Source organism: Hirundo rustica, chromosome 5 (genome assembly GCF_015227805.2).
Source record: "Hirundo rustica isolate bHirRus1 chromosome 5, bHirRus1.pri.v3, whole genome shotgun sequence".
Classification (NCBI taxonomy): domain Eukaryota; kingdom Metazoa; phylum Chordata; class Aves; order Passeriformes; family Hirundinidae; genus Hirundo; species Hirundo rustica.
Genome location: NC_053454.1, coordinates 22,539,108 through 22,817,354, shown reverse-complemented (window position 1 = coordinate 22,817,354; position 278,247 = coordinate 22,539,108). Strand labels below are relative to the sequence as shown.

The 278,247-nt window shown below is 38.7% G+C and overlaps 11 protein-coding genes across 24 annotated transcripts; 6 read left to right on the top strand and 5 right to left on the bottom strand.

Annotated features, from left to right (window-relative positions):
• Positions 1-7,905: 7,905 nt before the first annotated feature.
• UGDH (UDP-glucose 6-dehydrogenase) lies at positions 7,906-22,269 on the top strand. 2 transcript variants are annotated; one of them, XM_040065549.2, is made up of 12 exons: positions 7,906-8,042; positions 8,675-8,843; positions 11,142-11,243; positions 12,577-12,777; positions 12,862-13,059; positions 13,547-13,694; positions 14,968-15,062; positions 16,150-16,280; positions 16,962-17,095; positions 18,172-18,263; positions 18,351-18,461; positions 20,994-22,269. In XM_040065549.2, the coding sequence occupies exons 2-12, from the start codon at positions 8,682-8,684 to the stop codon at positions 21,102-21,104; spliced, it is 1,485 nt and encodes a 494-aa protein (XP_039921483.1). In that variant the 5' UTR covers positions 7,906-8,042; positions 8,675-8,681; the 3' UTR covers positions 21,105-22,269. The 2 variants fall into 2 exon arrangements, with proteins under 2 accessions (XP_039921483.1, XP_039921484.1); XM_040065550.2 differs by having other exon boundaries at positions 7,948-8,042; positions 8,680-8,843; positions 20,994-22,257.
• A 3,954-nt stretch (positions 22,270-26,223) lies between these two features.
• Positions 26,224-35,018, bottom strand: LIAS (lipoic acid synthetase). The gene is made up of 11 exons (XM_040065592.2): positions 34,916-35,018; positions 33,842-34,014; positions 33,103-33,196; positions 32,334-32,414; positions 31,943-32,099; positions 31,061-31,118; positions 29,867-29,995; positions 29,456-29,601; positions 29,115-29,185; positions 28,265-28,376; positions 26,224-27,310 (listed from the first exon to the last, which is right to left on the bottom strand). The coding sequence occupies exons 1-11, from the start codon at positions 34,991-34,993 to the stop codon at positions 27,258-27,260; spliced, it is 1,152 nt and encodes a 383-aa protein (XP_039921526.1). The 5' UTR covers positions 34,994-35,018; the 3' UTR covers positions 26,224-27,257.
• Positions 35,019-35,091: 73 nt separating this feature from the next.
• RPL9 (ribosomal protein L9) lies at positions 35,092-40,608 on the top strand. Its single transcript, XM_040064099.2, has 8 exons — positions 35,092-35,145; positions 35,511-35,557; positions 35,638-35,753; positions 36,566-36,661; positions 36,960-37,092; positions 38,436-38,516; positions 38,980-39,095; positions 40,500-40,608. The coding sequence occupies exons 2-7, from the start codon at positions 35,512-35,514 to the stop codon at positions 39,084-39,086; spliced, it is 579 nt and encodes a 192-aa protein (XP_039920033.1). The 5' UTR covers positions 35,092-35,145; position 35,511; the 3' UTR covers positions 39,087-39,095; positions 40,500-40,608.
• A 1,486-nt stretch (positions 40,609-42,094) lies between these two features.
• On the bottom strand, positions 42,095-57,997 carry KLB (klotho beta). The gene is made up of 5 exons (XM_040064932.1): positions 57,260-57,997; positions 49,138-49,645; positions 46,804-47,072; positions 44,173-45,316; positions 42,095-42,456 (listed from the first exon to the last, which is right to left on the bottom strand). Exons 1-5 carry the CDS (start codon positions 57,995-57,997, stop codon positions 42,095-42,097), a joined length of 3,021 nt encoding a protein of 1,006 aa, XP_039920866.1.
• Positions 57,998-63,475: 5,478 nt separating this feature from the next.
• Positions 63,476-96,996, top strand: RFC1 (replication factor C subunit 1). Of its 3 annotated transcripts, XM_040063756.1 has the most exons (25): positions 67,635-67,768; positions 68,537-68,665; positions 69,675-69,750; positions 70,879-70,998; positions 80,009-80,238; positions 80,963-81,037; positions 82,788-82,865; positions 83,170-83,257; positions 83,350-83,582; positions 84,664-84,771; positions 85,283-85,462; positions 85,767-85,871; positions 86,912-87,308; positions 88,205-88,314; positions 89,669-89,783; positions 90,221-90,309; positions 91,301-91,438; positions 91,796-91,891; positions 92,054-92,152; positions 92,593-92,747; positions 92,863-92,980; positions 93,887-94,032; positions 94,485-94,698; positions 95,732-95,923; positions 96,468-96,996. In XM_040063756.1, the coding sequence occupies exons 1-25, from the start codon at positions 67,733-67,735 to the stop codon at positions 96,567-96,569; spliced, it is 3,429 nt and encodes a 1,142-aa protein (XP_039919690.1). In that variant the 5' UTR covers positions 67,635-67,732; the 3' UTR covers positions 96,570-96,996. The 3 variants fall into 3 exon arrangements, with proteins under 3 accessions (XP_039919692.1, XP_039919691.1, XP_039919690.1); XM_040063758.1 differs by lacking the exons at positions 67,635-67,768; positions 70,879-70,998 and adding an exon at positions 63,476-63,572; XM_040063757.2 differs by lacking the exon at positions 70,879-70,998 and having other exon boundaries at positions 67,626-67,768.
• Positions 96,997-97,411: 415 nt separating this feature from the next.
• On the bottom strand, positions 97,412-135,752 carry WDR19 (WD repeat domain 19). Of its 3 annotated transcripts, none has more exons than XM_040063752.2 (37): positions 135,715-135,752; positions 134,113-134,204; positions 133,963-134,028; positions 133,149-133,274; positions 131,339-131,454; positions 130,983-131,098; positions 130,529-130,609; positions 130,062-130,174; positions 128,554-128,727; positions 127,294-127,364; positions 125,990-126,162; positions 125,777-125,891; positions 124,940-125,046; positions 124,404-124,526; positions 122,961-123,110; positions 122,313-122,460; positions 121,491-121,695; positions 120,772-120,931; positions 120,061-120,171; positions 118,351-118,460; positions 117,206-117,263; positions 116,836-116,976; positions 116,641-116,723; positions 115,331-115,414; positions 114,121-114,267; positions 113,596-113,720; positions 111,903-112,015; positions 110,952-111,020; positions 110,515-110,592; positions 106,008-106,104; positions 103,811-103,935; positions 103,078-103,159; positions 102,349-102,499; positions 100,907-101,030; positions 99,122-99,198; positions 98,323-98,443; positions 97,412-97,542 (listed from the first exon to the last, which is right to left on the bottom strand). In XM_040063752.2, the coding sequence occupies exons 1-36, from the start codon at positions 135,718-135,720 to the stop codon at positions 98,329-98,331; spliced, it is 4,032 nt and encodes a 1,343-aa protein (XP_039919686.1). In that variant the 5' UTR covers positions 135,721-135,752; the 3' UTR covers positions 97,412-97,542; positions 98,323-98,328. The 3 variants fall into 3 exon arrangements, with proteins under 3 accessions (XP_039919686.1, XP_039919687.1, XP_039919688.1); XM_040063753.2 differs by lacking the exon at positions 135,715-135,752 and adding an exon at positions 135,404-135,518; XM_040063754.2 differs by lacking the exons at positions 133,149-133,274; positions 133,963-134,028; positions 134,113-134,204; positions 135,715-135,752 and adding an exon at positions 132,208-132,329.
• Positions 135,753-136,016: 264 nt separating this feature from the next.
• On the bottom strand, positions 136,017-185,693 carry KLHL5 (kelch like family member 5). Of its 8 annotated transcripts, none has more exons than XM_040065032.1 (12): positions 185,566-185,693; positions 182,660-182,780; positions 165,517-165,702; positions 159,526-159,662; positions 158,546-158,742; positions 151,089-151,301; positions 146,142-146,328; positions 145,076-145,300; positions 144,613-144,775; positions 141,842-142,054; positions 139,770-139,941; positions 136,017-137,533 (listed from the first exon to the last, which is right to left on the bottom strand). In XM_040065032.1, the coding sequence occupies exons 3-12, from the start codon at positions 165,657-165,659 to the stop codon at positions 137,477-137,479; spliced, it is 1,707 nt and encodes a 568-aa protein (XP_039920966.1). In that variant the 5' UTR covers positions 165,660-165,702; positions 182,660-182,780; positions 185,566-185,693; the 3' UTR covers positions 136,017-137,476. The 8 variants fall into 8 exon arrangements, with proteins under 8 accessions (XP_039920966.1, XP_039920968.1, XP_058276707.1 ...); XM_040065034.1 differs by having other exon boundaries at positions 165,517-165,699; XM_058420724.1 differs by lacking the exons at positions 182,660-182,780; positions 185,566-185,693 and adding exons at positions 139,150-139,287; positions 171,114-171,490.
• A 2,780-nt stretch (positions 185,694-188,473) lies between these two features.
• TMEM156 (transmembrane protein 156) lies at positions 188,474-206,026 on the top strand. Its single transcript, XM_040065467.1, has 6 exons — positions 188,474-188,525; positions 192,887-193,168; positions 194,935-195,183; positions 197,327-197,434; positions 200,547-200,651; positions 205,929-206,026. Exons 1-6 carry the CDS (start codon positions 188,483-188,485, stop codon positions 206,024-206,026), a joined length of 885 nt encoding a protein of 294 aa, XP_039921401.1. The 5' UTR covers positions 188,474-188,482.
• A 13,232-nt stretch (positions 206,027-219,258) lies between these two features.
• FAM114A1 (family with sequence similarity 114 member A1) lies at positions 219,259-251,252 on the bottom strand. Of its 2 annotated transcripts, none has more exons than XM_040065735.2 (14): positions 251,206-251,252; positions 248,421-248,779; positions 247,559-247,646; positions 239,021-239,134; positions 238,755-238,861; positions 236,509-236,643; positions 234,602-234,754; positions 232,311-232,434; positions 230,108-230,193; positions 228,899-229,066; positions 227,511-227,650; positions 226,169-226,241; positions 224,106-224,159; positions 219,259-222,728 (listed from the first exon to the last, which is right to left on the bottom strand). In XM_040065735.2, exons 2-14 carry the CDS (start codon positions 248,769-248,771, stop codon positions 222,618-222,620), a joined length of 1,704 nt encoding a protein of 567 aa, XP_039921669.1. In that variant the 5' UTR covers positions 248,772-248,779; positions 251,206-251,252; the 3' UTR covers positions 219,259-222,617. The 2 variants fall into 2 exon arrangements, with proteins under 2 accessions (XP_039921669.1, XP_058276796.1); XM_058420813.1 differs by having other exon boundaries at positions 220,116-222,728; positions 230,108-230,190.
• Positions 251,253-254,566: 3,314 nt separating this feature from the next.
• LOC120752864 (toll-like receptor 1) lies at positions 254,567-259,215 on the top strand. The gene is made up of 2 exons (XM_040064575.1): positions 254,567-254,631; positions 257,104-259,215. Exon 2 carries the CDS (start codon positions 257,167-257,169, stop codon positions 259,129-259,131), a length of 1,965 nt encoding a protein of 654 aa, XP_039920509.1. The 5' UTR covers positions 254,567-254,631; positions 257,104-257,166; the 3' UTR covers positions 259,132-259,215.
• Positions 259,216-268,885: 9,670 nt separating this feature from the next.
• LOC120752934 (toll-like receptor 6) lies at positions 268,886-271,291 on the top strand. The gene has a single exon (XM_040064754.1). It carries the CDS (start codon positions 268,886-268,888, stop codon positions 271,289-271,291), a length of 2,406 nt encoding a protein of 801 aa, XP_039920688.1.
• Positions 271,292-278,247: the final 6,956 nt, after the last annotated feature.

Genomic DNA, 278,247 nt, shown 5'->3' with positions numbered 1-278,247 from the left:
ATTGGGCCAGGAGTCTCAGTGACATTAGTGCAGTGCCATGCAATGAAACTGCAGGGGAGAAGCTGAGAGATCTGTCCCATTATGTCTAATGATGTACAGGCCACAAACACTGTGTAGAGATGTCACTGGGACAAGCACTCGGTCATGCTTACTTTTTGCCTTCCATGTACATTTATGTTTGGGACACTGTTCAGAAGAAGTATTACAGCATCATTTTGTTGAACCCACAAGGAAACATATATAACCTCCCATACTGACTTTTTTTTCTCCAAGGATTTTTGGCCAGAATTCTTCACTCTTGGAGGCATAAAACAAGCTTCCAATTGATTAAAAAGCCTGAAACAGGCTTCTGTTCAGACAGGGCACTACTCCTCATCCTGTTGGGAGTTGGTGAGATTTACAGGAGATGCTCATTACTTGTGAGGATCAGTCTCACTTAAATGTCTGTTTATGTATTTATAAAACTTACCACGTGCACCCAGCTCTAAGAGTCTTGGCAAATGAACTTTTTGTTCAGAGGAATGTTGTGGTTTACCTTTAAATGAAATGTATTGCTTGAAATTCCTCTAATTGTCCCAGTGATTTTATACATGTATGCTTTCCTCATGTAAATTGCTATTTTAAATTTTCTATGTAAAAGAAAAAAAAACATTGGAAATATTTTATTGTAAAATGTTTTACTAAAGAGCCAGGCCACTATCCCACATCAAAATGTATGCCTTTTTAATTCAGATACTCTCTCTCCAAGATATAAACTTCAGATCAGCACTCTTAATTAAAATATAAGTAACTAACCATAGGACTGTATTTTGCCACTCTTATTTGTGTTAAATAGTGCCTTACTCATCAAGTAGTTGCACTGAAGTTTGTGGAACTACTCTGAGATAATGTACTAGTAGCAGCTTTAGTAAGGGTGGCAGAAATCTGGCCTTTAGTGATGTAATTTGTGAATTACATAAATAATCGTATCATGGTTACAGATGTTTATGGTAAACTTTGGGAAGTGTGGAAGAGATTAGTGGTATGCAAAGCTCCAGGATATGATCAGTTCTGTAATGATGGTTTTAAGCTTGGTTAGTAAGAGATGCAAGTTGTAGCAACTTGGGAAGTATGGAGGGAAATTTACAATTATACCTTAACTTTGTTAAAACAATAGTATTTTTAGAGTCTGCTTAACACAATTACTATACTCTGAATTGAGAAATCATATGTTTTAATGCACTGTCTGCAGATCACTTAGCCTTGTAATATCCATGATTGAAAAGGAAGAGGGATTATGTCATGTACTTAATGTAAATCGGTGGCTTAAAGTATCTGAATTATGCCAAACAAAAAATCATCTGTGCCATTTGCAGTTTCCTAGTAATCTCTTACTGAGTACTTGGATTGGGATAAAGGGCTTGTACTATGCACTTTTTATTGACTTAATAAATAGCAATCATTAGTAAACTCTTGTCTTTGTCTTTTAGTTTTTATATAAGATACAGGACTGCACCAACCTATCAATTTCTAAGGTAATTTGAAATCATCTAAAAAATAAGAATCTGTAAAAATTGTGTGTCACCTGTATAACTTTTGAAACGTAAATTCTAACTTTTCTAATGGACACTTGTCTACTGTATGTATCTCAAGCAAGAACGAACTAATAAAAAGCAGTTTCCGTGGTTTAAGATACTTCGATGACCAACATGGATGCCTCTGCCTTTTGCTCTTTGAAGCAGTTATGCAACATAGAAAGTTAGAAATAACACAGTAAGAAAAGTTCTGACAAATATGCTGATTGTGTTACTATGTTTTAGATCAAATCCTACTACTTTGGGATTTGCAATCTATTTTCTAGCTCTAGATCTTGGCAGTGTTGGACCCAGAGCTGCTCTGAGGCAGGAAGATGGTGTAATGGCTCTAAGACAGTGCGTAGGAGTAGGAGAGACCTGCTGCTTCCTCACTGTTACCATGAAGTGCAGCACTCTTCTCTGGAAGCAGAGCACAAAATTCTGAGCACTGCCTCAACAGCAACTCAGATCCCTCATTAGGGATTCCTGTGTTAATCTGAGGAAGAAAAGGAGAACCAGGGGAGCATTAGGGTTTAAAATAATACACAGCTATCCTGAGATGGTGGTATTAAATACCAGAGAATCAGAAACAAAACCAGAACAATGTATTAACAACAAGAAATAACAAATATTTTAGGTATTTTAGTTAATCTAGAAAGTACAGGATCTTAATCAGATATCATTAATGTCTGCTCATCAAAATTTACCCTTTTACTCAAACATGAGATTATAAATAACCCCTAAACTAAAGCTAAACTTCTAAGTATGCTTTTTAAAATGTTTGCCAAGGATACAAAAGCCTATTGAGAAAAGTGATGCAGAAAGGAAATTGACACAAATCTAAATTCACATTGTTGAACGAATCTGTACAAGGACTAGCTGTTCAAGATCACCAGGAATTTGAAATTACTCTGCCCTAAAGCCTAAAAGAATTTACCCTATCTAGGATGTTTGGGAAAAATACACCAAATCATTGCAGCAAAATAGTCCATTAAGTGGATTCCTTGCAAAAATGGACCACTTGCATCCTTTCTTCCTTCTCTTTATTTGTTCAGTACCGGCCAACAGCCTACAGTGCCATTCATTGCAAAGATCTGGACCTTGGGGTGGGGGAAGAGGCAGACTATTCCATGCTGAACCACATCCTCACTTGTAAAACAACGTAACTCTTACCATCTCCAGGAAACATCAACTGAAGATTTGTCTTTTCATATAAGAAAAGTAACTGAACACTTGTATCAAAATTGCCAACTCCCATAGCAGACACTTTGTAGTTAAATATAATACCTAGAAGAATCTGGCTTCCACATTACCTTTGTAACATCTGCAGGTCAGAGCACTGGCCAGAGGGGGTGCCTGAAACAAATGCACTTCAATATTTGGCAATACATACTAATTCACCATATATATACATCTTTTTAAAGGTTTCACTCTTCTTGCTTTTATGGAAAGTGTTACCGTAAAATACTTACTGAAAATAAAGCAGTAATTTGTAATCAAAGATCACACGTAGCAAGGTTTAAGAAAAAAGTTCTTTGCACTTATATGTTTTGTTCTTACATCCTTCCAAGCTATAAATGATGAAACAGAGGAATAATTTTTGTGACTATGTAGTTTTCAGACTTAAATCCAGTTTAAAATTAATTTCTTCTGCTGCAAAAGCTATCCTTAAAATGTAGAAGAAGATCCTAGAGATGAGAAAGTATGTTTCCTTTAGCAGACCAATGAAAAACCCTGCCACTGTACAGCATTCAGAAGGTCACAGCCTTTGGTTTGATATAAAAAGCAAACCTTGAAAAAGGTGTTCAGTTTAGGGCAGAATTTGAAATGATAAATGGTAAGATAAATATGATTAGCAAGAAAACAGCCCAAAGAAGCCTTCACAGGACTGGCACTACATAGAATACTGCATGTAATGCATCAAAATCTGCTTTCTTGTGATGATGAATAAAAATTTGGTTTTTTCAATTCCCTTAGTGATTTCATGCAGTCTTGTTTGAAATAGAAAATCCAAATAATCATCCCCCCTTCATCAAATATTAGCTTGTAATTTGAATCACAAATGCATCTTGTCTCTGACACCCCCTCCTGCTGCATGCTTGTGTTGGGCTTCAGTATGTAAAGGGAAGAGATTAAGCCAAATTAGCTTTTAGCACTGTGAGGCTGGATCAAATCTTCACCTTATTTTATGCAAACAACTGTTATTGCAATGGGACAGCTCAGCTGAGTAAAACCCTTTAAAGTGGGGGTGCTACAAAACAATTTCTCTCCAATGGGACAGTGATGAAAAGCAGAGCCTTATCTGGCTGCTCTTAATCTCACTGCATTAGTTTTAGCATTAAATATTTCCTCACTGTTTTGCTGAGATGGCTGTTAGCCTGAAATGGCTCTCCTGGTGGGAGCTGCAGTGTACCCCATGTTCAAAAAAGCAAAGCCCACTGCACTGCTTCTGGAGAAGCAGCTTTGATGTCTGGTATGAAGTATATGGTTTTCAGAAAGACATCAGAAGAGAATGAAAAAAAAAAAAAAAAAAAAAGAGGCACTTAGAAAACAACAGATAGGCCACCAAATGTAATTGCACCTGGAAGGAAGTGTGAATAAATTCTGTGTATACTGAGAGCTTTAAATAATATAATTAGAGGAAGGTCATGTACTGGGAAACAAAATGTTGTGCAGTAACTTAAAGAATGGGGTTTGACAGGATATTTTCATCAGAGTTCTTGGAGTGCCCTTCCTCCAACTTTCAAGTTTAAATCCTGCATGGCTTTGGGGCTTTATTTACATGGCAATATTGTACATGAGACCTGATGACGTTATTGTCCAGATGTTCCATGCCCTATGCAAACAGGCATATTGAACCTGACCAGAAATTCACTGCATTTTACAACAAATTTTACCAATAAGTGCAGTTTGAGAGGCTGGTTGTCACCAGCAAAGAAAATACTGCATTAGATTAATCATAAGATGTTTGGGCAAACTGTCAGGCTGTTTAGCAATGTCAAAGTTCTGGTGAACCAGAGAGGTGGAGATGAGTAGAGGGTTTAAGTAAGGACATGCCAGGCAGAAAACGTCTTGTAGCACGACAATGTTGGCTCTGAGCACACGTAGAGCTCAGGTTCTCATCTGCCTGTGTTCAGAAATGGCACATGGCTGCTTTATGAAGCTGTTGGAGCCTTTTTAACACACATGCCCAGTCCCACGTGTCCTGAATAATCTCTTTAGCTGCATCTCCTTCCTTCCTCTTAATGTAAAAAATACAAAGCATGGATTCAAGTACTGATCCAACTGGTCTGGGCATTTTTGTGCCTGGGACTGTTGCTGAGTACCTCAGATTTCCCAGTTACAGGCAGGGTTGCCTACCAGTCATGCTTTCTCAAAAGTTCAAGAAAGGCTTGACAGACAATGGCGGTCGTTGAATCTGTGTCAGATGTTAGTGTCAGAAACTGATTACACAAACTCAGCTGCTTTTAGTTAATGATCAGCTAAATCTGGTTGGCCATCAGTCTGCCATTAAACAGTAACCAGACAGGATTCCAAACTTCTTTAATATCCAGAGTTCTTTGCTGGCTTTTCCTCCCACCTCCAAAATCAGGATGCCAGCCAGGAGATTATGCAATCACGCACTCACTTGCTCTTTGTCTTCCCTCTCCTTCTCCTCATCCCCCAAATCTTTCATAAATCATGATTTCTCCCTTGCATAATGGAACAGCTTGTACATGCAAGGTGAAAAGTGGCCCCTTCACCCACCATTGGCATTCAGATCACTCTTCATTTGGTGGTTTCTGGAAAGGCAGAGGTGTGGCCTCAAACCCAATATGCTGGAAGAAGGATTGATTCACCTCATCTAATCAATTGCCAATGCTAAAGAAAAACACACACCCGAAATCCCATTCCTCCTGCACTGCAAAAGTATTCACAGCCTACACTGAGCCTTCAAAAAACAGAGCAGAATTCACAACTTTTATTTTAAAAAATGGCCAACAGCGGACCAGTCTCATCTGCCTTGCAACAGCCTTACATAAGCTTTCTTGCCTCTGCATGCTGTTGCAAAAAATTCAATGTCCTGGTAAATGGTGGATCTGCCTGAATAGAAAAAACCAAGAAGATCCCATCCAATAATTCAGATTTTTTTCTGTAAGAAGAGGGGAGACCCAAACTTCTCACCATTTTCATTGCAATGCCTTTGAGCCCTGCATTTTTTAATCTGCCCACTGTGCCCTCACCACCAGAGTGTAGACTATAGGGAAACAAAAGCAGCCCTCGTCGTCACCCTTTCACTGAATCACTTAGGCTGGAAAAGGCCTAAGGATCATGCAGTCCAGCCTTTCAGGTTGTGTTGTTTGCAAGAAAGAATGCAAAACCAACATCCCAGGCAGGGGTGTGACTGTCTATTGTCAGTGAAGGTCCTTTGCTACAAGAAGAGGGACTGGGGTCCACTGCCTGTTCCAAGGGCTGTTTCAGATGTTTGGAACAGCTCTCAAATGATAGACTACAACCCAGACCTTTCTCCTCCCAGGAAAGGGCCATGATTACCAGATACAAAAAATATCCCCTTTGAACCTCCTTGGCAAGTAGCATAGATGCAGGTGGAGAGTTCGAGCCACATTTCTTTATAATCCTCAGGACAAAGCCCTCTCCTGAGGTATGCCTGAACCCCACCAGCTGAGGAAAGCACTGAAGCTCTTGTCCCCCTTCTTAGCAAATTCAGTAACTGGGAGGTATTAGGTGATTCTAATGAACTACTAATTACCCACACATACACCAGCAGGCAGAGGGAAGTCCTTGTCACACACACCAGGCCTTGCACAGAACCACTGTACCCTTCCTGTTTCTAGAAAATCCACTCCTTGTGTGCCAGGCACCCACTAAGCACACTTACCAACGCCCTCAGGGGACCACTTAAAGGACCTGAAGTGGTTTTGGTTCTGCCTGGTACGGAGGGACCAGATAACATTCTTGCAGTACAAATGTACGCATTCATGGCTAGCCTGAGACCTGAGGAGATAGATGGGGCTTTGAAGAGGATGGTATAGGTGAGACTGACTTCTGAGTCACTCGCTGAGCTTCTATTTGCTTTGCTTAGGTTTCCCTGGAAGGAAAAAAAAAGAAAACAACAACAACAACAACAAAACAGACAGAGGTGTTTAAAACTGAGACAGCCGTGCCAGTAACCAATGAGAAAAGGTATGACTTGTTTTTACTTCAGAATAAACACAGTGAACCCTGTGCCTTCGCCAGGCAGTTCTTTGGCTAACCACACTGAATCTGCCAGGATCCTGCACTGACTGCAAACCTCAGTAGGCTCTTTCACGAGAAACACACATATTTTACAGGCATTTCTAAAGGACCTGTGATTATAGCATGTATTCACTCAAACAGGCAGAGATTCTTCTAGGGAAAGACCAGCTCCTTCAAAGTAGTAACAGGATAAAATATAAACCAGAAATAATTATTCAATTTTTAAAAACATATTTTAAGAGCTGTGGATGAGAATGCCACAGAAGAACAAGGCAATTCTTTAGTTGCTTTGATAAGAACATGAATTTATTATCTACCTAGTCTGGCAACATTTAACATAGAAATTGTAATCTGTTTAAAGTCTAAATCACTGCAATAATGCAGATGGAGCAAAACCCCACACCCAGTTTCTAGGAGAGGCAGTGTAAGTGAACTTAAATAAACTGGAGGAGAAAAGATGGCAGATTTCTCACAATCCTTCTGCAACCAAAGTCAGATGTGGTATACTAATACCATACCACGTAAACATAAAGAGCAGGAGTAGTATCTGAGAACTTTAACACTACTAGGCAAGAGGTCCCCGGGCAGTACCCAGGTTACAAAGGCAAGAGTGCAAGCTAGTCTTATTTCCTTCCTCTGGGCAATGTTTACAGCCTGGACTTTAAACACTGAACTTTAGCGTAACCTATCCGCATTTGCTTTTGCTTCTCTTTGTTAAGACGGTGCTACGGTACAGGAGAGAGAACGAACACCGCCTTCTTGACTTCACAGTAACCATAGCTGAAGGACAAAAAAATTATTCAACCACCGCAATTAAGTTCTCTTACAAAAATACCCTGAGGCAGAAGACGGGAGCAGCTCGGCGGCCGAGCGCCGAGCAGGCCCGGATTCCCCAGCCGCGCCCGGGGGCCCTGCGGCCCCTGGGCCCTGGCGGGGCCGGGCCGGGCCTTCCCGAGGTGTCCCGCGGCCATTCGCCGGCACCGCGGCGGGCGGGGAGCGCGGGCGGGCGGGCCGGCGCCCTTCTCCGCCCCCAGGGGAAGGAGGAGGCGGGACGGCCCCGCTCGGCGTCCTCGCCATGAAGCAGCCGCCCCGGGCTCGCCGCGGCCCTTTAAATAGCGGCCGCCGTCGCTGCCGCTCCCTTCGCAGCAGAGCGTCGCGTTGATCTCGGCGCGCATCCTCCCCGAGCATCCCCGCCGCAGCGTTCCCGCTCGATCCGCGGCGCCGGGGCCGGACCGCGCCTGCCTGTCCGCGGTAAGTGTCCGTGCTGCGGCTGCGGTGCCGGCCGCGACTCCCCCCGCTGCTGTCCTGGGGCCCCTTCCCGCCGCTGAGCGCGGGGCCGGGCCGCGGCCGGGGAGCCGCTCCCTTCCCGCTGCGCTCCCGGGGATGGAGCCCGCGGGGTCGGCCCGGCCCGGGGGGAGCGCGGTCAGCTCGGCCCGCACCCTGCTTCGGGGAGGAGGCGGGAGCTGCGGCCTGCCCTTCCCGGCCGAGGGGCTCCGGGGGCAGGGCGAGGCCCGGGGGCCGCGCCCGTCCCCTCCGAGCGCCGTCTGCGGCGGCGGGCGCTGCTCCTGCCCGGGACTGCCGTGGCATCGGCAGTTCATCGGCCCGAGGGTGGTGTTCGGGCTGTCATGACTCAGAGCGACCACAGAAACGCTTCTTTGGTGGTCTGTGTATGCTGGCGCTTCGGAGAGGGGCAGGTTCCAAAACCTTCTCCTGTAGGAGAGAGGAGTAGCAGTTCATTTCAAGAGATCAGCCATAAGAAAACGGTTCTGGGGGCCGCAGCATAATAAAATCTGAAATCACTAATACTCTTTGTTTTCCTTGAACTGTTGACCAGTATTTTAATTTATAACTCCTGATTTTCCATTTCCCCCTCCTCTTACTAGAGCAGTCATGTTTGAAATTAAGAAGATTTGCTGCATTGGTGCTGGTTATGTCGGTGGGCCAACCTGTAGTGTTATTGCACAAATGTGCCCCAGTATCAAAGTTACTGTTGTGGATGTCAATGAGGCCAGAATCAATGCCTGGAATTCAGACACGCTCCCCATCTACGAGGTAAGCATCGCTATTTTCTCTTCTTCCAGCCAGCGTTGCCTTTGCTTGCCACCCACTACATGGCATTTCCCCATAGCCCATTTCTGAAGCTTGTCAAGCTTAGCACATGAATGACGTCCTTCAGAAAGGGTACTCTGGAACAGCTGCTTGTCGCTACTGCTCATTAAAACAGATTTTTAAAATAGCTTAATGCAGCTGGTGCAGATCTGTATTAATGATTATATGAAGGGCCTAATAAGGAAAATGTAATTCTATATATAGTGAATTGTGCTAAATCATGCTGACTTTCTTTTGGGACCTGATTTGATCGTGGCATAGTCCTCTTACTCAATTACAGATATTACCTGCTGTGTTGTAGCACAGTATAAATGCGTAATACTAAAGCTGTAAGCTTTATTTGCATTTCGAATACTGCCAAAATCCAATCTGTGTGCTGCCCAACTTTCACTATGTGGAAGGATGGGGACAGTCATGTTTCTGATTCAGTTGTATCATAAATCTTCAATCTGGTCTGGGAAATCTAGGCCAAATAAATGTACCACACTGTCATTCCTTCATTACAGAATTACTTTAATTTGAAAAGACATAAAACGTTTTTCTATTTTGCTTCTCCTAGCATTTGCTGTTTTCCACTCTTTTTCATCATAAACAAATAGGTCTTTCTTTCTTTCCTTCATTCTTTCATGAAATACAGTTTTTATAGATTTGAGTTCTTTAATAGGAGTGAAAACTTACCTTCACTCATCTCTCAAAAACAAAGCATCTGACTGGTACTAACAGCTGCTCTTTTGCTATAAGAAGTCTTCTTCCCTCTTAAAATCAGAGCTATACTGTGACTAAGTCAAGATAAATGGACCTCCTTAGTCATATAAATTCAAAAGAAACTGTGTATAATGTTCAGATTAGCAGGTGAGACATGAATAAAGTTTTTGAAAGCAAGTACTTTGCTTTCTCTTAACACTTAGACTGAATGAGCTAAAGTAGAGCTCGCCTTGGCATGTTTTTTTTTTAAAAAAAAAAAAACGCCAAACTTGTAACATCTGTTTCCTGGAATGGTGTCCTTTGCTTACAAAGAATGTACAAAAACTGCCAAGAGTTAGTTCAGACAGTTGTAAAATTGAGTCATTGCACAGTGAGGTTTCTGTGTTTCTTGGGTTGGATTGTTTCTTTTCAGTGTCAGAAATGGTCTGGTGGGCTGCCTTTCTTTTTGCATCCCATTGTAAGACCATAGCTGAAATATTTGATGGGTTGGAAGACATGTTATTTTGCCTGTACTGACCTTTGTGTTTGTCTTCTAAGTGGGTGGTATTTGATATAAAATAAGGCAGTAAAAATGTCTTGCATAAGAAAGCTTCTGCTTTGTTTTCTTCTCTCCATCCAGTGAACCTTTGCCTTTTTGGCATTTACTTAAATGTCATAATAGGTGTCTTGAGTTGGAGATATGATTGCCACGTATAAGTGCATGACTGACTATTCAAACAAAAATTAAAAGCTTCCTTCATCTGTGACAACTATATCTTGGTTAAAGATTTTTTAAAACCATTCTAGTACCGAGGGTTGCTCGTTTGTATGTGACCTCCTGCCTCTTGTCTGAGTGGAAGTGTTAAGAGAAGGGAAAGTGTTAGAGCACCGTATGTGCCTCTGGAAGAATTTAATCATATTATGGCTGTTGTGATTCTTCCACACTGTAAGAGTGGTGCCATGATAAGTTTAATCTGACCCAAACATGGGTGGTTGCTAAAAGGAGTGGTCTTGATTTCCTTTGTGTGTCTCTTGCCTATCCCTTGCTGGATCTGGGCTTGCTTACTTGGTGGAAGACTTCATGGGGTGTTTTTTTGTGCTGAAGCAGTTTTAGATCTGGTATTGAGGGGATCATGGAAAGAGGGAAAAGGAGAATTGGGACCAACTCTTTTGTTTTCAGCCTAGAGAATATTGTAAGTCTCCCTCTTAGATCTACTTAACATCACTCTACAGGTATTTCTTTAATTGCTTCATTTGGTAGTAGAACTGAGCACGAGAATAACTGAAAGCTAAAATCTGGCTGTGCAAATAAGTAATTCAGTGTAGCTGAAAGTTTCAGGACAGCATTTTGAGTCTTTTGAATAAGAAAGAGCTTAACTTTTTTTACTGTGTAAATCTTCAGAGGCTTTACTTCTGCCATACTGAAAACATGCTGCACTAACAGGGGGGAAAAAAGAAAATCTTTATTTATCTGAAATTATATTCTGTTTGGACATAGAGGTTGCTGTTCTTTTAACTGCATTAATCTTAACTGGGTTTTTTTCTGCCTTTTTTCAGCCAGGGTTACAAGAAGTAGTAGAATCTTGTCGAGGAAGAAACCTCTTCTTTTCCACCAGTATTGATGATGCCATTAGAGAAGCTGATCTTGTATTTATTTCTGTAAGTTTAGGAGAAGGTGGTTGTGTTCATATTTTTTTCTTTCTTTTCAAATAATTGTGTTTTCTTTTAGGAAGTTGCCTTTGTTTTGTCATGTAGATTCAGTTAGCAATGTCATGTCATTGTGTCACAGATTTCTCCTTGTCTTTCTGTGTACTGTGGGAAAAGTGTTAAGTAAGCTTTTTATGTTTTTCTTACAGCCAGTATCACTTTTTACAAATGAACAGGTTCTAAGTCAAAATGGTCATGTTAATGTTTAACTTGGTTAGGTGTATGGAGTCAGAGCAGAGTGTAGTGCAGCTCTATCATTGCAGTGTACTGCTGAGATCTGTGGGACCTTGATAATAATGATAAAATTCCTTGACAGATATGCAAAATGCTGGTTATTCGCTTACAAAGATGACCTATTTCTAGAAGCTTTTCAAAATAGTGTATTAATGGAAGTAGGGGTGGCTTTAATATCCAAAACTACTGACACCACTAGAAAGAGGATTAAGCCAAAGATGAACAAAGATTTTGTAATCTAGAGGTTTTTTACTAATGCAGAATCCAAAAGAACTGATTGCTATTTGCTTTGATAGGCCGCAGTTAAGTTTTTTGTTAAAATTCTTTTTTTCTTGAGGTCTCCTCTTTGTTAGGGCACTGTAGTATGGAGCTCCCTTAATGAAAGTATTTTTCTTTATCGATTAAGTCTAAAATGAATGCTATGTGGCTGGATGACAGCCACTAATACAGCCCATATATTGCCACCTGTCCCTGATTCAAAGCAAGCTGTTGTGCTTTACACATTGTTGCCATTCCTTCTTTCCATTTGTAATGAAAAGGACCCTCTGTCTTAATCTAAATGATGCATTTTCCTTCATGTTGCCTTTTCTCTGTACATCATTATGCTAATTTTCATCAGCCCTACACTTAGATTTCATTGCAAAGTGAGTTTAAACTAATTACCTCACTGGCCACAAGATTCTTACATGAATCTTTGCACTCCTAATGTGGGACAGGTAATAAAAAGTGGCTGACCATAATCATGGAGAAATTACTGGTATTTCCAGAATAAGGGTTGGTTCACCAAAGCCTGCAGAGCTGCTATGAATTGCTCTTGTTTAAATCCTGTTTGAATAGACACCAGTGAGCTTTCTGTAAAAAAACAAAATGGATAATTGAGGCAGCTAATACCTCTTCATCTGATGTGGTAACCAGAATAATTCTGGGGTAGAAGCATTTTCCTTCCTCTGAGAAGGAAAATGTCCCTCAGTCTTAACAATTTCACCTTGCCTCTTAACACAAGAGGTACTGACCTGTAACATTTCTTCCCCTTTCACGTATTTGCCATTAGGTTAATACACCAACAAAGACCTATGGAATGGGAAAAGGCCGAGCAGCTGATCTGAAATACATTGAAGCTTGTGCTAGAAGAATTGTCCAGAATTCAAATGGCTATAAAATTGTCACTGAAAAAAGCACAGTTCCAGTACGTGCTGCAGAGAGCATTCGTCGAATATTTGATGCTAATACTAAGCCAAACTTGGATTTGCAGGTAAACATAATCTTTGAGTTGTGTATTTAAAGGCTGGCTGTTGCTTTTGGCTTTACTTGCTGTTCTTTTTTCCTGTGCGTGTAGGTGCTGTCTAACCCAGAGTTCCTTGCCGAAGGAACAGCCATCAAGGACCTGAAGAACCCGGACAGAGTGCTTATCGGTGGAGATGACTCTCCAGAGGGACAGAAAGCTGTGCGTGCTCTCTGTGCTGTTTATGAGCACTGGGTGCCCAAAGAAAAAATCCTCACAACCAATACCTGGTCATCAGAGCTTTCGAAACTGGTTAGTGTTGCTCCTTGCTGTGGTCTGCAATGAGCAAGGGGTGTGAGACAAAGCTCAGAAGCAGAATTTTGTTGACACTGAGTGATGCAGCTAGCAAAGGCAGGTGAGGTTGGGAGGACCCAATGCATATGTTGAAGGATATTGATCTTTTCCAGTTCTCAGCTGACCTAGTTAATAGATGGTTCTGACTTTCTGTGAAGTCCTTTTCTCACTTTTATTGCTGTTAGTTATTACTAAGTGCAAGCCTCCAGTGCTGCAGAAAATGATTACTGTCATAAAATGGTTCAAACTCTGCAAGTTGGACTTTATCTTGTTTTGCTTAAATCCCATTAACTGACATGTATATATTAAGCTCATTGTTACCCTTTTGTCTGTCAATGGAATTGCATAGATACTAAAGTAATCCTTTCAGTAGCAACTCCTTTTCGTCTGTGGACATCTTGTTTTCTGGAAAAATGAAGTTCTTTACTATGCTTTGTATTTGCAGGCAGCTAATGCTTTCCTTGCCCAAAGAATCAGCAGCATTAACTCAATCAGTGCTCTGTGTGAAGCTACAGGAGCAGATGTCGAAGAAGTAGCAAGAGCTATTGGAACAGACCAAAGAATTGGAAATAAATTTCTCAAAGCCAGTGTTGGTAAATGAAAAATTTTTCCTTTCTTTTTCACCACTGGGCTTCTCTTTAACAGTGCAATAGTAGTGTTTTGAAATAAGTAATCTGATTCTTTAAAATTTTCTGCAGCATTAGAAATGCTTAATGTGTGAAGATATTGCTGTAGAATACTAGTATAAATACATTTTTCTCGTAAAATATGTAGAATTGAGGTTGCTCCAGGCCCAGCGACCTGAAACTGGAGAGTTCAGAGTGCATGGTTTACTCTGCCTGTGACACTGGAAAGAAAAGCTGTGACTTAATTTTTCTGAAGCATCACTGATGACACTGCTCTCTAAGATGTCTTCCCAATTGCAGCTGCTGCAGTTTTGTTTGGGACCTGATGCCAGTGGCTTGAGGGAGAGAATACCTGTAGCTCAGAATGTGTGATGATAGCTTCTAATTTGTAGGATGAATTGATAGGATCATAAGGTTGGAAAAGACCTCCAGGATTGAGTCCAACCTTTGACCAGTCAATTAGGCCATGGCACTAAATGCCGTATGCAGTCATTTCTGGATTAGATTTCTGAGAGAGTAAAATGTGATGAAGTGGTGATCAGTGCATCAAGTGTTCAGACTTCAAAAGAAGATTAAAGCCTCTTTGTATGGTTTCATGCTAGAAAGTGTGACTTTAAAAAACCTTACTATATATAACCTATCCTAGAGTCCATGTAAGAGTGAAAAATAGATAGCAAATGCATTACCAAAAATTGCTACTAGGTTGTTAGAATTCCTTCTACAGTGTGTGTTGTTTCTGGGACTTTGCCTACTGAGCAAAGTTCCGAGTTCAAGGATTCCTCTGTCTCAGTTCTCCCTTGGTCAGCTGTGGTGATCTGTGGTTCTTGGCAATGATTAGATACCCATTTGGGGGTGCAAGAGGAGGGAACCTAATCCTAACACACTTGTTTTGAGAAATATTAGTCTAAATCTTGAGGTGGAGGGAGAACAGGCCCAGGGTCTTGTCTACCTGTGTTTAATAATAGCCCATAGTTGCTTTTCAGTTCAGGTTTCTGTGTTAAAACTTCCACTAATTTTAGTGGAACCTGAAGTATAATTAAGCCTTCTGTAATTGACAAAGTAAGTAGGTCCAGGAGTTGGATTTTAAGAGATTAAGATTTTTTTTTTTTGCTAGCAGTGAAAAACTGGGAAAAATTATAATGCTGACTATGTCTGTGATTGCCAGAAAATGCTTGGCTCCGCAGATTGCCTTGGATCAGTACCTTACAGTCACCTGTAAAATAACTGCTTTCTCTTTCAGGGTTTGGAGGTAGCTGTTTTCAGAAGGATGTCTTGAATTTAGTGTACCTCTGTGAGGCACTGAACTTACCTGAGGTAGCTCGCTACTGGCAACAGGTACAAGTTCTTCACCAATTTTTTCAGAGGGTGGTGTTTCTTCAGTACTCAGCTTTCAGGCATTGAGCTTTTAAGTGTTGTCTACACAAACTTTGTTTCAGCTCCAAGGAGCAGATATCTTTTACAGTTCTGAAAGAACTCAGGTCTTGCTATTTTTTTTAAATAAACATGGTTGCTCCTGTTCCCTGGTTTAATGTTAGGAATGGTTGGGAGGATATGGGTGCTCTCAGGCCTGGCTCCAATGCAGCCATGATACCCAGTCTGTACTAGCAAGCATTTCTCTATTAACGAGTGAAAGCACCTCACTTTTCTTCCTAGTCCTAACTGAGAAGCTTTGACATGTGTGGTCTGGTCAAAAAACCCCTTTGGTTTATTGTCCTGATTTGTCTGTGATGGTCAAGTATAAGACTGCCCAGCAGATGCCCTCAAAATACCAAGTACATGATTTGCATGCCTTATTTAGCAGCTTTGTTTTTTGGTCTTCATTTTTGTTAGCCTTTTTTCCCTGACACTCTTGTCCATCCCAAGAACAATTGGAACACTTGGGTGTAATAACAAAATAACAAAAGTGAGGCATTTAAGTGTGGTTGAATTACACAGGTTTTGTGTATTGGCATCTGTTAGTGTGGATTAAAATAGCTTAAAAATATTCTCACAGTTGTTACACATGGCATGTAAAAAAGTGTGAATGTGGCACATTGCCAGTGTAAGTCTGGCAATGGGATGTCCATGTGACAGGAAGTACCCTATCACTGAAATTGTGTTCTAGACAGAAACTTGGAAAGCAGTAAGTTCTATTTTTTTTAAAAAAGCAACCTGAAAAAAGTCCTAGCCTTTAAACTAGATAATGCATATTAAGATGTGTATATGTGCATCAGTATTCACTCATTAAATAGGATTTATCTCAGAATTTGATAAATTAACTAAATTTATCTTCCAGTTGTTTATGATAGTGAGTAAAAGTTCTTAGCTTTCTCTTTCAAGTCTGTTAAATTTATGTGTGGGTAGTTTGGCTAGATTGTTAATAGAGTCTGTTTATAATTTAAAATGGCCCCCTTCTGTACCATCATGGCTTGTATAATTTCAGGTAATAGACATGAACGATTATCAGAGAAGAAGATTTGCTTCCCGCATTATTGACAGCTTGTTTAATACTGTCGCTGACAAGAAGATTGCTATTTTAGGGTTTGCTTTCAAAAAGGATACTGGGGACACAAGGTAAGCAAGCAAGCTCAGTTCACCAGTATGGATTCCTTACAGCTGTCACCAGCCACCAAGCTAATGCCCACCACTGAACTGAATTAAGCTATTAAGCTGGTTATGGGACCCTTTTTTTCTTGCGACTGAATTGGTTTGTCTTTCTTAAATGGGTGAGAACTGATTCTTGATCTCTACGACAGACCTGAATCATGCAGAAGTTGCAGATAATTATAGTCCTTATTAACTTGCACCAGCAGAGAGAGATTTTGACAGACTCCTTTCATTCTCCTCAACAAAGAATGTAAACACTTTTGCAGCTGGTTCTAAGTTGCTTTGTGAAATCAAAGTTTCAGCTTGATTTCCTGGAGTGGTTAATTCTGTTCTCCTGTAAAGGTCACACTTGATAAAACTCTTCAACTACAGTTTGTGGAGAAACTTATAAATTCTAGGCCTTTATAATTTTGGTCACTAGGAGTCATCAGACTTAACCTTTCTTGGATGATTCATCAAGAGATTCAAACCTTTTCATATTACTCTTCTTGGTGTCCATCAAGATTACAGGTTTCTGCTGGCATGGTTGCTACTTAGACATTTAATGTAAAAATGATATAAAAACTCCGCCATTACATATCATGATACTTGAAAACTTTACTTGGAACATGCCACCTGGTTCTTTAACTGATTGATTCTCTCCCTTAGAGAGTCATCCAGTATCTACATCAGCAAGTATTTAATGGATGAAGGAGCAAAGCTGCATATCTATGACCCTAAAGTACCTAAGGAGCAAATCATCTTAGATCTCTCACATCTGGGTGTCTCAGAAGATAACCAAGGTAAGAATTCTCATGTAGTTTATTCCCCTTTTCCCACCCTATTCTCAATATACATGGATCTGTTTAAATATAAATTAATTTCCAGCATGACATCATTGTGCTGTTGGTTGCACTTCCTGGAAAATTGTTATCGCTCAGAGGGTTGCTCTCATTCTTCTTCCTTTCCCTGCAGCTTTTTGAGATAAATGCTAATTCTCAGCTATGGTACATTTTTCTTTCAATAAACACTCATTTGAATAGATGCCTAGAATTTTATCTCTGAATAATTAAAAGGAAGAGAAAGAAGAATGTGCAGTTCTGACAGTTCCTTTGTGCCCCAAGTTCTATCTTAGTTCTTTCTTATGTATCTAAAATAGAAATAAAGAAGTAATTCTGGAATGCACTCTTGATCATTCTCCCTTCCCTCATATCACTTCCAAATTACTTTGTTCCCTGACATTCAAGAAAACTTTAAAATAGTCACCTATGATTACGGAGGTAAGGGGTATTTGGGACTCCTGTTTTCTTACTGGGGAGCGGGGGAGTGGAGCTGATGGATGGGGAGAATAGTTGAGGCTTCTAGAAGTGAAGAGAATGGAGCAAACTGAGCTGTGATGAAGAATGAAGGGTGTACATTATTAGACATGCCCTTGAATTCGAGGGAACGTGGAGGCTTTCCTCTAGGCAGCTGTTTAGGCAGCCCGTGAGGAGCCACGTGTGTCTCTCTTTTAGTGTGAACTGAGTGTTAAATAGAAACTGTGATGTGCTACTGTTGTACAGACGAGGACACTTGTGAGAGTAAAGTGTTTGAGCACTCCATAGTACCTTCAGATTCTAGAGATAGGCTTGACTGTTTACATCAAATTTGAATGCTTGACTTCAAACATTTAAGTGCTCTGACTACTCAGATGCCAGGTATGGTCTGCTTTCATTTAAATAAGTAAAATCAAAATACTAAGTCTCTTGGTAGAAAATATCTCTGGGTGAGTGACTTGAAACCACTTGTTTGTGTAGGGCAAGGAAGGAGACTCATTTGCCAGAAATGTGCCAGATGGATGCTAAAGTCATGCAGAGTAAAACTGTTCCTTCTGTTACAGTGTCTCGGTTGGTCACTATCAGTAAAGATCCCTATGAAGCCTGTGATGGAGCTCATGCCCTAGTAATTTGTACTGAATGGGATATGTTTAAGGTAAATGTCATCTTTAATTTAAACTAAAGGAAAAAAGAGGGAGTGTTGTGCTACTTACTTATTCTGTCTCCTTTAATTACTCTACAGGAGTTGGATTACGAACGTATTCATAAGAAAATGCTCAAGCCTGCATTTATCTTTGATGGTAGGAGAGTCCTAGATGATCTTCATAATGAGCTACAAGTCATTGGCTTCCAGGTAATCATCTGGGTGATGCTTCTTATGTTTCTTTCCTTCTGCTCTCTGCCCTATTGCTTTCCCTCTTCAGTGACTGAGTAGCAAGGGAAAAAAACCCTCTAGAGGTGAGGATTTGAATGTAAGCCTGTCTGTTCTTAGGTGTTCATTAGTACTGTCTCCCTCTGCTATCTTACTACTTTCACTGGCTGATGTGCTTTTACAGTTGAGGTTATGCCATCAACGTTCCTCAGTATAATCCTGCCTTTAGAATCATTCCGGTTGGAAAAGACATCTGAGGTCATAGAGTGCAACCATAAATGTAACATCTGAATGCTGCTCTGCCCTTCTCTGCAGCAGGGAAATAATGGACAAATGTGAAAAACTGCTAAATCCCATGCCTAAATTTATTCTAGGCAATGGTATTTGACTCCAAAACCAGTCCCTTCACTGTTTCTTCCAGACCTGCAGTCTTTGCTGCTACCAGCCAGCAGAAGGGCTGAGTTTGTATGTTACAACCTATGGCATAGCCCCTACTTGGACTTATTTTAACATCACCAAAAAAAGCCAAAACAAAAACACATGCACACAACAAACAAACAAAACAAACAAACACAAAACAAAACAACAAAAAAACCCTCCACTTTTGAAATTGACAGTAACAGGATGGCAAAGCACACTTTTTGCAGAAGTAAATGTAAAAACCTTTGTGTTTGATTAAGATCAGCTAGAAGATCCAAACAATGGTGTTTGTTTACACCAGAGAGAGGACCCAGAAGCTTAACTTTTTAGCTAAGTGTTTTGCTAAGCTAATAGCAAATGTTATATAAAATTCTAATCTGTTCTGTATAAAATATCTAATCTGATATTTCTCCTAGGAATTTCTCTTCTGAAGTCTTCCGTGGCTTGAAGACTTTATAGATCAGAGACTGTATGTTTGTTTCTTCCATGAAATTCCATGAATTTTTAACCAATTTGTGAGTTTACCATCCAGAATGCAATTAGTCATCCAGGTTTACTATCCAGATTTTTCAGCCAGATTATCATTGTGAAGGCATTTAACAATTGACCTATATTTTCTGCATAAAATAATAACAAGGATTTTGTCTTAAATGGACAATCCCAAAATTCATGTTTTTAGGGCCTGTGTCTTTTAACTTTCCTTGTTAAAACTGTATGCATTAGCTGTTGCATACAATGGAATTGCTATTAGCAGTTGATGCTAATAGCAATTCCATTGTATCAAATCCAAACCTATGAATTTGAGTAGTTTTAAATTTTTTTCTCAAACTGGAGTTTAAATAACTTTAAATACACCTACCATTTCAATTAAAACCTGTTTCCACAGTTAAAGCTTAATTCAGGAAATATGAATGGGAAGTTCCATGATTCTAGGCAGAGTAATTTCTGATTTGAGAAAAAAGTCTGCTCAGGTCTCAAGCAGGGAAAGCAGAGTAAGCTTTGATTGAAGGGCTTGAAGCACTTTCAGCATAGATAGAATTTGACTTAATACTAAAATCACCAAATCCCCAAATAATCTGATAGAAGCATCTCAGCCAGATACCATAAGAACAAAATCTGCAAGCCACATCTGATGCATGTTTCAGTCATTTTTATTCCTTGTACTCCTGAGTACTGTGCTTACTCTCATAATGGCTATAGGATTTCTCTCTTGATATTTTTCCCTGTTTAAGCTACAGGTATGTACACTGTTTGTGAACCAGCTTGTGTAAATCCATTTAACCAGGCAGTTGAAGCTGTTAAAGGGCAAATATGGTACATACATCTCTCTTGACAGTTTAAACAATGCTCTTCAGCTTTAACTCAGATGTCTGCCTAGAATATATCCATCAAAATTTTGTTAAAATAGAATAGTTGAAGCATTTTGTCTTTTGGATCTTTGCATTTGATGGACGGGGAGATGCTTAAGAGCAAAGCTACAGTTCTGCTTATTTAATGAGTATCTGAACTGTCTTTCCTAGCTGGTTTTTTGTCTTCTACAAGCTCTGTCCTTAGTAATTCACATTAGTCTGACCTAGAAATTAGGAGAATTTGCCTTGCTCTTTGAATTTTGCCATACCTGGTTTATGTGTGTTGGCTCTGTTACATGCTTTCACCTGTGTTGGCTGCCTTTAGCCTTTCAGGGTTGTGTTGCTTCAAAAACAGCCTACTGCATTGTGGAGGGAAAAAGCTTCTGTGCTAATTTAGTTTAAATCTTCAGGAGAAGGAGGCTGAATCCCCATTTAATGAATACCCAGAAACATTTTATGGTGTTTGTGTTTGTAGTCCTATGGAAGGCAAGGCAGATGAATATTCAAATTGTCAAGATGCATCTTTAAGTAGGCAAAGGAGGCACCTGTAAAAGGCTGGTCGGTTGTTTTGGTTTTTAAATAAACTTTGCAACTCCAGAGTGCAAGTCACAGAAAGTGTCCTTGGGCACACTGTACTTTGGGGCTTGTTTTAGTCTAATGTTTATATGTGTTCTTAGTAGATTCTTCATAGGTTGACATGATTGTTAGCTTATTAATCACTTCTTAAATGTGTTTTCTCTTTCAGATTGAAACAATTGGGAAGAAGGTGTCAGCCAAAAGAATTCCTTTTGCTTCTTCATGTGAAATTCCTAAATTCAGCCTGCAGGATCCACCTGTCAAAAAGCCTAGAGTATAATGTTTAATAGATACTGAAGGAATTCTGTGGATCTTCTTAGTGATAATACTGTAAGCCTATGCTTTTTTTAAGGAAATATATTTTTCATAAACTAAACCAATTTTACACTAGAAATGGTACCTGGTACATGTGAATTCAGTCTATTTTCAAATCTCTATTTTTATAGCAATTTTTTTTGGTTACTGAAGATGGTACAAACCTGATTTTAATAATGAATCACCTTTTAAGTGAAAAAGTTACCTTCAAACTGCAGATTTCTGCTTCCAGAAATGTTCCTAAACAGCACTTTAAATATTTCAAATAATATGAAAACAAATAAATAGAATATCTTTTTACTTTAGTCCAGTTATAGACTGTAATCAGTCCATATAAACTGTGATCTACAGACTGGAACTTTGGTCTCAGCGGTTTTTTCTTTTGGGGTGATTCTTTGCCCAGTTAAATGCGTGCTCTAACTGGCATTGAAGTCAAAAGATCATTTCTAAGTAAATTGGTAGGGTTTAGGTCCAGCCCTAAGATAATATTGACTTCAACAATAATGCCCCAGCCCTGGTTGGGATCCATTTGCACTGATGCAGTCTAAACTGCATCTGCTGGGAGACCAGATAGTTCTGCAGCTATCAATTGTGTAATTTATGCCAGTGGACAGCAGTTGCAAACTGATCCACTGGCAGATCTTCAGTTTTCATTCTTTGGTTGTCTTGCCTACATTCCATGTACAGCCACACATTTTTGGTTTAATCAGATTCCTGGGGCAAGTATTCCCTAACTTACAGCAACACAACCTGTCTTCAGCAGAGGAGCATTCTCAAAAAAAATGCTCATTTGAACATGGAATTTAAGGATAATTATGTTAATTTGGTATCAGCCCAAGTAGAAAACAAATATTGGCTTCAATGTTACCTGAGAGTTATCTTTTTCCTTCCTTATATACTCCCATCTGAGAGCAGTCTTCTTAACAAATCTGCAAAAAAATAATCTCTGCTGTGAAGAAATTACTAAAAATATATTCAGCCCCATAAATCAGCTTCCTACCTCATTTGACTAGCAGGAATGAATACTTCCAATGTTCTCTTGATATTTTTGCCTTTACTGTTCCTTTGTTTCTACTTGTTTTTATTATTCTCAATTGGCCAGTGCTATTAAAATCCTTGAGATGACAGTGTTTGTCGGTGTTTGGCTTGTTGCATGCGGTTGTGAAATGGAGGGGAAGGTAGAGAAGGATGACCATGAACAGGTTTCAGAATAGAAGGTATAGACATCTTAGTTGAATAACGGTGTTGGGATAGTAGAGAATTATCCTGCAGCTGGTCAAATAATACCATCTGAATTATTCACAGCTGGTGTGCCTTCAAGCATGGTGTACCAATAGTTAAACAGGAGGTAAGATCAGTGTCTTGGTAAGGAGTGCTATTACTGTAACTGCTTACCCACAGGTATGTAGATACAGTTTAAGCTTTAGGACAGTTACTTGAAGATTTAAGGAACTTCTATAACAATTTGGATAAACAGTACAAGACACTGTTACCTGACTGAAATAGCTGTGTCCTTGAACCAGATGCTTCCAGATTCTGCCTGTTAATGGCTTGCACATAGGGACTTACTCTGCAGCAATCATCTGGCACTTGGGGCAAATCTGCCGGAGGCTTTTTGTCCTACTGTAAGATTTTCCGCACATCAAAAGCCACTCAAAGTGAGTGGGAATTATGGGAGCTTAAAATCTGTCATCTTTCATGATGCCATTTCCTCCTCCCTGCTGACTAGTGCTGCTTTCATGTAACAGCCCTGGGATGCAGCAAGGGTTGCAACGCAGCCCTTGTAAGCACTGTGATCCAAGAGGCAGAGCACCCTGGTCTTGCAGGTGAGTGTCCTCTTGGCTACCTCTGGCTCTGTAGCACCCGAGAAGGCAGGCTGGTCACTGCTTCTTTGGGATTAAGGAGAGGGTGCTGACAAGGCTGACAAGTTGTACTTGAAGGATCTCTTGTCCTTGACTTTCAGGTTAGCACAGCACTGCTTCAGGGCCCATCATAACTAGGATAGTGAGTAGAGGTGTCAGAAAACCAGGATGCCTTTCTGAAACTTGCACACACCTGTCGTAGTGCCTCTGTATGGGACCTGACTTCATCACTTTGAAGCAGATGATGAATTGTTACTCTTGTGTAACAACCCTGCGTTGTTTCCTTTTAGGAATGTGCAAGTGTTCCTGAGATTCCAGTGGCTTTTCACAGGCCATCCCAAAGAGATGGAAAAACTAAGTGCTGTTACCCCTATTGCTACCCTGTTTCTCCTGCAGAATTAGTCAAAGCCTGAATTGTGACTTGTGGGTAGTCATAAAGATACTGAAGAATGGCCAAGTTCGTTACAGTGGGATCACTCTCACTTCGCTCTCTTAGCTAAGGGAGAGCAGCAGATCCTTTCTCAAGAGCAGTAAGAGGTAAAACTAGTACTGGCATTTCCCTTGCTTAGTCAGCTTAGTTTCTTGGTGGCTGCATTCTTTCAGTGGGAGAACTGGGATTCGGGGGATGAGTTCAGTGGGGCATTCCCTCAGGATACAGCCATACCTTGCATATATGCCAGGGAACCTTGCCCATACACAGGCCAAAAGGAAGAGCTTCAGAAGCTTGTGCAGCAATGTGAATTGTAAGCCATGGTCTTCAGAGTACGCTTATCTGGGAAATAAGAACTGGACATGACTTGTGTTCCTGTTATGAAGGCTTGAGTAGTGCACGTAGGAGATGGGGTTTAATGCTATTGAGTCTGTGTATGGATGTTACAGCGTGTCATTCTGCATGAGAATTGTGTAACGCGACCAACGGACTCCAGTGCTCTGAAATTCTTTTTACGGGTTCTTAAAATGCAATCCCGTGGTAACACTTCTTTACACTGCAAAAATGTCATTACAACAGCTGAAGAAAAACAGGATTTGATACAAGTCTAGAAATAGTATGATGCAGAATGCATAAACTGGGTCTTACCCAAGATGTACACAGATTAATTTTAAGTGCCAGGCAAGATGTAATGTTTTTGTTCTGAGTATGTGTGTTCATGTTTTTGTGCAGCTAAAACTAGTCTGGTTCCAGGAATACACTAGCCAAGAATATTCCAAGTGAATAGAACACACATTTGTGACCAAGACTAGTGATTATAGGAGCAGTTAGGGATGAGATTTTGTACTGGCCAAAAAGTTTACACTTCTCATTTGAGGTTCTTGTTCAACACCTGAACTTGAAATTTAATTGTTAAACAATGAAGGAAGGCATAATGGAGATCTGATTTAGGAATGCTGGAATCAAGCTAAAATTTCTGCTCCAAGTTGAACACCTGCAATAAGTTACTACATTGTAGTAAAAAAAGCATAAATACTTGACACTTTTTTAATGGAGAGGACACCAGCATTAATTATTCATCAAGTAGGAAAAAATTTAAAACTGTTTTTAAATTGACAAAGCCAGTGTTCAGTTCACCTAAGGACTTGAAGTTACTGGAAGATGCAACAATTCTCTAACATTTAATTATGTTTCAGACAGTGTAATAGATTGATGTGATGATGCCAAAAAGGCTATTCATTCTTTTAAAGTGTCTGTGTCAACGCTAAATCTTATTCCCAAAGCCCAGTTTAATGTTTTCCTGGTTGCAAGGATGATTAATGTTTCTTAAAATATTTTATAACTGATTTGTGAAACAAACTGACAGAATGATGTGATTGACATACAAAATGAAAATGTCACCAAACATGAAACTTTTAACTAAACAGAGTAATGAGACCTGTGCTGAATTACAAAAAGGATGTTTGTCAGAGTTTGGTGCTTTAACACATAGTTATGGAAAAACTGAATGCACAATAGGGGAAGTCAAATGCCTGTACCACTATGAATTAACTCAGAAAAGAACTTCAGGGCTTGTCCCCAAACATTAAAAAAAAAACAGGCAAAGACCCTCTCCAATCTAAGAAGTCAAAGTATGACTTTCACTAGAATCCACAGCAAAACACGCAGCTAGAAAAGCTTGTGTTAGCTTCTGACCAGACAGTTGTGTAAGAGGGCACGAGATCATCTTCTGAACCACCCAGCAGCAACTCACAAGATAATATTAACATGACACAATATTGGACTGTTTCAAGAAGCATTATTTTTCTCCCTGTAAAGAAGTCACTGTGCAATATTCTCTTGTTCCAGTTTGATAATGGCTGTATGGCTCCCAGCTCCTTTTTTTCTATATTTCTGGTGTTGATATGCTGCATGAGCAGTAACTTGGCAGAAGCTAAAGTCATATTCTGTTAAATCTGCTCTGTCGCAGATCAAAGTCAAAAGCATTCTTTACATTTGGACCTCTAATAAAGGCAGGCAGCTGTTAAATGTGTGGGTATCCTGGAGCTGATGTTGCAACCCTCTCTTGTCTGGTGCAGTGGAGGGAATGTTGAATTTCCTTGCAATGGTTGATAACCTTTCTCTGCTCTAGTACTCAAGTGTACTTTAGCTGAAGCAGGGCGGTTTTGGCTCAAAATGTACCTGGGCTTTCCATGACTAGCAATCAGACCTTTTAATTTAATTTTTAAAATTTATTGTTTATTTTAAAAAAACAGCCCTTGCCTGCCTTTCTGCCCTTACAAATTATAGCTGTTCTTTTGCTTATCCCTTTTCCCACTTTGTTCCTTGTAGCTCACACTTCTCTTCCCCTTACATGTGAATTAAGGTGAATTAGTACATTCCTTCTTGGTTAGTTTCGTCTTCATAGTGTGTTAATATTGCTGTACTTCATTTTGTGAAGTGTCAGCTGTGCATCACTGGCCTCAGTGGTATATTATGTTCGTACAAGTTTCTCCTATATATTATCTTGCTAGGTAGCTGTCTTCCTTCTGTCATCTTGCTGAGCTGGTGAGTGTGCAGAGTCCACTCTCCTTCTACAGACTACAGTAGTTTAGAAAAATACTAGAGCCAGTCATAGAATTACCTGCATGATGACAGTTTGGGACAGATAGCAAAGTCCTGAGATGTTTCCCAAATAACTTCACAAAGATACAGGTAAAGTTAGTTCAGAGATGGTATTTAATGTCCATAGCTGAGCATTAGGGAGAGACAATCATCAGCATTATTGCTGTAAAGAGAGGCAAGTAGAGCTGTTAATGTAGCATATGCCATGTTTTTATTTCTGCTTGAGCTTAGTGTGGTATACAGTGGATTTCATGTTTCACCCACAATGTGGTTCACTTCTCTGCAGCCAGACCAAGCCTCCAGGGGCAGGTAACCAGACCCACCAAACACAACCACCAGGGTTTTAACTTTCCTTTAAAGACAAGACAATATAGCCATGCAGTAGGAGCACAGTACAGAACAGCAGTTCTGCAGACTCAATACTAGAGAAGCATCAGTGCAGCTCAGTGGGGTTTGTTACAGTCACGTACATAAATTAGGGGTAGCTCCATTTATACTCTTACACCAACTGATTTTCCAAATGGTTTAAATTAACAGTATCTACACAAGGTTAATTGACTTGCCAAAAAGGACATTTTGTTTTCTTTAGCTTGATACCTTATATACCAAGACTCATACTTGGAGACATTGAAGCTCTGGAAGAGCTTTAGCTATGAGAATGAAACAGCTCATTTTCTCTGATGCAGGTGAGATAGCATCTTCAGAAGGAGTATCGCTACACTTTCTCTGGCACGGTTCAAGAAAGCTCTAATCTGGTGCATTATCATGTACAGTCTTTCTTTAGAACTCCAACCATCCCCAGAGCCCCTGCAAGCTTAGGTTACATCACAGTAAACCAAAGTATCAGAACCATTCAAATTACTATCAGCACCTTCACAGGTATTAACTGCAGCAATGCTGACTGTCCTAGGAGAACTAGAAATGTGCCCAGTCTTTGTTCCCAGCCTACGCTGACTTCTTCCACCTCAGTTCCATCACTCTTTCAAAATCGGTTCTATCTTCTCTCTTCTTCCTGAACACTAGAAGTACTCTGTTGTTGTAGCCTTGCCAGGAGAAATGAGGTAAAATAATGTGCTTTGATAAGAAAAAATTGTTCTGGAAAGATAGTAAGTTTATTCATATAGCCACCATCTGTTCTTCTGCATTTCTGGAACTGAGTATAATTATGCACTGAGAAAAGGATTCTTAAAACTGGCTGCTTTACATAAGTTCACGCTCATTTTCAGATGGCTTTTGTCTTTCTTTTTTCTACTAAGTTCTTCAAGAAGAATTCACCTAATTAAAAGAAAAAAAAAAAAAAACCACCAAAATGGTTTGTGGGTATTTCAATAAAATAAGGCAAAAGAATACATTCTTATTTAACATGGGTGCTCTATTCTACAATACAATTGTTTTTACCAGTTATTTTATAGGAATTCAATTCTATATAACAGCATTTCCACTACATACAGTAGGGATCTAAAAAACTCTCAAAACTATAATCCAACACACAGCCCCTCCACTCCCAAAATCCTGATTTTCCTTCTGTCCAGTTTTATGAAATAGCTCTGTTGCTTTGTGCATTAAAACAGGCAAGAGTGAATTGATTTAATTAAAATTTAATTCCTGTTTCATAAAGTATCAGCAAGTTATAGTGAAATCTGCTATAAATCTTGTTTGAGCTGGCATTAAAACAGACTGAGCAGCACAGTACCCCAGATGAGTCTTCTCTGCTCTTTCCTTACAAAAAGGCAGGATGTTGTACCTACACAACAGTTCCACTAATATCAGCTGCTACTTCATACCTAGTGCTCTGTCAGGAAAAGCACTGCCATAAGTGTCTCTAATTATTTTGAAAGCACTGTAAATAAATTCTGCCTAAAGCAACAAAATTGCACCACAAACAACCAAGGACCTTGTCGAACCCAAGAGCATCCAAGAGACAGAAAGTGAAGGAAAACTTGAAAATTTGGTACCCTTTATCCTGCCTCACACATTAAATATAGTACAGAACGGGTTTGGAAAACACAGTTGGGTTAAGCAGCACTGCAATTCTACAGTTACTAATTACTGTCATACTGATGCATTTGGGTGACCTATAGGAAATAGCGTAAATAATTTTTAAAATAGAGATAACTATGTGAGGTGTCCTTGAGCTAAGGTGAGCTTTGTTGCACATTACTTCACCATTTTAGTTCTGTGTAATAAAATATTGCATGCTAAGTAATCCAATGCCTTTCTGTAATTTACCTGCTTTATAAGAAGAACGCACTAAAGGCCCGCTAGCAGTGTAATGGAATCCAAGATCATTTCCCACTTTTTCCCAGTACTTAAACTTCTCGGGAGTTATGTACTCCTCGACCTGGGGGAAAAGAATTAATTTTGCTCAGGATTATTGCAAAGGAAATTGCTCTAGCTAGCATACAGTGAAATGAAATACAGTTATATTGCAAGTTCAAAATTTTTCACTCCAAAGCTTTCATCAGTGAAGTCGCAAACTGCATTTTTGCTCTGCTTTCAAATGTATTTTATTTGCTTTACATATTTAGCTGAAAAGTTTGGAATTTAATTTCTAGTTGAGCAAACCTTTTTTTTTTTTTTTTTTTTTTTTTTTTTTTTTTTTTTTTTTTTTTGGTCCAAGTTAGTGAAAAATCACAGCAGTCCTACACATCTCTTCATTAATAGTTAATTCAGTGAAACATAGGAACAGAACAGAAAGCAAATTTCTGGACAGATTGCAGAAGCAGAAAACGGTAAATTTCTCCACTGAAGTGGCACCAATAAGGGAGGGCCTGTAAGACAGTGAAGGGGTGCTGACTTGAGCAGTTATGTTTGAGACATACACTGAAGCTCTTGTTTTCCAGAATCGTGTCTCAGCTCCAGCTGTCTCCCTGGCTAACAGCAGAAACTAGCACTAGGAAGTCTGCAGGAGATGGAAGGGACTAGATGGCTGAGGTAATTTTTAATGAAGAGCCCCTAACAGATAATCATTGTCAGGCTAAACAAGGAAGGAAATTTTTCCCAACATATGCAGTTAGAGTAAGGATGATTGTGCAAGGTATGGACCATAACTCTGCCTGTAAATTAAAGGCACTTTTACCTTTAGGTGACGTTTTGTCGGTTGCATATACTGTCCTAGGGTCAAACAATCTACATCTGCTTCCCGCAATACTGAAAAAACAAAATTCCTTGTTAGTGGCAGAAGGATCACAAGGGAAATCATGGATTTACTTGTCAAATTGCATCTCTTAAGCTATAAGACAAAATGTTTTAGAAATTCAGTCTTTTTTAACAAAACTTTTATTTTTCAATGGAACTTGGAGAACATTTCCTGCACCAGCAAACTGATTTGTACGTAGAGGCAAAGATGCTTACAATTGTTTTCCAACACAGTAAACTTCATGCCAGTGAATTCTGGCATCTATTTCAACACCAACTTACATTTCATCGTGGAATATATTTCTTCGTCCGTCTCGCCTAGCCCCAGCATAATGGAGGTTTTGGAAATGACGCCGGGCCGGACCTCTTTGGCGTGTTTCAGCACACGGACGGACTGCTCAAAGTTGGCTCGGGGGTCGCGGACCTTCCTTCGCGCATTTCCAGCACAAGGGGGAAGAACACGCGGAAGGGCACAGGGAAGTTAGGCACGGCGGCACGGGCGCGTCCTGTCAATCTCCGCGCCGCGGCGGAGCACAGGCGCTCGGCCGCGCCGGGGAGCCCCGCCAGGCGGCACCGCGCGCGCCCCCTGCCGGCGGCGGCGGGAGCGGCGGCGGGATGGCGGCGGCGCGGGGCACGCCGGGAACGGAACGGGCGCGGCCCCGGTCCCGCACACCCGGAGGAGGCGCGGCTCACCTCTGCAGTGCCGGCACCGTCTCCACGTTGTGGGCATACACATCCAGCCCCGACAAAGCGACTTTCTCCACTGCTTTAAGGTCCCCTCGGAAATCGGGAGTTAGGCATTCCACCAGGATTTTTGGATTCCTGAAAACGAGAGACAAAAGGAACACACCTGTGGCGTTTTGTGTCACTGTTGCTGAAGAAATCAAGATAGTAAAAAACACCAAAACCCCCATAAAAGTGAAGACATGTAACTCTAATAAGCAAAGCAAATTCAAGATAATTCTAAACCAACAGGTTTCTGCAAATACTTTATAACAAACTCAAGTTAACCTGCAACAAAGACATGTTAAATATATACATAAACATACATACATACATATATATATATAAACAGTGCACATGTATCTTTGAGAATCTGTTGGAATTGCTTTTCTATTTATTATTTGGCTTTTGCTGTATTTCAGCTTGCATCAGTAAAACCAGGAATTTGTTTAAGATGATCATAGCTCCAAAATCCAGAGGAGCTATAATTCTGCTAGTGGAATAAGAAGACTCTGAGTCTACAATCTAGTCTCAGTGTCCACAAGCCTGATTTCAGCTCAAAAAGGCAGGAGGAGAGAACTGCAAGAACCCTTCAGCCCCAAGACACACTGGATAAAGACTTCAATGAGGTTATACAAATGAATTCTGCAGGCAGACAAATGTGCTGTCAAATTGCATACAGGGCACCAAGGTAGGGTGACAGCAGCATCAGCCAGGGAAAGCAGGAAGGTACAATCACAGACTTGGAAATGGCCACTGAGGCAAAATGAAAAGCAGTTTGATGACTGCTAAATGAGAAACAAGACTCTTTTGGTCACATGGTGACAGTGTTACCTAAGTGCTGTGTTTGAGCCCCCAACTTCAGGAATGAACATACCTCAGAAGAATGTATTCATTTCCGGGTAAACCAGCTGTCTACTCAAAGAAAGAATGCAGTGCCTAGCTTTAAATAAGCCTGGGATGCATTGGAAATGCATCCAAATTCAAAACAGTTTGGGGCCAGTCTATGAGAAAGATGAAGAAAGGAAAAAAAAAAGGGGGGGGGAAAGGCTAGAGGCAGACTTTTGCATTTGCATGGCTCCTGGAATAACCCAGCTAAACAAGCTTTGACTTACATGCAGTACCACATTCTAAAGTTTTAACAGTCACACATCAATGACAAACCTTTCTTTCAGATGCAAGACTGTCTTTGCAAAGTGTTCCGCTCCACCATCAGGCATATCTAGAAGAATTTCAATTATTCAGTTAATCTTTCTGTTCAAGAAAGGTATTTACTTATTAGCAAAGCAAAAAACCCATCAGATTCAAACCTTAAGTGCAAAATAATGAAGCAGTCAAACGCCAGTCTTTTCTCACTGGTTATTCCAAGGGCTTACAAAAGATATCCTACCAAGCCTCTGCACAAAGTCTAACTGTGATTGTCTAAGGCAGAGTTCAGATTTAGCTGTCTCTAGGTTCCCTGTCTCCCTAAGCCCAGAATGGCTTTACCTATTTACGGTTCTGGTCTGAAAAAGTTGTACAAAAATTGAGAAGTATATATCAGTGCTCTTTTAAACCCCTTTGAAGCCACTGGTCTTTCCATCATACTGAACAGTTTGTACAATGGCTTTCCTCACCAATATGGTGTCACCACAAGGAAGCTACTTCCTTAGGAAAACGCAATTTTCAGTTTCGTAATATATAATATTTTCCAGGTTTAGTGTTTGGAAGGAAGTTCTGTAATGGTATTGTATAAGAATGTTTGTCTTTTTGCTACCAAGTAATAGAACACGGTGTAAGTATATGCACACATTCTACTAAAAATTAGTTATAAAATATTTAGTGTTGTAGTATCTATTGATGTTTATTAACAGTGTAATTTCTGTTGTATTTCACCAGCCATGGAGAAACACTAAGAATAGGTAGGAACTGTGCCAAGTTTTGGCACTGCTGTGTCCTTTCAGTCAGTGCTCCTGGGCAGCTGTGCAGATGAGCGTTTCTGGGGCCCGTGTGCAGCCACGGACGTCGGTGAGAGCTCGGGGCGGCGCGAGGAGCCAAGGTACGCACCATCTCTGTCCACCGACGTCAGCACCACGTAGTCCAGGCCCCACTCCGCGATAGCCCTGGCTGTGTTGTACGGCTCCTGCGGGTCCAGCGGAGGCGGGTTTCTTGCAGTCTTTACTGAACAAAATCTGCAGCCTCTGGTGCACGTGTCACCCATCAGCTGGAACGTGAAAGACATTCCTACCTTTACACTGTACGTATCACTATTGCTCAGCTGGGAAGCGGCTGCATAAGCTACATGGGATAAATCTTAACAGTAAGCAAAAAAAAATTAGGACAGTGCTTTACTCCAAATTTATTGTAATGAACCCACTCGGCTACAGCAGAGATCCAACAATAGAGTGCAAAGAGCTCAGACGCTAACAGAACACTTAAGAAATGGTTAATGACTTACCATAATAGTAGCTGTCGCCGTGGCGTATTCCCCACCTCCCCAGCATTCTCCAATGTTGGGACAACGTGCCTCTTCACATACCTGAAGGTGAAACGCTGCACTGTACCTGGATTTTTCCATATTGTTTTTGCAAATAATTATATATTATTGATGGATTTTAATATTAGCCTATAAACAAAACATAAGTCCTTCTGTGATAAATGAGATTAACAGTTCCCTGCTGTTTTTAACATTACCATTACTTTCTCTACTTCCAAACTGCAAAAACTGCTCAGCTACACTACACAACCTATCATTAGCACTAATATTTTAAATTCAGGATCTGATAAAATGTTCACAAAGTATGTGATTCATTAAAGCATGAACTCAGTCATGCTTAGAAGAAAAAAATAATGAAAAAAATCCCCTCCACATATTCCCACCGCTTTTTACTATCTGGAAAGTACAATTAATAAAATCTGTACAGTTTCTTTTCATGAAAATCAAGCATGTAACTCTGAAATTGTGTGTGTTTCAATTAAAAACAGTTGCATACGGCATTTTCTAATCTCTGGTGATGTAAGTAGTAAATCCTAGTATTTAAAATCAAAGTATGAAAAACATACCCTAATTCTTTAGGGGTAAAATTCACTGCTAGCAAAAAGGATCAGCACTGGGCTTGGTTTCAGCACTGAAGATCATGCAAGACATGATTTCCACCTGTCTTCCAAGAGAAAAATATAAAATTTGCCTTATTTCTACAGGAACACTTGGTTAGTGCCAGACTTACCGTATGAAGATTTAAACTTCTCAAGGTATTCTTTAGTTTATTGTAATTCTTTCCCATGGGAATCTTTGTTTTCAGCCATGGAGGAAGATGCAGCCTGAAAAACACCAAGCAAACATAAAGATTAATAAGCTACTTACATGGTAAATTTCATTAATCGATTTGTTTTGATTTGTTACATATCCCAACAAGGAAAGATCCCTTAAAAACTTATGCAACTCAGCAATTAATGTTAATATCATTCAAGGCCAGACCAGTTCCCTGTTCATCATCATTCCATCACTCAAGCATGGGAATTGTTGTCATTCAAATGTTTAAAACTGTTCACTGTTTCAGAGGGATTGAACAGTGCCACACTGGAGACTGCGACAATTAATGGCAGCAGATGTTGCACAGCTATCACAAAGTCTGATCAATCTGTAACTGGAAATATGGGTGTTAAACATTTTTTGAACTTAAGTTTTCATTTTTTGTTTTCTCTACCAGTAGTACTCTTTCAACACAGTCACCTACTGATGTATATTTGTAATTTAATTACTGGCACTCAAGAAAATATAACCACACCTCCACATTTTGTTATGGATTTGAAGTTAATGACACTTGTCCTTTCTCGAATAGTCATTAAATTTGCAACACAGTAGGGCAGAATTTAATAAAGATATATAAAATACATTTTGTAGTTACTACTAAATGTGCAAGATCGTGCTGGGAAGCAACTAAAGTTGTTTAAAATCTCTATTACCTTTCTCCTTTCTCACGCTTTAAATTGCCTTTATACTCAGCCCATGTGCTCTTGTCTGACAGATCTCCAGAGACAAAGTCCTGTAAGTCTGGTCCATTTTGCAGGAATTCTTTTTTTTCCCCTGGCAAAGAACCCGACGTTCCATACTGGTTACACACATGGCTCCCTGACACCTAAAACAAGCAAAATTGTAATTTATTTAGTAACAAACATGCTGGCATCATATACTAAACAACAGCTTGCCCTTTTGCTGGTTAACATATGCTGGTTGTGTGGCCAGCCGGACCAGGGCAGTGACTGTTCTCCTGTACCTGGCACCGGTGAGGCCACACCTCAAATCCTGTGTCCAGTTCTGGGCCCCTCACTACAAGAAAGATGCTGAGGGGCTGGAGCATGTCCAGAGGAGGGCCTGGAGCACAAGGCTTGTGAGAAGCAGCTGAGGGAGCTGGGGGTGTTTAACCTGGAGAAAAAGAAGGCTCAGGGGGAACTCACTGGTCTCTACAATCGCCTGAAAGGAGACTGTAGCCAGGTGGGGATCGGCCACTTCCCCCAGGCAACCAGCGACAGGATGAGAGGACATGCTCTTAAACTGCACCAGGGGAGGTTTCGTTTGGACATTAGGAAGAATTTCTTCCCAGAAAAGGTGCTTAGACATTGGAATGGGCTGCCCAGAGCAGTGGTGGTCACCGTCACCGGAGGTGTTTAAGGAAAGCCTGGCTGTGGCACTCGGTGCCACGCTGTAGGTGACCAGGTGATGCTTGGTCACAGGTTGGACTCGATGATCTCAGAGGTCTTTCCAACCTAACAGATTTTGTGAAATAACATTGTGTGGGATACCCCGGTGATTCGGGGCCGCAGAAAGCGGCGTTGCCATGGTTCCCGTGGGAGCGGGGCCGTGGCTCGGTGTCCCGCGGATGCGTGTGCCCGTGCGGGGCCGGGCCGGTCCTTCCCGGGCTCTGCCCGCGGCCGTGCCGCGCCCCGCAGGGTCTCCTCCTGCCCTGCCGTACCGCGCGCCCCCCGCCCGCCCGGCCCGTCCTGCTGCCGGTGGCCCCCGGGGCGCACGGCGGGACTCACCCGGGCCCGGCCCCGCGGCACCAGTAGACCCCGGGCGGCGGCGACCCCGCACCGGCCCCGCGGCAGCAGCAGCGACATGGCGGCGCCCAGGCCGATCGACGCGCTCAGCCGGCTCGGCTACTCTTGCCTATCGGACGGCTCCCTCGGCGTGATGACGTAACGGGGTCGAGAGCGGCTACAAGTACGCGATGACGTCACGCGCTGTCTCTTTCGGCTCCGAGCGCTGCGAGGTGAGGCCGGCGGCGCTGGCTCGTCGGCGATTCCCGGGATAATCCGGGAGCATCCGCGGCGCGAGGCCCCCCGGCGCCCGGCCCGCGCGCGGGCAGCGCCCCGGAGCGGCGCCGGGCCCCGCCGGCGCCTCCTGTCCCGCACCCCGCGCGGGAGGGCCCCGGGACGGCGCCTTCCCGGCGAGGCCCCGTTGAGGCCGCCGCGCCCCGCGGCTCTCCGGGCCCGGGCGTGGGGCGCCGGTGCGGGGAGCGGAGCCCGGCGGTGGCAGAGCGGGGGGGAGCGTCGGGTCCCGCGGGGGAGGAGCGGGCGGGGTCCCCGCGGGCACAAGGCCGAGGGAACCTCCAGCCTTTCTCGCTGTCGCCCGCAGGATGAAGACCATCCTCAGCAACCAGACCGTGGACATCCCCGAGCAAGGTGAGTCCGCGCCGCGTTCGGGAGGCGCCCGGCGGAGCCGCCCCCGCGGCCCGTAACGCGCGTCCGCCTTTGGTTCGCAGTGGGAGTTTCGCTGAAGGGCCGGACGGTCATTGTGAAGGGACCCCGAGGAACCTTGAGGAGAGATTTTAATCACATCAATGTGGAGCTGTCCCTCCTGGGAAAGAAGCGCAAGAAGGTGAGTGCTGCACAGGCCGGTTCGCTGCCCGGAGACAGAGGGGAGCTTTACAGCTGGTTTAAAAACATTTTGGTGGTCTAGGAGGGTGACCAAAAATGTTCAGCTCCGCGTGTGTTGTTTGATAGGTTTTGCTTATTCCTGTGTTTTCTGGGAGAGGTTGGTCTGCTGGAGGCATGGGGCTTCCTCGGGCACTGTGGGAGGGAACTTGTTGATTGCGTTCCTCTGTAGTGACAGTTGTAGGGAAGGGGGTTGATCATTGTTTGCAGTTCTACAAGCTGGTTCTTTTACAGGATAAAAATCAGTTTATTGGATTTCCAGAAACCGCAAGTTATGTTAGGAGAGCAGATGTTCTATGAATAAATGTATGAGTTCTCATATTGTCTCAGTAATATAAGAAAATACCAAGAGTGACTGATTTCAGCTACTGTTTCACAGTGATCAAATGTTTCATTAAAACAATGCATCCACACGTAGCATTTCATTTAAGATGATTATGCATAGGAGACAGACTTTAAAACAATATGCTTAGCAATTGCTAATACATCCTTTCGCTCAAGATTCTATATTATCTATCCCAGCTCTTTTGAAGACTTGTTAATGGCAAGACTTGAAAAAAACAAACATTTTTCATGTGTCTCGGGTAGGATTTAAGGTGGGCATTTAGTCTGTCAAAGAAACAAAATAGTTCTGTGGTTTTGGTAGGTGGGCTTTAAGTAGTTTATCTGAAAGTTTTGCTCCTCATTTGTCACAGAATTACTGTCGATGGTTTTGAAGTGTAGCTGAAGGCTTTGTTAATGTGTTTTTTGATGCAGCTTCGTGTTGACAAGTGGTGGGGTAACAGAAAGGAGCTGGCAACAGTTCGCACAATTTGCAGCCATGTACAGAACATGATCAAGGGGGTCACTTTGGTGAGTTGTGTTTGCAGCCAGGATAACTGCTGCCCGTTTTGTTACTTGCACTGGGAGCTTTTTACTTTATGGCAGGAGAGCGCTTCTAAGCATCCAAGATGCAGCTTCTTTCTCCTTTTGCTTTTTGTCTTGCCTTTGCTATCAGGCAAGTTGTGCGGGTGGAGGAAAGCACAAATGGCTCTTGGGCTCGGTGTCCTGCCCTTTTTCAGAAGCTGTTGATAGACCTTGGCTTTAGTTTCTCCTGTAAGCTTTGTGTGTGTGTTCTGCTCTCCATGTCCCGTTGTGTCCTGTATCCCAGGGCTTTCGCTACAAGATGAGGTCGGTGTACGCTCACTTCCCCATCAATGTAGTCATACAGGACAATGGCTCACTCGTGGAGATCCGAAACTTCCTGGGAGAGAAGTACATCCGCAGAGTGCGGATGAGGCCAGGTGAGCGTTTCTGGAGATGTATTCTGCCCGTTCTAGGCTTTTCAAGCTGTTTTCTTTGGGCTCTGCCGCTGAGAATTGGAGAGGATGAATAATTGTTGGAGCAGCGTGTGCTTGTCTGAATTTATGTAACCTTCTAATGATACCCTTGCCACTGCCTGGATTTGTTATTAATAATGCCTCTGTAATTTATCTTTACTAGCGAGAGCTAGCTGATAACAGATCTGGAGTTTGTTACTTTAATACAAGGAGTCCAGGATTTACTTTAATCACTGGGAGATTTTAACAGTGTTTATAGTTGGTAACCTGCAGGTGCTTACTGTTAGGTTTATGTTTCTGTTTTAAAACATTATACATGAACTAGTTTCATACCACATCATAGTTTTGGTCTTTAAGGCGTTGTAGTTTGAATTTGCTGATTATCTAGGAGCATGCACAATAAATATAAAAGTTGCTGTCTTATTAGCTGTTTTCACATCTTGCACGCTTGGAGTTTCAGTAAAATGTCTAACAGAAAAGCAGGCACTTGATGGAGCTTGTTAAACTTCTGAAAGGAGGCAACAGAGCATCATAAACAGAGATACGTAAAAACCGTAGGAAAGACTTGCCTTATCCATTTGTTTTTTTCTAATTCCCTTTCTGGTGATAGATAAGGACATGTGACTGACGTTTTGGGGCGGCTGTAGAGGAACGCATCAGACTTGTCCCAAAACACTGGTAGATAACAGTGCAGAGTTACAGGGCTTTAAAGTCAGCATTTACTGTTAGTAAAAGGCTGGCTTAAAAGCTGATAGCTGTTGAGTAAGTAGATCAAAGTATAAAAACTTCTGTTACTCTCCTTACAAATTCAGGTTTCCTGTTAGATTCTTGAATGCCCTCGTGTTTACTCGTTGTGAGTATTTGCAGCATTGCTAGTGTAAACACAGTACGTGACCATGACAGGGGGCAGGTGGTTTTTAGTGGCTTTTGATTGGGGTGGCTCCAGTTTTGTCTTAATGAGAGCAAGCCTGTGGGAGCTGGCACCACCTGGCAGACAGAGCCGTGCTGGCAAAAGCACTGGCTTGTACACAGTGTTGGTGATTGATGTAATAATGGGTAAGCAGGAGTATCACTTCAGTAGCTTTCACTCCAGAGCATGACTTGCACTAATCTTTAAATTTTGAAACTGTGAGGGAGGACAAACCCTGGAATGGATTTGCAGGAGTCTGTTTAACAAAGTCATAGAAGCTAATTATTGTCTTGAATACTAGTGTCTAGATATGTAAATTGGGACAGGACATAAATATGATTTCTTTAATACACTTAACACCCTCAGCAGTGTGGATTATGTCTTTGCCTTTCCGTAGGTGTTACCTGCGCAGTATCTCAAGCCCAGAAAGATGAGCTGATCCTTGAGGGAAATGACATTGAGTTAGTCTCCAATTCAGGTTGGTGAAAATAGATGTGTGGAAAATTACATGGAAAATTTTTTCTGAAGATGTCAGTTTAGCAAACTCTACCTCAAACCCTGAGGTAAACAACAGCCCATATTTGGTTTTGCTCTGGTCACTGTAATTGCTTTTCATAGTTCCTTACTTTGTTTCTGAGTTGAAAGATGTTTTTACAAGTCTGCATAACTTTCAAGTCAATACTTACAGCCTTTTTGGCACCAAACTTTTCAGCTTTTCAGTTGTACACATGTGCAATAATGAAGTGCCACTACCCTGAGTTGCCAAGATAAGCTCAATGAAATGCATCCTATTTTCTTTAGACCTTACAGGATTTTAAGTTGCTAATTCCTGTCTATAGATGACAGCCCTGTTTGTTAGTTGAAATACTGGAGCATAAACAAAGGCTGCAAGTTAACTTGGACCTTTTGGCTTTGTGCTCATGGTCTCACTTTTTCTGCAGCTGCCTTGATCCAGCAAGCCACCACAGTCAAGAACAAGGATATCAGGAAATTCTTGGATGGCATCTACGTCTCCGAGAAAGGAACAGTGCAGCAGGCAGATGAGTAAAACTCATAGGTTGGTATTATCTTAATACACATTGTACATCTTCTCTGTAGAGATGGAGTCTTAACAAGGTTTATCTGCTTCAACGTGGCCATGGTTAAACAGGTTCCCAACAGGGATGAAATTTTGTTTGGAACGGGCGTCATAAGATGCATCATAAATCTTGAATTTTGCTAGGTCTTTCAACAGAGGTTTTCCATCTTTCATCAACTTGGCATTTTGCTACTGTATGGAGAAAAGCTGTCTCTCCAGTGCTGTGCTCTGCACTGTGAATGGAAGCTGCAGTGCTGGCTAAGAATTTAAAATCAGCTGTCCTGGTCTGACAGTCCAGTTTACAGCCATTTACAGGGAAGACCTCAGACTAGTGTTCTTCCTGGTTGGACACTGCCCTTACTAAAATAGTGAGGGCAAATTATGTATAAAGGTCTTCTGAGCAGTTAGTATGTAGATGCTTGTAAACAGATCAGTTTAACAAGGACAAGTATTTACAATGTCTATGGGCATTTGTTACTGAAGTTGAGTACAAGGTTTTGGGGATAATTTAGGAATTTTAACTGCTAAAGGAATTTGATGTGTTTCACCTGTGTGGGTGTCACAGAGACACACAAAGCAGTCACACGCAGACGAGATTTCGCAAGGCAGAGGTCCTTCTGATCCCAGCTCACAGCTGAAAACCGAGAGAGGAAGAGCCCCCTTTGTTTATTCTTTTACTTTTTATACATTTGTGGGTCTAGCAAAAGATTGGCTTTTTGGGGTTTCCACCTCTCAGCCTCAGTGGCCAGATGAATTGTCAGTTACAATTGTTTTCAGGTTAGAAATATGCAAATAAAGGACAGGGAATGAAAAACAAAGGATTTGTTTATATTACTTCTGTGGGAAAGGTAAAAAACTGCTCTAATATTCTACAGTAACTAAAAGATCTGACTCCATTTATGAAAATCAAAAGGCTAATAAAGAAACTCAGAAAAAACAGGGTAACGTGGGGGTTCCATACATAGTACAAAACACCTGTACAGGATGAGACAGTCTGACTTGCAGATAAATTCTATGTTGTGTGCCTTCAGATCCTAAGCTTGAGGCAGGATGTTGATGAAGTGTGTTTCATAAACCCATGTTTTTAAAAATCATCCTCCAGATACAAAACACTTATAAGCCTCCAAAAAAATAACTTTTTGTGCTGTTACAAGTGCCTTGAGAGATGGAACAACTTACTACATTTGTTGAACAGCTGAGCTGTTGCGCTTGAAGGCATCTTTTAAGTAATCCTGTCTGTAAAATCGAGCAAATTCTCTGAGATATAAATGTCTGTCTTGTATTAAAATCATCAGGTAAATTAACATTAAATGGTTATAAACTTTCAGTTTCACATTTGCACTGCTAAAACCTTTCTAAAAGCTCTTAATTTTTTATTTGCAGTTGTCTGGATTCTGATTAAAAAACAACCATGAGGCATTCTACCAGCAATGCCAGCTGGTAGAAGTTTGACCAAGTGTTCAAGAGGCTTAATAAAACAAACTGTATTTCATATCTTGGGTTTGTTGTTGTTTTTTATTTTTTCTTTTTTTTCTTTTTCCTTCTTTTAAAAGAACTAAGTGGTGATTGCATGAACCGGATAGCTTTTGGAGAAGCAGATTGCGCACTGGGTCCACACTACTAATGTGTTTTCAAACCATCAAACTTCATTCAGGCTGAAAGAATGTGCTCAGAGACTGGTAGGGCAATGTGTAGGCCATGCTACCATGATCTTTCTGTGATAAAATCATGAAGTGGCATTTTTGAGTCGCAGCATTAAGGAATATTAAAAGCCTTGTTCTCACGGGGGGAGACCAATATTCTTTCACATCTTTCCTCAAGCCTCAGACTTGTGACGACAGAATCTGAAGTAGATGAAAAACAAAACTGAAATCAATAGAACTAGATTTGTAAGACCATTTAAACTAAATATATAGATAGAGGCAGTAGTCTGAAAATATGAAGCTTTATTTTTATTGCTCAATGAAGAAAACAAAGGACTTGACCTCAAAGCTCAGAGTGTATTGCTGTGTTTCACCAGCAGTGATCTGTGTTAGCTGTGGTTACAGCTTCGTTTCTTCACTACTTATCTTGCCATGTACTAACTTCTTACTGAGAGGATGTGCTATTTCTGTGCAGTAGTAAAATCCACATTGTCAGTTGCTCCATTCAATTTGGAAAAAAATATATAAAATACTGGGATAATGCAGAAACATGCTTGGCAACAAGTTGCTAAAGCATCCCACGCATGTTAAAAAATTCCAAAAATTGCCCAAAGATCCACTTGAATAATGACAAGTGCAATTTACATTCATCACTATTGAGTGGGTTAGTAGTTACTATTTATTTAGATCTTCTCTGCTAGAAAAAAATTTATGGCTGCCCCATTTTGGAGATGAAAAATAGTGATTATACATGGTTTTGTCTACAGTTATATTTGCTTAAAACTACTTCACCCAAACTAAGGGATGTCTTGTGTTGGTCAATAATGAAGTTAACTTGGTTTTGTTCTTTTAGGGGTATCTTCAGAAGCTGTCTTCAGCACATTCCATTCCCGGTGTACTTAGTTGAGGGTTTGTGGGGTTTAATAACACTTTCTAAACCTTAACAGCTGCAGTTTCATGCTCAACCACACTCATAACATGCATACACATCACAAGACACATTTATTCATACAAAAGTGCATATCAGTTCTCAAAAGTTGCTCTTTGCAAGTAAAGCTGTTTTAAATGTTATTCCAAGGCACAGGAGAGTCATAATTCTTTTTTTTCTTTTTTTTTTTTTAAGTAGATGTTGTCTTCTATGTACAGTAGGTGGAAAAAAGTAGTTTCACCAGAAACAAGCGCTGTGGCTCTTTTTCCTGTGAATGTGATTATTTAATTTTTGAATGAAATGCTTGGTGTGTGTGACTGGAGTGACTCTGTTTTTCCACAGCTGAGTGCCATAGTCCACTGTAGAATGCAGTGATGGATCTCATTGAAAGTGGGCTTGTGCCCCTTTTAAAATGAGACACAGATGCACTTGATGCTTTTTGCCTTAAAACGTTTCCTTCTTTTTCTTTTGTGAACAAAAATAATAGCTAAAAGCAAAATGAGGGTGGAGAAAAGGCAGCAGGCAAAAAATATTAACGGCTTCTTCTGGGAAATAAACAAGCAGAAGCTACACTGCTTCTCGTGGCTAGAGGGGTCACAGACTGAGTAGTCAGCAGGAAAGCCGTTGTTGCTTATCAGGCTATTGTAAAATTTTATTGAAGGCTTTCCTTTTGAATCGGAAGTGAAGAATCCAAATCTGGGCTTAGATTTTTCTTCAGTCAGTTTAAACGCATAGTAGCCTTTAATCTTGACTTTGTCAATGTAGTAAGCTGAGAAGGAAAAGAAACCAAACCAAAAGTGTTAATAAAAACTTATATTTTAAGTAAAACCTGCAGACTTTCTGGTAAGGAGTTCACATTTCAAATTGTTACCAATTTAAAAAGTGTACTTATATCATAAAACATTCACTGCTTCTAATACTCAGTTGTCCCAATTACACAGGAATGGTGTCTTACTGTTTTTAAAAAATCCTGATGATTTGGGGAATTTTTGGACCATCCCCATGAAATCTGGATTCATACAGGATTGGAACTGGGAGTTTGTTTTCTTGGGAAGAGCTAGATGCTGCTCTTAACTGAAGCCAGCTGCTGTGACTTGGGAGCAGCTGCCCATTGGTGCCATCAGAGCAGCTTTCCAAGAATTCCTGCCCTGCTCCAAACTCAGCTGTTCATCCCTGCAGCATGCATGACTCCATGTTACACTGCTGCACACGTGCTGGGTGAAAATACTCAAAAATAACAGGCCTTGAAGTCATGTCAAGCAGTGAGCATAGTTGGGAATATGATCCAGATTAAGAACATGTAAATTGAAGGATCTTTTTGTGAGTACTGTAAAGTGTCATACTCTGAAAATTAAAATAGGAATACTATAATGAAGTGCCCTTTAAACAACCCTTCCATTTAATAATTTACTTCCTTTAATAGTGTATTGTTCTTTTATTTGCAGTATGAAATCAGTGTGGAAAATAAATCAGCAAACGGTCATTGGTCCTGTAGTAACTGAGAAAGCTAAGCACTGGAGAGAGAACACTTTGTTTCTTCATGTCTACAAGTAATCTGAAGCCATGCTTAGCCATGAGTAAGATTTGTCTCATTTTTTATTAACTCCTAGAGAAGAGAAACCAGGATACCTAGACTGTTTAATGTCAGTTGCCTCAGAAAAGCTTTTGAACCCGTCATGTCCTGATCAGGATCTCTCTCATGCTCACCAGTAGGGAGCAGCGAGGGCAGGGAGATACTGCACATCTCATTTTGCCTGTATGGTTCAGGTCCCAAGGCCTTGCTGCTAGCCTATGTCTCACTGCTTTTCTTTAATGATTGGTTGGAGGAAGCAGGGGACAGGGGTGAGATTCCTGCAGCATTTCTCATACAATAAGCTGTTGCTGAAGATCATTGCCTTGAATGTTTTTGTCTGCTACCTCCATAACTCTTACTAGTTTTTCTCTAAAGTGAAGAAGTAGATTTCCATATGTGCCCAGGAGAAAACAAGTAATGGCACTAGAGTTGGACTCTCCCTTCAACAACAGCTGGTGCTGCTGGTGCCCTGCTTTATTTATTCTGCATGTCCCTCCATGTCTCTGTGGACTTGCTTGCATTTTTCTGTCCAATGACTCCTTCAGCAAGCAAGTAGGCTCTTGCCTTTCTTTGGAGAGTACAAATTTGTTTCTTGGGAGTTGTTGGGCTGAAGTGCTGTCTTCCTAATAACTTCTGAGTAACTACTCTGCTGTATGTGCATGCCCAGAGAGCTGCTCACATGCTTTAAACTGGATGCAGCTGTAGCTGCATATTGTGCAAGGCACTTGAAGCCATTGCTTTGTCATAGCTGCCCTGAGTGTGACTGCAGAGTTGGGCCCCTCAGGGGGCTCAGTGCTGCTGGCTCCTGCATCTGAACCAGGACTGCTCCCTCTGTCCAGGGCAGGACGTAGCTGTGCCTGGGTCTGAGCCGTGGAAACAGCTCTGGGGAACTTGAATCTGTCATGTACTCACCTTTTAAAACCTCTTGTATGTATTTGTCCAAGTAGTAATTTCGAAGTTGATCATTGTCTAAGGACGGGTCGTCTATTCCATTTGCTGTGATGTAAACGTCGATGTCACCGTAAGTTTTTTTGACCCACCTGAGAACTTTGCGTATTCCCCAAGGCACCACCGCCAAACGAGAAGGGGAGCTCAGGCAGGTGATATCCTGCAGAAACTGAATGTCACGATCAAATTCATACTGGCTTCCATTCTGAGGTTCGTGAATCACAAATCTGGTGGTGAAATGATTCAGTGCGTAAAAGTCAGCTGCACCTTTGACAAGCTGCTTTTCCTCACTTGTGAAGGATGGCAACAAAGTATATGAGAGGCCTTTTCTGTTTTTAAAGGTGATATATTCCCGCATAGTAGCTGGATAGTCCCCAGTCTTAAATATGGGATTGGCAAACCAGCCTATTTCAAACTGAAGAAACCTGCTGGCAGCTTTTGAATGAGATTCAGAGAAGGGGTTGGCAGGCTCAGCCCAGTCCGAATGCAGGGACAGGGACACTTTGCCATACTGAGAGGACCGGTACTGCTCGTCGTATATTCTCCAGGCCATGGCGTGTGCTATTAGTAAATTGTGTGCTGCCCGATAGGTGTCATTGCTGCTCCTGTTGTAGACATTGCTTAGCTGGTTAGGCTCATTTATTGTAATCCAAAGCTTAACCAAATCGCCAAGTTCCCTAAAACATAAAGCTGCATAGTCTTGAAAAGCGTAGGCAGTGGATTGGTTCAACCATCCTCCTGTCTGCAGCAGTGGACCCGGCAGGCCCAGGTAGGTGTGAGTTGGATAATACAGGGTGACCATGGATTGAACGTTGAGTTTCAGGACTTCGCTAATCACACATCTGTAATACCTAAGAACTTGCCTGTTGACCACTGACAAATCTCCATTGGGTAAAATTAGTGACCAGTCAAGTGCAAATCTGTAATGGGTGACTTTCATTTTTTCCAGGAGATCCAGTTGCTTTTTAATACTGACAAAATCTGTGCACTGTGCTGGTCGCGTTTTTAGCTTTACCCCTTCAACTTTGTGTAGAAGCCCATCTCCTGTGACATTCCAGAGGTACAAGCTGGAATCGCAGAACTGAGGTGAGGAAGCTGCCGATTCTGCCTGTGAAAATAAAAATATGTTACAATGGGTTTTCATTAAATGAACGTAATACCTGCTTGTAGTCTGCATTTCTGCCTGTGTTCAGCTGTTGATTCGTGCTGGATGTCGGAAGGCCCTTTTTAGATGCTCCAGGGTGAAGAGGATAACCAACTGTATGGGCTTTGTGCTAGTGGTCATCTTATTATTCTGTTCCTTCCCCTATGAAAAGCATCAAAATCGCACTTTTTTCTTTTCGATTACACATTGGCATTTGCCCTGCCACCAGCCTACATGACATGTTTTCACACAGCTCTCCCTGATCGAGTTCCCTCTGGTCACGCACACAGCAATTCTCAGGCAGCTGCCAGGAGAGCAGGTGGTGAGAACAAGCACAGGGGTTGTACGAGGCAAGCATGGATTAATTTGGCACTGCTGCTGTGATCAACCTTGTGAAACTGAGGCATAGCAATCTGACACAAACACCTTGTAGCACTTAGTTATATCTTTTCTATCTCCTACTAGTTGAAAAGTTTCTGAATAGCACATATCTTTTTTTTTAATTCCAATTTTAAAATGCTTTTTGTAGGTTTCAAAGTACAATACAGCGAAGTTTAAAATATTAAGACTTTTTTAAAGAAAATGTACTTTTTTGTGCTGCATATTCACAAGATATATATAAGCTTAACTTTTTTCTCCTATGGTTGTCAGTGAATAGGTTAAATTATGGGATTTTATTATCTTTTTTTGAGGCTGATATTTATCATGGGACTGTCTGTGTGATGGCAAGAAGGGTATCCCAGCACTAGCCGTACATGCAGTTAGCTTATTACTAACTTTAAAGCAGAAATGGAAGAAAAATAAAGTATAAATAGTCCTGTAAGAACCAGTTTGGACAAAAGGTCATATGATCTGTTTTCTAATGTGAGCTCAGATGGTGAAACCTCAAGGTTGGTTATCTTCACCTGTGCTATGTGTCTTTTTAAAGAATGGTTTCTTACCCACTTGTCTAAGTGGCACTTAGAGCCAGGCCTAACTCAGGAATGTGTTTCTGCTGTAGACAAGACGTGGAGCCTGCAGGTAGCTCTGCTGCCACCAGGGTAATCACCTTGTTCCTGCCCTTTGTCACTCTCGCCACCTGGCCATCACAAGCATCCCTATGGCCGCACTGCAAACTGGTTTTGGAAACCCCTGGTTGAAGAATAACCTAGTAACAATTGGTTGGATCAACTTCTTGGTCTGAAATTTCCTCATCTGATCTGCAGCATGGAGACACAAGCAGAGGGAGGGTCATGCCTGAAAGGCTCCTGGAGCAGTGCCTGTACTCTGTGACCAGCTCACCTGAAAACCTGGAAACACATGGAATTGAACCAATGCAATGATGGCTTAACTTCTATTGGCAGTGTGCATTGAAATTCTTGAATCCAAGGTGCCGTATATGGTCATTTGTTACTAAGTTGAAGTTCCTGATCACTCTCTTTCCAGTGATCCTCTTAATATTTTATACTTACCTTGAGAACAGACTCTGTGATACCCCAGGAGAAGTCACAGGAGAACTGAGCTTGCAAGTTTGGGGTAGAATCCTTTGGGAAGAATCCATTTTCTCGTATTATTTGTTTATAATAAAGTGCAGATGACTTGGGAATCCTTTCCTTTTTTTTGCTTTTGAAATCTACATAAAATAATCCACGCCTGATGTTGTAAGCATGTTGCCATTCGAAGCCATCAAGGAGGGACCAGGCTGTGTAACCAAACACATCTATGTTGTCGTGTTTAATAGCTGCATAAGAGAAGGTAACATCCATGAGTCTTGTACTCTAACATATATAAGGAATATTTATGAGAAAGGGCTATTTACTTTGAAAATCCTGAGTACCTTCTCAACATTTGTAGGGTTATTGACCCACTGTAATTCATTGCAAAACTGACATACATATCTTTATTTACTAAAAAAAAGGTGTTGGTAATTCCTTAAGAAATTAAATTACCGTAGGATGCTTTATTTCTGCTCTGAGCAAACAAGAAATATTATACCACATCCAGGTTTGAAGTTGCATTTGACAATTTGCCAGCAAAATAATGCCAGTAAAATTAGAGAATCGTAAGTAAAAATAAATGAAGTGACAGTTGATCTGGTTTGTAACTTTGTCATGAAGATAAAGCTCTCTACCTTTATTTGAAAGATGTCTGCAAGCTCAGACATTTGGGAATGTCTACTCAGCTTGTAAATTGAAAAATTTATTTTGTTGGCATGGGACTGTTAATGACTTTAAAGAAGTTAGGTTGACCAACCCAGAGACTGATTTAGTTACAGAATGGGTGCAGTGCATACTGATTTCTTCAGGCAATCTTAATGTCGCTCTTCCAAAGGAGTCTAGATATGATCTTTTACATATAATATATGAGAAAGATGACAAAACTACTGCTTTCTCAGATGTGGAACCTGATTCTTCAGAAAGGGCAGCAGAACCTGCAAAGCAGCTTCTCAGCAGACACCAACTAACCACAATGTTTTTTACCCATGTAGGCTCATGCCAGCTGGCAGCCTGGAAGAAAAAGTCCAAACTCCAAGGTCAGTCACGTTCACTGCCTGTCACCAGCTTTAAGCTAGGAAATAACACTGGATAACTCCTTATGTTAACCTTTTAAGGGCTGGAATACCCAAGGTAAAGCAGTGACCGAGTAAGGCTGCTGAGTCTCTGCTGAAAGCAGTTTTGCACAGTGCATGTATTGATGCAGCACAGTTCAGCATGGGCATAGTCCAGCTGGATGCTGGATGCTGGATGCTAGTTGCCAGATGAAATCAGAAAGCCCAAGAGCTTGCAATGTGAGTCTATGAGAAGCTGATAGTCAAGGCCAGAATGCTGGAAAGGAGATGAGGAAATGTAACAAAGCAATAAAATGGCATGTATTTTCAAAGAAAGCAACTTCTAAATTAGGGAAGCCATGGGAGAAAGTACAAAAATGTCTGAAAATACTCATTGCAAAATGGTGTAGAGGATAAAGAGAAGCTAGAATGGCCTTGCAGGTAAAGATGAGTACTTGATGTCCACAATGAGGAAAGTCGAACAAATGGGAGCAGCCATCTAGGGACAGAGTGACAACTGAGAACGTTTTTGTTTGTAGAAGCACTGAATAGATGGGGGTAAGTTTAATTGTCAGAGCAAAGATGCTGTGGTACTTGAGATGGTGCATGCTGAGACTTTGTGGCTGCTTAAAGGGGTAGGGGGGAATGTACTATTTTAGGTATACTTTATGGTAAAGAAAATTGAAAGTTAGGCAGGTAATAGAGATCTGGTGGGTCAGAGTGAAAATATGTTTGTAGCATTGTCTGCAAGGACAGTGAAAGGAGAGGGCAGAAACAGGACAGGATCTTAACTGAGTGTTAGAGTGAGGATGAGAAAAGCCTCCTGAAAAACAAGGGGAAGGTTCAGGGCAGAAACAAGAGGCTGAAGGTAGGAAAGGTTGGGGGTTAACTAAGCTCCCTGTGTCACCAGAGGTGGCATGCACAGAAGATCTCAAGGCTTTTCTGTACCTACAATATAGGTGGAGTCTTGGAGTCCTGCAGGAGTAATAGTTTCAGTATGGAAACCCTAACCAAACCTAAACCAATGCAGATGTTGGACTTTAGCTTTCTGGGACAGGGGCTATGGGTTTTTTCTGTTTGTACAACACCTAGCACCAGTAGATCCTGATCCATGACTTTGTACTCATGCAGTATAAATAATTAATGATTAACTTTGTTGCCATTATTTCTTAAAAAAAAAAAAAAATTATTACAGAGCTAAATATCAAATAATCAAAAGTGCTATCTGAAAAATCCAACAAGTAGTTTCTGTACAAACCTTGTAAAACCTTATTAATGAAGTTTTTCATCATGTAGATGGCTGTGATGTCATCTGTTTTCACATGGCTGTCAGTGAACCAGCCATTCTCTGCAATCAAGATTCGAGGACTGTTGTATTCCAGTTTAATCCAGTTCAGTACTTCCCTCAAATTGAGTGACAAATTTTGTCCCATTTTCGGTAGAGTGTTTGGAGGTTTAAAGTTACTAGGACCAAAGGAAAATGCAAAGAAGTCAGCTGTTCCCTTTATGTAGTTTTTTTCATCTTCGGTAAAGTGGGGCAAAAACAAGAATTCATTTTTCAGTTCTTCTGGATAATCCCCATCCCCATGGATAGGTTTAGCAAACCATCCGAGTACTCTCTCCATAGACTTCTGACATTTAGAAATGTCCGACTCATCTTCCAATTTGTTAGGTTCGATCCAGTGGGATCCCAACACTATGGATATCATCCCCTTCTGATAGGGCTCAAAGTGTTCTTTGTAGGTATGCCAAACTTTTGCATGAGCCTGATGAGAGAAAAATAGCATTAAATTGTGACTCTAATAAGTCTCTTTGTGTGCTGGCAGCTGGAGAGGCAGGTAGCTCCATCTGAGTCACTGCAGGCTTACAGGTAGTATCAGTTAAGGCACATGAATTACCCTGCACTGTTTGATGGGCAGTCACTGTTACCCTGCAAGGTTCCTTGGGATGAGGGCAATGCTCAGTAACTCCTGTGCTGTTCCTAGGACACGTTGAGGCTGTGGCTTTTTGACTTTTAATGTACACCTGAATTTCAGGAGACATCCCAGCAGGGATGAGAATACCTGTTACAAGGACATTTTGGAACAGCTGTAATAGTGGAATTTGAACTCTGTGATCTAGCCAGTCCCATCTGAGTCTTTGTCAAATGGTGATTCCTGATATGGTTAAAATTTCAAACCATCTTTACAATTATTCCATCAATTATGGAACTCATGTGGTATTTCATTTGTCAGTGGTGACTCTGTGCTACTAACTGCTCTGTGCTCCAAGGGTTACCTAGACTTACTCTGATCAAACCACATTCACCCAATCCCTCTTCTTGGGATTTAGTTGTTTTATTTTTGCCTAGTCATATAAGCAAGTGTTCAAGTTTTAATATCTGCACAATCCCTACATGTAAAAACTTGGGCAAAGAACCCAGCTGTGAAGTTTGAATCCAAATGTCAACTTTTACAGTTCTGAGTGAGAATTTTGTTCAGGATTTTAGTTATTTTCGTCTTTGAAAAGGCCACTGCACTCTATCACATCTTAATACCACTTTTCTGATTATTATCATCATGTTTTAGAAAGCACAGCATTATCACACATGACAATTAGCTTCAAATGTCACATTATTAATCACTTAAATAAGGGCATGCAGCAGACAAAACTTAGACAAAACCAGAAATACATGGGAGACTAGGGAACTGCTACGATTGTCAAAGTCCTATAAGGAAGCAGGAAAGGTAGGTCAGAGAAGAGTGACTCTGGACTGCAGCGTGAATGTTCACATCAGGTGATCTGACACAGGGGAGGGGAGCTGACCTCTCCCAGCTGAAGAGTTGTCAAGTAACTCAGGGTTTACCTCATGCCTGTAGTGTGGCTTTATACTCTTAAGCTGGAAAGAAAATAATAGTTTGCACCCAGAAAAAAACATTAGGAGCATTGTGAAACACTTGAGTGCTGAGTTAGATTGCCATCATTACTAAGCCAAACAGCATTGCTTACCTTTGATAAAAATTTCAGTTAATTTATCTAGAAACACACAGCCTTGACAGTTTAAAAAAACTCCAAAAGGCCTGATGTCAGGTAGGTATTTATTTAAGCTGGGGAGTACCAAAGAATTACAGTTTGTGAAATTTTGTGTATCAGTTGTTTATGGTTTCTAAGGTCATGCTCGTAACATTTGTTCAAGGTCTGTCTTTGAAAATACTGATAAAGTGACACTAACCTTTGAAATGCAGGTTTTGTAGCTGAAGAGGGAAGCCAGCAAAAATGGACTCATGAGGCAAATTGCAAGACAGAGTTAAAGTATTATAAAATGGATTTCTTAGCAGCCGCATCAGAAAATTGAAGGGGCCAGTGCCATCTCAGTTGCTCTCACTGTCCTCTCCTGAAAGTCCCTCCAGCCTGGGGTGGCTGCTGGGGCCAGGCTTGCTCTGTGCTGTGCCTCTAGTGTGTTCTCACCCGGTTTGTACGCTGTTTCTCCAGCCACAGCCCACGAACACCACTGAGAACAAGAGGCGTATGGCTGCATTGGCTTAACAAGAAGCCCCCCCCTGCACTCAGCTGTATAATGCACAGTGCCAGGCACCATGACAACAGCACCAGGTAAATCACAGCAATCACGCTGCTCGAGATAGAGAAAGATGCCTTTGCCAAAAAAACCAACTAATTAGAATACAATATTGACATGTAAAAACCAGTCAGGGATAACTCGTATTTATACACATCTTCAGGAGGTGATTAGAAGAAAATGAAGTTACTATTAAAAATAATGTGTACAGTAGAGAATACAGCCACAGGTATAATTCTAGAGGAGTAGACCTCAAGTATAAATAAGTACATTTAATATGAGTCAAGGTAGAATCCTCATATATAAATTTGTATGTATCACTGATGACTAAATTCTGAGGACTAACTCTTACAGTTAAAAATTTGTCATTGTTTATACAATGACAGGGTATACAGACATGGTAGACACAATATAATTGGCTTGCCTATAATCCTGTTTTGAGTTGTTAATTAAAGAAGCTCAACATTCTCAAAAGGTGCTTGCTAAATGCAAACTATTGTTGATGGAAGCAGATGATTTATATAACTTTTTAAAGACCAGATATGAAATAAACATTAATATAAAAGCCATATCCTACATCAAATAGGGCATTTTCAGTAAATTTTGACTAATCTTTTTTCAGTTAGAGTGTAATCCCTAATCTTTCACTTTCCTTGTTAGAGCAAGGACAAATGTCAAGGCTAAATACACAGTTAAAGTAGGATCAATATTGGGTATTTATTCTAGATACGTATGACTCATTAATTTCAGCATATTTTCCTGGTAATAATGTACAAAATATTCTCTAGTCTTGAAAGTCACAGAGAGTGCTATGTCAGTTAGTACCAACCCCTTAAAAAGGCTAAAAAAGTCAACTTAATGAACTGAAGACAACAGTTTAGTTCTTCTCTCTTTTTGAAATATTCTTATACTCCTTCCAATTCTGATCTTGTAATTTAACATACACATATGCAAAGAGCTTTCACTAGAAGGAGCAATACTTTCAAATTCCGAAGATACTTCAGTCAAACAATTTTTCTTTGAACCAACAATATGTATACAAAACAATGTCAGGGGTATGTGGAGTTATTTTAGTGTGCTGGAAATCAAGAATGTTTAGAAAAACTAGAATTGAAAAAATGCCAAAAATATTATTTGGGCTTTTTGTTTACTTGTTTGGTGTTTAAACCATGAAGAACTAGAATATAGAGTCTGATGATGATGATGTTACACTTCAGAAGAAGGGCAGGGGTGTGTGGCTTGTTTGGAGAGTGTGTTTCTGTTCAAGGCCTTTTTGGTCTGTGGTAAAGATGCTCCATAGTCAGTACAACTAAAGTAGAACTAAACCCTTTCTTTTGCAAACTGAATCTCAATCCTTGTGAAGGATTGCCTACATCTTGATATTCAGGCAACTACACTTCTTGAGAGTTTACTATCAAAATTGTTGTATGTTAACTGTCCTGCATTTGGATTGTGTTTTCCCTAATGGTTACCAAGAAATCTAGGAAAGCTAAGCCGAAAATGACAAATCATCAAAAAACTATGAATTAGTGCTGAATTTTACATCATCATTGATGGCTACTACTTCTTGAAAAATCTTCCACCAAAAACATTTGCAAGCATAGATGATTCTGATGTCCACCCTAGAGCCATACTTGATGGAGACAGGTTCCCCTCCTCCCGTAAGAAATACAGGTGCTAATGTCGTTTCATCTTTCTGCATCCTGAGGAATGGAGTCTCCTTTGGGGGAAGGGAAGGAAGTGTCTGGGAGGACATAGAGGTAATAATTATTTTGCATTCATGAAGCAGGAAGCTGTTTTTAAGGAGAATGAATTATAGGACTTTCCTGGGGCACACTCATCCACAGATCCCAAAGTCAGCAGTGTCCACAAAGAGATCCTGGCAAAGTGAGATCTGTCAAAGGGCTGGGAGTAATGCAGCTGGGCACAGAAAAGAACCTGATCTGCAATGGACCTATCAGGAGACACCAGGCTTGAAAGTGAATTTATTACTTTTTCCAAGTATGTGATGAAGACATTTTTTAGAGAGACCTCATTATGATATCTTTCCCCTGGGCTTTTCTGCCAGATGGAAAGGAGTGTGAATAATCTTTAACAGGAAAATAAAAAAGAAAATAAGAAAAGAGCCGCCTTCTGCCTACTAACAAAGGCAGAACTTCCTGGAGGGCACTGATACAGAGGAGGTAAAGACGATATGTTGGTCTGCCCTCGTGATATTTACAAACCTCAATCCAATATGAAAGAGCGTAACTTGATATAGAGAAAGTGGTAATAATATATGAGGTATATATCTCACATAGGTCCAGCCACAATGATTCATCTGCTTTGTATTTTCTTGCTTCTTGTCAGATTTATTTACTGATAAATCAAAGGAATCCACCTATTTTTTTCTGTGTGCCATTTTTTTCTTCTCTACTTCCATATGACATCTGCCTCAGGAGCAAGCACTTTTTTTTTTTTTTTTTTTTTTTTTTTTTAAATTTGGTGTGTCTTTCAAATGTTGCATAGCAAATTACCTGTTATCATTAATTGTTTTCTGATGTTGCCTTTGTGAAGTGCAGTGTCCTTTAATGAAGAACAGAAATGCACTTTTGATGGCCACTCTTCGTCTGGTCTAAGATTCCACATGCTCCTTTTATTACTCATAATTACCATACAATTGAAGAGAGATTTATCTAAGAGAATCCCTTAGCAATTTATAATTAATAAGCATCAAAGTTCAGATTCCATATTAATTTCCATAGAGATAGTACCAAGTCCTTTGAAATGGTCGGTAGCAATGATTACCTTCTGTGTATGATTAGAAGACATAGTAACATGCAAATAATTTTTTTAAATTGAATTTTTTTTAAACTGAAATTTGAAATTCTTCTTCTGGATTATTCTCTCCACATGGATCTCCTAAGCACTGTGCTTAGCAGCCTTTGATTCTGCATTCACTACCTCTCTTTACAGATCCTGAATAGCAAAGCCCGTGTAAAAGGCAGGGCTGTCTCTTAAGTAGATGTGTCTGCGGAATTCCCTTAACAGGATGCAAGGCTTGGAGGGGAGCACAGGTGATTCAGCATCAGCAATGCCTTGTGCCAGCCAACACACAGAGCTCGGGGCTGGATGAGGACAGACCAACCCTACTTCTGTTGGAATGCCTTAATAAAATCATTATCTGCCTGGTTACTTACATGAATTCATTCATGGAAGTAGATAACTTTTTAATCAGTTCTAAAATGCATCTCATCATGGACATGATCCTTGAGGTCCTCTTCCAACCTGGTATTCTATGAAGTTTTCCATATGCCAGCCAATTATTTGGGTTTTGAGACTTTGTATTGCTTTTAAAGCAATAAAATTGATAGTTTAAAATGAAGAGAAATGTCTTCAGCCCTCTTCTAGGGACACAAAGATCTCCAGCAACTTTCAAATTGTTCTTACAATAAAATAATCCAAAGTCCAAAAAAGCAGAGGTTTGTGGTTTGTTATATTGTTTTTGTGATTCTTTTAAACTTAGCTTCAGGTTGTGATTGATACATCACATAAAAGCACTCCTTTATATAAACAGTGATTCTGATAACACCATAACATCAACAACACACAAGCAAATTAAACTAAAAGTAGGATTCATGCGAGAGCTTAATTTAATTTCTCCAAAGATACTACAAAAAGGCTTGAGAATGATTTTCAGCAATTTGCTGTGGAACAGTGTGGCAAGATTGGCTCCATTTCACAGGGTGGCATTGAGGACTGTGTCTGTCAACAGCTTGTCCAAAAATGAAGCCCTGACATGGACAAGAATGTGGTTCTTCCTAAAGCTGATGACATAAATGGCAATCTTTTCAAGAGCTTTAACAGGCCTTGCCTCACACTGCCAAAACCTAACACTTTGGTTGATCTTTTATTTTTGGGATAATGTTTTTGGCTTGCAGTAGGAAATTAGAAGGTAGCCATAATACAATGTCTGAGAAACAGACCAGTATATACTGCTCATGAAATAAAAAAAAACATGTGGAATCTCCTTAAAGAGAGAATCTTAAAACTTTTCTTGATTCTCAAAGGAGAGATATTTCACAACACATGAATCCTGATTGTGCATCAATACATTCTATTAATACTGCATTGTCAAATGAACTGAACATTTAAACTCACACAAAAATATTTGAGAAAGATTCTGGCTAGTTGGCTTGGAACATATAGTACCAGCTGGGACTTCTGTGGAATGGCTGGCTGGAATTACAGTTTATTAAGAGAAATAAATAATTTTACCTAAAGATGAGTTGACTCATATCCACTGGTACCTCAAGAGTTTCCATTCCATCTCTAACCCCAACCAGAAAACTCCAGTTCCTCAAACACTTTACTACCAATTCAAGATTTTTCATTGATCTCAAATCCAAAATCTTCTGACATTTTATAGTAAATTTTACTGCTAATACTTTGGGTAATGTTCATGGGGTTGTAAGAAAGGTACCACAGGAAAATAATTTCTGCCCAAGGATAATAAAACATTAGTTAAAGTACTGTGTGCTGCCGAAAGTCTCCTTACCTCTTTCATCCAAGTGATTTATTTTATACCTTAGAACAAGAAGCAACTATCAAATCAAATCTGAGAGACAATATTGACCAAGAAAATTAGGTCAGTAATTTGTGTATCAGACCCAGCTGTGCTTGGCTTCCTGGAAAATCCAATTGATTCTTTGGCAGAGGAGTATCGCTCCCTGTGCTGCTTTAGTGGATTTTACAGAAAATGCAGAGACTGCCTAGTTGGTACTCCACATCTGATTGTGACACTCAGAAGTGAAGGCAAGAAATACTGCAAACTTACATGGTATCCTTTACGTGCATTATATAAAATAGCCTTTGAAAGTAAAAATAATGATTTGGCATCTGTTTTCTTTGAGATGCTTCACAAATCTTTATAGTTAAATCATTCTTCTGCTAAGTCTGAAATCAGTTATTGACTCACGATGCTCGACAACTTTTCTGTGCTTAAAACTTCTATTGACTGCAGTGTGCCTTTTTTGAAAAATTATGTTCTGAAGGTTCAAGGCCAGAAGCAAATACAAGAATTTGTCAGTTGCAGTATATTTTAACTGTTCTGGCAAATAATTTTTCCCACATGCATTCTTCTTTCTGTAGGATGAACCCATTCAGATTTATTTGTTAATTACATGTATAATGTATGGGGAGTTGTAGAAAAATTCTCTTTGTGACAGTTAAGAATAGTCCCAGCAGGGGGAATTATACTGGCTGCAGAGGTGGGATAGTGACCTCCTCTGTAAAGTACTTTGAGCATGGCAGATGCAAAAAATACTGTATATCATGGAACTAATTTGAAACTCTCGAGTACTGAAGAGGAAATTTGTTTTCTTCTGAACCAAGAAGTGCCAACCTTACCAGTTTAGAAGCAAACGTTTTGCAATATGATCTTACTAAGCTAGAACCAATCATACTGACATATACATACTCCATGGCCAGTAAAATTGAATCAATATACAAATACAAATTAATTTCCTTTTAAACTAATAGAACAGTCATTTCAGTATGGCCAAATCTGTTTAACTAAATGTAAAGAACAAAGAATGCTCTTTAATAGTTAGAATTAAATAAAATAATAAAGAAGCACTTTAAAACAATTACGGAGTCAGCTGTTGTGACAAGCAATAAGATCAAAGTGAGGATTAACAGAAAGACTGCCTTAGCTAAAGGCTATTTCTTGGTTCTTTCACAGTAGGTGTTTTTTTTTAAAAAAAACATTGATCACAGCACCAATTCCTCCTATTATTTCCCACAGCAGTGCAAGAACAATTTGTAAGATCTTATTATACTGTACCTTGATCAAATTGTGTCCTACTGAGTAGACAGTTCTTATTTTCCCTCTCTCTCCCGGAGCATGAATACCAGTGCCATACCCATGCCAAGCAACTAAGTATGGATTGTGGATTGTAATCCAATACTTAACACGATCCCCAAAGGTCTGGAAGCAAAACGTGGCATAGTCGTTGAAAATATCAACCATTGATTCATTTTCCCATCCCCTGTATTTTTCTTGCAGCATCAAGGGCAGGTCCCAGTGGTACAGTGTAACCACGGGGTCAATATTTCTGTACAGCAGAGAGTCAATAAGGCTGTTGTAATACTGAAGTCCTTTTTCATTGGGAGCTGCTACCACTCCAGTGGGGAAAAGCCTTGACCATGAAATTGAAAACTGGTAAAAAGTAACTCCCAAAAAATCCAGAGCAGACAAATCTTTGTCCAGCAAGATATAACTGTCACTGGAGGTGCCCGTGCTGTCGGCATCCCTGAACTCCGAGTGGGTGAAGCGGTCCCAGATGGAGGAGCCTTTCCCGTCCTTCCTCCAGCTGCCTTCCACCTGGAAAGCTCCTGTCCCTACACCCCACAGAAACTCTTTGGGGAAAGTGTCATATAAAAACATCTGCGTTTCACTCACGGGGCTGAAGTGAGAGTCCTTTTTCCACACAGATCTTCCCTCTCCAGCAAGCCCAGTAACTATCCTTACGAAAACTAATGTCCAAAAAGCAACAATCTTCTCCAGTCGTTGGCCACACATTATGCCAGTTTATAGTGCCAGTGTTAAAAATCAGATTTCTTGTACTGCCAAAAAAAATCCATTCTTCTGTTGGAGTCCACGCCGTGCAGACTGTCTTCATTTGCCACAAGCTGCTGGAGTGTCTTATCAAAGCTTCACTAAAAGCTTGTGATTGTAAAAGCCCTGTCAATGATTAGCCTGAACTGTGAGACGTAGATCAGGTCAGAGAATGGTGTAATTTATAGGGAGGTGGCCTCTGTATGACCACTGAGACACCCACCTGGCTTCTTGCTGCAGGCTGCCTGAACAACAGAAATGCTGGGAACTAGTTTATCCTCATTTAAAGGTCAGTCATTCAAATGGGATAATACAGCTGACAGAGGGTCTAAGAAGCTATCACATCTTTTATTCTTGTGGAACTGCATTTTGAGGAAACATTGATACAATTCACACTACATAATCACCAATTTAAAGGAGATTTATCCTGTCTGTGTAATTGGATGGCTGGAAGGGCAGTGCATGATTCCTCAGTCCAACTGTGCTCAAACAATCTACTTCTGCTGAAAACCTCTTCCTGGACTTGTGGGAAATTTTGTTGTGAACAAGAGATATACACATATCCAACTAACTATACAAAAATACAAAGGAAGTCAATATTTCTTTCAAACACATGCAACCATTTTTCTACCCTATATAAAAGTCTCCTGTATAGCACTGCACACAGCAGCAGTACAAAATCAACAGGGGACTGTTCCAGTTCTTACACAATTTTCCTGGATTTCTTCAAATAAACACAATTAGTAAAGACAATTAGCCGTGAAAGATGCTATTTCAGTTATTGATTAATTTAACAATTCATATACACAGCTGGAGCATCAGTACAGCAAATATTTATAGAGCAATTTTGCAATGTCATTTAATCTTTTAACATGTTTAGCAACAGTATGTATGTTGAGATATAGTCAATTTACTCAATATGGTAAGACTGATGCCTGCCATTTTTGTTTTTCCTGAAGTACACTAATATAAAGAGTGTCCATATAGTTATAGAAACTGTGTGACCACAGCTGCAGAAGAGCCTTGAGGAACGACATAGAAGTATGAAGTAACTTTGCACGCAAGAAAGATAGGCACTGAAATCTGAACATGGGAACAATTTATCACCGGAGCAGAGCACTCTGCTCAGATGAATTAGCCCTGCTGCCATGTAGGACATGAGTCCAGATGCACTGCTGGGCTACTGCTGCTTTACTGCTCCTGCTCCCTGTGAGAGCATGCTCACAGCGCTGCTGAATGTCACTGACATACCTTTATTTTATCAGTAAAGCTGATTGATTAACACAAATTGAAGCCAATTTATTTATTTTTAGGATAAACAACAAAATGTCCATGTTTGCAAGCAGCAAACCAAAGATGAAGATAAAAGCTCCCATTGACATCTTCTGCACTCCAGGTCCCTGGGGGTGGGGTAGCCACGCATCTAACATGAGCCTCTCTTACCTGAAGGAACTGACCGACATTTCTCAGCCAAGATCCTACCACACACAGGCAGCTTGGGAACGAGAGGAGCAGACAGGAACTGAACACAGTTGCTCAACATACTGACATGTTCCTTTTTTGTTCCATGGAACAGCATTTAAAGTGCTGTTTGATAGTTATTGCATCAACGCCGTCTTTCTACTTTGACATTTAAAAGCATGGATTTTATGTATCCTACTTCATGAAAGAAAACCCAGATACGGGTTGTTACCAATGTGCTACACTTCTAAAGCAGCTAATCACCATCCTTACCAGATGTTTGAGCTCCAAGTACCCACAGCAGCTCTGTAACCCATGGGCAATGCGTGGGCAAGGGAAGGACAAGAGGCTTCTCCCCACTGGTTACAGCAGCGCGGGTTCGGCTGGCACACGGATGCGGACAGCGGGCTGCAGCCGCCTGAGCCCTGCAAGGTGCAGCAGAGGCTGGTGCTCTGCCGGGCTCCGTCTGGATAGCGTTATGGACTGCACTTCTTTCCTTATTACTGACGTGACTGGGAGCATGCTGCAATCAGGGTTTAGAAGTGTTCCGATGTTTCAAGCCTCTGTGAATCCAGTTCCTTACTGTGTGGTCATACTTAACTGTTTGGGCTGTAATTTAATTTCATGAAGTAAAAGAGGAAGCAGTTTAACTGATGAGAATCATATAGTGACTTGAATTTGGAAGGAGGATTTCATTACCTGAGCAAAGACTTGTGGAAAGGAAATGCTGTGACTGTTGTTAGATTGGAAAGCAATCAGCAATCAGAAGTGTGAGATATGATCAGGGGCAGTTGGGAAGAAAGGGTGTGAAAGGAGGGGAAGAGAATGAATGGTTCCACTGGCTCAAGTGGAAGATTCAGGACAGGCCCTGATGCTGTATGAGGACATAATGCAGTAATGATGCTGCACAGTGGGATTTCCTGCCTCTGTCCACGCACCTAATCAATCTGGTTTCAGAATGAATCAAGACGGGGAGAAGCTGAAATCTCCATGGCACTTGCTGATACAGATTCAGTAGTTAGGAAGCCTCATGATTATTCAGTTCAATTCCTACTTACCAGTTTTCCTTTTTTTCTTTGCCTTTGCCAAGGCATGTGATTCAAGTGAAAAAAACAATTTTTCACTTGACCCTTGAATATGTACTCTCCTTGTTTTGGGGTTTGGCTTGAAAATCTGGGGTTTGATCCAGAGAAATGCCGAATGCATTGGTCGAAACGATAGAGTTTGGAATGTTAGACTGAGTATCTGAGTTGACACGCTCATTTTGCCTAGCTATGGAAATGAAGAAAAAGACCTAAAGACAAAGTTCATTCAGAAGAAGTGTAATGTTTACATTAACATCAGCTGCTCAGATCTGCTAGGGTTAGGTGCTCAGAGAAGCACAACTTATGTAATTGCCCACAACAGCGTCATGGAAATCCCTTATCTTTACCTTATACAGCAAAACCTGTTTGAGATGGGATCAAGTCTTTTCTAAAGACACATAACTGTGATTGATACTATAGAAAGCCTAATGTAAATAGAAACTACACCACAGCTTTATGAAGAATTTTTGGAATTTTTCATCTGTAACAAAATACTAATTTCTGCTTCTACAATGCCAGAAAAATTTTATTTTCTTTACTAGAGAGTCTAGTAAGAAAAATATTCCTTATGGGATTCTTCCAAAATAGAGACTACAGTCTAGTAAAGGAGTATTTCACTGCTCATTATTACTACCAAAAAACCCCAAAACAAACAAAAACAAAACAAAACAAAACAAACAAACAAACAAACAAACCCCACAACAGAATGTAACCTGAAATTTCACTCAAAAAGTTGGTTTAAATTCCAAAAGAGTATCAATACAGCAATATACAGAAATGAGAAAATAAAATAAATGAGATACTAACAAAAAGAAAACAGACTAATTTTTATTTCTTAATATAAGAAAATGTAATTTTCTTATTAAAACCCTCCTCTCTCAATAAGGAAGACAAAGCCTTCACTAATAATATTAACAATAGGACTGGGCTTATTACATAGAGGGAAAAAACCTCAAGTTCAGGATTTAATATCTCACTTTTTAAAATATATTTTGGAAAAAAAACCCCCAACATTAAAAAGCCAAATAATCTGCGAGTTTCAGAAAAGTAGAAAACAATAGTAATTTTGTAAAAATTATTTGTCATAGTTGTAAATAGAGGGGTGAAATCAAGTGTACTTCAGCTATTTTTTAAAAAGCTGTAATTTTAGTAGGGTAATAGGCCTTTAAAACATAACCCATGAGCAGTTATAGACTCAGGAGGGATTTTGCCTTGATTTTATCTTGCAAAGCACACCGCAATATAATGAGTATTCAGTTTTCTTTCCTGTGGTGGAGCAAGGTTTTTCCCACTTCCACTGGTTCCATAGGCATGCACACAGAACAGAGGTATCCTATGTCTCCCCACCATACCCAGGAGTGAATTGTAGGCATTCCTGTTCACTCTGAAGTCTCCATAAAGGGTTAAACTCTTGCCTTCCAAGAAACATGAAGATGTCACAAACCCACAAACAGATCTTCCTCTTCTGGATGTCACTCTAGGTGGCTTTATCAACCACAAACAGAGATAACCACCTGCAATAACTCTTTTAGCATTATTTGAACAGTTAGGCGCTTGCGAATGTCAGCCATTGTAACAGATCTTTAGTTCTGGGATCAGGAATATGCACAGCTTTCAAAGTTACATAATGAGAATTAAATATGTAAATACAAACTTATCACTGGAGATGTTTTTCTAAAGCACTGTCAGTTTTGTTTGCATAGCCATTATGTTGAGTGCATATGGAATAACTTGCAAAACAGGCCAAAAAGCACAGCCTGTGCTGTGGGTCTGTGTTTACTTGCTCACCGTGTACCTTATGCAGAAACGCAAATTCACAAGCTACGCTAATGCTGAAAATACACAGGCTCGTCATGTGTGTTCATAACAGAACGGCAGCAGTTTCTGTACAAACAGGATCTTACAATTACTTAAAGTCCAATTTCAAGAATTAAACAGGAATGGTAACAGGTATCGCTAACAGCTATCTGGAATGAGATTGTGCCACCAAGTAGACAGTGAACACAGAACACGAGTGACAGCATCAGGGACTGCACTATGAGACAAGTATAAATCGAGCTTGTACTCTCGGGTTGTTTTTGGGTTTTTTTTGATGGTGGGTCTCCTAAACACTGGCAATATTCACAAAATCAGTTTGTCTTCCCCATTCTTCTCCAAGTCCAACAATAATTAGCAATTCACTAGGTTGACAGAATTTAAACATCAGACAATATTTGAGAGTGGAATCGTTTTTATTTGGCTTGAACAAGTTTATTCCCTTCCAGCGTTCAGCAAGTGTGTTTCATAGGTAAGATTTCCTTAGAAATTAATTAGAAAATTAAGCAGACAGTAACAGAAGACACAGCGTTAATTAATTCCCCGGTTTCTCCTAAATTCCGAGCTCTCCTCAGCCTTGGCGCATGGGAGCAAGTACCATCAGAGGAACCAGGGCCCGACGCCCCGCCAGCCGGGAAGGAAGGAAGGAAGGAAGGAAGGAGGGAGGCAGGGGACAATCTCATGTTTATGGCCAGAAATGCCTTTCAGCGCCGCGCTGACCCCGCCTCTTTCGGGTGCTGTATTTGTCTCAGTGCCCTATAAAGAGATGAAAGTCATGGAGGCCTGGCACTGCTTTCTTGTCTGTTTTCACACAACAGTTCAGCCTGCCGGCAGAGCCCGAGCCCACAGGGCTCCATTCTGAGCCGCTGCTGCAGCGCTCCCGTTCCCGCCGGGGCAGCGCCCGAGGCCGCGGCAGCGGTTAAACGCCGTCCGCACGGACGGGCGCAGCGGCCACGGCGACGGGGCCGGGATCGCGCCGGAAGCACCCGGGCTCCCCCGCAGCCTCCGCCATGGCGCCGGCCCCGGCCCGGGGCACGCCCCGGCCGCCCCGCAGCCCCGCCCGTCGCGGCCGTGACGGCAGCGCCGCGCGCCGGGCCGCGGGAGTTGGCGCGAAGGCGGGAGCATGGAGCCCGGAGCGTCCCGCTAGGCACAGGCACAGGCGCCGCGCCGCCGCCATGGTGAGGGGCTCCCCGCCGGGCCGGGGGCTGTGCGGGGCGGGGGCGGCGCGCAGGGTCCCGCGGGGCCGGGGCGGCCGCGAGGCGCGGGCCGAGCTCGCCCCTGTGCGGCCCCGGGCGCGCAGCCCCGCGCGGTGCCCGAGCCGCTGCGGCGGAGAGGCCGCCCCGCCGCGCTCCCGCCCGCAGCGGCCGAGGCTGCCCACCAACCCTGGCCGAGGAAATGCCCTTGCCCGGGGGGCGACGCGGCTGAGCCTCTCCAGTTTCCCTTTCCCCGAAAGCGGGTGGGGAGTAGGGCGCGGACCGTGGGCTGGTCCGGGGAAGGAATGCGGATGAGCAAACGTTCTGTAAACGCGGTGCGCCCGAGTGTTACTGTTCATTTAATTCCAGCAGGAGCACAGGCGAGGCCTTTCTGAGGCCGAGCTGGAGGGTGTGCGCAGTATTTGCAGAAAAACAACTCGGTGGGGGAAGAAAAGAGCTTGAAAGTCTGGAAGTAGACAGTTGCTTATAGATAACGATCCAACCCTCCGTAGAATGTAGAGATTTTAAATATAAACGTACAGTTGTTGCGGTGCTTTCCGACGTGCTGCTCACCTGTGCGGTCACCATAAGATGTTATCCCCTTTTCATTTCCGGCTCAGATAAGCTTGCTTTTATTCAGATGGAATCTCTGTGCACATCTTTTACTCGCTTAACTACAGATGTCATTTTGCAGGTTAAGGTGCAACTCTAGTTTTGGACTCTCCAAAGAGATTAAGCTTGTTCAAAGCTTACACCTGGTTCTCTGCAATGGTGGATGATACAATCTGGGTCTTCTACTGTACTGACAGGAGTCTGCCAGCAGTAAGACTCCTGGACTATTAAACTCTAATATTTTCATGGCTTGTTTGGGGCTGGCTGATGGCTTCAAATTTATGTAGGAGGTCAAATCTGCCTTTTCTGTGTCCCTGTTATCACCTTTTTAGAAAACTGATCTTCTTGGAAGGCTTGCTTCCTCCTTTCCCACCTTCCCAGAACAAAGGCATTCTCCCTCTGTGTGATCTTCTGAATATCACACATCTCACAGTGTCTGGCCCTGTCCTGGAAGGGATGAAGACAGTCACTTTGAGAAGCATAAAAGTTGCCTCATCCCATTCCCTTTTCAGTGCTGAAGTGGCTGCTCAGCCATCTCTGCTGCAGCTGTGGAAATGGAGGCAAAAGTACAGTGATGTTAGTGATGGTGCAGCGACAACATGAGCGTGTTGCAAGTCAGTGATTAGTGTCAGTGGTCAGTGTTAGTGATACCTTGCAAACTTCTGTTCTGTAGTGCCAAGTGTAAGTAGCCCCTGTTAGCTTGATTCTGCAGCATATTCTCAGCTGTGCAGAATTGATATGTGCAGAGTTACATAACAAACTGATTTGTATTAGAAGGGATTTATTTTTTCACCCAGATTAGTGTCCATGACCCAGTTCACTAGCAGCAGGCTACAGTGGTACACCTGAGGGAATGAATGCCCAGGAGTAGGGGTTTCTTGAGTTTCCTCTTGCTGAGAGGGACGCTCATGGCTGGAGCTGGAGCACCTAGAACTGTGATACTGCTTGTAAAACTGCTGCAGTTGCCACTATCAGTAACAGTTCATGAAGTGTAGCTATCCAAGCTGGTTTCACTGAAGTGATAGTATAAATCTGATTTTAGTTAGTGCAACTGTTCTGGAAGTGCCAAGTGTCAGAGCTGATATGTGAGCAAAACTTGCACTGAAATAGACAGACTGGAAATATGGTTGTTTTGATGAAAGGCCCTCATTGAGACACACACAGTACCTGAAGTAAGGTGCATTACTTTCTGCTGCTGTCATTGAGCCACGTTGCTGAAGTTCAGTTTTCTGTCTTGTGTTTTGTGGTCCAGATTGGATTATATGATGTTACTTTGGGAAATATTCTGCCTTACTGAACCTTAGCCTTGTAAAAACACTCTTTGAGTTACCAGTCTTTGTACTACCTAATAAATGGGTTTCAGTTTCTGTTACTCTCCCCAATAAAGCAGACAGATACAAATCTTTGAAGAGAAAACTTGCAGCCCGGCATGATTAATTGCTGTGGTGTTCTGTTCCAGTGTAAGATGGAGGATTTGAAGCAGTAGTTGGAGCAGGCCCGGACTAGATGGCACAGCCATACAGCTGGAAGCTGAGCAGGAGCCAGCCTTCTGAGGCCTTTCAGATGCCGTGCATCAGTTCTCCCCTAACTGAGGGAGAGTGATCAGATATTTGTAGTTCCAACTCTGCCTAGGTGGAACTGCTCAGAGTTCCTCCTTGCTGGTGCTGCTGCTGAGGCAGCCCTGGGGAGCCACACCAAAATAACTGTGCCTATTTTAATTTTAGCCTTGTGGGCAAGGGAGCAGCCATGCTGGTGAGTGACTCCAGGATACCCAGGGCACATTGCTGTGGTTTTTGGGGGCATGTCCTGGAAGGAAACTTGAGAGTTCCAGCCTTTCCTCGTTGGAATGAGCATAGATGAAAGGTGAACATGCAGATTTTCCACCTGGTGGTTCTATATATGTATGGATGGCATAATATATCAATAGGAAGGTCAGTCAGAGTATGTTAAATAAGCTCAGGATGGAGGAAAGTGGTCCTGTGTGGGATCTAAGCTTGTATGATAGATACTTATGTGGCTTGATTTCTGCTATTAGTTATGCAATGAATTAATAATTTATCTGGCGTGTCTTTATAAAAAGTATGAAAAATCTGTTTCCTGATTCCTGGATAAAAGCTTCACTAAAAGGTAACTTTATTGTTGCCCTAAGGCATACTTTTCTCCCAAGTAATTCTCTATTCAGTGTGTTATATGTCAGCAAGGTTACCTTTTCCTCTGAGGAGCAGGATAGTTGAAGAAGATTTGTGAATTTATAGCAGCATATTGAAGAAGGCTGTGCATAGATGTCAATCTTCCTTTGTAGGACTGTGTATTTTAAGTTTGCATTTCATAAACCTTGTATAAATCTTAAAGAATTCTAATATTATTGCCTATTTTCAAAACACCAAAAGGTTCTGCAGAGCTTTTGCCAGAATTATGTACACTTTAAAACTGATTCCAGAACCAGAATCCAAGCTCAAGATCAAGTTAGAGGAAAAATAGTAGTTAATAAATCTTGCTAAGAGGCCTTTGAAGAAGCTGAAAAGCTTTAGAAAGAAATTCAAGCCGACATGTGGTTTTAAGCTGGGCTAGCCAATGTAATACGTATCCCCTGCTACCACTTATAAGGTGTACAAGCTTGATGACTGTAATTTTGGGTTATATTCATGTTCCCTCATGTAACAATTTCTAGGTAGCACAGAGGTGGGCAGAGCAAGGTCGATTTGCAGAGCACCTCACTTAGTTAACAGTTTTTAGTGAAAACAGTAGAATGAGTAGAGCCTTACTGTTGATCTAAAATTAATTCCTCAAATATTTTAAGGTTTAAAGTAACAACTATTAAAAAAAGAGAACTTTAAAATCACTTTGTTTTGCAGTGTTGTATTAAGTATTTAAATTGTTTTACTACATTAAAGATCTAATGAAACTTGTTTTTCTCTTGTCTATAGGCTTACCTTAAGCTTAAAAAGAAGTCAGTAATAATGAGTATAATTGAGTAATTAAGTCCAAATATCTACTTTGAGACTTTTTAAATAGATGCTCTCTTCAGACCTATTAGCTGTAGATATTGGCAGTCAAAAGTTCAGAGTTTATGTAGTACTGCATTTATATTGCAGGAATATATGTAAAATGGTAGAGTGTTGAAAATCTATGCTTCAAGGCATGAATTCCATGGATGGAAAAGTGTGAAGTCACACTGGGGAAGAATGATTTTCAATCTACCATTTGCTGAATCCATATTAATATATGCACTTATAACACAAAAAACCTAAATTTTTACAGGAAACAACATTTCCCATTTTAGAACATTGTTTTAAGTGCTCTAAATGAATCTATACATGTCCCATCTTTTGTTTATGCTTCCAGATTACATGTTCTATTGATTTTAAACCCTAAATCCACTTTACTTGTGGTTCCCTGTACTAATGCAGAAGTACCAGCTGAACTCCACGATGGGGAATAGCTCTCAGCTGTGTCCCGTGGAGTCCTGAGCCCCATCCTTTGCCTGCTGTCTGTGATTTAGGTCACTGGAGGAGGTATTTTCTTTCTCTAAAATGGCTGCTAACCCTGCAGCTCGTGAAACCAACCAGGTGCCTCTTCTCAATTTTGTTTAATAAAACTGGATTGCTAGATTTTTAAAAGAGTAGTCAGCTGTAATTTTGTGTGTACAGTAGTGATTTTTAAAAATTTAAGCTCCAGCTGATTTTATGTGTTTAAAAAGCTTGTTATGGCTATATTGTGGTCAGGTACTAAAATAAGGTAACAGAATAGATCTTGGTGTTATTTTTCTTAATTTAAATTTTGTAAGTTTCTTGCTGGCTAGTTTTTTAGTGAGGTGTAAGTTACTGTCTTAAAAATTTATGAGAAGGTGGAGAATGCAGTATGTGCCATTACTTCTCTGTTTCAAGCTCCTGGTCCTTTTCTTTCTTTCTACATGGGACACTACTTCACAGCTGTGTTAATCATTTTAACTGTAGAAATACTGTGGTTTAGGTTTGAGATAATTACTCAGAAAAAAAAAATCTTTATTATACATCTGTCTTAATCTGTCATTGTCTACATCTGTCATTGTATTTCATTGCTGCTGGAAGTTTGTCTGGCATGTATGTATTGGTGAAGATGCCCAGCTGAGGAAGAAATGAATTTTTTTCATGATTCAAAGACTAGAGTCAGGTGGTATGGATGTCTCAGTAGCTACTTTTAACTATCTGGGCTTTGTTTTCTGAACTGTAAACAAAATTTCAAAATCAATAAATGTAATGGAGCTGCTGAGAAGGTAGCTTCAGAGCATTGCTGTCTTGTAGTGTGAAGAGCTGTCTGTATTTAAAAATCCATAAATCTCTTTTCCCTTTTACTAGGATATCCGAAAATTCTTTGGTGTTGTACCTCCTGGAAAGCGACAAGAATGTGGGACTGTGATAAAGAGTGAAAAAATTAAAAATGGTGAAGGACCCTCAAGTGGGAAGAAAAGGGAAAAGGAGACTAAGGTTAGTTTTGCTTTTCATGTTTATGTAGTGCTTGGTTTCTTTTCTCTGATGCTGGATTGTTTATGTATCTAGCATTTTTTGAAGTCATGGTTCTTCTCATATACTAAAATAACAGTTTATATGTCAGTTGTTTTTATAGGCATGGGAGGGAACTGCCACTTAAAATTAAATTCTAGCAGGAAAACTTTGTAGAGGGTGAAGAAAATTGGTAATTTAAAAAATTTGGCTTGTAGGACAAAGGTAGGTAGAAGTTAGGGTTAAGTGCTAGTGTAAGCACAGTCTGATATATTTGAAGTTATTCTGACTATTGGCCACAGTTCTCTAATTAGGTTTGCTAATGTAGTTTTTAGTCTAATAAACCCAAGGTTTGTGCCCAGTAGATGTATATGTATCATAAAGGTGACATGCTTAAAAATGAAGTCAAAGTCTGTGGTGTAGTGCCTGCTGACCATTTTCTTTAACACCTGTGCAGGAAACATGAACATTGTGTTTATTGGGATCACTTCTCTAAACCTGCTGCAACAACCAATTTCTTTAAAATGACAGATTAAAACTAGGTTGGGTTCTGGTTTCAGACTACTTTATATGTTGATCATCTGAGCTGTTAAAAAAAAAAAGGCAACAACAAAACCAAAACAAAAAACAAACAAACAAACACCGCCCCCCCCCAAACCAATGGCTAAAGCTATTTTTAAAATCACTTAAAAAGTGGAAGAATTTCTAATGGGATGGGATGTTTAATGTGAAACATAACAATTTAGAAGTAACATGCTACTTACATAAGTATTCTGACTATATCGTTTCAATGTGGAAATTCTTCTTTATTTTCTCCATGCTGCATCTTTCCCCCTCCCACGCAGAAGTTAACACAAGACTGTTTGTAAATGTCATATTGGAAATTAAATAATCTCTGTTGGAATTTGTTTGAAACTCATAAATTTGAATGTATGACTGACTAAAAGCTGAGAGGATCTGTTTAATGGTTGAACTAATGGACTGTTGCACTTAGGTGAATAATTCACCCAATGATGATGATTCCAAACAAAAGCGGACAAAAAAGAAGAGAAGAATCATCTATGATTCAGGTAGTGTTCACAATTGTTTCTGAATATTCCATTGTATTTTTGCATGCAATGTTGATTAAATAAATTGTGCATAAATTGTGCATCTGAAAGTTTTTTGTGGGTTGAATTTTATAAACAGTTCCTGCTCAGCAGTAAGGAATAGTAGGAGTACAAAATTAATATATTGCTGCTACCTTTAAAGTACTGATATTGTTTGGAGAGAAAAAGAGAAATAGGGCTCTAAGCTCTTCAAGATGGAAAACTGTGTGGGTTTTTGGTGGTGTTGCTGATGGTGGTTTTATTGGTTTTGTGCAGGGTGTCAGCGCTCAAGTCAATTGGCTTTTTATTAGATATAATTGCAATCTATTTGTGTGTGTCATGGAAAGAAGTAGACTCTGAAGGTTAGCCCTCTCTAACACTTGTTAGTCGTCTCTGCTTCTTCACTGTCTTCTGTTTATTTATTCAAGTGGATGCTGGGATCCATAATCCACAGTAGTGTAAATCTGTCATCTCGACAGCTTTTGGGATTGGGACAAGGAGAGTGGTGGGTGATGTGAGTCGTAATTCACCAGTGTTTTCCTGAAAAATCAGAGTACCACCTCTGTGACTATATATATATATATATAATTTTTTTTTTTTTTTTTTTTTTTTTTTAAATCTGTAGTTAGTTTTTGGAATAGGTTTCTACCTATTGGAACAGACCAGCATAATGTTATATTTTTTGTGGGTTTGGTGTTGGGGTTTTTTGGTGGGTGTTTCTTTAAAAATGTTTGTTTGTTTGTTTGTTTTGTTGGGGATGTTTGGGTTTTTTTGAAGTAAATTGCTGTGGTATTTTTGAAGGTTGCATTCAATTTTGGAAAGGTTGCTGTACAGATATGGCAGTTATTGAAATAAATAACAAAGTATTTATTGCCATGTAAACAAAAACACTGTCGAGACTGAGTTCTGATGAAATTTTCATGTAGTCATTTATATGGTGTCTGAAAAGGGAAGCTATGCTCTGACCTTCCTACCATGTGATAGGAATATGGAGTCTTTTTCTCACTCAGCTGAATAGATGTGAACACATGTTAACTTTTATGTGATCTATTACTTAAAGCCGATGTGTATGTGGAGGAAATCTACATTTATGTTGTGGTCAAAACACAGATTCAGAAGAGGAGGTGCAGTCAGTGAAAAAATCCAAGAAGCCACCTGAGAAAAAAGCAGCTACTTCAAAACTTGGTAAAGCTGTAAAGCAGGATCCTGTTGTTTATATTTCAGAGACAGGTAAAGGAAGAAATATGTCATTATATGTTCACCTGCAGTGGGGTGGGTTATGTTACAGTGGGATGGATTTGTTTGACTGATAGACTCAAGTGTGACCTTAAAAACTAACATTGAGGTAGACAAATTATGTTCTCCTTAAACAAACTAACCAGAAATGCTTCAGAAGTTTAGCCTCAAGTACTGTAAAGTCAGGAGCAGGGTGAAAACTGAGGTGATGTTGAGTAGTGGCTTGGGTTGATTTCCATAGGCATATAGTTTAATGAGGCAGAGCTTCCTTGCTTAAAGGAATGCCGTAGATTTAGGGAAGGAAGTTAAGGAAGTACTTTTAATGTAGTTTAGGTGCTCACTAGCGAATTTTGAAATGACTGTTGGTTGTGGGTTTGAAAACAAGGATTTTTATTTTACCTGGTATATAACTTTCCATGTCTGATCTCTGCGTGGCATGTTGGTGACTAGAAAGTTCTGGGGTTTTTATCTTTTACTTCTCAACACAAACATTTATTTTGTCAGTTGCTGCAGCGGTTGCCTGTACTTCTGCACCCAGTCTGAGTTGGGCTGAAGCTGTAACTTCTGTCTTCTGCACTTATCTCTGGAGTAGACTTCTTTACTGGCCACAGTACTTCCTGAAGAAACTGTGATTGAATTAACAGACTTGAATCCAAATTTGTTTTGATAAAACATAGTTTTTAAATAATAGCATTTCAGTAGGGCTTCTGTAATCCTTCTTTGAGTTTTATTATACTTGTTTTGGAAGAGTGGACACTGTCACTAGGTGTGGTAGTGTGGTTTTTTTGGGTTTTTTTTGGTGTAAGTTTATTGCTGAACATTACATTGCCTCCCTATAATAACACCATACATTTTTAAAACAAAAAGGGATTGTTTGCTCCAGTGTTGCATTAGAAATGTGGCTCAGCTGTTTTTTTCTATACCTTTCTTCCTGCTTGGGGTCTTTTCCCTCTCTAAGGTACATTGTGCTTATTTTGCTTGTAGTTTGCAGGCGGTTGACCTGACATACTGCTGTATCATATCAGGTATTCAAATGAGCTCAGTTTTCCAAAACAACTTTTTATTTGTCTTATTTATCCTTTTACTCAAAGCTTTGTTTCCTTTGACAATTTTTCCCACAATTCTTTCCTAATTAAAAGCATTTATCCCAGAATAGGTAAATTACCGAATTCTTGGTGAGTAAACAGCATATATTTAGGTTTATTATGCAATTCCAAGTTGTGTAATCAGGTTTTTCTGCATAGGGATAACATGGGAACACTAGTCAAGGTTATTAGTGAAATCCCTGAAAACCATGGGCTCAAGGTTACTCTTATCAAAAGAGTCTTAAGTACACACAGGTTTGATTTAACATTGTGTTTTAAAACAATGCCTTTATAACCCTGAGACTTAATGCTTGAATTTTGCTTACATTTAATTTCTGTAAATTGTTTCTTCAGTTTGATGGAACTGTCAAGCTGAGTGCGTTTAAGTGGTATCGATACAGCAGTTGGCTTGAGATAAGTATGTTTTACAAAAATAGGAGTATAGGCACACAGATAGAAAAGGTCCTGACAAAATTTTTTGACGTTTGTCCTTTATTTTTTTTTTTTACTGTTATGGAGATGAAAGCTTAAATCAAGTATATGCTGCTTGGACTCACTCAAGTCAGTCTCATTCTGAAGGGCACTGCCCATGTCAGTGTTTCAAAGAGCCTTTTGGCATTAAGAAGGCTGTAGAAGTTTGGTAGTTAACCACCTCAACCTGTTTTTCAATTTAATTTGAAACTTTCTTCCTCTTGTTGCTTCAATTTTTTTTTCAGCTGATCCGTATATCTATGTGGGATGCAGCTTTCTCTAAAAGTGTTTGGGGGAAGTAATCTTTCGGTTTGTGTAAGAGTAGACTGATCTGGATTCCTGTGTTGCTTTGTGAACAGGGTCATTTTTTAAAAGGCAAAAGAACAAAGCAAGAATACTTGTGCTTTGTTTTTATTGATATATTTAATCTAAATAAATACTTAGCTTTATATTTGGCCATCATTAAACTAAGTTATTCTGCACAGTAACAAAGGGGAAAAATTAGCCTTTTTTTGTTGGTAGTACAGTCTTAGGGGATTGGGAAACATCCAGATGTTCATTGTACTTGTTAAAATAGTACTTGCACTGTTTAATGAAGTATGGAACCTTGAACTTTGTAGATGACCTGTGATTTGTTGAACCTCACCTGGTTTCATCACAGGTGGCTATTTAGCAAGAATTTTGACCTGGCCCAAACTGAATACTTAATCTTTCACATACATTGTGTAGAGGTAATCACCTGTATGTAGCAATTGCCTTGATTGCTTGACTATTTTTAAAAATAGAAAAGCCTTATTGTAATGGGAGGCTGAATTATTTATAAAGGTAGAAAAACTGACATAGTAGGAACTGAGGAGGTCTGCAGGTTACTGGAAAATTGTTTCTTTACAGCTCAGAAGACAGAATAGCTTGTAAAGGTCCTTGCTGAATATAGACTTTTAATGTAGAGAATACTGGGGATGGGTAAACAAAACAAAAAACCAAACCCAAACAACCTCACACAAAAAATTAATTAGGTGCTGGTGCTGGTGGGCAAACAAATAGTCCCCACATCCAAGCACAGGTTCAAACGAGCAGCAGATGGTCAGCGAATAAGCGTGTCTTTCGCTGAAATATTTCATGGGGAGATAAAATATTGTCACTGGCATTTCCTGGGCAATACTTGTGTTCTACTTATGGAAAACACTATACTATACTTACGTGAAAATGTGAGGAGGAGATAAATAGTGCTCTGTGTACCAACTTTCCTCTAAAGTGTTTTGTGAAAGGTCTGTTGAGAGGGTGTAGCTGAACCGTAAGGGAGTTTGAGGAATGAGAGTGGGTTCTGGCAGAAATCCTCTGAAGAAGCAGGGATGGGTGTTGTAGAGGAAAAAAGCAAAAGTTATTGAGGAGTGAGCCTGTTTAAAATTGATTTGGTTAAGTTTGGGAATACAGCAGTACAACGTAAGGGTCATGTAATGGTACATGCTCTTGTGCTCAAACTCTTAAGAGTTGAGAGGAGTGTTGTGTGAACATCGTGAATATATGATAGTAGTTAATTCCCTGAATAGGGGAGTAAGTGTAAACCAGAGGTGTGGATGAAGTAAAAGATAATCTTATTCTTATAGAAGTGGTCTTTTTTCTTTCTACAGAAACTAGGATAACAGCAGTATTGAGAAATAAATGTAACTCTGACTAAAAAAGGCTTCATTTATCAGAAGACATTAGAATTACTTGTCAGCCTGTATTTCAAACATGGGAGGGCATGAAATGAAATCAATTTTAGTTTAGTCTCTGTAGCACCTCAAGCTGTAGCTCTATTAGCTCAAGATGTTGCTGCTTCCCTCTGCCTGTTCCTATTCTCCATGCTGGAGACTGTTTTCTTCCCTTTCAGATCTCCTTATTGAGCTGCCAGAGTAACCGGTCTCAGTGTGGTTAATCTGCTGGCTTAGTTCAAAATGTAAAAAGAGGATTCATGTTTGGATTTTTTTTCCTATGCTAATTGATTTTGTTTGAAAACAGAGCACTGTGTCCTGAGAGGCTCAGTAAGTTGAGCTGCAGCTGGGAAAAATGAGCACATTTGTCCTTGCCTGGATTGCTTGAAGTTACTTTTTTCCCTGTTTTGTAATTATTCATGTGGCATTACTGAACATTCCTGTCACACAAGTAATTTCAGGCAATTCAGCCAGAGCATGAAATTTCATTGCATAGTGGGATTCAGATCTGCTTCTGTGAACTACTGTTGTAGGAAAGTAACCTGCTCAAGTGAATAAAACTTTCAATAATAATAGGCTGGAGTGAGTTAATGGACTGGTCCCTTCTAGTTGCTTGCTGAGGTAATGCACACAGCTGTTTCTATACCAAGTGCAAGCATTTCATTTGGAAGGTGTTGCTATAATTGATGGCTTTGCTGATTAAGATAATTTACTTTGGTTTAAATATATTCACCCTTCTTACATATTTTAGTGGTCCCAAAACTAAGCATAGAGACTTGACTAACAATTTTATTTGGTATGTAAGGATATCAAAGGCTTTGTAGTTTGACACTTAAGTGTCTAACTCTTGGTAGTTAACTGCGCTTCAGTCTTGTATCCCTAAACCTTTTTATCTCAAAGTGAAAAACAGAGCAGAGGCAACTTTCTGGGGCTACCTTTTCTAACTGGAAAATCTAAAGGTAAGTTTGTTTCAGGGGTGTAAAAGTGAAGTGATTCAGGTAAGCTTTATATTTTTATAACAGCCAGAACCTTGACATGTCAGTGTAGGCCAAGTGCTAAAAATTTTGGTTTAAAGCACATGTTTGTAGTGCATTTAAAATTAGTTAGCTTTTTGAGGAATGGCATGAAAAATCTAAAATTACATAATATCTAAAATTTTTAATGGAGGATGCATCTACTAGCTTTTTTTAAATGAGGGGAAAGAAAAAATACACTTTGCTAATGATGCATAGCATCTGTTGTTTGGAAGGAGTTACTGGGCTTGAGTTGCAATAGATTTGCTGGCTTTTTTGAGAAGTGGTTATCTTAAAGGTAATCTTCTTAAAGAGTTACTTTAGGCAGAAGTTGAGAACAAAACTCAGTCCTCCAAAGTGTTGGGAGTGTTGGGTACCGAGCCATGCACAGATGAAGTAAATAAAGTCAGTACTGGGACTGTAGACAAACCTTACTTTCTGCATCCTCAGCTTAGCTTAGACAGCAATGCCTGCTGCTGGAGATGGCAGGTTCTGTAGGACAGGAGCTCTTTTAAGTACTTGTGCAGAAGAGGTGTCAATGAAACTGGAAAATGTCCAGAATATTATCATTTTTTACAAGTGGTGTAGATTTAATGATTTTAGGATGTAATCCTTAAGCTCCATACAGAAATCCTTATGTAGTAGTCTACAAATGGAGCTCAACATACATCATAATAAGTACAAGTTATTTATAATCTGTAGATGCCCTGCCTGTATTCAGAGTTGGCCTTATGGTGTCATAGTAAGAGCTATCCCTGCCTCAAATATTTTGTATCCTAAATAGAATAGGAACAAGGGAATTACATTCTCTAATGATGAGCAACTCAACAGTACAGGAATAATAAATTAATAAAATACATTGTTCTGAAAGCCCTCTGAGGATCTGTTCTGTGCTGCTTGTTGCCACTGTCCCTGCCTGCAATAGATTGCTCCTTTTTTTAGATTGGCTGTGGTAATTCCTGTACCCAAGCTTTTTAAAAGGATCTGAATTTACATTAAAAACAGCCTAGGTAATTTTCATCAGGCTCAGTTAGGGAAAAACCACAGATGTTGTTCAGTAATCAACAGGTGAAACTCTTTTGAGAAAGGATGAGGATAGGAAGGAGGAAGAGGAATAACAAACAGCTACAAGTGACCTGCTGGCATTGGTTTATTAACATAATTGTGCTACTGCTGGAACGGTATATAAAATGAAAGCCAGCCAGCTGTGCTTTAACTTCATGGAATAGCTTTTAAAACCCCCAGGATGACAGCTGTTTGTTGCTAGGGAAGTTTGTCCTTCTACATTGCCTGGCATAATTGATCCCTGCTTCTTTTGTAGTGTTTGCATACAATATAATGAAAAGCAATCTCCTGATTGTGTCACTGCCTGTGTGTTCCATTGATCACGTGATGTCACATGTACTTGATTTCCAGAAGCCTTAACTAGAATATATGGTCTTTGCTTGTGTTTGTAGTTCTGAGCTGATCCTGGAAAAAATAAAGAAGTGTATGTTCAAGATATTTTTTCATTGGGTAGCACACAGAAATGGATCAATGTAAACAGGAAATCCTGTTCTTGGAATAGCCATGTTCTGCTATAGAAAGTTTTTACAACAGAAAAGTCATCTGGTTGATGATGAAATTGATTGCTGTTTCTTGGTGAAGATCATGCCCCCATGTAAGGCTCTCTCAAGGTTTTCCCAGCAATTGCTATAAGAATGTAATTAATTACAATTTTTACATGTTAAAACTCAGAATTTCACTTGTGTTTTCCACAATTACTGGCTTGATTGTATGAATAAGAACACATCTTTTTCCTTTTACAGGTCAGGTGTTGAGAAACATTGACCTGGTTAGTGCAGCAGCAATAGTATGACTCTCTTGGCATTTTCAGAGTTGTAAATAAAGTTGCCTTCGTGCTTGTAAGGAGAGTGGAAGTGTGCAGCTGATGAACTTTGCTGTTCACTTCTGTGGCAGTAGGGGTGTGGGAGCAGTTTGTTTTGAGGAAAAGTGTTAAGGTTTTGCTGAAAAAGTTGGTGTTTATCATTACTTGAAATAAGGGGAGTGCCTGGAGATCAGGTGAATTTGTGATGTGTTTATGAATTTCCTAAACCTGGGATGGAACTGTAGCCTGGATGTCAGTCCCCTAAAGCCTCTTTTGAAACCCACTTAATATACTCAGGCTTTTTCCTAATTTCCTAAAGTTTTATTTCCTAATGACAACTTCCATGTTCTCATTCTCCCTTTTCTTTATTTATATTTATCAATGGCTGTTCATAAGTAAATCTCTTGTCTGTCTTCAGGCACTGCTTGCAGTCAATAAATGCTTCTAATCCTGTCATTTCTTGAAACAACATAATTAAAGCCAAGTTCTGACTGTTGATAATATGTAGTATAGGGTTCATAAATGGCTTAACTCCATATATTTTTTTAATTAAAATCTAATTGTATTTACTTCTTTCTACTTAAGAGAAAGCAGTATCCTGTTGGGTTTTGTTGCTATTTATGCTTATAAATGAATAACGAATAAAATCAATATTGCATACAGATCTTCTGATAACAATAATGATAAGTAAAAAATATTTTTTAGCCTTGAGCAGCCCTTAGTTTAAGAAAAGCTGGGAGTGGGGTGGGGCAGAATAGAATTTGTATCATCTTAAGACAAATTAATGTAGTTACATTAACTGCTGATTTACAGTAACAGTATATTTTATTCCTGCAAATTTTTTTTTGTTAAACTGAAAAATTTGAAAGAACCAAAAATATTCTTGAAACTGTTTGCATAAGCAATCTCCTATTCAGACTTGAAAGTGTTGTAAATTAGGAATCCTGCAGCATCTAGTGTCCAAATCTCCCTGATACGTCATAGTTTGTTAAATTGAGCTAAATGGCAGTAGGGCAATTACTGCTGCATCATGAAAATAAATTGCATTGAGAATAGTAAAGCTTTTAGCTTTGTGTAAAACTTGTTGCTATCAGCTAAAGTCCTGGAATTGAATTTTCCCTTCCATGCATTGCTTTGTGAATTGAGGTGGCCGAAATGCCACTTTCTCTTGGATAAGTTTTTTAACTTTAGGCATTCTCGATGTAGCTACTGAAGCAATTTACCCCCTTACAGATGCGTCTTTGTGTTACTTTTTCCCCTCTCTGAGCTTTCTGTCCCAGCAATAGGTGGAATCCTGCTCGTTCTCTTTATATTCTGCCTAGAAAGTGTTCAGTAGCAGCAAGTTCTGGCTGATGACTCAAACGCTCAAACACTGCCATCTGTTGAGGACGCGTGAAACAAAAAATAATTGTTTCCCTCCATCTTTGTCTAGAATACAACAAAAATAAGAGATGACAGACATATAACATCTTCTAAACTTAGGGAAGTGGTAAGAAAACAAATTTTAGTATGAAAAGAAATATGGGGGCTTAAATTAGAGGTTGCTGGGAAATGAACATGTTTTTGTGATAATGCCGTCAAATTAAGTTCTGTGAAAAACCAGATGTTTAGAACAATCTGTTTATGATATGTTGAGGTGAGTGTCTAAAACATCTCTATTTTGAAAAAAGTGAAACTAGACTTCAGTTAGAGACATGCAAATAAAACTGCCTCTGTTTCTGTTCCTCTCAAGTCTTTCCACTACTTTTTTAGTGTGTCTGATGTTAATTTTGGGGATTTTCTCTCAGTTTATTTGCTCACTTTAAGTTTGTAGAATAATTCACAAAGATGGTGCTTTTATCACCAGTCAGAAGTTTGTCCAGTGATGCTTGTCTTCTGTGCTGTAGTGTTAATACAATCACGTGCCAGTGATAATAAGTGGGATTTTGTATTCCTCAGTGAGAGAGTTTCATTTGTAAAACTGTCAGTAAGACTTCACAATGTGACATAAAACTCTTTTAAATCCTTGGTATTAATTTTTTGTTGATTGATTGGATGAAGGGTTGAAATGGCCATCCAGCTCTCACTGCTGGGCAGACCATGTCCTGGTTATTAGAGAAGAGTCTGAAAAGGAGAGATTAAAATTTTGTTTGGTGGTCTGTGGGCTAGTTCTTAGTAAGACTGTGGATGCCACTTTTCCTCCTCCTTTCAAACTGAAAAGTCCATTTTGTCTTGCTGACCTCATCTGATTTCTGTGTTCTGGGAGGTTGTATTTCTTTAAGTTTGTTTTCACTGTACTGGAAGGAGAGTGTGTTTAAGTACAGAGATGTAGAGAGCTCATACATAATCTCTAAAAGAGAAAAAGTGAAAAAATGGCATTAAAATGTTTTTGCTAAATATTCATAATCTATGAGCAATACTTTAAAAATAACAAGGAAGCTTGCCCCAGAATACTATGAAGTACTAAAATAAATGTGCCTTTGTACTTCACATAAAATGTAAAGGAGGAGTTGTGCTGTTCAATATCACATTCATTAATTAAGGAGAGAATTCAAATTTCATTGATCTAGGTCTTCTGTTTAATGTTTTCCCCATTTAAGAAGGGAAGAAGTTCCTTGTGAACTTGTCTAATTGAGACGTAATGTATGAGCACGAGTAACAAATGTCGTGTTGTTATTTCAGTCCTGAATCTGTTCAGACTCGAGTTATGCCATTAAAGTTGTTAAATACTCCAAGTTGTACAACTCAGCCCTTTTTTCAGAAAACTTCTGAATGCCTGTAGCATTTTTTTAGGATCTGAGTTGATGTAACATGCTAAAATAGTTTTCTTGACAGTTCCATTACTAGAACTTGAGTTCCGTGTACCAGAAGTAATGGAATTCTCTTTGTGTTTAGATGAAGACGACGATTTTGCCAATAAAAGAATTTCCCTGAAACCGAAGGAGAATGGGACGTCAGCAGTTGGTTGTCCAGGAACAAACAGTGTGAAAAAAGAAGTCAAACCACAAGCTAAGAGCAAGCCCCTCTCTCCAGTGAAACAGACTCCCACCTCCGCGCTTGATTTCTTTGGGACGAGGAGTGTCCAACGCTCAGAGAAGAAACTGGTGGCAAGTAAAAGGAAAGAGGCGAGTACTGCTGATGTTCCTTTGGGCTGCTCGTGTGTGTCCCGTGGCAGCTCAAAATGAACAGTTTGACTGCAAGGAAGTACTTAAGTGCTGCTCCTACCTCGTGTTACTTTGTAATCACCACTCAGGTAGAAGTTGAGCCCTGATGATCCGTGCGTGCACATCAGGTCCTCAAATACAAGTCTGGAGTAGCATTTCCGTGCTTGATAAGGTAGCACAAAGTTGAAGGTAGTATTTTCTTCTCAAGTGCCTTTTCTTGAAATCCATTAAGTTTTCTGAGGTTAGTGAGTGGAAGAGATAGCTTATATTTGAGGGTGGAGGGTAGGCAGGAGAGGGAGAAGGTTGTTTTCCCAAGCTTTATAGCACACATAATCATGGAATAATAAAGCACCAAGTAAAGTATGGAGGAACTTAAAAAACTTCCCAGTGTAGTTACTGATTTATTTTTCAGATGGGCCAACTGTGATAGCTTCAGAGATGTTCAGCATTGTTTGAAGAGTTGAGATATTTATATTATAGCATGGTCTTGTTTTGAATAATAAAATCCCTTGAAAATAGCCTTGTTTAATAGTGGTTAGGTTAGAAAGGTAGAAATTAACGTTGCATATCTCATTCACGGTCCTTTTCTAGAAGCATACAGAAGGAATCTATACATATTAAATTATTGTAATTGACACAGTAATGGGGTAACTGAATGGTTGGTCTTTTTTTCTCTTTAATATAGCCTTCAGAGAGCAGAGACAGCACTCTAGATGATGAGGCCATTGCTAGGCAACTGCAGCTTGAAGAAGATTCAGAGGTAAAAGCTCTACAAATTTAATGCTCTATATCAAGATCAATTTAACTTAATTGGTTTTTCCTTAAGAAATTAAGATAGACTTCCCAGGTATGCTATTTTATTACACTTAGTTAAGTGTAATAAAATTCATCAATATGTGCAAGCCTGGTCACACAGTTATTTTTATTGGTCATTATTTCAGTTATGTAAATAGAATGTATCACTTCATCTATTTTCTCTCTATCCAAACTTTATCTGTGCAGCTGATGTGCTTCTAATAATGCTGCCTTTCACATAAAATTTACTTCCTTCTTCCTCATGTTTTGGTAGTGTTTTAATGGTGTTACGTATTTTTTCATTTTCTGGAGTGAAAAATTGATCTGTTTTACTTGTCTTCTGAATTCTCTTATACTTGACAAAAACGTGAATGACCCTTAAACTTTCCTATTTGAATCAGTATTAATATGAGGGGAAGGTACACTTAATTTTTGGGCAAATTTGATTTCCCACATATATTTGTAACATTGAATGTGGTTTGAAATAAGCGGATTGTACAGACAAATTGGCATCTCTGAAGGTAAGTGTGAGAGTAAACAAATCCAGCTTTACCCTACTAGAAAGTTAAACAACTTGTCAGGAAAAATAAGATTGTCTTTCATTTGAACTGACCTTATCTATAACAGTCAGAGTTTCTGTGCATGGAAGTGCTTCATATCAGGTGTATCTCTGCCTCAGTCTGCTTTGCATTTGGTGGTCACTGCCCTTTCCCTTTCTTACTATACACAGGGAAGGTAGATGTCACTGTTACGGACACATACACACAGTGCCTGTGGCATACTGGTTTTGTAAAGTCATCTCTTGGCATCTCAGAGCATGGCATGTTGGATTTCAATTATGAAAGTAATTTCGTTGTTCTCTTGTTGAAACAATGGTCAATATTTATTGGCAATAATGAACACTATTCACGAATAGAAAAGGTTTTCCCCAAGGCACCATATTGAACAGGAAAGGTAACTGAAGGATCAGTTATCACTGGAGATGCCAAATTTATGTTGTTAAGTGAAGTAAAAATTAAACCAAACTGACTTTGGTGGAGTTTTTTTACAATTAATAAATAACTTTCACAGATGTTGTGGCCTATTTGTCCTTACTGGTTCTTCTATCAGAGAAAATCAGTTGTATGAGTATAAATAATAGAAAGTTAAAATATATTTGCTTTCCTTAAAGTAAATAGAACTGACACTAAGAGCAGGGCTAAGGGTAGTAGTTAAATTCTCCCAAACAAACAGAATTTTTTATATATATATTTATATATATATATGTTGCTAGTAGTAAATGAGAATAAAACATTCATTCTGGAAACATCAAATTTTTAACGGGCATTGTTACTACTTGTCTTTTGGGACTGCTTTTGGTAAAGCCAACAGCTCTGGCTGCAGGCTGTTTGTCATGAGGTGCTGCCTTCAAAGTTTGATTATTTGAAAGAAAAGGCTACGCAGCAATAAAAAATATGAACAAAAAACTCCTTTGAAAACAGCTTATACAGGCATAATAATATTTCTAGTGCAACAAATCCATTATTCTCACTAGGTTTAGCTAGTCTTGCTTTCTGGGGGAAACAAGTAATCCTTCAGTGCCATTTCCAGAAACTTATTTGCCACTGGCAGGACAGTGTTCTTCTAGCTGTGTGCTGGCTTAGAGGTTTTTTTAACAAAATACTAAAGTTAGAACTTGTGTGGCATTAGCCTGAAAATATATATTTTTTTTTCAGTTGGAGAGACAGCTGCATGAAGATGAAGAATTTGCTAGAACTCTGGCCATGTTGGATGAAACACCACGGAAGAAAAAGGTTGAATTCTTTTTAAACTTAAGCTTTCAGGGTTTTAAACTTTAGCAGTTGCATTGCTGGGAGTGTTCTTATTCAGCCACCTGTGTTTTGAGACTTCCATACAAATGCATTAAAAACAGCAGGAAGGTGTTTTCAGGGGAATAGCACACTCATTTTATACTTCCCTCCTGGCTTTCCCTTGCTCAGTAAAGGGTGTCCTGCCTAATCAGTGTGTGCTGGATGCCTCTGTTGGGATAATTAAGTGCTGCTGTGTCCCAGTGGTAGCTTGGGGCACGCGTCCCTGACTCTGGCATTGTGTGTTTAGGCTCGGAGAGATGCAGAAGGAGAGCAAACAGTACTGAGCACCACCAGCAGCCCTAATTCAACAGCAGGATACAAGCAATCAGAAACAGGTAGGACACAGAAACTGAAAAGCATTGCACTAATTTATAATATTGAGATGCATTCTTATATATGAGCTCTTCTCCCTCTGCCTCCTTTCAAGTGAAAGCAACAAACTCAGCTGGTACAGCCAGGAATTATTCTGCAAAGCCACAAACTAAATCGGAGCAGTTGAAAGGTTCTCATTTATCCCCACAATCATCTGATGGTAAAAAAGAAGAGATTGCTGAAAAGGAAAGGGGTGCTCAAAATTCACTATCAAGAGAAAAGGCAGCTTCAGGGAAAGAAGAGAAGACACCACCAAAGAAGGAGAAGGTTTCTCCCAAGAAGAGTGAGGTAGGAGCCATCAAAATTAATTTAGATGTCTTGGTGGAGTTTGCAGGAAAATAGCTTTCATTTAATATAGGTGTCACTGTTGTAACTTGGTGCTTTGAATCTCCTGGGCAGCTTTTAAGGAATGGAATTCTGGTAAGACTGTAAGTTCCTCTCTTACAGCAGTTGTAAAACTACGTGGAAAAATGTATCAGGCAAAGTGTAAATTAAACAGATGATGGACCTGAGGTTCTCTAATGCCCATTAAGGTTTGCAGGTACACTGCAAAATCAGCTCTGTGCTTTCTCTTGTTTAACTTTGCTGGAAAACACAGAATACAGGAATTCTGACGCTTCACTTAGTGAGTGAAAACTTCCTGATGTGTGTGTGGTGACCTTGAGGATCTGTTCTGTGGCTAGAATGATAGGTGGCATTATTTAGGGATTTATATTTCTCTCCCTAGTCTCCTATTTTTTCCTATTATTGATATGCTATGTAGGAATAGAATTTAGGTTTTTTTATCTGATTCGAGAACTGTATTTGTTGAACACTGGCAGTTATTTGTAACATTAAACGGTACGTACCTTTTTAATCATACAGTATAAAGTACCCCATTTTGACAATTAAATAATGGTTGTAATTAGAAGGGAGAGCCGGCACCTCCTTTTGAGGTGCGTTTTTAACAGTTGTTTACTGATTAATAAGCTTATTTGTCTCTTAAAGTCTACTTCATAGTATTTCTACTTTTATGTAAGTGTAGATCACAAACAGGATGTGAATTTAAAATGACAGTTTATGAGTTAGGTGAGCATGTACGTGTGCAATAGAAAAATCTAGAGAAACCTGACAATAAACAATGGGTACCTATTTTTAAACTCTCACATTTTTGAAATATTTTTAAAAGGAACCAGATAAAACACCTCAATACAAGCATCAAAGGCACAGAGCAAGCTTCAATATTGCGTGTTAATAGATTAAGAACCAGTGTTAGAACTTGCTTTTCCTTTGGTGCATGAAAATGTCTTAAACTGTGAAGCTTGGGTTTATTTTGCTGGTTTTTTTGTATGTAATATGTATATTAATATTTTTCCCTCTCCTGATCCAGTCTATAAGTCCTGAGGACTCTGAAAAGAAGCGGAACAATTACCAAGCTTACCGAAGCTTCCTTAATCGTGAGGGCCCGAAAGCCCTGGGTTCCAAAGAGATACCTCAGGTGAGTTTGGCTACAGGATTCTATGTATGGGGTGTTTGGTACACCTACTGCTGTAAGTGGTTTAATAAGTATCAACTTAAATCTTTAAAGACTGGAATTTTTTTTCCCAGTAGGAAGAATGTGTTAGAAAAACCCAAATTGTAATGCAAAGCAGTGGCTAAATGTAAGGAAGTGTACTAAAGAATTTGTATTCAGAACTTGGTTTAGAAAGTCACGATGATCAAAAATAGTTACTGTTCTTAAAGTTGAAGATGCCTGTCACTCATTTGACTGACAGGCTACACTTGAAGCAGAGTGCTACAAGTATGGTCAGGTAAACAATGTGTGAAGTTTTGTTGGTAGCTATTCCCACTGGAACTTCTAGAACTATTACCTAGCTAGGTATGATAGTCTTATTTGGAAAGTTTCATAGGGTACTTGATGTGGTAGAGGGTTAAAATAGCTGATGGTTAAGAGCTGTTTGGTAGCATTGTATCAGTAATGGCATTTGCTGCAATGCTCTGGTTCTCAGGGAGCTGAAAACTGCCTGGAAGGCCTGACATTTGTGATTACGGGTGTTCTGGAGTGCATTGAGAGAGATGAGGCCAAGTCTCTGATTGAGCGTTACGGAGGAAAAGTAACTGGCAACGTCAGCAAGAAGACAAATTACCTGGTGATGGGGAGAGACTGCGGCCAGTCCAAGTGTGAGAAGGTGAGTGTGTTCCTGTGCCTGGCCAAGGGCAAAGTGAAACTGAATTGTTCCTCTCTTAGCTGGTAATTTCAAGTATCTCTGCCAGCAGGAAGCAGTGCTAACAATAAAGTGTATTTTTTAAATGAAAAGTTGCCAAGTGGTTTACAGCTCTGATTTGTTTACTTCTGTGCATACAGACGCACAGAGACATATATCGACTCTTGTTGTGTTCCTAGTCATAGTTTTTACTGGAAAACACTTTGAAATGAAGCATGTAAATCCTAATGTAACTTGACTTCATATTTAGTTCTTGCTTTTGCTCCAGGCATCAACTTTAGGTACAAAAATTATTGATGAGGATGGTCTGTTTGATCTTATTCGAACTATGCCAGGCAAAAAGTCCAAATATGAGCTGGCAGCTGAAGCAGAGGTATGTTTATTATAAACTTGGGGGATTTGGGTTGTGGGGGGGGTTTTTTTGTTTTGTTTTTGTTTGGTTGGTTTGTGGTTGGTTTTTTTTTTTTTTTTTTTTTGCTTTGGTTTGGTTTTAATTGAAAGGAGTTTGTCTTCTGTTCCAGTAATAACAACACAACAATCATCCGTTTGACCTTCTAGGTTAAAAGTGATTTTTTTTTTGTGTGTGCTTAAGACAAATTACTCTACTTGGGAGTTAAAGGTTATATTCCTGACAATCAGCATTTTAGATAGCTGATAGAGCAGGTAATTGCATCTCCTTAGATGGTATCTGGTTGAAACAAGGAGTATTCATTAATTCTTTGGAATAAGTAATTGTGACTGATACCACGTGGTACCCAGACAGGCCCAGGAATACATAAACTATGTGTATACACAACAGACCTTGTTTCTATATGGTGCTTGAACTACGAATATTAAAGGGAATTTTTTCAGACAATACCAAAAAAGAGGTAACAAGTTTTTTGTGCACGTTTAAATTTAGGTTGTAGTGGCTGATAGAATGTTATTAAAATCTCTGTTTGCTCTAACACGTGGTGCATTCAGTACAGGCATGACTTATTTATGCAAAGATACCATTAGTTTCCCAGGGAAAAGCAACTCTAAGCTTTATTAGCTGATCACTTTTGCTCCCTTTGAGTTGTTTTGGGTTGCACAACTTCTGCAAGTGTTGTTTTGCAAGAGCTTCAAGGGTGTCTGACCCATTTGTTCCAACCTGACAGTCGTCAGTTTAGCATTGTAGGATGCCTCAGGTTTTGTGAATAAGGGGATTGCTTTTGGAATGACCAGAACACTTCCTGCCTCTTTTTTGTGGGTTGTACTACAGAACCTGGTGACATTGTGCTTTATTTCTCAGAGAGTATCTGCTCTTAAAATTTTTTTAATCAATACATAAGCTTTGTCATTTTCTAAGCACTCCTCTAATTGTTTAAATTAATATGCTCTTTATTTATTGTCTTTTTAAAATTTTGTTCTTATTTTTTTTATTTTCCTAAGGCAAAGAAAGTGGAGCCAAAACCCAAAAAGACGCCACAGAAAGCTGAAGCTGGAAAAAGGAATTTTAGCCCCTTCAAAAGGGAAGCTAATAATAAAAAATACAAATCTACTCCTGAAAAAGGAGATACCGTCAGATCTGTCAAGAAAGAAACCACTGCTGTTCGAAAACTTACGGACTTCAAACGTCAGACTGTAGAGGAGAAAGAAGCCTCCAAACCTAAGGGGAACTTGGTTTCTGAGGTTAATGAGGATGGCACAGAGAGATTGCTATGGGTAGATAAATATAAGCCTGTATCTCTTAAGGCAATTATTGGACAGCAGGGTGAGCAAAGCTGTGCCAATAAATTGCTCCGATGGCTCAGAAACTGGCACAAGAACACGTTGGAAGATGGACAAGGTGAGTGGCCTGGTTCATTTTCTCTGTTCTTCCGTGCTAGTCATGCTCCTTGGCTCCCTGGACCAGTGAGGGCCTGGGTGGTAGAAGAGCAGCTCTAGAAATCAGGAATAAGGCTGGAGGTGGATGTGTTTTTAGCAGCAGTCGAGCCTGAGTTTCTTTTGGCAAAGTAGTTGTTCATTTACTACCCACCTTTCCACCTCAAAAAAGAGCAGAAAAATGTGGCTCAAAAGATTTTTTCCCCCCAAGTCTTAGGTTTCATTTTTGCAAAAAACCCCAAATAGCCTAGCTGCAATGTATCTAAAAATGGCTTTGTGTTGAGCCTGTTGATTTCTTCCTCGGCGCGAGGAAATAAGTTAGGCACTGCCAACACTGAAGGTACAGGATGGGAGCGGGTCTGAAGGGCTGCTGTCATGTGCAGGGATGAATTGTCAAGGTCCTGGCTCTCGCAGGACATGCATGTGTCAAGCAGACAGTTCCTCATCCTACATCAGATAGGTTTTTCTGTGTTTAAAAGAGGGTTTAAGTTCAGCTGTAGTGGGGTTTTTGTGTGTGGTGTGTTCGGGGTTTGGCTTAAGTTGTTTGTGGTGGTGTTTTTGGTTTTTTGTGTGTATGATATGGTTGTGAGGAAATTGCTGAAATTGTTGTATTAGATTAATAGCACTTTTTGGTATTTTTCAGTTCAAAATCACTGCAAGTCATAATTTGTAAGCTGGGTTAAGCTGCTTTTCCCCGAGTGGTTAGGATGCAGCTGTATGTGCATATTCGGATGTTCTTATTGAGCCTTAAATGAGGAGGAATTCCAGTGAGGCTTGATACCCTTAGGAGCATGCAGTTTGTCTTATAATTACATACCTAGGTAAAACCTGATTTTTTTTTTTTTTTTTTTTTTTTTTTAGCAAAACCCAGTAAAACTGGAAGCAAAGATGATGGGACAGGCTTTAAAGCAGCATTACTTTCTGGTCCACCTGGAGTTGGTAAAACTACTACAGCTGCTTTGGTTTGTAAGGTGAGTTCACAGTAGTGGTTGTTCCCAGCACTTCTTTGTTACATATTAATTCTGTGTCTGGATACAGCTACAGTGTGCAGGTGGGTATGCTCTGAATGAGCAGGGGCTGCTCTCAGCCAGGTTGCACCTGCTCAGAACAGGGTCACACGTGCAAATACATGGCTGTTTAGGTGTCTTTATCAGGTCTGAGGTGAGAAGGTACCAATGGGTTTCTGTGTTTCTTTCTGTTACACTGAGAGGAAGCATATCACAGTATGTTGAACAATTGGAATGGTTTTCCAATTGTGAGCATTCAGTACTAGTTCTGCAAGCTGGAGAATATTTGCACTTAATTTAGTAGGAATCAAATTCTGGCAAGCTTTTTGAAAGCCTCAGGTTATGGTTTTTATATATCTCACAGAGAGATCTTTCCCAAATTTCTTCTAAATTGAAATGCTACTTTAGGATGAGAGAAATTGACAGGGTTATGTGTCCATTTCTAAACCTGAATTTAGAAATCTGTTGTATAGAGTAACTCTTAATCCTTCCCCCACCACAAAGCCTTTGAGCTTTGTGCCAACAAGTTGATACCACACCTAGAACTAGACCTTTAGAAAAGGTGAATGTGCTGTGTTAGGCTCATTTATTTTCTCAAAGCATGGTCTTTTCTGTTTCTGGTTTCCAACTGGGCTTGCTCTTAGCTACCTCAGGACTCTGCAGAGCATTTCTCTGTGCTTCACAGGAAATGCCAGCAGAACAGACCAAGGCTGTGTGTGCTCAGTGCTGTGTTCTGGCTGCCTCTGGCAGGGGAGTTAGCTGATAAAAGAGCTGCTGAGTTGTGTCAGGGACTGTGTTAATGCTCCTTGGGGAGTCATGTGCTTCCTGTTGGTTAAATAGTTAAAAGTTTCTCTTTCCTGCAGCTTTCAGAGCCATGTGGTATGTTTCTTTGTTATGCAGCTGGAAATTCCATGGAGCTTAGCCAACCCGGGCTCATAACTCTGTTTCTAACCCTTCTGGCAGTTCTGTTAATCTTCCAAAATTTAATATGTGCCAATGACTCCAATGCTTCCCCATTCTCCTCAATTAAAACAAAATGAAAACCAAGGAAAGAAAAGAACCTCCAACAGCCAGCCAAACAAAAAACTAAAAAAGCCCCAAACAATTTAAAGAAAACCCAAACAAAAAAACAATTTAAAAAAAGCCACCACAAAAAAAAATATAAAAATAATCTCTTTTGGGCCTGTCTGTTCCATACATGGTTATAAATATTTTGAATGGCTAGAGAAAAGGAATATAAGGGGAGAAACCTATTAAAGCTGTATGATTTTTCACTGATCTGTGTTCTCACTTTTTACGTGGTTTGTGTTTTGACCAGGAACTGGGGTATAGCTATGTGGAGCTGAATGCCAGCGACACCCGCAGCAAGAACAGTCTGAAGGAAGTGGTTGCTGAATCACTTAACAACACCAGCATCAAAGACTTCTGTTGTGGTGCGTCTGTTGTTGGAAGGAGATTTTTGTTTTGAGTCTGGTTAGAGGAAGGACGGAGCTTCCTTATTACACAGCAATGTTAGGAATTTATCTTGCTTGTCAGGTGGAGGGACCTGGCTCTAATAGGGATGGGTTCATGTAGTAGCTGTTAGATTTCTTCTTCAATTTAGAGTTTAATCCTGCTATTCATAGCATGAGTTGTTAATCTGCACAAACTGCTCAAGAACTCTGCAGTTGCTCCTCTGTTCCTTGGGACTTGTTTCTCTGAAAATGACATGAGTTTTTCAGTCTGGTCTGTGAACACAGATTCATGTGATCAAGTGGCAGAGCCACCACCTCAGTTGTCTAGGCTGGGGTTATCTTAGTTAGCATTGGGTAAAACTCTGAGCAAGACTCCTTTATTCCCATCTCATTTTCTTATCCATATTCATTTTCAGGTGCATCTTCATCAGTTAGCAGGAAGCATGTATTGATCATGGATGAAGTGGATGGTATGGCAGGCAATGAAGACAGAGGAGGGATTCAGGTGAAGCCACTGTAGTTCCTAGCTAATGCCATTGCCAAGAGTGTGTGCCATATATAGCAGAAAACAGTCAAGCTACTGCTTTCCTCAACTCACTGTCCATAAACTCACTGCAGAGTACAGTCTGATGTGTTTTAGAAGCCTTTGTGTAAGAATTGTGTATTGGTAGAGAGGGGCAAAAGGATACTTGTGTAGAAGAAGCCTAGAGTGTGTGCACTTCAGAACAGATACATGTGTCCTAAGGTCTCTCTAAAGTGATATCTCCCTGCAGTGGGAGGTTCATAGTCTGGCTGGGAGTGTCGCTCTTTTGCATTGGCAGTAACACGGGTTACTAATGTGTGGCATGGGCAGCAGCATCCTTTGTTCTCTTTATTAGCTCCAGTTTTAGCTTCTGAGGATTTCCTATAGTCATGTGCAGTACTTTGACAGTAAAGGATATACAGATTTTTAGCTCAGATGCAGGTATTTCCATTGCAGGAACGAAACTCAACTGAATTTCACCTTCATTAGAGCTAGGAAAATTTGTTCTGGCAAGCCTAGAAATCATGAATCCTCTTGGAGCAGGGATGAGCTGATCTTTTTACTTTCTTCTTTTTCATTATTTGTGGCAGGTTGCAGACAGAAGGCTGTGTGCTCCCCCTGGGCATAAGCCGGGTCAAACTGGCCTTTGGAGAAATGAGTCTAGTTCTGCAGGTGGACAGCTGTACTCTGGGCTGTTGGTCTTCATTGCTTCTTGAAGACAGTTCCAAACATAATCGGTGGAAGTAGACAGTGGGAGTGGGTAGGCAGCAGATCTCTTGCAGCTGAATAGAACAGCAAGTGAAAATGTTGGCAAGGGGCTAGGTTTGCACTGTGTAGAAATGTGATTACAGCAGGAGGAGTGTTAGGGACTTGGCACCTGTCAAGGATCTGATTTAAGGCAGGGACTGATGACATTCTAATTGTTCCTGTTATCCAAGTTACCTGATGTAATTGTAACATGTTTAAATTACAGGAGCTGATCGGATTGATCCGACACACGAAGATTCCCATCATTTGTATGTGCAATGATCGCAACCATCCTAAAATGCGCTCCCTGGTCCACTACTGTTTGGATCTTCGTTTTCAGAGACCTCGTCTAGAACAGATCAAAGTAAGTAGACTGTGGCTTTATGGACTGCACTGAATTACCATCAGTAACTTCAGTTTTCATGTGGCAGAGTAACTGTTTTTCAGAATGAATAATCTGACTTTTTTTCTTCCCAGTGCCTTTTGGATTTTAGATGTCTGCCTTAAGAATATATCCAAAAAGTGGTTTTATAAAATAAGCATGCTCCTTTTTATACCAGTGGTTAATGATGGTTTATGGTTATGAGAGAAAATTTGAGCTATATGTGCTTTAGAAATTCAGAAAAATATGCAATGCTCTTTCATAGACGTGTCAGCGTGTTCTGCTGGGGGAAAAATTCATAGGAATTCTCTAGTGACAGTTCCTCAATTGTGATTACAGGGTGCCATGATGTCTATTGCATTTAAAGAAGGTTTAAAAATTCCCCCACCTGCTATGCAAGAGATAATCCTGGCAGCAAATCAGGACATCAGACAGGTCAGTATCCATTCAGCATCAGTGACCATTCAGATAACAGATCATGTACATTAACTTCAAAGTATTTGAGCAGTATTTTTATGTATAAAGATCAGGCTGTTACTGCTGGAGTCTTCCATTTAAATTCTATTATGCTACCAAAATGTAAATTTTATTCTTTAGGTTTTGCATAATCTTAATATGTGGTGTGCGAAAGACAAATCACTGACTTATGATGAGGCTAAAACAGATGCCAGCAGAGCCAAAAAGGACATCAAACTGGTAAGTGTCAAATACTGAATTGGCTTTTACTGTCATATTCTGATAGAATCACTAGGTTTTATAAGCATCTTTTGAACTGAAGCACTGAATAAAGCAATAAAGCCTAGGTGCCAAGAGCTACCGCATTTGCCACAAGTAGCTGAGGAGTTGTATATCAAGGACTGAGTGTATCTTTTGATATACTGGTCTCTCATGTAAGATGCAATTATGAAGCTCATACTTCCCATCCATTGTTCTCTGCTTAGGAGTTAATTCTCTTACTATCAAAAATAGAATACAGTTCTTAAAACTGGTAAAGTTCTAGGGTGGAAATACTGAACGTGGAGCTTGTGCTGATGAGTCAAGATATTTGTGGATACTAATTTAGTTGATGCTGTGCTGTGTCTTACTTTTTGTGTTGACCTTCTGGCCACTGACTTCTTGAAATGTCATTTATTTAGGGCCCTTTCGATGTTGTCCGGAAGGTTTTCGCTACTGGAGAGGAGGCTGCTCGTATGTCTCTTATAGACAAATCAGATCTTTTCTTCCACGATTACTCGCTAGCACCACTCTTTGTCCAAGAGAATTATGTGCATGTGAAACCAGCTGCTGCTGGGTGAGTTACTCCAAACCCTAAACTGACTTAGGTTTTTTTGTCAGGAAGTCAAAGTAGACCAAAACCTATCTGGAGATTTCTGCTTTGTAATAAAATCAACTTCATTTTTTTCCAGAGGTAATTTAAAGAAGCACTTGGTGCTCTTGAGTAAAGCAGCTGATAGTATATGTGATGGTGATATTGTGGACAGGCAGATTCGTAGCAAGCAGAACTGGAATCTTCTTCCAACACAGGTGAGCGCTTACCACTCATTTTATGTTCTTTAAGGGGTGTCCAGTGTTAAAGGTGGATCTGTGGAGATTGGTGTTTCAGTGTGATTATATGATCTGTATAGTTCATACTTCATGTGGTGTTCTCTGTTCCACTGGTGATCAGAAGTTTCCCATATCCATACTGTTGAGCCCATGCTGCAACATGAAATGAAGTCTTCTGAAACTTGGAAAAGTTGGACTGTCACAAAGCATAGAAGCATGTGGTGTGTTTCACTTGTGCTGTTACAAAGCTGCTTTGTCCTTCCTCTCACCAGGGCAGGATTTCTCCCAAAGCATAGAGGACTGAAGTTTGGTCAGTGTACTTCTTTTAATGCTCACTGAAACACTGACAGGACTTGTGCTTCAAGGATTATGGCTGGCATTGTAGGTGGAATTGGAAGGCACCTCTGGAGGTCATCTAGTTCACCCCCCTGCTCAGTACAGGTCCAAAGAGCTGAATTGCTTAGGAGCATAACTGAATTGCTGTATATTTGCAGTGTCCTTTGGAAATGTCTCCTTCACCATGTCTTTGTGTTGGAGATCACTTGTTTGTGTGAAGTGAGTATTTGTCTGACTGCACTCTAAACTGGACACGAGAAAAGGCCTTGTTTTGGGGTTGGGGTATATTTTTTGAGTTTTGAAACCCAGATAATTTCACTGGTATTTTAGAACATGGTAAGAAACAGGGTGGTACAAGGGGTGAAGCCGTAACCTAACAGGGATAGACCAGAAATAAGCAATTGAGAGAGTTCTCTTAAACTCTCCCCACTGCGGCCCTGCATTGACTGCCCCCCGTTCCCTGGGGCCAGTGCAGTGCAGGGCAGTGTGTCATGGTGTCCATGAGACTTTCAGTGTGATTTGAGTTTGGCATGTGTGTTACTTTTTCAGGCTATTTATGCAAGTGTTCTCCCAGGGGAGCTGATGAGGGGTTACATGTCCCAGTTTCCTGTCTTTCCCAGCTGGCTGGGGAAATTCTCATCCACAGGCAAACATGATCGTATCATTCAAGAACTGGCAATGCACATGAGTCTCAGGTAGTACTGACATTCCTCTGATACAGTTCTTTCTTGTGCAGTTCTTTATATACCACCAATTTCTTAAACAAGTGACATGCTCATGGTGTTCTGTGTGTGTGTTCCTGTGTTATTGGTGACACTTTTCTCAGTGCTTAATTCAAACAAGTCAAAACTGGAAACACTTTTAGTATAGTCACAAGTACCTTGCATTTTTCTTTTTTCCCCTGAAGTTGTTTCTCAGTTAGGGATGTGTTTCCCCAGACTGTTTGGTGTTCAGATACCTTGCATTGGATATTCCCTAATGCAGGTATGGCAAAAGGAATGGCACAGTACAACTTGCAGTTTGCTCTTAAGGCATCTGATTGTTGATTTGCTGAGGGCCTCCTTACCTATTTGTTCTTGTCTTTAGAAGTCAGTGGTGCTGGTTGGACAGATTTACTTACTCAATTTTTATTTTCAATTTGACAAAGAACTCAGACGTGCAAGAGGACAGTAAATATGGAATATTTGTCATATTTGCGGGATGCACTTGTCCAGCCCTTGAAAGACTTTGGAGCAGATGGTGTACAACAAGCTATAGCATGTATGGACTCCTACTGCTTGATGAAAGAAGACGTTGAAAATATCATGGAAATAAGCACATGGGGAGGCAAACCCAGTCCTTTTTCAAAGCTGGATCCCAAGGTAAAATTCACCAGTGATTTTTTTGTTTTGTTTTCTTCTGTATCTTAGAAGAGGAATCCTGGAATAATTGCTATGGTATGGATGTGCTTTGGAAAGGCTGAAGTTGGTGCAGCAGCTTAACCATAATTGATAGTAGGCTTTGTGAATCAGCTGTCAAACACAAACTAAAACTTCAGGGCTAAGTTCTAAAGATAATCAGGCTGTACTTCACTCAGGAGACTTACACTTTTTGTTCCTGGTGTAAAGGTTTACTGGGAGTCAGTTGTGTTTTGGGTATAGAAGCAGAACAGAGGAAGGACAGGGAAAGCTGGTACCTTTCTAGAGGCAAGCCCTGGCTGTAAGATCTGTGTCCTTCAGGCACAGCCTTGCCTTTCTTACAATCGTGCAAAGGAGGAGGGACACAAGCTGCCTGTGTTACAGAGGAGGCCCTGCATTCAGAGGCTGCCTTGCAGCTTGCACCTTTCCCAGTCCTGTTAGATAGAACTGCCGACCTGGGGTGCTTCGTGTGCTGCTCTTCCAGTGTCCAGCTACTGCACTCCAGTGGTTGGGAACCTCACCTGGTACAAGGTGAGCTTAAGCTCAAGTTGCTCTTACAAACCAGGCTAATGTGATCTGAACCATCATCTCCCTCATCCAGGTCAGGTGCTCACAGAAAGGGAAGAACCTGCTGGGAATTAAACCTACATTACTTTCAGGTGTTTTCCCATAGTCTAAATATGCTGTTTAGTCTGGCAAGTGTACAGTGCTGCTGAAGGAGACTCTGGTGTGACTGTGCTGAAATTATTGTAGGCCTAAGCAAGAAGCATCTGAAGGTGCACACTTTATTGAGGATTATGTGGGACTTGTTTAAAATGAGCCTTCCCCATACAGCTCTTAAGGCTTTCTGTGTCCTTCTGAGAGAGTGGTGTCTTCTATGTATCTTTGGTCACATCTTTCCAAAGGAAAGTTGATGTGGAATCTCTCTGTAAGTTGGTTAGCTAACAATCTACAGTTCCAAAACTGATGCTCAGTTTCCTTCCTTCCCCCCTTCCAGGTCAAAGCAGCTTTTACACGTGCCTACAACAGAGAGACACATCTGACTCCATATTCACTTAGTTCTGTCAAGGCATCTAAAAGGCAGTCGGGATCTGCAGTGACCTTAGATCTGAGTGAAGACTTGAATGTGGAAGAGATCCAGTCTGATGAGGATGAGCAGGATACTGTTGACAGTGATGCAATGATTAAGGTGATTTAATTTCCTCAGTATTACCACCCCCTGAAGTGTTGGGGCTTTTTTGTTTGTTTTTAGTTACCTTTCTGTGACTTTTAACATCATCTTAATGAATTAAGGAAAAAAATCATAGTAGATATTAAATAAATAATCTCTCATCTTTTAAATCTTTAACTGTGGTAGTGTAGAAAAGTTTAAGTTACTTCCATCCATTGTCTTATGTTGGACCAAGGTGAGACCACTCTAAATCTATGAGTTCTGCATCCAATTCCAAAAGTTAGTAATGTTTCAAGTGTTGATGAGGTTGGTGCCAGGCCTGTGCCTGTGATTACTACAGATGACAATTCTAGTAATACTTTTGTAGGTATCACCAAATGGGGAACTGTGGTCAGCCCTAAGACTGAATATTGTAGTCTGTATTCTCCATGGCATTTGGAAACTTCACACCTGAAAGGGGAGGGAAAGAGGTGGCTTTTTCCTTAACACTGACTACAATTTGACTTAAGCTTTTGTCAGGTTGCAGCTGGATTTTAAACTGTCTGTATATTTCTGTTTGTAGCAAAAAAAGGTGAAGTCTTCCAAGCTGCCAAAAAGAGAGAAAAATGAAGAAACAACAAAAAAAGAAGGAAAAAGAAAAGAGAAAACAAGACACTTAGAGTAAAATTTTGCTTTGGACACAGCTTTGCTTATCTGACTTCTGCTAGGAATAGGAAACAGATCCAGTGCTGGTGCTGGGAAAGTAGAACCAGTGCATTAAAATTCTCCTCTTATAGAGGTGCTGTAGCTCTTGTGCTCTCACACTGCTGTGCTTACTCTTGACATGTTACAAGCTCTGTCCTTGTGCAACAACCACCAGGTGTGTGAACATGCTGAAAATGTCATGTGTAGTTACCTGGCATTTCTGCTGAGTCTTCCTAGGATTTCACTGCTTTTTTTTTTTTTTTTATATAAATCCCCTGGCATTATGTGGTGAAGTCTTGTAAATAGTACGTGATGCAAAAACCTCATACATAAATAGCCTATTTGTACATTACAGAAATTAAGCAGTATATGAAATGACAATAAAATGGTTCAAGGACTCTTTTAAAGCTTTGGTTAAGTTCATGGAGTGTTCTGTCCTGTCTCCCTCCTTTATTTCACTGCCTTTTCTTTCCTTTGCGTACCATGATGTGGCATTCCTCTTTTCCTACAACTTCCTTTTTGTTCAGTGAGAAACACAGAAAAGCAGTGAGGGATTTACTTCCAAAACTTGAGTAGCTTGTAGCTGTACAAGTTACATCTTCAATCAAAACCAGAAAAGAATATTTAAAGAGTAAAAAACGTTTAATTGAAAATATTCTTAACAGTTCAGAACTGATACTGAAAAAAAGAACAGTAGGTAGGAGGTTTTTCTTTTTTTCATTACAAAGATGGCCCTGTGGTTTGTCTTTGGTGCAGGTAAAATGCAGATTTTGTTTGTATTAATTATCGGTTTTATTACTACAATAAACCAAAGTACAAAAATTATCAAAAGCTAAATAGTTACAGATACACAAAATAGAAGTGACATGGCTGATATTAGGCCTTTCTGGGGAAGAGATGTGTGATGTAGTGATAGAGCTTTCCTTGCTGCTTGCCAGCCAACACAAGCAGTTCTGGAAATAAACAGAGGTGGTTAATTATTCTTAAATACCCTGTGATAGCTGATCAGGAACAATAAAATCAACTAAAAATTCCCCAAAAGAGCTTTAGTCCATTACTCTGACCTACAACTGAGTTTTTATGTAAGGTATTTGCAATAGTAAATCTGCTTTGAAATTATTAACATTATGAGGAACAATGTTAACTCATTTTTAGTTCCCATTTAAAAAATAAAAAAACCCCAAAGTCCTGGCTCTAAGTTTTGGTCTAGACAGAGCCATGCTCTTATTCTTTGGTATGAGTATCTCAGGCCCTTAGTTGTTGCTGTTATCCTGGGATAGATTCTGTTAAATAGGCAGGTTAGGATCATGTAACATGTATTTTAGATCGGCTCCTTTCAGATAGTACTCTTGCTCTCTCTCCCTCTCTCCCCACACTTAAACCCCTGCTGGAAGATCTGGAGAAGTTTGGATGATGCTGAGATCTTCAAACCATTCTCTGTGCTACTCAAGCACACCTGGTGCTCAGGAACACGTTCCAAACCAGAACAGCTTATGGCTGTTAATGTGGTCATAGGGGTAAACTGAGTTAAGGCCCAATTTACAACCAGGTTAGTTGCAGTAGCAAAACCTACTGGTGTTTGTATGCCTGAGGGCCAATAGGTGATAGAACTGGGTCACAGGTTATCTGAGGCATTGACCCAGGCTGTAAGTTCAGATTCCTTACAGGGAAGAATTCCCAGGGTTGTTTAGGATGAACCCTGTTAAGTAAAAAGTGCAGACTGTAGGACATACCTGAATTTATTGGTCCTCATCTTCTAGTTTGAGGTACTCTGTGCAGTCATTTATTTTCTTAAGATCAACAACATTAATCCTTTCAGAACACATGGGACATATGTTTTCAGTCTGTAACATGCTGTTTTAAAAGAAGGGTAACTGGTCAAAAGCTAATTCTAACATTTTTCAAAGGAAGTGGGGCCTGAGACATAAAACCTAGAGCAGAGTTCTGACCAGTGCTATGTAACAAGTGCAGGACAGAGCAATGGCTGCTTCTGTCTATGTTTTCAGCAGTTGAGAGCTAACACCACACCAGGAAGGCTGCTGTTTGCAGCACTGAAACATATAACAAAGGAGGTTTTAGCAGCTTCAGAGTCCCTGACATTGGAACAGAGCTATCCCATCCCGTTGTCATGTGGTTAGAAGGGACAAGACATTATTGCTGTCTTAGTCTGTACCCAATTCTACATGCATTTTGTTTGTTTTGGTGATTCCTGGTGCACTTGTGTTCCTGCCCTGCTCCCATTATCAGGCCTTCTTCCTGGACAGAGCTGAGAACTTCCACAAGCTCACCATCCATCTTCATTACCGTTCCTGTTGGAGCCCTGCATCACTGGCCCAATTCTTTATCACATCCTATCGTTTTGTCAGCTTTGAAGCAATGTTCTGTGAGCGTCTTACATGCAACTACCAAGTAAGGGGAATTCCTCTTCCACCCAGCCCAGCTGTTACGTGCTTTTAGTACCAAATGATCCATTAGATGCTAAAATAGGAACAAAAATCAGAATACTGCAATGGAAAAAAAATCCCAATTTACCTTTTGATTTCTGAGTAGAGGGCAGGAAAGTCACAGTGCGGGCAAACCGTCCAGTCATCGCGTACCATGTGCCGCCCCTGCACACAAAACCTGCAGGTAACTAAGGGGCAAGTGCCTGGCTGCAGAGAGCATTTGCTTTCCGAGCTGTTATTATGAAAAAGTCTCAGCAACTGAGTTCTAAGAGCTTGAATTAAAAGCCCCATATATGTGTTACTGTAGCTTGATTGCTGTGTAAATTCTGTAACTAGAAAAGGAGCACTCAGAGATGCAGTGTTATAATTTGCATTCCTCTTTTAAAAATGGAAATCTAAGAATACACTGAATTACAATGATTAAAATTCTTTTAGTTTGGCAATTCTAGAATGCTATCTGTAGATCTGTATCGAGAGCTGTACCTAAATCTGCTGGCATTTTTGGTGTTGTATATGACATACCAAAAATGTCCCCCAAGCACCTGAGCCCAGTAGGTCATATTCAGCACTCATGTTTGTGAGCCTGCCTGGCCTTTGCCTCTTTACATTTTCTCTTTTTTGCTACAATTTACTAGTTTACTTTTGATAGAATAAATTTGTACGTACCTTTTCAATACTATAAAAAACACAGCAGCACCTTGAACTATACTGAGAAATTTATGCTCTAATACAATATGCAACAGCAGACTGTTCTGACATTGATTCTCATTAGATATTTGAAAATGCCACACTCCTAACGTCTACAAACACCTGTGACATAAACAAACTGTGGCCAAGATGGAGTCTAAGTAAATATTGTGTAACATACATTAACGTGTACATTGTGTTTGTCTCAAATTTATATTTAAAACCCTTTGTTTTCCTAAAGGTATTACTTCTAAAGTATAACTGTCATTCTGCTAAACCAATAGAGCAAAATCACCCCACATAATGGATATTAATTTTTTTGTGAGACTTAATTCTTTAGTTTTAATAAAGAATGTTAACTCTAACATTTGTTTGCTGTTCAAGTTCTTTCTTCCTGCAATTTTAGTATGACAATTCACGTGAGCCCAGTAAAAATTGTGTTATACAGTAGCTGTACAGTAACGTCCACCAGGAATGTATGCCATCCTTACCTTTCCAGTACACTCTTAACGAAACAAAACACGTTAGAAGGTCTCATTTTTGTAAGGATGAGTAATGTAAGAAATGCTGAGGTCACTGCCTGAACCATTAGCATTGGATGTGCTTAAAAATTCCCCAAAACAGATTTTTGAAGGTTTGTTGGGTTTTTTTTTTTTTTTTTATTCAGTTGATTGATTTGGTCTTTTTTTTTTTTTTTTTTTTAAATTTGAAGTCTTGGTAACTTAGGGGAGGAGGGGTATGCCCTCCACAAGCTCCTGTACTTGGAAGAGGAAAGGGGGACTTCTGTTAGTTCTCTGAGCTCTGGAGCCCCTGGGCAAATGGCGGCGCTGCGGAGGCATCAGCAGCGCTAGCCTGTCTGCTCTCCCAAGTGCACCAGCTGCACCAAACGTGTGTGCTGGGGATTCCTGGTGCTGCACCTGCCTTCTCGGGAAGCTGAAGTCTCCCAGAATGACTTCCTGAATTTACTGGCACCCTCAAATGCCTGCTACTTGTAGGTAGCAAGTGGGGACGCTCTATGATAGTCAAAGACAAAAGAAATTTGGCAGGAGATTAGAAAATCCCATAAATGCATAAAAATATCTACCTTGGATCCACTAGCAAACTGAAGTTCAAATGAACTTATTTTTAGAAGGGAAAGCAGCTTTGCCTTTACTGTCACAGTGCAGAAAGCACAGCAGACACTCACAGTTGCAATGCAGTATGGAAGGTTGTTTTTACAGCTGGGACACAGAAGATCACACTCTGGGAGCTGGAAAGCACAGTAGGGACAGGCTGTTGTTGGCTCTTCTGTCTCAGTTGTGTCACGATGTCTAAAACATAGATATAGCTGTGATAAAAGCCTCACGCTGCTTGGACTTATCAAAGCTGTTTTACAATGCCTTTGATACTTAGCAAGTGTTTTTCCTTTGAGTTATGTGCATAGCTTCTAGCTGCTATTTTACATTCTGTCAGCTCCTTCCTTTTAACTATCACCCAAGCTTCATCCCAATTACTGCAACTCAGAAATAGGTCATTTTCCATTTAATTAGAAACACCACCACCTTTTAAGAGGTGTAAAGAGATCTTAATACTTTGTAAGATTTCAAAACTTAGGACCTATATGTATTGTCTATAAAGCTACAGTTTCTTTGTTTCAGAGTTCTTCTATGGCAGGACCACAAAGGAGTAACAAAAAACTGGCTTCCTGGTAGGATTATACCAGATTATATACATATTCTAACTGTCTCCAAAAAGGCTGTAAGAAGAGTTTCAGAGAAACACCATAAAAACCAGTATCCATAAAAAGCTGTGTAAGTTGAAACTCTTCAGGTCCTGAAAAGATGTAACCGATAGAAGGGAAATAAATAAAATATGGAGATGTTTAAAATCATAAATGACACGGAAAAGGGGAATCTCTCCCAAGAGGAAAACTATGGGGCACCACCTTAAACTAGCTAGAGACCAGTCCTGACTCAATGGTACTTGTAGGAGTCAACTCTCATTAAATATTTACATGACTTTAAGCAGAGCGATTAGATAAGCTCATGGAGAGCTTAGAGACTTAAGAAAAAAATACCTAAACCACCTGTATAAGCTCAGCAAGCCCCTGAGCCTTGGTTACAGACTGGCAGAATAAAAGACTAAAGTGTTACATATGGGTGCCCTGCTCTTCTACAATTGCCTATGCCTCCCCTGGCAGAAAATATTGACTAGGATCAAAACAAAACCTCAGATAAAGAAGAAAACATCAGGAATTCATATACTTTATTTGCCTCCTTACTCTTCTTTATTTTAGCCATTTAGCCATCTAAATCACAGAAGAGCACAATGCTGCTGCTGTAGCAGCCAACAGTTTGGCTGTGGATTCTCAACTAGAAACCAAGTAAACCTGTGAGGCTGCTCTTGTGTCTGTATGGAGAAGATGGAAAACGCTATGGCTGGTTAGGAAGCATTTTAAATGCACATTGCATTTAAGGCTTATTACATTCAAAGAAAGTCTTTAACTCTCAGAGAAGGGTGGGAAATCATTCTTAGCCTTTCAAATATAAGACACTGAAATAATATATGAACAGTCTACAGGCCTTATGAGGAAAAACAGCATTGCAAATAAAGCCTTGAAATTGTGTGCATTTGATTAACATCACTCACCTGACCATTGTTTCAATTTTCTTTTTGTATTTTGGATCTATTTTACTCCGATACTCAGGTCTCATCAACATAGCAGCAAAACTGAAGGCTGAGTTTTTCAATCCTGCTCGGTGACACTCAATCACAGCTGAAGTCAAGATTGGCACAATATCTGTAACAGAATGAAACAATGATGTCAAATATTTATTTACCAATATTAATGTTTAAAGCCTTTGAGCTAACACAGCTAGAAAAGTACTGATGTAAAAAGACTATTTTTCTTCTTTGTCATGGTACACAGTTGCACAATTTGGGCCATCCCTGGAACCATATACAAGAAAACCATGGTTTCACTTCTCACTGCCTCACACTCTAGAAGCTCAGCAGGGCAGCAGGAATATTCTGACTTTAACCATTTCTCCCAAATCCGGTCTGCATTCTTTAAAGCCTATTTTTAGTCTATATTTTCCATGTACCCAAAAATCATTTTTGAAAAAGATCAATTAAAATTCTGTGATAAAGTCCCAGAACTAGTCAGTTCATTACACACAATCCTGAGACTGTGTGTGGTTGATGCTGCTCAGTACTGCAGCAATGTGAGGACAGATTAAAGTGCTGGTGAGCATCCCATCCTGGAGGCTGTGTCTCTCTTGCTGCCTACAGGATCACGGCGGGAGGATGAACCTTGCAATGCAGTGCTGATTAATGAGTTTCCCTGCAGAGCACAGCTCCTCTGCTGTCAGCACTTACGTGACGGGAACTTGCTGATGTTGTTGGCTACACGTATAAGCATCCGTGCTCCCTTCATGTGATCACCACGTTTCACGTGAATCTGGAATGCAGCAAAGAAACCGCATTTATTGCAGCCATTGGAGAGTAATTCCTGCAGCCTGCTCTTGGCATTCATTCATCCTGCTGCTCCATGCCAGCAGCTCCTTCATGAAACTGAGCAGAGTTGGACTACAGAAGGGACCAGAGACCGCAGCATGGCTCTTCCCCAGTCTTTCTGGCCTTCAGCCCACCACTTGCAGCTCTTGCCTCACTGCTGGTAGGGAGGCCAAAGCTGGTTGTAGGAATGGATATCCTGACGGGCATCCTTGGGTTAACTAATAGAAAACATTTGACCCCTGCTTGATTTCATTTCCAGAAAAGCGCTGATCTACTTATGGATAATAACCTCAAATACAATAACAACAATAATAATAGTTGTACTAGTAGCATAGTATTTGTAAGCATGAATGCAGAAGAAAAGTAGGAAGCCACATGTAATTTTCAATTATTCAGTATTTAAAAAAAGAATATGCTACTCAAAGAGGCAGAAAGAACTATGGATTGTCCTGAAGCTTGCTGTAAGCATGCACTTGGATTCTGTGATGCAATCTATATGACAACATAATTTATGCACACAGAGCATCCATACATACAGTTCAATAAATCAGACACTGTGCAACTAAGACATAAATTCAATTTCTCAGTTCCTTACCTTCACTAAAATATAGCTGTGTAGAATCATAAGGTTTGTAGCCATCTCAGAAGAGATTTTAATTTTCTGGGTCTTTAACTCTGAATACATACTGAAAAGAACATCACGTGCATTTCGATAGTTTCCTTAAAAAAACAAACAACAATTAACAGTAAATTTAATTTTTCATAACAATATCTTTACTAATGACATATAGGGAAGCTGAAGTTATGTTGACCCTTTGAATAAAACCATTGCATGACAATTCCTTTGGAAAGCCACAAGCAGTTGCTTGTCACAGTATCCTAAACAATATCAGCTAGGAAGTTTAAAAAAAAAATTATACCTGGAGAAGTAAACTAAACAGTAGCAAAATATGTAAGACGGCAATTTAATATAATGAAGTTTAAAAGTGGAAGATGTTTTCACAGCATTTAAAGTTGGGTTTGGGTTTTTTTTTTGTTCAATGTCAGATATTCAAAAGCTATTTTTTAAATGTCAATTTAGCATACTTTTACTTGATCATTTGCCTTGGCAACTCCATGCCTCTGCAACCAAACAAAACCAAAACCTGTCAAGGGATAGGTAAAAATTGAATGTTACTTTACTAGCTTATACTGCTTCAAGGTTACTATCGAGGATTGTCCTGAAACCACAGGATTTCATTAAATTATCAGTGTAGCTGAAATCAAGTAGTGATTTGAAATTCTTCTATTCTTAGTTGTTTTTTTCTTGTTTTGTTTTGGCAATTGTTTTGCTGGTTGTTTTGGGATTTTTTTGCATTATTAGAGGCTGAGAAAGTCATACTCTTCGCAGCTGGAGGCATTTAAAGGAAATTCCAGTTATTTCAGCAAACATTTTCCTTTGCCTCCCTATATTTCTCTTATCAGCAGATGTTTTTACTCTGCAGAGCAATTTGTAATGTTTTGTTATACACTACAATTGAACTGAATTGTGAAATTTGTGTGAGACAGCTAAATTAACTTCAGAATTAGTTGCTGGAAAACAACATTATTCTTTTATACTGTATTACTGACTCTCAGTATAACAGAGTCTTTAAATCATATGATTACATAAAAACGACTTCATGGAAAACTGCACTAAAAATGGATATCCAAAGAAAAATACCAAGCAGTATGACTTAAATATTATTATTAGATGGATTTTTAAGGAAAGAACAAACTATATTGCTGCAAATTTCACAATCAAGCTCACTGAAATTTGCTGAAGGAAGAGGGGGCTGATGCAAAACTGCCTCTCCAGAAGAAACAGTTACTGCAAGATTGGTGCTTTTAGTGAGACAAACACTGTACTTCTAAGTACAATGTTGCAGAGCACATTTATACTACAAGGGAATATGAAATATAGGATGGGATACTGCATTCTAGATACAAATTTTCAAATTCAGAGAAGCTAGTAAATATTTAAACCTTTGAGCCTTTGCATTTCCTGCTTATATAATTAGCTCAAATACATTATTCACTACTATGATGGATTGGGAGATTTGCTTGCCAAGGGTTTCAGAGGTTTTTCCACTCCTTAGCCCAGTGCTGAAGAACAGCCCATAAATGTTAATTTGCCTGGGTTATTCCCGAGGCTGCTATTTTTCCTTTATATATTTTTCTTTTACATAATTGAAATGAAAAGCAAGCAGTGTTATGGTAGGGTTGTTTCCATGGCTACAGAGGAGTGTGAATAATGGAGGTGGCAGCTATTTTGCTTCTAGCCCTCTTTTTTTTTTCTTTTTTTTTTTTCTCCCTAACTTTAGCAACCCATTACAAAGGAAAACCAAGCTTAAAGTAAGCATGGGGGTATTTTACGTTTGGTCCTTCAACAGAAATCAACTCCTCTGCCCATTTTCCACTGATAAATGTCAGACTAAAGGTTCAATACCAAGTCAGAAACCCTATGGAGAAATGGCAACTCTATAACCTGTAATAGACAGAAATGTAAAGTCACAGGCTGTTTTAATCACTGTGTTTACTTGAATGTAATAAAGAACACAGATATTTTCCACAAGTTTCTTTTTTTCCCAATATTTAATATACAGCGTGAGTCCACAGGTTTTCCCCAAGTCTACTTTCAATTTCAAAACTGAACTTGAATATAATTAAAAGCACACGTCTTCTGTAAGTACAATCCTACACAAGTAAGAGCACCCTGAGTACCTAAGGAGGTAGCATGAGAGATGCCATCACACCGGAGAAAAGAGACTTACCAGCACACTGCTCCTCCCTGGCAATGATGATGGCAGTTCTGGCAGCATCTCGGTACTGCTGCAGGGCCATGTACAAGCGGAACAGGTACTTGGCATCCTGAACGAAATCACACAAAAGCAATGAATACCGACCACATACATACTGCTGGATTCCCTTTCTTGACTTGCTCATCCACCACCACACTGTCCAAAGCAAGCAGACAAGCTTGCTTTGTGAAGAGCTCACTGTATGAACACGCTCCAGCTACGCCCCAGTCACCTGCAGGGTTTGGCTGGTGCCCAGGCACGGAACGCCCGCGCCGAGCACCGAGGGAGCCCCGGCAGGTGCTGGCCAAGCCCTGTCAGGAGGGATGCAGAAAGCCACGGCCACTACGCACATGGAGAGTTGTACAGGGGGAAACCAAACAACTCCAGCTGCGTGGGCATTTATAGCGTCAGAAAAGAACCCAGGGGCTCCTTGTAAATACAGAAGTCTTGCCAGAAATGCTTAAATTGCGTTATGGATCTAAATGCAAACATTGCGTAGTGTGGATGCAGATGACAAAATCTGACCCCTAATGAATGTCTTGTTCTGGGACCAGATGGTAGACATTCAAGACAGCTAAAACACTGAACATTAGGGGACAACCAGCTAATAAGATGTATAAAACTTATAATTTGCTATACCAGGTACTTTTGATAATTATGTAATCCCAAGAATGGCAAATGTAGCAAACAGCTCACCCAAAACAGGCAAATTAGTGAAATAATTTTAAAAAAGAACTAAAAACCAAGATGGCAATATTGTAGAAAATAAATATGAGTTCTATTTTTGTAAGTGTATACAAATGTCTAGAAGACTAGTAAAAAAACACCAATGACAGAAAGAAAGATTGGTCCTTGATAACAAATCAGAGTTGGTCTGGTTTTGAGAAAATTCTCAATAGGTAATTATTAAAAATACAAAATAAAATATAGGAACATAAAGGAAAGAATAGAAAAAGTAAATATTAAAAATATTCTATTTATTGCTACTAAAGAAGTAGAAAAAATAAAAAGCAAAATAAAATTACCTTGCTTATGTTGAAAAGGAAATATTAAGTGAAAAAAAAATTGGGCGCGTGTCACTATTTTGTATCATTAGCTGTGATTTCTAAAATGGGGTCAATAAAAAGTAAAGCCTGTACATGATAATCTTATAACTAGTAAATTTGGATTAAATTAAACTAAATATTGTATATAATGGTATGGTTCCAACTTAAATGTACAAATAAAAAAAGCAAAGACGACACTGGCAACTTTATGGAGAGCTTAGCAAAAAAATCCAAACCAACCAATTCTGTAATATTAGTAGTAAATCCAAACATTTAAAGTGTGTATTCTATGTTAAAGTGGTATAAAAATTACTGCAACAATAATTGTATTAATCAACGTTGTGTTATTCTCTGGAATTCTGTGTGGGTTTTGTATGTGAGTCTCAGACACAGCAAAAAAAAAAGCGCAGAAATTCAAGGGAACAGAAATATTAAAAGTATTTCCTTATAGAGAAGATGACTGCACAGATTAGCTTGCACTTAAGAAGCAAAGAAAAATTACAAAAAAATCACAAAAATAAAAGCAAGAGAGAAAGAAGCGCATATGGAAAGAAAAAAAGAGAAGACAGAATCTTCTTTTTACCTTGAAATACAAGGAAAAACATTAAGTGACCAAAAGTAATTACTGTTAATTAATGATGGAGCAGAATTTTAAGTAACACATGATTAAAAGGTTGAACATCATAAGAATTGTAACTTAAGAATAATGAAATAGTTATCTGGATAATAACGTAACTCCAACTACTTATATTAACAGATATTATTTATCCACTATACACAGCCTAAAAAAGAAAAATTGCTATTCCCTTAGTGGGATAAACCAAAAATTAGTAAAAAAGGGGGGTTATGACATAATTCTTCCCAACTTCTGACATCACCTAATGGCCACCGATGGCTATTCCACTGATGAATAGCAGAAAGCAGCACAACTTTCCCATCCAGGCTGCTTCTCCCCTTTCTCCTGCTGCAGCAGGAAAGGTTCCTGTCCCGACATGGACAGTGGTCTTATATGGCATTTGCCATGTTCCTAATTATATTTGACTTAAATAATATATTTTAAATACTTAGCTCCCCCCCAAAAAGAGAAAAGGAAAAAACCAAACCAAACCAAACCAAACCAAAAACAAACAAACAAAAAAAACCACCAAAAAAACCCAAGTGAAAGTAATTAAAGAAAAATTAGTCCCATGTTTTACTTTCATACTCCTACTTTTAAAGTCAGTAAGTTAAAAAGCAGAAAATGCAGGAAAGAATTTTCTAATACATCTCCTAAGATCTTTTGAAAATTTATTATTGTAATTGGGTTAGATATTAGATATTTATACTTTGAGTTTTTCTTTTTAAAATGTGTACTCAGAAAATATGCACACAGAAAACAGCAGAACCTTGCTAGTTAATGTTCCCTGAAAGAGTGCACATGACAAATTAAGGATCTTTATATGCTGAAGTTAGCAAACACAACAGTTGACATAATCACACATCTAAGTTTATAATTAGTCAGACAATAGTGTAGCAAAATTTTGGTGAGCATAATAATTTTGATAATATGGCACTTCATTCAAATGCCACACAATTGTTGGTTGTGAAAGATTTAAAGCAATCAGCCTGCTGTCAGTGATGATCTGGTTTGAAGAGCAGTGCTTGAAATGATGAACAAGTTTCTGCTGCATGGCTACTATTAAATTCACTCTTACTTTCAGCTCTACAAAAATGTCACGACATAGAAGCTTCTATTTTCTAAAAACAACAATATCTTGCTTGACAAGTTCAAAAACAGTCTCCATAGCATGATGAAGATAATGGTGTTGTTAAAGTAGTTTTTAAAGCAAATATGTAAGGTTTGATAAAATAAAATGTTGTTACTCACTGAGAGAGACTATGGTAGATTGGATTAAAGCATTCAGAAGAACAAGAGAGAGCTTTTAAATAAGGAAAACAAAGCTCTACACTGAAGTTCAAAACAATGTTACATACAGCAATAATAGCATTCAAAAAAATCCCAAGTATTTTCTAAAATTTTTAGAATTTATTCTCTTTGGACATCATACTGTAGCTCACTTCCCCTACCCAGTCCCATGGACTTTCTTGAACAAGGTAGCTAGACTGCTGTTCTGAGAAAAGAGACTGGATGCTACAGTTTCTCTCTGCCCAACTTCCAGCATAAATCTGAAATTAGTCTTGCTTACACTGTTACTGCATAGATTTTTCACCCAGTGCCTCAAACAGCTTAATTCCTTTTGGGTTCTTGCAGTTGAATTCTGGGGTTTTTTGCTATGTTTTGCTTCTTTCATAATTTTATTGAAGTTCACATTTCATATTAGATGTAAAGTAAGACGTAAATAACAAAGAGATACAGGTTTGGTTTGGTTCTTTTTTTTACCTTTTACAAAAGCAAAGTTTGCTTGGCCATCAAATGCCCATTGTCTCTAAAGGTCTAAAATCTCAAACCCTTAATCCATACGGAGAGGAAAGAGACAGAGTTTCCAATTTTTCCTAACAGAATTGCAAACCACAGCTGTAATATGAGGGGTGAAATCAACTCACTGCACTGAGCCCCTGTCAGCTCCATAATTACCAAACCTTATTGCCCTCAGCAAGGCATAATTTATTCTTCCATATATATCATATTGCACCTGACTGTATTTACATACAAATGACTTTGTATGAAACTCTAAGTTCCTTGACTAAGCAACTGATTGCAGACTGCAACACCCTCACCTGAGGTTTGGCTTTCACCACTTAGCTCACATTCCAGGTCTGCTGTAACAGGCCGTAAAACTTCAAGTGGTTCAGCCACATAGTTCCATGAACTCAAGCCCAAATATGACAGAATGTACAGTAAGCTCTATTATCATCAAAGCCATTCAGAAATCAAAAAGGAGCTGCTAATTTTGAAAATCTGTCCATAACATTTTATGCCTTACACTGATGTTGACCACAAGAGCTATTGTAGCCAGGTCAGCTTTGGGGTTTTGACCTGCATCTCCTACTTTTTCCCTTGCTTTTTTCCACCACAAAAGTCAGACCAACTCTGCTCCTGCAGGAAGAGAACAGTGCTGTAGCTCACCTCCAGACATACACATGCTGACTGTCCATCTGGGAAAGGCAACAGCCAGCTGACAAACTGGTGACAACAAACAGCTAACTTTTCCTTTTTACTCTCATTTTGAGCATTAATTTGGACCTCTGTCCAACCACCTGCTTTCATAAAGATGACTGAAGAAAACTATTATATCTAAGATAGTTGCTTCCTTTCTTACACTTCTGAATTTGGAGGTACTGGGTGAATGACTCACAGAATGATCATACATGTCTTGCTCCTTAACAAAAACTAAAGCACAGTCTGTGCCTACTATGAATTTTAGGACAAAGCAAGCTCAAAATATCTTGTAGCACAGAAATGCGACACAATAGCAGTGATAAAAATACAATACCTGGGGCATGCCATCTCCCTCTCCCATAAGATAGTCAATCAGCTGATTTGTTAGAGCTTTATCTTTTGCCCGTCCCACCTATTAAAAAAAGACACAAGGAATTATGATATGAAAGAAGAAGGGCAAAATAACTTACTCATAAGGAATCTTTCCATAAAGCACTGAAACTAGATAGATTTAGAACATGATTTTTTTAGTTCTGTATGTTCAAACCAGATGATTCCTTGGTTCATCAGCTTTGACATGCAGCAGTTTGTATTTATTTTCTAATGTGTTCAGTTGGGATTTTTAGACATGCTTAGATATCATCTTTACTGATACAGTTTTCCTTCTATTTGTAATCTGTTCAAACATACTCAGTGATGCTGGGAAAATGTCACAATACTGAACATAATGTCTTAAAAAGAAGAGTTTTTTGTTTTATCGAAGTTGCTTACTGTTTGAATTGCCATTTCCATAGCCAAGTTATCTTCTGTGCTTGGACTTTGCAAGAAGTGCCTTAATGCCTAAAATGATACAGAAGAGAAGTTAAAACTGAGACACATGAAACTCATTTTTTCTAGTTTTTATCAAGTTCTCTCCCTCTGAATTTTGATAAGACAAGTGGCACACTGAATGCTTATCTCAAGTATAGAGTTAGCAGCTGCTCTCACAGATATTCATGCACGAAACAATTGAGACTGCCAAATTCTGACGTACACCTTCACTAACTGTGAAGGATGTTCACAGCAATATGGTGAGAACAAAGTAATGATTAATGTAATTAATGTCACAATGTGATTAATGTCATAATGCTTTTAATGTCATGGAGCCCCCCATGCCACAGTTGAAGGAGCTGTCATCTACAATGGCCACAGTTTGCAAAGATCAGTCATATTATTTTGGTATGTGTTCAGTATGCAAAAGTCAAACTTTTCATAAGCATCAGTTCACAGACTTGTAACTGATCAAAAGTGTGTCAATTAACATACTTTAATTAACATCTTTTCTTCTTTTTAAAAAAGCTTTCAGTTAGGGCATGCTACAGCACTTAAATGAACTAGTTACTCTGCAACCAAGTCTCCACTGGTCAAGGCAATGAAACGTAAATAAATTGCTGCTGCAGATCATGACATTCAGAGATTCATTGACTACAGTGTATCATTGATTCAACTCAAGCTTCTATTGCTATGAAAACCCTATGTGCACGGCAATGTATCACTCATGGAACACAGTCTAAATAAATAGTAAATATAAACAGTTTGCTTACATTTTTAACCCTTTTAAAAATGTATCAGTATATCACCACTTAAGGCACATAAAATCTAATATGAACTTTCCTGAAGACTGTATTTTGAACAGTTTCTATAAACATTTAACTTTCACTGGATTATCCTTTAAGTACTGACCCGTCCATATTGACCACACAGCAAGAAAAATTTCCCCGCCTGAAAATGTTTCTTTTCTGCTTCAAAATATAGTGCAATGCTCTGATAATCTTCATTGGTAGTATTTTCAGAACCTGCAACAGACACATCCGAGTGACAGCAGGGTATTCTTATTAAATAAGATAAAGACCCCACTGAAAGAACATATTCCTATTCTACTTTGTTTTTCTACTTTTCAAAGAAAACCAAAGCCAAACAGACTCAAATTATGTCTTACACATTTTTCCCATTTAATCAGACTAAATGTCAGACATTAGGAGCTAATAACATAGTGAAATAATTGTTACCACAGGTTTTACACCATAATGAGATTTCTGTTTTTCACACAATCATAGAATAATGGAATGATTTGGGTTTGAAGGGATCTTAAAGATCATCTGCTTCCAAGCCCCTTGCCATGGGCAGGGACAACTTTCATTAGACCATCTTGCTCAGAGCACCATCCAACCTGGCCTTGGAACCTTCCCAGGGATGGGACATCCAAAACTTCTCTGAGCAACTTTTTCCAGCACTTCACCACCCTCACAGTAAAGAAATTTTTCCTGATATCTAATCTAAATCTGTCCTCCTTCAGTTTAAAACCATACCCCCTCATCCTGTCACTACATTCTCTTCTAAAAAATCATAATGAAATGGCATTGCTATGATCTGATAATGAATTTTTCCATCATGTCTTGGGCACAATAAAGCAGGGCAAGTGATTTTGAGATTATCACCTGGATTGCTTTCACAGTTTCAGAATATGGAAGCATGCTTGTATTGTACAAAGCAAGGCTATCAGGGCCAATGCAACCATGTAGCAGGGAGTACTAGTTAAGTCTTCTAACCAAGACTCCATTCTATTGTACACATGTGACAAAAAGACAGCCACTACTCCGAAGTTTTAAACTCCTTTTTTACCCACTTAGATTACAGTTTGAGGCATCCTATTTTGGATAGAAATAAGAAAACATAAGGAACTGTAGAACAATTGTGGTCACCTTCACAATCATCTGCAACCATACATCTTCAAGCAAACTGTTGCCAAGTTTTCATAACCTTCATAATAACAAATCAATGTCTAAACAAAGAGATTAGTTGAAAATATGAGACTTTGGGATATATGTATGTGGAGCTGATAGGGCACTCTTCAAAGGTGCCTCACACAAATGGAAACTATAAAATTTGGTGCAAATTGACAAGGTGGACTCTGACTAGCTTGATGAACTAAGATACAAGTCAGCTTCTCAGTAAGGTCTCCTTTCCATCGCTCACTGATACAAGAGGAGGCCACGAAGGGTCTTAAAGACCAGAAAAGGAAAAAAAGTGACACGTAAGAAAGAAGCTGGAATGAGGAGAAAAGGAAAAGGGAATAAAAATCAAGAACTGAACCAGTCAAATTCTCCATTTTGTATCAAGGTCAAAGAAAGGGATTATCCTCAATGGGCACAAGAAATTAGTCTAGACAAATGTTTTATTTCTATGAATAAACAAAAAAACCCTGTAGGACAGGCAAGATTTGAAAGCCAAGGAGATAGCAAAGCTGAAAGCAAAGTCTGGCTTGCAGGCCCAAAGTACACAAATGGGAAACAAAACTTAACACCCATTGTCTTATGATTTCAGTAAAAGAACAGCAAAACATAATGCAAGCTAACTATGAGCCTGGAATACTCACTGATGATATCAGCATAAATCTCCATCTTGTTGTGTTGTTGAGCTAATGTGAAAGCTTCATTATTACACTTGGACAAAACCAGGAACTGGATGGCAGAACCATAGTCACCAAGCTGCAGAAAGAATCTAATCAGAATGACAAATTAATACCTTAGTACTAATACCTTAATGAAAATACCAAATGTTTTAGGAAGATAGTACATTACCTACATACAAATATTCTAATCCATTCTGTATCTGGATTGTTTTAACTAGGTTCCTAAAATTAACTTAGTATAAATAATACAGCATGGCATTTTTTTATTATTGTCTAAACTTATTACTCCAGGTTAATATAATTTTAATCAGAAAGTCAACAACAACAAAAAATTCAGTACCTGTTTATTTGTCCAAATCTTAAAGAACTCAAATCAATTAATTGAATTATACAGTCACTAGCCAAGTACCAATAACCAGAGTCTAATATGTTCGCAAGCCTCATAAACTCCCAATATATTCTTTTTAATGTGCGAAACATGATTGTTACCTGGCCACCATCTTTGCTCCTTCAAGAGACTGTGTTTCTCTCACAATATTAACAGCTTTTTCAGGATTATTTAGGTGATCCAAATACAGTCGAATTACACTATCCCATTGTTTTGCATGTTCATAAGCTGTCACAGCTTCCGTGTACCTGCAAAATAATGGTTCCACATCAGTTGTTTTAACTTTGTAAATAACTCTCTATAATATGGTGTGAAGGAAACAAAGTATTTTATTTCTGTGAGATTACTTTGTGGCAACTTCCTTTCAGTTTGCATGTAATCACATTGCTTTGCATTTACTATGTTCTTCTTGGTTTTATCTTCTCTTAGGAGAATGAAAAGCAGAGGCAACAGAAAAAATATCTACCACAATACTATTTTTGACCTACTCGCCAGCATCTCTTTTGCTATATATTAAAACCAGTTCATCTCTTCCATATGAAATCCCTTGGGAGCAAGAGAACAATAAAACCCAAACATTATAGCTAGGTGCACAATTCTAAAAATAAGACCTCTTTTCTGTTCTGTAGACAAGATCAAGAAATTTCTCATTCTCTCACTATGCAATTGACACAAACAGTATTTTCTAGTCTCATCAATGCAAACATGAAACTCTGGTGCCGTTTCATATTTTGAAGTATCATTATTCTGAAGCACATTTACTTACAGGTAAGGACTAGGAGGAACTACATTCGGCGATTCTGTGATTAAATATAATCTATCTGGGGCTTTCACTTCTGCTAATAACTTTGCATTATTCAATCTTATGCAAGTACAGCCATTAAGATGTACCAATAATTTGATTCTAGAATGAAAGAAATTTCTTTAATGATTATTCTCCCCTTAAATGACCATTAAAATCACAGCTAAGGAGTTGTTAGAAACAAACTGAACTTGAATACTCTGCAAAGGGGAATGATGTTCAGTACTTTAAAACCTTTGATTATTTTTGTTAGAAAGATATTAATGTTTAGACAGGAAAACAATTAATTAGAAATACATCCTTGATACTAGATGAATGTCCTTGGATATGTCCTCCAATACAATAACTGTAAACTTAAGCTGACATATTTTAGAATCCAATTTCACAAGACTACTTTATGCAAAAGTTTCAGTATGTGTTTTAATTTATTTTACAAAACCACTAACGTATAATAATAATAACAACAAGCAATAACATGTTTTATGCTAAAAAAGAGCATTCAAAAGCACCTGCCATCTGCTTCCTTGGCCTTTGCATATTGCAGGTGAATCTTCGGAGATGAAACCTGAGGTAGAAGTTCGCCAACCTTTGCCCTAGAAAGATAATAGCTATTTAATAAATACAGCTGGTTCCAAATTTTCTCCAGTAAAACTGTCATATTTATATCAACACTGAAAAAGAGTCTGATAGAAGAAACTGAACATAACGGATAAGCTTTGAAGTCATTTCAATATTTTCAAAAAGTTGCACTTTGTAAGAACTGGAAATTACAGACTGCTTTATGAGCATATAGGCTTGAAGACACTCTCTTCTCTTTTTTTAAGTCTGAGGTGTACAGCATAAGAAGTGCCAGACCAACATTTTTTACCTCGGGTGTTCTTGGATTAACCAACTGATGAAGCACAGCATTAAAACTGTAACCTGAAAGATCTATAAAAACCAGAAAACTAAGCAGTGGGCCTTTCAGGACAAAGGATATGAGAGACTTAACAGAGGCTGACCTTAAATCTCACCTCTCTGACTGAAAGATGGGCACTCTTCAAATTGAACCTCCCTCTGCAAGAGTAAACAAAGCTTGTACCTCCCACTTCCCAAATCGAGGTTATCATTAGATGCAAGCTACTCCCCTCAACCAAGTGCTCTCCTGGCTCATTTTGATGCGACTGACAATTATTCGATGGAATGAATTTTTAATTTTTCAAATAAATGCACATAATATTCCAACCTAATCTTGAGAGCAGTCCTATGAAAGAGGTCTTACTGAACTGTCTGATCAGTTCCTAACATGACGAGTCCATAAAATATAATTAGGCCAGAACTGAGCCCTTAAATGTCTCAGAAAATTGGACTTTTCCAATGGAGACTTCACAATAATCAAATTAACTTAAAAAAAGAAAATTATGTTACTGGCTACACTTGAATAATTTTCCAGCTCTCTAAATACTCAGTCTCAGCTATGCATGTTATAGAACTAAGAAATTTAATTAATTAAACAATAACTACACAAATATAACTACTATATTCAGTGTGCACTAAATTCAGTGTGGATGTGAGCATGTACATGCACCCACAAAGGACTTGAAACTACAGGAAACTTTAACCATACCACACAAAAAAAAGGGAACAAATTATTTCCCATTTACAGTAAGACTATATTAAAACAACATAAATTTCTGAGAGAATCTCTAAGCTTGAATTTGGAACGATAAAATCAATAAAACATAATGAGGCATTTGTGCTATTCAGAGAATCAATCTTTTCCAAAGAGTACCCCAGCAAATCCTCTCAAATATAACATTTCCCTGAAATCTATACTTACCAGTTTTTACACCGGATGTATACTGATGCTGCCTTGTCATAATATTGTCCCTTTTCATACAGCTGAGCAGCTTCTGAAAATTGCTACAATATCAGAAACCATTAAAATAAAATTTCTAAATTAAGATAATAGATAAATCAATAACCTAGCTAAATCATGTATTCAGCCTTGACTTATATTAACTCTTTTGAGTACCTTCATATTCTCCAGTATAGCTCCACAGTCTCTTTTTAGTGACCTACTGGGATGTTTGATGGCCTGGTTCACCCCTCGACGGATATCCCCCATTCGAATGGACATTTGAGCCACTCCAGCGAGGCAAATTTCATCGTGCTCCTGGTGAGTGGCAATCAAATGAAAAGCAGTAACTAAAAATTGCACTTTAGAAACTAAGCTCACAAAAGTGACAGTAATCAAGCATTGAAGCAAACTAACAAAATATTACAGACTTAATAACATTTAATTTAGAGCAGAATTAAAAAACTGGAATTCAAATGAGTCTGAAACATGACAACTTAATGCATATTGTGACAGTACAATGCTATCATTGCTAAAAAGGAATTACCTTATTGATTCCAGTGATTCCCTTCTCATAATGTGCCAGAGCATTAACATAATCACCCCTAAAAGAAAACTGGAAGTTATACAGACAAATATTTTTAATAGGAAGAGATGTTTGCCTTCCTACCACTTATGCGTGCATACGCCTTATGCATCTATCTGTCTTGATTTAAACATAACGACTGCATAGAAGGTTGTGAGGTATGTGAGAGGTGGACAGTTTACACAGAATGTCACGGCACTTCCTATGGACTTGACCAAAGTCTTAGTCAAAGAGGCAATTCCATTTCTCAATTCCATTGGAGAGAGACCAATAAATTTCCTTTGAAATGTAAAGAATCTATCTGCAAACTACACCTCAGTGGTCTCAGGTGTATTCCAGATTTTTCTGAAATGAAAGCTAATCTTTGAAATTACTTAGAATTTTTGCAACACAAAAGTAAGGGCAATTTTTTTCCCCGGTGTATATTCAGAACTCAAATTCCAGATGGTTGCATTGTTTCAACTGCGTCCATTCCTTCCTTTCTGTGACCAGCAAGTGTCCTCTCTCAATGCCAGGTGTACTGCCAGGGGGAAGGCGTTGTCTACATACTATTAATAAGTAAGTTTTTCCTCTTGACTTAGATATTAAACAGACAAGGTTTTATCTGGGAAGAATTAACTATTAAATAGACTTTAAAATCATGTCAAATGATTAATACCTTCTGTCTTTCAGGGGTTGGCAGCCTTGAAATTTGACACACCTCTACCTACATGGTTTAAGAAAATGAAGGGCTTATAGATATTTAAAGAAAGGCAAAAGGCATGGCTTTCATCCAATGTAAATGTTAAATGATTCGGACTTTCTCTATTTTCCAAGCACTTGCCTGCACCAAAGTATTTATTTAGTAGATGATATTATATAGTGGACCTACAGTGGCAAAGAACCTAGATAAACCAGAATTAGTCAAAAGGAATTATGGTTTACTAACATGTCTCTGCCATGAAAGATTCTTTGCAAAACTCCTCTTCCTCATACTGTAGCTGCAAAACCTCACTGAATCCTCTCTCAGCAAAGCAGTCATCTGAAATACCGCAATCCTGTGTTCTTGTATTGAACTTGAGTATTGGTTTAATATTCTTATACTACAGCCATACAGGAGAACTTACATGAATTCAAGCTGCACTGCATATTCCTTTGATATGAAAGGCATTTGGTCCGGGGCCAGACACTTAGCCAGCTGAAGTGCTTTGTCCCAGTGCTGCAAGTCTTTCCGCATCTGTTAACAAAGAGTAACATTTTCTGATGCAAGTATCAAATCTGGTCTTCTATCCTGAACTTTAAATTATTCTAAATATAAATATTGAGTTAATATTCTAGAAAGATTCAGGCAACTTGAGAGAAGTTCATCCTGAAGAAAGGTCTGTTAGGTTGACCTTGGAAATTACAGGCCTGTCAGTCTCACTTCAGTGCCTGGTAAAACTATGGAAAAGATTATTCTGGGAGCTACTGAAAAACACTTGAAGGACAACACAGTCATTGCTCACAGCCAACTTCAGAAGAGCAAAGTCCTGCTTGACAAAGTTAATTTCCTTTTATTATAAGGTAACCCACCTAGCTGATCAAGGATAGTCAATTGATATAATCTTTTTGGATTTCAGTAAAACTCTGAATACGGTCTCTTAGAGTACATAAAATGTCCAGCCCACAGCTGAATAAACATCATGGGGTGGGTGAGCAACTGGTTCATGAGTCAGGCACAAAGGGTTATAGGTGAGTGGGGTGACATCAGATTGGGGACCTGTCACTAGTGGGGTTCCACAAAGCTCCATCCTTGGCCCTGAGCTCTTCAGCATCTTCACAAATGACTTGGACACAGGACCCAAAGGTATAATAAGTAAGTTTGCTGATGACAGTAAATTGGAAGGAGCTCTTGACTCCCTCAGAGGAAGGGAGGCCCTGCAGAGAAACCTTGCCAAATTAGAGGGCTGGGCACTCACTGGTTGTATGAAGTTTAACAAGGGGAAGTGCTGGACTCTGCACCTGGGACAGAGCAACCCTGGATGTACAGACAGATTGGGGAATGAGACGCTGGGAAGCAGTGACATGGAAAGGGACCTGGGGGTCCTGGTCCATGAGAAGCTGAACATGAGTCAGCAGTGCCCTGGCAGCCAGGAGGGACAACCCTGTCCTGGGGGCATCAGGCACAGCATCACCAGCCAGGGAAAGGAGGGGATTGTCCCACTCTGTTCTGCACTGAGGTGGTCTCACCTTGACTCCTGTCTGCAGTTTTGGGCACCACAATATAAGAAGGATCTGAAGCTGTTAGAAAGCATCCAAAGGAGGGCAACAAAGATGGTGAAGGGCCTTGAGGGGAAGCTGTGTGAGGAGTGGCTGAGGGCACTTGGAGTGTTCAGCCTGGAGGAGACCTTGTCACAGTCTACAACCTCCTTGTTGAGGGGAAGAGGAGGGGCAGACACTCATCTCTTCTCTGTGGTGCCCAAGGGAACAGCCTGAAACTGTGTCAGGGCAGTTTTGCATTGGATATCATTCAGGGAAAGGTTCTACACCCAAAGGGTGGTTGGGCACTGGAACAGCTCCCCAGGGAAGTGGTCACTGCACCAAGCCTGACAGAGTTCCAGAAGCATTTAGACAATGCTCTCAGGCACATGGTGTCACTCTTGGGGTTGTCCTGTGCAGGGCCAGGAGTTGGACTCAATGATCCTTGTGGTTCCCTTCCAATAAAGGATAGTCTATGATTCTAGTCACACAATGGGAAGATCAAAACCATAAAAGGACAAAATTATCAGAAGGTAAAATAATTCACCATTAACCTGGAAACAAAACCAGAAGAAAATATACACATCGTAAATGAATACCTCAAGAGCAGCAATAGGACAGGAGGATGCCAGATACAAATCCTGAGCCAGATTAAAATCACTAGTAAACATTGCAAGATGTCCTGCTAAAAGGTTGTGGTCTTCTATTCCCTGTAGAAAGACAGAATAGGTACAGAAGTAGTTCAAAAGAAAAGAAATAATGTATAAATAACATAATCTAGTAAGAAAAATAAAGCAAAATAGTAAAATAAAATATCCTTACATTTTATAATTATTTGTATTGGATTAAACAAACCAGAAAAAGCCGTTATGTGCCACTACAGCTAACACAGTCTAAAATCAGCAACTTGCAGAAGTATAATCTTAAGGTACTGTTTCACTTTTAGATGTAGAAATGCAATCTGGTTTTGTTTTGGATTTTTTTTTTAATAGCAATCTTCAGCATTTTCTCAAAGATAACAATTGGAAGTAAGAGCCTCCCAACGCCTGAGACATTAATATATTCTGCTGTTCTGGAGTAAATGCAGAAAGAAATACCATGCAGTCCAGTGGAGACTGAAACCAGCTCAAGAGAAAACCAAGTGAACAGTCTGTAGTTTGGACACTTCATCCTCTAAGTCCCTTGTAAGCAACTCAACTTCTGTTTGAACAAAAACATCCTCTTCCACCCACAAAAAAAGCCCAAGAATTCAGCAATTCTTAAAGAGGAAATAAATTACCGTATTTCCTAGGTAAGACTTTACATTTTACCTTTACTTGCTCTAGTGACATCACCATCCCAGCATTACCAGATGTTCGATAAACACGTATTGCAAAATCCACCTCCATATGATGTAAGCAAGCTTTGGCCAGCTCATTCCAACAAGACTGGTCATTCAGAAGTCTGCAAACCTCCCATGCTTCAGAAAACCTACAGAAAGTAAAACACATTTACAACTCTTAATTTTAGGTATTATTCATACTCAAAACTCCCTCTCAACATTTTTTTCTCTCTGCTAGAGAAAACATAAAAAACATTTACTTCTAAGCCATGGAGAGAGAGATGTATCAGGAAGAAAAGAAAATTACAAATGTGTACCTTACAGTTCTATTTCTCCTGTTTCTACCATACATTTTCAGGAAGCCAACTGCTCTCCCTACTCTGGTATTCTTTCCATTACGCTGATTTTGCATTACTTCATTACAGTGGGAGGAGAGTACGACAGAAGCACCTTCAACCAGTTTCGGAGGAGCCACTGTCACAACCCCCCGAAAAAATTACTTTAGGCTTTTACTCAACAGTGAAAAAACCTCAAACCACCACTGGGTCATTTACTTTGCTTGGTCTGCCTGGACAGCTACGTGAACTCATGGAACAATCTGATCTATCAATATTCAGCAGTACACTTTAAAATCAGCAGGATATGCTATATTGAACTATAAGCACAGAAGAAAATAATGTAAACAAAATAATGAAAATGCAGATGTACCTTTTCAACATTAGAGTCTGAGTAAGCATTTGTCTCAGCATATCGGGCCCAAAGTCTTTCAAATTGCCAAGGAAACTGTGAGTACTTAAATAGATATTGTTTGTTTTCCCACTCTGAGTCTGACAAGTTAATTCTCCATTATACAACAACAAAGGTTTATAGGAATAGGGGACTTCCGTGCCACCTGCCAAAATAATCCTTGATCCTAGATTCAAAGATCAGGAAGAAAACAAAAGACATCTTGTAAAAATCCCTACATGGTAGAAAGTATAGGAAGCAGCTGAAAACGTATATTTGCAGGGCATTAATTCAGGGTCTGTAATTCTGGCAGTCAGCAGCAACTACACAAACACACATCTTTCAGTAAATATACAGAATGTAAAGCTTCTAAACCAGTAAGGTCCTTTTCCAAATGTTTGTAGGTAAATTTAAATGTTTCTCTCTTGCAGATATAGAAATGGCTATGTTTACAACTTTAATACTTTAAGTGAATACAAGTTTTGTGAACCTGATGCAAGTTTTGACTCCCTGATCCTGAGATTTTTCTCATGAATGCTTCAAAATACAATTAAAGCACATGTAACTTTCAGATGAAATATTATAATAGCGTATGGAGTTGAGACCAAAATGCCTTGAAGCCTTACAGAGAAACCTGCAAAGCAACTAGTTTTCTATTCATCAGTTGCACTTCAAATCTTCTGTAGTACTATTTATTTCTATATGCATTTTATTTAAGACAAATGAAGATTCAGAACATGTTTTACTTTATTAACTAAAACAGTATAATCTTTAAGAATAACCTTTTTAAAGAGCTTATGGTACCTTGAATGGCATCCTTATGGAAAACGTAAGTGTACACTTTATCATCATCAAAAGCAACAAAAACACCTTTATCCATTGGCCAGTTTTCCCACAGGATTCCTTTAATGGTTGGTGAGAAGTCTGGAATCTCATATACTCTATCATTTACCTATATATAATGCAAAAGTAAGGTGACTAAGGCAAGATACAAAATATTCATCCCAGCTGTGATTAAAAATTTTAAAAACAATAGTCCAGAAATATGAAGATTGTTTTAAGAAAAAGCTTCCTTATAAGGAGCGATTCTGAATAACACAAGAACTTAAATTTGAAGTGGAGAAAATAGACATTATATAAATTATATTTACTATTCTTTAAAAAAAAAGTATGGAGACGGACAGTGAAACTGGCTAAATTATCTGAATTTAAATACACAAACACATACATTTCTGAAAATTACCCATCAGGAACTTAGTATAATGAAATTGTCCAGATCTAGTATGACAAATTTTATTTCCTTACATTACCATTAAATTATCTTCAAGCTTCCTTACCAATTTCTTCTACCAGCATATATGCTGGAGTGACAAAATCTTCTTCATTTTCTATTAAAAACACTGTATAGTTGAAGAGCCCGCTTGTAAATATATTGTATTGATATTTACTTACTGGACAATAGACAAAGCCATCACTTTTGTCATCTATGAATGCCATTCTGGTTCCATTGGGATCTGGAAAAACCTTTCTCACGCTGACAGAATGTCGATATTCATTCACATATTGCCAGTCTTCAATGTAGAAATAATGAATAACTCCAGTCTAATGAGAAATAATAGAAAATGTTAATAATTACATCAGTAAGTGGCGAGCAGGTAATTAATTTTGCTGCAGTGTCTTCCATCTTAGATTATTGAGTGTTCAAAAAAAGTACTTCCAAGAGGGGTTTTTTTTGGTTCATTCTCACACTCTGTTTAGGGTAAGACAGGCAAAACTTTTGGGGGACAAAGAAAGGATTTGGCAGGTTTGAGGGGTTTTCTGCTGGTTTTGATATTTATCTGCCTCTACTTTGTGGAGTGTTTACTGTGCAGTTTCTAAACAAATGAAATGTCTGTCTCATTGCTGAGAGAAGCCTAACCTTCAAAAAAAAGCTGTAAAATTTGTTTCCAAGGAAGAACCACACATTCTTAAGAAGAGAGGCACCTAACTCAGGGAATAAAAGCAATCAAACTGATTTGTGATTAAAAGTATATTTTAAAAAATGTGGCTTTTGGCAGCAGTGGTACAATTTGTACGCATCAAATTGATTGTTTGCAAATTTAGTACTTCAAATTTACCAATATCAATTTAGGTACTGAGGAGGTGGGAAAGGCCTCATCTGCTACAGAACACACACTCAAGTTATTAAACCAGTTATTAAACCAGAGATAGTTCTCCTTTCCTCTGGAAGGTCAATACATCAGTCAATATCACAAGGAGCACGATGCTACAATGCCAAACATGCCCTGTATTCTCAGTGCCAGAAAATATTAAAAGGACAAAAAATTACCCGCATACATAAAAAAATCTCCAAAAAAATCCATAAGCGTGTCCACATTCCTCTTCAGTGTTCTCCTTAATTCCTATCCTTGTTGAAACACATAAAAAAAAATCTCTTTGGACCAAGGCTTCAGAACCAAGTCAAGGCTTTCATTTATGCCATGACATTTGTATACATGAGTACCTTTTTGTCCACATTTTTCACATCACCACCTAAATCAACAAATTTGCAAGGCAAGTGCTATGTTTTTTCTTAAATCTGGAAGACATCTTCATTGCCAACCCTCTCACTAATGCAATAAGAATTAAGTTCTGCTATTAAAAGAAATGTTTTGCAACAAACACTAGTAAATGCAAAACTTAACCTTCCTGCCAATGCACGTTATATAAATGCCACAGCAGAGGAAGGTGGATGCAATTTTGACTGTATTTGCTCAAAGTTCTCATACAGAAAATAATCCACTCTGAAGTTCATAGATGCACTTTTTGTTTGCCAAAATCATGAGCAGTAATCATAAAAATTCAGACAGAAACATATTCCATCTAAAAAGATCTTTTAGAAGAAGTAATACTCACATCTGTGCCATAAATGAGGAAGTCACTAGTTAAAGCATGGCACAAAATCCGGTATTTATCATCATCTGCTGGGAAAAGTCGAGTTTCTCGTTCTTCCTGAGCATCCAAACCTTCACTTTCTATCTAAATATAAAGAACAGAATGAACTGAAAAACTCCATTGTTAACAGTAGGGTATCATAGCGTTGCTTGTATCAATCCGTAAGAAAAATAGATGAAAAAAATCCCTGCATGTACATCCCTTTAGAATGTAACATTTGCTTCTGTCACATTACCAGAGACCTTTAAAATAAAACCTGCTGAACAGCTGACAAGAAAACACTTTTCTTCATCTGTCCTTGTCTAAGTTGTATTCCTAAGTCTACAGAAACTCAGCTCTATACTTTACTTAGCCACAAAAACTATTCTGAAGTATTTTTAATTTTTATCTCCATTAACTGAAGGTCATTGCATTTTATTTAATTTTTAGAATTACATTAACTTGTTCAGCTTATATCAACTCATTAGTTCAACAATCCAAACTGCCAGAGCTCTTACCATATGCAACTGGACTTTACCCTCAAATAGAGCAGCAGCATAATCAGAATTAAGGTGCATACTTGCTACTGTCCCCAGGTACTCCACATCTTTAAGCTTTTTTACATCTAAAGGATTCAAACAGAAAAGATCAGGTAAAGATATTTTGATTTTGTACATGTCTTCACTTATCTAAACTTGCAGCGGAGTAAGCAGATGTGAAAATCTCACAACTAAGCAGAGAGGGGACAAGCCACACTTAAAGAGACTTTCTTCTTAGAAGTCTGAGAACTGGTTAGACACTACAAGAGAAACTCTTTTCCTATGCAACTCTGACTAGTATTGTTACAGTTTTATTTAATTTACTCTCACTGAAAAAAAGGGGATGCTTAGAGAAACATCAAAGTTTCAAATCCACCATCTAAAATTTGAACACAGCATAACCAAATTTTCCTTATCCCATACAAATAACATGATCTGCCAAACCGAAAACTTAAACTCTCTGATCATAGTTCCTAGGTACTTTGCCAAACTTAGTACTTTAAGATACAGATATATAATGTATCAAAAGCCTGAAGTCCTTCACTGATTAACAAGATGATGTGAAATAAACAAGTAAGCAACAATCTACATTTAATGACCAATACCTCAAATAAGAAGTTTTATTTCTATTATTTATAATGCCTTGCCATAACTGCTACAACCTGCAAAAATTATTATCTCATCTTAGCAGGACCATAGGCAACTCAAGTTTTTATTGTAAAACGTGGAATGTCCAGAACTGTGAAACACAATACTGAATTAATAAAAAAAGACAGAGTGCTGCATAAGTTTTAAGAGAACTAAATTTATGCTTACTATTCTCTCCAAGTGCATAAAACCAAGCCCGATTGTTCATTCCTACAGCCAAATGATAAACACCAATAGCGACAAAACTGGGCTCTACTTCAACAGAGACTGTGACTGGTAGCTCCTGTAAGAAAACAAAACAAAATAATACAGTTTTCATCCACTTTTAATACTTACTTTAATTACATCTACATGAAGTTTAAAAGGAAGAGGTTATCATACGCTCTCCACATGATTTGCTATGGTGACTTCAAGAAGAGAAGTGAGGTATGCAATCCGTGTACTGCAAGCATCTCCAAGGATTGGAAGCTTTGTCAAGAAAACATGGAGTGATCCTCTTCGTGTAGATACTGCTAACAGCTGTCCATCATCTGTCCAAGCCATCTGATCTACACCTAAAATATTCACAAGTTTTTGTAAAAAAAAAAAATAATCCTTTCTTTAACTACTGTAACCAACAAGCAATTATTTTGCTCGAAACTGTGAAAATGGTAGGAATGAATATCTAGAATATAGGTACTAATGTACTCAAGGCTAACCAATTAATATAATTCCAAGATCAATTAGAATCACTCAAATCAAACACATAATTTACTAATATAGCATTTTCCTGAGAGTGAAGACTTCACAGAATCACAGAACGGTCTGAGCTGGAAGGGACCTTAAAGGTCATCTAGGTGCAAGTCACCCTCCACTAGACCAGATTACAGACCTGTTAAAAAACTGATCAACCCCCTTACTCTTTTCAACACTGACAGTTCAGGCAGCACATTTAAAGTGATCCATAATACTGGAAGCAGCTGAGCAGAATTCCATCTTATTCCTCTTACTTCCAAATCAGTATGTACTAAACACAGAAGTGGTGTTTGTTCCTCAGTGTCTGCAAATGTCATTACAAAAATCATACTCAAACACCAATATTCCAAGGGAGACAGGGAAGTATTATGCTGAAAATATACTAAATTTCTTAAAAAGAAAAATTTTAAAAAGGAAGGTTTTGAGAAATTAAAATGTTGGAGGCAACCAGCTACTTAACAATAACAAGTATTTACAAACACTACATGAGGAGATAAGGGTGGAAACTCACTACTCAGGAAAATGGTTTTGTAACACTGTTCACTGAAGCCACAGGCACAAGTCCTGTACAACAGGACAAAAACAGATCAAATATCAATGTTAGTACAAAACATGCTAAAAGCAAAAAAAAATCATGGAAAGAAGCAGAAACCAGTTAAGTGTATTATTGTAATAATCTGTATATATTGTAATACAGATTCAAAACTGCACAACACTAACTGATCAAATATTCTGAGAGCTGTACTTCTCTCTACATTGAATAGGTGAAATATGCTCCCATTTTGCTACAGGTCACAAATACAAGTTGGGAAAGCAGGAGTTTTTGAAAAATTCTACATTTACACAGTTTTTCCAGCAGCAGTACTTACACTCCATGAATAGAGACACTGTCAAAATTCCAGTTTACTTGATTTGTAAAAATTTCTATCCCATGGAGGAAGTTAACATACCTTTGTTTTCATCATCCAAGTTTATTATGGCATACATTTCTTTCATATCTGTCAAATCATGGATTTTGATGCTAAAACAAAAATAAAGAGTCATTCCCACACATCTAAATCTCAGTCATCATTAACTGGAAGAAACCCAGTCCAATCAAGACAGCCTAATGGAGCAAAAAGTAGAACACAAATGCAAAATGTCTTCAATTTCCTAAAAACTAACACATTATTATCCATCACTGTAAATAGTGTATCACTGTATCACAGTACAAAAATATTTATTCAGAGAACTAAAATTTGAGGAAAAGGCACAAATCCAATTTGAAAGAATTCAGGGTTGGGAAACATAGACTGACTCCCTTTTGATCTGTTACAGCATTTTATTTTTAAAAGACATTACTGATGGACACACAGGGCTTGAAACACAGGTGCAAAAAAGACTTTCAATCCTGCTGCATATAAAAGGGACAGAGTGAGAGTTTACTTATGCTGCCACATCACTCAATGCAAATCAAACCACTCCTTAAAGAAATAATCATTAATGTACAATAACTCAAGTGCTTGAAGTTGCATCATGTTTTTTGCTCACAGTTATAGTACTCTTGATGTGCGTCATAAATCAGCAGTTGGTCCTACACAGAGCTGAGGACAGAGAGAATGGTTCTGCTTCGACTATGACACAATTCCTCTTTTGCTGAGGAATTCAGATATCACAGAATCAGGGATTAGCAGATGAGGAGCTAAAGGAGCTATTCTATCGTATGCACAAAACATTTTGGAAAACCTCCAGTGTATTTAATTATTTATTTCCTTAATTGCTCACACTTTTCAACTTTTTTCTAGACTACAGGTAAGATTAAACACCAGAGAGGAGGATATCAACAAACTCAGTAGAGATTTAAATTAATTTTTCTCCTGTCGTTAAGTAGATGCTTATGCTTCATCAGTAAATCTCAGTAAAGAAATTCGGATTTTTTGTAGCCAAGCAATGTAACAGAAAAAGAATGGCTCAAAAAGAAAAAATATATATTGAAGTTTATTTTTATTTTCTTTACAATTAGTTATATTTATTACAGTTGCAGAGATTTTTGTCAATAATAGCTTCCCTTAACTCTAGGCAGAGCAGCAGTTCTACAGAGCAATTCATCTTACCTTTTCTAAATTCACTTCTTAGGGAGCCTTGAAGCCCTAGGAAGCATAGAGTGAATGTCCAGTAGCTCCAGCTCTGTGAGATGAATTCTATAATTTATATATAAAACTACCACTTACCAATTGTCTCCACATGATGCAGCTTTGTTTAATGACTGTGATATAGCAATGCTGCTTAGATTATCCTTATGATTACGAGCTTGAAAGACTTCTTGTCCTATTTCACGAATGTGTGTAGAGATGACTACAAAACACCCTTGTGAGAAACCAATCATGATGTAGCCATCACCATACCTGTCACAAAAAGGCAACAATTTAGAAAAGAGGTCTATTAATGCAATGTGCAGAAAGCATTTTCTTTCAGACTGTTGGAATATAGTCACTGCCTCCCAGCAACAAAAAAAAAATTATGGGAATTTATATCTATCTATCTATATCACGTTGAGATAGATAGATAGATAGATAGATATAGATATAATGTTGATATATACAATATAAAACAGGTTAAGGAAAAACTATCAAAGATCCTTAAAGGACAGAACCATGTCTGTGCCCAGATGCCCTGTAAGTCATCTTTAATCTATATTCTTAATTCTATATTTAATTCAATATTTATTCATAATGTATTCTATAATGCCACGTTATTTTCAGCTAGCTGCACACATGGCAGTGATGCCAAGAGAAAGATTTCTGGTATCTTCATTGAAATAAACATACCAGAAGATGGCAACTTTCATTTCAAGGTTCTGGTCTATGTGGTCCCATCAAAACCATGTCAAAACAATAATGCCAGTCACTGTGCCCTTAAGGGCACTGCAAACACAGTGGAAATACCAAAGCAACAAATTTGTGAATATTCTGTTTACTTTTTATAGTGTCAATTAGAAATAATGAGGCTAAGGCACAAATAATTAAAGCATGTAAAGATGAATTCAAACAATATCTCATTAGATCAATTGCAAGAAAAATCATTGTAAGGGACACGGCCCAGGTACACCTTGTTACACATGGTCATAAACTAAGAAGCAGAGAGCTTCAGGTTTTCTTAGAGTTGTAGTGTGAAGGGATGTCAATATTTCATGTCGACTGAACAGGCATTAAAAGACAAGCTGTAATGATTCAAAGATACAGAAATAGTACAGCTACTTTTTTGGTACAGATACGAAACTTCTAGCTTAGGTTTTCTTCATAGGAACATCACCACTGGTATTGCACAATAAGAAGGCTACAAGAACTTTGCACAGCTTTGCAAACCAACAAACTGCAGAAGGACACAGCTCCACCCCTAGCTTTTTCATCAGTTACTCATCCAAACAGAAAAAGCCATAAACCCCTCAGTTTAAACTTCTGTCAAGACAGCAACACATTTTTGTTTAAAGCTGAGCATACCAACAGTGATTCTGTTGGAAGATACTGTTTTTATAGCTATTGAATCATCAAGCAAAACAGTTAAAAAATGTAGACCACCTTGGGTTTGGAAAAGAATTACTGAAAAGTCTACAATACAGCCAAGAAAAATCCGGTCTGAGCAAGGCATAGATGATTATGTTTCCAGCATTTATCAGAACTACTTGGAAAATACTCAGCTTCTTAATACTAGAATAATTAATTAAGAAAGTTCTGCTTACCATTTGTAGCTTACAATACTTCCGTAAGGCTGCTGAAATTTCAGATCAATTGGGTTATCAGGATCATTCAAATTAAAAAGGAAGAGAGTCCTCTTGCCAACCACTACACTTACCTGCCAACAAATGAAAAAAAAAATTAACATGACAAGAATGGCATAACTTTAAAGTAAGGCCCTACATCTTCCCTAAAAGATGAGATTTAGGAATTTGAATAATCCTTAAGAATCCCATGGATTTGAACTTTGAATCTTCATCCACAGTGGGAAGAGATTTTCAGGACATTCTTCTGCATGAGCCAGTGGTACAGAAATCTAAATGCAAGCTCAGCAGAACACACATCTCAATTTCAAGACTTTATCCTAAAGAAGTCAGCTCCATTTCCTCAGAAGAAAAGGCAGCCAGTCACATGGAGTTAACCTGTTAGATTATTTCCACTTGAACTACAGTATTTTGTAGTGACTTCTTACTGTGCTTTCCCTGGTTGATACTCTTTCATCAGTCTTCATAACTGAGAACTGCATGTCACTGGGATCTGAGCTGACTGAGGTCTGCAAGAAAGAAGTGCAGATTTGAGAAATCAACAGTTAATATAGCACATACTGATGATAAATAATTGCATTACTCCTGCCACATATAATTTTGCATAAGGACAGACAAGGAAAGTTGCTACTGCATTTAGTACCAAGATCAAGAAAATCATTGGAGAAAACATGACCTCAGTTTGGGTCTTAATGACATGTTAGCATAAAATATACTGAAAAAAAAAAAAAAAAAAAAAAAAAAAAAAAAAAAAAAAAAAAAGCTCCTTGTCCTTGAAAGCACTGGGATTCAAAAAGCACAAGCTCCCATAGGTCCCAGCTTTGTTGGGAACCAGGAGTATTAATGTACACCTTAAAATCAAATGTGTGTTATAAATACTACCTGTCTTATAGTATCCCCTTCTTGATTGCTTATAGTAATCATTTTGTCTTCACCACCTAAAGCAAGGAGGTTTTCAATACTCCAACAGCCACAAGTAATCCTTTTAGTGTGTTTACCTGAAAAAGAAAAAAAACAATTAGGTATTTGTGTGCATGTGTGTGTGTGTATATATATATATATAAAAAACTTAGTATACTCTAAATATACTCCGCTGAGTACACCAAAGTAGAAGGTGCAAGTTGAGTACGAGCACATTTTTTAACTGCACATTCCTGCAGAGAACTGGAAAGGAAACTATGCATATTAGCAAAATTCCACTTTCACATGCGCCTGAATAGTTTCAAACCAGTCCATACCAAGAACAGAAATCTTGCGGGAAGTCTGACGGTTATATATGAGTAAGTTTCCCTTTGTTGTTCCAACAGCAAGTAAAGTTCCAACTCGAGACCACAACAAGAAAGACATCGCATCCCTAAAACAAAGAAAAATTTTACCTTATATAGTAGAGATTCCTTTCATGTATTCACAAATTAAAACATTTTGCGTAAGAAGTTCTGCATTTGTCTTTAATTTCTATGAGTCATACAGACCAAGGAAAACTTTTAAATTAAGCAAAAGTTCTCTACCAATATCAGAATTATCAAAGCATGCAGAAGGCAGTAAAAGTAACACAAAACTGAGATGTAACGCGACTTGTACAAATGCAAATGGGTCTGCAAACATCAAGAGTCTTTGATGGAATCACTGGTAATCTTCCAGTCATTTTTTGTACTGATTTTTGTACTTCAATAACCCTATGCATTTAGCCAACGCAAAAGTGAGTAGGTATGGTTCTAGTCAATGTAATAAAGAAGTTAGAAAGATCTATTTTAAATTCAAATTTAAGATAGAGCAAGGCCTATTTTGATGTATATACAGATACTATACATCATGTCAAAAACCAAAGAGCCTCTTAAGCAAAAAAATTTAAACCAGAATTTTCTAATTAGTGCAGTCCCTCCCACCTTCTTAAATTTCACTGTAGGCATGCAAGAGAAATTTGAAAGAAATCTGAAATATTGACATGTGAAATGACCTCTAATATATTTGGTTTGCATATAAGGGAGCTTTTCTAATTTCAGAAACGGAAGGTTATCAGAAAAGACTCATTATCACATTGTTTATGTCTTGGTGCTTCTTCTGCTTGAGCAATAACTCTGTGATAAAAAAAGGATTAGGGACTTACATTGATGTATCATGTTCTAGCAAGACTGCCTCCAGTAAGCAATTTACCTCCAGTACTAGCGAGAAAGGTCATGAGGGAACTGCAATTAACTGCAGACTCCATTCTGTTAAGTACCCTCTACGTCCTTTATTGCTTGCATACTGGCAGGTTACTCTTCTCCCCATAGTATTTGTCCACACATGAAAATGGTACAATATGGTCTGTTCATTCCCACAATATAACATGTATAACATACATCTTAACAAACATAGGACAGAGTTGTTTCCATGCTCTTTCCTACAGGAAAAATGTTTATGTAGAATGCAAGAGTTTAGTGGAAGAGACTCAATGAAGCCAAAAGTTTAACTGTTCAACCAAGCTTATCTATTAACTCAATGCTTGATGGTTACATAGACCCCAGAAGAGTTTAAAGTCTGTGGCCAAACTCAGAAAGGTAAGGCTTTGAACCTAGATATCTCCTTCCATCCTAAATTAGTCGAAGTGTACTTTGTGAATAGCATTTTAGCCCCCTTATTAATCTAAGGGAAAAAAAAAAAATCTGCACCACTGATATCACTTCCTTCACTTTTAAGCTCCCTTTAGCTGGTATGAAAGACTTAGGAGAAAGAGTAGCCAGTGCAGATACACAAAAAAATTTTCCCATCCTTCTTGCTCCCACAAAGTTGAAACATTGAAGAGAAGCTCTCTAGAGACTATGGCACTGCTGACACTCAAAAATGAACAAACACCCCGTAACCCCCAAAATCCCTATCCACAACAAACACTTCAAAACCAGCAAATCATATAAAAAATAATTTAGCAATAAACTGTAGCGTATCAGTTTAATTAGTATATATGAGGACTCAAATAAAAATATGATCTTGAAATATAGCCTCCACATCAACAAGTCACAGTGGTCCAAGTCTTTAAATAACCATGTTAAAAAAAAAAAAAATTCTTACCTCATGCCACTGTCTACTTGGCTTGTTTTGTTTGTGATTGCATCCCACAGAAATATGGTGCTCGATTTGTCTGTGATTATTGCTAAAGTATCTCCATCCTTATCCCAGTCCATAGCAACACAGTTACTGAAGAAAAAAAACCCACTAAGAATGTTAAAAAGTGTAAGTGTACAGAAACAGCCAGAATTATGCAACTGAGTCCCTATTCTTCCTTTCCCCTCCCCTGCAAACCTATGACAGATTTATCTGTAAACTAGTTTTATAGCAACTCTGCTCTTACTCAGACCTCATTGGTGACAGAAGGTCATAAAAGACAATGCTACATATGTTCTAGTATTTGAAATACCGTCACCTTGATTTTCAAGAGACAGTGAAAGCCCTCTGCAAGGTTCTGGTTTGTTAGAGGCTCTTCAGAGTTGAGATTATTTTTCTGATAATATACCTCTGATTCCACACAGCTTTCCCCACTTCGGACGGTTTTCCAGAGAGAATGTGCATTTATCATACATTGTGCAAAACACTGCACAGAAAGATCTCAGCCATGGATATTACCAGGCGAAAGAGACTGACACAGCCAGACCATATTATGAGTGACACCTAACCCAAACAGCAAGATGTGATGGTCAGTGAAATACAGTGAGTCTGATAAAGACAATGAGAATTGCATCTCTTGGTTTGCTTCTCTGCCAGGTATGTTCACCAGAGATAGTATAGCACCCTACAAAATTCTCACATTGCCTAAGTATCTCACCATAAGAGAAGCATTTTTAAAGAAAACAACAAAGAAAATAATTTAAACCTATTTAATACCTACCCTGGTAGGCTGATTTCATTTCTCTTCTGACCATGACGATCAAAAATTTTCACAGCATGATCACCTCTAAAAAAGATTAATATATAGAATAACTCCCTTTCTTTATCAGTAATTTTGATGGACAAATGCAATAAACAGTTGCACTCTTACCCTGTTACAGCAAGAAAATTTCCTAAAGTTTTCTGCCAAGCAAACTGCACAGGTGAACCAGACCAAGCTTTTTCATACAGAATGAATACTTGCTGGGGAAAAAAAAAAAAAAAAAAAGGAAATGATACATCTTAAAATCATAAGATATAAGAATATTACAACTTCCTAGCATGTTAGCAACTGAGCACTGTGGAGGAAAACCACCACCCCACCCCCCAAACAATCCAAACACAACTTCTGTGTGATTCCAATGAACCAAAGTACCAAAATCCCACATAAAAGTTCTTTCAATCTGAGTGGAAAAAATTGAAGTTTCTATTGCTGGGTGTCTGCATAGAGAACCGTGACTCTATTAAAACTATTATTTTTGCCTCTTAGCTACAAGAATAAGAAATTGCATGAGACTCCCCTTCTAGCTCAAAGACCACAATGTTACTAGTTCTCTAAATTTAATATAAAAGTCTGGGACCAGAAAGTATCATTAGTTTGTACAACGCAGAAGGCTCAACATTCACTCTTATAGAGACAGGTAGCCTTTTTGTTACTATGAATTGCTGGGTCTCAAAAGCTAAGATCTCAAAGCAACACACTACAGAAGGAGATTCTGACTTCCAGTGCAGAAAATTTCTGAACGTCCTTTTTCTTTCACACCACCCACAGATATTTTTCTGTAACTTGGGTATAAGATAAAGCCCGCAAGTTTATTTCACAGCTTGCTATCGTGACTTATATCCCTACATGTCATAAGATAAACACCAACACCCACTGGCCACCAAATGCCTGTCAGGCTTGCTCAATCTGTCACATGTTCTTATCCCGTCCTTTGGGTCAATGTAAACTGAGGCATTCTTCACGCTGGATCTGCGCTCGGCTCACAAGAACGACAAAAATGCAATCACCACATTCAACATTCACAAACGACATCTGACAATGACATCTGATTTTGAAAAATAATTTTAAAATCTTAGTCCAGAGGAAGGCCACCAAGACGATCTGAGGGATGAAGCACCTCTATCTCTGAGGAAAGGCTGAGAGAACTGAGATTGCTCAGCCTGGACGAGCGAAGGCTTTGGCGTGACCTAATTGTGGACTTTCAGTACCTGAAGGAAACCCACAAGATACACCGAGAGGGACTATTATAACGGCATGCAGCCACAGAACGAGGGGGAATGGCTTCAGACTTAGAGAGCAGGTTTAGATTAGTTATTAAGAGGTATTTGCTGTGACGGCGGAGAGGCGCTGGAACAGGTTTCCCGTGGAAGTTGTGGACACCTCATCCGTGGAAGCGTACAAGGCCAGGCTGGATGGAGCCCTGCGCAACCCGGGCTAGCGGAAGATGTTCCTGCCCGTCGCAGAGCCGCTGCAACTAGATGAGCTTTAATCCCCCTTCTACCCGAAGTCTCTCCGTGAAAAAGTAAACAAACACGGGAGTGCAGGCAAGCGCACCAGGCCCCCTCGGCGCTTGCGAGCGGCCCTTCCCGCCGCGCCTCCCTCCCCCGCACAGGCCGCAAGCGCCGCCGCTCGCCCGCTCCGCGGGGCGGGACCCGCGCCCCCCGCCCGCCCCCGCCGGGGCCGCGGCGCCCCGCGGCCGCCCGGACCCACCTTCATCGCGGCCACGGCGGGCTGCCAGCGCCGGCACCGCGCATGCGCCGCCCGCCCACGGCGCCGCGGTTACCGCGGAGACGGAGCGGGCTGAGGGCGGGCAGAGAGCGGGCAGAGAGCGGCCCCGGCCCCGGCCCCGGCCCCGGCCCCGGCCCCCGCCCCCATCGGGAGGAGCTCTGCGTGAGGCCGCGGTCCCCAGAGAGGGGTACGGGCAGCTCTCAGAGGGAAAGGAGGGTTTTTGGACCGCAGGCACGCAGAACGGTCTCTAAGCGAGGGAATAAAGGCACACAGCCGCCAGCAAAGCCTCTTGAGATCAGCTGTATTCCAACTGCAAAGCTTCATCATAAAGCGTCACCGATTTCTTTTAAAACAATAATCAGTTCGCCGAGAGCGTTAAAACACACATTTAAAATTACAAATGTACAAAGGACTTGGGGTATCCGGCACTTCAAACTTTTTTAAAAAAAACAAAACCAAAAACAAACCGTAAACATTCAATGAGTTCACATCTTTTCACGCGCGGTTCTGTTCGGAGAACAAAAGGGACAAGGCACGTAAAAGCAAATACAAAAAGGCATCTCCCGAGGACATTTAGACCGTTCAAAGCAATTCGGTGTAACAGCAGAGGGCTCGAGAAAGGCAAATTATAAAGTATCCGAAAAAATTAGGTAACTTAAATAAGGTAACTAATTTGATACAGTCCTGCGAGGCACACCTCACCCCCCTGTAAGATGCTGAACATGCTTAAATGGTGGCAGCTGAGCATCTGGCAGGATTAGGCCCGTTACATTTTTAAATAACCTTACAGGAAAGACAGACAATTTCTTCATCTTATAAAATTATACTTCTCATAGTAGTGCAAAGCCTCGTTTAAAAATGCAATTAGTATAGATGTAATGGAATGCTTCAAAAATTCCAAAGTGCAAATGTTAAACTTAAATTGGTTAATTGTTTATCACACTTTAGAATTCTTCCAATAACTCTTAGAAATAGCAAAGTAAATACAAGAACCAAAGCAGAGAAAAAGGTATGATGTTCTGCATCTTGCATAACGACTTTGAAAATTCAAAAAATACACTGGATGTCAAAAATATCTGTCAGAAATTATTAAACAGCAGGTTTCTGTTAGCATAGGACAATATTTAAAATAAGGCTTTGGTTAAATAAAAAGTTTTCTAAACTAGGAATGATGATAAAAAGTGCAAAAGATTCACCAAATAGACAACTTCATTTCTAAGGCAGACATTACACCTGCCATTTACAATAATTTGCATTGGTTTGTTAGCCTGCCTTGTAGTCACTCAGATACCTATTTGCATTTATTACAGGCAAATTTAATCTATGGGGTCCAATCCTGTAACTTGTTTCGCCCAGAAATAGACCCAATTATAACAAAGTATATCCATTTATAGCATCATTGCTCTGCATTTGGGGAAATCCCCTGGAACTATAACATTTGATTATTATAGTGAGTTCACTCATTTTCTTAGCGCTTCCTAAACAGAAGTCCTCTGCTGCCAACTGGCAGGTTGCAGCTGACTTCCTTACAAGTAGAATTCCTGTAACATATGCATGACAAAGGTAAGTTTTTAAAAAGTGCTTAATATTGGTCCATAAGAACATTATGTCAGCCTCAGACCAAACACTTTTCTGTGGCAGATATCCTGCATCTGGTGTTTATTGGTGCACTCGTAGTTTGCTTGAGGAAAAAGTAATCCTCTGCGTCTACACAGGAGAATGTCACCTTCCCAGAGAAAATAATTCATAGTTTTACAGTCACAACACATGCTCCAGCTCTTCCTAAGCACAGTGGTGCAACCTGTAAATAAATAAACAAACCATCTGTGAGATAAATGTGGTCACCTTTAAGTAATTTTTCCCCCTAATTATACGGCTGCAGCAGAATGACAATATCACCCATGCTCTGTTAACATGACTTACAAAATAGTCCAAAATTGGATACAAACACAAAGAAAAGGTAAAGATATTTTATATAACAGAGTGAAGCACTCTGAAAACAATAGCAAGTCCTAAGAGGACATCAAGCAATTCTTATTGATAATTTCAATTATTCCGTATTACAGGAAAAAGAAACCTTTTTTTATAATACAAACTGGATACCTGAGCTAGACAGACAATTGAGTAAACGGTGGTAAAAAGATACATTTCTCAGAAACAGAAAATGTCTAAAATTGTAGGGGTAACCTCTCCTTTTTACTTGATTATTTGATAAAATCCTGTTAAGTGTTCTTGAAATCAGCATAAATTTACCAGTCTTTATTCTTTAATTGCAAACAGAATTTCCTTCTGAGAAGACCATTTTCTGCTGAGATTCTGTAGTAGTTTCTAACACTCCCCTTTTCTTCCCTTTTTAACCTTCACAGTATTGCAGTGTATGTGAACAGCACACCAAGTGGTACTGAGTATCCCAAAGACAAAAAAGGCTATTTATGCCAACTCCCCTATTTCTTTAATCCCCCATGAGCAATGGACTTTTACAGAGCTGTCTGTGGCTCTGACAACCATCACCTAAGAAAATTTCCCTGCCCTCTCCTGAGTTGTGTGAAGATGAAGAGGTGGCAGACTGCTGACAAATCAGGAGAGAAGGAATGTACACAAATATTTCCAAATCCCTCCGGGAAGATTTGAAACTATCCTACATGCTGGGATCATGGCATTCATTGAGATATAGGTGGTCACGGCTGAGGATACAAAGGTACATACAGATGGTCACCACCTAGACAGGTGAGATTTGTTTAGATGCAATGGTGAGAAGCACAGTTTCTCTCCTCTGGTGAGAAGCAGCTTCTGTCCTCTGGTGCACCTTTTTTTTTTTTTTTTTTTTTTTTTTTTTTTTTCCTTTTTTTTTTCTTTTTTTTTTTTTTTTTTCTTTTTTTTCTTTTTTTTTTTTCTTTTTCTTTTTCTTTTTCTTTTTTCTTTTTTCTTTTTTTTTTTTCTTTTTTTTTTTGTTTTTTTTTTATTTTTTTTTGTTTTTTTTTTTTTTTTTTTTTTTTTTTTTTTTTTTTTTTCTTTAGCAGGACTAACAATGCCATGGGTTATCATTACCAGTACCAGTGAATGCCCCAAGCTCTGATGATCCTCCTTGATGGGCTGTGTTTTAAGAGCTTGCAGCAGTATGAAATGGAGGGAAATGGACAGTTGAGGTTTTTGTGTTCTAGGGATTTTTAAAAACAGCAGTTTAATTCTCTTTTTGAATTAAGAATTTGGGGCTGTTGCCAGAATAACATATTCAAGTGGTTCAGAATTCAGTTGCCTAAATACTGGTGTCTAATGCTATTACAGATGAGCTTGGACATTCATCCTGGTCTGCAACTGGACTCCAGGAGGGCCTTGGTGTTCCATAGATTCTGTGCTGTATCTGACAACCTTTTGTGGAGGTAGATGCTTTAGGGTATCTCAAATGATATTACATACCAAAGTCAGCTCAGGATGTCCTTGTGTGTGCTCCTCCCATAGAGAGACACGTTCCTGGAGCTATATAAAAGTAACCAAGCTCTGAACTGACAGTAATTGTTTCTGAGCATGAACTGAAGAATTATTTTTATTTTAAATCTACAAAAAGAAAAATGGGTAAAGGCTTTCTGAAACCTGCATACACTGTACATAGTATTCACCTCAGGAAGGGATTATTTATGAAAAAATGATCAAAACCTTGATAAAATCAATGCTGAGAGACATATTAGAGCTAAAACTAATCTACATTTATAATTTATCTTCAGAACAGGAAGTCATGTAAACAGAATCCTTTATGATAGTTTGGGGAACATGACAATACATTTTATTCAAAGCAGCTGAAATTGTCAAAGAAAATGGCTACACTCTTGCAAAAGAAAGGAGGGCAGTCTATTGGAAATTAACAACTGTCTGTTCAAGATATGTCATCTCAAGATGGTACACTAAGGAAAAAAGAGACTTGCAACAGACTAGTAAGAAAGTGCCTTTTAGAGAAGGAATATTTGAATTCTCCTTGCAAAAGGAGGCACATTTGAAATAACAATACTAAGAGTTGTATATGGTCTGATCAGAAACTATACCTGTGTCCATTCATTTGTCTGGGGATCATAAGACTCCACGGTATTAAGATATGTTTGACCATCATATCCTCCAACAGCATACAACTTGTCACCAAGAAGACACACTCCCACTGCATCTCTGCTAATGCTCATAGAGGCCACAGCCGTCCACACATCTGTTTTGGGATCATACCTAAAAAGATAATTTGGGTATACTTTAAAACCTACTAAAATTCAACAACAACAAAATGTACTGGAATTGATGCTATCAAGGTAGTAGAAACCAGGACAGTACAGATCTGGGTGTTAATTTCAAAGGACTTTCCCCTCCCTTTGAAACTGTTTCTTTAGTCATCTGGTAACACAGTCACTACTAGCCAGATATGTACTTCTTGCTGCTTTCCAAATAGTCATACAGACATATACAGCTGCTGTTACTACAATTTATATGTCTAAACATACTATGCCACAAACAGTTCTGCTGCTACACCACAGTAGAGCAAGTGCTTGCTTTAAGTACTGTGTGTCAAAGCACAGGCTGGTAAAATTTGGTTTGGTACTAAGATTACCATTACTAAGATTACCAATTTCAAAATATGACCCCCAAAAGTGGTTTGAGAAAATTATACGGGAAATACAAAACCCTTAACACAATTTACAACAGTTTTGAAGTCAGAAGTATCAGTACAGTAAACACCAGACGGTTTAATGGAAAAAAATTGTGTGGTTCTAAAACATCAACATTCTTTACAAGTTAAATTGAGAACTACATAGAAGACTCCATGCTATGCTTATGGCAAGAAATATATTTTAATCTGACTGAAACAGACAATCTTTTTTAAGACTGCAGATGCTTACAGCAGAACTAATGTAATTACAGAGCCCTCCCTGAAGGGCTCCAAAAAACTGTACAAAGAAAATAATTATTTGGCTAAGATCATAATTGCTAAAAACAGGTTGAAAGACACTAGTCTTTTTTTTTTTTTTTTTTTTTTTTTTTATGAAGAACATAGATACAAAGAGCTCTAACAATTTTATTTGCTGTCCTCTAGTCAAAGTACTGCATAAATGCATGCAAGCATAACTGTAACATGAAAACACTACCTGAAGCACATGTGCAGATAGAAGAGAGTGATCAGTAAGCTCCATGTAGAAATTACTTTCCCAATTATTTTATAATTTATAAGCAATTGTATTTATCTGGGAATAGCAACTTCTGTTGCAAAATATAATTCAGAAGCTTAGTGTGGTTATAAAAGCTACAGCACTCTCGTGATGGATTTTTGTGGTGTGTTTTTTTGTTGTTGTATTGTTTTGTGGATTTTTGTTTGTTTGGGTTTTTGGGGGGGGTTAAGGGTAAAATATATGTCCTGGCATGAATAAATTTAGTAAAAGAAGAATATGGGTAATGAAGACTTACTCTAAGTGTTGGGAGGTAACAGGAAAGAAGAAAAGTTTTACAGCTGGTGGTGGGGGAGCAGGGACAGAATTAAAGCATAGTTCAGAAACACCTAAAATGACAGTGAAGATTTAATACAGTGAATTATGAAGCTTTTACTAACTTTTGAAATTATTTTATGGATCACGTGCTTCTGCAATTTGTGATACAGTCATTCATTAATCACTTTACAGAAAGATATACCAACCTAGGAATTACATGCCAGTTCCTCAGTGTCATTAGGGGATACAAAAACGAATTAGATCTATAAAGATCCACAAAAACTTACTGTCAACAACTTTGAAAGTTATATGAACAGATTCAGATTTCTTGTGTGAAAGAAGATCTACTCTATTTTTAAAAGCATTCAATTCCAAGTTGTTTCACTTATCAATCATAATTCACTCAATGAGATTGTTAAAATAATCTAGATGAATTGCATTAAGGATAATTTGCTTTAAATACTCTGTGCTGGTAATACTTTGAATCATAGTATGACTATGCAACATATTTTTATACGTAAGTTTCCTCTGTTCATGATAAAAATAACACACTTATTTTATTGGGTTTCTACTTACAGCTCTTTTCATAAATCACATGATAGACTAGCACTATTAGAATCCCACAGCAGGATATGCCTCCATCAGGATATTACCTTTCTACGCAGTCTGACAGCCTGGATGTTAAGTTGGATGCTGGAGCATCATGGCCACCTATTGCATACAAGAACCCGTTCCAGGTGGTTACACCTACACCACCTCTTCTTTTTGACATCTGAGCACAGAGAGTCCATTTGTTTGTATGAGGATCAAAACATTCTACTGACTTAAGACAAGAACTTCCATCTCGACCACCAACTGCATAAAGCCTACAAAGTAAAATAAAAACAAAGAAGAAAATGTTGTCTAAATAAGACAGTTTCTAGTGAAGCATTAAGGATTCCAGGTCTGTTTAAAAGGGAAGTTTAGAAGGACAATTTCAACTTTCAGTAGACTGCTCTGTTGTGAAATCTCAGGCAAGAGTTTGCTCCAGGCTCTTCCTATTGTAACAATCAATGCATAACAACAATAATTTACAGAAAATGGAATATCTTACATAGCATTTATATTCCAACTTACACCTATAGCTAACAATTTCAAAATTACGTATGTGACTTGCAGGGTCAGAATGATAAATTCAGTAGTGGATCTGTGCATGCACCCTCTCTACAGTCATCTTAGGCATTCAAGTGCTGGACCTGGGTTTTAGTTCATGACTGACAGCGCTTCCTTACATCCCTCACACCCACTAGGTGGCCCAATTTGCTTAGGCCTAAGAAAAAGGTTTCTGGCATTTGGTACAAACGATTTCAATTACTTGCACGGGCTGACTGAAATGAATTAAAAAATTGGGTTTAGGAGGACTCAGTTGCTGATGAACCTTTAAAACTAATCAAATAATCAAACTTCATGAAGAGCTTATGAACAGATTTTATGAGCAATCTAGGCATAGCAGCAGAAATGCCCCGCACCATTATTTGAAAAAGCAGGAACACAGAAGTCATTCTAAAAAGGAAGCAATGCATCAGAAGTAAAATCCAGTGAGAAATCACCTCAAATAATTTCAAAGCCTAAGAATGGTTAAATAATTAAACAAAAAATCACCTCAAATAATTTCAAAGCCTAAGAATGGTTAAATAATTAAACAAACATTAGATACTGTGGATAATGATAGCGTGAACAATTTACAACGGTTACCATGACGCACTATTCAAAATGTCCTCAGTTTGGGTAATAATAGTGTTTGGTTTTTTAAATATACTGACCAAGGAACAAACATCTTGTAAATATAGTTGATCTAGTCCTTCTCAGAAACAGTTTTAATATGCTTTAAAAAAATTGCACAGAAGTTTCTTTGTTTAATAATACAGCTTGTTTAAGGTAAGGAATATACTGAAGGTTTCTGTAAAACTCTGCTGTAGTTCCATAAAGTCCATGACTAAAATCAATCCTTTATGCAACATAACATTTATGAAGCTCCCAACTTTACCTTCCCTCAAAACTTGAGAGAGTTTTGATGACTTATGCAGTGACTTCACATTCTGGACACAGTGAAAGATATATTAATTTCTCTGTAGGAAGGTTCACTGAAACTTACCAAGTTACAGACAGATGTCACAGGAAAGTGCAGAAGTTACTGCTCCTGCATCTGAAATGCTGCATACATTTTAAAATTGTCATCTGTAGTGATCTTTTGTTGCTTCCTTCATTAAGAGTCTAGGCAATATTCTATAATAATAGGGAAATGTGAAGCTCTAATTCTGATGTTTTTCATCACATCTTGGACCCTCTGCTGAATATATAGCAAGCTTAAGACCTAACTTAGGTGTCTGAGACTGCAGCTCCAAGGCAGCCAAGACACTGCTTGCTGGTCGTTCAAGTTCATCCCTCCTTCCTGTAGGCAGTGAGCATTTCCACTCATTCTTGGACTTATTCCAGATCTCACAGAACCCTTTTTAGGTGCCTTTCAGCAGTACTAATTTACCAGTGACTAGGCTTCCAAAATAAAAAAAATGTGAAAAACATTTTTTACCTGACAGCATTAAAGTAGCTCAAGGGAGATGCATCAGATAGCACGAAAGCAGGAAGTGAAAATTTGTGGACAATAGAGTGTAAATATTCTGTCACAACCACATACTACTCAGTAAATCAGTCACATTTGTCTGCTGTGGTATTCCTGTAGTCACCCTGGCAAAACATGGCATGCTCCTCTCTCCACTCACAAAGCAGGGACACTTCTTTTGTGAGAATCGCATCTCCAACTGTGTAGGCGCATACCCAGGTGAAACTAAGCTTAATTAAGGGTGAAGCAAGAGACTGAATTTGTTAATTCAACTTGAATTGCTGACTTAGCTTGGTTAATCACTGGTTAGTCTTGGTATATTTAGTGCTGATGCAGTAAGTGCATTCATCATCAGCAGCCCCAAATCTGCATTTCTGTAGCTTCAAAAAACCACACTGTTTGTGGATCTGTGATTGTGAAAGTATTGAATTCAACCAGACTAAGAGTACTGAACTGGTCATAAACAGAAATTAGGCCCAGTTGCACCCAGCCTCTCTGGGGACCAGCTGGAATGCAAGGGAGATTATTTTCTGCCAAATTTTATACTATAATGCAGCAGGTTCTTGGTATAAGAAAGATCTTGCCATACTGGAGCAAGTCCAGGTGATGGTCACTAGGATGCTGAGGGTGCTAGAACACTTGACATACAGCTGTAATGCTGTGGAGAGGCTTGCTTGACCCAACAGAATGAATGAAGAAACTTGGCTCTTAATGCTACTAACTGGTATCTATCAAGACAAATTATTAGCAGTCGTTTAGGATGTTCTTTTAATTACATTAAAATAATGAGATTTTAAATTTGAAAACAGAAATTCCTTCACATACTTTCCATTTAATATTGCTACACCAACGGTGCTCCTGGGAGTTGACATACTAGCTACGAAGTTCCACTGACGAGCCTGTGGATCCCATCTTTCTACTGTATTCAGGTAGCTCCAGCCATCATGTCCTCCTACAGCATACATGGGACCTTCCAATACAGCTACTCCTACAATACAGACATGAAAAACAATTGCTTCTGGATAAGATGAATAAAGATCAGAATTTCTTAGTGACAGTCCAGTGCACACCACAAAACTGAAAAAACAAAAAAATTCCTTTTGGTAGCTGATCCCACCAAATACAATCTTCAGTATAATTTGAAGGAGAAAGGACATTGAATAAGCAGTTGACATTAAAACAAAATTTCCCCCCTCTTAAACTTTATTTCTGGATTTTCTTTTTGACCAATCCTAAAACAAGTAACCTTTAAAAAATATGCAGTCAGCCTTTACAGAACTGTACACACCAAGTCCGTGACGATGAGTGGACATCGGTGGCATTACACTCCAAGTTTTTGATCTAGGGTTGTAGCACTCCACAGTATTCAATGTTTTCAGTCCATCTCTGCCACCAACAACAAATAATTTATCGTCTAAGACTGCAACTCCAAACTGTAATCTTCGTCCATTCATATTTGCAACTGGAGTCCATGTGTTGGTACGAAGTTCATATTTTTCAATGCTTGTAGCTCCTGAATGACAGAATATGCAAGTTATATGTGGGGGAAAAAAAGTTCTGAAGTATTAGGATAGTTTTTATTTTAGCAATATGCTGATCCCACAAGATACCATGATATCCCGCAGCATATTCTTAAGTCTGTGTACACAAATAGTGTTTTTTGACTTCCTCAGCAATTACCTGCACCATTACAACTTTCTTGGTGCTTTTTAAGACAAAAAACAGGTTTTGTAACTGCTTTTCAGAATCAAGTCTTTAGAGACAGAAATATTAGGAATATAAACCAATCATGTGGAATGCAATCATATATTGAAATCAACTGTTTTGTAATATTAGACAAAAAAGCTGATGGTATGTGCCATGAACTACCGAGGAACAGCTTTAAAACAACCAATTAAAGTAAACACTTTCTCTGCCATAACTTTCCTAACTTACCAGATCCCTTCTAATTACCATTAAGAAGTATGGAATTTTCTATGAAAAATCTTTCTTTTTTTTTTTTTTTTTAAAGGATGTGCAGGTCACCTTTGTGGCCTTTCAGTCCTTTTCTTCCTTCTCTGAATTACTGCCCCTTCAAGTAAATAAAGATTAGTTTGTTCTCAATTAATCACTTCACTACTCAGAAATCAGCTATTCGTACGATAATTTCAAATCAGAACTCTAGATTCCAGAATATTTACAGTATTCTCAAAGATATATAGGCCTTTTTAACCTAATAAACAGTATACACTTTATGTTCTGTACTGCCAGATCCTTGAATTTTAGATTTATCAGGCTGTAAAAAAAATCTATCAAGCATTTCTTCTAAAAAGAACGAAACCAGTTCATCAACTAAACATTACATAAGCCAATACCTTTCGTTGCATCCATTCCTCCAACTGCAAACAAAACGCCCACTGTAGATTTCCTAGGTTTGGTGCGAGGGCTTTGCAACATAGGTCGTCTCTCTGGCAACAGATGGTACTTCATTGCTTCCATAATGAGCTTTTGACATTCAATGTCATCCCTAAAGAGTGTGTTGTTCTCCATATCTGCCAGAAACTGTGAAAGAGAAAGAACATCAAACAAGCTGTGTTGCTATAAACCACATGAAGAATAAAACCATGATTACCAAGGTAATATTTTATATAAACGCCTCCACTGCTTGATTTAAAATCTCTGTATTTTCAAAATGGTCATATAAAAAAAGCTAGGGTAAAAAAAAACTTCTAATAAACAGAACATTCGCATTTTGAGCAAAACCATCAAATAAATAAATAAATATTTAAAGAAGAAGGCCATCTGATCTTAATGGATTGGTTAAGATTAATGGCCCAAAGGAAGGAAACTAATCTCCTTGGGTTCCAGTGCTGTGCAGGAATGTTCAAGAAAATGGAAACAGGTTCTAGGTACGTAAGTCGGTTCAACCTTATGATTTTATTCCCAAATCCAACCAGTGCAGAGGTCTGTAAAATATTCAGCACACACTGAATATTTTAATATATATTCTGTTCCTCACCCTGACCAAGATCATAGTGTATCACTTAATAAAAGCCTTTGTTAAAATTTTTATATCAAGCTTACAAGCAAATTTGGTAACTTTTAAGTCTTAAATATGAATTAAATAAAATTCAACTTAAGACTACTAACAGAAGTTTTTAAATTCAAAGATTCTGGAGTGGTTTGTACTCCATATTTATCAAGTTGCAGCAAAAAAAAATATTAGGTTGAGAGTCACGTTCTAATTATTAAAAGCCTGGAAACTGGCATTTTTCTGAGCTGCATAACATGGCATGAATAACAGAGAAAAAAAGAAATTAAGTGCCCCACTGGGATTTGGACATTTGTCAGAAAAAGAGAGAGAAATAAAGGCAGATGCCTCTGAAGAGTCAAAATCCTAACACTTTGTGAATATTACACATGCATGTCCACAAACCAGAATGAGATGTCATTACTGAGCTGTTGACAGCCAGCCACTAACAGGTACAAAACTGCTGTGACATCAGCCATCAGAAGTACTAAAGAGACTTGCTGTGAAATAGTGCGCACAATATGGTGTGAATATCCCTGGCTTAAAGCTGCCTTAGGGCTGCAAAGTGGCAAATAGGATAACCATGGTTCCAGAAGAGATACAGGTAACTACAGATGGCTAAACCTGAACACCTCAGTATCAGGAAAAATAACACAAAATATGACAGAAAACATAACTAACCATCATAGAGAGAATAAAAAACCCTTTCAAAGCCCTTAATCAGTGATTTTCAGAAAACTGAGACTTTTGCAGCATTTCTCTAAGTGGCTGAAGTTCTCACTATTTAAAATAGCAAATGAAGTGATCTCATGTAAATTAGTGGAGGGAATTTAATCTCATTCTTTACTTTCATACCTTTCATTGTTTCTTCTTTTGACCCAAAGGACCACTTGTATCACTTCACAGGGACACTTTGTGATTATAAAATAATAAACTAAAAGCTGTCTTCTAACTGCCAGTGTGCAATGCTATGGAATGGCACACAGTATAAAAATATATACAAAATAAATCAATTAATTCCTATTGTCCTAAATCAGAGCTGCATGCATGAAAACTAAGGCTTGTACACAACATGACCAATCCAGACTTTCAATATATTTTTCTGACGGACAAGCAGCATATAATATTTAAAGCAACACTATGTGTGAATATGAGTTCTGCAACAACAAGGTGCAACCTACATTTTCTACAGTTTCTAACCCACTCAACCTATAAAGAATTTCTCACAGCACAGAGTCGCAGTCTCTGAAAGTAACTATTTCATTTAAAAAGAGATGCAATCTAGTCTGCAGGCTCTTGAAACTGAATTATACTACTATAATTATTCCTCACTCAAAGAACTTAGAATAGGCTTACTAAAAATAAATTTTTCCAAGTTTTATTATTTACATAGGTCCTTGTACTAAAAGCATTTCTAACAGCATTTACAAATGACACATTAGAATGAAATAATAGTAACTGCAAATCTGCTAAGGAGAATGGTAGTGCAGACACTAAGAATTTCTGTCTAAAAGGAATCTGAGCCATCCTGTAATTCAGAAATTGCTAAATCATCTTTTTCATTGTTTATCAGAGCCACCTTACAGCTTAAGAGGCTGACAAATATTCACCTTTAGGAAAAAGAAATGTACTAATGTTTAGGACACTACTTGCATTAAAAGCAGAGAGATGTCAGAATGCTGTCTACAAAGAGATGAATAAAACCATCCAATAAAACCAATAATTACTTACAATTTGCTTCCAGTGCTACAGTTTCACAGTATTTCCTGAAGATTCTTTTTAAGTGTATCTGCACCTCTGCTTGAAATGGTTTCGGCTTCAGCAAGTTGTTCAATTTTCTAATTTAATTTCTTTCAAATACCTTTACCTCACCAACCATAAAACTAAAAAGCTCTTGTTTATGTTATATTTGCTGTCAAATTGCCTAATGTCACATGATCATGAAGAAAAAAAAATCTGAAAACATTAAGACTGTTTTGGACACTTCAAATGAGTTTACTCATTCACTAAATGTTTCCATATTAAAATCAAAGCTCCAACACATTTGTTAAAGAAAGTTATAAATGAAAAGAATAAATTAAACAGAAAAATCTTGTTTTAGAAATATAAGTATATATTTGGAGATGAGATGAAAAAGATAAAATAAGTAAAATACAGTTTTGCTTTTGTATTTCATCTTGCTATTTTCCTAATCAGCTACTGAGCGGACATAATTTGATTTCAGTACATATTTATGGGATAAATTCTGTACTTTCAGTTTCTAAAGATGTTTTTATTACAGCCAATTAAGTAAAAGGAATACAGTGGGTGTTAGTTAGTTATCCATTATTAAATGTTCAACAAAAGACTGATTTCTTCCTTGTCAATTGCCTTGCACTGAATTATGTTTCTACAAAAAGTGAATGACAAAGTCAAGGCCACAACTGAGAAAATTCTGCTCTTGAATATACAATAAGCAGTACAGAAATAAATACTAAAATGCTTGGTAGAAAATCTTACTATCCAGCAGGACGACGTCAGATTAGAAGTAATACACAAAATGTAGTGTATGTGATTTATCACTATGAATTAATTGAACTCTATTTTCCTTGTGTTAATGAATTTTAACATTAACGATTTAATGATTTTTCCATAAAAATTCTATTTTCTCCGTTTAAGAGTGAATTCTCACTAAACAAACTGAAAATCATAAAGCAAAATCCTTTGACTATAAATCCTTATTTATATAGTAAATATTAAATATCACTAAAGAAGGTCCAGCAAGGAAAGAGAAGAAAGGAAAAAAAAAAACCTTTAAAATTATCAAACCTAGCTTACAAACTTTCTATCAGGTAGCGAATCACAGAATCACAAAAGTGATTTTTGTGATAAAAGTAAGAGATATTTGTGAATAAGTAAGAGACCCTCAAGGATCATCGACACCAACTCCCAGCACCCCACAGGACATCCCCAAGGATCACCATGTGCCAGAGAACTTTGTCCAGATACTTCTGGAACCCTGTCAGGCTTGGTGCTGTGACCACTTTCCTGGTGAGCCTGTTCCAGTGCACAACCACCCTCTGGGTGAAGAAGCTTTTCCTAATACCCAACCTAAATTTGCACTGATACAGCTTCAGGCCATTCACTCAGGTCCTGTCTCTAGGCACCACAGGATGGAGATCAGTGTCTGCCCCTCCTCTTTCCCTCAGAAGGAGGTTGTAGACTGCAACGAGGTGTCCTGTCAGTGTCCTCTTCTCCAGGCTGAACACTCCAAGTGCCCTCAGCCACTCCTCACACAGCTTCCCCTCAAGGCCCTTCACCATCTTTGTTGCCCTCCTTTGGACGCTTTCTAACAGCTTCAGATCCTTCTTATATTGTGGTGCCCAAAACTGCACACAGGAGTCAAGGTGAGACCACCTCAGTGCAGAACAGAGTGGGACAATCCCCTCCTTTCCCTGGCTGGTGATGCTGTGCCTGATGCCCCCAGGACAGGGTTGTCCCTCCTGGCTGCCAGGGCACTGCTGACTCATGTTCAGCTTCTCATGGACCAGGACCCCCAGGTCCCTTTCCATGTCACTGCTTCCCAGCGTCTCATTCCCCAATCTGTCCGTACATCCAGGGCTGCCCCATGCCAGTTCCAGAGTCTGGCACTTTTCCTTGTTAAACTTTGTACAGTTGGTTATTGCCCAGTCCTCTAATCTGTCGAGGTCTCTCTGCACGGCCTCCCTTCCTTTGAAGAAGTCTAACAAGAGTAGTCATTCCTACTGGACTAGGAAAACTGTAATTGACAACTATTTAAACAAACTGAGCCCAAAGCTCCCCCAACAATTTCTGTTAATGTCCAAGAAGGAGAAAAAGTATTGACTGGAAAGAACAAGAAGTACCCAATGATGGCTTATCAAGAATTAACAGAAGAAAAATCACTCCAAACAATTAATTCAAATTGCATTTACTAGTTATTTCTACATGAAGGAAATATAATGAGCCAAATAAACTGCGCAAGTTCAATACAGAAGAAATTTTAAAAGGACACAGCTCCTAGTGACTAAGATATCCTTGATAAGCATTTTTACAGGCAAGAAAAACAACTTTTTCTAGAAGCTCCCCCCCTTCTTCTGTCCTAGGATCAGAACATGCTGCATTTCACAGACACAAACTGTCATGCCTATACAACATGCTAAGTTCTTACACGCAGCTCTAAGAGTCCAGATCACTACAAATTTTATGATCTGTCACTATCAATATATTTGTGCCGAAGACATTATGCCCATTGTAACCAGTGTATAAACTAGAGAGGAACTGAACAATTTACTTGTGGAGCAAGCAGAGGCAGTCTAATGTAAGCCAGGAGTTTACTGAGATCTTTCCTTCTCTGTTCCAAATCATGTCGAACCCATGTAAGCAGTGCATTCAGTATAGTTTCTTCATTAGGAATATTCATGTCATCACTTGCTAAAAGCTTAGCAATTTCAGTGGCTGGCAATAACAGAAATTCCTGATTTCTAATTACTTCCATGAAGTTCTCCTGAAAAAGAAAAGTATTTTAATAGAGACAGCCTCATAATTTGAAGACATTTTATGGAACACCTGCTGCATTCTCCCCCCTCTTTTCCCTCCCTTCTTCACGCCATCTCTCAAGTGTCCCACTGGAATACTGACTCCGGAGGAAGACCAAAAACAAAGTTAAAGTACTGAATTATTTTCACCCCTGATCATTTCCCCAACTCAATCATTCAGTGTCACAGACAGGTGTGCTGAAACAACTGAGGGAAGAGTACAGACAGAAATGAGCCATAGGTTGTGGGTGTTACTATCTTGGCACTGCAAAGGGAAGAAATACTTTCTGAAGTACAGTTAAAAAGATGCAGTTTGTTCCTGTTGTCAAGCAAAGAGCACAACACACTACAACAACTGGGCACATGTAACTGTTTCCATTACTGCTAGATGAAAATATGGCAGTAAGTTTTCAGAGGAAATAAACAACACTAACAATTTTATTGTTGATTTAAAAGGGATTATTTTAAGTTTATTTTGCTATTTCATAGGTTTTATACAATTGATCTGATTTGACTGAGGAGCAAAACATACAAAGAATGCACGACATTACACACGCCTTGCTACACTGACAATATTTTTTCTGATAGGATTCAATCTTCTAACTTTCATCCTGTCATTGTCAGCAACAAATCCTTACTTCAAAATAAGAAATTCATAATATGTAACACATCTTACACTGATATGAGATTACTTCATAATATGAGGACTTGCAGCATATTCTGTAAGGATTTTGATCAGTTTAGGCTGAAATAGCAGAAGTATGTAGAAACACGATCAGCACCACAAACTTACAGTGAAAAACCTGAATGTAACAGAAAAGGGTGATGTCTATCCTCTCTCCTCATACGCCTTTACAAGACAGCAAAGCAATGCAAAAGCAAAAAAGTAAAATCACAATATATTCTTATATTTTGGTAGCTCAAATTCCACTTAAAATCACAGTCAAAACTGAGAGTAACATCATGATGATAACAATGTTACAATCGATTTATTAAACGCCCTGTGGATTGCTAGATAGACAACTAATGGTGTGCTGGTTTTGCTCTGCCATCACATGCACCTCTAAAACACCTGGAGAACAAAATGTGTTAGATCCATAAACACAGAAGTTCTAACTGGACCTAATAGGAAAATTAGCCTTAGTGTCTTATTTAATGATTTTAAAAGAAAGAATTGCATGCTAATAAAAAACCTGTATATTAGAAGCCTATGTTGGAAAAAAATAGGATTTTTAGGTAAAAAAGGGGGAGAAACTCACAAGAAGCAAGAGGTGCCCTGCAAAACAGGTCTCAATTTAGTATTTTAAACGGCAACAAAAATGACAGTACAGTTTGGCACTATATATGCAATGGGCATCATGACAACAAAGCAAAAAAGTTAATACTTCTTTTTTATTGCTGTCAAAGCTATACCTCCAAAGATACTAATTTAAAAAAAAAAAAAAAAAAGAAAGCTGAGCTAAGAGGAAAAAACTAATTAGGTGCAAACAGTCCATCTTACATGAAAGCCAGATATAAACAAGATGGCTACAAGATATTTAAGGGGAAAGATCAAAGTTACTCCACTCCATGGGTAATTCTGGAAAACAGGAAAATAACTGAAAATGTTATTGGTGTACATAATTCTACTTGTGGATAGGATTTGGAAAGAAAACCTTTACATTTAATAACTGAAAATATTTAGTACCTGAAAAGGTTTCCTACAATAAAGATCAAATTGTCTACACAAAAAAGTACTTCCAAGTGAAAGCTACAGTAGATTAGAAAGGGCAATAGAGTTGTCTTTTCCTCTCTAATTCATTTAACTATTTGCATTACAAAATAAAAGTTAAAATGAACAAATATATGAATTAAAAACAGTGGAAGGACTGTACCAATACTCAGAAGCACTACACATGCATTGCTATTTTTTCACTCTGATATTAAATGCCTGGCAGTAAAACTGAAATCTGAGAAGTTATCAAAATTATTTCCACAGTTTAAACATGCTGTTCACAGGAATTCATATTCCACTGAGTTAATTTTTTCCACTGGCTGGTTTTTGTTGGTTCTTTTTCCTAGAGAGTATGCAAGCTGGAGCTGTGCTTTTTGTTTTGCTGAATGAACATGCAGTGAGCTCTAACAAAGAGAAACACTTACTACCTTAAACTTTCCAAATTGTCTATCCAGATCACAGGAAGAGGAAGGGGAAAGCACTTGCATGAAAAGTTCTTTTGTCTCTGGAGGCAACAACAAGCTGATCTTGCATAAGTCAATCAAGGATCCTCTTTGGAAAGCTTTTTTCCAACTGGATTTCATCACTTCAACAGCTGATTTGTGTAAAAAGCCTGATTTTCCTTCTTGTTGCTTGCAGACCATTGCTTTCTGATGGGAACAAGTTAAATTTCCTCTTGCTCCCATTCTATTTTTAAAGCAGAGACTCCTTTTGAGTAGAATATCAAAGCATTCCACTGGGAATACAGGCACTCTTTGTCCTACGTCTGGGTATTTTTATAATCAGAATCTGAAAATTCCTCTTCCTTTACAGACAGAGATTCTGAAGACAAAAAGAAGGAGCCAATGTATCTCCTAGCACTCTTAACCTCCTCATTAGCCTTTTCTTTCCTTCTTCTTATGGGAACTCTCTGTGGAAGAACAGGATATTTCAGAGAACAAACGGTCTGCAGTTTCAATCCCTTGCTTTCTGGTCCTGAAAGTAAACAGAATTTTCCAACCTCAAAATTACCTATTCAAAGAGCTTGGAAACTTTATCAAATAAGTAGCCTGAGGCTTATGTATTAACCAAGACAGGGACACATAGTCCCCATGCTCAATGCTGGGTACTGCTCATTCACATCATAACCTCTTCAGCAACTGCAGAGTGAGTAATACTGATACTCTTAACCACAAATCTCCTTGGACTTGGTACAGAGCAAAAAATATTAGGAGCACATAAAAAATAAGATGTTATGATGTGTATTTCTAAATGATACTTAATCCCTACAGTGGGAAGCAGTGAGGTGGTTAGTCTCCCTGCACACTGTGTCAGAAGGATGAAAACCTTGGAGAGCATCAGACACCTGCAGGTTGAGAGGGACTGAGGCTGCCCAACAGTCCGCTCTAACCACGGCACTCTGCTTAAACTCTGAACTTGGGCAACCAAAAAGCAAGAGATGTTTGATTCACAGGATCTGAATGAGAGCAAACAGCAAATGTAATTTTATCTGCTGACTGTTTCAGTCCACTGGTCAACTAAGTGTGAATTCACTAAGAACTGAGCTGACTTCCTGGTAAACTATTAATAGTCAAGCAGCTGTCAGATACCGTCTACTTTACTTTTACTCAGATTTTGACTCAGATATGTTAAACAATCAACCAACCTAATACTTGCATTGTGTGCAGGGTTTGCTTAGAGTACAGGTAGAGTAGCTTGACTCCTCGCTGCACTGTTTCTGTATTCCAAAACAGACTGAGCAGCATGCAAAAACCTGTTCAGTCTAGACAACGCAGTACTCATCTATTGTGCTAGGCAGGACTGAGGGAAATTGAAAGACAAAAATATCTTGGGTTTTCGCAGGTGAAAAGAAAGTGAATGATTATTTTCCAAGTCAATTGATTACTGAGCAGGATATTTTGGACTGCAATTTCAGGTTCAAAAATGTAAAATCCTTGTTTTAGGCACTATGACAATCTTTGGTTCTGGCCCTTTATGGACAAAAAGCATTTAAATATCTCCTCTCTTCATGCTCCCCACTAACAAAAGAAAAAGCTGTCCTGGCTGCTGCAAGAAAAAAGACAAATTATCCCTCTTTAATTCTTTCTTTCAAATCATAACTCCATGATTTTCTGTTATCCAACTACCGCCTTACAGGAGAAAGCAAGTCTAAGTGTGCCATACCTTTTCTTCTGCAAAACTACCTAGTTTCTGTGCTTGGACTCAATCTATCACTCTGTTCTTTTAAGTTTTTCTTTTTAGTCATCCACTGGTTTGCTCAGAAATCACACAAATTCCAAAGCTAACTTTATCTGAATCTCGTAATACTATCACTGCTCATGTACTTTCTGAAGACTTTTGATGAAAATCAAAATGACTTTTCACTCTGCTTTAAGCAAGCATAGCTGAGCAACAATGATTACACAGGGACTAACTCAGGCACTATCACACATAAAGTTTTGAATGTCTGCTCTTTCCTTTTTAGCTGCAAATCAGAAAGTTAAAATACAGTTATTGAAGAAGCTACTGACCCTTACCTAAGAACACCTCACTAGTCACCATAGATACTCCATGTTCTGGAAATAACACAGGCTAGCTTTTCCTTATCTCAAAGTATTAACTTCCTTTTTGTTTACTTTTTCGTGGAAGAGGAACTAGTGATTTTCATTCAAGGTACACTATCAACAATTTCAAACAAACAAGATGCCAAAAAGGGGTGTTTGTTCTGACTTTGAAGACAGCAATAAAAATGCACAGAAGGTGTTTTGTGCAAAAATGCCTTTAAAAATTTGTTAAAGCAGACAGATAAAATACTGGCCAGTCTAATAAAAATTCTAAATTTATAATTGTATGCCCCAAATACTATATATGAACCACAGCAACCTTTGTTCAAAAGGTATCTTTAATCAAATACATTTCATGATTCATCAACTCTATTTTAGAACTGTCATGTGTAAAAATCAGAGTTGCTCTTTATACAGCATTAAATCCACTACAAATCACTTCAGTTCATTTCATGTTTCATTTCATGTATCTTGAAGATTTTTTAAACTTAAGTTTGTAATGCCAGTAATCAACCAGTTTTGATAAATTGTTCCCCTCTGTCAGAACAACTTATCAAGTGTCAACACAGTAAGCAATAAAGTAATGCAGCACTTCAGTCCTTTTCGCGTAATATACATCTGTAATATGAAGAAATGCAGCATTCAAATCCTTCTTCTTATTATATATTTTTTTAAATCACTGGTGCTTTGCAATGAGTAATGTACTTTACTCAGACAGAAGAACCCTACTAATAGAGGCAGACCTAATGGGATAACTCACTGATTCATCTGCCAGTTTAAACAAATTCTCATTTCACCTGAATTTCCAATCTTCATGTAAAAAGTATTTTATACTATTCACTACCTTCAAGTATTTTAAAAGAACCAGAACTATAAACTGTACTCAGTATAATCCCACACTGTTCTCTGCAGCCCAATGCAGCATAAAAATAATTCCCTGTTATAACAAAGAGAATTTTGCCAGCTACTACAGGTGTACTTAACCCTTACACTCTAATACTTCATAATGGAAAGAGCATCAAGTACCTAGCACTTACTAGTGTTGAATATTTTCTTTTTTTCAAACAGTTTTTAAACAAATGAAATTACTTGGGGATTTCTTTTAATTGAAGATTCAATTGGACTATACATTTCTATGTGGTTTCCACAGCAACATACATTCATTTCAAAATAAAGAAGCTGCTTCTCTATTACTCATTATTACTAAAATTCAATTTAATGTCTCTGTTGGAACTAAACAACATTAAAAGAGGCCTTGGGAAAAATCCATCTAGCACAACTAATTAGTTCTGGAAATGGCTTTTTAAAATCCACCTCATTTCAATTTCATTCACATCAAAGCCTTAAAAGTAACAATTTTGCTACTGAAGTAAACAACAGCCGAAAGGCACAGAACTATTTTCCTCTGGTCTGAACAAAAGAAAGATAGGTGCTGCAAAAGAATGGCTTTTAGAAAGTTCACAGCCTCTATTTGCCCTAAGTCATGAACTGCCTGTCAGAATACTAAGACTGAAATGCCAACATTCCCCTTTAAGGATGCAACAGTCAAACAATTCTTACTATTCTGATCTTGGCGGTTCACTTACAAAGGACATGACAATAGCCCAGACCAAAATACATGCTTATTCTGAAAAAGAACAAGTAGGTCAGAGAAGGGAGTTTCTCTTTTCACATATTTTTTCTATCACTGGTCTCACTCAACATAAATTCTAATACTTCTCAAAGGCATAAGCCACATTTACTGTTTCATTTTACATTCTGCCTAACCGCAGTCTCCTTATTTCTGTCTGTGCAATAATGAAGACCAAGAATAGAAACATGTAAGTTACAATCTGCACATTATTTATTGATCTGCCTCAGTAAACCTGTGTGTCCATGATATTAAATATGTGAGAGATTCATTCACTGCAGAACTTTGCCTTGTATATGAAAAAAATCACCCATCTTAAACTGCTATTCATACTAAACTAAAATAATTTAGGCCAAGAAGAAGTAATTTTTAAGAAAAATGGTTTTAAACCAGCAAAACCTAAGGTAGCAAGAGGAAGAACCACGGATTTCTAATACTAATTACAAGACATAAATTACAGCTCTTGGAACTAAGCCAATATCTTAATGGCAAGGTAATGCCATGACACCCAAGCAAATTAAGTACTATCTACATTCCCACATCTCTTCTGTAGTATCTACAAGCCCTCATTTAGATCACAAGAGCTTACTTAGGCAAAATTTCATCAACAAGTAAGGAAAATGCCTCACAAAACTGCAAAGAGCAGAGATAGTTCTCCTGCCTCCTTCTGATGACTTTACTAAAATACACTTGTGAGAAGAAAAAACCCATTTTATATCAAAATAAAAAATGACTGTTAAGCAGAGAAAGTTTACTTAAGTTGGTTGGTCTAAATTTCTGTACATTAACTCAAAAAATATAATTGGCAAATTTGTACTTAGTCACATATTACCTAGCCTAAGACTAAATTCTTTGATGCCTGACATCCCATTGCTAAGTTATTAAGGATAATGCAGAATCTAATTGCAGAACACCCACATTCATACCCCAAGTATAACTTAGAATCTGATTAGTCCAGTTCATTAGATAAAAGGAACTCAACACTTCCATTTAGTAACGTGCAATTTTGGAATAGGTGATGACTGCTTTTCCACTGTGAAGTCTGTAGTTTTTGACTGTCAGAAAGAACAAGATCTTGAAATATTTTATTAAATGCATGCTCCCATTTCTGTTACAGGGAACCACTAATGCTTGTGCATTTCCTTCCAACTCTAAACTAGCAACTTTGCAGTTATTTTGTCATTTTTCATCATGGGAACATATGAGCATTCTTGTCTGAAAACGATGAAGGCTTTTTGGGGGAAAAAACATTAGTTCTGTATTTAGGAAAACCCTCTGTATTTTCCTTACTAAATAAAGCAGATTATACTCAATGTAACAACATACCATAGTGTAATTGTGAGCCACCTTGTGCAAGTCAGTGCAACCCTGTGCATCAGCAAAAGATCGGATTCCAAGGCAATTGGATGGGTGAAGCTGCTTCATTAGGAATTTACAGCATGCTTCTACAACCTGAGAGAGCTGAAGAAGGCAAGCTGTAGACAACAGGCACTCAATGTTATCTTCTTTTAACTCAAGGCGACCTAGTAACATCAAAAAGAAAACCACATTAATTTGCTCTTAAAATCTTACAAATTCCCTAAAATCCCAAAGCAACAGAATTACTTACAGATTACGACAGAATAGAAGGTTTAGCAAACGTCACCCTCAGCATTAGATAACTAATAGTTTTCAAAATTAGTATCTATAATGCTGTAAGGAAAGGGAATCCTAATGAGATTCCCTTTTTTGTGAGTCATGATACATTTAATAGATTCACATAATTTATTAACTAACTGAATATAGTATTATCAGAGAAACTTTATCCTGTCAGGTTGTCTCAGGTAACAGCAATGAGACCTAATTGCTGTCTACAGCTTTCTCACCAGGGAAGGGGAGGGGCAGGCACTGATCTCTTTTCTTGCTGACTGCTGACAGGACCTCAGGGAATGGTCTGAAGCTGTGTCAAGGGGTTAGGTTGGACATTAGGAAAAGGTTCTTTCCCCAGAGGGTGGCTGGGCACTGGAACAGGATCCTCAGGGAAGTGGTCACAGCACCAAGCCTGAGAGAGTTCAAAAAGCACTTGGAAAGCACTCTGGGACACACGGTGTGACTGTTGGTGTGTTCTAAGCAGGGTCAGGAGTTAGACTTTGAGACTCTTTGTAGGTTGCTTCTAACTCAGGATATTCTATGATTTATTTTTATTTATTTATAAGAATTTAAATAATGTGAATAATTTGTAAAGAGCATTTGAAATCTAATAATGCAATACAATGCTCACATGAGGACATGTCATTAGATGAAATTCCCATTTTCACTTCAATTACCTGTATATGCATATTGAACCAGAGCCCACAATGCCTTTGGCTCCACACCTTCCATCTTGATTTCTTCCTGCCTTGCTTCCCTTACATCATTAGTGAACATTGCTGCAAAGTAGTCCGAAACAGAGGAGAGAACCAATCTGAGTTTGACATGAAGGAGAAAAGGAGAGAAACAGCAAAGAAGAGAAAAAAACATTAGTCAGCCTGATGTTTGTTAGTTTATGATTCATTACTTTGCCCTTTGAAGAAACAGTGTAGGGAGAAAAACATTTAAAAATTGACACAAAATGCACCATGCTCTAGTTTCTCTCTATGAATAATGAAGTGCTGATACTAAACTTGCATTTGCTACTGATCTAAACTAATTACCCTTTCAAAGCTCAATGACTTTTAATAGCCAACACAGATATAACCCTCCCAAATCTACATAAATTGGAAATGGAATATAAACATACATTATTTAAATAAAAATAAAATTAAATTGACTTTCATTTATATTATGTTAGACACTTCTTTTAAATGTGAAAGAATGACTTACCAGTCCTTCTCAAAGTGCTTTAAAATGCTTTTGCTCTTGGTGCACACATATACATTCAATTACTAATACTGATAACAAAACTTGTCACAGTAAATGTGGAGATGATAGAGAGTAATCTCTTTTGTGGGTATGTATTTGGGCTTTTTTAGCAATCCTGACTATTTTACAATACTGTATAAGTAAACATGTTAATGCATAATGGACATTTCTTTGGATTACTGAGAGTAAAACACTCGCTACAAATAATAATGCCACTCTGCAAAGTGTGCAAGTATGTGTTCAGAGACTGAGGTTAAAGAGAAAATTATATGAGGCAGGAATATGAAACCCACCATAACTATTCAGGAGGAATAAGACACCTCTAGGAATGGCCTTGTGGCTTGGATCAATTTTTGTGCTGTAGCAGTTCACTGTTGTCTTGCCCATGGGGAATTCAATAAAAATACACTTTGTATACGTAGTGATCTATACAAACAGCAAGCCCAAGAACCCAGCCTAGTGCAAATATATTAAACAGTCCACTTGCACACTTTCAATTAATCTAATACTTCAGGCAGTTTAGGCCGTAATCATTATACTGGTGTGCTAAAATGACCCAGATCAGGAACCACAAAACAGAGCAAAACTAATTGAAAAGGTAAGCACCAGTGCTTAGAGGAGGATTTACAGGTACATATACAAAGTAATGAAATACAAGGAGCTGTCTCTTAGTTAATTAACTGCAAAGTAATAAAATTTTGACTAATTAATTTCATAATACATTTTTCTTGTGAATTTTCTGATCATTGACCATTTGGTCAGGCTTACAGAAAAAAGGGGTAATCCTTTTTTTCTAGCTGTTAAGGCAACTGAGTAGAGTTATGAGTGCATGGTAAAAGGTTTACACCTTGCACGATTGAAGTTTTGTCAAAAAAAAAGAAAGTTCTGTTGTTTTAAATAAAAATGTAATTCTGTTATTGAAATATGAGATTTATTCTGTGGCTGACTAGAAAAATTAGAAACTTCTGCCAAGGCTGGGCCTGGGCATCACTTCTAGGCATTTTAACCTCAGGTTTAATGAAATCTGCATTTAAATGAAAATACTGCCTCCCAGAGATCTATACAAGTGGAGTAAATTAGAGATAATTTCTGCAACTGCTTTTGATGCTAGAATAAGATGACAAGATCACATTTCATTATACAAAATAAGGGTTCTCACTGGAAAGGAAAGCTGTTTGAATAACCCAAGTATCTCTGCAGGTCCAATTCAGAATTTAAAAAGGCAAACCAATCAACTTAACATATTCACATCTGGCAGTTCTGAATTGAAACTTCTACACAGAACTTGAAAAAGAGAGGTGTTCTGCAATGGGAAACAGAACTTAATATTTAGTTATATCACAGTATGGGAGTTGTTTTTTTCTTTTTTTTTTTCTTCCCCAAGCAGCGCAACTGGCTTAGGTAGCTGCACTATATTTAGAACACTGGACTGTATACATTTTAGCAACAACTGCTGAACAAATGCCAAATGACATGAGCATCCCAAAGCCTTCTATCAGAAGTTTGATATCAACAAATCTCCCCCTGTAATTTTCAGACTCAAGAGTCCTCCAAAGGAAATCAACAGAAATGCAATCCATTTACTATTTTTGCAAACATGTTTGGATCCATGAGGAGGTATACATGCTTCACAGTGGTAAGTGCTTTCCAGAGAGTGACTTGCATATGTTGACAGAGGATGGGAGGTCCAGAAGTAGTTTAACACAGGCAAATTGAAAGAGCACAAATTATACTGAGAGCAGTTTTGTAATAATTTCACAATGAAAAGCCTTAGAAGAGGTATTTACATTTTTCTCTTAATTCAACTGATTTAGAAAAGAAGTTCTTTCAAAGAAAGAAATGGGATGAAAATATACAGTGACAATGCATCAAGGTGACACTCGAGCTGGTGAGCTAGGATAAAAGAAAACAAAGGCAGACTTTCACCCAGCTGCCCTGTTCTTCTCCTAACTTTTTCCCACTAGTCAATAAAAATCAATTACTGCTATATACATGTGACTTGTCACTAAATACTGACAAAATCTGGGTGCTTTAGTACATTTTCCTGTTCCTCCAGGAAGCTCCAAGGCTACTGATGACTTTAATTTCAGTGGTTTCTATTAATCCAAAACCAGAAAGATCTACCACGACAGCTTAACTTATTTTAAAGATTTTTCCACTGAGAGCCAATAAAATATGTGGCACACTTTAAAATCCATACTTGTTGGAACTGCCACAAGCTGCATCATCTAGATAGTTTTCTAGGTCACCAAAGCAATTGCTATGTAAAATTATGACAGCTGCCAAACCTGGCAATTTATAGGTTTAGTATCTCCAAACCCGTCTCACCTGACAGAATGAAGTGAAGCCGCTTAAGATCTGAAAGATAAAAGGGATACTTCCTAGGCAGCTCCTTGTTTGTGGCTATGTAAAGCTGAAAACCGTCCTTGGAAACTCACTATCGGAATTCACTGAAGTTGTAAAGTGATACTGGAGAATTCATGCTCTTTCAAACAAGCTTCCTAAACCCTTGAGTACATAAGGTTCCATTTGCCTTATTTTCTCAAGCCTCATGTCTTTTGTATTTCCATCTTTCAGTGTCAAGAGAAAGACAGACAATGGCTCTGCCCAGAGTGCTGATTAAAGGATGTGGAGCAGGCTTTAAACATCCTCTGGGCAGGAATTTACACATATCTGCCTTTTCTTACATGAATGTACTAATTAGTAGGTTATTATCAAACAAAACAAGATTTTATTATGTATATAGCAGTTAACTGAATGTAATAAATACAAACATAATAAATGACAGACATCTGAAATTGCAGTGGACACAAAATAAACACCTGCAATGAAACACTAATTAAACTAATTAAATCAAAGTATCCAAAAATTTCCTTATGGAACTGCAAGCTGAAGGAGCGGGAATATAATACATTTCTTCCTGGTGGATAATGGTCCTCTTTTCCTATTTGCTTCTTGACCTTGTAAATAAGTTTTTAGTTATAATTTCAGCACAGAAAAAGAATATAAACACTTTCAGAACAATGGAGAATGCCATATTCGGAAAAATCATATGTGATGCTTTAATTTGTAGTAGACTCATAGCCTGAATTCTTCGAATACATGCAAAACCTCTCAGAACTTCACAGTACTCTATTACTTGTGCTTATTATCACGGTAGACACCAAACTCATGTCCCTTTTCTCTAAAACCATAAATCATGCACCTCGCAACACTCAATAAAAGTAGAAACTGATAATTTTAAAAATACAGGAATTATTAAAAATACCAGGTTCAAAACAGAAAATCTGAATACTCCTCAGTATATGAGTGTGAATAATATTAATAATGAAAAATGTTCTTTCTTACCAGCTCTGTGACACATACTATGAAAAACTCTTATCTTTCTTATAAAAAATAAAGGAAAACAAAGCTGTCCAGTGTAAGTGAACCTTCTATTTTCTTACTCATCTTAGAATGCCAAGCCATTAAGCTAAGATGTATTTAATACATATTCTCTTGCTTATTAAGTCTCAAGACAAAATAATCATTTGTGTTCTGACTGATCCAGCCTGCAGTCAATACCAAAGAAGTCAGAACTTATATGGAGGCAGCAAAAAATACTAGAGAAGCTTTTTCTTTTAACATTGGCTACCAAAAGTACATAAAGGCAGTCATCTTATTGAATTTCTATAAAATTTAAATGAAATTTAAGATTTCCATGTTTATCTTTCTCACTATGAAAAAAAAACAAACCAGTTTTCAGTGAGATACTTTGGATCTACTGAGATTAAGACTGTAGTTATTGCTATGTTTCTCTGTGAAAACAAAACAGAGAAATAACTTATTATGCAAAAGGCAAAGCTTCTTTGTAAGTTGCTCCAACATTATAAAGTGAACAAGAGACAATCGTAAGCCTCCCACCTCCTGCTACAAGCACATAATGTGCTTCTTTGGTTTTAACTTTCATGCATATTTAACACACAATATACCAACTACAGCAAGATGTTTTTCCTCAGAAGGCAAGTCCAGAGCAAATATCAGGTAAGCACATGCCTCATGCACTACAGAAACAGGTACAGTAGCAGAAACCGGAGAAGAAAAGTAATTTCTCTAAATAAATGAGAAGCAAGCGTGAACCACATTAAACGACTTTTTAGTGTGTTGTCTATCCATTTATTTCATTGCAAATAGAATCTTCCAGTCCTTACAAGATATTCACAGCTGTCCTCTGCACCTTGCCGACAGATTTTTAACTATTGCCTAAGCCACAGTCCAAACACATATTGCAAAGGGGTAACACCTTGGCTCCATAATGAAGTAAAAATATTTCCTTATTATAATCACTATTTTTTCCTGTTTACATCACTCCAAAGTTTTTTGAGCCTAAATCACTTGAGCATGTGTCCAATAGGGGTGTGTGTATTCCCCGTTTTCATCTGATTCATTCTCTTCACAGGGACAACACAGTTTAGTAACTAATTTGAACATTTCATAAAATGAGGTCTCTGAGAGCAACAGCAAGCTGTGGTTTAAAAGCCTCCCTGATTCTCAGGTCAGTTCCCGTCTCAAGTCACTCCCTCAGCCGAGTCAGCACAACAGTGCGGATAATACCTGAATAAAAGCAGAAATCTGACTTTTTAAGGCAAGTACCAACTCCAAACCAGCAACATCTTCCCATCTTTTTATTACTATTACAGCATTGAGCTGTAGTTTCACCGTGGGAGTAGGAATGAGCAATGGAAAACAAGAATGCTTTAGGATGCTATTGGTTGTAGACCACAACCTAGGAAACCACAGCTTAATTATACCTAGATTCCTATTCAAACTACAAATTCCGTGCATTAAATACTGTAATGTGCTTCAGTTACACATGCCTGTGTTTTGCAATCTTTGGTATTCTCCCAGCTTTTAAGGGGCATACATATGATCTGCTGACAGAGAGTTTGAACTAATTTAGACATCTAATACTGGCAGCGTTCAGAAGTCTCCTATCAAAGGACTCTTCTTACTGTGGGAGCAAAAAAAACTTTATGTGGACGGAAGACTGTCCTTATTGCTAATTGTGACTTCAAGAACATAATTGCTAATACAAAGAAAAAAGTAAATCTAAGAAAAAATCTTTCTTCATTCTATGGTAAAGAAACTACTACAACTTATAATATTCTGTGAGTGCATTTGGGACTTCTGGGGGTTTAATTTTGTTATGCAAATATCATAAGTATACTTGGAAACAAAAAACCCTTTTTTTTTCATTCTGTATTGCATACAACAGACAAATTAACTTTTTGTTTCCAAATAATTGTTAAAAAAAATACGTGTTTAAAGTATTCTGAATTGTTTCGGATGTTCTGATGTTTTTTAACAAAATGTGGGACACACTTTGAAGGTGCATTTGTAAATAATTATAAAGTTATTTCAAATTACAATAAACTTACCTGTGAGCTGGAATTCTACGATCACCAGCAACTAACACCACATCACATAGCTGATTGTGTCTAAGATAATTCTCCATCTTTTTAAAAGTTTGTTCAGCATGGTTGAGTGCCTGAAAAAATTCATCTGAGGTACAGGGCTCCATTGCTTGACAAGATGATAAGGTGTGACTGCTGTCAGAAGTTCTGCTGAAGACAATAACAGAAATCTTAGTTCACAAAATTTTCAGGTGAAATTTTATCTACAAGAGATAGAATAAAAATCACACGTGAGTTTAAACTTCATATGCATTAATTGTTGTAATATATATTCCCTTGCTATTTTATTTTTCTTTCATATTCATAGTTTCCCTCCAAACCTAATCTAGACCCTTGCGAAAAAAGTATGAACATTTCATGTTGTACTCTTCAACTAAGAGTCACACAGAGGTGGGCCCAGCAAGAGTATCTGTAGCACTGTCAGATGGTTAAGGAAGAACATCCACCGAGACCCTGCAAAGGGAAAAGGTAATGGAAAGATGGCAATAAAGAACCAAACCCCTCCCTGCCACTTCTGTTTCACACTTAGCCTAAGGAAGATAGAACAAAATCCAGCTAGTAAAAGGGGAAAAAAGCACAAAGAAACACATTGATACACCACCATTCCTGTTGCAATCCTTGTGTCTGATATGAGATCTAGCACATCAGAAGTCAACAGAAGTGAAAAGCAAGGGTGGAGAGGGAGAAAAATTATTCCCATCTGTATACACAAACACAGAGGATTGTGAAAAAACAGGAATAGGGAAAATGTAAAAGGAATGCATGGGTCTAGGAGATAAAGGAAATAAATCCTAATTATGTACACTGTGAAAAGCATGTTTTCTTGCTCATCATTCTTTAACTGACTATTACTTAGTTTCCAACAATCCAGGCAACTTATAAAATACTCTGGATCTACCATAACATTTGGAAGGGCTTGGTTTCACAAGATCTGCATCCCAACCTCTGCTTCTACAAAGATATCACGAACTGAGCAGCATGCTTGGGGCTAAATCCACCACAAAACTTATCTCACTCCTTGGTATATGATACTCATTTTAAGACAGAGCTCCTCAAAACCAAAGTCTAAATTTCCAACAGAAGATTTTCTGTAAGGAGGAACTTTGTGGCTTGGTCTCAGGTTTTGTATTGGTTTTGAGGTCTTTTTTTGCATGTACCCAGGTAGCTAAAAAAGCCAAGCAGCTTGGTACTTAATTCAGAGCTAAATCTAATAATGGATCGGAAATGAGATACCTGCCTACTGATTTCCCTTGGGAGATTTTATGTTAAATGTTTTCACTGAAGCTGTGAGCCATTTCTTCATGTGTCAACTCCTCCCCTGCTCCCGGTAACCCACAAGTCACTAGTTCTGCTCCACTACCAGCCCTCTAACAGGCTGGAACAAGTATTCTTTGTGGCCACTTTGGAAACTGAAACTGGCTCATTCCGATATGTAACCATGTAACCACGGTCAACATTATATTGCCCAGCTGGGTGGCATTCTCAAAGGAATGAGCAAGAAGTACTCAGTGAAAGTAACTCTTTAACAAGCAGCCCTGAAAAACAAAAACAGAAGTGGAAAGAGCAGGTCGCTGGTCAACACGCAAATTCTTAGGAAATTATTCTCTACGTCTGTATCACAATTTAGCACATTCTCCATTGGGTTAATACATTGTGGCTTTTCTGTTTTGTTTGGTTGTTTGTTTGAACTACATTTTAACACATATTCTTCAAAGTAACTCCATTAATAATATTTTTTTAAAAAATATACGCCATCAGGATTTTATTTATATTACAACCTTAGAAAATGTTTTGCAGATAGAATGGAAAAAGACAACAAAGGAAAAAGCTTTCCAAGCCAGCACTTGCTGCATCACAACCTCACTGGAGCTCTTGCCAGCCTCAAAACTGCGGGTTTTCCACACAGAACTCAGTTATCACTCTCATTCAATATGGAAAAATAATTGCAGTGGTGTCTGTTTTCCAGTACCCCCAATAAAGCACAATTTGGGACACAATAGAGTCAAGCCTAGTTCTCCCCCTTGTCTAAAGACGTTCAATCCCATACCTGTCCTGCTAGTAACTTACACACCATTTTCCATAATGAAGGAACAGGAGAAGGAACGGGAGAAGGAAAAAAAGACTAAGGTTCAGTGGCCCATAAAGAGAACATGAAAGAGACAGCCCAATAGTTCTGGTATTTGCAGAAAACAAAACAAACCAAAACAAACACTTTAAAAGCTATTTGTGCCTGTTACCCTGCGACTAGATATGAAAAATTTAAATGCCCCTCCTTCCACAAACTGTTTTATGTACCTTTTTCCAGTTTCATTTGCCGCAGCAATGACAAGCTGGGAGAATCCCTAAAGAACTTACACCCTCAAAGGTCAGTGAGTCTGAGGTGAAAGAAAAGACATATCAAAGGATTCTGTTGCTTGAAAACTCAGGGTGGGGAGGCAGACAGACTGGAAGTTATACTAACTCCAAGACTGATCGTACAGAGCAATATTGCAAAGCTGCTACCACCTGGTACATTCAGACCTTGTCCTTAAATAATTGCACACATTTTACTAAACTGTTCAATCACACAGCTGATGAATTCTGGAATCCTGCTTGTATTTAATGTTCCAATATAAATATGCATTTTATATTATATTTGAATACATTTCCCAAGTTCAATTTAAAATAAAGTAATTCCAGTATTTTAATACCTGCATGAAATGAACCAGATACAACACTGCACACTAGGTATGCTCTAGGTATTTTTAGCTTTATCTCCACCATGCCTTCGAGGTCCGTGGATTGCTGGTAAGGCACCACAAAAAAAGAAAAACAAATCTAATGCTAATAGGCTTACACTTTCCATACAAGAGTCTGCACAGCTGTTAGTGAATTCGTAAAAGTCTACAAATCCAAAAGGATGATCATGCCTCAGGAATGCAGGACAGCTAACAAACAGTAGCAATAGAGGAGATCAAGGGGATGAAAATCTGCGGAAGAATTCAAAACTCTCTGTCCCAGTAAATGACCATTTGAGCTAATGCTGTTTACAAATGACACATAGGAGCATGACGTGAACAGTATTACAGCTGACTAGCTCTGATTCTTGAATCTGAATGATCTGCCTGCATCTCAAACCCAACCGTGGTCAAGGATCTGGTACTAAACTTGGAATTGAGCTCTATACTCACACCAAATTAATTTGACAGCAGCTCTCCTCTAAATGAATCACATAATGACCTAAATTATGTCATAATGACAAAGACCTGATCTAAACGCTGCTCTACTTCTATATGACAGGGCAAAGAGGAATACACTGATACAAACAAAGCAGTAGAGCTGCTTCTGTTACTTCATGGTTTTAGGGCTCGTAACTGGGCAGTAAGTTACAGAGGAGCATAGAAGTAAGGTAACTCTGTAGCTTCTAGAAAAAGATTTTTTTAAAAGGACTTTTTCATGCATACAATTTATTTGTAAAGGACGTAACTGGGCTTTCATATGGAAAAAAAACCTCTTTGAAAACTACATAGACAAAAATGTTGGTACGGATTTTTTTTCCTCGAGTCAACATATAAGAAGCCATATTTTAGAGTACAAAGGAAAAACATTTAATTAAGTTCTTAATATAAGAAAAAATCTGGGTGTTAAGCAGAATTATGTAGCCTGTCCAAGAACTTATACATTCTTAAGAAACGAAACGAATGAAACATGATTTAAGTACAGTCTCCCCATAAGACACAGATACAGATAACACAAAGCAAGTTCCTACATTACCATTAGTTACATATTAAATTTGTTAATATTAAATTCATACTGACACTGAACTCAACATTTACCTAAATTATTTATTTTAAAGCATGTAAGTAAACATGAGCATGAATTAGAAGACAGTAACAGAAATACAAAACCCACTAGATGCTATACATGATTAAGAACATAATTTAAAAGATATTTTCAATTTACTAAGTTCAAATCCTTTGTGCATTTTCTCTAGTATACAACTCTTTGCAAAAAAAACCTAAACAAACCAAAACTTCTTAAAACCTCCTAAATAAATATCCACAGTTCTCCAGTTCTACAAAGAAACAAATTAGTTTTGCCATATGCACATTATTCTCTTACAATTAAGACCAAAAGCGGTAGAATTTTCAATCTACACATTTATGGTTTAAAATTGCACTTTTTTTTTCCCTACAGTGATTCCCTTGCTATGAGGAGAATATCCTAACTGGGGTAATGATGCACATAATACTTTTTCCATCACAAATATATGTTGCCGAAATGGAAGGTGATGTTATACCTGTATCATATCCAATGACATAGCTGTTTAAAAATTCACATCTGAATGTCATTTAAAATGGCATGTCTTCTCTATGTTACTTACAGCTACATAGTTGTTGCAGCGTGGTGAGACGGCTGTTATGATGCAGCAGTATGTAGGATTTCCTTTCCCAGTAATTCTAGTATTTTGACATACAGTGATAAAAGCAAATACACTGTGTTCACTTCTAAACAACTTTACTCTCCTTCCTTTCCTTGAATCTTTAAAGGTCATATATACAATAAACATAATATTTATATTATGGACTACTTTGCCTTTGCACTAAATTGATTCTTCTCCTAAGGAAAGAAAATCACTAAACTGCTTTAAGCAGATTAATCTGTCCTTAATAGCCTTTATTAAACAGTGTACCATTTTAAGTAGTCACACTTTCTGAAACGCCACATCAGTGCAAAGCTATCTTAAAAATGAGAAAGAAAACATCATAAAATTTTCTGAAATGGTAAGCTATTATGCACTACATGAACTACAAAACACTAAAAATGCTTTTAGTGAAAAATGACTGACATGCAGTAAATGAAATAAAATAATTTAACTGATATTTTACAAGAAAGGTTATTAACTTGCCTAACTTACAACAACTGCTTGTTGTAAAACAACTTTCATTCAAGAACAAGTTTTACAGTTTCACCTTTAGTAACAACGTGTAAGAACACCAAAGCATCTTTACAGGTGCAACAGAAACATTTTCTTTTTATGCCTGATGCACAGTTTAATACAACCAAATGGGTTACTACAATCACTTTAAAGCACAAATTGATTGACTTTCAACATGTAAATTTTTTCTTTGATTTATAGTGTAAGTATTTTTTACAGTTCATTCTCTGTCTACTATAGACACACATGGAAACATGAAGTCAAAATCAGAAGAAGCTTACACTTTCATAATCTTCTCCTAACTGACATAACTGAACAATCAGTATAACTTCAAAATAATCTAAAAAGAATTCTGTAACATTACCATGTAATGGACAGTACCTTGTTCATTGTAGCATGTACTAGCACACTGTTTAAAACACAAGTGAATCCATGTCTGAGCTTTATCCCCACTGACTGCCTTTTAAAAAGGTCCTAGTAAAGACACAGAACCTGATTATAATTAATATTCTGTTTCTGATGCACAATAGCTGCTAGGTTTCTGAAGCATTTTAGTTCAGAACAAAGGCTAGCCTATATATGCATGCTAACTACAAACATGAAATGAAAACACGTTTCTCGCAATAGGAAAGTAATAATTAACCTGCACGAGCTGCTGTCCGATTCATTTTCTTCTTCACTTGCTCTAATATCTGTTTCTTGTCTGTCAAGCCAATGTGCACCTCCACAGTCTTCTGCTGAGAATTCAAATGCAGGGATTTCTGAGGTGGATGCCATTGGCCAAAGAGGTGAATTCTGGAAATCCTGTTGGCCGGACCTTCTGTAACCAGCTGATGTTAAAGGTAAGTTACCTGAATCTAAAAACTTTGTGCCACCAGTTGTTACATTTTGTCCTCTATTCCAGAAGTCTCCCTGATGGTTTTCAATAGTGGAGTTAGGGGCTGATGCCTGATGACCAAACCACCTCCATCTGATTTTTAAAATCTGCTTCACGTCAAACTCTTTACGAGAACCAGACATTCTTAGTGAAAGCCAGCGATCGTCTAGGCAACAGGGTAAGAAGCAGCACACATAAAAGAAGATTTGTGCACCCAACCAAGACAAGAGAAACACATGCTCTGCCTGTCTGTGGCAGGCAGATTTTCTACAGAAGGAGGGGAAAAAGCATTGCAATCACACAAAAAAGGCTTCTTTAACGGTTTGTCATTTGAATATAAACAAAAGGCAAAAGACAGTGAAAAACGCTGACATAAGAGAGGTGAAACAATCACCTCCATCAGGAAAAATGGTAATCACTTCACCCTAAAAGCTCTGAGGCTGTTTCTGATGCTGCCTCTGACCATTAGGTTTCAAAACCACTAAACAATATTCATTAAAGCCCTTTCAAGAGCTAAATACCACCCCCTTTGCTTAAACCACAAATGACAGCAAACTATACTGTGTCTTAAAATCTCTCTCTTATTCTGTTAACTCTTGCTACTACAGAGGGGGAAAAACTTCAAAAATCAAATTAAATTCCTTCTACACTGCTAAAAAATAAATTTACAGAGAATAATTAAAACCAACCCAAAGATAACTGATTATGCTGGGGAGAAGCTGTACTGTAAATAATTCTTTTTCCCATTACAGGACATAAACTAACTTAAAGAGGACAAGAACAGCCTTGGAAGGCTCAAGGGACGAGTAGTGGAGGCTATAAAGCCTTTCATCTTGATGTGCTTTGATTAAAATCTAGGTCTGCAGTAACTGAAAATTTCTATCTGAAATGAACTAATGGTTTCCATTCACTTACACATCACTGAAACAGAAAGCAAGAAAAAGCCAATCGGTCATTGCAAGACACCCAATAAACCCCTGCAAAATAAACAATATAAGACGACTGCTCCAAAGGCTTCTTTCTAATCATCAGCTGTTAGACATCATGTTAGAAGTACCGAGATGGAACAGTGAAAAAGAGATGCATACTTTTGAGACAGAACTCCCTCTGGGAATTTACATAACATCTTAAAATATCCAGCAAAAGCTTCTACTCAAATGAGGAATAGAAAGCCCAAAGCATAAAATACAGGATGACCAATTTACAGTTCCTATGAAAACCAGCCTATTTCCTCTCTGACATATGAAGCTAGTTAGTTATAAAATGCTGAGGTTAATTTCAGTCACATGCAAATTGTAATAACAAGTTTAGAATAAAAAAAGAGTCACTGGATTTTATCAGTCCTTGATACAGAGATCTATGTTTTCAAACTTTACAACTTATTTAGTCTGTTCAACTCTTCAGGATACATATACAACAAATTCACAAGAAGTGCTTCTTTACCACCCTACAGTTTTCATCAAAAGTGAAAGCCAGTCTCTCTCAGATGAACATAATGAACTCCAAAACATGAATCTTGTAATTAGGATACCTGCAGTATTTTTTAAAACAGGCTATATGCAGAGTCCACATGAAAACTTAAACAGTGCCAAATTTTACCATCCCAAACCCACACAGTTTCAAACTCAGTGCCAGGAGAATATCACACTATTTTTCTGAGGAAACAATGCTGAAAGTGCTAGTTTTAACCTGGAACGCTCACCCATCACTGCCCAGAGTGCAGTTATTTATCTAAGTGCTTCTCACAAATGCTAGCAAAAGCTCATTTCTACAGGAATTGCATTCCAGCTGTTTCCACAGAGACGCATTTCAGAGTGTGCACCTTGCTGGCATCCTGGCCTACCAGAAGCCAAACACTGAGATCTTTGCAGCATATCCCAAAAAAAGCTGAAGATGCGTCAGATGCAAGATGATTAAGTAGGTAAATCTATAAAGCTCTTACCATCCTTCCTGGGGATTTAATTTAAACACAGAAATACAGGGAAATATTTAAGAAAGGATTAATGTTTTAATATATTAGCATGAAATTGTATGGATGTTTAACCAAAATTATCCGACATGTAGCCCCCGCTCATCTTGTACACATACAGCTAATTATTAAATGCTTAACTGTAGTGTTCAAATAGCATCATTTATGTAACTGCAAATTGAGTGAAACTGGAGTAAGGCTTAAGAAGTAAAAACAAAATGGCTTTTTTAAAATTTATCCTCTCCTTCTGTTTTGTACTGGTGCTGGGTGTTCATCGAGGGTAAAGAAATAGGACAAGCAACTGGTGGTTTTGTTAGCATTCATCAAACAAGTATTTTAATTATCCATTTAACTATAAAAAGTAAGCTTTAAATACCTTTATTTCTGATAGTATGGTAAATCCATTATACATCAGGAATGATGACCTGGATTCACATTCTTGTATAACAGACTCGTTTAAAATTCAAGCTGTCCCAGTACAAGTCTACTAAGACAGTGGTAGATTTGCGATTCCACTGCTTTTTCAGCACTTTTCATTGATCTACTGGCAAAAACAGCCCAGTTATGGCTTTTCTTTGGCTGTGAAGCTATGGACTCTAACAGAGATTAGAAAACAAAATGTCCCGTAGTTTTAACAGACCAAACCACAAGACTGTTTTCTATTTTCTTTCATTTCTGTAGATTCAAAAAACTCTCACTCCTCTACATATTCTCAAAATTACAATTCTAAGAGTGACTGCATAAATATCTAAAATGTTTCTCTGTTTCATAGGAACATTTGTATTATAGATGACAAGATAAGACAAGTGCCAGTTAATTCTTCAGTTCAAATTGACAGTATTCCTCAGAAATAATTGAGGGCCTCTTGTTCTGGACAATCTTTGTTACTATGAATAATGTGATATCTTTTATCAGATCCCCAGCCAGGAGTTAACAGACTTTTGAGGAGATCTCAAACAAGGACTGCTAGGACTTCCACTGACTAGGATCACCCAGACTTGATTGTGGACACCTCATCTGATGACTGAAGCTCAGAAATCCTAATGCCCACTCTCTATGGCCTCCCATCACGCATCCTTCTAAGGCACTAACACATTTCTGAGAAAGCTCTAAAACCCATCTTACTCAAGCACAGTATATACAGACTTGGCAAGGACTCTGAAATATCTTTTCATCTAGTAAGGCAAAAGTTTGCATTTATTGAGAAAACAGCGCTCATACCCATTTTTTCTGACCTTAGGGCACTGTTGCAGTTTCTATTTTGTGGTGAATCAAAATAACATTTCAAATATAAGTACACTGTCACCTTTGAGAACATAATTCTGTTCTTATTAACGAGGCTGTGTAAGTTTACTCTGAAAACAACTTTGAGCACTCTGATTTTTAATTGAATAGATTGATATTCCTTCAAGTAGAACACCTGAACATTTAAGCACATAACTTCTCTCATATGAAGAGCTTCACAAAGCTAAAAATCCCTGCAGTTACCAGTAGGCGACAGTTTCCCAGATTCTGGCTTGGGAACAAAAAGAAACATCTAAATAAATGCTGTATGTTAAATCTGCAACTGTGTAAATAGGTAACACCAAGAACATAGCCTGACAGCTTTAGAAATTGCTCTTTTCCAAATCTTAAGACAGTTTATCTGCACAGAGATAAAAACCTTTTTATTATTTTTTACTAACCAAAACATTTACTACACTGATATTCTCTGATATGATATACATTTATTTATAAAAGAGTTAAAGGTAGATTGCAATCCATCATAACTAGATAAATTTAAACTATTTTAGTCTTTAGATATTTCTACTGTACATTTTGAGGGAAGGTGTACTTCATATTTAGAGTGTATCACTGGGAAATGTGGAAATATTGTTATTTAAATAATAAGGCCTAGTGCTTTTGTTGATTGTGATTTTTCCTTTTTCTTGCCGAAGGAAATTAATCTAGTTTTCAAATAAACAAACGCGTACAGGGAATACTTTTTGGAGGCACTTTTAAGATTTAAATTTCAACACTACTTTTCATGGTAACATTTTTTCTGTCATTTTTTTCTTTTTAAAATGGGATTTCCAAACTTTAAGATATTAATTTGAGGCATTAACTGCTTGCTCAAAGAAAACTGCTATAGACGAACTTCAAACTGCAATTCTGCTTATAACTACACCAATGTTAGAAGAAGTATTAAATATTTACTTTCTTTTTTTCTTCCCTGTTCCTGTGTTCCAAACCCGAAGTTACAGAAATAGCTCAGCAAAGAATTCAGGAAGGTTGCTATATTAATGCTTCATGATTCTATAAAACAAAATTCACTTCCTATCCCAAAGTTTTATATAAATGCAAACATTTCTGGTTTACACTTATGTGAAAAGTGCCTTCCATCAGCAGCTATGGCACAGTTCATTCAGGAGAAAGAGAGGGAAACATCCTACAGCTACTGACTTTACATACTTAAATTCATTGACTGGTAGAAATGAGCTGTAGCTAAATTACTGGTACTTCCTCACAACTTTCTGCCGCTTTGCATTGTATATTTCCCTCAAAACAGGAGGGAGCAGTCAGTTTAAAAATAGCATGAAAATACCTGTACAGAACAACAGCCTGGTTTGCAGTTTATTCTATTCAGCTAAGGGTGGGGTGGGGAACAAGAGATTTCCACATGTAATACAAGACTACACTGTTAGATAACACACAACAGAAGGTGTGATTCAAGACATTTGTATTTCTTTAAGATTAAAACAACATTGCTTTATTCAATTAATGCTGAAGCACCATCAGGGACTGCACCATGTACAAGTACAGCTACAGTGAAGTGCTGTTCCTAGGTAAACAGCACAGTAAGCTTATTCACTCTCAAGAAATGAGCACCCTAATCCATCAGGTCAGATACTGTTTTTAAGTTAAAACTTACATGTAATACAAAATGGACAACAGTGTGAAGGGCTATTCTCTCAAAACAGTTTTCTGTACTAAAAGGGTCAAGTAGCAACACACAAAGTGAAGACAAGCAAAAGATTGCCAGTTCACCCATTCCAGAATACTGGTAGCACCAATTCTAGTGGAAACAAGGTAGTCATCAGTCTAGAGACAGTAACAGTCCAGCACAAATCATCTCCTTCAGAAATGTCACTGTTAAGAAATAGTGGTGACAAAAACACTGTTCTGCAGACATTTAAAGACATCCTGCTGAAAGCAAAGCCATTCTTTTGAACCAGTTTAGGAAGGTATTGCCTAATACAGTTATGAAAGACCATAAAGGACGGTCTGAAAGACTGAGGCAAATCAAAACAAATTAACAAGGAGATAGTTTCCTTTCGGAGGCAGACCTGCTGGGCAAACTAAAGACAATATTTTAATATTTTTCCAAGACAGCAGCATGAAGTATTAAGATTGCCTCAAAAACTCACAGAAAACAGGGTAAAGGATAACACTACCAACATTGTCAACAGCAGAGTGGATTTTTTTTTGCTAAAAAAACCCCAGTATTCACAGTTCTACATTAGGCACTGTATAAAAACCCACCAGGTTATGACACATTAAAAAAAACAATGAAGAAGCAGATTTGCAAGATTAGGTAATGCAACATAGTACTTCATGCCAGACTACACAAACTTCTAAGAGAAATACACAGAGGCGTGGGCAAAAAGTTTACACTGTATTTAAATGTGAAGTTACGCAATGCCACAGCTACTGAAGCAAAGCATTTCAAGACACAGACTTGAACATTCTAAATGAATCTTTTAACACCAAAAAAACACCTTAAGAGACTTATTTCTCTCTCAGTGAGGACTTCTTTAATTAGCAGCTTCAGTTAAACTCACCCTCCAAATGAAACTTTAAGTTGCATAAGGGATAATATATAAGGACATCATATCTTATTACATATTTATAAAACAAGTTGTGTGATCTCATCTGGAATTCCTTGTGTGCAATTGATTTTTGCAACTCAAAAGCAGTGGTGCAGAAAACAGGGTCCACAGAAAGGCAAAAGACATGGTCAAAGTATAAAACCAACAATCATCACATTAAAAGGCAGAATGCTTTATAATAATCATATAAAAATTTGTTAAGTATCAAGATTAATGTTTATGCAAATCATGTCTCATAAATATGAAAAACAACTTCTGTTTTAAGAAGCAATGTTGGACTTACATTTATAGAACCCAATTGTACATAACATTGCAGATGTCAAACAGGACTTCTCATAAAAGTCCTTTCAATATAAAGATTTCTACCACCATTTGCCCACCTGGAGTTGAATCTCAGAAGAGGTATCATAGGTAACATGAAGGACTTGCGTAGGTACCCAGATAAGAAAGGATGTCTAGGCAATGTCTTCTGTACACGGGCCTGCTGCTGAATGCCCTGGTGACATGGGATATGGGAAAGGCTGACATATTGAATGCCCTCAGTCTTTACTAGCAATATCAGTCTTCCGAACTCGATGAAGTTCAACAAAGGGAAGTGTAAAATCCTGCATCTGGGAAGGACCAACCCCACACCATGGGGCAAATGGCAGGAAAGCACCTAGCAGGAAAGGACCTGCTGGTCACCACGCTGGACATGAGCCAGTAGTGTGCCCTTGCAGCCAAGAAGGCTAATGCCCCTCTGGCCTGCATTAGGAGTGCTGCCAGCAAGTGAAGGTAGGGAGTGATCCACCCTCTATTCAGCAGTATGAGATATGGTCATACTGGAGAGGGAGTGCAAAGAAGGTCCATTAAAATGATGGATGGCCTGGAGCTCTCCTGTCTGATTAAAGTCTAAGAGGGCTGTGACTATTTAGCCTAGAGAAGACTCAGGGGATCTCATCAATGTGCATAAATATCTGAAACAAAGGTTCAAAGAAAATGGAGGAAAGGCTCTTTCAGGGGTATCCAGTGACAGGACAAGAATCAATAGGCAACAACCAGAACACAACATCTAAACATGAGGAAAAACCTTTTTACTGTGAGGATAACTGACTAGAGGTTGCCCAGAAAGGTTGTGGGATCTACATCCTTAGAGAGAGGCAAAAGCTGTCCGGGCAACTTGCTCTTGGGGACCCTGTTTGAGGACAGAATACAATGCCTTGTATTATATGCTTTTATTACAAGCATTGTAACTTGATGATAAATTTTTCGTGTTACAATAAGCTTCACAAAGTTGTAAAAGCAAGATGATTAAATTGGAGATGTTAACTAAAGGCTTCCATTGATTTTACTAGTGATTTGGCTCAAGGATGTATTACCAGGAAAAAAAAAAGCAGAACAAATTGCAGTATATTTAACTATCTTCACTTTAAAACAAAACTAGTCTACTGTCTGGATCAATGTTGCTAAAATAGTATGTATCTGAGGCACATAAGGGAAAATAACTTTCAATTCTATACTTGGATACTAATAAATCTCAGGTTAAGCTATGCATCAAGTCACCATGTATTTCTAACCACAATCAGAAAACTGGCTTCTTAAGTTCTTTATTCTGTCTCCACAGTTTCATCCGAAAGTAATCTCAGATTCCCCACTATGACTTATTTTACAAACTCTTCTGACAATAACTACAGTTCTTCTGCATGTTTCACCTCACGTAGTCTCCCTTATCCCCCACGTATCCCTCCCTGCCTAGTACTAGAAGAGGCAGGACAAGCAAATTCGTTGTCTTATTCGGATCATAACAGGCAGTCTCATCAGCTGGCAGGTCAAATCGTATTACTTATTTGGCTTTTCCTACCTACCTGTATTTTCAAAACATTTCAGGAATTTAAATGCAACAAGGGCTCCGTTCAGTCAGAGTTTGACTAAAATTGGCAACTACACAGAAATGTTACTAGGGAAGAACTGACTAAACCACAAGACATAAACCAAACTTGCCTGGGGAACTTACATACTCACAAGCTGCCTATTTTTTCTTCTGAGTATGCACAACTGCCTTAGCCTGGGTGGCTACATATTGCATAAGCTCAGGATTTATAAACAAAGTAGAACAGAAATCAACACAAAAGCTGACTGATTGTTCAAACACAGCTCTCAGCTCTTACCTTTCCATGGTTGTGTAAAACTGAAATGAGCTTAAGGATAGAGGCAACAATGGCAGAAATCTGATAACTTATTAAAGCTTTAAATCACTGAAGTACTTGCAGAGTTAACTGTTCAGCTATCCTAAACAGCATACGGATTCCATCTTAGTTGTTTTACCCCTGGTTTTAAAGGAACCCCTAAATGTTTCCTGTTCTGCACAAGGAGCAAGAACTAGACACCAGCAATATAAACAAAGTGCCAGGAAGAACTATTGGCACTCATAGCCCAGGGGCACAAGGTCCATTACTGAAGTAATATGCTCACAAAAGGGAAAAGTCTTGAATCCAGATTGCTGAACTGTCAGGAGAAAATTATAATTTATAAAAAAACATTAATTATTTGCTTAGAATATGTTTTTTTTCCATTCTCTCACATCAACTCTAGCAGTTTCTTAAGATAAATACTAAACCATGTATTGTACTATTGCATATAGCTCTCCTCAGATTTAGATGGTCTGCAATTATTTGTCCATTGTTCTTCTCTATTAGTTCAAAGTTCCAACAATTCTTTACATAGCTTTCAGTATTTGTAAAAATTTTTTTTCATTCATTGAGCTTATAAGTTTTCAAACAATAATAATGTTTGAATATTCACTGAAAACTATCACTTAATCTGGTTTAAGTACAATTGTTCTTCAGTTGAACCATAAGACAATTTCTTATGCAAAGGTGCAACTTAAGTTTGTATTTGTTAATTACAATCACTATCAGGAAGTGAGAGGAGGAACAAAGTGAAGTTCTATTACTTATCACTTGATCTGCCCACATGTTTATAAACTCGTAGACCAATTTTAGTTAATTACTTTTATTTCCTTGAAAAATACTTCCGAGTTTAAAATGCTATGGTGCTTGGTGAAGATCTTGCCAAGCCATATCAAGCTATGATAACATTATGAAATGCCCCACCTCCTTAATGCACTCACTATAGTTTGAATGCAAAAGCTTGTGATTACATTTACATTCAAAAATATAATTTCCCATACTGCATATAAAAGAGCAAGATTTAAACTTCGGTTTCATCTTTGGCAAGGATGAAGTGATCATTTAATATTCAAAAGTATTTATTTTTAGAATATTAGAATACATTTTATCCATCTACCAGACAAATGCATAGGGATCTAATGAATAACCGACATAAAATGCTTCACAGCAACTCTCAGGCTAATAGCTTATTTCATGGAAAAGTCAACATAAAACATCTACTCTGCTAACGAGAACTTGCTTGCAGACAATTCAACCATCAAAACCACTGATAAAAATCTCATCTTCCTATGAACTTCTCCTACATCTCCTCACCACATACATGCTCCTTGTAAACTTCTAACCAATTTGCTAATTCAGCCATATGACTATTTGTATTTTTTACAGTTCAGGTTACTGTAATAGACTCATATTTGAGTCTTGTCTTACTCTACATGATGAATATGTATCATATGACACAGCCAGGTGCTGTGAATATTTAATCTGTTTTAAGGCTTCAGCCTCATTTTGACAAGTTCTGTTGGTTCTGAGATCGAGGCTACAGTAAGTCCCAGAATAGTGTGAATTTTTTTACTTGTAATGAATGATACTACTTCCACCCAAATGAACTCAAATCTGTTCTAGACAGATCATATCATCACTGTCCTTTATTAAGTTTTTTTCAATAGAGTCAATACAATGTATACCTGCTATTTGACAAAAGCATCCGCTAAGGCAGCGACACAAGCCTATCCACAGGCATTTTCAAAGAAATTAAGCCACTACTCAGTCTACTTTAAATTTCAGTGTTTTACAAAAACATCCTGTACAATTTTGTGAACAGTCTTCCACTTACTTTGGAAAACTGATGGACGTTCTTGGAAGAATCCAAGCTACCACTCAAAACTTTTTCTTTCAAGTATATCCTGTTGTTATGGAAGACATCAGGATTTTTAACATCAGTTGCACTTAGAACTGCCGGAAGAGGTAATTAATTGGCAAAGGATCCCTCTGAACAGATTAAAATCAATAATCAACTTTACAGAAATTTGTCCTCTGGAAAAATGCCAGCAAAGTCCATTAGACATAATTAAAATCAGCACCCCTGATTGATAATTAGTCTTTCTACCTTGCAGTAAGATGGGAATAAAGATATATCCCATAGTGCTCAACCTTTTCAGTTCCTTCTCTTTGTCGTACCCTTTGGCATTTGTTTCAAATCCCTTTCAACTTTCATGACCACTGTAGAAAGGGTGCTGGTCAAGTCTGCACAAATTCTGACAGCCTGGAGGAGGTTGGCTATTTTGGTAGGTGAAGGTACCATATTTTGAATTACTGCAAAGCAGTGAAAACACAAAGCCTGTCCACAAAGCCATTTCTGAGGAACCTCAGCAGTTCTATTAATTTTTAAAGCTCATGAAAGTGTTAATATCATCTGTAGTGGAAGATACCAACAAGGATATAGATTGACTGAGGGAAACAATGAGACTGATCATATCATGAACAGGGAGAAAGACCATCTCTCTTCTGTATTTGTGTCACATGAGTAAATTCTAATGGAATTTTTCAACAGTCCCAAAGCAGAGAGATCACACAGTTGAGAAAGCAAATTTTTTCACCTTAGTAAAACCTAGTATTTCTAAATTAATTGGATTGCTTTTGTCACCTTTAGCACTTATTTCCCAGCAGTATTTTACTTTATAGAGAGTTCATATAAAGTTAGATTCTTGCATGTATTCATGCTTTCAACATTCTTTTATCCTTTTCCTTTGTGCAAATGTCAAAGCTACTCCCTTTGAAAATTTCTTTCACTTGGAACAGTCTTACTACTTTCCCACTAAAAAAATGAAATAAAGCGAAACACAGTCAGCATTATTGGAGCAATGAGATCTGATTGTGCATTTGGTGGGCCTTGGTTCGTAAGAATTTCTATAAAGCAGTATTTTCTCTAACAGACTCAGCATCAATTCTCCTGTTTTTCTTATAATGATTAAAAGATTCAAAGGCTTCTCATTCATTTTGAAAATAACAAAATTGAACTTTACAGTAATGCTGGCAGTCCTCTATAAAGTATGCTTTGATAAAGAGCACAAGTGTTGAAATCACATAAAAGTGGTCCAAACACTAGCATGTGAAGCCCAGAGAAGAGCAAAGTCATTGCTGCTTATTGCATGCTTGCTGGAAAGAAGCCCTTACAAGATGTGTTATATAAGACAAAAAAAAAAAAAAAAAATTTAGGTGTAAGGAAGATTATGTGATCTTGTGGGCTAAAAATCACATTCCTTGTAACAACATCTACTCTTAGAACTGAGTAAATACAATACTTACCTATAACACTGGAATCATATCAAGTTCTAGTTGTTCAAAGAATCATCTAGTTCCATTTGTCTTCCTCCTTCCAAAAAAAATTGAGGTAGCAGGAAAAAATCTAGAGGCAGAAAAACACCCACTGGAGGGGAGGAAAAAAAAAAAAAGGAATCATCTCAAAAGCAGATTCCCTACTCTGTTCAGACAGAACTTCTTTCAATTTGTTTTGTGATTCTTACACTTACTGACAGGAAGATGCTAAAAGTGTGTCAGTGCACAACTATCACCCCAGTTCCTTCCACAACTTCACGGTACATACCCATCAACAAAGACTTGTAAAAAAGAGGGGAAATTAATATGAAATGTGAATATGTAATCTCTCAAGAAACACTAGTTTACAAAGACAGTACCTATCGAAAAAAAACAAGCAGCTGAACCTTAGTCCACTGTCACCCTTATCTTCGATTCCCTTCCTAGAAAGGAAAAGCAGTGAAGAACTGATCTGCCACGTGAAGCACTTAAGCTGAACACTGGTGCCAAAGAGTAACACTGACTGCATGGGTGAATAAAGCCAAGCACCACCACTAAACATGCTTCCCTCAATGGAATAGCTCTATAAAAAATCACTTACTGTTACAGTGGTTCTCTAACCTTACCTACTTATTTACATGCCACTAAAATTTTTCTTATCAAAGTTAAGACTCTACTCAAAAAATCTAGCCTGCTGAAATAGTATGTGTTTCCTTCTGGCTTAGCACCAAACAAATTACTATATGCACATGGAAATGAAAGAAAGTAGCCTTACATGAAACCTGCACACATAATGTGATACCTAATATGTAACCTCTCACGGTCTGATCTTTCTTCCTAGCTTCAAGAACCATGCAGATCTCTGAAGGGTAATACCACCTCATTCTTGCATCTGGAGCACATAACCTCATCTCTCCCATATGGCTGTTTTTAAGGCCACGCAGCCAAATAATACATGTGTAAATAATACACTGCCCCGCTGGGAACTTTGAATGAAAGATTCTGTTCTTATGACAAAAAGCAAGCAGTGGACAGTCAGGTTTGTAACTTCTGCACTTTTCTACTTGGTAAGACTGCTGCAAAGAAAAGCAATTTAATTGCTATGGAAAGAAGGAAACTGTAAGAATTTTGTAAGGGAAACATAAAATCATGCAATATTTCTTAAGAGCTGTAGAAACTTTTATTATTGGGTCACGTTATATGTGATTAGGTAACCTCTTTTACCATATCATGAAACACTGAATTATATTTACAAAACCACAAGACATAAAAATAAGCGAACAATAATCTTTTTAAAAGCACAGGTGATACAAAAGTCCAGAGTTGGAACAAGTCCACCAATATGAATTGACATTGTTAGCAACAGCTTGCAAGTACAGTTTGACCATAATGGTCTAACGGAAGATTTTCTTCATCTTTGCTCAAATTCTTTTCTATTATAAACTAGCAGTTAATGCATTTCTGTGAAACCGAATGTGTTAGTCTACTGCCATGGTGTAAACAGGCTGCCTTTGGTAGTGGACCTGCCCATGCAGAGGACATGACTTAGGGATGGATGGTTCAGTGAAGATGACACATGGCAGAAGAAGACACTATTTGACTCAGGTTAGGGTTATTATTTATTATTTAGGTTTTATCCTGCTTCATGCTCCTTAACATTGTTCAGCAAGGGGAAAACAGGAAAACCGTAAAATGGGAATGCAATCTGTCCTATCAGGAATGCACCTATGAAGTTCAGGAAGAGGGTGCTGCTTGCTTTTTATATATATATATAAATAAAAATCCACACATGCCCCTGGAAACCCCCGGGCAAAAATACCTTTATGAGAAATTATGAGATTATTTCTGGGAAAATTAATGAATTGCTCATGAAAATACACGATGTGTTCTGTTTTTAAAAAGGATCCACCCATCCAGTACATAGAGTTTGTCTAGATAGAAAAGCTACACCAGCATTACCATGAGTTCAAATTTTTATTCTTGTTCATGCTCGTAGAAGACCTGAGCAATATTTTTTTCCTCAAAAGATGACTGTATTTGGAGTTTAGATCATGTAATTTCATAATCACCTTTTAAGTAAAATAAAGGAACAAAGCCAAGCCTTCCCTTTTTACTGTTCTGACATTACTGCCTAAAGAGCCGACCACGAGCCCCGGACGGCTGGGCTTCAGATGGGCTGCCCCGCCGCTCACGAAGCTCAACCAGTCCGAGCTCAAAGCACTAAGCCACAAAAACGCTTTAAGGAAAAACATAAACCAGTAATGTATATAATCAGCAGCTCTTTGACGTTCAACATTTAAACTTCTTTTTGCTCCCTATGTAATAACGCCGCTCCCCATGTAGTGAGTTGGCAGTCAGTTGCTGTTCTAACCTTTTCAACCAGTCTCAAATTAAAAAAAAAAAAAAAAAAAAAGAAAGAAAAAGAAAAAAAAAAAAGAAAAACCCCCCACGTTTTCCACTATTTCATACTGTGATGGTGAAGGTTAAGAGACACGGGGTTAAGCCCCCGAGAGCCCCGACTGTCCGTGCACTTCTGCCAGGTCGCCGCTTTGAACCGAGCCACGGGGGCCGCCCGTCTCTGCGGGACCGGACCCCGCGCCGTGTCCCGCCCCGCCGCCGTGTCCCGCCCCGCCCCGCCCCGCCCCGCTGGGGCGAGCGCCGGCACTGCCCCGCCGAGCGCCGCTGTCCCGCCGGGCCCCGCTCAGCCCGGGCACCGGGCATCGGCCCCCGCGGGCGGCGGCCGCAGCGAGCCCTGCGGCGGTGAGGGCGAACCCGCCCCCAGCCCTCGCAAGCGCCGTCCCTCGCCCTCCTCCTCCTCCTCCTTCTCGCTTTCTCCTCCCCATCCCGGCAGCCGCGGCCCCCTCCCCTCGCTGCCGAGCCCCCACCGCCCTTCTCACCTCTCACGGTCCGGGAAGGGGGCGCGGCTGGGAGGGGGCGGAGAAAGAAAAAAATCGCAAGGAAGGCCCCTGCACCCTTTCCCGTCCCCTCCCGTGCCCTCTCCTCCCGCCCCGCCCGGCGGCCGCCAGCGCTCCCGCTCCGTCGGGAGCCGCGGGCACTGGGCGCTCCCGCCCGCCGCTGTCGCGTCCCCGCGGCCCCGCTCCGGCCCCTCCCTGCGCTCGGGCGGCCAGGGAGGGGCGGGGCCCCCCGTGGGCCCGCCCCTGCCCCAGGCCCCGCCCCCGGCCCCGGGGCGGCAGCGGCGCGTGGCCGCGTGCGGCGGGGCGGGGCGGGGGCCGCTCCCCTCAGGCTGCGGTGCCGCCCGCGCCGCGCGCCCCCTGCCGGCGGGGCAGGGGGAGCGGCAGAGGAGGCGGTGTTCGTCTCGTCCTGTCGCTGGCTGTCTGTCGTTCTTCCAAAAGCACAAAGCCCAACATTTCCGTAGCTGCCCGCTGCCCCATTACAGAGAAATTAACCTGTGGTTATACACACCGCAGCCTTTCGCCTCCTCTCAGGACCCTGTACTCGGTGCTGAGGCAGCCGGTCCTAACTGCCTCATGTGCAAACACAGCCTTTCCCGCCCTCATCGCACAACGCCTTACCAGGGACCGCTGCCATCCAGAGGCTGATAATTTTCCGAATTAATAGACTGTGTGACAGCCAGATGCACCTTCAACCGCTCAAACTGATTTAGGGGTGCAGGAGGCCACCGCTGAGGCATGGCGGTGCAGGTTTGATGCAGTAATGCGATCTACAGCGCTTGCTGGGCCTCGTTCTGCACGGAAATACGGCCTGCGTGGCTGTGCGCTTCGCCTGTCTGACAGTTGTCATCACGGCTGGCATTAAACGACTGAGCCAGTTTCAACTAAACTTGACAGAAAGATGGAGGTTTCAAAGAAGCTAGTTGTTCCAGCTGTGTAAAAATTACTAGTTAGGTGGAGGGGAGATTGTCCCCAAGAAAGAAAGCTCATGTTTTCTAGGCTTCACACACACCTGATTCAGCCAGTTCACACACACACACACACACACACACACACAGAACTGCCCAAAGGTAGTAGCGTCTAAAGTTTACGGCGTCCTTGAGGGGTGTGCAGACAGATCACCAACTCTGAATTCAGAAACAAACCTAAAATCTGCCATCACAATAACCCTAAAGTAGATATGCCCCATCAGCTCACTGCAGAGTTCTTGGAAGCCACCTTCTGTAGCATCTGATGCTCAATGTATTCCACAGGTTCATACCATATCAGCCTGAGCTTGGGTGGAATCCTGTAGGGCAATATCTATTCTGCCCTTGGGCATTACCATCTGAGAGTCTGTATCAGAAAGAGATTGATACATATAGTACTTGAAAAGTCCTCCGGCTCTTTTCTAGTATTTTCTCCATTTCTTCTGGGTGAACACCATACAACACTGAAACCAGGAAAATATAAGTAACTGATGCAGAAGATTATTAAGGGGCAATGCAAATTAGCAAAAACAAAGAAGAGCTAAATTACTAATGGATGACATAAATTGCATAATATTTTCCTTTTAAACTCATACCTATGATTTTTTTTGTATCCTATTGCTTCTATTATACCATACTGTCAAAAAATCAGAGTTAATTTTGCTTTGATTCCATTGCTTTCATTGCATGAAAGTGCTACATTAAAAATATCATTTTAATAAATTTATGTTCGCTACAGCTTCATTAGGACTCTTTCTATAGAATGAATACTGCATTTGCTTCCACTTGCCTTACTCATTTTCTGAGATAACTAGATGACAAGCATTTCAAGTTTGTAGGGCATTTCTTATTTTAATTTCAACAGTATTACTTTGTTTGGGTAGTACTCAATATTTAATGGCTTGTGGGAAAAATACTTCAAAAGACATCTTTCTGAATTAATGAAATACTTTATACTGTTACTTCTCTATATTTGAGTCAAGTTGTTTGTTTTTACATGTGCATTATTCAGAGTACTTTTATTCAGAACATTTCAGAAATGTTCTTTGCAGTCTCATCTATAAGAAAAATTTATAGAATATCATGGTGGTTCTCAAAATTAAATGCTTTTAACTGGAAAGTTTAGCTGAAAAATTGTGCCTATGATGTATAGAAATAGCAAAGGCTCTATCCAGTCTTCTTGTAGTGTAAAGAATAGTAGAATGCAAACTGAAGACACTTGACAGATTGGCAACACATCTGTCATCTTTCAAGAATACAGCAGTGATATGAACAACTCATCCTCAGTTCATTGTACTTAGTATACCACTGATTGCCCGATCAAAAACTTTAGATTATAATGATCAAATCAATAATCTATTTAAGTCTGTAAGATTCTCTATTACATAACATTATCTTCCACCTAGCCCCATGCAAATATATACAAATAAAACAATAAAATCCCCCTAACTGACTCATGTGGTTCTGACTCATTTTTATAAGGAGGGTCTGACTCATTTTTAAAAAAACTTGGCCAAATGAGAACAAAATTCCTCCACATTTAGTGTTTAGCAGGTATATGAAAGTGGTTATTAAGGGGTTCTTAAAGCAAAAGTACCACAAACATATAAAATGGTTGCTTGTTTTTTTTTTTTTCTTCTTGTCATTGTGGTACATGAATTTTATCTTGATCACATTTTAATGAATCATCCTCATCCATGTCCATGTAAGAACAGACTGTGGCTTTCTGCAAGTTAGTGTAGTGAAAAGTAAAAAGCAAAGTCTTTATAAGAAGAGGAAATGAATAGATGCTATTTTGCATAATGGCTGCACTAAGTTAAAAGCTAAACCAGGAAGGAAGTTACCATCACTATGCTAGATGGGAGTGCTTCAGTGACATGTGCTTGCTTTTGAGAAAACCAGTAGTCTTCAGATTAGCACTAGGAATAATTACCATGTTTATTTTGTGTTTACCTGAATTTTTCAAAATCCATGAAGGTGAGTGATCAGCTTTTAAAATAGTCTTTCATTTATTCTGAAGTCTGCAATTGAAAAGTTGGCTTGTACTTTCTTAAAAGCAATGGTTAGGATGCTGCACTCATGCGGAATTTGCAAAGGATATAGGCTCTTTTTGTTAGATTTTAATGAACAGAGTTAATTATATGTGGCAATTTGAAATGAGTTTGTAATTTACATACACTGCAAAATTTTTGGTAACTATTTCCATGCAACTGTGTTTTTACTGCCTTCATCATGAAGAAAGTAGTTAGAAGTGCTTATGTTCTTTTGTTCTTTTATAGCAGGTGCTCATGACTTAAAAAAAAAAAAAGAAAGAAACAAAACAAAAAAAACCCAAACAAACAAACAAAACCACCACAACCTTTTAGAAGTTTTTTTATACTTAAATGCTGTAAAACTTTGTATAGTTACTATCTGGTAATGACATGCTGTCCGTGAAAGAGATATGCTGTGCTAATCTGACATAAAGCAGAGCAGAACAGATGTAACTAAGTAAAGCAAATCTTGTAGCATAAATGTCAAATGTTTCTTTGTGATCCTAAAGGCTGATACTGGATTTAGAATAAATGCAAACTACATATGTGTGCAAGTTACTAGTTCAGTGTTTTTTTAAAAGTCCATGAGTAAATTAATTTTAAAATAGTTTTGTCACATCCATTCCTAAGAAATCTTTTGAATAAATAAATTTTATAATAAAAAGCATCCCTTTGCCAAAGAGTGTGTTCTCAGGCATCATAACATAATATCTTTATGAAGCATATAATTTTCTGAAAAAAATTTAGCATCAAAATATCCAGATTAGATTACTTATATACACTTATATATTTTTTTTCATTAACCAGGAAGAATGGACGTATCAGTAATTGGAATATAATGTATAGATTTTTATTGTTTATAAATAAACAAACTTGGTAAGCTGTCATAAGTTTTGAATATCATAACATTTATAATTCAGTTTAAGCTGTTGGAATAATTAATGTTTTACCTCCATGAAGAAGTAAACAAAGTATTTGTAGCACAGATTATGCAAATAAACAATTATAGGACTATTACCAGAAAGAAACATTAACCGTAGTGTCAAACATCAAAGAATAATTACATTTTTCCATGATATTTTTTCTAGATTTCTCTTACTGGCCATGCTTTAGGCTGCAATAATGTGATCAATTCTGTGTTAATTGCAGCATGTCTAAAATAAGATTGTGAAATATATGTGCAGAACAGAATTATAGTTGGAGCAGCACAGGTTTATATTTGGAAAATTAGAATTATTGCTGCATTTGGGATGTTTTAAAAACTCAATTACTATATAACAGACTGTGCAATGATGTCTGAATTACATTAGAAAGTAAATATGTTGAACAATTTATTCAAAATCTCTAAGGAGTTTGGGTCTCTGGTTCATCAAAAACCTTCTGTTGAAAACTGGTTTTGTTTCAGATTTCGTGGCAAACCTAAAATGTACAGAATTTTTTGTAAATGGTTCAAATTGCTGGTTACACCATGAGGCTTCAGCAGACAGAATTGTTGGAGATCTTTGAGATGTGGAATATAATCACTGGCTCTTCCTCTGCAAGTTCCTAAATGAATGTCAGAAATCTCCTCATTCCGGGATGTCTTATGGGAAATTCCCGCATTTATGTTCATTCTGGAGAGGGAATAAAAATGGAAATTTCTCATTAAATGGAAATTTCGGAGGAAATCAATTTGCAAAAAAAAAGCCTTTAAATTTTTTTTCTAAAGAATACAGTTCAGCATTACCAGGAGTGAAATGTTTCCTTTCAATTTGTAAAGCAACCCACTTGTTTGGTTACGAGTCATTGAACCTTTAAATTACACTGATTTAGCGTAGGAAGTTACCCTTTTGGGTCTGATGTTTTCAGTTCCAGTCCTATCCCTTGGGTCCTGCTACTCAATGTCGTGTATCTCCTTTAATCTATCAGTTGTGTATTCCCCAACTTGTACTGTAGGTCTTGCATCTCTACAATATTATGTGACAACTACAGCTTCTATAAGGAAGTGATAAAAAAATGCAACTGCATATACTGCTGCTCTGACTTTAAACAGAATACTGCAGATAAAATGAAAAGAGTCAAGCCCATGCAAAGTGAAATATTCATGGCTTTCTTAATGGGAAGCAAGATTTTTACAAATTTTGATCTTCCTTGTGAATAATTTCACTTTAATGGATTTGGATTTTATATGGAAAACCACCCTGTAAATAGAGGTTTTATAGAAGAATTTAATAATCTCAGGACTTCTTAACATTAAGCATGTCGTTGCAGGTCTTTGAATATAAAACAGTTTTCTAGACTTACTCTGCACAATTTCATCTCAGCAATCCTTTTTTGTTATTCAGGCTGCCTGTGTTCAGATTTCACAAAACTCTTTCCGCATTTCTAGAGTGATGTTTACATTTGGGAGGGTGTTTCCCAGTCCTGCAGTAAGGAACAATGAATATGGTATGGCTCTCTGTCTGCCATGTAATCCACTGGGAAGGTGTAGGGTTGTTGCAGCCCTGCTTCAAGTGTTCAACAATCTATATCCTTCCTTAGAAAGTCCACAGTCCTGTGACATGGAAAAAAAAAAGTTTTTTATGCTAGGTCATCATTTGATTGGCTTTCTCAGTACTCAACGACATTCACACCTTTTCCACTCAGGTAACATGCCTTTTACACACCTACAGCATGGCTCACAGGCAGCTCTGGAATCTGTTTAGCCATTTGTGAGGTTCAAAATGGACTTTGCAGTGCTGAACATAGATGTTTGTCACAGTCCAGTCAGCAGATTCCCAAGTCCATGTACAGATTTCTTGGTGAAAAGGATATGTTAAGGAATTATGATTAGTTGCCATTGAAAGTGGACACACTGGTTTTAGACTGGTTGCCCAGGTGCCATGGCTTGCCATGAGAGCAGAGTAAGCATTCAATTTTTGCTCCTGGCTCATCTCCACAGACAAGTTCTACACAAAATGCCTCTTTCAGGCGGAAGAATTTGATCACAGAAGCCTGTTTTTTGTGTGGGTCAGAATGTAAGCATTTCAAGGAAAATACTTTGTCTTGCCTCAGGGGAAGATCAAGCCCTAAATTTTGTCTGATATTTTTCTTTTTTATATAAAAATGATATTTTTCTTACCTGTGCATTTTACATTTCAATTTATTATATTTTATAAGGAGTTTATGACTCTCTGATGTAGTGTTAGTAAAGAGAAGATAATTGACTTTGACATTGAAGTTTGGATTTTATTTCTGTATCCTGTCTGGAATCTCTCACTGAACCATTTCTGAGGTCAGCCTGCTGCTCTGTAAGCACAGGTGGCCTGTTGAAGCTGTCAGAGTGCAGCTGGGCATTGGAGGAACTAAAGACTATATTTTGCTCTCTATACATAAGGATTTATGATCATATTGCTCCAGTTGCTCATAATGGGAGTTATATACAAAATATTCCCTTTATAGAGATGCAAGGGTACCACTAGCATTGGAAACAGAGCTATAAAACTATAGGTTAGTACTGCATCAGCTCTAGGAAGTAGTTATTCATAAATACATATTTCATGTTGGGGACACACAAATTTTTTTTTCTTGATTTTTTGTATGCTGAAAAAGTAGTTCAAACAAGAAAAATTTGCATGATAAAGCTCTACTGTAATGTGGAAGACAAATCACACTCATTTATAACTATGTGGGTGTTGCTGCTTGCCAGAACTGCATTAATGTACTCTAGCTGCAGTTCTTTGATACTGAAATTTGACTGTGAATACCAAACCCAAAGGTCATAATTAAAATCCATGTTTGTTGACTGAATATAAGAGAATGTGAAAGGTGTGGCTGGAGGATTCGGCAGCATTTTTGTGTATTTTCAATCTGTGGTTTCAATGTCATTTGGAAAGAAAGCCTTCATTGAGTTTATAGCTACTTTACAACATAATTGCATTGGAGTGTTGCAACTGCACTGTTCCAGGGCTGAGTTCCCTCTCCAAACAAGTTTTCTCTTCTTTTGAAGAAGCATAAATGTGCTTTGTCTTCTTCTGAAGAACAGTCAAATTGGAGCAGCTTTGAAACAAGAATGTGACTAGATACCATTACAAATTCCAGTTACTATTACAAGAGTTTTAATACAATTTAGCAAATAAAATCCAGCATCTAGGTTGTGGAAAGACTCAGTGCTTGCTTTCTCTTACATATATGATGTATTCAACATCCCATCGTAACCCTCAAGGAAGAAAAAATGCATTTGAACATAAGATTGTTGGAATATCCACTACATGATACTTCTATACACATACTTGTCCATGTGTCCTATATGAATGTCTGGCTAATACAGCACTCTTTCTTTTACAGCTAACACTCTGATGGTGTCATGCATGGATACCTGTTCGTCAAGTAACACCACTTTTCCACTTTGTACTTTTAACAATTCTTACAGAAGATCAGTGCAACAAAGAAGAGAAAACCAGACCATCTTGCTGAAGGTCATTGTTAATAATTCCAATTTCCAAAATATTCCATGTATTTGCCAGTCATCCTGGAGGGAACAACAATCCCACCCTAAACAGACAGAGTGTGAATCCAAGAGGGGTGTGAATGTTGATCATCAAGGATCAGGGTCAAGAGCTAAAAGAAGTAAGTAGGATAAGAGAAATACTTAATTTGAAGTAGGTAATTACAAAAAAAAAAAAAAAAAAAAAAAAAAAAAAAAAAAAAAAAGGAAAAGTTTTATTTGGTACTTAGAAGAAGAATATATACTCCTAGTTCTCTATGGTCTTTGCATGTCTATGAACAATGGGGGTTTGAACTTTTCTTTGCATGGCTAGAAAATGCAGATTTTGTACTAGATTCTCAGTGGCATTCATTCCTGGCTATCAGTGAAACAGGTTGGTAGCAAGTACTACTTTCTAAAGTACTTAATTTATTTCTAAGGAGTTGTACTTTCTGACAAATTTTCAAGCTTTTAAATGTCATTTTGGAAGTCTACATGTAGATTGCTGGCATTATGAAGATAGATTGTGAGCAAGTATCTGAAGAACTAATTCAGTAGATAACTATTCCAATGGCAACTGTGTAAGAAATAACCATTTTTGTGTTTGTAATCTACATTATCCACAACTGTGTAGTATCAGAAATGGCCTTGCATGTTTTATAGAATGCAGCACTGACTAAGGAATGGCACAGCAATATAGAGGAGAGGTATTCATGCCTATGGGAAGGCTGACCTGGAACAGAGACTGGACAGAGCTAAAGAATAAAGTAGTTATTTATTAAAAGGCCTTTAAGGATACACCTTGGGCAGGACAAGAGCCTGGCCAGAGCTACACCCAAGATAATGGACTTTAAATGGTCGCAAAAATGGATGACTGGTCACGAGGTCTTACACTTTTATAAGTTTTTGTCCATTTGCAAATTGGGGTTTCATTGTTCAGTTACAGCTTCAGGTTATGAAGTCCCATCCTTCTTGTTTCTCTCTTCAGCCTACAATTTTTTATGCTTTTGGGCCTGAAAGTTGTACTTGTTGCCCTTGGTCTTCATCCGGAAAAAAATTTTTTTTGTCTAAGTACTCTGTGGAGAGAGCTTAGTAACATTTGATATGAGGCTCAGAACTACACCCCTAGGCAGCACAGAATCTGAAAAGCATGAAAGCTAAAACTTAAGGCGTTAGTAGCAACACCCACATCTTTTCAGAGCAGTAGCAGCACATCCTTCTGTGCAATATACACTTGAAAATATCTAGAAATCTTTGGGGGAGAGGATACCTCTTTCTAACATTGTCAACAACAGGGGCAATAGGCCAAGTCCTGAATATAAGAAATTCAGTTCTTTTCCAACCACATATTTTCTTTATTACAAAAAGTAGCTGACTTAACAAGTATGAAAAATAAAAAGTTATACATGAACAACCTTTGTTCTCAGTACAACTGTACAACTCATTATATTTGTACAACTAACACTTTTGACAATGTCTCCTCTCTTTCTTGTAAACAGCATGTTTCACAGCTTTTGTGGTTTGAAGGGAAGCAAGGGCCTCCTGCAACCGATAGCAGATAGACAGTGTGTGCACTTCAAATCTCTATCATCATATGGCTTCTGCCTGGGCTCTGCCCTTCTCATAGCTTGATTTTTTGCCCATTGCCTTTGACCGCTAACAACGAAAACAACAACAACAAAAGCTGATAGTAAAGCAAAAAAGGGGAAAATGTATCGATAACCAATGCTCTTCAGATCTGTTCAGAGTAATTTTACACAGTATACATTTATCCATCTTTTTCATAGTCAGTGACATAGAAACCTTTAAGTTTTTGCAAATGAGACAGAGAATTCACTGTTCTTTTTGAGAGTTGTCTCTTGGTCTACCACTTGTATAACAATTTTGTTTTAACTTTTATTTCCAAAAGCAAAAGGCTCGCTTGAAGTGAAAACAGAAAATGTTACATATTTTTATAAATATTTTAATTTCACCACGGATTCCAAGAAAGAAGTGGCGTATAATACGAACTACCTGATAGAAATCCACATCAACAATTCTATTGTTGAAGGACGAAATGCAGCTGATGAACAACTAAATCATTCTTGTCTCTTGGCAATGATGGAAGACCAGAACGACTGTATAAGTATTTCACTGCAACTGAAGTCTTATATGGAATGTAAGTTACAAAGGAGAGTCAGAATGGAAATCAAACTAGAAACAATATAATCTTGCAAGAAATCTCAAGTAGGTAGTTCTCTGCTTCCAGCAACCATTTGAATATATTTAAATATTTCACAAAAAGAGAATTCCATTTTGAACATCCCTTATTAAAAAACAATACACAGTAGACAACTGATGATTTTTATACTGATTTAAAGCAGGTTTAGCTGTGCCCTTTTTTTTTTTTCTTTCTTTTTCTAGAAGAAATACAGCAACGTAAAGATCTGTATATAGTTTTTTGCTTAGCAGCAACAGACTCACACCTTGCATATAACAAAGCCTGGAATATAATTTCCCCTTTCCTGATAATGGCATAACCCTGTTGTCTTGGAGGTAAATTTAAAAATCCCTCTTAATGGCAGTGGCGAAAGGACCAGGAGATAGGTTTGACCATTCTAATGTTGTACTGCAATAGCCTACTATATAGCCTCACTACAGTATGCTTAGAAGATAAATCTTCAGCTGAACTAAGTTTACTTTTCCCATAGGACAACCTGCAGCTTTTTATATTTCTCTTTGTGCTTCGAGTTTTTTGTCTGATTGCCTGACCATGGTCAGGGCTTCCAGTCTGTCTCTATGCAACACTTGTCATTTGGAAATTGCTGAATTATGGCATTAATTTGGTTTTGCATGGGAAATGTATTTTATGCTGTACCTTTGCTGGAAGAAGTATGTTTTTTAGAGTTGGATTAACATATGTTAAATAATTCCAGGGAAAATCCTGGAGAAGAAAGGACAGTCTAGGATTGTTTTGGTTTTTTGTTTGGGATTTTTTTTAGTGTCTAGACATGAGAGGAGCATAATTTGTAACTTGCCCTGCTAACTTGTGTCAATGCTAGGAGCTAACCAACCTTTGCTAATACTGATTTATGTGGATACTAGCAATCTCATATTAGCAACGAAAATTAACAATACATCTTTTTTTTTCTCTTTACCTCAAAACATCTGAAGAGGTGCTCAGGGCTTTTACTAAACAAGGCTGATAATCAAGCTATTACAAGCCACTACAAGACAGGGTAGAGTGCTCTGTTTAAAAGGAGCCTAGATTACTGTATAAAAGATATTTTTAGTTCTAAATTAGGAGGAATGAGCCATGGGGTGATTGGCATTTGCTTCACAAGTTCTTGATGGAGAAGATACAAAGGAAGTCAGAGTAAGTCTAATTGTACTGTTCTAAGTCAGGAGAAGGGAAACAGTGGTTTGGCTACAGTGTGTAATTTGGTTTTTTTATGAGTCATAGTAACACAGCTGTTTTTTAAAAGTTATTTGACAATGCTAAGGTATGCATTAACATACAGCTGCCAAAGAAGTTTGAAGGGCCTTTCAAACAACCAGAGGCAAAAGTTCTCCACATCGTTCCTTTGTTGCATATAGTCCTGACTTATAGTTCAATAACTAGTTATTGAACTATATCCCTGTGGAATGTGGGTGCATTTCTGCAACACTTCTTGTCTGAAAGAGCAGCCTACCTCCTGCATCCAGTCCCACGCCATTCTCCCTCACTGCAACTTTAGTTAAGGGACTCCTCACAGGGCTTCTGTTGTGTTGGCGGCATTTCCTCACTTTTTTATAAGAAAAGTTCTATATGTAGAATCTTGACTTCTCTCCTATATGAAGATGGACCAGAAGGCTAAGAATGCCAGTACAGGCCAGTGTTGGGCAGTGCACCAATCCCTTCCATGCTCTATCCAGACAGAGGGGACATGTATTACCTTTGTTCTATCTTAAATATAAAAGTTGGTCTGTGAAATATTTTCATTTGCTAAGTTGAAAAGTTTTCATTCAATTAGTCATCTGTATCTATTTCAGCTGTGGGGAGATATATAGATACAGATATAAAAATACAAGCAAAAATTAAGCTAAATTCTAGGCAGGAAACTGAACATCAAAACCCAGAGAAGGCTGAAAGAAAAAGGTATAATCTTATCTCTCTCTCTTTTTTTTTTTTTTTTTGTTTTTTTTTTTTTTTTTTTTTTTTCTTTTCCCTTTATCTGTGGGGATAGGCACAGTCCAAAAACCTACCAAGCTGGAATGTTCTGCTTTTCTCTGCTGCTAGTGATTTGATGCTTAATTTTCTCTCTTGTATATTTTATGGACAGATCCAATGTGTATGACGAAGATCACTTGGCTCACTATGATTCCACTAGTTTTTGTATTTACTGTTTCAATTGTCATCTACAAAATAGTCCAAGAAAATAAACAGAACTGTAAGTAACGAAAAGTTAATCTGCATGAATTTAAATTTCTATGCAAGTAAAAATGTATTAATTTATAATAACAAAACTGTTGATTATTACTGTAGCTCAGATACTGATACTTTGATTGTCAAATGGTAAAAGCTTCCTAGAGACTGACTGAAGTACTCAGGTGATTGATAGTATCACCTCTCACCTCTGTGGTGGATGCAAAAATCATGGATGCACATCCAAGCTTGTTGATGGCAAATTAAATGTGAGGGTTTTGATAGATGGTTGGTAGTTTTGTGATAGGAACTTCTGGTTTCACACTGACTTCAGCAGATTAAACAATTACTGTTAAACTTTGTGGAAGTTTTTAAGCAGAAATGCCAATGACCAGTATAAATTAATTGAAATACTCTTTTCCTCCTGAAGATGACTTATTTAGATGACAGTGAAGAAAAATTATTGGACAGATATGAGGAGATATACACTCATCTGTCTGTCCTAAAAACTGGATATTCAAAATCATTGGTGGTGTAATTCCATGCAGGGAAACCAAGGTGCACCTTCTTAAGTGCAGAGCTGAATTAAGCCCAGATAACATTTTGTCTCTTTGCTATTATTTCAACAAAGAAAACACTGCTGTGGTTTCAGAACCATCACTATTGACTATTCCAAGCGATTAGAACTTTTCTATGAGAGAACTTGCTGTTAGTTCAGAGACTGAAACAATTGTTCCTACAATATTCCTGCAGACAAGACAGGCACTTTTCTTGGGATACAAGCTGAAATCAGATTTACAGTATTTTCTCTAGCAATACACAATGAATAAAACACGAATAAATGTAGGAGTACCCTGAACTTGAGACTTCAAATAATGAAGATAAAGTCCTCTGCACAAAAAGAGTGCAGAAAATTGACTGCTTGTCTGCTGCTCCTTGTTTCTCTTCCCTAGTCAGAGGCAGGTGATACCAGGAGCAAATTACCTTTCATCACTGTGAAAAGAATATTACTTATGCTGTTACCTGAGGGAATAACTCCTAGGTGCTTTTCACAGCAGTTTCCAGAGATGTTCTGCTTGTGTCAGGTGCTCAGGCATCCTGAGCAGACAGGATGCCTCCAAACAACTGACATTTAGTTGCTGTTCCCAGGCAGGTGTCCATTCCCCCTGTAGTTCAGAGGTGCTGAAAGGAGACCCTGGTCACAGGGGTAGAAAAACAAATAAAAAGCCATATCCATTCCCTTGACCATCCTTACTGTGTGCACAGGTAGTATTATAATGAAGGAGCAATAGAAGTCTAGGTTTAATCATAACTGAACCGAAGGAAGAACAGTGTCCACACACAAAATGTTTCTGTTTGCATAATGTAAATACTTTATGAATATATATATATAAATTAATAAGAAAAATAATTGCTTGAGATGTCAAGTTTGTACCCTCCCTGCCCCAATGAAAGGAACTCCTTACCAGATTATGTTGCTTAAAATACATTATATTTTATTCATGGCTAGAACCGATTTCTGAGACTTATTTCATGTATATAAAACCCCACAAAGTGTAAATTAGGACTTGTAAGTGGGCTATTACGTGCTCTAATTTAAAGGACTTTTATTTGTAATTTGAAAACTACTTATAAATGTCATATCTCTGATTTTCCATGCTTTGAGTCATAACATTCTATTTTTAATGTAGGACTGTAAGTAGTGATGATTAATGTCTTAGAACATTTATTCTTAAACATAGAACTTTTTAAACGAAGTTCAAGTTTTTCAGAATCATCATGAACACAAACAGGGAGGAAAAAATGCCCATTTGAGGCTTCTAATTACTTACTAGCTTCAAAGATACATTTTCTGCTAATTGAGAAAAAAAGTGGGTTTATGAGTTAGATTTATAATATATAACATTATAACCAACATCATTATGTAACTGATAAAAAGACAAGCACATAAAAAATGAAACTTAAGTTTTATGTGTGTATATTAAGATGCCACCTTTCATTGCAAGTCTATATATTAATTTTTTTCAGTGGTGCTTAAAGAATAGGGAACATTACTATGTTCTTAAAACTGCTGTTATGAATTTTTCCAGCCATAATTCAGTTAGTAGTTTTTCTCTTAATTTCTGAGCACCACTGAAAGCTGTTAAGAAATGTGGAATTATTCATTTCCTCTTGAGACCTTGCAAGATATTCTGCTAGGTAGGCTCTGAGACTGAATCATTAAGCTATTTTCATGAGTGAATAAAATAAAATATCCAAATAAACCTGGTGGAGGTTACGATCATTCGCGACAAAGGTCCTAAACTAGTAATTAATTGTTTTGCCTTTTTCCTTCTGCTCTTGTCTCATGAACACTTCCAGAGCTTCCTTCAACATTAATGGTTACAGTATGCTTAGGGCTTCAGCATTTCAGATCTCCACTGGCTATTCATAAAAAAATTCATGACCTAAATAATTTTAACTAAATTAATTTCTTAGTGCTCTCAAAGGAAAATGATAAAAATAAATTCTGTTCCTTAGAATTGGAGTGAGCCTGTCACCAGAAGCTCCCTGAGCCCTGGACTGCAGTCACTGCTGAACAGGGCTAACCCCAACAGCTGCACAACTGTCTGCAATAAATCCACTGAGAGCACAGCATTTAGAGAGCAGCAGAAGGATGGAAAGACTGAGAACTGGGTGCTGGGGAACAGCCAGAGGTGCCCAGTCCAGCTCTAGCTTTGTCAGTGGTGTGGAGCTTGCTCTCTGACTGTGCTTACCAAGATGAACGCTCCACACTAGCAAAGAATCTGTCAGCTTCCTAGGATGCCAGTACACTGCAGCCTTGCTACTCCACTGTCAACAGTGAGAGTCCATACCTGTACTGAAACATGTATTTTTCTTGATAAAAAATTTGTTCAAGGTACACAGTATAGAAAAAAGCAAGTAATAATTTGAAAGGGACAAACTTCAATGAAATTTCTAGAAAATTTCATTCAGGAAAACACAAATCATCTGGCCCTTGGTTTTTCTCATCACCTTATTCCAATACCTTCCTGATTCTTTTAACCTTTTCCAAGGTGTTCAACAGTTTGATAATAAGGGGTTTACAAGCTTTCCTTCTAATCAGGGCTGATGCTAACACATTTCGTTTAAAGCAGATTATGAACACAAAGTAGCAACATCAGTTTCTACTGTTCTAAGAAGAAAGAGTTCCAGGCATGCAAGAAGAACTGTGTCTGCTACTACAATTCATCCTTTTCCTGGTAAGTAATATAAAAGTAAAAAAAATAATAAAAAAAAAAAATTACCAAATCTTGAGGCATGAGGAGTTCAAGAAAGACCTTTTAAGATTTTCCTGTCAAGAGATGCTTCGGGTTTGTTTCAGAGTTACCTTTGTCCTACACAAATTTTATCTGGCTTATATTAAGGAAACACTTTTTTATTATAAAGAAATAAATCTTACAACAAAACTATAAGAACACTTAAATATATATCTTGTGGGAATGTTTCTCCCAGTCTTCCCAATGTGTTGCATTAATGAGTTTGAATTTTAAAATTTTTGCTCATGTTGTGTGCCAGTTTTGAGGTCTGGCAGCTGAGTGCTTTGTTTGTGTACAAAAAGTATACACAGATGTACACATGTATGTATGCTCTATGTGTTTGTGACTCTTGATAAAATTTGCTACCAAAGCTTGGAATGAATGACTGTAGCAGGACTCAAAAAATGGCTTTGCTGGCACTTCACAGCCTATTTCTAGGGTCACGCTCCCACAAAATGCAATTTTTGAGTTTCAGATAGGTATAAAATTGTGTTCTTCAGAGAATGTAATATGTTTAGCACAGATGAACTAAATGGCATGGTAAACTCGAAGTCTGGATTCTAGAAAACTGGATTTAGCCACAAATATCTGTGTAAGTGCCAATTACAGTTTTTGTTTTGTTACTGACATTGCTCAAAGAGTGAAACGTTTTAATAAATTTCAAGGACTTTGGTTTTGTGAAGGGAGCTATATCTTCAAAAAGATTAACATGAACATATAGAATAATAGCACTGAATGGCAAACTAACCTCCCTTCAAAACAAGAAAAATACAAAGCCAGCAAATGAAAAAAATGGTTTTAAATTTGACTAGGCTTAAGTACTTTGCTTTTTGTCTTGTTAGCTCTTCAGGAGTAAAAGGAGACTCAATAATTTATGTCTACAACTCAGTGTTTTATGGCATTTCAATTTTACCTAGAAAAGAGTGAATAGCTTCTTGTCTGTCTGAACTCTCCTGTGAGTACAATATATGCTTCTTGCTCTCAAAACACTGGCCACCTCTGAGATATATTTATGAGCTCATTGTTTTCATTCTGCAGGGAAGGAATTACTTTTCTCATGTCTGTTGTCTTGAGCAGCTTCATTAATATCATACCTGTTTATCATATGTCCAGAATGGCATTTTTAATGTTGTATATCCAAGGCATTTTTGATGATAGGGTCCTATGGAAATTCAAGCCCGGTTTTACTAGATTACACTGAAGAGAATAGGAATCCCTTATTGGTTTGCCATTCTCACTTTTAAGTGCTTCCCACTACAATCAATCCATGTAACCCAGAAAGATGCTTAGTTACATGAACTGCTATAATGGGGTTTATTTTAATATAAAATTCCTTGGTTTCACACACCATAATTTCAGTAAAACAAATCAATTTCTCAGTTTATACCAATATAATTTAAAGTGGAATCAAATCAATATGAAGAGTTTATTCTTTCCACAGTTGCTAAGCTTAGGATTTGCTGTTATGATAATGGATTATAAATAGCTACAGATGACTTTGTTGACAGCCCTTGATAATATATTCATTATAATTAGAGAATAGCTTGCAATCTTGAAAAAGAACCATTGAGATCCACTGAAGAAAATACAATCACCTTGGAAACACAGTAATGAGTACTTGAGAGGATGTGACAGTATATCATATAGATGAAAAGATGTATAGGAACTACTAAAAGGTTATTTGAAGTTAAGAAATTGTAAGCGAAGAAAAAGAGAGAAGCCTATGCTTGGAGAATGGGAGTGAATTCTCAGGAAGCACAGCAAACTACTGGCTTAATGTCACTGTGGTCCTATAAAAAGGTAATTTACAACATGGATATTAGTTTTGTGGAACTGTTAGTGGCTTTATATCCATGAATCATTATCATTAATTCCAGAGACCAGAAGAAAGTGGGGAAAATGTATAGCACGCTCTCCAGGGAAGGATTAAATTTACACCCTTCCAAATTCACAGTACTGCAAAGGATTAAGCACATGTAGTGAGGAGAGGGGAGCTTTACAGCATTCTGGTCATAAATGTTGACTAAACATTGTCTGGGGTGTTAATATAAAAGAGAGAATGCACTAGACCGTGAGTTGTATAAAGCACATTTTCTAGACTTAGGAGCTGGTCTTGCCATTGAATTTATGTATAATAACTGTCCCTTAAATGGTATGAACTGACAAAAAAGAGTTGCCTTTAAATGCATCCACAAGACAAGGGAAAGGAGAGAGGGTACTTCTTTTAGTGCAAGAAGTAAGTATTCTTTAAGTGGCTGAGCTGTATTTCCAGAGACAGAGCATTTTCATCAAATAGAACTAGATAGTAATAGCACATGGAAAATAACCCATTGAAGCCACTTCCTTGCTTTGCATTTACTACACAGAGTCCTAGTGACAATTCGTAAGAGAATTTTATTGCAAGAATTTTTTTGAAGAGCTTTCTTAAATTGAAGAAACAGTAGAAGAGATTTTAGAACAGCGTAATAAATTAATAATGGCAATTAGAAGGACTAGAATGTACTCCCCAGAGTTTTAAAAGGACTCAGGTGGAAACTGCTGGATTGTCATTTGCAGCTTAGTAGTTAAATCAGTCTCCCATGCAGATAAAGGGATGAAAGTTAGACTTACCCTGCTGTTACTCCTCTTCCGTAGGCCATTGTCCCTAAACCACTTTGGTGCCCCTTCCATTACTAGTAACTGACTAAGGGTAGTTATTCTCATGTAGCTACATGAGCTAAAAAAAAGATAATCCTGAGCACATAGCAGAAAATTTCTTGTTGGGAGCAGACCAGTGTGTGTGAACGGTATGCTATATAATTATTAAAAAAAAATAAAGTTTTAGAGGAATGAGATTGCATAAATTGGGGCATTTAATAGCTAAGCTGAATCAGCTTAGTATGGTCTGGAAGATTCATTAATATAATTAGATGGGTTATATTTAAGTGGGAATTTATATTACTAGAATCTTATCACTGTAAATTCCCATTTAGACTTTCTTTTCCTAGAGTAAGAATTACATTCCTTGTATATTTTTATTCTATTTTGAATGTGGCATAAGATGTGTTGGAGAAAAAGGCTTGCTCTCATTTCTGTGCTAGAACTGGACAATGCAGAACAGGGAACCATGTTGTTAAAATCATCATATTATTATTCCACAGTCTGGGTGGGCAGCCTTAGTTTAAGCATATCCCTTGTTCTACATTGCCCAAACAATGTACTCATTTCCAGTGATGCTCCATTGGCTCACGGAGTCACAGTTTAGTTCATTACATTTTTGGATATAAATACAAGATTCCTTGACTCACTTGTCTGGCTCACAGTAATGCAAAGTTAAATCTCATGGATGGTAATTTTATAACTCATCCTGAACGAAGAACATTGCAGGGTCATAGTGACAACCAGGATTCAGAGAATAAAACCTCAGGCTTCCTGGCCTGTAGTTGTTTCCTGGACTGTTTAGGGTTTGTAGCACTTGATATAAGTGAGATTGGGACATCCATAGCATTTGATATAAGTGGGCTTGACAGCTGTAATTTGCACAGAAGAAACAGCAAGACAAATTTCCTCTCATTTGAATTCCTGTATTATTTTCTGTGCTAGCCTATTAAAATAATAGTCCCTTTCCCACAAGACAGAGGAAATAGGGGAAATCCTGCCATCTCTCTGATGTGTTGCTGCGGCTTCAGGTTAGTTGAGATGTTGGAAATAGAGGCTAATTCTGGCTCAGTGGTGTCAGGGCCGGCATCCCAGCGAGTTCAGACTTACTCCTCCTTGTATTCTGCAATACATTCTCTTTTTAGCAAAGAGAACAGGCAAGACACATCTTCTACAGCAGCAAATGGATACAAAGCCAAGAAGAGAGAAATGTGTTTAATATCGGCTAACAAACATCACCTATTTGGTGGTTCCTCTCGGTTCCTGACATAGCTGAATAATTATCTTTCCCTCTGCAACTTACATTAATAATGATGGCAAAAGCAAAGCTTCTCATATTATTCAGTATTTAACACAGAGTTAAATGTTTCTGAAATGCAACATAACCAAGAAAATTGTGAAGCCTTTTTATCACTTTGGAGCTTTTAAAACCTTTTTTTTCAGATAAAAAGAAGAATAAAATCTATAGGATGCAGGTAACTTTAGGGAACTTTTTATAGCCCCTGTATGCTTTCCATAGAGCACTGATACACAAAGGACCTTTTTTCTACTCAGCTGGCATGCATGTAGAACTCTGTTACACACAGGTACTGAAGGCGACATCACCCTATATTCCCATTCTCTCCAGATTCATCCTGAGGGTGAAACAAGACCCATTGTTATTTTTCTTAAACTACCCCAGTTTTATTTTGACTTTGCTTTTCATATCAGCTGCTTAAATACCAAGATCCAAACTCTTATTTTTTAATTGCATTTGTTAAGAGAGAAGCCCACATGATGTAATCAGTGGAGAATAAACATAGCTAGATATAAGTGGCACAGTTTAGCTTCTTGTTGTCAACTTAGTAGAAACCCATTTGTAGGTTTACAGAAGTAATGGATAGTCAGGGACAGGATGGACCCGGAGTCAAAATATTATTTGTGTTCTACAGCAGTTCTTTGAAAAATGCATTGGATAAACAACGCCGTGCATTTGCCTGACAATGTTATCTCTGTGTTTCCTTATCTGTATTCCACTGAGATACTGTATCAGGATCTGTGTGCTAAAGGCATCACTTCACCCCTTTCTGCTTCTGAGGTATATGCTGTCATCTTTGTTGACAACAGGGTGGTACCCAGTAGCTCGCCCTGTGTGTACAACGTGAGCTGAGGCCACAGCACATGTGTCTGTGGCAAACGGTGCTGCCCTTATGGGAAAAGGAGTCAGGAGGTTCACACTCTAAATGTCCATTGTTTCTGCTTAACTGGCCAAAGGTACGGGTTTGTATTTTGGGGGACTCTTACATAAACTCAAATTTGCATGCTTTTGGATATTCACTACAATTTATTCACAAATTTATTTCACACAAATTTATTTGCCTATCTTCAAGCTGCTTCCCAGGGAGACTTAGAATCAGCACATTGTAATCCTAGTATTAAGAGGAAGTTGAATACAAAACATGGTTAGGCCTTTCAGTACTGTCCATCTCTGTCTTGTGTTCAAGTAGGTGTCAATTATTTTCAAACTTGCATATGCAAGTCCAACATTCTGCAGGTATATTTGCTGTCAATAATATGGATAAAAATTATTTTAACTTTCAATAGTGAAAACCAGCAAACAACAGGTTCCACTTCCTGCACAGACCACAAAGATACTGCCTGTAATTCCTGAACAAGAGCATTGTCATGTGGATCAGCTGTAGAAGGTAAGTGAACATCTTACAACCCTGATTATTCTGGTTTACCTCATATATTTAGAATTAAGAGTGTGTATATCTGCACAAAATAAATTATTACTTCTTCTAGCCAAGTATGAGATGAAAAACTGGATAATGTGTTTTGTGAGACCTAGGTGGCATGAAAAGAGAATCAGTTTTACTTCTGCTACCAAAAGTGGTCTATAATCATATATGTTAGCCTAATAAACCCTGCATGTTTCTGTAAAATATTGTGTCCTAGACTTCATTTGTTTCTGACAAGGGCAGAGGAAAAAAGCAATTTGCAAATGATCTCTGAAGAAAATTCCATATTTGAAATAAATAGCTTCTTTATGAAATTCCTCAAGCAAGAGAATTTGATCAGTTTGTTGTTCTTACACCAGTCAGAAGAAATGACAAGAAGCTGGTTTCTGTTCAGAACTAAAACTAATCTCCCAGTCCTAACTTTCTGCAGCCACTGTGCTGCAGGAATTGTTTCAGGAACTCCAGACCTAAGGAAACAAATCTTCATAGAAATGTGCAGTAAGAGATATCTCTTCCTGAAAATACTTGTAATGTCTAGAAAAAGAACAGCTGCTACTTGAATAAGTAATACAGACTAATACTTCACATGCATAGACCAGGTGATGGCTACTTGCACACATAATATTACTGTGTATGGTGATTTTTTTTAGGTTTAAAGCTTAAGGAGGTCCTTCTTTTATATTTCTATTTAAATGGAGTTTGATTGGAAACTCAATATAATGTCATGCTATCTTTTTATTATGCTAAAATAACTTATGTACTGAAGAGAAGTTTGATTTTTGAGCTTCACGTGGAGCCATGAAGATGAAATTGTACATTGAGAACAGACCTAAAAAATTTTGAACAACTTTGCTGACAGAAGATGAGGTAATTCCACAGTAAATTAATAACTAAGCTAGATAATTTTTTACTATTTGAATGAGACTAGCTGGGTTATAGGATAGTATATTTTAGTTATTAAAAATACTGACCCCTGTTTAAGTGGTTGTCATCCATAGATATTTTGAAGATTTACAAAGGTGAGAAGTTGTTATTATTACTATTTTAAAATGAGGCTATCAGGAGACACAAAGAGATAATATGACTTGGGAACTCTGTAACATAACAGAGAGCAGTTCTCAGATCATCTGAGTTCAGCTGTTTGCCATTTGGACTCAGTTTCTGACTGAGCATGTTCTTTCCAGGCCCCATTAGCGTTTCTAGGGCAGCCTCTTCCTTTTCTGCAGGGATTCCTCCCAGACACTTCAGTACTACACCATTTATTTTTCTGATATCTATCAACGGTCTCTCAGACAAACCTGTATCTTCCCATGTCCATGTCTGCCAGATTCCTGCCCAACTTAATGGTTTTTTTCGCTCTTGGGTTAAAAATAAGACATTTCTAAGGTTAAAATATGATGTGCTGCTAAGCAGCTGCTCACCTGAATTCAGTGCCTTCACTTATACAGTATTACAGCTGATCATTAGCATGCTTCGTTAATTCTTCTTCCAGGATGTTGCATTCACCTAAAACTCATCTTTTAGAAGCAAGGGGGAAAAGTCATGGTTCATGCCCATACAAATCTAAGTTTTGTGTTGCTAGAGGTGGGAGATACCGTTGGGGTGACCTTTTGCTTATATTACCTTAACTGTTAGGAACTAAGGGATAGAAAGAAGAGCTGGAACAGCTTTTCAGATTTTTGGTTGCTCTGTGAGACACTTTGGGATCAATTATACCCTTTCCTTAATCTCTGTGTGAATTAATGAAAGAAAAAAATTAGCTATCTTGAGAAAGCCCAAAAGCCTTGTTCAGTGCTGTACAGAAGCAGGCTTGCTTTTCTAGGTAGCCTTCCTGTCAGAGGGACAGCTGGCAGTGAGGTGAAATCCAGATGTGTGATATGTGGAAATAATGCTGAATGCATTGTAAATGGTAATGTTACATGACATTGTGTGGAAATACTATTAAATTATGCAGCTGCAGAAACTTGGATCTAGATCTTGCCTTTCATCATGTTTTGATTTGAATACATTTCTTAAAAGAATACTGTCTCAGAGCTAAATACTCTGTGAAAATAATAAAAAGTCCTTTCTGCTTTAGTTTTGTTTTACTTCCTGCAAAAAACCCCCTTCTCTCTCCATCTGATAAGATCAGATCCAGGTCATTACTGCTTGTGTCTGTGGGTGCCTCATTTCCAGGAAAGCTTGCTAGTTACTAGTGCTTGTGGTAACTGAGGCTGGGGAAGGAAATTGCTATTTGCTTTTTGCAAGAGTGCTGGGTTTGTCTCTGTGAAGTCTCTAGAATGCTGCTAAAGACTCGTTCGTTCAACAGGGAGAAACTGTGTGACAAGTACTGAATATGAAAGCTTGAGTACTGAGCAGGAAAAATGCAAAAATAATCAAATTCCCAGAATTGCCAAAGACAGTTCTAGACTACATCATCTTGATAAAGAGTGGGTTTTTCTCTGAAGGAGGAGGTGGGGTGGAGATGAGAAGTATGTACCAGGGAGCTTCTTGATCAAAACCCTCATCTTTGTATCACTGACAGCTGCTCCCCTGAAGTGTGTGTATTTCAGACCACTGAGCCTCAAATAAGGAAAGATTCTAGGCAGAGCTAGAAACCTGAGAGAGCTCCACTGGGGACACTGCCCTTCCCTGCCTCAAACCTGGCATCTGTCTGGTTGGTAAGAGTTACCTCAACACCTGCCCTGAATCAGACAGGCAAGATGAGTTATACTTTTCCTCATCTTCACGCAGCTGGAGCTGCGCTCAGAGAAATCATTAACCACAGCACAGAGTGTTTGATTTCTCTGTCAGGAGACTATGTACACAGCAGCTGTGATAGGTGTAACAGCAGTTGTGAGGAGGAAGAAACGTAAAAAGCAAGGATCACTCTGATCATGATAGCTAATGAACTGGAGAAACTGCTGATGGCCTCAGCAGTGGCTCTTAAAACAACAAATTGAAAGATGAAAGGCTGAAAAACATTGGTTTTAGCCATTGGAATGGTCAGGAGAGACCTATTTGCCGATTCTTTGCTTGTTGCTCCAGTCTGCAAAGGTGAGCTATTGCTCTTACTAGCAGATTGAGATCAATCACACATTGCAATTTTCTGCTGTTTTTCTTTTTGTGTCAAGAAAAAGACATTTCTTTCTAGAAATATATTTTTCAAGCCTTTAGATTTAAGACAATACTGTTGATTATAAAATATAAGTATGTTGATAAACATATGACATGAGTTGCTACGTTTAGCAATGTACTTGGATCTAATTTTGTGGTATATTTATACATCTATCTGTATGTGCACACAGAAATGCACCCAAATGTTTTGTAATTCACTATTGCATTGACAGCTAACTTAGCTAATAAAAAATGCACCAACTTCTGCACTTGTGCCTTTGCCAAAGGTGAATCTTTTCAGCATAGTTCACTAAATGTCTTTGTGTATTTTCACAGTAATTATTACAACTGAATATTATTGAATACCAAAGGTAAGAATCCTCTGTTTCTGCCATCTTTCATTAAACTTCCATATTAGCAACTGTCCTGGAAAAAAAAATGAATGAGCCACATCCCTCAAGTGTTGAAACACCCTTTACATATGTCGTGGTTTAGGAACGGTATTTTCAATTCAGTAGTCTCACTAAACCTGTTAAAACCATGCTGCAGCTTGCTTCCCCTCCCCTCCAATTGGAAGCACAAAAGGCAAAAATCATAGCTTGAGATATAAACAATTTAGTGGAAACAGCAATGAGATAAAGAAACAATAACAAAAGGTATAGGCAAGGAGACAATTTACATGGAAAGCCTGGGACAATACTGGCTCTTCCCCACCACATTTTCTCCCCACTGGAATGAACACCCTTGTCCTTGGAAGCAAGGGTCCCTTATCCCTGCTCCTGGCAGTGACCTGAGGTTGTACAAAGTAATGTCCTAGCCATGCCCACACAGCTCCAGGCTCATCCCCTCATAGCTCCTCAAAACATTAATTCTGTCTTGGCTAGAACCAGGACAACATGCAACAGCTGTCAATGTATTTCTATAGTGCTGTCAGAAGGTTGTGACATTAATTACCCTGATTTTACTTATATTGGAAGCATGAACATTTTATTCAGGGCATATATTTGCATTCAGGGCAAATATTTGCATTCAGAGGCAATGCTGTTCAGGTAAGATCATGCTAGAACAGGGCTCTGGAGACTTTTCTGACTGTCTAATGATACCTCCTTACTAATTTGTATGGTGGTAAGAAAGAACTGTTTATCCTCAGCTAAAACAGAGATTGCATATGGCATTTAACAAAGCTTTACTTGCATCAACCAGTACTTTTAACTTTAAGGACACTACTTGCATACTTCAGCAGCTGTAAAATGCTGTGTGATATGTGTCCAGTTCGAGAAACCATGAGGACTAACACTTCTGAAAGTGCTTGATTCAATGGCTATTCCCTAAACAGTGGGGGCAAAGAGTAACTGAAGTAAGAAATTAAAGTGGGCAAGTATCTTGGTTTGGAAAGACAAGGGTCTGCTAAGGAAGGCAAGAGCCTCCCTTGGAACCGAGAATGTAAACCCCCTCCCTCTGAATTATTATGATTTTAAAAATAAGGAGCCCTCCTTATTTTGCCCTCCAGGCAAAGATATGAGAATACAAATAACAGTTCTTTACTAGTAGAATTAAAATAAAAATGTAATAGTACAAAAAAGCAAACAAAAAAGAAAACACGGACAGAGTAAGAACACAACCTGACACCTCGTTGGTCAGGGTGTTGGTAGCAGTCCAATCTAGTCCTCCTGGAGTGACAGATGTGGTTCTCTTGAAGCAATGATCCTGTAGAAGGGTGTAGTTTTCCTCTGAAGGTCCAGCGGTGGTGAGATGTGTTGATCTTCCTCTGGGAATCCAGTGAAAGAGACTGCTCTGGTGTTCTGAATCTCAGGTTTTTATCCAGGTAGGAATTCTTGGGTCCTCCCCTTGAGTGGAGCATCTCACAATAGGATGATGTAATTTTATCCATCTTGCAGTGAGACTCAGTGACCCATTAACAGAAGATCCCCCCCTGGAGGGAGGATGGGTGTGGAAGAGAACACAGCCCCACCTGGTTTTAACAGATGGTAATAGAATATATACTTTTGGTTACATCTTGCATTTCAACCTAAGAAAGAAAGGAAGAGCCAAATCACTGTACCCACATGTAAGATGAAGGAGCATTCAGAAATACGGTTTTGTTGATAGTTATCTCTGAAAACATTGTTGAGTAGGGAAGGTTTCGGCTAAACATGCCTGCCTCAAGGAGTGACTTTCTGTGTCCTGCCGTTGTGACTATCTGTCTTTCCCTGGGGTAGGGCCATGTGGAGTCATGGCAGACTGACTGTGCAAGGCTCACTGGCCTCACTCACACCAAAGCTGAACTTCAGACTTAGAGTGGTGTCTGGTAGGGGGGGAGGGTTTCCCACCAGCTGAGGCTAATGAGGCTACTAGAGGGGAAATGTACTCCCTCAGCATCTGGCCCATCTCATGTATCTCCTTCACCCAATCTGGGTGGTTTATTTCTGAGGCGGGCTGTGGGGCAAGGTCAAGCTGTGGGGCAGTATCCTTATTCTCTAGGGTAGGTATCAGGGTGGTTATCCAGGTCAGTCTCCCCTTATCTCTAAATGCTAAACAGAACAGGCATACCAGCAACACCAGCCACTGTATGATGTCATTAACATTCAGAGATTTGAACCCTTCAAAGACTGGTGGGGTAGGCCCAAAGAGCTGGGTGAAGGGTTGGGAAAAAATTTCCCCTGGTGTCATTTCTTCACAGTAGGTACCATTGTTAAAGTAACCCCAAAAACACAGAGTCAGTGAATGATAGCCCTGAATCCGTGTGCCTGCCTTCCAGAGGAATTTAAAAATCCACAAATTCCTCATCTTGTTAACCCATATAGCAAACTGGATGACAGCCACAGTAACCTTAGTTATAGGGCCCATATTTAGATAAGGGCCTGCAAATGGGAGAAATACTGCCACCACCACATGCCACCCGAACCAGGGTAAGCCAGACCACATGACTGTGATTAATGATGTTTCTATATCCAGTTACAGGAACATAGGCCACTTAAGAACTGTTATTCCTTTTTCTCTCAATGTCCTCAAGCCTCATGTTGGGTACCAAATTCCGTCTTGGTTTTGAAAGACAGTTGTCTGCCAGGGAAAGCTAGAGCCTCCCTTGCAATGGAGAATGTAAACCCCCTTCCCTCCAAATTATTATAATTTTGCAATTTGCCTTTCAGGCAAAGATATGGGAATAGGAGTAACAGTTCTTTACTAGGAATATGGGGGAAAAAAAAAAAAAAAAAAGAAGAGGATACAAAAGAAAATACAAATGTAGTAGAACAAAAAAACCAAGCAAACGAAAATCCTGGAAAAGCCCTGACAGAGTCAGGGATATGACCTGGCACTCTGTTGGTCAGGGTGTTGGAAGCAGTCCAAATAAGTCCTCCTGGAGTACAGATGTGGTTCTGTGGAGTAGAGATGGTCCTGTAGAAAGTCCAGTGGTGATGAGATGGGCCTGGTCTTCCTCTGGTGTAGTGGCATGAGAGTGATTTTATTAAGTTATTTGTGTAAGATTTTTAAGTTATTTTTGTAATGGTTCAGTCCACTGTACCCCCCTGTGTTCTTTAATAGTTTTCCCCCTTATGAGTTAGGTATATAACCAGATGTTTTATATCAATCATTCCTTCCCTGCACCTGTCCCTGTCAGTTTCCCTCCTCTCCTCGTGGTCGCCCTGTCTGTCACTTCGAGACCCTTCCCTGGATTCTGGAAAGATCCAGGAGAGGTGTCGAGTGGTAGGCTGGTGCCCGGGGAATCCCCTCCTACCCTCCTGTGATTTGTTAATGGTTCAAAGGTTGACACCCCTGTTACCACCCCCGTGTTCCCTGGTTGGCTGACCCGTTGTCAGCCCTCCCCCGTTTATAAGTGGCTGTCAAGCTTTGCTCTCTGCTCTCTCTGGGCAGCCATGGTCTGAGGCGGAGCTCCTTGCCGGGCTCCCCTTAATAAACTACCTTCTACCCGGCCTAAAGAGAGACGACTCTTTTTCTGTCACCGCAGTCGCAAACTCCATCAGGTCCACTCGCTGGTGTTGAGAACCAAGAACCCACCGGGAGGAGGTTACTCGCCCTGCCTGTAACCCCGACCGATCCTCGCTGTGGCAGTGCAGAACTGAGCTAGCCTGCATGCCTGCCAGGCGTGAGGGGACACTGCTATACTCTGGGAATCCAGTGGAATAACTGGATCCCTTGTGTCTTTCAGTCCCAGTTTTTATCTAGCTAGGAGCAGTTGGCTCCTCCCCCACTGGGTGGAGCATCTCACAATGGGATGGAATGTGTCATGTCATTGGTGGGCCCTAATGGCCCATTGTCAGAAGATGTCCCCCTGGAGGATGGAGGGGTGGTGAAAGAGATAAGAAACACTGCCCCACCTGGTTTTAATGGCTGGGCTGTTATCAGAAGGCATCGGCTCCCCCCCCGGAGTTACAAGAGATAAGGAAAACACATCTCCCCAACAGCTTTCAACAGATGAAATAGAATGCACATTTGTTTTGGTTACATAACCCAAGACAAGTGGTTAGGGCAGAATAAAAACCATGAGTTTTTAGATGAAGAGAAACTGTGAGCCGCCTCCTGCAGCACCACTCTTCTCTGCCGGTTTAAGGGGAAGCAGCACTCTATTCTCTGAATCAAAGGCAGCATTAATAGATTTAATGAATAACTAAGGACAGAACAGTGTTCTGTTTGGGGAAATTAGAGACAGATAGAGACCTGACAGAGGAAAGAAAGAAAGAAGAAAACTCAGTGTCTTAAAGCCAGCTGCTGTGGATTTCCTTTTTTTTTTTTTTTTTTTTTTTTCCCTTGAAAGTGCCCAGTTTTATGCTCTGAGCTGATGCTAGATCAAATTCATACAAACTGATCACTATTACCCAAACATTTTATTTACTGCATCAGTCTCTGACAATCAATGCCCCAAGGACAAGACAGAATAATCTTGGTATCCTGCATCCCATTAATTCTTTTAATAAAGCTGGTAGACATGTCAAAGGCTGCATAAAAGTTCCACATCAGCAACTGCGAATGATTTTTAGCACACTGCCTTTGGCCATCCATCTTTGTAAAGAGCTTTGAGATCCTTGAACACATAAAGTGCTTGCCTTCTTTTTTCTGAGTGACACTGTAGCTGTACAGTTAAAGATGACAAGTTGGTATCCAGTGAATATAGAATTTAAGGCCCGATCTTATCTTCAGGTGAAATGGATTATAAAACTGGAACATACGGTAGATGACAGGTAATTGGCAGGGACAACACAAGGTATATTGCTAAAAAGATGAAAACCTCTGTCAAAGAAATTGTAAAATAGAAGAACTTGATGCATCCCTTTCCTCTCTTACAGTCTGAGAAGCACGTAGACATGAAACCCCCTATGGGTGCAAGGGTTAGCACAAAAGATCAACAAGTGTATGAGAGGCTGACTCTTATCCAGTAACATTCAGATTATCATCACCATCCTTGTTTTCTAATGAAACACTCGCATAGAAAATTAGAAATTTGATTGTGCATATCCCAGTTTACTGCCAGGCAATTTTAGCGCAGATATACCTAGGGTATTTACCTCGGCTTTGGCTCACGCCGCTGCTGCCTTCATGACGAGGTCTTTAAAGGCCATCATTGCTGAACTTAGTGGCACAAACAGAAAGTGCAACTAAAAATATTTTTGCCTGTTTTCCTTATGTGAGTGTGGCTTTACAAAAATGTTTTCATATTTAAAAGAATCTCTCTCTCATCTGTCTTCAAGCAAGACATCCACACTAACAACAGAAGATAGAAATTATGCAGAGAAAATAGAGAAACTCATAAGACATTCTAGCAAAGGCATGTTATGAGTGAGCTCAGGAGTGAGAGGAAGATTACAGTTAAGCTGCTTTCTTGCAGGTATTTGTGAAGAACAGTAGGTGTGATTTTAAATTGCTGGGATCCTTCCAATTATCCTTTTGACAGTTCTTCTGAAAAGCATAATTTCAGTGCTCAGAAGTGATAGCACTGTCGATAAAGTTATCATAAAATTTGGAGTGAAGGTGAGGAAGGGAGAAGTTCCTACTAGTACTGACCTGGCTTTGTGGGTTGGCCATTTTTGTAAGACTTCATTTTTTATACCATAATTCCTGTTGATAACTATGATTCTATGATTTATGCCCTCATGCAGCTTTAAATTGTTTTCAGAACTGAATGCACTTAATTACGTATTTATTTTTTTAATATCATGAAAGGTAATTCCTCCTGTTTCTGCTTCTGTAGGAGATTCCAGTCTTAACTGTACATTAAAATGACAACTCTCAGCATGAAAGAGCTCACAGAATCAGATTGCTGAGTACATTTGAGGGTACTTGGCACAATTACTGGGTCCTGCACTAAATGCATGCCAGGATGTATTTCTTTCCAAAAGAGACGCTAAGGGTTTCCAAGGGAAGCACTCCTGCTTGCTGGCAGAACTGGAATAAGAGGCACTGTGCAGTGCCCACTGCTCCATTAGCTGGCATCAATTTTTGATGCAATGTATCCTGCCTACACTTGTCATTTTCTAGCTCACTTTGGCAGCTGCTGCCTCCAGTACGATTTCACAGCCAAGGAACGCTTCTGAACCAAGCTCTTACCATGTAAAAGAAAATGTAGACAGATGTTGTATTCAGGCCTGCAGCTACAGGAGCTACCAGAATGGGTGACAGGCTGTATTTGCTTTTTCACTCAGTGTGCAAGTTAGAAGTACAGAAATCCTGTACCTCCACTCCACCTCCCTCTTCCCCTCCCTCAGCATTGTACAGTTCCCTAGAAAGTTAGATGAGCTTGATTGGAATCTGTGAGCTCTGGGAGCTGCAATCCAAATTCAAACGTGTCATTGATGGTTGGTGAGAAGCATTTAACTTGTGAATGTGGAAAAAGGTGCTTTCATTTAATTATTTCCAAATTTGTCCTCCCATATAGCAATATAAAATGGGAAATGCAGTTGGGCACAGAACAGCACTTCAGCTAGGTGGATGTGGTGAAGGTTTCTGGCTCTGCCCACCCTTCCATTGCCAGCTTCTCTGGAAGTGGGTAAGGCCTGGTGTGCCTTGCTCAAGTTCCTGTATCACGCTCTTGCGGGCAGATAACTGAGCCATTACTCAGCTGCCAGGTATCAGTTTCAGTCTTTTGCTCCAATCTGATGTGCATCATCTATTTTGTCTGCCTTTTAGTTACAATGTTGTTTTCTTTTGTAATAAAGAGAAGAATTCATTACTGTGAAAGTCAAAATTAGGACATTTGAGATAAATTGGAGAAGACTTAATTAACCTCCTCTTTCTTTTCTATTTTCTTTCGTTTCAGGTATCACCCTATGAAATACCAGCACTTCTGATGAAATAAGACATATCATACACCACAGAAGAAAGTCTCCCCATTTCCAGCTTGGGGAGCTATGTTATCCATCTTTTCATGGGAATACCAATTATGCATTTTAGTTGACAAGCTCAATTTTTCCCATCATAATTACTTGGTATTAAGAAAATATGAATGATGGACAAACATGTTTTGCTGCATAAACAACTTGGATAGCTGAGTATAGATTTAACATCTATTTCCTGCTCATTCAGGATTCATACTTAGCTATATAGTTGTGAGATAATCCTTGTGATAATTACTTTTATCAAGGCAGAAATTTATTTTCTATATTCCATAGGCTAAGAAGTCTGTACAAAGCTAGGAATTATCCTTTACTTTCATGGAATGAGCAAAATTTCAACTTATTTAATGCTCTAGATGACTGAGATGCCTAAAAGATACAGCTTCTGGCTGTTGAGAAGGGTGACCAAAGTATTACAAAGGAAATAATTCTGCAGCAAGCATGTTAGTTTCTGCAGTAAACCAGGAAGACCATCACAATTTTGCAATATCTTAGTGCATAAAGAAAAATGCAGAAAAAATACTACTTTGGCTTCAAATCATGAAATCATTATTACAGGTTTTGAATAACTCATTAAGACATTAAATAGCTTTTTGAGAAATTGCATTTCCATCTTTTGTTCTAGCTTGGGTCATTAGCATTCCTACTTACAGTAATCTCTTGGAACTTTTCCTTGCTTTCCATTTTCTACTGCTCCTTTGAGTGCAGTGGAGCTGTTTGGGCTGAGCAAGGTCCCAAACTCCTTTGGTGCTAGCATGTGATTTGTGGGTACAGCTTAGCCATCAATTACTAGGCAGAGACAGAAATTGCTAGGACTTCAGGCTCCCTTGTGCTAAATCCATCAGGGTGAACAGATTGTAAACTGCCCATTGCAAACATGATAGACAGCAATTTAGCATCCAGTTAATAGTTCATTACCTCCACTCCTTACATTTATACAGCCTTTCCCTCCTAAAGCTTTCTGAAATTGCATTTTCCAGTCTACACTGAACAGTGCAGATTTAATAGGAATACTTGTGAACATTAGCTTCTGAATCATTTAAGGGCATATGGAATTTTTTGTATTTTGTTGGCTAAGTCTGAAGCATTTGTTTATATTGTTTTTTTATTTTCCCATCTTATTAAAAAAATAAGAGAAAAATACTTTCTTGCTTTGGGGGCTTTTTATTGTTTGTCTCTCGTAACAAAGCTTCTCAGAAGCAGAGTTTTTCAGAAGTAGAGTTTTTAATAGGCTTTTCAGAAGCAGAGTTTTTAATACAGCCTATAAACTAAACCTCTCACAATTTGATTCTTGGTTATTTTTTCTTATTATAGGGAACAACTTACAGATTAAGAGACATATTTTTCCCAATTCCCTACAGAGTTGCTTAAGGCCATTTTGGTTGGTGTTTAAATGCTTCAAGTGATTCAAGATATCTATCACTTTTCCCCTTCAGTAATCTAGATATCTTGACAGGAGCAGCCCTGGTTCTTGTGACCCCAACTTAATCTTCTTTTTCCTATGATTCACTATTTTATTACCCACAGTTCCTCCCACAGGTCTCCAAATGTTTGGTTTTACTACCCTGGAAGGTTCCATCTTCCAAGTTACATTTTAAAACACCATAAACAAGAAAACCCAAAAGGCTGTTAAAGGCTTTTCTTGTCTAATTAGTAAAGCTTACCTTGTCTTCTAACTATGATCCAAACTACAGGAAAACAATGGAAGAATGGAAGGACATTGGTAAGGACGGTAACAAAAAATGTGATCCTGGAGTAACTCCAGTTGGAAAGGATTTCAGGTGGTGGCTGGTCCAACCTCCTTACACTGAAGGAGGGAATGAAAACAACTGGTTTAGTGTCTTGTCATTTTCTCCTGAGGTATGGTTTCTCTCCACCCAGATCCTTGTAACTCCCTGTCTTCATCTCAGATGAAGGCTTTGTCAGAACTGAACATGTAGGAGAGAAAGGATGTCCTGGTGCAGCCTCTCAAGCACAAGATGACGGGCAGGAGGGAAGAGCCTCAGAAACCAGCAAGGGGAAGGAGACATGAAGGTGGAGGAGGGGTGTGTATGTGAACAAAACTGGTGGGGGAGGTGGAAGTGATGGAGCAGAGAACGTCCAAAATGGACATAGGGCTGAACTGGCAAAGGGAACTGGAGGGAAGGCAGAGACCACCTTAAATGTCAGCACCAGGTAAGCTGTCTGGTCTGAGTCTCCGATACCTCAAAGTGCACGAAGAGCAGGGCTGCATTTTCCCAAATCTCAACTAAATAGGTTGAGAGGCTTCTTAAGGTGTTAAAAAAATCACTTGAATTACCTGGTGTTCTGGGTACATCCTCAAAAGTCTGTAAAGGGAGGCTGTGAAGAGGAGATCAAAGTGGAGTCCTTAGCAAACGTGTACTCAGGGACTTTTGCAGGGGCAGGCAATAGAGGGAGAATGAGCACTGCAGATCCACAGTGATTAAATTGTCTTCTTTCCTTTGAGCTCTTCCTCTTTTAATGTTCCACCTCTGACGACCTTTAAGTTCATGCAGATTTTCATTTTACTTCAGAAGTGCATTATTCCTCTTCTGCTGAGTAAATCAGATGTTATCTCTTGTTTGTTCTGAGAAATGCTGAAAAAAATATTTTTACAGAGGCTTTTCTCTAATCAAACCTTGAAAACTGTTCTTATTTCCAGAGTGCATATTCTTTTGCTTTTTCTTTTGAAAATAATTTACATCTCCCATCTTTTTAATACAGCTGAAATTTTGACATTTTATTTTCAATTTTTAATTCTAAAACTGCACACCATCATCAACATGAATGCTGAAGTAGGAAACAGCATGGAAAATGTACAAGTTGCACAATAAAATCAGCTTCAGCAACAAAGGTTGACCTGAGACAGAATAAAGTGTTTAAAGTCCAGAGGGCTTTCCAGTCCAACTGTAAGAACTTCAAAGTAGGTCAGACTGGCTGATGGCGTCATGTTAAGCCTTGCTCTGAGATGGTTTTCAAAAGAACTCAGGAAAGTCTTTTTCCACGCTCTACATTTTTCTGAGACTAACAGAAAGGACAGGGCTGTCATCTGAAATAAAACTGGAATGTCTCAAAGATAATCCTATAAGCTGGGTGAATGCTTTTATGATAAAAACACTTCTCTGAATCAGAAAAAAAGGGGGGAACCTGTATTTGTCATTCAAAATACTGTGGTGTTTCAGACTCCTAGAAATAGTTATGAATCCTAACTGGTGAGTGACACTGGACATTATTGGTGACACACATCATTAAAAAACATCCCAACTGGTAATAACTGCGATTTTGTATGATATGACTGAGGCACCTTTTGGAGGAAGATATTAACAGCTTCAGTGGGTGCTTTAAGCAGCATGATAAAAAGTGGAAGAGACAGTTCTTTTGTTCAGCTGTCTCTAGCAATGGAAACTGGAGTGTAGGAGGAACTCATGAGGAAGAGAAGTTTACACATGAATAGACTATACCCTAAAAAGCAGTAAACAACTTGCAGCATGCTTTGGTTTGTTTACAAAAAAACCCAAAACCAAAACAACCCCCCCCAAAACCCAAACAAACAAAGAAACAAACCAACCAAACCAAACTAAACCAAACCAAAAAAACCCCCCAAAACCCCCAAACCCAAGAAAAAAAGAAGTCAATATCCTTTACATACATGAAATTATTTAACAGTCTAATTCCAGCTCATTCTTCAGGGGTGACCTCTAACTGTGGATCATCCGCAAGGCTGTAGGCATGCAGACATTGTTTTAAGTTTCATCCTGATAGATTTTGAACTTAGTGGACAAGTTTGCCTCCTTTGTCACTGCATAACAGGGTGGGTGTGCTCAAAAGTGAACGGAATGCCACGGAAAATGCATCTTCTCAAGAAAACAGGCGATTTTCACAAGTATTTAAAACCTAGTAGTTTGCTAAGTGCCAAGGCACATTCAGTGTATTAACCTGGAAAATGGTGGTGATGAAAGAAAGAACACTCTTCATTAGAAGTTTAAGGCAACATCTGTTTTTGTCAGTCTCCCAGTAAAATCACACTCATCATTCCAAAGGTAAATAAAAAAATCAGAAAGCAAATTACTTCACTGAGAATATACTCCCATCATATTATTCTTCAAACCACTCCCTTTTAGTGTACTGTCTCAGTTCAGTATCTCAAATGATTTATTTGACTGGTGGAATAATACAAATCAGTGTAAACAAAATATTCTGGCTATGTCCATACAGTACTTTTCTACTGAAATATTATTTACCTAAAACTGATTTAAAGATACAATACTCAGTTTTCCTAGGACAAGATGATTGAATCTAAGATCAGATGGGAGTATCCCTATGCTTATATCCTGCCCTGTTTCCCTTCCTATATTGTATGGATGTAAATACTTTAAGTCTCCATGTTACTTTTTATAGCTTCTTTTACTTCAGGGTAAGGTGCTTTTTTCATAAATGCATAATTCAAGCAAGACTGTAAAACCTCTAGTAAGGAGTATCTCAGACAAGCAATCTTTGTCTTAAGAATGCTCCTCAACGATTTCAAACATTATCCACTGAGGCTTCTGATATTATATTCAGCCTGTACAAATGAAGACTACATCTTCTACCTACCCAGAAAGATATCTCACACCTGTTAAATCACAGGGTGCCAGAAAACAGATTTTGTGTGATAAACCTTATTTCAGGGATAGGGAAAATTTCATCTCTAAATAACAAAAAATGGAGAAGTCACTGTGAGTGTGACAGCAAACAGGGACCACAATAGTGTAAAGCACAAAAAGAGCTTTCTGTCCTCAAATTTGGACTCAAGGAAGTTACCATGTGCAAAGCAGATACATAGTTTCCCTTTTTTATCAAACACAGAAACTGCCTCATGTTCTACTTCATTATTTTTATGATGTATGAACTATACTTAAATGTATGAAAATATTAACTGTAAAAATTAGCATTTAAATATACTTCATGAGTATGCCAAGAGAAAAAAATACAAAATAATAGAAAGAAATACTATAAACGACAAAAATCCAAGAGAACAGGCTATGTAAAATATTGGAAGGTTTTTCCTGTCTAAGAAGTAAACTAGCCAAAACAAATTCTTCGGTCCAAAGCTCAGGATTTTAAACTAAAGATATGGATAAATCAGCATGGTTGCTAGTGTTGTTATGAAATGTCATTCCTATTGCTTGTTTATGCCCTTACTATTGCCTCAGAAAAGAAGGTGATTGCTCTGGCAGATGACCTCCACACCCAAAGTAATTCTTTCATAACTTCTTACTACAACTTCTATTTCTGAAGTGTAGGTATCAGTAAACCCCAAGGTGTTAACCGAGTAACACATATGAGAGAAGGTTGTTTAGCAGGTGTTTCCATTGCCAAACACAAGGGAAATTCTCTATCCCTTGCATACTAAAAAGATTTCTTTTGTCTCCTGTGTTGTTGAACCATTGAAATGAAGAAATAGACCTAAATTAGCATAAACTTATGGGTCAGCAAATACAGGGCTACACCTGTAATCTTAACTGGCTCAGAAAATTTCTTTTCGGTATAATTCTTTATACATAACCTCCATAATTTTGATTTAGTAAAATTAATACCTATTGCTGTGCAACTCCTTCAATACAAAGTGTTATGTTAGTGGTACATATTAATATGACGTTATTATTTGCTACTGGAAAGAATATTTAACAAGCTCAACACTATGATAATTTGTTCATGTTGGCGAAAAATAAATACTGAAAACAGCTTCTGAAATATACTTTTTAAACTGCAGTTATAATACAAACAATATAAATGGTAATTTGAAATGAATTGTTTTAAGAAACTTTACATTCCAATTTGTTTCATACATTGTTTACAACTGAAAGGGTCAACACTTGGAATCTGTATTTAAGTCAATGCTAATGTCAATTAACTTCTGTTTAATGCAAAGCATGAACTGTAATGGAAAAGAAATGACTCACTTTACTGACTACTTCTGAAGTCTGAAAGTCTGAAAGAGTTTTAAAATGTTGTTCAGTATTGTGTGTGCAAAACCGCATTTAGTGTCTTCAAAGAAGTCTAGTGGCCAGACATCTCTTGCACCAGCTCTTCTCTTGGCACAGCTCAAGACTTTGGGTCTGTGGTTGCTGTCAAGCTGACAACTCCTGGGTTTTCGAACGACTGGTCTGGATATGGGAAATTTGCAGAATTGGAAGCAGTAACTGGAAAGCATCCTGAATATAAGCAGTACTGTTGCAGCCCTAATGGGGAGAGAAAACACGTGGTTCATCAGTACAGCTGCCATGTACTCTAGGAATTACACGGTACCTTTTTTCCTTGTTTGTTTGTTTTTGTTTTGTTTTGTTTTTACATCTGCATGATGCTATATTAGCATATGTCTTCACACAAGATTTTAGAATCTGCAGGTAGCATAGCCTGAATAAATACAGAAAAATCTGACTGCTGCTAAGTTTGAACTCTTGGACAGTTTTGTTGGCAATATGAGTAGAATAAAATGCCACAGTGTTCAGAAGGAGATTTGACTTTTTAAACACAAACCAGCTAGTCTTTCCATCAACTGAACTAATTTTGATTTTGCTGTAGGTGGAAGAAGTGCTACCGAAATGAACAGTTCGAAGTATAATGGTTTTAACATGTAGTACTATTTTTGGAATTTCTAATACTGAAAAGTATACCAGCTTGTAATTCTCCATGATCCTAGGCTGTATTAATACACATTTGTCTACAACTGTAAGATTTATGAAGTACAAAACATTGTATTCCAGAATTCTAACTACTCCTAGATTTTGCGGTTCCTGGAATGCAGGAAGGTAAGTCAGCAGCAACAGCAAAATTACCCTGTAAAAAAAGGAACTGCATGGTAGTCTTCACTACAGCTCTATTCAACATAATTTTCCTTAAGGGTATTGTTAATTCAGTGCAAAATTGCTTCTTGTAAAGCAATCTTCTCCTTATTTTTAAGAGACTGCAGCTATTAAATACAGAATGACAACTTATGGTCACTTCTATTTGTTTATTTATATTTTAAGGGAAGTGTGATCTAACAGTTAAAAACTTGTGCTGCAGATCTTATGAGTTTTAGAACTCGATGAGGATATTACTTCATCTCAACCTCGTCTTGGTAAAACTGAGGTATGCTTTACTCACTGCGCTTTTCTGAAGAAAAATCATGGAGTCAAATGAATGGCATCACTCATGAACATTTTGGTGGTCTATGGCTATCCATGGGGTGACCAAAGCTGTTGCTAGACTGAATCTTCCCAGAAATCTAAATGCTTGCAGATGGGAAACACTGTAGCATACCTACAATCCAAATTTTAAAGGAAAGTATAGTTCTGAAACTGTACCTTGTTGCTATGCTCTGACCAATACAGCAGCAGAGTTTCAGAGTTTTTGACTTCAGGTCTTAAGAATCCTCAGTAAATGCAACCTCACTACTACAGTGTTTGTGGGAGAAGCTGAACACAAAATTGGGACATTTATGTGCTGGCACTGAACAGCCAGAATGATATTGTCATTACTTTTTAAATAGTTTTTTCCTTTAGGAATAAATTCACCTGTCTCCTTACAAATTATTTCATTAGAACATTTTTTTAATGTGAAGAGGTGGAGCTTACCTCTAATAGCACACTGTTTATGATGGGGTTAAGAACCTCTGCCTTCATATTGCTCTGTAAACCAGAAAACAGAATGAAAAGCCAGGTCAAGAAATACACTTAACAGAAATATACTGATACCTGAGATGCGGCTTTATGGAGTCTATAAAGGTCCTCTTTTGCCTTGATTCTTATTCAGACTGTTTATCTCAGTATTGCTAGTAACTGGGTCTGCATTTCAAGCACACCTCAGTACACCCTGTGCATTTCTACCATAGAGTACAATGAACTAAGGGAGGCCCAGGGTTTTACTTCTTCATTAATTCACGGACCCCAGAGTTTCAAATTGCCTGCTTTCCTCCAGGTGGGAGGTTTGTGTAATGACATTGTTTGTCCATCTATCACTGATCTTTTTTACATCCCACAAACTTTTCAACCCCTTGCTCATTTTCAGGGACACAAAAAGGAAAAAGACACGTCAGAAGAAAATTAAGTTCTTAGAAGTTGCACAGATGACTGTTGTTAGGACAAAATGAAAGGTCTGGACCTTTCCTTTTCTGGACCTTTCCTTCTGTAGCTCCACTACAGAAGGAAAACCAGGTGAAATTCCCGTCTCCAAACTGGAGGCAGCACATGTGCTGGGCAGGGCAGGTTGGCTGGTGAAACAGCTCAGCACACATGACATTTTTCTCAACCACCAGATAGGAAGAAAGATGGATACAATGAGTAGTGATGCCATTAGAGGCTAGAAAATCTAGATTCATTAGCTCCTCAACTTTTTAAAATGGCAAAAGTTCTTCCCTTTTTTATTCTCACTGTTCTTCGCATTGTGGTTCTTTAGAACAACAGCAACCTCCAGGAAGAGTTGTTTCTGTTACTGTGTGTTGTTACTGTGTTCAACACTGAACACAATACTGATTAATGTGACTGAAGGATTTACACTTGCAACCTTGTAGGTCTCATATTACAGTTTTACAGAAACGTGAAACTACTTAATTTTAGTTTGAAGAAAGATTGCAGAACCAAGGAGAGATGGTTAGAAAACAGAAGTACATTTTTACTTCCAGTTACCGGAAAATTCATGACAAAAGGCACTATTTAGTGGGTCAGTTTAATATTTTGTGTGTAATTTATTTTTATATTCTTGTGCATCTATTTATCTCAAGTGCCCCACAGATATATGCTAAAGCACAGTTCCAAACTGCAAAATAAGCATTTTTTCCTTACAGTAATTGGAAGTTATGTAAATTATTCATAATAAAAGCAAAGAAATAAATTGTGTCCTTTAGAAATAACTATGAAAAAACAAGCTCAGAGATGTGCTGGAAGAGTTAATGGAAAACTGGTTTCCATGTTTTCATGGAACAACCAGGAGAAGCAGAATTTGTTCTTCTCTGATGTTTACAGAATGATTTCAGCAACTGCACAATTTTTACCTCCCAATCCTGCTATAATACTGAGATGTCAGTCATCCTTGAAGCATCCTGAAAGGCAGGATACTATTTCTAGCAAAGATGTTCACAGATAAATGGATGTTCTTAAGCAGAATATCTTGCGACAGAAGACAGAGGGTTGGATTTTTTTTTTTAAGATGAGCCAAACAGATTTTCTGATCTCTTAAACCTTTTGAAAACACTGAAGTGCTAAGCCAAGGGATCTAGTTCAGGCTAAGAAGACAACTCTTAAACTGTGTCAAGGTGCTGCAAGTACAATCTGTTAATGACTTTTACACAAATGTGTTCAAAAGGGATAGGCTGAGTCGGAGAAGAAATTATCATCACGCTGTGTAACTTCAAACGTGGGGCCCTTCAATATGAAAAGATAAGAAATGTTGAGCGGTGATCAGGAAAAACAGGAAATGGTTTCTAGAAACAGAGACTTTACAAGGCAGGGGACACAGTCAAGGCTTCTATCAAGGCTTATAAACTTTCCCTGCTGTAAAAACGCTCTGTGTTCTTGATCTGAGGAAAGAAGTGGCCTCTTTGCAGATATAAAGCCTCTGGACTCACATAAGAATTTCTGCTTCAAGAGGTGAACTATGCTAAAAAAAAGCCCAAATGCTACAGAAAATGCTGTCATCTTACCCCAGCTGCTGTTACAGAATCAGAAAACTTCTTTGATAAAGATGAAACTTCATTGCACATGGCACTTGTTAAACTGGTTTAAAAAAACAAGAGAGACAAATATAAAAATACACCCTTGACCTACCAATAGATAAAAACCCTATGACAAACTTTATCTTGGAAGCAAAGATGTTCTTAAAGCAATTTTGCTTCTATGTATTTTTAAAATATTTAGGCATAAACTGTTAATAATAAAGTTTTATATTCCTTCACTGAAAAATCCACTGCTGACTACAGCAGCAAAATGATGTGTTGTTACACACACCAGCCTTTTTTGACACTGCAATGTTTCACTTGTCTAAATTCTAAACTTCTAGTTTAAGTATAGTTTTTCTGATGATTGCAGCAATACACCTTCTGGGAATACTGTTGGAAATAAAACAAACTTGAATGAGAACAGCGAGAAGTTTTCTATGTGAACAATTAAACATCTTCTCTTGTGCTAAAAGGGAAAGACTATTTGTGGTTAAAATATGAGAGAATAAGATCTAGTTCTGTTCTGAGATCTTTAATTGTTTTCCTAGATATTCAAAAGTGTATCCCATAGGACCTCATCCTGCAAGGCTCACCATACCTTAGCTTGATTCTGAAAAATACTTAATAAGTGCTTTGTTTTAGACTGAAGTTTTCCTATGGACTTTGCTATTCTTAGTAGCATTCGTAAGGATAAGCACTCAGTTAAATATTTTACTTATTTAGGAGTCAACTGGTTAAAATATCTTAACATGAAAACTTACTGAGATCAGTAGACTTAATAACTTAATAACTACAGAGAGCTTGAGATTTGAACTTAGAGTCCCAGGAGACTGACTGGCTTCTTAAAATTCTGGGTGTTCCATTATGGCTAACTCTAAAGTTGCTAAGAAATGTGGTCTATTGTTTAGAACTACAGATTGTTTCTTGTCTATTTTTTGGCAGATAAACACTAGATAATGAAACTCTGTTGGCAGATAATAAGACTGCATTTTACACTCTAAAAGCAAATTCCATATATGCAGGCACAGTATCTTCTGCAGAGGGAACAGGAAATGCAACCCTAGTTGGCATGTACATCTGCTTGCTGAAGCAGAAACAACTTTTAGTCTGTATATAGGACATGTTTTCATAAACATACATGTGTCAGCTATGTGAAAAAATGACAGGTAGCCTACAGAAACTGATTTCATGAGAAAATACAGCACCAGGACCCCTAAAGCCAGTGCTGTTTGTTGATCCATGGATTTACAGTGCCTTCAAGCTGAATGGAACTTCATGAGTTCTATGCAAACGTCAAATGTTCATATATTAAGTGCATAATACTCACTTTGTCAGTACTTTTGCTTGATCTTGAGCAGTTTTTTCTACTTCCTGCCCATGTAGAATTAATTCTGCTACTTTGTGAAGCTGTTCAATACAACGAGCAGTTACCTCAGCCAGACTTTCAATGGACAGCATGTAGATTTCCTTAAATTAAAAATGGGAATAATATAATCAATAATAACAACATTGATAAATATATTTATAGATAGACATAAAAGAATTTTAAACATAGGAACCTTCCTACCCCAGCTGGAAATACCAACACATATATGGTAAATATCAGCCATAATGTCATCCTCACAAACAATACTGGAAAATTAAATAACCACAGACTAAAAAATACTGACATTCTACTTTCTCTGAAAAATAGTAAGATCAAGTCTACCATTTACTTAGCTGGGAACTAGGTCAGGTGCTTGGATTTTCTAACATATCACTTTTAAACCTTGTCCTAACAAACAGAAAGATATCTAAACTCTAGAATAAGTCATAATCATAATTATTTTCATATGGAGCTAAAAAGTATTGAGTCATCCCTCAGCTGAATCTCTAGAGCAGAAACAGATAATGTGCCCAATAAAAAAGTGGCTTTTATCAACAATGACAGAAATCTCTATGTAGCACTGTGGGGTTACAGCTTTCATAAACTGGTGCCAGCTCATAATCTGTAATCTGTATCTGTAATATATACAGTGTATATATTCTGTATCTGTAATATATACAGTGTATATATTCTGTTTGCTTCTTTAAACTTTTTTGTAAGGAAACAGGACAGATAATTTATAATTAGAAATAATAATCTCAACAAAAATAGTAATCACATTTAATATTGCCATTGACTGGACAAAAAATACTCAATTGCAATTAACCTCATCAGAACTGTGTAATGAACACTTTTAGCCTTAAGAGCTATCTTTCATAAAGAGAATGAACAGTTGTTAGTTGCCTAAATAATATTTCTGTTTTGTCTGTTTATGACAGACAACTAGTTTGAACATTTTTCCCATGTATTCTCACTGAGAGAAGAGACTAAGAAACATTGAGATACAACTTTCAGTGTGCACATTACATCTCAGAATCCCTCAGCTCACTGTATGTTGAGTATACACATGCATGCACACAAAGACACAGACATGAAACAATCAAAACAATGTGACAGAGAACCTGTTTGATATTTACTTATGGAAATAGAGTATCAGTAAGAATATTTATGTAATTTAGTCTTCAACTGTGAAGTATTACAGTACAGTGAATCGTTGTGTATTACTATTTCTTACTACTTCCATGAATTTAAAAAATAAGGATGACACATAAAGCAAACACACAAAGAACCAATCTTATTAAACAATGTCCACTCACTTAATGAAACTTATCCCCCAAAAGTTATTTTACCTCCACAGTTTTGCTTTTGTCTACTTTTGTTTTATCACTCGCAATTTTATTGTCTTTTTGAGTCTTTTCTTCACCAGGTTCTTCAGGTTTTTCATTTAGCTCCTCTTCTATGTCTACTGGGATGGACAAACTGGCTTCTTCCAGCCATTCATGAGCTTTTTTCCTAGCCTGCCAAACAAAGAACCCAACCCCAAAGTTCAGTTTGAAAAGAGACTATCAGATGACATTCCTGAACATCAATTAACAAGACATTTAATTATTTCCTTTTCATACTCAGAGATTTGAAGGCATCAAGCCTCTGAGTGGCATTTAGTTAAATGTACATTTAGGAAACTGTAAGGAGAAGCATTTTGGACTGCATAAAGCTAGATCATCCAGGGATGATTCCTCTACAGGTATAATATTCCTAATCAACACATGCAGCTGGTGTTAATTCCAAAGTTAACGTTTCAGCTTTATTAGGTATTATTCAAATGAATTTCCACAGAAATTTTTCTTACACAGTTTCCCAAATAAGAAAATAAGAAGTGTGTATAAAAAAAGAAAAATAATTTAGAGAGGTAAGAGAGATGTATTAAAATCTCAAAGGAAAAATAAATATAACATCATTGTATCTTGAGCTGATTTCCCTGACTTGCAAATAGATCAAAGCTGAAGAGTCTTGAAGCTTTATAGAACTTCACACTACTGTTATGCTTAGCAGGAAATTTATGATGTCTCTTTTTTAACATGAAGCCAAATTAAAAGACGTTGAGACCTAAGCCCAAGCTAGTTATCCATAGCCTATCTATGTAGCTAGAGATAAACATTCATTTGAGCCTAAGATCAGCAGATGAACCAGCTTTAAAGGGACGTGATAGTTCGAATGTGACTAGCTCCCAGACATCTCACTTTTAGAGCAAGAAAAATTATTCTGTACCTTTTGTTCCCAGTATGTAAGACCAAATCTGCTGTGCTCATGAGCCCTGTTCTGCTGAGACACCTCTGGTTCAAGCTTTCTAACACTGGAAAGGGCTCATCCAACTGCACTGCTTTACTCGTCTCACTTCTTCTGTGGAAGCTTTTCTATATTCAGCATTTTAGTCTCAGTCTCCTGTATTTCACTTTCTGAGCTGTCTGAAGTGAACTGGGTATTGCTCTGTGTCAGATTTCAAAACAAAGCCCTCCTTTGCCCAAGAAACTGAAGGCAGCTCACTAACAGGTGCTAACCTTATTTAGTTTGTCAGGAGTAGCAGCAACGTGCAGTTCAAACAGCAGTTCTGTGAGCATGCTGACAAACTCTTCTCCCATATCTGCTGCAAAAAAAACCAAGAGAGTTTTTGTTAGCATGTTACTGCTATAGTATTTTATATGATCAAAGACATCCAGTGAAATAGTTTCACCAAGTACTCCAGGACTTGAAAAACAGTGACAATGACACAAGAAAGCAATGTGTGGGGGTGTGCATGTACATGCACTAAAAGTTTTGATAGCTGGGATATTCAATTGAATATTCACTGTTGTTACTGTCTCATTTAACCTCACGTATGAAATTTTTGGTGTTAATGGCTTTCAAAATGTAGGTAAAGCCACTTTTTCATATATTCTCCTCTTATTATTTAATAAAAAACTGAAATGAAGCTGCAGTGAAAAAACAGATGAAAGCGCTGCATAATCAAAGTTAGAGGAAACATTAGAGAGAAAGGTATGTGTGGGGCTTTCTCCTGCTTGTACCAGAAAACACTCATAGTTATTTCTGCAGTCATAGGAGGAAGGAATGTGTTTCACTGATTAGTGGTTTGCTTTTCTGGGGGCAAATCAGCAGCACAATTTGATTTGGTCTCTTTTTTTTTGAGGTGCTCACTGCCTTGGCTGCAGCCCATTTAAAATACTTGTATATGTTTCAAGGAGCAGGATAAGCAGTTGTGCTTTACCGAAAAAACCAGAACTTCTGACTTCAGAGAAAACATCATTTTGTGCAGGAAATAGAGCTTCTCCTGGGAGTTGGTTCCAAAGCAAGGAACTACTTTCCACAGAAATTAAGGAATGACAGACATCTCATGAATCTTACTGATCTCACTCCTAAGCAGGTAATACGCTTTCTTCTATTTCTCACAACTCCACAGAGGAACGGGGTTTAAAGAGCAACTAAGAGGGGAAAAAAAGCAGCACAAAACTTTACCATACAAAGACTTTATGCTGAGCACTTGCTGTTCCCCTCAATGAGAAACTATGAGCTCCCTGTGAGAGGGATTGGGCAGGCTGAGTAAGCACTGCCAGAAGGAGCAGTCTGAGAAGAAATTACCTTCCTGTTAGAACACGTGGATGTTAACACAGATCTAACTTTTCTGAAGGCTACAGAAATCGCATCTTACCATCTTGCAAAATGTAGGTTTTATGGGCAAAGTATAACCTAAATTTCAAAGTCACTATAACAGTGTAAGTCTGTTAACTCTTCCAATGACAAATACTAAAGATGAAACATCTCATTAAAAGAAAAGTACCTTACTCTTCTCTACAAGGAAGTAAACATGCAAATTCCTGAGAAGAGCAACAGGATGTGGAAGAAAGATTCTTCTATGCTTCTTTGTTTCCAAAACACAACAATATGGTGTCCAATGACATAAGCCAATCTTCTGTCAGGTCAACGGGATTTTTGCTGTTAGCTCTAAGAGGTTTGGTATGTATCTCACGGGCCTGAGATATGAACTCTTATCCTTTTGTTGTAACCTGTCTGTGGGAATGCTAACATTTCTGACGCGTTTAAGACACTTATTTTGCCCCTAACCAAAGCACCCAGCCATTTTATTGTAACTTTTGTGAGCTCAGCCCATTTTCTTCAATGCTGTGCCGTGTCACAGTTATAGAAAATCTTATGCCGCTCTAACTTCATTCTCACACTCCACATGACACATCTTGCCAAGCAATACCTGTAAAGCAGCTTTGCTACAATGTTTCAAAGTCACTTTCATTCAAAAATTCAGGGTTTTTAAGACCATAATCTTTTCCCCCGTCCAGCAAGGGAGGGTGCAGAATGAGGATGAAGTTGCTGAACAGAAAAGCATTTCTTTCTAAATACTTCAAGACTTTCAGGTTATAGAGTTTCTGTAAGAAAAGCTCAGTTATCCAAAAAGTTAATATTTTCCATTTTTTGATTTCTCTGATGTTATAGCAAAAAAAAAAAAAAAAAAAAAAAAAAAAAAAAAAAAAAAAAAAAAATTATGTTTGATCTTGCATATCTTGCACTTTAGTTACAATATAAATTCCAAATTAAGCACTGATCAGCTTCCAGAACTTTTAGAGTATTAATTTTAGTAACTACCTTATGAAGACTATTAGGATATCAGAAATATCAGTTTGGACTGGAATTTTTTAATCACTAGATAAAGAAGTAGAATTATTCATATGGTTAAGTCTCTGTATTTCTAATTACCTTTTTGTGCCTGCACCACTTCATCATCTAACTCTTTTGGAACAAAGATCTCTTTTATAGCAATTAAATCATTTTTCACAGTCTCCAACTGTTCTCCATCAAGTGTTGCTAAATGTGATTGAATCTGTAAAAGAAAGGACAATAAGTATTACTAAATGCTAATTTAGAGCCTGAATCCAAAATAGACTAAGAAATGAAATCTTCCATTATGTTCAAATCTTGTCTCTAACCTCCCAGCTTAGAAATATTTTTAGATCTTGTCAACAGAGTTTGTTGAGTATCACAAAAATTACATCAGCTCTGCCAGATCATCAGGTCCCTTCCTTCCTCCAGAACATGAGTTTTGAACTATAAATCTATGGTTTAACCGCAAACTGTAATAGGAATTTTGGGATTGCCTGGATAAAGATAGCAGGCAAAAAGAGAACAGGCATAATGATTAGTCTGGGCACTCATGGGAAGAGCTGGAAAAGTTGCCTTCAAAATGCAGCCAAAATTATTGACAGTCTACCTGTTCTGAAGAATGTATTGGCGGGTCTTTGCATGTCTCAACTATCTGCAAGTCCCTGCCTCCCTAACAGGATGGCACATCTAAGAGGGATGGAAACAGATTCTTTGAATTACAGTTTGTACTACAGTTATTTGGTATTAATTCCATGAGCAGAGTGCTCCTTCTGACTATGGAATCCAAGAGCAATGCCCTTACTCCCTCTGATACAAAGTTTTACCTTTACGTTTGTTTCAAGGGGCTTTTTTAAAGCTTGCTGGACAGAAGTACAGACTACTTCAGTGCAAGGCTGGAGACAGCTGTTACTTTCTTACTGGTGTGTCCTCGTGTCCAGCTCCTGTGCTCAGGGTTAAACAGCAAGATAAAGCTATGACACTCAAGTCAGGTTGTGAAGGACTGCACAGGGCTTTTTTCCTCCCTTTCTATAGCACTATCCATTTCAAGGGCTAACTGGGAACTTCTTTTAATGGAAAATAAATAACTTTTAAATAAAAGCTTAAATACACATGCCTTCAGTACCCCTTGCACTTGTACTGTGGCTTTTGGGCTGTTAGAAGTGGTCTCAAGTTTTCAGTTCTTTTTCTGTATTCTGTGTCTGTGTGCATCTGTGTAAGTGGAACATTTATCTGGGTATTGGACTTGCTGATCCACACAGTTACCATCAATCCTGCTGGACTGAGTAGGACAATGTATGTGTCTAGGACATAAATGAAGCGCATCAGAAACCTCACAGTAACAACCTGCAAATGTTTTGCTTACCCTGTGGTATTTCTAAGTAAAATAAAAATACTGTTGACACATGCAACTAACCTGAATTTGTTTTCTATCTCTCTCTTTCCTGTTTAGTGGGTGAGGGATTTTGGCCATTTTTGGTTTTGCTTTTTGTTCCTAAAAGCAGACCCTTGAACCTTACATGTGCAGTTTGACTGTATAGTTTTTCATCTAGATAGTAACAAAAAATAACAACATTGATAGTATGCACCTAACTGTTATTAATATAAGCTTCTTTTATTTGTGAGAGCAAACAAAATATTTAAAAATATAAGTTGGTTGTGTTTTATTAAGAAGTACCCCACAGGGCAAAGAATGCTAATTACAATAACAAACAAAAAAAGAAAACTTGATTTTAAGAAATTTAATAAGGAAACTGTTTCAGTACAAAAATATCACTGCTAGGAATCTACAGAATTCTATGGGTCCACAGTCAGAGATCTACTGATGTACTAGCAGAGCAAATAAATTGAGAGTTGAAATTGAAATATATATTTATCACATAGGCCTCTCATCTTCACAGAGATATTAGCATACTTCCAGTATTAGTATCTTGGTGTAGTTCTATGTAACTTTAAAAACCAACACAATAAGAAGTGAATAAATAATCTAGAACTAATTTTAGTTCACCAGCTTCCATGTGTAGTAGGTCTGGAATTCCTGAATATAAGTATCTGTACCTGATTTCAACCAAAAGATTTCAACTTCAGATTCTGCAAGGAATTTGCAAGACATCTGCAGTGTCACAAGCTGTGTATGGCACACTACATACGCTCTTAACAAAAATTAGGATGAAGTTACAAAGTTTGTTTTGAGTTAATCTTGAAGTTATATTTTAGAGGTATTGAGATTGAGTTCCTAAAACCCAGGACTAACCCATAGGATAGATTCAGCTTTTTCTGAACTTGATGGAAAACCTACTGTGCATTCTTCATGTATCTGCAGAATAAAATTAATGTAAAGACAAATTTTTTTACCAACCGTATTGATTTATGCTGTCCGCATACTGTACCTGAGCTTCACTTTCATTTGATAGGATTTCCAGAGCTTCAAGATGAGACAAACCTTGGAATTCATCAAAAAGTAGTCCATAATGTGCTGTTCTTTCAACTGTAACTTGCTGGGCCCGCCTCTGTTTCTCTTTTTCTTTGGCTTCTCTCAACAGCTGTAAAAATATACACCATTCTAAGTTTTATTTGATAGTACTGTAAGTGGGACAGATTTTATTACTATCTGCTTCTGTGTGTCTAGAAGTAGTAATAAAATCTGGGACTATATCACACCCGAAGAGCTAAAATTTTAGAGATGAAACAGCTAACTTCTTTTTTGATAATTTTCTCTGATAAAATATTTATATAGTATTCTAAGTGGGGTTTTCCCCGTGGTATTTTTAACCATTTCTCTTTAAAATAAAATGAACAACAACAACAAAATTATGATCTTGCTTATATTTTCAAAAGCAATGTCAGCTACACACACCACATAATAAATTTCACCACAAAATGAAAGAGAAAGGACTATTTCATGTGCATCCTTAAAGAGCCATGCAATCAATTCTACAGTCCACAAAATAGGAAGAGTATTAATTTCATGACATATCCAACTGGCATAAATAATGCACCTACATAAATATTTCCTATAAAATATTCTTAGCAAATACTAAAGTCAGTTTTATGCGACAGCAGGACTGACAAAAGAGATTGATGACTTATACCAAAGATGGGGCAAAACTATCCTCTATATACCTGGGTATATTTTGTTGTGCTTTTAATACACTTCTCTCAGTGTATAAGGATAGAATAGTGTATCCAACAGGATCTTCTGCTCCCTCCTTCTATTCCTGGACAAAATGGCCTCTCATGAATTTCCTATGGTAAAGGTGGCAAATACATCCAAACTGCATGTTAGGTCACACGCAGGTGAATACAGGTGAACTCCCACCACTTATGTTATTCCATCATTCAAAATTCCTACAATATTGTCTTCAGTGATTCATTTAGTACAAAAGATTTAAAACGGCACATTTTTTCCTCTGATGTCTCCATCTTCAAAAGTTAACTCATGATGCTTTATGAACAAATCACTGAAAAGCGATAGTGCATCCCATGAGAACTGATTTATGTTGCATTCTGCCTCAGATTCTATGTGCAAATCTCTGCACGTTGTTAAAGGAGACATTCTCAAAAGCTCATTTTAACCCTGTGGGGCTTAACAAGAGATAATTGCTTTTGACGTACTATAACAGTATAGGTCTGTTAACTCTTCCAATGATGAATACTAAAGATCAATACTAAAGATTAAAAGAAAAGTACCTTACTATTCTCTACAAGGAAGTAAACATACAGAAAACATAGTTTCTTTTCAATATCTATTGTATTCCCTCCTTTCAGCTTCTGGAGAACTAAAATAATTTTGTACTGACTGCTATTCTTCGGTTTTAATTGCATCTCTGAGCTTTAAAACACACAAGTCACAACTGTGTAAGGGTACCATTAGGTTAGATGAACACTGAGCTACAACTTTTTACAGGTTTAATTCCTAATGTAACACACATCAATTCCATTATTACTGATTTCCAAGGAAAACAGTATAGTGATGTTTATGCTGGAAGATATCTACAGCTGTTACAAAACACCAACAATTTGAATTTGCCTCAAGAGTGTAATGATTTATCACCACATATACTATCTTATTTAAATCAGCAATTGCATATCTGATTATACAGAAAATATGATTTTACATTATCTTTTGTTGTTCTGTAAGGAAAAATAAAGTAGAGCAACTATAAAGCATAAAATTTATTCCCATAAGCCCAGTCAGCATCTACTGCAATAAATAAAGCCTCTCCCTGAGGCATGTGAAATTCTGGAAAAAGGATCTGAAATTGCATTGACAGAGCAGTATTTAAATATATCCAACCTGAGATAGTGAGACTGTTCTTGCCATCAGTGTTTTGGTTCTCTTAAATCCAGGATCGTTTTCTGCAAGCACATTCATGGTTGTCTTCCCAATAAATTCCAAAGCATCTAAGCCTCCAGATAATACACTTTTCCCCTGTAGAAAATAATGCAGTGTGGTTATTTTCTTCCCAGTTAAGCCTAAAGAGGAGTGCTTTTGTAGACACCATCTTTGAACATTCAGATCCCTAAATTTCCTATACTTTAACTAACAAGAGGATTGATGTATTTACTTTCTGAATACATTTTCCAAAAGAAAAAAAGAAAAGAACTATACAAATAACTCCAGTTAATTAAACTACTTACACCAGAGGAAATATAACAATTGTTGTAAATAATAATAATAATAATAATAATAATAATAATAATAATGAATGTATCATAAAAGGGCTGGAGCACATCTCCTGTGAAGACAGTCTGAGAAAATGGGGGCTGTTCGGCCTGGAGCAGAGAATGCTCTGAGGAGACCTTCTAGCAGCTTTGCAGTACCTGACCAGGGCCTACAGGAAAGCTTGAGAGGGATGTTTTGCAAGGGCAAGCAGTGTTTGGACAAAAGGGAATGGCTTTACTTTGAAAGAGGGTAGATTTAGATTGGCTATCAGGAAGAAATTCTTCACTATGAGGATGGTGTAGCACTGGAACAGGTTGCCCAGAAAGGTGGCAGATGCCCCACACCTGGAGGTCTCAAAGGCCAGGCTGGATCAGGCTTTGAGCAGCCTGGTTTAATGGAAGGTGTCCATGCCCAAGGCAGGAGCATAGGAACTAGATGATTTTTAAGTTCTCTTCCAATCCTAACTATTCTGTGGCTCTGTAATTCTATGAATACCACTTTAATTTTATCCAATGGCATCTGGTTTGTAGGAACTTGTTTTAGATATGAATAATATGGAGCCAAGTCCATCATGAACAGAAGACTCTGCCTTACCTGATTTTTAAAATTTTAACACTTCTGATGACTCTGAGGCTGTCTACTTAAATACATATGTTCTTCTGTGTCTTCATATTTTTTATGTACACTGAAGAAGTTTCACTGGCTAATGATTTCCATTTCAATCTGGATTATGTGTGTGTCAGATACTCAAAGGCTGATGTAACCTGATATATAATGGAAAACCCTACCAAAGTCTCAAATGGCATCACAGATGACTTACTGAGACCTTAAAGTGTTTCTTTTTGTACCACATTGATCGCTGTGGTATAGCAGCCTCCCCAGGCTGGCTACAAGCACATTCTCTTATTTGCAAATCTAGTATAATGCTTAAGTAATCTTACTGGTGGCCAGCTCTCACAAGCCATATGATGCTCCAGGTTCTGTAGAAACAGTCTTAGGAATAATCTATAGGAATCTCCTTCTGTTCCCAAAATCCAGTCAGAGTGAACTGGGTATTACAGTAAAAAAGAACTGCCACTTCATAAAACTGGCTCAGTGGGGAATTAATCTTCCATGCTTTTGCAGCCAATGTTTAAAGTCTCTTTTCATTTCAATGAAACACCATACTTAAAGGTGAAAAAAAAAGTAGGAGAAGAAGATGACACAAAAATTGATTTGGAAATGGTATGGTACAGGATTTTGCAAAATATGAAACCCCCAAAAAAGAGAAAAGGATGAAGTTCAACACACAAAATACAAGGACAGTGTAATAGGAAAGAACTCTGAACAAAAGATTTTGCCTCACTGAGTTTGCAATCAGACCCCCTTCTGAGAAGGCTAATATGAAATGAGGGACTAGATAAAGAGGTGAAGGTAAAGGCCAGGAACTAAAAATAGAGAGCTTAGTAAAAGCCTTTAAATAAGCAAATGGAGTCTTTTCTTATTTTATCTGCCTTCAGAAATGGTAACAAGTCCTATCACACTTTCTCTAGAAGGACATAACTGTAAACATAAAAAATCAGATGATAGTACAATTATAAAAAAGATTTTCCAAAAATTTGGAGAATTCTACCTAGTTTAGGAGACCATTTTTTTTTTCACTGAAACTGGTGACAACATAGCAACTGAGTTACTTCTGTTTGACTTTTTATTTTTTAATTTGACAGTTTAATTTAAAAGTTATTTTGTCACGGAAAAGACTCCAAACAGACTTACAAAAGAACTATTTTTACAAAGACCTATAACTTAAAAAACGTGACCTAAAAAGTCAGTTCAGTGAAACTGAACCTAAAAATAATGAAAAATAACTAGAGCAGAGACCAGCTAAAATGACTCACTGTGTTTTGTACAGCGCTAGTGATAGCTGACAGCATGCCACGAGATCCAGGTGAAGGAGAAGAAGGAATATTCTCGGAAGAGCTTTGGTCCAGAGAATCCTCTGTTTCTAACAAAAGAAAAAAATGCAGGTTACAGCAGAATTTCAACCCCGCAAGTCACAAATTACAGTAAACTGGTTTCTGTGACCAAAATATTACAATTTTGTAAATTGAACTAATTTGGCAGGATGAAAGGGTTTGTTCAATTTCAGTGGACTTCAACTTACGAGTAACTGGTGTTTCAGCTGCAGGAGGCTCTGCTGTTTCCAGGGATGCTGAACTTCCACTATGAATTCTTAGGGTAGTTCCTGCTTTTTCTTTTACTGCTGTTATCCCATGACCTATATCATAGGCATATTTTAGACTATATGATTTGAAAACTTGTTACTAACAGTGCATAATATTCTTATACTTCATGAATTATGACAAACAAAAAATCCATTAAACTTACCTCAATTGCTTAATTTTCTCTAGGTTAATAATTCACTTCTTCTACTAAATTTATACTAACTGAATATAAATGATAAAGCTGAAATATAACACAAATTATGCTGGATCTGAAAACAGAAGTTATTTCAGTGGCACACATAAGTTTCGTTCCCTGCTTTTCAAGATGCAAATATTCTATTGCAACCAGTTTAAATGGAAACTGACAATCCTCCTAAGGCCATACAGCAGGACCTCATGTAGTTTTCAGAATTCTAGAACAATTAACCCAAAGTTAATGGATTGTGTATGACTGCAGGACTGAGGCAAGGCATTTGTTCTTCGGTACTCCAAATAGGTGCTATGTTTTTAGGAATACTGACTCCAGTCCTCAAAGTTATTACAGGATTTAAGCTCCTTAGTTTCACATTTGAAGCAAAATTCTGAAGTGTCTCTTCCCAAAGCTACTATTTAAATACACTTTGTAAAGTCTGCTGATGTCAATTGACACAGGCAGAACTATTGCTTCAGTGGCAGGTGATCTCCTACTGAGATTTTACCACCTTTACATGATTCATATGCAGTGACTCCCTAGTCCTCTATTAAAATGGTCTACTTTAAAATAAAGTATAAATGTTGCTACTGTTTTTATCCAAATATATTTGACAGAGCAGGATTGCCTTGCTGGTCTTCTACACAGAGTTTATTTACACTAGCAGATCACAGGGACTGGTAATATCCCATTACAGGACAGGGTAGACTGACTGGTAGTCAGTCAAGGACAGGCAATATCTTCCTAATCTGCATCAACTGTAGTTGAAAAATGCTGCCCTTAAAAAAGACTACTCTCAAATAGTTTGCCTATTTTGCTTTTGGATATGTGCACAAGTATGTCTGTGATACACTTCTCTCATTACAAGCAATCCAGCTGTTAATCTTCCTAAACCGAGGAAGATTAACAGCTGTGTATCAGCTGAGGTGCAACAGGTGAACAAGAGGTGCAACAGGTGAATGACAAACCAGGTGGGCAATTTTTCTTTCCAACACAAAATTAAATAGCTTCAGTGACAGGATTTGATTTTTATCTTGTACAGTACACTGTTAGTGCATCTTGTATGAAACCTATCACTTCTAGCAGCAGGACAATCCAGAGTGCCTCAACTATCTGCCTAACAAGTTAAAAGAAATATTAATGACAATTTCATACTTCTTTGGTTAAACTGAACTGTAAATAGATAAATTATTTCAGAAAAGGCCTTAATACAGATAGTCAGGCAGATATCTAGACATCTAAGGCATAAAGTTATGCATAATGATTCATTGTGTTGTCCACATTTTCCCACAACTGTGTGCATTCTATTACAGAAGTTCAAAGCATCTTTTCTGAGTTACACTAACAAGAGCAACATAGTCTTTCACTTGCCAGTGTTCTGCAGCATTCTGAATAAATGTATACATCTATGTGTGTGTGTGTGATACAAATTTGTAGTCATACAAATATGCTTTTGAACATCTGATTCAAGAAAAATGCAGCAAATCTATTTGAAATGGAGTAGGAAAAAGGAAAGCTTAGATTTATGATTCTGTGATTTCCAGATGAAGGACACATCAGGTGCTCTGTGACTTCAGCAATAAATATACTCTAGAAAACATATCTGAAGCAGCACCTCTGAAAGATCACATACAAGAAAACTGGAGTATCTGGAGGTGACCACAAAGAACAGATATCCCCTGAGGAACAGACCTGAAGAGACCAGGAATTTCACAGGCTGCACAAGATCCTAATCTTTTACACTGTAACAGCCTAGGCAGATAAATGCTTCTACCTGTCTAAAGAAAATATGATCTTTATTTTATCTCGTGTCTTACAAAAAACAGTAGTGCATTCAACTGTGCAGGTCATACCAGGTTCGGCACCACAATATTTAAGTCATCACCGGATAATTTCTTGAATTTTGCGAAGTCTGTTCCAGTGCAGGTCCTAGAGAGCAGTGTACTGCATGGTCTAATCCCAATCTCCCACATATTTTAATGAGCTCAATGAAAATATAAGTGTGGATAGATTCAGGAGTAATTTATTTAATCTTCAAATTCCTGGGACTCAAATCACTATTAATTGTGCTTTTACACTAATATAATAGATACTGCCTGTCACATGCCTTTCCATTGCTTCTGCTCACAAATTTTTAAATGGGCAAGAGTTTTATTCTTTTCATTGACTTAATCAACTTGACTTGGTAACAAAACACTACTGTCCTGTGTTAATATAAAAAATCCTATAAGTTTTGAGCAAAAATTTGAATTGTCTGGAAAAGTTACATGTGTTCAGATCAATTTCCCACTTTTTTTCTGGTGATTTTTTTATTGCCTTGAATTGGTTCCCGTAGTTTTGCAGACAAGCTAACACATTTAAGAAGAGAAAGCACACAGTTGCTGTATTGATATTTACTGACCTACAAAAGGCAGCATTTTCGGGGCTGTGGTTACATGCACTAAAATAATAAGAAAATTTTCCAGGTTAGCTAGGGGTGGCTTTGCTGAACTAAGCTATAAGGCATGTATGCTTGACTGCAGCAGCAAAACCAGATGAGATCAGAAGACCACAACTGAAGCAACCATTAGATACACATATGTGCACAAACATGGCAGACACGCGTGTTGCCTTGGAAATGAAAATGATTAGTTGTAACTTCAAAAGGCACAGAAATAAAAGAGGTCATGGAAGAGAATTTAAAGATGCACTCATTTTGTTACACTGTGTGTGCCAATGCAACTGAGCTGACACCTCTGACATCTCCATTTACTCTTCTGTAACAGTAGACAGAAGAGCTATGCAATGGGCATTGTTAACTGTGAGCTATTGAAAGAAAGCACTCTTTTTTCCCTGTGTTGTTGCTTTTGTTTCTCTTGCCTCCATGATTCCTTGCCTTTCTACTGGCTGGCAATTTCCACTGAATATTATTGTTCATGTTCCTAGCTGGGATTTTTCATTTCAGAAGGCAGGTTTTGCTAACACTGCCTAACAACATGACCTGCCTTTTGGTTTGCCTGATCTGCCCAAGGCCAGATTACAGCACTCACAAATGCTTTAGTCAGATACATCCCACTTCACTGCAAGCTCTCTTACCTTCTACCTCTCAGCTCAGCAGCTTTGGATTCCCAGCAGAGCCGAGAGAGGCAGACAGCTCTGGAGGGCAGTTCACTATGTCTGAAACCTAAACCACTCTGTATAGGAACCACTGATCCCTTGTCCATTTAGTAGTCACAGGCAACTGGACTCTCTGATTCAGTGGCACAGATGGGGAAGAGTCTGAGATTCTGTCCCTGGCTACCACACCGTCTTTATAACCTGTGTCCTACCTGACAAGAACTGATCAAAATTTAGTCTAGTAACATGAGTGAAGCCTCATCTGGCTCAAGCTAAAGACAAAGACTGAGGCCTTAAATGATCATCTTTCACCAGATGAGAAACTGAGGAACCTGAAACTAGCTGGAAGATAAGCACTCCACTACATGAAGTATAGAGATGTGGAAAATCCAGCGGTGCTCTGATTTTGTACACTAAAAAGTGGGACCCCATTGTGCTCCCTTTTAGGCTATCTTATTGGCACTCCATTCACTTCAAGCCTTCACAAAATTTCTCTTCCTTGCAGTTAAAACAAAAAAACCCCAGGCTAGATTCTTATAATACCTCTGCTATCTAGTCTATAAATGAGGAATCACTCCAATTAATCTAGTAAATGAGACTAGATTCAGATCTCCTTATTGTAAGCATAACAGGTTTCAATAACAGCAACAAGCATAAAGGCTTTTAACACCATTTTATTAGTTCTCAGTCTCTTCTAGACTATAAGCCCATGTTAAAAGACATGGCAGAAAGCAAACGGGACTGCCAACCCCAAAAGCATCCACATTTCCTTCCATCTGTTACTTGCATTCAGCATTCTTAAAAAGGAATAACTGTAAAAAGGGGTTTTGCTACTACAGCCGTAAAGTGTTATTTACAAAATAGTTGTGACCACCATGTGATTTCAACCCAAGTAGTTTTCCCTTAATCAGCTGAATCTATGAAATGAAAAAAAAAAAAGTCTGAAGAGATTAATTATCCTCTTTATGATCACAAAAAGTAGAAGCATAACTAAAGTACAAGCACAACACCCAGCTTCTTTCTTCTAGTATTGTACTTTATTTTGCAACAGGGGAATAGTATCTATAGAAAATAGAAAAGACATTTGCAATGTTTTAATACTTTAGTTTCACGTTATCTGCAGCACTGGCATTTCTGTTCTGCAGAGAAGTCAACTTAAGCTGTGCAATGCAGATTATTGCACATATCCATGATTAATAATATCCAAGCTCATGAACACAGTGACATCTCAAGTGACATTTTGTTCTGTCCTACTGAGTGACAAAAAGTGCTTTTCAGCATACCAAGGAGAACTATGGGTGTCTGATATTTTATGTGCCATTCTCATGGTTGAGGAACTACATGAGAATACACACAAGAACAAAATAATCAAGAGAGCAGAACATTAATTACAAACAATACATTAGAAAGATGCATTATGCAGCCTTGTAGTATGAATTTCAGGGATCATGTGAGTCAACCAGCTGGGTTATTTTTAAGTTACTTTTACGGCATGAATGTATTGACAGGTTGCAAGTCTTAGCAACTTAGCCTTAAAGGTAAAACACCCTGAACTTACAGAGTGAAGCACTTGTATACAGCATGATAGAGAACAGACTTTCCTTGGAAATGCAGCTCATTGAGCACCATTACGACAGCACCTTATGAATGACATACCTCACTCGAAACACCACAGCATATGAAAGGTAAGGCTTGCATGAGGTAGTCACTTTCATAAAGAGAGCTGATAGATTAGTTGGAAGAAAAACCGAAGAGCCAAGCTTTAAAGCATAGAAGCTTTTTTAAAAATGCAAGTCACAAGCTGCTGAAAATATATTTTGCCTCATATAAGCCCTGGGGATAGAGAGTTTGCTGCTACAGGTAAGCCAACCTAATGGCTTCTTGGTGCAGTCATGGGAGGTTTTACTCCTGCCCATATTCCTCCTGCTTGCCCTGAAACAGGTTCCAAAGAGTCGGTTCAAGGAACTGAAGAGGCAGAAAATTAGGATTTTTCCTTCCTCGAGTTATTCTTATGTCAGTTTAGCTTCCTAAACTGGATTAGAGGGAACTCAGAGGAACATGAGTGCTGGTATAAAGAGAAGGCAGACAGGTGAGGGACTATGCATTTCAGTGGCTACTACCCATTAATTGATTTAGCTGTTAATAGCCCCCCTTTGAGCAGGATAGCTTTACCAACACTTAAAAGACTGGATTGCGTAATGGCTGATTTACTAAAAAACACAATTGAAAAGAAAGAGACTAAAATGTTGATAATTAGTACAAGTTGTTCCTCCATATCACAGTGAGCCTTCTTCTCCCATCTCATCATTCCAGCAACTATTTCAGTGGTTCTGCTCCATTGTGGTTCCACAAGGAGGAACCAACTTTCTTGCACCTTTTAAAAACAAAAGAAATCACTCCACTTCGTTGATGAAGCTGATTCAATAGTTAGCTTAGTGTGACATCTAGTGTTAAGACCCCAAACATGGTTCAGGCAGTGACCGAAACTAATCCAAAAGCATCACAGATGTGTATCACATCTCTCTTGTCATGGGAACCTTGATCCAAATAATGTCAAATTCAGTTCAAATACAACAGATACTTTCTTTGGAATAAAAAACTACCACCAAAACAAACCCTGTATGTGCAGAGTTACTTAAAGGAGGATGAGACAAATTATATGGAAACCGTGTTATTATCAGGAACTAAAATCAGCTGTGCTGAACAAACTATAGCCATGCATTAAAAATGCTCATGTGTTTGTGTATTCTCTATCAGTGTTTGAAGGATAATGAAACTGAGATCATTGGAACAACATTTCAACTCAGTCTTAAATAGGCAGGAATGCAAGAAAAATTAATAAGAAAAATTATTCACTGAAAAAACCTACCCAGGGATATGGTAGAGTCTCCATTGCTGGTGGTTTTCAAGATGTGACTGGACAACACACTAGATAATCTCATCTAGATGCATAAAGCCTTTCCCACAAAACCTTTAACTAGACTTTTCAAGGTACCATCCAACCCAGGCTGGTCTATGATACTTTTTGTTAACAGCAGAATGTATTTGTTTAAGCTTTTAAAATATTATTTAGTACACCTCAAACTATTTCTGCTGTTTTTACAAAGTATGATTTTGAAGAAAAATATAAGGAATAGTAAATATTTCACCAGACAAGCAGCTGTGTTGTACAACATGACAGAACAACAGAAAAATCACACATTGAAGGTATTGCTGCTAAGTCTTAACTCCAAGAAGGCTGTTTTAGTTACAGCACCTGCTACACTGAAGGAATAGCAACTTTACAATGGACTGGTCCATAGCAAAACTATTTTCTGGGGTGGAATAGGAGATGAACTGATCAGATATTAAATGGAGCAACTTGAAGGGGAATAATAAATATATAATAACAATAATAGTAAAGCTTATAGAAATCCCCAATAGCTTTCTTTTTTTCCATATATCTCACTAGGGAATTATCATACTGAAGGAGATATGTGGTCTACACAGTACCATATCCTGTCCGTGACAGTGAGAGATGGTAAATATTTCACAGGATCAAGCATAAGCTTTCATAATAAACAATTAGGAAATAAGACCTCTACATCAGGAATATAAAATATTACTTGGTGCATTGATTTCCTGGAACAAATCTAAGACTAGCTATGTGTTACATACACATTACTCAAGTTACCTTGGGTTCAGAAAATATGGAAGAATGTACATTTGATTTCTGCTTAATTCAAAGTCTATTTTGTTTTTAATCATGAAGTTAGATTCAAAATTATTGGACAGTAACATAGAAGCTCAACCTACCCTGATCTCAGGGTCAGGAAGTCTGTCTATGCTGCAGATTCCAGGAAATAGGAAAACAGGGGGAACTGCTGCTTTACACACATCTGGTTTTAGGTGCTTTCCTAGTTGTTCTTGGTCACTGCCAGCACCTAAATAATAGATGGGTCTTCAGTGTGAAATAAAGCAAACATTCTGATGTTGAATTAAAATGATTCTAAAATTTTCCTTTTCCTTTTCTGCATGTGGATGCTCTTTTTCCAAGCAACTTGACTCGTTCCAACTGGAACAAAAAAGCTAATTTTTAGACAATAATAATCCTAAAAATGTATATTTGTGGCGATGACATGCCTATTCAAAACAGACATCACACAACCTTATCAAGTCAGACTGCCTACACAACAAACTTGTTCCACACACTCTAGAAACCCATTCTAAAGGTAACTAGAAATGTTAACTGTTGGACTGCCTGAAAGAAAATATAGTTATGTACTCCTGACTGTGGGTGTTACTAAAAAAAAGAGGACAAGGGGACTTCCCTCCTCTTCTGAGAAACAGACAGAAACCTTTCACTGTCCATGAAACAGAAGAGATAAGGAGGAGAATCATTCAGCCTTATATGGGATCATAAAACCAGTTACCTCTGTTGAACTCATTTTTAGTAACTAGCAATTAATTTTAATTCCTAGGTTCATCTTTTAAAGGTGTTCTGTGAATCCTTTATGAGAACTGACTAGCTAACAGATTTTTTTGTTACAAAACATTTCTGGTTTGTGAGAAATTACTTCCCACTGATAACTACATATTTCTATGCTTTGCTTTTTGTCTGTGAGTTTTCAAAGAGCAATAATTAAGTTTTCCCTAAAATCTTCACAAGGGCAGTTTGTACTGACCTACTATTGAAAATGAGAGTACAGGGAGAGGGAGTATAGGGCTCATGTTTCAATACGTTGCTCTACTGTCTGAAATCTAGTGTGACAATTTCACTGGGTGGCAATGAAAGCTGGAATATTTACTAGAAGTTAATTCATGTTGTGTAGGCAGGAGACAAACCTGGCATACAAAGCATTAACATGCATGAGCATGAATCTGGGTTGCTTTGACTTGAGAAACCATAGGCCTTTGGCTGATAATAATTGTAATGGATTATGAAGAAGTTGTGAAGAAGTCACAATCAAGTAATTAATTGAGAATTTCTATGAAGAAATCATAATCAAGTAATTCATTACCTTTATAGACAAGCCTAGTGCCTTGTCCATAATTTGAATAATAAGGAAGGTTCATCTTCCTTTTTAAAAAATTCATGTTTCCCAAGCTTATCAAGGCAAAAATGTCTATGAATCTTTAAGATCCAACACTAACCTGTCTAATGACACATGAAAATTACTATTTCCACACACTTTACCAACTGAACACTTACCTACTGTGGCAGAAGCTGATGACAGGAGAGACTTTCCCCAGGTACCCCAAGCTCCCCATCTACTTGCTTTAGATGAGGAGTCTGCAGCCTACAAGAACGAAGATGTTACTCCACTATCTAAAAATCTTGCTCTCGAAAGACAGGAGGAAACACAAATAACCTATCAGGCAACAAAGTCTGGCATTTAATAGGAGGTGATAGATTGGATATTATGTGGAGTTCAAACTCCTGTGCACAAAAAAGCAGAAGCACAGATCACATAATCTATTCCTGGAAGAGCCTTAAACTCCAGAGACATCATTACAGTTGTCCTAATATTTCTTCAGGCAGCAAATCCTATAAAGCCATGCAAGTTTATTAGGGCTAATATTAGGGAGAGGCAGAAACATGTCTCCTTCCTGGGTTGGAGGCAGGAGGCAGAGTTGGAGGCTTCTCTTCCAAAGTCTCCCCACGTGTAATTCAACAGATGTGCACAGGGAACTCCTAACAACTGAGTTCAATAAAAACACAGAGGAGGTGGTGCACACCTTTCACAGTAATGGGTAGTGTTAAGCAATTATCAGTATTCCATACTTAAATCATGTTAAGAAACTGTTGTCTCAAGAAAGGCTCCAGTAACATATCACCTCTACATAATGCAAGTTTTATTGCCATCAGACTTGAAAAACCAAATTAATATCATACTTGCAAAGTGAAATTAAATTATTCCTAGTTTTCAAAAGCTTGGTGTTGCAATTTAATTTATCCCTATGCAGGTTTTCTGAATAGCTCCCTAGGTTTTTGTGAAAAAAAGCATGTACATAATACAAAATTCTGCCCTTACAATGCAGGGAGAGGAGGGCTTTTAAGTAGTATTGCTTACTGGATTGCTCTGCTCATGCAGTGTTTCTTCCAATTCAGGCTCTGCATCAAGGCTTACAGTTTCAATGCACTCAGTGGGCACATCTTCAGTTGTCTCTTCACTGGAAGGCAGGCTGGAAGGCAGGCCTTCGGGTTTTTCAGTCAAAGGGTTTTCATTAATGAGTATGTCTCCTTCCTCTCTATTGCTGACATTCTGAGTGACCTGTCCATGTTGATCTTGTGAAGACTCATGTAAGGTTTCAGCTTCTACGAGGTGTGGTACTGATTCGTGAGGCAATACTTCATTGGTGGGCATTTCCATTATTTCAGGTTTTTCTTCAGATGGGGTGCCATCAGATACATCTTCAGACATCTTCAGTCCTGAATATAGAAAGTGAAGTCATTTAGATACCATAAACATTTGAATGTTTACTATAAAATACACAGTGTTTACCATATGCTACTGCTGAAAAACAATACAGCCTTGATGTAAGACCTCCTAAAGCATGGACACCTGTGGCACATGCATCACGCTGGCACTGGTGTCAGGATAATACTGTAAATACTCCACTCTGCAGGATCTCACTCGAATATGAAAAACAGCATTAATGTTTTCCAAAATATGGCTTGGTGAGGGTGAAAGGATATTGATTTGCCTGGAGAAGTCAAATGTAGCAGTTTAACAGTTTCCACCTGGTTAGTATGAAAGACCATTGCAGAACAAAATAATCTGAGCTGCAATAGCCAATAAGCTCTTGCTCTCCCTTTCATCACTGCGACATATGCAGGTCCCTACAGCCTGCTGATAGAGGGGAGGATAACTCTCTGTAACTAAAATTGTGGTGATAGTCATGTGTTTGAGGAGGGGCATAATCTGTGAACATGACAGGCCATGGGCCCCAGAACCATTTCCCAGACACAGCCATAGCACACTCTTTGCTCACACTGCTTCCGTATCACTTGTTCCAAAGTCTTGCTCTTTGGGGAGTGCAACACTTCTCACCATCTCCAAAAATTCCAGCTGTGTGATTATACTTCAATTTTGAAGCCAAGGTAAGCTTGTATGAGGTAATTACTGATTTTTTTGGGTTTTGTACAGTTTTCTCTTATTTATTCCTTATCTTCCAATATAATTTTGGAGGTATTTTCCACCATTGTGCAGTCATCAGGTTGAGGATCCTGACGGACAAAGATAAAGCCACAGAGTATGAGCTGCAGCGGATTAAGGAGGGGCACTTCCAGAGTCCAAAAGGACTACTAGTCTGTGATTACTAACACTTACTTGCTGGTAACAACAGTATACTTGGCACTCAGAAGACAATCCTTGACAGAGAGCTTGCAAAATGTTGAGCTGCATGGCATAAAAAGACTTGTACAGTCCTCTCTGTAGATGCTGCCTTTTCATTGACTCTTATATTAATTAAATATGGCTTAAAGGTTTTCATCTGTCAGGAAGAATGGAGGTTCTATGAGAGACCAGATGGGTGGAAAAAAAGGTAAAAAGCAAAACAACTGAGATTTAGGAAAAATTTGCCTGAGAAGCATGTATTTACATGAGTATATTTTATTAAAGTCTACTGAACTGTAGACTATAGACTACATCTATAGCTTTAGCAGTCTGTTTATCTAATGTGAAAGTAGATCACTTGTTTAAACAGTTCCGAGAGTAGCACTTTGGATCAGTGAACAAGAAACATAAGTAAAAAAGTAAGCACTTGCTACCACTTGTATTACTTCAGCTTACACTGTACCTTAATTATCTTTAGAAAACATGAATTCTCAAGTCAGAATCTTTGTATTTGACAGCTTTTCATTAAAAGGACAGCAAAAATTATAAAATGCTTTAGTGCAGGGAACTATTGCTATTGTTTTAACATTACTCACTGTGTGATGGGAAGCATCACCTAAGGAAAATTTTTGTATTTGTAAAACAAATTCCATCATGAGATATAAGGATTCTCTATTAAAATCTGTAAAACCTTTACACACATACTTCATAATTTTGAATTGGCATCAGCTCTGAGTAAGCCTAGCTTAAAGGATCACACAGACGTGCACATGGACTTTTGCAGTACTGAGTCATCTTTGGGTACCACTCGGGCCACGGTCCCTGCAGCTGCCTGCTGAACCTTCCAAGAAGCACGGCACGTAACATCAAATCACCGCGTCTGTCAGAACACACGAGCCGTGCTGCACCCGGGGTCAGAGTCATTCAGCCTCTCATCCATGAGACTGTCTTGATCCAAATCAACTCGGACAGCTCAGCCCAAAGGGAGTTACTCTAAGGGGAGTTCGTGACGGAGATGCTAAGGCCGGCCCGGACCAGAGGCAGGGGAGTGCCCGGCCCGCACCGACCAGCCGCGCTGAAGGGGCCGGCGGTAGCGGCACCTGCCCAGCGTCCGAGGAGTTTCACCTCTTCTAGAAAGCGAAGCCCAGCCGCCGCCGGGCGCCTTCGGGCACGAATCACCGTCCCCGAGCAGCAGGGAGGAATAACATTTTTGGCGACGGCATCTTGCTCCCCTCTCGCTCGACGCCCGCTGTCGCTCCTGCTCCGCGGGACCCTGCGGGCACGGCGAGCGCAGGCGAACCTCCCCTGGCGCCCGCCGCCAGCAGCTGCCCCTGCCCCGCTGTCCTCTGCCCTCTGCCTGCGGCAGCCGGGGCGCCGCTCCCGCAAGCCCGCAGCGGCCACAACTTCCCGCTTCTCCTTTTCTTTTTTTCCCTTTTCGAAATTCCCTCCTGGGACAGAGCTGTGTGGCGCAGCCAGTGTCAAAAGAGGCAGAAAATACAAAAATCGCCGTGCTCCTTACCGCTCAGCAGTGCCCCGACCGGCGCGCCCCCAGCTCCTTCCCTTCCCCGCCCCGCCACGTCGGCAGCAGCGGGGGGAGGAGGCAGAGCGGGCCAGGCAGCCCGGGCCGGCCCCAGGGAGGAGGGAGGGCTGGCTCTTGTCCCTCGCTCTCCTTCCGGCTGCGTGAGGCGGCCTCTTGTTGCGGAGGAGTCGCGTCGCTCCGTCCCCGGCCTCCAGGCTCCTCTGACCCAGCCCGGGGAGCCGCCCCGGCCGCCATGCCCGCCCCTCACGGGCCCCAGCGGGACCGCGCGTCCCTCAGGGCCGGCGGTGCCTCCGCGTCCGTGCTGAGACGGAAAAGGGGTGAATTTCATAGAATCGCAGAAGACGCTGAGTTGGAAGGGACCTGTCAGGATCAACGAGTCCAACTCCTGGCCCTGTGCAGGACACGCCAAGCATCACACCACGTGCCTGAGAATGTTGTCTCCAAACTCTTCCTGGACTCTGACAAGCTTGGTGCGGTGTCTGCTTCACTGGGAAGCCGGTTCAGTGCTCAACCATCCTCTGAGAGAGAAAGCCCAAATTAATCTAGTCGCTGAACTGGCATAAAAATGTATTATTTTCTTTTTAGAAAGTCTAATCTTTCCTCAAAGTGAGCACTTACTGACCCGTGGCGTTGCGGAATTAAACTGAGATGTAGTTTTTCGGATTCTGCTTGGCATCTCCATTATCGCCGTGTTTACAGGAAATGCCCCTGATAGAAGCCGGCGGTGCGTGCACGCATTTCCAGTTGGTGAAACCCTGGGTTGAGCAGAGGGGTTTGAGGCTCTTCCCAACAGCCTGTGGTTCTTTTTCTGTGTAATTCCTCATTACCCATGCCTCTTTTTGCCACCTCATTTAAAGGCGAAGCATGCCCTCTACAGTGATGAAAGGCAATTCCGCAGTTCGTCATCGCATCATTTCTATCGCTAGTCTGCCAAGGAGAGAAGTTACTTTTGACATGGGAGGCAAACTAGCACATTGTGAGCCACTGAGGAGAGCTACTCCAAGAGGTCACAAAACAATGCCCCAAGTTCTCAGAAGTGTGTTTCACAAATACCGATCATGCTATGTGACTTAGACATTGACCAGGCATAAGTTTCTGAAGTTTCTCATTAAGGTAGTTGGTAGCATACCAAATGTTTGTGGCCCTACATAATAAGTTTCTTTTGAAGGTCTTTCAGTGAGAATTTAAGTGTCAAGGACTGCTGGGTAATTTATTAATGTTAGATATATTTATTGAAAATGAAGTCTAGAGTGAACCTAGGGATTTCCCTTCGCTTTTCAGTGGAGTTTGTGGAAGAGTAGGAGCCATATATTAGGAGGAATCATGGTAGCTGGAGATTGTTTAACCCATGACAGGGAATAATTTTGACTGTAACATGGATCTTGCACTGTCAGTTTTGTAGATTCTTTACATGACCATGCATATTATAGAGCAGCAAGACATTATTAATGCAAGACATTTTTAGTCACTGTTGTAACACAAAGTTATCACCTAAGGGTGAAATTAACATATATGAATGGGGATGTCAATCTGTTTGGATATAACAATGCATAGATTTTGTAAGTTCCTAAACTACTTTTTTGAATTTGAGACTTTTACACTTAGCATTTTCTATTTTTTTTCTCTTTCAATTTTCATTAGTTGATTTCACTTGTATTGTTTCACTATGGTAATATTGCAAATGATTTTGAAATAAATAAACATTAGAGATTGAACACTTCCACTCAGATTTCTCTGATGTTTGTTATTACTATGTCATCATCTTTCTAATGGGTATCAGAAAAGATACTTGCCTGTTAATAAATAGATAAATATAAATAAAGATGAAAAGACATTTGGCTACTTTTAACAGAACATGGAAGTATGCTTGGTGTTCGTGGACTGTATTAATTTACTTCCAGTGATTGCGCTAGTAAATCTGAGTGGTAAATCTGAAGGGTTAATGGCATGCAATTAATGGTAATATGCTTATTTTGCTGTTTAACGTATTGTTCATCTGTCTTCGGTATGTAGGCATGCAAACAGTGCCAGTGGCAGCTCATACTGTCACTGAATAGAAGAGATCCTCTGGAATAAGAGTCTCTACCCTACAGCAGTTAATACACAGTACCAACTGTATGTCTGGTTCTGTATTCAGCAGAGTAATATGTAGGCTATGTTCAAGCAGTTCAGCTGTTACATTACAAAAGAATGAGTATTTGGTAGAAGCAAGGTATTAGGATGACCTTAGGATTTCATCTCATCCTAAGGATGGATAGCAAAGTCTTTCCAGCTAAGAGCAGGCAGTTGGGAAGGTTTGTATGTAACATCATTATAAGCTGTAATTTGGAAATCAACCATGAAAAGTCTTGTCTGAATTGACAGAAATGGAGAATGAATCATAAAATCATAAGAGTACTACTATAAGACTCATCAGCATAATAGCAGTTAATTTTCCATATTCTGTTGCTTACTATCTGCCCTATCTTTCCATTTAATTTTTGGATGATGTCTTTTCACTTGAGGCTGAGAAATTAAATATAATATATAGAATAAGCCTCAAAGTGAAAGTAATTTTAAAGATTATTTCCTCTGCTTCCTGAATCATTGAAATATTAAATCATGAATGTGTTATGATATGTTAACCCAGAAAGGCAGGTTATAGTGTGGCAGTTCTGTATTTAGATCTCAGCTATGGTGGAATTTCTGACCAACATTATACAGAAATAAAGAGAAACTAGTTTATGTCTTTACCAGGATGATAACTGTGTTTGGGCATTCAGTACCAAAGTCACTGCTCCATTTTAATTAAAAAAACAAAACAAGCCAAAACAAAAAACCTGAACCAAATCCCACTCAATGTTTCCATGTTCACTATTTAACCTAATCACAACACTGCTGGAGCAGGAGAGGGATTATTATTCCATTCCCATTAAATGGAAATTAAACTAAGACAAATAGTACTTTTATAAGCCTTGGTAAGAGCCTGACAACTAAATTGGTATAGCAAAATGCACAAAAAATTACAATAATGCATATAGACTTAGATCATTATTTAGTTCAGTTGGGAAGGTGTTTGAATTTCTTATTCAAAAGACATACTTATTTTCATATTAATTTAATGAAGGTAGAAAGTTGGTTAAAAAGATTCATTTTTCTCCTGTTTAATATATTGCAAGGCATAAAACCACAAAGTTCAACACAAAGAATAGAATAGTGGGAATATTACAGTAACGTTGTATGTGAAAAATACATCTGGAGAAAAGCAAATGCCATTTCACAAGCTGTCAGTAGATGGCACAGGCATGTATATAAAAATGTGGGCGTTCCTAAGTATTGTTATTCAGTGGGGTGGAGTTATGGGAAGTTTTCTTTTTGTGTTTACCTGAGAACATTTTCTGCCTTTTTGGACAGCAGGGATTTCTGGTGAGAAAGTTTTAATTTTGTTGACTTTATGCTGTTGCTAGTTAGCTGGAATTGTTTTATATTTGGTATCTTATTTGAAAATGAGCTTTGTTTTCCCTAGCAAGTGTACGATGTTGTTTCATGCATATAAGTATGCAACGATGGTAAAGTTGCTTGTGTTTGGAATATTTATCCAAAGGAAGTGTCCAAGTAGCAGTCTCTTTTTATTAGCACTACACCCATAGTTAAGGGAGGGCAGAGTTATAGCAATAGTTTTTCTACAGTTCAGGAATGGATCTAACTTGATCATGTGTTTCATTCTTGTGAAAGGCATGTTTGTAACATTAGAGTTGTGTGCTATGCTGGTAACTTACAAAGTGCATGCCCTAATACTGAAGTGTCTTAGCTAAATATATTCTTACATAGAAGTTTAGTCAGTTTATACCAATTTTATATAGGAAAGACTCTTAAAACCTCATTTTTTATCTTTCCCCTCTCTCTTTAACAACAGGTTACTTTCTTGCTATGCTCTTGGCTTGCCTACCCTCCTGGATTGCTTTTCTTGATTAAGCTTTTTTCATCAAGCTTGAAGACATGAGGGTAGTTATGAATTAAAAGTGATATGACTATAATGGATAATTTCTACAGTATTAGCCCCCAACTCACAGGTTATATGTTATAAAAGTTTTTACTTGTGTTGCTTCATAGGATATGCTAAAGAAAGTTTGGAATTTGAAATTATTCATAAATAATTTGACTGAATGCTAGGAGATATGAATGAGAAAGAAAAAACACATGTAGAAGAATCATATCCTTAGTCCATGGATATTGCTGAAATTTTATCCGAAGAAGGAATAGTGATTTAAGGGTAGAATTTTTTTAGCTTTCTCTCGAAGCTACATATTTTGTTTAATTATAAACACATTAGTAGATTTGCCCAAACAATCAGAAGAACAGGAGTGAAGATGCCCAAATGTCTTTTGAGGGCTGTGATGCATATAATTTTTCTAAATGAGAATTTAGAAAAAGGCTGGAAAAGTTCTGCTATATTACCCCACTATTTCTAAATGTTTTCCAAGCTTAGTTTCATGCATTCTTTACAAAAGAACTTAGTGGACTTCTTCTCTCTTTTTTATTTTTTTTTCCCTTCTATTATTAGATAAGTGAAACATGTATTTTGCCCCAGTAATTCTGAGAAAGCTAGTGAAATGGTTAATGGTGCAGTGAATGTAGTCCTTGACGTTGTAAATCAGTTCATCAGGTGACGGCTACCGTCTCATTGTAGAGTTATTAGAAATACAAACTCACAATTTAGCCCCTTCAATATCAAGGGAAAGTTTAAGGCCAGTGCAGTCATTAGTAAGTACTAAGGGAAGATTCATGCAACACTGATTTAAAATTAATGTGAGGGACGGGGAAAGAAGAGGAAAAAAAAAGATATTAGAAATCTGGAAAACAACCTTAAATAATATTTACACATATAAAAGTGTTAGCCAAGTTCTTACCAGTTCCTCTTTTAGAGGGGCGGTCTGATGGATTTATGCAATACCTAAAAGGAGATTTAAGACACTGTTCTCAATGGCTGACTTAAACAAGGAGAGGCTGGCTACCCTAAACTCCTACATTTGGAAAGAAAAAGTGACTTCTAATAAGGAAAAGCAAAACAAAGGCATAGTTATGATTTTTTTCCTCTAAAGTCTGTTTAAATAAACCTCTCTTTCTCAACAGATATGTTTAAGGTCAGTGTCCTTAGATCAGGGCTGGATTTTGTTTACAGAGGTTCTACAACTCATATATTTTTGTGTAGCCTGCAAATATTCCCAGTGTGTGTCTGGTATTCTCTGTGTGTGTCTGTGACAAACCAGTCATGTGAGCGCCCCACTTTCAGTCTGAATTCAGGAAATGCTCAAGCTCAAACAAGAAGTGAACTCTTCTGTGGACTTTCCCAAGGCATAAATATAGATAATTTGTCCCAGTTTCCTCAGTTAAAAGAAGCTGTCTAAAGACATTCAGCTTTTGATTCTTGAACCTCCATCCTATGTTTCAGTCCAAGTGTTACTGTCAAAAGTCCATTTTTAAATGTCTCTGAGTCCAGTTCACATCCTGTAAGAGAGACTCTGAGGAGGGGATGACTGTGCTGTCAGTGATTGTACTTTTTAATCAAAGTGGATTACACAGTTTAGGAGGCCTTCATAATACACTGTCTCATAGGGTAATTCTGTAAGTAAGCAGCAAATTTTAGACACCTATGAAATCAGACGTGTTTTGTAAAAAACTGACTCACTATTTGTTAAATACACCATATTTGCCAAATAAAACATTCAGTGATGTTCTGTTAATAAAGAATGTCTCTCCTCAATTATTTTAGAAAATCATTGCTTTTTGAATCAGAGAAATGAGAAACTGGAACCTTTAAAAAATTTCTGACAGTTTCTGCACAGCTACTTAATAATACAATCTGTTTTTTTCTTGTATTTCTTTGTTTTCCAGCAGGATTAGAACAAAGATGGACAGTTAAGAAAAGTATTGAGCATCTCCAAGGAAAGAGAAAACAGTATGACACAAAATAGGAGCTTTCTCAGAAACCTTTTACTTTACAAGTGTCTGTTTGCATTAACTTTTTGGAACCATGTCAGCCTCTCTGTGGAAGATGAACTCTTTACATCCGTTTCTGATAATTTTCCAGCAGATGGTTCTAACCAAACAACCACGAGCCTGCCACTCCTGTATACGAAGAGTTCTGAGTCCAAAGCGAATTTTGATTGGGTTGTGATACAAAATACTACAGAAAGCCTGTCATTGTCAGAAATCACAAATAACAATGTAAAAAAATTGGTAGATTTATTATCTAATTTTAGGCGAGGATCAAGGTTACAAAATCTGACACTGACACAGGTATCAGTGGATTGGAATGCTCTTATGAAATTATTTCAGACTGTATGGCACTCATCCATTGAATACTTCAATATTAGCTGTGTAACACAACTGTCAGAAATTAAAAGATATGACTTTGACTATTCAGGTACCTCTATGAAAGCATTGACATTGAAGAAAATTCAACTCAAGGATTTGTACTTCACACAGGATGACGTATACAGAATATTTGCAAACATGAATATTGCAGACATGACAATAGCTGATTCAGAGATGATTCATATGCTTTGTCCTTCATCTAAGAGTCCCTTTAGATACCTAAATTTTTTAAAGAATGATTTAACAGATTTTCTTTTTCAAAAATGTGACAACCTACTTCAGCTGGAGACATTAATCTTGCAGAAGAATAAATTTGAGAGCCTTCGCAAGGTAAGCTTCATGACCAGCCGTATGAAGTCACTGAAATACCTGGACATGAGCAACAACCTGCTGCGTCACGATGGAGCTGACGTGCGATGCCAGTGGGCCGAGTCTCTGTCAGAGCTGGACCTGTCCTCCAATCAGCTGGCCGACGCCGTGTTTGAGTGCCTGCCAGCCAACGTCAAAAAACTCAGCCTACAAAACAATCAGATCAGCAACGTCCCCAGGGGGGTGGCCGCGCTGAAATCCTTGGAAGAGCTGAACCTGGCGTCGAACAGGCTGGCTGACCTGCCGGGGTGCAGTGGCTTTGCATCCCTGCAGTTCCTGAACGTAGAGATGAATTCCATCCTCACCCCATCTGCTGACTTCTTCCAGAGCTGCCCGAGGGTCAGGGAGCTGCAGGCCGGGCACAACCCGTTCAAGTGTTCCTGTGAGCTGCAAGCCTTTATCGGCCTGGAGAGGCAGTCGGGGGGGAAGCTGTTTGGCTGGCCGGCGGCGTACGTGTGCGAGTACCCGGAAGGCTTGCGAGGAACGGAGCTCAAGGACTTCCACCTGAGCCAACTGGCTTGCAACACGACGCTCCTGCTTGTGACAGCTCTGCTGCTGACGCTGGTGCTGGTGGCTGTGGTGGCCTTTCTGTGCATCTACCTGGATGTGCCGTGGTACGTGCGGATGACGTGGCAGTGGACGCAGACCAAGCGCAGAGCTTGGCACAACCCCCCCGGAGATCAGGGGCCCGTTCTGCAATTTCACGCCTTCATTTCCTACAGCGAGCGCGATTCGCTGTGGGTGAAGAACGAGCTGATCCCCAACCTGGAGAAGGGGGAGGGCTGCGTACGGCTGTGCCAGCACGAGAGAAACTTTATGCCTGGCAAGAGCATTGTGGAGAACATCATTAACTGCATTGAGAAGAGCTACAAGTCGATCTTCGTGCTGTCTCCCAACTTTGTGCAGAGTGAGTGGTGTCACTATGAGCTGTACTTTGCCCATCACAAGTTATTCAGCGAGAATTCCAACAGCTTAATCCTCGTTTTACTGGAGCCAATCCCTCCGTACCTTATCCCTGCCAGGTATCACAAGCTGAAAGCTCTCATGGCAAAGCGCACCTACCTGGAGTGGCCGAAGGAGAGGAGCAAGCGTGCCCTATTCTGGGCTAACCTGAGGGCAGCCATTAGCATTAACCTGCCAAAAGCTGATGAAAACTGGTATGAGGAAGAAGCTTTCTAATGGAGTTTCACGTGTTCTTTACTTTGTGAAACAATAAATATGATTTCCATTCGTCGTAAATATATATTTCATTTTTTGTTACACAATCTTGTTTCTAGTTGTCTGTGTTGCCTCCTAACTGTAGTCAAAATTCAGTTTACCTTATTGCAAATCTCTTGAGGTATCAAATTGCAAATGAATTTGAATGTGGATTTTGAAATACAACTTGAAATATTGTAGTGAGTTTTACTCAGCAGAATAAAATCTGGAGCAGTAGGTGTAGTCATGTGGAAGAATGCTTCAGCTGCTGGATAGTTTGCAGAGCTGCTTTAATCACAAAATTTAGCCAGTTTTGTCAAAGGAGATCGTTTGCTAAAATTGGTTCACATGAAAGAAAATTAAGGATTCTGAGAATATGCCTGAAGTCCAGAGCTCAACATGGTTGCCAAATAGTCTTTGCTCAGCTTCAGTGAATATTAAAAGGATAGGACCCAGATATAGAAGTTTATGACTTTGATCTTGCCAAAAACAAGGATTGAGCAAGGAAGAAAAGTTTGGGGGGTTTTTCTTACAGGGAAAAAAAAAAATCCAAAACACAAACCACACCAAAAAATTCCCCAAACACCAAAAATGTGTGGTACTTCACTTTTTAGCTTTGGCAGTGCAGCAAGAGAGAAGCAGTGAATTGACAGAGCTCTAATACCCACAGAGTCCTGGTACCATTTTGATCCTGAGCAATATCTTGACCAGAGGGAGTGGGAGGGCATCTGCAGTAACAGATCTGCCTTCATCATATTGTCTGTGTTTTGAGAAACTCCTGACATCTCTAAATGATGCCTTTTTTCCCCTCTAGCTTTCTACTTTTTTCTTCTCTTCCACATATCTTACTTTATGCTTATTCTTAAAAGAATCTGTCCTTTTCAGCTGAAGCATTATGTCTTGTAACACAGCTATGACTTGTGATCAGAAAGTCAATAACCAGTCAGAGCCTGAAAAAAATTTCCAAGGTCTTGAGACAGCAGGTAAGACTTTATTCACTGAGTTAGCAAAACAAACTACATTTACAATATTTGCTTTCCTTTACAGAAATATAGTAGGTTCCTCTCTCTGTACTTACACTGTTTTAACTTCAAGAAAGCTAGGCTGGGCTTGGCAAACATTCACAACTACTAAATATGATGACAGCAAACTTCCTCTTTGCGCCAACAAGGAAAGATTGTTTGAAATACCAGAGCTAGATGACCATCAAGCTGGAAGTTTCCCTTCAAAAATGTGTTTCAACATGTATATGAGAGAAGAAGGGATGTTATGATGAAATCCTCATGTAGTATAGAATGTTTACATTTAATCTTATTTTTGTCTTCCATTGTTAGCAAAAGGTTTTAATTTTAATGCTTCTTTTTGCCTGAGGTCTAAGTAGGCTGAAGCCTTGGACTGTGAGCGACTGTTTATGACCTGTAGAAGAAAGGTCACATTTAACACCTTTAGCTCTCTCATCCCACTTAGCCTCAGAATTAATATAACACACCTGTTACCAAATTGCAGACATTTCATTCAGGAAATAAATGTGTTCTTTGCTTCCTCCTTCCCCTCCAACTACTGAGTCAGTGTGTGACTCAATGCTTAGAAAACTGAAAATGATCAGACAGCTTGTTTTGCCTATCCCTTTTCTCTGGATTGTGTGGTGCCTTGCTTAATTTTTCTGCAAAAGCCTCAGAGATTTAGGCCAGTAACCCTTGAAACCTCTGCAATACCATTAACATTCCCTTGTGCATAACTTTAAGAACTCCCCTGGCTTCTTCTGTTGGCTGGAAGACAGAGAAACCCTCTGAAAGTCAGAGAGTGCTCCAAGAAACCTTCCTGTTACTCATGTGGGAGCCGTAGCCATTACCAGAACTTAAGGAATGAAAGGTTTTAGCAAGGCAAACAAGGTTTGTTTGCCCCTTTGGAAAGAACTTGGAGCTATGCAACCTCTGGGAAAGTAGCTGATGTTATGATAAGCAGAAGTATATAATTGCAGTTCTCTGGTGTTACTGGTTTCTGGATTCCAAAATCCTTAAGTGGATAAATTGGAAAGGGTAGCTTTTGATGAGCATGGGCATCAATTAAGACTTGTGCTTTGGAACCAGAAGCCCACATACTATTATCTTTTTTCCCACAGAAGCCCACACTTTATCTCTTTTTTCATATGTGCCAAATAATTGATAAAACAGCTAAACATGCAACTAATTATTAGAGCTACTTTCTCTGATTCCACAAAAGAGAATGAGTTTCTCAAGTGTTATTAGACTATTTCAAACAATTATCTTAGCCTCTGTCTTACTCTCAACCCTTTCTATAAAATCAGCTTTAATCCATGAAGAAATTTTTCCATGTTCATGGGGCCATGTGTAGTCTCACAGCACATGAGCCAGTTTACCGGCACATTTTGGAAAGGGACTAACCTTTTCTGTGCAGCCTGGAATTCTGTGCACTGAAATGTCTAACTGCTGCTGCACTCTGGTTATCAGGAAAAGGGAGTGTGTAAATGTGTTCAGATACTGTGGCAGATACTGTATCAGAGCAGATTCCTGGCATTTGACTAGTCATCTTGGTGACTAGCAGGAATGCTATTTTTACATACATAAAAATATCAACATACAAAACTGATAACATGGGAGTTTAACACTCTCCAAAACCTAAAAAAAATTGCAGAATGAAATGAAAGTGTGAAATGAAAGTGTGAGAGCATTAATGTTTGTATGTATATTTAAGTAGTGTGTAATTTAAAGGAAACTGAACTATGGCAGACGAAGACTTGACACAAGGTGGGTTGCTCTGCTGAGAGCTCCACTCTTCTTTAGCTTTAGAAATGTTACAAAACATCTTCACTGACATTCAGCTGCAGAGAATTAAAGGAAGGAAAGGCACTCAAGGGAAAATAATGGGACTCTGTGGGAGATTCTACTGAGGGGAAGGTTCAAAACCTCTGTGAAATCCACGTTTTTACTCAGGGCTTTGGTTAGTCTGTTTTTTCTTTTGGAAATACTTGCTGAGATTGACTATAATGCTCATTTATAGTCACTGTTTTGTCAAGAGAAAGTAGTATTTATAATCAGTAAGTAAGAAAATTGTGTGTTCTGCAAGGTGGTTCTGGGTTACCAATTTGATTTCCACAGCTTTGATCCTTGTGTCTATTTATACCAAAGCAAAATAGGCTTGAGCATAAATGGGATACAATCTCTGCTCACTTTACCTTGTGGTGGCATTTATCCTTTGTTTCACCTACTTGACATATAGGTGACAACGAAAATTTCAGTTCAAGTCCTTGATGTGACCAAACACAAGTTTTGCAAACCTTTAATTATTGTATTAACTTTTCATGAGTGCCTCGATGAGTTCATCTGCTCTGACTATGCTTTTTAAGACATGTGCTATGTCTTGCACATGTGAGTTCTTGTCAGAGAAAGTCTTCACACTTTTGGCATGGTGCTGGTCCTGAATAGCTTTTCATACCCAGCCAAGGATAGCTGTGGTTCTTCTCTGGGTAAGTAATGATGACATACAGGCAGAAGTGTGAAATGTATTTTTGTGAACATTGATAAAACAATCTGCAAAAACCCCCAGCAGTGTAAAATTCAGAAATGGAACAAGGTATCTACGTGAACATATGTGAGCCGACCATGGAAAAGATGGTATGTAGCTGGTACATTTCAAGATGCATGAACAGGAATACATTGCTTTTAGTTTTTGCATGTCATGAAAAATGACTGAAACAAGTGACAAACAAAGCTTTGTTGAATTGGTTAGTAAAAATAAATTATACAAGATTTCTAATGGTTTAACAGAGGTATTCAGGAGTATCAGTTTTATTTTAACGAATTGCAAATTTTTCTTTATGGCAAACTGTTTACTTGAATGTATTTTAAAGCCTCATATAGAATGGTGGTAAGAAAATTAAGCATACTACAACTGAATTGTGATTTTAATAGCTGTGTGTGCACTAGAGTAAGTTCTGATGAAAGCTGATGGTGTATTTGATTTTATCCATGCAGCAAATTTTTTTCTATGAATTATATTAGAAGTAAAGCTGCCACTGTTTTGCCTAATTGTGATATCATTGTTCTGTCATCAAGTGCCTTACTCTATTCAGTGTCATGGATTAATGCCGAGCAATGGGAGCGTCTCAACTTGAAGTCTAGATACCATCAGCTGGCAAACACTCGTGCTGTTTATTGAGAAACATTCATGATCCCTTGATTGGGTCACAGATGTTGATTTTCTCCCAGGCTCAAGTCCCTTTTCACAATGCTAACTGAATAGCTGCTTTCTTGGATTCCTTCAGCCCCAGATTTCCCTATATTTTCATATTTTTGCGGCTTCATTACAGCTGTCTTGTCATAGGGAATATTCTCTGATAATTTTTATAATTTTTTGGGGGAAGCCACAATATGAGGTAGCCTTAATAACCATTCTAGTGTAAAGAAGATTGGCCTGTAAAGGTTCTTAACTGTGCCAGTTTGCCCCTGTTACTAGCTTTTGAGATATAAACTTCTGTCACCCTTCAGTGTGGTACATTAATTACTCTCCTTGATGAGCAAAAATTTTTGGTAGGGTAGAGCTCTGCAAGAGATCTTGATGTGAACAAAAGCTGGCAGTGAGGGTTCTGCTTCCTCTTTTCTGCGTGTGCAAAGAGGAGATGCAGCTGACGGATTTCTAGAACATCTGTGTAACATCAGAAGCAGACTTGAAATTAGAAATGCAGAATTATTTAAATGGTCTTGCCAAGGGAAATACTCTACGCTACAGATAGGTTTGTTTTCTCCTAAACTGGATAGTTATGTAAATATTGCAGAAGTAAGAGTACTTTTAGTCTGAACTGTTAAAAGTTTCCTTTCACTGTGCTCTTAATACCCTCATTATAAGTAAGTTTCATTAATTCTTAGAATTGTATAGCCTGTTTTAAAAAGCCCTGGATTTTTTTGCTTCCTGAGATAGGTAATTATTGAGGAATTAGCATCTCATGTGAGATTCTGCACCTTGAAGATTACATATGTTTGAAATTCTATTTTGAGAATGCTAACCAAGTATGCAAAGGAATTCTGCTGGTTCTTCAACTTGGAGGTGAATTCCATGCACAAAAGGTGGGTTATATTTGCTTCATTATTTATAATTATTTTCTCTTCTATATCTATATCTATCTATGTCTATATCTATATCTATATCTTGGACTTCATCATATCTCAGGTGCCGGTGTTTCTTTGCTGTTGGAAGATACTCTTGTGTTTTGAAGTTTCAGTGAAAAGACTCATCTGAATTTCAGCAAAGAGGAAAGGGAGATAAATAATTTGGTATGGCAGTTTTAATTTGCAGCCAACTCTAATTTAATACCATTCCAAAACAGCATTGGAGGGGTAACCTAAATCCTTACTATTGTAAGCCTAATTTTCTAGACATATTTGTTTTACTCTTTGTGGCACTCTGCAGGGCCATAGAGTGTGGCTGGTCCCTTATTGCAGCGCCTAGCATAGGATGTACAAGCAAATTAAAACTCATCTGGGCTGGAACATGGACAGAGAATATATTTCTGGTTTTTTCTCCCTTCAAAACATTTCTTGCTTTATTACTGACATCCCTTTTGCCCACTAGGATGTTCCTCCAGATAGTACTAGATCAAAGTTTATTTGATTCAAGAGTTAGGTTGTTTGTTGGAGTCCAGGGCATTCCTTTGGTTGCCCTGGAGGGTCAGGGACCTGGGCAGGGGGGTCTGGGACCCCAGCCCAGAGCCCAGGGCTCAGAGAGACACTGGATTTGATTTCAGTCCATGGGAAAGGCTTCTTGCACTGCAGGAAGCATTGCAGGCGACAAGAGTGTAAAAATAGTAGTTTAGTATATCACTGGGTGAAAAAACAGTGAGTTTGGGATTTTTGGCATTGACGTGAATGGGGCAAGATGGAGAATTTGGGGCGTTGTCTCCTTCTTCTTCCTTCTTGTTCCCTCACTCCATTTCTGCAGTGACGTTGGCACAAAGTAGTTAGTGAGGATTGGGTGAGAGTAAAGATGACCTTTTTAGTAATAGTGATAGACATTGGTAATAAATAGTAAATAAAGAATACGTAGCAATTAGTATAAAAGATAAGGACAGCCCAGAGACAGGAGGAGTCACCAGATGTCCGAGCCGCGGCAAACGTCTTTTGGACACTGAGAAAATTGTAAGATAAGAACTAATAAACGAAGCATGTAACCTTGAAGACTCCGTCTTTTCCTGCGTTTGGCAGAGAGCTTTGCAGAGGGCCAGGACTCTAAAACCATCTGAATGCCGGGGAATTTAAACTCCAGGGAAAAGGAGCCCCCGACAGTTGTTTATCAGTCTGCACTCTGAAGCCAATTACACTTTGAAGAAGCTGGGTCAGATTTCCTTGTCTTGTTTTGTCTTGCACTTGATATTGTACTTTGACCAACCAGCCTGGCTTAATTTCTTTTGTGTCCTCAGATACCGTAGCACAATTTTCTGAAGGCGTAATTTGATCTTTCGACTGGATTCAATAGAGGTAGAAATACTTTAGTGATTTATTCTTTTATTGCTTTGACTTATTAAAGAAAATATGGGTACTGATCTAGTATCGATACCCAACTGAGACGGACAAAAACTCTCTAACAGTTTAAAGTTAGAAAGTGTATGTTTATAACGGCACCAGACAGCGTGCGGGATAGCTCCCAAATTCACACCACAATTTACAGGTGATTACAAAGTCCTTTTATTTACAAAAGTATTGAATACCCAAAACACAAATGCATATTCATAACCCTGGTACATTCCATTCCCCGCTTCGTATGGTAATTAGTTCAAAAGCCATTAAGCATGCGTAGTTTGTTCTTTGAAATGGGTCGGTGGTCCTTTTCATGGGGAGGGGTCCCCAAATGAGGAAGTAAAGAAGTCTTCCTCGTTCTGACCATTCTACCTTTTCAATGCAAATGTGATAAGTGAACCCTTGGTAGGACTCCTGTTTCCTGTCTTCGTGACTGTTCAATGAGTTTCTGGGCAGAGGAGGCCTACAATTGTCTTATGTTCCTAAAAGCTATTTATCAGTTTCTGTATTCTTCATTATAAACACAGCTAACCAAAAAAAGCTGACAAGTAATCAGTTATTCTAATATGGGAGAGTGATCCCAAACCAAATTTCTCTTAGTTAATTACTAACTTTTAATTTCAGCAAAACCTACCTATCTACTTTAGTTGATTTCAGCAAAGCTTATCTCTAACTAAAATCTTAACCCCCCTTAATTCTCTAAAGTTTATGTCTCAGCTTTTGGTGATGTTAATTGCATATATTTTTGCTTTACTCAATTAGGAAAAATCTTGATTAAGCCTGATAGGAAACTTGGATGGGAAGGATTGAGTTTTGATATCAGTTAGTCAAATTATTAGGGACTAACACATATTTTAATGTAGAAGTGAAAAAAAATAGGTTTTTGGTTTCTATTTAACAAAAGTTTACATAGGTTCAGAATTTTAAAACTTTGGGGGTTTAGATCTTTTTAACAGAAAAATCAGAACAGAAAATAAAACTGGGGATGTTTGTTTCCTGAAACTGGTTATGAGTTTTTTATGCTTCATATTGTCTGTGTTTTGTTTTATGCTTGACAACAAGAGAGTAATGCCCAGGTCATGGTTTTCCAGAAGAGGACTGATGTCTCTCCACATCCTTGGAGGCTGCTGATAAACATGATCAGATATTAGTTCAGCTGGGCCCTATCCACAAAATCCTTTCCTCTTTGGGTTTTTGATACTTAGAACTAGATTCATCATCCCTCACTATTTTTAGAGAGGTTCTTTGTCCTTTGTCAAGTTCCGATCATAAGAAAATACAGGAAATGTCATAGGATACCTAGGAAATTCTGGAGTCTTTGGTAAAGTCTAGTGTTTTCTTTCAGATTTTGGGTATCACTGCTTCATACATAGTCCAGTCGTGGTGTGTTATTACCACTAGTATGCTTTTGGTCAGGCTGGTATTACAATATTCATTTGTGTGGAGCGTGGAGAGCTGACCCTTCAGGGTGCCCACCCAACCCATTCCGTCACTCTCTTCCTCAACTGGACAGGGAAGAAAATATAAAATGAAAGGCTTGTGAGCCAGATAAGGGCAGGAAGAGATCACTCACCCATTACTGTCACAGTCAAAACAGACTCAACCTGGGAAATTAATTTTATTTATTACAGTTTAGTCAGAGTAGGATAGTGAGAAAAAACCAAATCCCAGAACACCTTCCTCTCAGAGCTCCCTTGTTCTCTGGGCTCAGCTTCACTTCTGAGCGCACTACCTCTTCTCCCAGTGGCACAGGGGATCAGGGAATGGGGGCTGTGGTCTGTTCATCGCTTGTTATTTCCCACTTCTTCCTCTTCACTCTATTCCTCTGCTCCATTCTTAGGTCCTGTCCACTAGAGATATTTCTCCACAAAGTTCTCCAGTGTGAGTCCATCCCACTGGCTGCAGTTGTTCAAGAACTCTTCAGCATGAATCCCTTCCATGGGGCACAGTCCTTCAGGCATAGGCTGCTCCAGCATGGGTCCTCCATGAAGTGAAGCCCTGTCAGCAAACCTGCTCCAGAGGGGGCTCCTCTCTCCACAGGACCACAGGTCCTGCCAGGAGCCCGCTCCAGCATGAGCTTCCCATGAGGTCACAGCCTCCTTCAGGCATCTACATGCTCCGGCATGGGGTCTTCCATGGCTGCAGGTGGATCTCTGCTCCATCATAGACCTCCATGGGCTGAGGGGACACAGCTGTCTCACCACGGGCTGCAGAGGAACCTCTGCTCCAGCACCTGGGACACCTCCTCCCCCTCCCTCTGCACTGACGTTGGTGTCTGCAGAGCTGTTTCTCCCATATATTCTCACTCCCCTTTCCCAGCTGCAGTTGCTGTTCCCCAGGTCTTTTTCCCCCTTCTTCACCATGTTATCCCAGAGTCACTACTAATGTTATGGATGAGCTTGGCCTTGAATCCAGCTGCTACTGGCTCTGTTGAACACAGAGGAAGTTTCTGGCAGCTTCTCATAGAAACCAAACCTGTAGTCCCCCTGCTACCAAAACCTCACCATGCCAACCCAATACAATGGACAGTGTAATTCCTCCTCAAAATTCTTAGCTTACTGGAAAAATGGACTCATGTCTTTGTGCTATAGCAAGGACAAAGCTGATAATCTGACCCTGAGATGGTGCATGGCAATGTCCAGGGTCTTTGGGGTATGAAGAAAAATATCCTTTGAGTGAAAAGGTTGCTTTTGCACCAGTTGCTATGAGGGTGTTTTATTGGAGTTTGTTCCCAAATGTGCATGAGCTTGGGATGTATAGAAACAGCAGATGGGTGGGTTGTTTTGTTTTCCTTTATTCATAAATGCATTGATGTCAGTTTGTACCTATTTTGTATTTTTTCATGATTGTTAAGTAATTTGTATTTCTTAACATCTATGTGTTTTTAACATACCAGTAGCATCCTGCCCATTATAAGAGAAGTAATTTATATTTGACTGAGTCAATAATTAGGGTTAAAGAATGGGAGTGATGACGATTGATAAGAACTGAAAACAAGAGTATGTAAAAATAATTTCTTATTACATAGATTTTATATGGAATTTTATTTTCACAATAGAAAAGTAACTTCAACCTTTAAACAGCTTCATTAAATTTCATGTATTTTTTTTCACAGGGCTGGACTCATCAGTGAGACATATTGAACAGAAAACATGTTTCTGTAAAGAACACAAAAAAAACCCACCAAGAAAAAGCTGGATATCATAATGAGATCTCTCACAAATATCTATGTTTTTACTTGTGCCTTTACATTCACACTGTGGCATAATATCCAGCCAACTGTAGGAGATGAATTTATTGCAAATTATTCAAGCAGTTTGCTAACTAATGTTCCAAAAAACATTCCAGTCTGTACTCAAGTATTAGATTTCTCACATAATAGGATATCTGGACTTAGTATCTCAGAATTTATTTATCTTTCTGACCTTCAAGTATTGAATCTTTCTTATAATCTAATTACCGTACTTGACTTTAGTGTCTTTATTTTTAATGAAAATTTAGAATACTTAGATTTATCTCATAATAACATTTCAAAAGTTCACTGTCTAACTCTTGCATGTCTTAGACATTTAGATCTTTCTTTCAATAAGTTTACTGCCCCGCCCATCTGTCAGGAATTTGGGAACATGTTTAATTTGGAGTACCTTGGATTCAGTGCTACGATGATACGAAGGTCAGACTTCAGGTATATCAAACATTTGCAGCTGCACACTGTCTTCCTCACCTTGGGAAACTTTTCACTGTATGAGCCTCAGAGTCTGACAGTCTTGACTACAAGGAACCTCCACATTGCTTTTGCAGCAAACCAAAACTTCATTTTTCCCCTCTTGTACGATGGAATGAGTACTTCAGAAAACTTAAAAATAGTTAACTTAAGATATACCTTGAGCTACAAAGATTTCCCCTCTCCACCTTTAATGCTTTTGAAGCAAATCAAGACAACAGCTCTCACGCTTGATGCTGTGGATTTACAATGGGCTATCATCCTGCAAATTTTCATCCTAATCTGGTATTCACCTGTGGAACTTCTGACTGTGAGAAATTTGACTTTTCGGGGACCACTGAAGGAGCCGACTGGATATGCATTTCTACCCCTATTAAGCTCTGTGGAACAATTAATCTCTTTGGATGGCTCCATGAAAGCATTAACTTTGGAGCATGTTCGTAATAAGGTTTATTATTTCAACCAAGAGATTCTATATAGACAGTTTTCAGAGATGAATATTGCCAATTTGACAATAAATGATGCATACATGCCACACATGCTTTGCCCAAATAGAACAAGCTCATTTCAATATTTAAACTTTTCTCACAATGCCCTGACAGATGAGTTGTTCCAGAATTGTGGCACTCTCATGGATCTGAAATTACTTATATTGCAGAAGAATAAATTTGAGAGCCTTCGCAAGGTAAGCTTCATGACCAGCCGTATGAAGTCACTGAAATACCTGGACATGAGCAACAACCTGCTGCGCCACGATGGAGCTGACGTGCGATGCCAGTGGGCCGAGTCTCTGTCAGAGCTGGACCTGTCCTCCAATCAGCTGGCCGACGCCGTGTTTGAGTGCCTGCCAGCCAACGTCAAAAAACTCAGCCTACAAAACAATCAGATCAGCAACGTCCCCAGGGGGGTGGCCGCGCTGAAATCCTTGGAAGAGCTGAACCTGGCGTCGAACAGGCTGGCTGACCTGCCGGGGTGCAGTGGCTTTGCATCCCTGCAGTTCCTGAACGTAGAGATGAATTCCATCCTCACTCCATCTGCTGACTTCTTCCAGAGCTGCCCGAGGGTCAGGGAGCTGCAGGCCGGGCACAACCCGTTCAAGTGTTCCTGTGAGCTGCAAGCCTTTATCGGCCTGGAGAGGCAGTCGGGGGGGAAGCTGTTTGGCTGGCCGGCGGCGTACGTGTGCGAGTACCCGGAAGGCTTGCGAGGAACGGAGCTCAAGGACTTCCACCTGAGCCAACTGGCTTGCAACACGACGCTCCTGCTTGTGACAGCTCTGCTGCTGACGCTGGTGCTGGTGGCTGCGGTGGCCTTTCTGTGCATCTACCTGGATGTGCCGTGGTACGTGCGGATGACGTGGCAGTGGACGCAGACCAAGCGCAGAGCTTGGCACAACCCCCCCGGAGATCAGGGGCCCGTTCTGCAATTTCACGCCTTCATTTCCTACAGCGAGCGCGATTCGCTGTGGGTGAAGAACGAGCTGATCCCCAACCTGGAGAAGGGGGAGGGCTGCGTACGGCTGTGCCAGCACGAGAGAAACTTTATGCCTGGCAAGAGCATTGTGGAGAACATCATTAACTGCATTGAGAAGAGCTACAAGTCGATCTTCGTGCTGTCTCCCAACTTTGTGCAGAGTGAGTGGTGTCACTATGAGCTGTACTTTGCCCATCACAAGTTATTCAGCGAGAATTCCAACAGCTTAATCCTCGTTTTACTGGAGCCAATCCCTCCGTACCTTATTCCTGCCAGGTATCACAAGCTGAAAGCTCTCATGGCAAAGCGCACCTACCTGGAGTGGCCGAAGGAGAGGAGCAAGCGTGCCCTATTCTGGGCTAACCTGAGGGCAGCCATTAGCATTAACCTGCCAATATCCAGTGAAGCAGATGAATAGGAGAGTGATGCTATACCTACTAGTAGTATAAGTATGTGAATTACTGACCTGATTGTTTTACATTAAACTCTGTTAATAGTTTTTTCTATTTTCTTACCATATTCACAGTTTGTTGCAAAATGTGGTACCTATAGAAATTGCTATTGCTTATTTGAGCCATCCAAGTGATCAGAAGTCATCTAGCTGCCCATCGTCAACAAAAAGAATGAGAGTAATTTTCATAGTGATTGACCTTATTTTTCAGTTGCATTTATTTTGGACTTTTCCCATGGAAAGCTCCATTTGGAAGTAACAAGAATAGTGGTTGGTTTGGTATCATCGGGCTGCCAAGGCATACATTTAATCTTTGCTCTAACATGAATGTTGTGAGGTTAAGATTGTAGGGATCTGCTTTCTTGGTTTAATGAAATAACTCAAAGGAGAAAACTCTTGTTTGAATCCCATCCAGTACATTGGTATAGTAGATGTAAAGAGTTCAGTATCCACACCATTTTAGTCTGTTTTCCCTTCCTGGAAGTCTTTCCCTTCATCACAGATAGACTTTCTTGGGTAAGTGCTGAAAAGTTGAATCCAATAATCCTTGATTGGTGATCTTCTTCCTTTGCTGTATTAAACATTACCACTTGCCTAGAGATAGATACCTGCCAAGTAGTGATTTCATAGGATTTGCTATTTACTGTCTTCAAATTCATAGTTAATACCTGTACTTATTATTTTTATAGTACTGTGATGTTACTGCTTTCTGCTGTGATTCTATCCAGCCATACTGGGTTGCAGGTTTTTTCTGTTTCCTGATACTTAGAAACCTGATGTTTGGAGGTGAGCTCCCTTTTATCTCCAGACTCCCACTGAACTCTTGCTCATTTAATTAGCAGGTGCTGAGGGTCATCGCACAGGTGGAAAAAGAGTAATTTTCCCTGGGATATAACTCCTCTGCTAAAATCTTACTAATTAAACTAATAGTGTTAGTAGGAGACATCTAGTAACTTGCTGTGCTTGGATTTGAGAGTCTAATAAACATCTCATTCTTAATCAATTATTAAATTTCATGTGTAATTTCAACGGTGATGTGGACTTGTGTCATACTTACAGCTTAATGGAAATATAAAGTCCTGTGATCACAACTGTCAAGCAGCACATGAGGTGATCAAACTGGTAAGAGGATGTGATCCTTAACACTCACTGAGGTGGCTCACCAAGCACACACCAGGTGTGGTAGCCAGAGGAAACAGTGAAATTGAAGCTGTGGGAGAGCTTCCTGGTGTCCAAAGATGCTGAGACACTGCTGGCACTCACCTACCAGTTCAGGTTAGCTGGATAGGATCGCAGTAGGATGCCAGGTGCCTGGCTCCTGAGCTTTGGAAAGAAGAGCTAAAAATCTCTAGTAAATATTAGTTATCACTCTATTATTTTCACACTCATTAAATCCATATCTCTCTGAATTAGAGAGGAGGATGTTGTGGGGGACTACGTCAAAGCCTTACCCAGAAATTAAGATTTAGTAGGGATTAGGGGTGCTGATGGATGAGAGGTTGGACATGACCCAGCTGTGTGCACTCACAGCCCAGAGAGCCAAACGTGTCCTGGGCTGCATCCAGAGCACCGTGGGCAGCAGGGGAGGGAGGGGATTCTGCCCCTCTGCTCTGCTCTGGTGAGACCCCACCTGCAGTGCTGCATCCAGCTCGGGGGTCCCAGCACAGGAAGGACATGGACCTGTTGGAGTGAGCCCAGAGGAAGCCACAAAGATGATCAGAAGGCTGGAGCACCTCTCCTGTTAGGACAGACTGAGAGAGCTGGGACTGTTCAGCCTGGAGAAGAGAAGGGTCCATGGAGATGTTGTTGGGGCCTTTCAGTACTTAAATAGGGCTTATAAGAAAGACGAGGACTTTTTAGCTGGGCCTGCTGTGATAAGACAAGGGGTACTGCTCATAAACTAAAAGAGGGCTGATTTAGGTTGGATATAAGCGATAATTTTTATAATGAGGGTGGTGAAACACTGGAAGAGATGGTCCAATGAAGTTGTGGATGCCCCATCCCTGGACACATTCAAGGTCAGGTTGGAAAGGGCTCTGAGTGATCTGATCTAGTTGAAGATGTCCCTGCTCATTGCAGGGAGTTGGACTAGATGACCTTTATAAGTCCTTTCCAACCCAAGCCATTTTATAATTCTATGATTTTACAATTTTACAGTTTTACCTCTCTAGGACTCCTTGACACTTTAAAGTGGGGAATGCTACCAAGAAATCCTGTGCCCCTTCTTCCTGAAAGCCTTGTCCCCCTCCCAGGCATTACAGCCTAAGGACATGATTAGCAGTCACACTTAGTGCTAATGGGCGAAAGGGCACATAGTCCATCCTGTTTACTAGACAAGAAAAGAGGAAGTAAAATTTCTTAATTCAGGCTTTCCGGTCTCTGTAAATTTAATGCATCAGGAAATGGGGGGTTATGTCCAAAATAATGGACGGGCTGGGCCATGGAGGAGTCCCTCACCTTTAAGACTGTTCTGAAATGTAAGCTTTAGGTGGGTGAGAAACAAATAGTTTCTCAAGTCTGCCATGTGTATTGTTTTGGAATATTAGTAAGAGCCCTTTATACTCTATCCTTCCCACCTCACAGATCTGTCATGCACATGCCAAATATTTCAGTTATTTACATACCTACAGCTTAAAATGCACTTCTGAGTTCCTTTGATAAAGCAGACTTTTGTCGTGGTATGGTGTGTTGGTTGGTTTTCTTTTTTGAGTAAGTATTTGACAGTGTTTCTCATCAAGCAACATTGTGTATTGGCTTAGTGTTCAGCCAGGCCAGAGTTTTAATCGTAAAGGATACATTTAAAGTGTTTTTATGACTAAAAATCGCAGTAAAGACACCGAGACCAGTTTTAAATCCTTGATAAATCCTTGAGCAGATTTCTGTGTATGACGTGATTGAACTCAGTGATAGCAAATAAGAAAGAGGGAACAGCTTAATTTCTCAAGTACAAGAAACCGAATATTAGCTTAAATTACAGTCACATGAATTTAAATTTTGCCTTTTTCTCAGACTAAGAGGGACACCCAGTGGCCGATGAAATTATCACGGCTTCCTGAAAGTCATCACTCAGTCTAGAACGTATGCAATGCTTTTTGACTCATAAGAAAACAGGTAACTCTTATCAGGCCAGAAACTGGAGCCTCTTGCAGGTGTGCGGGCTGGAGAGGACGGGTCAGGACGAGCTCTTCCCTGTGACAGCTGCCACGCTGGGTCAGTGGCCGTGACTCCCCCATGCCATTGGTCCCTCCTGCCTGAACCTTAGAAATAAAGAGCGTATGAGCGTCTCTGGTTTTGCAATGTGCAGTCCTTATTTTCAAGCAGGAGGCCAAGAAATACAAGTCTGTCATTTTCTCATATTCTGATTGCCATTTGTAGGCTTTTATTTTTATGCCTCATCTCTACTGTCCCTGCTTTCCCTTCTGTACATCACCATGGCATAGCACAGGTGCTCACCAGGCTGATCTGCAGGATCCCAGGCAAGAGACCAACATCCTGATGCAAATACTTCAGCAGAAATGGGAGGTGTTAGAAATGCATAGTGAATTCAGCCGGGCTCCCCCTTAGGCATCTGGTAAGGTGTGAAGAAATAAAACCCCACTCTTCATGATCTCTACCCATCATCATCATCTCTCAGCACAGCCCGCAGGTGTGTCTGGAGGTGCAAAGGACTCATGTGGTGATGTGTCAGCAGCCTCTGGCACCCCGGTCTGGGAGAGGCTGTGGGCAGAGCTTGGCTAGTGATAAAAAACGCAAACTCACGTGTTTGGTGCTCCACACCCGCCTATGGGCTAATTAGACCGTCCTAATTAGAATGCCCTGTTTAGAAGTGATTAAAACATTTTTATGAGCTTGCCACTAAGTATGCTGGACACGGCTCCTCGTGCTCCTGCCCTGGGCGCCATGTGGGGCTGGCACACACGGGAGGTGGCCACGGGCCGGGCAGCAGGGCCACCCAAACACTGAGCTGAGGGGTCTCCTCCAGGCCAGCCTCCCACCCAAGCGTGGCATCACTGCTCCTCGTCATCCAGCACGTGACAACATCACCACGGACAACATTCCGAGTGTTTTATTAACAAGTATAATACATATGCACTGTATACTAAATATACTAAATATACTAAATATACTGAATATGAAGACTGTACAGTACAAATTTATGTTCACAGTTTGACATGACAAAATGTCATTACTGAATTCCCATTGGACTACCAAAGTAGAAACAGTGAAAGTACATTAAACATTCACATCTTTAGTAAGAAAAGATTACCAAAATGTCTCCGTATTTGCAAGTTATAGTAATGCACGCTAGAAACCTTTAATTAGCCATTTCATCTTATTAGCTTATAAAATATATTACATTTTATTTTAAAAATTCTGCATAGTTTATAGAAGTATTACAGTAAATAAAAATCCTTGCTATATTTGCAGGAGAGAGATGCTAAGCAAAAAGATTATTTTGACCCTCTAAAGTACGTTAAGTGCTAACATCTGTAAAACATAATGAAAACTGGTGTAGCCCTCTTAAGAGATGTAAAATGCTCTGTAAATTTTTTTAGAATGGATTTGTATTCATCTATGTTGCTAACCTTGACAGAGACAACATATTTGAACAAGATGTGGCATTAGAGGTATGCCGTGTGTAAATAAACGCCACACATATTTAAATAAACCCCACCTGCTTAGTTTCTTGCAATTGCATTAGAAACTAGTAATTTATTATATTAAAATGGGTTAAACAGGCACATTTTAGTAAAACAGTATTACCTGTTATACACTGCACAGTACAATACTGTTAGGGAGAAAGGTGGGGGCGGCTTAAATATGCTCATTCTCCAGGACTAGGATTTTCTATCTAAACTGGCTTTTCTTTAGGGCATAGATGGGATGACTGGTTTTGCAAAGTATTTAATTGAGTATTTAAAAATCGCAAGTAACACTCAAATCAAAATTTGCTAAAATGAACCAATGAGTGGGTTAAGATGTAAATTCACATTCAGCTAAAGTACATTTGTTTGTGACCTTTTAGACATCCCACAAAGACACCACAGACACAAGTGAAAAATCCTATAAGGAAGGCATTATCATGTAATAATCTCAAATACTTATATTTAGTATTTAAATTTCTGTTGTCCTAATTTGCAAGACACATGGATGAAGTTTTAAAGTTATGCTCAATCTCCACTGTATTTGACCCCATCATTAGCATAAATACTTTCAGGAAAAAAGTACATAAGCTAATGAATTAACATGGCAAATAACCTAGACTAAATTATCTGAAGTAATTCTGAGTTACAAAAAAGCTCTGCTTTTAGGGTACTAGAAGATTTAAAAAATATTTTAAAACATACTACTAAAACCATTTTATGTAAGCCACAAAAGAGAAACAGCATTAGAAAGAAATGTTCCTTAAACATCCTGAATTTTATAAATTTGCATTTTTAAGGTAAAAATGGTACCAGTTGCCATTAAGGTGCTTATTTTATAGTAACTGTTTTTTCCCTTCCACAACAGAACAGAGAATTGTTTTCATCCCAGGGTACTGAATGTCTGTAGACTTGTGACTGATGCAACAGAGCTCCCTCCACACAACCTCTCAGCCAGTGACGAGCCTGGATTTACAAAACTGCCATTAAAACCTAGAGCCAATTCTGCTACCACTGACAAAAAGAAATCTAAAACGGAAAGTCCACATTCTGGAACAGCTGCTCATTAATATCAGCCTCTTTCCTGTAAGTTTCTCAATGTCACTACCAATCTTGCCTACCAAGAAAGAAAAATTACCAATTCATGTGCCAGGTGTTTCAGGGCCACAGGTGAGCAGATGAGGGAGAGTTACAAGACATCAGATGTAGCCCTACTGAGGTGCTGAGGATGTATGGAGCTGGAAAAGAGCAATTGCTGTCAGAGCATTTTTCTACAAATACAGACCTCTCCTGTAATTCCACAGGCATGTGGACATCAGCATAACAGCTGCTAAAGCCCCATCACCAAATAAAGGCTCTTTGCACCCACTCTTGCATCTCCAAGATTGTTTGGCATTGGATATAGAAGCACAGCCTACCTGTTCCATAAGCTCAAATATACCCACCTGCAGATGGACACCACCTGTCTCCTGCAGAGTTCTGTGACACTCTTCCTCCCCTCACACCTCCATTGTTCACTGGGTTTTTCCAAAAGGAAGGAAAAGCCGACTTCAGTATGTTTGACATACAGGGAATGGTGTTTGCCTTACGTAGGGCAAGGAAGGAACATGCGCTTATGTGTGAGAGTGTAGAGAAACACATCCTGTTTCCTTGCAGTGCCGCAGCTAATACAGACAGAAACCTTCCTTTCAGAGGAACGTTTCTAGGGGGGCAACTGCAGGTTGCTTGAATTCAATTTCTTTTGCCTATGGAGTTCTGTTTGCTGATAGGCACGGTTTTAATGCAATAGACACCTTCACAGGGAAGTAGTTGTACCTACCATCGAGAGACTACCAGAGTGACAAATCAGAGTTAGGAACTGGATGATTTGGTATATGCTTTTATCTGAAACAGATGCATGACTCAATTCATCATCAGAAGTACTTCACATCTGATGCCATCTTCTCACAAAAATATTGTGGACCAATAATTTTAAATACTGTAGTGTATTACAGTGGTACTCACAACACAGTTCAGAGCATTTTTGACTTAATGATTGCTACTTTCTGAAGTACAGCAAAGAGAAAAAACTTATTTAGAAGAAATGCAGGGGCATGACTGCAGGGGGATAATCTATATCCCTGAAATGAGGTGCAGTAGGTTTCCAGGAATGTAATTTAACGCCAAATCACAGAAGAGTACCATAGAATCACAGAATATGCTCAGCTGGAAGGGACTCATCAGGATCATCAAGTCCAACTCCTGGCCCTGCACAGGACACCCCAGAAGTCACCGTGTGCC

What these genes read in the sequence shown, in the direction of transcription:
- UGDH (XM_040065549.2), top strand. Translation starts at nt 8,682, where the DNA reads ATGTTTGAAATTAAGAAGATTTGCTGCATTGGTGCTGGTTATGTCGGT. An exon ending in AGCCAAACTTGGATTTGCAG is followed by an intron (nt 12,778 to 12,861) that starts GTAAACATAATC and finishes CTGTGCGTGTAG; the next exon opens with GTGCTGTCTAACCCAGAGTT. An exon ending in CTGAATGGGATATGTTTAAG is followed by an intron (nt 18,264 to 18,350) that starts GTAAATGTCATC and finishes ATTACTCTACAG; the next exon opens with GAGTTGGATTACGAACGTAT.
- LIAS (XM_040065592.2), bottom strand. Translation starts at nt 34,993, where the DNA reads ATGTCGCTGCTGCTGCCGCGGGGCCGGTGCGGGGTCGCCGCCGCCCGG. An exon ending in GACGTCGGTGGACAGAGATG is followed by an intron (nt 31,119 to 31,942) that starts GTGCGTACCTTG and finishes AAATTCTTCTAG; the next exon opens with ATATGCCTGATGGTGGAGCG. An exon ending in GCGTTCTTCTTATAAAGCAG is followed by an intron (nt 27,311 to 28,264) that starts GTAAATTACAGA and finishes TCTTTTAATTAG; the next exon opens with GTGAATTCTTCTTGAAGAAC.
- RPL9 (XM_040064099.2), top strand. Translation starts at nt 35,512, where the DNA reads ATGAAGACCATCCTCAGCAACCAGACCGTGGACATCCCCGAGCAAG. An exon ending in TGGGAAAGAAGCGCAAGAAG is followed by an intron (nt 35,754 to 36,565) that starts GTGAGTGCTGCA and finishes TTTTTGATGCAG; the next exon opens with CTTCGTGTTGACAAGTGGTG. An exon ending in TGAGTTAGTCTCCAATTCAG is followed by an intron (nt 38,517 to 38,979) that starts GTTGGTGAAAAT and finishes CTTTTTCTGCAG; the next exon opens with CTGCCTTGATCCAGCAAGCC.
- KLB (XM_040064932.1), bottom strand. Translation starts at nt 57,997, where the DNA reads ATGTGTGGCCAACGACTGGAGAAGATTGTTGCTTTTTGGACATTAGTT. An exon ending in TAGGACACAATTTGATCAAG is followed by an intron (nt 49,646 to 57,259) that starts GTACAGTATAAT and finishes TTCTCTCATCAG; the next exon opens with GCTCATGCAAAAGTTTGGCA. An exon ending in TCACAGAGTCTGTTCTCAAG is followed by an intron (nt 45,317 to 46,803) that starts GTAAGTATAAAA and finishes TTATTTTCACAG; the next exon opens with GCAGAATCGGCAGCTTCCTC.
- RFC1 (XM_040063756.1), top strand. Translation starts at nt 67,733, where the DNA reads ATGGCTGCTAACCCTGCAGCTCGTGAAACCAACCAG. An exon ending in AAACACCACGGAAGAAAAAG is followed by an intron (nt 82,866 to 83,169) that starts GTTGAATTCTTT and finishes TTGTGTGTTTAG; the next exon opens with GCTCGGAGAGATGCAGAAGG. An exon ending in ATACAAGCAATCAGAAACAG is followed by an intron (nt 83,258 to 83,349) that starts GTAGGACACAGA and finishes CCTCCTTTCAAG; the next exon opens with TGAAAGCAACAAACTCAGCT.
- WDR19 (XM_040063752.2), bottom strand. An exon ending in GTAAAGTCCAGTTGCATATG is followed by an intron (nt 124,527 to 124,939) that starts GTAAGAGCTCTG and finishes CTTTATATTTAG; the next exon opens with ATAGAAAGTGAAGGTTTGGA. An exon ending in GTCCTATTGCTGCTCTTGAG is followed by an intron (nt 118,461 to 120,060) that starts GTATTCATTTAC and finishes CTTTGTTAACAG; the next exon opens with ATGCGGAAAGACTTGCAGCA.
- KLHL5 (XM_040065027.2), bottom strand. Translation starts at nt 171,490, where the DNA reads ATGTCTGGTTCTCGTAAAGAGTTTGACGTGAAGCAGATTTTAAAAATC. An exon ending in TGCCTCTGCTTGCTCCACAA is followed by an intron (nt 146,329 to 151,088) that starts GTAAATTGTTCA and finishes TCTCTTTCACAG; the next exon opens with TTTCTGGCAGATATGGAGAA. An exon ending in AGGAATGGATGCAACGAAAG is followed by an intron (nt 145,301 to 146,141) that starts GTATTGGCTTAT and finishes TCTGTCATTCAG; the next exon opens with GAGCTACAAGCATTGAAAAA.
- TMEM156 (XM_040065467.1), top strand. Translation starts at nt 188,483, where the DNA reads ATGTTTATTTTGTGTTTACCTGAATTTTTCAAAATCCATGAAG. An exon ending in ATTTTTCAAAATCCATGAAG is followed by an intron (nt 188,526 to 192,886) that starts GTGAGTGATCAG and finishes TTTCTTTTACAG; the next exon opens with CTAACACTCTGATGGTGTCA. An exon ending in ACTGAAGTCTTATATGGAAT is followed by an intron (nt 195,184 to 197,326) that starts GTAAGTTACAAA and finishes TTTTATGGACAG; the next exon opens with ATCCAATGTGTATGACGAAG.
- FAM114A1 (XM_040065735.2), bottom strand. Translation starts at nt 248,771, where the DNA reads ATGTCTGAAGATGTATCTGATGGCACCCCATCTGAAGAAAAACCTGAA. An exon ending in GAACAGTCTCACTATCTCAG is followed by an intron (nt 234,755 to 236,508) that starts GTTGGATATATT and finishes ATATTTTTACAG; the next exon opens with CTGTTGAGAGAAGCCAAAGA. An exon ending in TAAACAGTGTGCTATTAGAG is followed by an intron (nt 222,729 to 224,105) that starts GTAAGCTCCACC and finishes TCTCCCCATTAG; the next exon opens with GGCTGCAACAGTACTGCTTA.
- LOC120752864 (XM_040064575.1), top strand. Translation starts at nt 257,167, where the DNA reads ATGACACAAAATAGGAGCTTTCTCAGAAACCTTTTACTTTACAAGTGT.
- LOC120752934 (XM_040064754.1), top strand. Translation starts at nt 268,886, where the DNA reads ATGAGATCTCTCACAAATATCTATGTTTTTACTTGTGCCTTTACATTC.